Genomic DNA, 288358 nt, shown 5'->3' with positions numbered 1-288358 from the left:
AAAAAACAATATATACAGTGTTATCTTCATTTTAGATGTCAAAAAGTATTTGTGGCTCCCAGTGTTTTCTTTTGTGTGGAAACCGGGTCCAAATGGCTCTTTGGGTGTTAAAGGTTGCTGACCCCTGATCTAAGGCAACCTCAGTGTGAATTATATATCCATCTATTCTCTTCTGCTTATCCTTTTCAGGGTCGCAGGGGGGCTGGAGCCTAGGCTGGGATATATATGAAAAAATAATCTTCTGTAAGCATCAAAATCAGTGTCAATATTTTTGAGTGTTTGTTTTGACAGTCAATTAAATTTGGCAAAAATTATTTTAAAGGTGAAACAAAATGTTTCAAGTAGGATAATATGCCATGTAACAGCCCAGATTACCTCAATCTGGTATCATGAACATCTGGAGACCATCTGGGTTTAGGTCAGTCGCCAGATCTCAATCCAGTAAAGAGCTTTGGGATGAAGTGGAACATCACAGATTATCATGAAATCAAGAAATTCCACAGCAGTAAAGATGTTGCTGTTGTAAAATTCAAAATGTGCATATATTTACAAATAAAATGATTCATCATGTCATCCCAGCTGTTTTGAAAGGAGGTACTTTAGCAAGAAAGATTATGCCATCATATTTATCTGCTAGCAAACAGACAAACTAACAACCTCCATAAAGTATGGAGGTTAACTGAATCCACATGGTTCTCATTTTAATTGCAGGCCATATGGAGTATACCCTTTGGACCAGAGCATATGCACACTGTGTGGACTTTACCATATAAGCCAGAAACAGCCGTTGCTGAAAATGATTCAAGGAGCTTTATTTATCATTCGCATCACATGTTAACATGAGGTGGAATGAAATTATGTACACGGAGTGAAAAGAAACAAAAATAATGAAGAAACAGAATTTTCTTTTCCTTTTTTTTAAGTAATAAATAAATAGTTGGGTTTTTTTGTTTTGTTTTGTTGTTTGGTTTTTTAACAAACAGAAATGACAAGTAATAAGACAATACAATAAATAATACTATAACTAGAGTGCAACAACCTGAGTACCAGTATGGAGTATGGGTATAGAGTGTGGGTATAAATATAGGTGTAAATATGTACTTTAGCAGCAAAGGGCATGATGACCAGCATTGATAAAGTGACAGTGTCAATAAGTGGTTAAGGTGCTACAATAACAGTTCTTGTCCATTATGCACTGAGATGGAGTAAGACCAATCGTGGGATCGAACTTTAACGGACTCACTGCATTATAAATCATGAAATGAGATTTGAAGCAAACTCCACTTTTGCACCCCAGCCACTCGAAAACTTAAGCCTTAGGGACGCTGTGGTTCATAGGATGACACAGAGAGAGAAAGGGCATTTGACACTGTGAACTGATGCGGAAGAAACAAGTCAAGGTTGTATGACTACCGCTAAGAAATGAGAGGATTAAGCATTTTTGACTATATGTTGTGTGTGGGCAAAATGCTTTTATGTGTGCACTTTATATGAGCGAAGGCATGCTTATCTGTTCGGTTTTTCGTCTGTGTTGGAAATATTACCTCTTGAAAAATATTAATAGAAGCTTTTTCCTCCATCAGTGAAAATGTGATGAAAAGTAGCCCGATGCTGCTCTTTGATCATAGTTCATTGTGGTGTGATTTATGATTGCAATCTGCTGACATGCATGGTCACAGCCAAATGGTTTCAAGCCTTTCTTGAAAGGACAGTTAACCTTTCAACACATCTTGGCATTCTGCCACAAACATCTCTTTAGCTTTCTTACCAATCAAGTGATTTAATCCAGTTGCAGAGGATGGAATAACCTTGACACTCAGACTCTAATCCAGGGAAATCCATGTTCTTTTCCGAAGCCTGAGCATCGAGCGTTGTCAATTACGGCTTGAAAAAGCTTAAAGTAAAGGGGAGCTTTTTCAGTCGGTCTGAGCCCACGCCCAGAGGACCAAAAATAGTCCCTTGTTTATCCATGACTGAGAATGGAAAGAGAACATTTACCTGTCATTGTGCTTCAACAACAATTTAATTACGTGGGTTGGCCAGCTGCTACTAATCTCACAGTGTTTACCTATGTAAAGACTTCTTTAAATAGATTCTCACAACAAATTCCCCCTAGCATGGACTTGCTCGTGTTAAAACCTTTGTGCAGGCTGCCCAGCTGTGCCTATGCAAGTTGAATTACAGCTCATCAGACAATAGTCTGTAGTGTCGTTAATAATGAATGTGGAGTGGGTTACTCGGTCCTATCACTGTGACTGTCTTCAGCTTAATGAAAGATAAAAAGGGTTCAGAAGAGTCCAAATGTATAATCATCCTTGAAATCAAAATCTGCAGCTATGATAATGCTATATGCACTGTCGGATTATGTTTCACAGTCATGGCTTTATTTTTGGAAGTGGGTTAACTCTCAAATCACACACACATGCCACTAGGTTTAAATAATGGATGTTGAGCTTGATCTCGATCTGGGTCGTTGAGGTCTTTTGGGTTACTCAACATTAAAAATGACAACGGCTCATTTCTGGTATGTCTGGTGCTCGTATTAGAAAGCAACAAGAAAAAAGAAGCAAATGCAGCTAATTTAAAGTTAGTGGAATGGAAGGAGTGAGATTGCCGGGATGATTATTCTTTTGTATTTTGCTCTTTCTGTGTTCAGTCTTGGCACCATTCTCGTCTTGATTTGGATGACAGCAGCTTTCTATTTAGTCTAAAAGACCAAATCTGTTCCAGCGCTGTGAATTTACAGGAATCCAGTCACCAATGAGCATCCTGTTATGTAATGATAAATTTAATTATTGAAAACCTCTGCCCTGCATTTACTTACAAAATGACAGCCTATTCATTGTGACAGCAGGTAGTGAGTTTTTGCCACACAGCAACAGTGTTGATTATCTATAAGCAAGAGCATATTTATTTGAAGCCAAACCACTGCCTCTCTCTAAACCTGTCAGACCCAGATGCAAATGAAGCCAGTTTCTGGCTCACTGCACCTCACAAATTAATAACCGCTCACAACCTGCATTACAGTACAATTAGATTGTCCATTATTTTGTAAACGCCAGCAGAATCATTCCGTCCGCTCGAGCGTATTGTCATGTGGCTGCATTTGCCTAACAAACGTGAGATCAAAGGCGTATTTCTGAATCCTAATCAAATCTATTTCAAGTCCCATGCTGGCGCCGGATGGCGGGCTGTGGTCTGTGGCTGGCACGGTTTGAGGCCCTGTCTGAATACCTGCAACAGTAAATAGATGGGCGGGAAGAATGATTTGCATATAAAAAGGAGCAATGATAAAAGAAAGTACTTAACCTGGAGTTTCTCGCCATCCAACACTCTGGCACCTTCAACAGAATGACAGAAGACTGCTTTTTATCAAAAAGGGATCCCATTATAAGATAATTGTATTTATTCTGGATAGCGAATACAGGGGAAGAGAGAAACAAAAAATGTGGTCGGCAGCACTACTACATGCACCTGTAAGAAAGTGAAGAGCCACTCACATTAAATACCGAGGAGAATGAGAGCAGAGATGTCTGCAGTGTCAGTCTGCATTTGTAATGGAGACTGTTTTTGTACCAAGATGGTTCCTTTGAACTTGCTGGAAACCTATAAGGTATAATTCATGTCGTGTCAATTACTAAGCAGCAGATGTAACGGGCTGAACAGAGGGAGTCCCAAAATCTTCAAATGGGATAAGCTTACTTCTCCACCCTGTTAATACTCCTCTTGTCAGTCTTGAAGTTAGATCAGTGCAGCAACACTTCGCACTTTCTTTTATTGTATTCATTTATTTTTAATCCTGTCCTTTCTGGCAGCTTTTGAAATCAGAATTGTGATCTGAATGCACTGTTGTGCCAAACACAATTTGCTTTTCAAAGGTCAGCTCTATAAATTCTCCTCTTGTTCAGGGTTTATCTGTTTATTTCTTCATTTCTGTTCGTGTAATTTAAAGTTATATGTGGTATACAGCATGACAATGTCTAAGGCAGGACAGGCAGGAGAGAAGGGGGGGGGGGATAATAAAAGGACAGAGTACAGATAGAAATGCATAATGTATCGTCAACTGCCGTACCTATAGGAAAAACAAACATACGACAGCCGGAACACAAAAATTTGAAAATGCACAGGTATATAAATCTTCTTTTCGTGTGTGAGTGTGAGAGAGAGAAAGAGAGAGTGTGTCGAGTGTGAGTGTGGGAGGGTGGGAAGCCGCAATAACGGCCCCCAGCAGCAGACAGAGGCAGACAGAGATGGATCCAGGAGAACCGAGCCATTACAACAACCATTACAACACTCAGCACTTTTGAAGGTTTCTGTGCCAGTTTGGAAGATTTGTTTGTGGATTTTGAAAGAGAAAAACTCATTTTAGATGCAAACTCTTTTTTTTCTTGCTCACCGCATGTGCCCGTCTAAGAGTGCACAGCCATGTTAGCAGTTTTCTCAAGTATACATATGGGTGCTTTGCCTCAGCATGAAATCAGCCTCAGCTGGTTAGAGCACTTAGACCTAGCGACGTTTACTTTAATAATTAGGGATGGCTGTGACTTTTTTTTGGAAAGTCAAACATTCTTTTTTATTTAATTCTTTCTTTATTTAATCATTTATGCAATTATATCTTTCCTTAAATTATATTTCCTTTCATTTTATTAGCACCTGGTTTAAAACTATTAGTGCAGAAAGGTAATGGTGAGATTGGTTTATGTTGCACAAGAAGTCTGGAAAAATTAGGTCCTGGTGATCTGTCAGGTCAGCAAGCCTACAGGTCATTTCAGGGTAGTTTGTGGTCATCTTCAAAGAGCAGTCACATAGTTCCCAGTGAATGTTTTTAGATGAAATAATCATCCTTAATAGCAATTAACAAACACAATTTGATTCACGCAAGTGAAATGTATGTCTTCTACCTAGAGAACTGGACATTTTTCATTTGAATTTCTCTGTGTGCATACATAAATGATATAAGCCTACTTATCGGTACGTTATATTCCACGTTTTGACTTCCCTTGGATGTGAGTAGATCCATGTGACATTTCAGTTGGGGTTCAGCAGCTGACCAACATTATCAGTGTGCCTTCCAAACATCTTCAGGCTGCATTCAATGTCAAAGTCTCCACATATCTACTGCCTTCCCAGAATGAGGGACAGCTGGCTTCTGATGCTGGGGGGGAATCACGATGAGCCACTTGTCCCTGAAGGGTTTGAGTGGGTCTTCGAGAAAAGGACATTTGCCCCATCTCTCGTGGGTCTCTTTTAGTGAGCCTTAGTTATCCTCTGTTTTAATGTGGTCTTATACAGTGTTAAATCTATACAAATATGTACCAGATTTTGCAGAATGAAAGATGGACTTTGCCTTTCTTACTTTGCATAGCCTCCGCGGTCAAAGCTTGCTGTATGATCTCCTTCTGGTTGATCTGCTGCGTCACATAATCACTCAAGGTGACCTTGACAATCAGTGCTGTTGCATCCTTCCTATCTCTGTAACAGCGGTTAGGCAGAGCAAGCCTCGAGGGAACTGTTCATCTAGATAGGAGACCCATCAGTCAAGGCAGCCATTGATCGGCATGTCAGATGGCTTGATTTCCTTGTGTAATAATCAGCTCAGTTTTGACACCCTCCCTAATGTGTAAACAGGAAGAGAAGAACAGAGCCAATGGATTGTGAAAGGCAGCTCTATCCATTGTCTTGTGCCAGATGCCTTAATGTGTCTTATATAATATGAGGCCCTTTTATATGTATGTGTCCTGACTGATATTTCATGCGCATTTAATCTTGTTTTGCAATAAAATGCGGTTCCTGTTTTGAACAGTGCCATGAAACGAATCCACCTTACATTCATATTAGGATAAAACATTTTCATCTCTTTTGTTTCTTAGTGCAGAATAAGACATATTCTTAGCAACCTCCTGTGAGTGCTGCAAATGCCAAGCAATTGTTCGGCATGCATTTTGAGACAGCGGTGGATTAGTGCGTTTGGTTCCCTGTTGTGGTCAGTGTGCTACTAGGACAGTTAGAGGCAGGCGGACATGTGTTGGGCATTGATAATGACTGTTGAATCACAACGGACCCACTAGAGTGCTGGGTAAAATAAAAGCGCACAACCATATCAGTCCCGAGCATGGCGGCAATCGCCCACAACAAAGAGCAGTGTCTTGCATGTCGGCCTAAGCTGATGGGTTTTGTATTCAAATAATAAAGACAGGGAGGAATACCAGCAGCATGAGATTTCTTCCTACATTAGTCTATCTGGAGCTGCCATGTCCTTGCTTACAGTGATATTAAAGTCTGCATGATTCATAATTTCTCCATGATCCTCAGTAAAAAGGACTGTTACCATAAAGCCACTGACTCATAGATCCATTCAAAAACAACAAGCACTTCAAGTTTAATTCCTTTAAGCAACATGTAGCATGTCCCCATCAATAGGTTGTTGATTTTTCAATGGACTCTCAGTATTTAATGAGGAGGAAGTGTATAACATCTTGTTTTGTTTACCAGTCCTTTTCTATCTGCCTGGTCAATAGGTTCAATTTGATTCAGACCGTGGGTGGGAAAATAAATTGGAATTGTAATGGGGGTCACGATGGACAAGATGTAGTTTGTTTCAGTGCTTTTCACTTCCAGCTAGCTAATTTAGCCATACCATTGATTGAATACTGACACAAAATTGTGTGTTCTGGATTAAAGCTCTTTAATTACATTTCAGAATCCAAACAAAAGACAGAAAAACATATAGTATTACTGCTTTTGATGAATGTGACATGCATTTTTGTATGTGTCTGAAAGCCATTAAGAAGAGTATCATTCAATCCCCTTCAGGGATGTCAGGTGTCAATAAGATGTACTGACATGGTTCACTGGCATGGGCACACAAGCCCACTCTGTAATTTAAGGATTTCAATCCCCCTTTAAAGAAACGTTATATGGGCTTTATAGTGTAAGGCTGCAGATTGTAAACAACTGATATAAAAGTCTCTTCTAAGGTGTTTCTAAAGTAATCACAATAAATAATATTTCCAGATAAATATGCAGTAATATAAGCATGTTTTGCATATGTCTTTCTGCTAATGTATTCCCCAAAATCCTTCACAGTTGACCTTAAACAATATTTTGCAGGTTATATTATGTAAGGTTATTCCTTGTACCATGTGGTACATGGAATATGAAATATATTTTATTAGCTTGAATGAGTGTCAAAGTCCAATGTCTTGATGAATCTATTCATCCCAACCTGGGCTAGCCAGCTCAGGAGGATGTTATCATCGATAGTAATCAACGGATTAACAAAAAGCACACATCGATTTTCCTCCATTTATCTAAAGCTGGGTTGTTGTGGCATCTGACTGAACGAGGCATTCCATACATTCTTTTCCCCAGTAATATTTTCCTGTTTATCCTGAGATATTCTGAGGTGCTTCCACGCAAGATGAGATATAAAATCTCTCTAGTGAGTTCTGGGTCTATCCAAGGGTAGACCCATTTGTGTGCGCCCAAAATAACACCAAAGGGAGGCATCATAATGAGATGACCAAACCACATTAGCTAGTTTCTTCCAATACTGGGGAAGCTTATTTTGGTCCCTCCCCCCTATCCTTAAGGTGCTGACCTGGCGTCTCTCTGTTCTCCTTTTCCTTTTCTATCTTTTCCCTCCCTCTATCATCAGTGCTACGTCTCCAGGCTCAGGCTCACACAACTGTGTCTCATTATCACTGCAGTATTTAACTCCAGCTCACCTCTCCATTCATCGCCAGATCATTGACCGACTCAGTGTGGAAGAATTGCTCAGGCCATTAAATATCTTGCTTACCTGTTGCTAACCCTTGAATTTGTATTTATCTGCCACATTCGCTACCCACCTACTTTAAGTAACCTATCAGCAAAAACTAAGAAAAAATAAAATCACCTGAAAATAAAATGTCTTTCGGATATGAGAAAAGATGGAAGATGGAGAAAAGTGATTCATTTGCGATTTAACTTTCACTCAAGAAACCTTGTCTTGTAATACTTACATTTATTTCTTATTAAAACCTGTTGAACATCTCAGTGCATTTTGTCTGTCAGACTGCTTTCTGGGCCATAAAACTTGTATCCATGGTGACTATTGAGAGCTCGTTTTCTCAACCTCTCATTTGGAAATCTAGTATAGTACGTTAATCTTCAGGTGTCATTACGAAGTCATATAATGTTATATTGAAAAAACAATGTTTTAAAGAGCTCAAACAAAGCGTCTATGTACCCCTATGATTAATAAACTGCTTTCAAGTTCAGAGATGACCCTATGAAAACGAAGCATTTTTCATAAATAGTGTGACCTTGACCTTTGACCTATGACCTTAAAACATTGCATACTAAAATTCTTTACCCATGTGATCGGAGCAGAATTGGCTGAAATCTTTGGCTTGTATAAGCTGTAAAAGCCTGAGATGTTACATTATATTCCTGCAGTGAGATTTTGCAAAACAATTCAATTCTCTCCATCCACTCTCATGAGATATATTACTCAATATAGTTTCTTTAATTTCTTTTTTTTTTCCAAGGTCAACATCAACCTCGGGTGCCAGTATTGAAGGTCAAGGTCAAATGGTTAGCCAACCTAGGTACTTGTGTCCCCTGAGGCCCAGTATATTGTTGAGAAGTTTGAAAATTATCAGTTAAAGATGAAGAATATAAAGTTTTGTTCCGACATTTGGTGTGACCTTGACGTTGACCTTGACCCAATTCTCCCTGCCTCTGGGCAAATGTAATTTACCTCTACCAGTACGTGGAGGCAACATGGCTACATGGAAGAGTTACAGACACTTGATGTGGTCAGACCACACATGGTAAGAACTGGTTTGTTTCAGGCATACCCTCCTTCTACTTTTTAGTTTTGTGCAGACATGGAGCTCTACACAAATACAGGAATGTCAAAGTTTGTCTCCCCTTTAATTAAAAGTTTCTAGAAATACAACCAAAACTGCCAAACTGCCACCTTTGGAAACATCCCACGTCATATGTCAAGTATAATCTTGAAAATCAGGGAAAATAGCCCTGTCTCAGTTGAGCGCTGATTGCCATCTTTTGGAAAGAGCACATGTTGTTTCCAGGAACACGCTCAGCGCCCTGACCTCTCTTTCTTTTGTGTTTCCATTGTTCACTGTTATTTCTCTAGTTTAGCTTTGACAGGGTGATACAATGAATTGGAGGCTCCACAAAAGAGACTTTTACGCCACATTAGGCAAGGGTCCCACGTTCTTCTCTGACACAAAAATACAATTTATTGAGACAGACCCATTCATCTCAGCAGAATCTCTGCTCACATAATAGGCTCCCTCTTATAAACCTCCTTTTTTCATCTTCCTAGCGCTAACTGCACTGTTGAAAATTAAGTTAACATTAACATTTATTCTTGAGGTAAGCATATGGTCTTATCAGAGACATTCAAAGAGTGTGTGACAATTCAAAGCAGGCTGCTATGCAGGTATTAACAGCGTCTTATGAATTATCTGTCAATGTGGAAGACTAAAAGTGTAACAACAGAAGAGGACTTCTTTAACACTGATATATACCGGGAATAACATCCTTTTATTCTTCTAAAAATTGGGTTGCTGTTTATGAATATTCTCTGCCTATTTTATGAGATGTGTCAGTGTGAAGTTAGACTTTGAGACACATCAGATTAATCACAGCTGTAGAAGTGACCCAAACATCACTGGTGGGCTTCCAGGTCACCACATCAATGAATCAATTCACTGTGTGCTCACTCATGAAATGAGACCTAATGAGAAGTGCTTCAGCCTCAATCACGGGGCAACAAGGGGAATGACTTTTGTCATCCCGATGCAGGCCTTTTCCTGAATGCTGATTGGTCTGCAGGAAGACAAATCCTTTTTTTTTCTTGTGATTTTTCTCCATTTTCAAATGTGCTGATTATCTCTGCCGGAGCTATTTTCAAATTGGTTCTGTCGTAAAATTGATGAATTGGGCGTGAAGTTGCCTGCTTCACAAACTTCTCATGTTCCCTCATTCGCTCGCTCACTCACCTCTTCTGCTGTGCAATCAACAGATCTCTATCACACATGTTCCTCCTGCATGTGCTGACTGGATAAGAGCACCGTGAATGCACTCCGTGCAATTTGTACATAAAAGTGCAGGCCTCAATCTTTCTCTGGGAGCAGGGTTGTAATGTATATTGACTTGTTTTGATTGAAGCTGTTTGAGGGACATTTGAGAAAGTTCACTGGTGTGTTTTTGTGAAGCCTTTGATATTGATGGGCAGGTGTGTGGAGAGTAATAAGTAGCTGGAGAGGGAATTTGCTGACAGAACCCATTACCTCTGCTAGAGAATACTTCACATATCCACTCAAATCAGAAAACATGAGGGTATAAATAGGAAAATGCACATTGGACTCAGTATAGCTGCTGGAAAATTGAACATTATCAGGGTGCTATATGTCTTCTAAATGGGTCTGTGACATTCTTATGTTTATACTATTTGCAGAAGAGAGCTGTCAATCAACAGAGAACAAGATGGCACTGTTAACTTCAGGCTGTTGTTTCTAGACCCAGCTATGACATTATTCAAAATTGACGAGCCATATATCACGATGTAAATTCAACTTTACTTGGCCTGCTTCAGCTGGACTGCAAATTGAGCCTGTGAGGATCATTTCTCATGATGATGTTGCTGGATCCTGGTTACAGATAGCTTTTAAAAAAACAAAAATTAGAAGAGTGACAAATTAAAAGAAAAACTATGCTGCACGCACGTAGCTTGTCTCTACATGAAGCCTCCTCTGAGGTTGTTTTGTAGAAGTTGCAATGGTTTGTGGGGGGTTTTTCTTTTCTTTATTTCAGACTCACTGTCTAACATGAGCTGCCTCAACAAGCCAATTTACTTAATGAATAAATCCACGTGCACACTCTTCTGCAAGCCAGCATGTGGACATAAGCTGTTACACATAATAACCCTCTCAGCATAGACTGAGACATTTATTTGAAGCTTTGTGAGGGACATTTGAGACACAGTTTTTTGAGACTCCTAAATTTATTCTTAGAGGGTGAAGAATCACTCTTACACTCTCTGTGCGAGTCTGTTTTGAAAGTCAGTGAGGCTTTGCGGTGTTTTTCTTAATCATAGAATAACAGTAATATAATTTAATCTTCTTCTTGATCTCATTTTACGTAATTAAGTGATGAAATCCTCATTGTCAGTGGTCATCTGCCACATTTTGAATTAAGGAACCCACTAAACATCAGTGGTTTCATTAATTTATCCTGTCTGAGGTAGCTAGGTTATCTAATTAATTAGAAATCTTATTTAAAGGCAAGTTCTTTCCAAAAAACATTTTTCCCCTTAAGCACAATGAAAGTTTGTTGCTTAGACATCAGATTATAGCAGACCTTTGTGTCGGCTTAACTCTTTGTATTGTTGCTGTTGAAGCACCCTTTTGTTATTTGACAGTTCAGCTATGAAATATGAACAGGCCTAGCATAGGCAAACAAAAACAGACTCCAGTGTGGAAAGTAATGGAGACAGGAAGAGTCTGTATGTTTATGAGTTACTGAAGGAACATATCGCCATAAAGGGAAACAAGGAATCACATAATACTTGTCTTATTTTGGGTGGACTGAATGTGTCTGTTTACTGAGCCTGAAAAGGGACTTTCTGTAAGGTTAGAAAACTTATGGCCAAATAAACAAGCACAAATGTTTGTCCTAAACACAGCTCTTCTCATGAGATCTAACCTACTATCAATCTAAACCAGAGCTTAGGGCAAAAATAGGAACTCCTGAAAGGTTATTTCAGTCCCCAGATTGTTAACGTTTCAAAGGGTAATTCTGGGCCCTCTGTTTTTTGGTGTTCAGTGAAATTTGATGAGTACTGATGTGGTTTCTGATCAGTGGTGTTTTGAGGAGGAAACTCCCTTGGTGGTTCTTGGCATCTCCTGAGACTTGGAATGAACTTCCCAAAAAATTCCTGCACCACAATTACAAGGCAGCCATACGGCAGGTCAAAGGAAGGACAAATGCGGTGCAATATCCGAAACATGAATCACATTTTCATCACGACAAACACTGAAACAGAGGGAGGGTAAATAAATCACAATTACAAAGTCAACTGCACGCTCCAGGCTGTCTCCTTTGGCAATAGCCTGACATGATCAATTTATATTATGTAAGTGTTCAGTCTTCAAAGATAAATGGCAACAAACAAGAATCCCAACGAGGAAAAACTGTGGAAATTGAGGGAAGGATAACTGTTAGAACGTTGCCAATATGACTAGGGATATTGGCCTCCTGTCAAGCAAAATATGTCACTACAATGCAGAGAAGTGGTTTTCTTGACCACACCAATTAAAATTGAGATAATGTTCTTAAAGGATCTATTTAGATACTAATGTAACAAGAATATTTTCCTAAACTTTAAAAAACCTTTGCCTGAATCTGACTCAACAACCAATGTGACCAAGTAACAAGAGACAACTAAACATAGGAGTCGTTTTACAAATAATGATGCCACACAGCAACTAATAATGAAGTTAAACAACAATTAAATCTAAAAATAACACAAAATATTAGTAATAATAATAATGACACAACACAAACTCCAGTCTCCTGGATGAAAGTGCTCTATAAGACTCATGCAACCACCACTTCTCACAATGCAAGGAAGTGGGATATGTCTGCAGATAGATATAATCCAAGTACAAAACACAGACCCATTTGGAAATGCATTGCATGACCTAATGTTTTGACTATTTCCTTACCTGTGGAGAGAAAAAGGGAACAGAAACTCACAGCTCACAAATTTTGTTACTTCCTATTATACATGGTGGTGGATCTGCAGTGATATAAGCAGGCAGGGGAATCATTAGACGTGATTACTGCGCTGCACGGTCGTATAACAGCCAAGGAATATGATGTCATTTAATGGGAGTACTCTGTGGTGCAAAAATATTCTCTTCCAGCGTTCTTCTATTTAAATATGGCAACGCCTCAGTGCACAAAGAAAGAATCAATTGAAAGAAGTTTGTTAATGACCGCTCCATTTACAATAAATATAGATGAACTTTTATTGAAAGTAGAGTCTTTTGGGAAATTTGGTCACATTTAACTGAAGCATTAAAGTTTATTCTTAGACCTCTGAAAGAGCGGTTTGCTTTCATTAGCCAAGCTAAACTCCTAAATATGTGTCATGGACAAAATCATTAGTGGTTCGCTTTGAATCGCAGTATCTTCATGAAAACATGGCAGCTGAGCAAACTCGGTTTGCACATGTAGACTGCTCCATGATTTAATAGTGCGATTCAGAGATCCGTTGTATTAAACTGTATATTGTACAGCTGTTTTTACTTTGGCATGCAAACAGGTCTAGGGGCAATGTCATGGATACACTCACTTAATAATGAAACCAAACCTACAGCGATTTATTATTATTTTTACAAGTAGCTTTACTGAAAGCTGTGCATTCACATAAATCAAAAAAAGCCATTAATTAACATAAAATAAAGGAACTACAAAAGGTTTTCAGATAATTCTGTTATTGGTATTTAAGAAACTATAAAATAAGTATGATTTTTTTTTTACCTTTGATCAAGTCAGATTATAATGAAATCCAGGCCTGTTTCTGATTTCCCTGTAAGCAGCATTAAATGATTTTTGTTTTTTTAGTAAGGATCCTTCTTATTTCTGCCTCATGTTGACATGTTAATTTGCTGTCTTCTCTCTGTTTTACATGAAAAATGTTTTAGTGGCTGTAGCAGTACAATCCCAGTACATCCCCTGACTGGCTTTTATTGTGAAGTGACTCATCTGCAGTAACTCATCCTGCATTACTAAGAAAAAGAAAGAAGGTACAACCAAGCGTGTAATAGTCTAAACTTCTAGGACTCACAGAGTGTGTGTCTAAAATTAGTTTTCTAACTTCCGATGCATCGTTAAGAGTAATCTAAGAGTAAATATTAGTAAATCAGTAATATTTTTGCATTTGTTAAAACGTAATATATGCAAAGGATTTCTCTTTTTTTTTACCCTACTTTATTGCAGCTACTCTGGTCTTTTCACTTCTCTGACTTTATCATCCAATAAAAGGATGTGTGACCTGGAAAGAGCTAAGATGGATTTTTCCTAGTGCATTAGGCCAAATTAGCTCATTGCAAATGCAAAATTAACATGCAGATTCACAGCCTGAATCGCTGCTAGTGCATCATATTCATCATCATCAAAACCGGAGAGCGAATGAATTTGGGTGTCTAATCAGCAGGAACAACAAACAAGAAAAACTTATCAAGAAATAGCAGAATTTCCCTCCAATCAGACAGTTAACTGACCATCTAATCTGCTCCGCATGCTCAGCACATCTTGATGATCCACACAGAAAGCTCCTATAACATGATGTGTGCGGTTCACACTTAAATTTGGGGTCTAGTTTGTGGATGACAGGTGAAGCAGAGAGATGCACACCTTTATGTAGCGGGACAGGGCGACAGAAGTCAAGTTGGTGCGAACAAAACTCTCCGAACTGAGATAGAAATGAGGAAACAGGGAGGTGGACAGGTGGAGTGGTGGAGGTACAGATAGCTACCTTCACATAATATTGCTTTTTCCTTCGGGTTAGAAAGAGCAGGAGCTTGTCACTGTGGCTGGTGAATAGATCTCCTTTGTATTGCGATTTACATTGCTGCTCTAAAAATGAAGACAACACAAAGCTTTTTTCTTGCTCCTTCTCTTTCCTTTTGTCAATAATGCAATTGCTCATCAGCTGGGAAAGAAAAAAGAATACAGTGTGTTTATGTCTGAGAGCAATAAGTCACCTTGAGAGAACGGTTTCACATAGCAGCTGGTGAAGGTACATTTAAATCCAACTTAACTTTCATAAACTGTTGAGTTGAATCTGGTAACAAAGCTTTGATGTCACCTCAAAGTGTTTTAGACATCTGTGGATTAGAGACTCTCCCCTTATTAAGCAGCACGTCTGCTTAACACGGTGAAAGAGATAAAGAGGTTTCTGTGAAAATGGACACAGAGGACCGGTGCGGTAACTGTTACATACAGCCCACATCCGTAGGGTCAACAGCTGCTAATGTTTAGCGGGCCAAACCCCAACTGAGCACTGTTGACTTACAGATGCTGTTGAGGAAACTTAAGATTCACACCTCGTAAAAAAAGCACGCAGATGTTTGCATATTAATAGAGACTGGATGTGGAGACTGTCTGGTAGAGGGAGGCATTACAGCTGCTTCATTACAGTGTACAGTGTACAGTGTATGGCACAGATGGATATACCCGCTTTTCATCTCTGGGGCATTTTGATCTGGATGCTTTTACATGCCAGGTGTGAAGTCCACTTCACTGCAGTCGGTACACATTTATGTTGTATAGTGCTATAACCTTTCTTCCATCTGTGCTTGCAAATCACATCTGAGCACAGAATGGGTGAGTGAATTTCTGAAGTCTATCTTAAAACCGTACCAACATGGATATACTACATATTAACTCTGTTTCTACTGGACATAAAGAGATCTAATTTTACTGTGTATGGTTTGTGTAGTAATGCCGCCATGCAGATACTTTGGAATTCGAATGTTGGATCTCTGCAGTGACATCACACCTGAGTTAGTACCTTCCAGTAAAAGGGATGATAAGCAGGATTTCTTTGCTTTTAGTCAGGTATCACTAGAAAAATTGAGCTATACTAAACAGATCCTGTTACCCAGGAAACCAATCAATACTCAGTAGTATTGATATTTCTTTTGATAACACAAGGGGGGCTATAATTATTGCCCCATATAGTGTCCCTTTTAGATTACTGTCCAGTTGTATACTGTACATTATTCATTTACTAAGATTGCAGTAATCTAAAACATCCTGTTTAGGATTTTATACAATACATAATTAATTCATAATCAACTTCTGTTGTTTTTGTGGTTTTTAAAAAGGGTTTCTTAATCAGCACAATCCCTAATGTAGATTTTCACAAAGCATAATTTGTTGCTTTGGTAAATTTTAAGCTAGTTTAATACCAAATGGGAATCTTCAACATAAGCTTTTTAATTCTAGTTTTGAACTGATTCACTTGTTTAAATAAAGATTATGAATGCACCAGCAATAGTTAATAATATAATTCCACAATCTGGTAAAGAAATTATAATTTCTGCCTTGTTGTTTTTTCAGGTATTTGCAAAATAACACAAAAAGGCTGTAGGTGTGCTGTCAATGTCATGTCTCACAAAATAACTATGAGGAATTGTCTGTCTTAAAGGTGGAGGTAGAACAACGCTACATGGAGGTGTTTCTGAATGCAACACAGTATATCAGACACAAATCTATTGATTTGCTCATTCAACACCTTTACTGGGCTATAAATCTCGCTTCACAGACACACAAACCACTGGGGCAATCTGGTTCCACAGACTGGCTTGATTGCTGAAAAACCTAATGGAAATGCAGTATAATGTCATTCACTTAATATTTCAAAAATTATTCTGAATGGTAACTAGTTCTTTACAGTGAGAATGTGTAGTGGTAATTTGAACTGCAATCAGCATCCACTGAGTGCTGCAAAAAAATCAGTGAAAATCAGACCAAGTGAGGCTTTTGCATTCTTCCATCCTGTAAACAAATGGCCACATATGAAGACGCATGGGAACCTGAAGCAAAATTAAATACTGTCGCTGGATGGATGATGTTTCAGGCTTGCTTTTATTACACATAGGTTTGGCTCCATACTGTCTTCTTCTTCTTCTTTTCCCTTATACAGCAGGTTCCATTAGAAATCACTGCAGTGGATCATCTAGCTCAATCTCACCCTATCCATATCATCCGTTTCTGTCACACCAGCCCTTTGTCCTTCACTATATCCACAAATTTTCTCTGTGATATTCTTCCTTCCCTCTTGCCTGGTAACTCCATATTTAACATGCATTAGTGCTCCTCTGCACATGTCCGAACCATCTTGGCCCAGCATCTCTACCTTTGTCTGAGATTTCCCTCTAAAATGTACATTTCTAGTCCTGTCCATACTGGTCACTCCCAGTAAAAATCTCTTTGTTAGTGCCAAATCATACATGAAACCAGATCTTACCACTGCTTTGTAAATCTTTTCCACCTGCTTCCTACTCTTGCTGCAAATCACAATGTTGTCAACATCATAGTTCATGTAAACTCCTGTCTGACCTCATCTTCCATTACCACTGGAAACAAGAAGGGGTTCAGCACCAATCCTTGCTGTAACCCCACTCCTATGCTTCTATTTTGAAATTTTAGTATTTACCCAATTAAAGGAATGACTTGCACCAGTACAGGACCCAGTATAAAACTAGAGAGGTGGTCACCACAGGGGAGGACACCAGCAGGAGGACTGGAGTGTCATTGAGGCAATGGCATGGAGAGGTTTTATGTGAGGTCAGCAGGAGACACAGGTGGGAGCAGACATAAAAGGCAGGCTGCAGAGGGGTACGCTGAAGTGGAAGCAGACGCATGAGACATGTTTAGCGCTCTAGCATTTGTTAGTGAGACCAAGGCGTAAATGACGAAGGGCGGCCCGTGGGAGGAAATTAGAGGCAGGCAGAGTTTATTTGCCCCTAGCAAAGTAAAAAGATAATAGAATGTGGTTTTGTGTGTGTTGTGTTTTGGGGGGTTTTTTGTTTTGTTTTTTTATTGAAAATAAATTATTTCTAGAGCTGTTTGTAATTTCAACTACTTCCTTGGTTGGCCGCACCCTCTTTGTTTTACTGCTCTCTGCCCAATCAGAAAAGTCTTCTTGTCATGAGTCCATCACCAAAACTCAAGACCATAACCGTCATTCTGCAGACTGCCATCTGATGATGCCAAGCTATATCGTCCCCTGACACCACCCTGCAGTCTTCAGTCTCTTTTTTGCATTGTCCTTTTTGAATCTAGCTCCACCTATGTGCACCTTCCACCACTCTTATATGTCACACTGTGTTGCTCCTTGAAATATGTGTTCGCCAAAGCCATTCTCATCCTTTTCACAAATTCCACTACCTTCTTTCCTTCCATATTTCTCTCCTTAACACCACACCTACCCAACAGCTTTTCTTCACCCTTGTTCCCTTCACCTACATCTACACCGAAATCCACTCCAATCACTCCTCTCTCCCCTTTGGAGACACTTTCTACCTCTTTATCCAATTATTCTGACTAATTCCTCTTTCTCTTCTGAATCCCTCTTGTCAGACCTTTGCACTGACAGCATTCAGCATCACCCCTTCAATTTCCAGCTTCAAAGTCATGATCCTGTCTGACAATATCCTAATATCACAGAACTATTCACATAGACTTACTTCAGGTTTACCCATACTTCAGTCTATATCGTGGTAGAACATGGTTTGGATCCACCTGCCCTTGGTTCCCTTCTATCTGCACACACACACACTATATCGCCATCATATCAGCTACCTCAAGTCCCTACTCTCACTGCTTCATTCCTGCCTTTCTTTCTCTCTCACTTCCTTCAAACATGTCTTCCCCCTCCTTATTTTCCACCAACAGTAGCACAATTTCCATCTGCACCCTGCTGGCCAACAACACCAGAGGCAGTCATTGCCAAAATGGGCCCAAACCAGTCCGATGTGTAAATCTCATTCTTGATGATGTGCATGTTTGATTTGGCAAAGATTTTATGCCAGATGCCCTTCCTGATGCAACCTTTCCAATTTATCCAGGCTTGACACCAGTTCTAGGAGTACACTGGTTTGCGCCCCCAATCGCCGCCACTTAGTTTGGCTCCATACTGTGTACACGTTACATGATTGACGCATGGAGAAAAAAAAAAGTGTCCAACAGCAAATACTGAGTGAATGCAGTGAGCTCACCCATCCCTAAAAGCAGTAGGCACTGAAAGTCTGAAGTTATAAGCTAATAACCACAGGGCTTCTTTGATAGTCGATTGTCAACAAGTCCATCAGTCAACAAAAATAAAGGAGCTGAGATATTGTGTTCGTATGAATGTTTCCAGTGCATTTAAACTTAATAGTTTTACTTCTAATACAAGATCAGTTTGAATTGGCAGTCACACAGACTGTGGTCCAGTGATGGTTTCACAATTGCTTGTCCAATGCAGAAAGCAAGGCTTACAAATAAAAGAAAACTTCAAGACTGATAAAAAATGATGTAAATAAATCAGCAAGAGCAGCACGAAAACAGATAATCAACAAATATAAACATAGTTAGACCTGACCTCAGGGGGGCTTCTCTAAGTATATATTTCCTGGAAATAGCACAGGATGATGAAGGAGCTGTCATTGTGCCAGAGTGGGAAAAGTAATGCGGTGTATATTTAATCTCTGATTAAACATCATGAATGGTAGGCCAGTCACGTTCACTATGTCAGGGTTACCGTTTCGTACTCTGCTCGCTTTGGCTCACTTAAAAAAAGACTGTTTCATTCGGCACATTTTCCCTCGATTGGCTGGAAGACGCAACTCACAGGGTCACAGCGACATTTGAGGAAGGGGTGGTGACTGGATTGCTGATGCCCCCCTTTAAAATCCACTCCCACTCAACCCTTTCTTTTCCTGGGGAAAGAAAGAGGGGAAAAAACTCTTTTTTCCCCACTTTTTTTTCAAAGCAGTGAGCGAGAAAGCGTGAGAACAGTCACTGCAGGGCTTCAGGAACATTGTATCTGTCTGTAGGATGAAAAGCCTTGCAACAGAATGAGAGAATGAGAGGCCTTTTTACCAGAGCCAAGCTCAATGAGAAGGGGGAAGGGATAAAGTGAAAGAGTTCACTACTTCCCACTAAATTAGATTAAGGTGAGTATTGATTGGGTAATACACGCCAGTAGGCCTATAGTGCAGCACCGTCTACAACAGAAGCTGTTTCAGCATTTCCTCAAGATAATGAAAGCGGTAATGAAAGTGCAGGACAACTATCTTATTACAGCACATTTACAACAATGTATCACAAACCACTAAAACAAACCAAAAAAAAGAGAGAGAGAGAGACGGGAAATAGAAAACATCCATTGGTACTCGATTCAAGGCATTACCGCCCGAAGAGCTAAAAAGTACAACACTGAGATAAGTCAAAGAGGTGGTGTGAGCAAACCTGCTGTCTCAGCAGTCTAAAAGATGTGTTACTGATAATGGGGCCTCTCTGCATGCAGGTTCTGATGCCAGAATTCAAGCCAAGACTTCTGTTTGTGCCCTCATGGCAAGAACTCTAGGACTCTCCATTAATCTGCGCTTAAGCTGCCTGGCTTCAAAAACAGATGCTTGAGGAGGATAAGGCAACTCGGTGGGAGAGAAGGTACGTAAGCCTTGGTTAGATAAGGGGGAAAAAAGTGGCAGCTTTACAGTGTACTATATCAGCTAGATGGGACTTCATAGGGAAACTTTCTTTTTCTATCATCCCCCCTTTTTTTAGTAGAACACCACAAACTACTCACAACGTCACCACCTTCTTCGAGCTGATTTTGTTTTTTGTTTTTTTGATTTTTCATAATTATCAGTGGGGGAAAAATACAAACTAGACAGGCGTGGAATACCAGTAAGCAAACTTGTCATAGAGACTGCCAGTTATTCCTATGACTTTTTGTGCGTGTGTGTGTTTTGCTGTTTTCCATTGTTGTGTTGTGAGTGAAACTGATCAAAGAAAATGACTCACAGACATTATAACATGTAGTGTGTTTAAGATGTTTTTGCCAACTTAAATTGTGTTTTCAATAACAAAATATAAATATGTTACTGTCATAAATCATACAAGGAAGCTAAACAAGTGTCTCTTTTTGTGAATACTACTTGTCACAATCGAAACCAAAGGAAACACTGTATTGCTGAAAAACATTTCCAATAAAGAGGTTGCACGTCCATGAATTTACTAAATCTTTAAAATGATTTAGCTGCTCCCTTTAACAGTCGCCACAGAGGATCATCTGCCTCCATCTCACGCTATCCGTAGCACCCTCTTCAGTCACACCAGCCCTCTGTCTCATATGTTGCTGTGCAGCAGGCAGGCCATGGAACCAATATGCTGAACACAGGAGAGAGATGTCAAAAGTTTTATTACTGGTAACATACTGAAGGTAACTAAATAATCACGGCGCAAGGCCGGAGCAAAACAAAGGAACAGAGGAACACACAGCATAAGGGTTGAGGGACGATGCGACAAAGAATAGCGGGAAACAGGATCAATATATATACTCACAGGATAATGAGAGGAAAAGCAACAGGTGGGACACACGGCTGGAAACTACAGACATGACGGGGCAGGGGAAGTAAACAGTACAATTCACAGGAGGCCACGGTTACTGCAATGAAACTGGAAGACACAACTGAATGGGGAACAAGGGTTAACCTGACATAGACAGGGGAGCGTGGGAAGGACAAATGCAGACAAGTGTGGGACACCAAGGAAAACGAAAGAGAACAAATCCAGTCTGATGAGGCGAAGGGAGTTAAACTAAATACAAACGCACAGAGGACAAAAGACCAAAGTAGAACAAGAAGTAACTGAGCAGACGACACACTCACATAAATGAACGTATTGTGAAACTCAGACCTGACATAGAGACAGAAATGTAAAGAAACACTGAGACAAGATAGAGGTGGATACGAAAGGGAACTAATGTCATCAAACAAGAAAAAGGTTCTAGTTCTTAGTTATAAACCAAGCTGTCTACAAAAGAAAGTACAATATTTTAAAAAATGTGTGGCTAATAAAGCTTTCTGTTGAGTAGTTACAGTATAAGACATTGTACCCTAAATACAACTAGATTTTCCAGATCCAACTAGAGCCCTCACTTTACAATTGTCATCTATCCCGCTTTGGTTTACAACTTATAGTTTATATTTAAAGCTTAATCAGGTAACCCATGGTTTCACATGATGCACTGAGCATTTCTACTCATGCTTTTTCATTCTTGGTGTGTTTTTTTGCTTCTACTGCATGTCATGAATAGAATAAACTTTGTCTACTCTCGCCCATAGTTTTGTTTTCCCCTTGGTCTCTATATTTTCGTTTTTTATCTTTAATATCTTGCAACATCTAATATTGCAGTGGGTTTACCTTACAAAGTGCCTCGGGGCGACTATGAAGTGGTTCTAAGTAAATAAAAGTACATTTAATTGAACTGAACATCAGGGTGTTACTCAGCTGAAGTATATTCCTGTATAGACTATGGAGTCCCCAACCACAGCTAGCAAGTGATGGCTATGTAGCTGCAGTGAGCTGGTATTTGCACTGATGAACAAACTAGTATTTCGCTTGCATGTAATAATCCCCTATGTACAATGAGTCATATCTTTTTTGTTTTATGCAACTGATAATGTATACCTCCAAGTATGATGCTACAAAAAACAGATATCACCCAAACAATCAAAAATGTATCCATTAAAAGCCACCAGCTACACATTATCCTGTGTACGGTCAAGTTTAAGGGAATCTGATAAACCATAGGGATCACCTCATCAGTGCATCAACCCATTTCTGTCTTTCCTTTTTTCTTTTTTTCTTTTTTTTTTGTAATGGAACATGGGCCTTTCTTCACTATGTTTCTGCCAATGGAGTATAGAGTGTAAGGCAATCTTTGCAGATCATGTGATAATCTGTGGGTCATATGACAGATGTAAGAGGCCTAATCAATAGACTCCTCCTGCTTTCACTTTAAGTGCATCATTTATTATTCAAAAGCTTTATTTATGCATATATTATTGAACAGCCCATGAATTGGATTGATGTTCCTTTGTGCACCTGATTGTAACAAAAATACCCAAATCTTCACTATGAGTGTTACATTGTTTTCCCTGATTGAGTGGAATATGCATCATGGATTTTCACCTCAGTCACTGTAAGCATTTGCATTTCATGTTTTTGTCCCTCTTAGTAATCAGTTTCTGAAGGCTCTGCCTAATGGTCTGAGACAGTTTAGTCAACAGATCCCATGATAAACAGCCTATTTCTGCCTAGTCGCTAGATTATGTTTTCTGGGAACAGTGCATCAGCATTCAACAATATGCCGTTTCTGCCTGTGTGGAATACTGCTGGCGACTCAGAGCATTTAATAAAAACTCGATAAAAAATGATGCTGGTCGCACCGCCGAAGGCAGAGCTGCTAAATCTCAACTAAAGTGTATTCAAATCGACCCCTGCGCTTGCCTATCCTGCCATCGTGAAACCATTATTGTGTTTAGTCATTGAATTTTATGATTCCGCATAACAATTCAGCAGATACAGAAATATAACAACAGACACAAAACTCAATTACGGTGGCCCTACACCTAAGTTTGTTTGCTTTAATTTATAGTCTAGCTGGACTCATGGCTTGCTGATGGCAGTAGAGCACGAAAGGCCAACGGCTGATTTAAGCAATAATATTTGGAGTCAAATTGCAGGGTGTGGTGTTTGAGTTTTATTCATATCTCTGACCAGCCTCTTTTGTTTCTTCCCTCATATAATAATACCCTATTGGCCTCGCATTTTAGACAGTATGAGTACAGGACATATTTTTGAAATTGTTTCCTATTGAAGTAAACAGCTAAGGTTTTTTTTCTTGTCTCCATGTGAAAATAATTGTACCTCTTTCACTTGTAGATAAGAGGTCAAATTAGTGGCTTTTGCAAAGCACAGATTGTTTTCAATACACATTCCAAATTCTCTTGTCAGGGAGAGTAGAAGTTGAGCTCCACTGATAGCAGGGCTTTAACCTTAAGGGCAACAAATCCTTTTTGAGTTTGGGTTGCATATCACAGTGGATTAAAATGTTTTGTCGCACACTTAAATTAGACACTTGTAATCACAGCTCTGACACATTCTTTGTGGCTCCCAGCAAACTATTTGCACTCTCAAAACAAGTCCGATGTGCAACAGTGTGGCCACTGGTCCGGGATGTGTGATAAGCAATGAGCAAGGGGGTAAAAGTGCTGTGGAATTCAGCACTTCCCTCAATGCTCCCACCGTCATACAAAGAACACGCTCCGGTCTAGCCACTCACGCACACACACAAATGCACACAGAGACTCCCAATGGAATGCGACCCTTAACCCCGATACTTCCAGACAGTAATTAAAGGCAGACAGTGTATTATGTGACAGTGCACAGTTGGTCAGATGGAGACAGAGTGAGACACAAGGGTAAGGGGGCCTTGGGGTCCAATGTGACGTCCAAAATAGACCTCGGAGATTAGGGACCTGCTGAAAAGCACCCACACTTGTGCAAGAATGTCACAGCTTGCCATGATTTTTTATTAAAGCTGCCAGCATCCTTTTCCATAATGACTGGATTCCCGTGACCGTGAAGGTTAATAGGCATCTCCCACTAGCCAGCCCCTCCCAGGAATGCATTACATTCCTATGGATTCATCTCAATTGGCTTCGAAGGTTTTGAATGACTGGACCAGGTCAGGGATTAAGAATAACATGTCTAGAAGCTGTCACTGACATACGCTACGCAGTAACTCAGATCAAAAAAGCTCAATTTTAACTCTTATGTTGCTTTTCTGTAGTTTTCCAAGACAAACACATGAAGTAAGAAGTGTTTATTATATTTTTGGTTCTCCAAGAACTGGAAGTCAACTCTTTCGTTATTGTCCAAGCTATAGAACAGAGTTAGGTACAACAAGTACTCATTGTGCAGTGCTAACCATTTCTATTTCAGGTCACTCGCTGTTGTATAAGATAACGAGCTTCATTATAACAAAGTGTGTTATTATATCTTTCACTGGTCCCTTGACTCGTGTTTGCCAGCGAGCATTATTAAAACTCACAGCTGGGTATTTTATCAGCTGTTTGGCAGACAAGGAGTCATTTTGGGTGCATTGTTTCAGAGGGAAAAATGACGTGTGGCTCCTGTTGGAGGATAATGCAGAACAGAATTGTATTGGCACAAGAGAGTCTGGTTAACTTCTGAGTCATGCTGCAGATTTGGAGGATTAGAGGAAGAACAATGAGATTCTTTCAGGGACTGAGATAAGCATATTGTGAAAATAGATGGGCAGCGATGGTGCCAGAAACTTTTTCTGGACCGAAAGATAAGAGAATAAGATATGGTCTTAGAAATTGTGTGAACTGAAAAATTAATTAAACACTGATTGTGTAAAATCCCTCTGAAGAAGAAAACATCTAATTTGAGCTAACAATCTAATTCATCAAAATCACAGTATCAGTAATTAAAGGAGAAGCTAATAAACCCCCAATGCACATTCAGCATTGGGGGTTTATGCTAGTAGTTTAACTACAATAGTAGCGCACTGTTAGTTCAGTAACAATAACATTTGCATAGTGCGGTTTTGGCCAGTTTACATGAACTTAACAGTGAAACTTTAAACTGCCTGTGGCCATAAAAGGAAAGGAATTACTTTTTATTTTTATGTTAGCATTGCTTCTCCACTGTAATTGAACCCCATGACCAGCCCCGCCCCCTTTGTCTTTCATCCTAACAGCTGTGAAGGCTTGCCCAGGCAATGCATTTACCAGACAGCTAACAGCACTGCTGCAAATGATTCGGCTGTGCTCAGTCCTCACAGAAATCACTATATTCATATTTAGCCAAATTCATGACTGCCCAACATATAAAACACATGAGTAACATGTTTTATATGCTACTCATACAAGTCAAAATTCATTCCCCATAAATAGTATGGTATATTTTCATTCATGTTTTAACTGTGAACAGTTGAGAACCAGGTAGCATTTTTATTGTCATAATTTTACATCACATCGGTTTGATCTTTTTTGCTAAGGTAGTTTGACCTACTTTTTCTAAATAACTTTAGTTTACCAAACTAGATTTCTCCCCAGGGTCACTTTGCTGTAATTCAACTACTTCCAGAGTGAAGAAAGAGGTAATTAGCATAGCAAAGCTATGCTTTCAAAGTAGCTTCCTCAACACTGAGCACACTGTATGCATTAGCAGTAAGAAGCACTGAGACACCGCGATGTCCAGGTTCACTTTAAATGAGATAAAGAGCGCTTCGCCTGTCTTGCACTGCACTGTGCACAGTTTGCAGTAAAATGCATCATTTGCAAGCTGCTACCTGGGAAATGATATTCATTACGCGTGAGCTCTTCCTGGCACAAAATACATCTGTGTCTCACAAATTAACTGAGCGCCAGCCTACAGACTTGTTTTGACGCAATTTGTCATGCCAGCTTCATTTGCCCCATTTAAAGCGGCAATTAGAAATTGGCTGCACTGGCTAAGCCCTGGGGTAAGTCACACAGACACAGTTCTCGACCTTCTCACCCACTGATACTGTTTTGCCAGTGGCCTCGTTGATGATCAAGAGTGTTACATTTTTGCACCCTGAAGGACGCTCAACACGTTAGTCCCTTAGGTGTAATCCGGTGATGTATTCTGCTTCATTACCATTTCAAAATGCAGAATTACCTGTCAGAGCTCTATTGGGAGCCAGTGTTGCCAGCACTCCCACACCCACAGTAACAAAGGGTACTGCCTCTTAACACATAGATTGTCATTAAATGAAACTGGAGCTATTTGTAGGTTCATTAATTACACCCTTTCACACACCACTTCCCTCTGCCTGGAACAAAGGGAAGGTGAACGAGGACTTCCATTTTTGCTGTACATCAATGTCAGATTACAGCCATCCTGGCTTCAACTTGCTTCCCTTGCGCTCTCCGTGTGCCCCGGAGATATGTGATTAATTATAATGAAAGGGGGAAAAAGTGACACTGATGTCCGTGTGTATACACTGTCACCTTAAACTTTATACAAGAGTCATGGCCGTGAAATTGGAGGAACTCGCTCAGAATTTTTATGATCATCCCGTCTTGTTCTCAGTATATGATTTCTGTAATAGGTGGTTTGAAATGTCATGCAAAATCGTGTCCATTTCCTTCAAGCGACTGAATGTTCTGCTGAAATTAGCTTGGAAGGCAATATTAGTCTTGAGTCATCATCCCGTTACTGTTTAGCTCTAATGAGTAACTGGAACATATCTGGTTGTTTGCCCTGGAATGTGATACTTTACTGTGCATTAGGCACTCTAGACGAGAAAACACAGCAAAGTAAAGTTGAAGGCAGTTGTGAGAGGATGCTATTTCCCACTTTTCATAAACATGAGCTAATGAGCCACTGAGAGTTGACCAGAAAGCATCAGTCTGTCTGCTTAATGTTTGTGCAGAGATTGAGAATGTAAAGCTTATATAACAGTAGCAAAAGTTTACTTTGCTTTTCAAATAGGGGGCTCATATGCACGCGTAGATTCATCAAATCGTAACATGCTTAAGTCAGCATTTAATTGTCACCACTAATCTGTCACATTTAATGTCTTAATTAAAATTATAAATCATAACACCTCATGCGTCTCTGTTAATAATTGAAATCATCCCCCCACATAACTAATCACAAAGCTAACAAAGCTAATAAAAGTACATAAAACTCAATCCTTTTGTTGAATGAGACAAATTTAAGTGTCTTTTTAAACACACACCAGCTGTTCACATACATCTACAAAGAGCCACGGCCTTTTAATGGAAGGCAGGTGGCCTAAAAATAAATGAAAATAGTTCAAGTCTGTATTATGTCTGCACTCAAAACAGGTCTTTTTCCCTCTATATAATAAACAGACTGTTTCAGAGGTCATCACTCCTAGTGCATTATGGGAAAAGTGCTCTGCTAGAGTAATAAACTTCAGTGTGTCTTTATCTGATAAGAGCTGCGGTTTTACCCTCGATTTATGGCTTCATTAATCTGTGAGCCTTGTATTTTTCTAACCTTGTTAAATCTTCTAGACTTATCTCGGTGCAGATGCACATTTAAAGGTTTTGATTTAAACAATTGCCATTCAAGTTAACGAGCAAACGATGAAATCAAGCTCCTCTGTATATATATTTTTATGACCTTAAGCAAAGAAAAAAGCTTTTCCCTTCATTATTTACATTCAGTAGATTCTGAAATGTTTACTCACAGTGACATGTTGAATGACAAATAACTGAGCTTTAATTAAATAATAGTTTAAGAATAACATTGTAATGTCCTGTGATGCAAAAAATGAAGATGACATGAGGAAAAAGGCCAGGCTATTGTCTCTCTCAACACCAAGTTTGCCAAGTAAGCAGACTATCAGATGGATTTTCACATATGCACATGTTCCTGCTTCTATTCTGATGATTTTTGGTACTTGTCCATTAAAAATTGCATGCTTGTTTCTCTCAGTAGATTCACAATAGACAGAGGCAAGAAAGAAAGCAGCAATAACACATAAATATTATAGAAATACCATAAAGGTTCACAGAAGTGTCAATAAATACATAAATGAGTGTTTAAACTTGTGCAAACATAGACAGAAATATAGTGTATAAAGTCGAAACAGAGTTCAACACAACCTGAATTATTTTAAGGCAGCTTTCTTGCAATTTCTTTAAGTAGTCTTTGGGAATAGTTCTCCAGCGTTCCTGATGGACATTCAAAGCTCTCCTTTGGATGTCGGCTGCCTTTTGTTGCATTCTTTGTCAAGATGATCCCACACTGCATCAGTGATGTTGGGGTCTGGGCTCTCATACTGTTCCATTGTGTGCTTTTCTATCCAGGTATGCTTTTACTCCAATGGCAGTGTGTTTGGGATCATTTTCATCCTGAAAAAAGAAGACGTTGCCAATCAGACACTTTCCGAATAGTATTGTAAGATACGTCAAAATCCGATGATACTTTTATGCCTTCATAATTCCAACAATTTTAACAAGATCCCCACCATTACAGGCTAAAATCCAGTCCTAAACCATGACAGTCTCCACCATTTTTTACACATGGCTGTAGACACTCAGTGTCATACCTTTCTCCTGACCTCCTCCATATATGATGACAGTGATTTGAACCAAAAACCTTAAAATTTGGATTCATCACGCCAGAAGACACGTTGCCTCTGATTTTCAGTCCAGTTCTTGTGTAATTTTGCACACTTCAGCCTTTTTACCCTTCCTTAATAATTGCTTCTTGACAGCTGCCATTCCTGTTTCTTAAGGGCCTGATTTCAGATACTTTTCATCTACTGCATAGTTTTTTTAGGACCTGCCACTTCTTCTTTTGTCCTGCACTTGTCCGGTTTCCATCACTTTATTTAAGAACCCACTGCACACAATGTCACAAAATGCCAAATTTTCAGCTAATAGCCTTGTCGGAATCACCCTCGCTATGTTATGCCTGTCAAACTGCTATCATGTTTTTTAGATTCGGCAAAAGAGATGGGAACAAATTATGTGTATTTATGACAGGCTGCTAATAACAATGTGCCTGAAGAAACAGTTTAAAATCAACCTTTTGCTAAGTTGTCTGTCATGCACAACAATGCTTCATCCCTTCAGTTAGATATCTTTTTTATCCTTGGATATTTCAGTGTGTTGTTAAGTGGCTTAACAAAGAAATAAGAAAAAAACCTCCTCTAAAAATGGTCAGGTACAAGGACTGGACTGATAATAACTTTTTTTAAAAAGCAGCCAAGGTCCAAAGCAGAAGTCTGGAACACCTAGGAAAGGCCTGGGGAACTATTACTAAGACCAGTTTAAAAAATACGAGCACGCCTAGCTCTTTGGAAACAAAATGCACTAAAAAATTAAAGAAAACACATCAGATCTCGATGGGGAAAAAATCTTGCTGGATATCTACACAGTTAAGGACTGGGTAATGTTGTGGAAATGGAAGGATCCCACATTGTCGATTAATTGGTCAGAGACATTCATGCCAGTGGCCTACTGGAGGTCATTTTGCAGGGCTAAGGCAGTGCCCATTCTATTCCTCCTTGCACCAAAGAGCAGATATCGGTCATGACGATGGGTTTGGGGCTTTCTACAGCCCTGTCCAGCTCACCTACAGTGACTGCCTGTCTCCTGGAATCTCCTCCATACTCTTCAGACTGTGCTGAGAGACACAGGAAACCTTCTGGCAGTGGCATTTACTGATGTGCCATCCTGGGGGAGTTGTCCAGGTATCACCCCATGCCACCAGTAGTGACACTGACCCTAGCAAAATGCAAAAATAGTGAAAAAAACAGTCATAAAAAAACATTCCTGTTTTGGGGATTATCTCACTGTTGCCCTTCTAGTGCACCTGTTCTTAATTTCATTAACACCAAAGCAGCCAACACCCTCTGGTACTTAACTGCCCAGATTAATATCCCAGACGTTTAACTGCCTTGATGTTATACTCTTATTAAAAAGTTTTCCTTTAGATTTTTTAGTAGTATATACATAGAAAGATTTTTAGACAGTACTACACATTGACCTTAAAGTATACAAAAGCAATAATACCAGCCTAAACTACATAGGGTGTTAAATTCATAAAAAATGTTAACAATATTACCCTAAAATGTTGAGGAAATGACACACGTTTTTTGAAAACCCTAAACCTTACATCTCCATAATCCTACAAAAAATAGCATCAACCTTAATGGAACTATATTTCATTCTTTCACTTGCCTGAATCTTGTAAACTGTTTGAAGAATTACATTCATTAATACGGCGTATCCCAATTAAACACGATCTGTCTATAACATCTGACCTGAGAGTTGATGAAGATTCATATATGCAGCACTGACAGTGTGCTACCTGCTCTCTCTTTCCAGATGGACCTGTGGATCTTTTTCCAGCCTCACCATCATGCTGTCTGCCAGCAATTCCCACCTTTGATCTTTGCTATCTGGCTCTCATCTTTTGAGGTGTGTCTAAGGCGGTGATTGAAGGTGATGGGGTGAATATTAGAGACTGACATTTCTCTGTCATCTGACATCACAGGCAGCACATTTCAGTGCAGCCAGTACAGGTGCCACGTCCTCTGAAGTTCTCCATTAGACTTCACAGCCTCTGTTAGAAGACAGAGGACTGAAAATGTAGGAAATAGCTTCTCTTTTTTGCAACTAAATACTATTAATTGCTTTATTGCTAAATCATTAAATGTTAGAAAAACAGAAAAAAAGATCCTCCGATTTGAGAAGTCGTAACCAGACATTTGGTGTTTTTGCCTTAATTAACAAGATATTTGTTTGTACATTTTTCATTCAGTCAACTAATCCAGCGATGGACACATTTTTAAGCATTTTTCTCAACACATTGCAGTTTGGTTCATCAATTTGACAAGTTGGAATGATGTGATTTTAGAGCTATAATTAATTATGTCTTTCTTCATGCCTTCAGTCTGTGATTACTTTGAAGTTTTCCCCATCAATAATTTAAGTTTGGACAAATTAAACAAATTTTAATCCTCTGATAGTAAATTCAGGCATTCCTTCTGGCAGGGGAAACAAACAAGCAAGCAAAGAAGACTTGGGTTTAGTCAGCCTTTTCAACTGGCTTAATGAGGCCCAGATCAGGTCCATTTCTCTTGTCACCTTTATCTAGTAAAACACATGCATTACATCTCGGTTGACCATGACTGCCACATCTTTTTCTTCTCCTTTTAATCTCACACTAAACCACAGCTGACCCTCCCAGGCTTTCCCCTGCTTGAGGATTCAGACTTGTGTCTTGTCATCTAAAATGGAGATGTATGGGCTTGTGCCGCCAGCCTCGATTGAGGCTTGACGTGTAGCAGGGTCTCAGGTGTCAGGAGCCATTTCCCGGCCAGGGTCCCGACCAGAACGAGATTAGGCCCATTTATCTGATTTCAGATTGCTCTAAACCTATTTCAACTGTCATTTACTCTGCGAGTGGGTCATTAGACCTACATCTGTTTTGTTTTTGTGCCGGGTCTGTGGCTCTATGTGTGTGTGTGTGTGTGTGTGTGTGTGTGTGTGTGTGTGTGTGTGTGTGTGTGTGTGTGTGTGTGTGTGTGTGTGTGTGTGTGTGTGTGTGTGTGTGTGGTGGGTGTGAGAGTGTTTGATCAGATTATACCAAGATCAGCAGCAGTGTATGAACATATGAGATAAAACTAATTTGCCTGTCATAATCTCACTAAGATGAAGACAACAATGACATTAATTGCAGTAACTACTGACTTCTGATTGATTACACTGGCAGTGTGTGTGTTTGAAGAGCAAAACAACATGCCAGAATTCAAACCTTTACACAGTACCATAACAATAAACACAACACACGTGTTTTCCTGTAAAACTTATATTATCAGAACTGATATTAGTACTTGTATACAACTCAGTAAGAAAAACTGATCTTTGATGGTAGCAGAGTATAACATTTGTGAAATTCAAACACACATAATCTATGCTACTTCACCACTTCTTTTGGAAACAGGTCAAATTAAAATGAAAGCCCCTAAGAAACACAACACAATCCCCCAACTGCCATCAAAAATATAATGGAATACATTGGAGCTCACATTGATTTCTGTGTCTGCACTCGATTGTTCTGCAGTAAGATTCAATTTTGTGAGAAATGAAACTGACTTACTGTTGTGTTAGATTTTCTTTTAAAAGATTACAATGACTGAGGCATTTACAAATGACTCTAGATGGGTTTCCACCCTGTAAAGTGGTATTGAACTTTTTTTGTTTATTCTGTTGCATCCCGTCAGCCTGAATTAGCCTTGCACCTGATGACGGGTTGCAACCAAATCTAACTCAAATGCTAATGGTAAACAGCTACTGGTTTTTGGCTGCGTGCCTCCTTTTCAGTCAGTGCTGATGTGTAATACGTGGAGTAATCTGACAGGACTTTCCCAGCAGGAGATCAGCAAGCTACCTTTCATAAGATTATAGAATTATGTGTTTCAACCAGCAATTATCTTTCACAGTAGATGATGTAATATGGTAAACCAGGTTCCACACGCTGCTGGCAAAGAGCCTCATAATCTGCTAGCATGACCAAAAGAAAAACAAACAGACCTCATGAAGGGACTAACAATGAATCTAAAGGATACATGCCATTGAGTTGATGAGTACGGATCAGAGTACGTCACTTTTGCAGGTATGAGTCAAGGAACATGCCAATTCAATGCAGTTTAGTTCAAATCAAATCAGTTCAGTTCAATTCAATGCTTTATTGTCCCACAAGGGGAAATTAGTTTCCTCTTGGTAGCACAAAAATAAAATGCTTCCAAAACAGAATATGCACAAGCGCTAGACAAACTATTTCTGCCAGATCTGCTGAACAATAAAAGAAGTCCTTGTCCTCATACAGAATATTCTCCCTAGTATTCATATTGTGGTTAGTAGAATTTCATTGTGCAGGGAAACATGTACTCTGCAAATGATAATAACATTTGAACCCTGAAATACATTGTACTAGTTGAAAATCCATCCAATCATGCTTTTTTTCTTCTGCTTATCCAATTCAGGGTCACAGGGGTGCTTGAGCCTATCCCAGCTGACCTGGCAGAAGAAGCAGGGTACACACTGGAAAGGTCACCAGTCTGGCATCGGGCTAACATAGAGAGACAGCCAGCCATTCACACCCACACCTACAGTCAATTTAGAATCACTAGTTTATATAATCCATGCACATTGGACCACCTTCCTTAAAAAACGTAGCTTTTCTTTTGGTGAGATAGCTTGGTTTTACTCATGCATTAGACATACTGATACACAAACTCCCAACCCTAGTGGGTCCCAATAATGAGGCGCTCTCAGACCCAAGGGACTCTAAGGATTTCTGTTCATAACTGCATAGCTTCTCTACCTTAAAGGTTTCTTTTTTTCCCTTTCTGGTTGGATTCACAATGCCAACAGAAAATGCTACCAAGACCTAATAGCTGGCAGTTAGAATAGAAACAGCAGAGCACAACAACAAGCTGCAGGACAACATAAGCAAAGATGTATGTTTGGTTTTTTTGATTACAACGATACTAAAAAAGCCAGGGTTTTAGCCTGAAAGAATATTAAGTCCAGCTATGGGCTTGTAATTTCAAAGTACTATGATGTAATTTCCTAATTTTGTCAGGAGAGCTGTGTGGGTGCTATTCCTCACACACTCTGAGTGTGGTCTTTCATGTTGCAGTTTATTCATTTTCTTACGCCCCTGCTTCCTTGCGTACTTGCCTCCAAGACAGCAAATTAAGGGGATATGTGGAAAAAATATAGTTTTTCACTTTTTCACCCTAAAGTAGGGGTGCGCTGATCCAATATTTGGATGGGATATCAGTCTGATACTAACCCAATAAGCTGAATATTGTTGACAGTAAGCCAACCCATGGTCTGATCAGATAGCAGCCACTAATGGCAGAGCTAATGCAGCATTTAGGGAGCAAACAGCTGTTTGAAGGCGTTTCACGCTGATACAACCACAGCTTCTGTTTTTCTGTTTGCTGAAGTTTTTTAGTTAACTGTAAGCTGGGATCCAGGTGAGCTGACATGAGTTTAAAGATCTGATAAAGATGATGTTTTTTTCTCTCTGTCTCACTTGGTCATTTACTTTCACTCTGATCAGTGAACCTAAGAATGCAGGTTTTAGGCAATACCACACTGGCTACACTTTTGAGTTCCAGGAGCTACGCATCGCTAACATCTGTTGGGACAAATGTTTCCTAGCACTCCCAGGAATATTCAGTTGTCTCCTCAGCTTGTTTTCACTACCTCGGTAAACCATCCTGCTATTTGAATTGCTTGCAAACTTTAGGGAGTCCAAAGTTACTTTAATTTATTTTAGGTGTTATGCCACGCATGCTCATCTTTCTATACTGCAATACAATTCTATTAGTAATCATTTTAATTAATCATATTGTAATTTTACAAGTATCCATACTTTTTCAAATAATTTGAATTTTTCTTTCTCCCTTCCTGTTTTTTTTTTTTTTTTTTTTTTTGCACTATTTTTTTACACTATGAATTTTTAGTGTCTTTGTATGAGTTTATTATGGTTTTATTTAAATAAAGATTCTGAAAGAAATGAAAAATCTGATTACTACTCTAAACACCTCAATTACCTTAAAAACTGCTGGAAAGTGTGAATTATAAATTACTTTTAATTTTAATATTGCAAACTTGCACTTTTAAACTACATATGATAATTTAAGATATTATCATTTATATTCTTATCATCTCTTTCTCCTCTTCTTTATCTGCCTCCTCCACCACTGCTCTCTGTCCTCCTACATCTCCACCTCATCCGCTTCTAGTTCACCTCAGGTCTTAACTCCTAAACTGAATGCAGGGCTCTAACACACCAAAACATAGCTATACATGCTTATTAATTCCAGATATTTTCACAAATACTTATTGTCAGTAGATTAGACATGCAACCCTCTCATTGCCAAACAGGTAATATTATGCCGGCTAATGTTAGACTCCAGTGTCAGTAGATGACATTATTTATTTATGGATTTATTTATTTATTTATTTGGGGGTCAGGGGGTTATTGTTTAAAGGTATTAGTATTTCCAATGAATGGGTTAGGCTTCTTTATAGCATTATGAATGGATGTTTCAACTGTATCATGAAAGGGTTTCAACACTACCCATGCCAGATACACCTCGCTTATAAATACACCCATTATTTATAAGACAACTACGGAAACCATAAACTAGGAAAATGTATACCAACTTTACTGGGTTTACTCCATTGGGTTAATGAACTTAGTAAACTCAAAATTACACCTCTGAACTCTTTAGTAAACGTCATATAGACCAAACTACATCTCCAATAGCATGTCTGAACTCTTTAATGAGCTGAAGAAACTCTGATCATAGCTCCAAACTATTTAAAGCGTCTTAATTTTTATTGCAGAAACGTACAGAAATAAATTTGACGGCTGAGTAAAACACCGGAAAACTAAACTAAAAACTTTGCAGGTCTTTAGTTTACAACTCAGTAATAGCATATTAATAGTAACATAATGAGGCAACAATAAATAAAAGTAATAATAACCATATATTATTTAATTACCAAAGTAAAAAGCAAAGCATGTTACCACGACACTATGGAAATGAAAGGGGCCTTCAATCATTATGTTATATGTAATAAATCTTATTTATTACATATTACCACTTATAGCATACATTGTATTGCATTAGAATGTTTCCATCACTGGTTACAGTTAGAAAATGAACTGCACTGTATATAAACTAGAACATGTTGTACTTATTACTTAATGAAGCAGCATTTTGTTATACGCTTGACCACAAGACAGGAAATGTGGTTTTACGAGAAAGGGAGAGTGTTGGATGGCGCAGAACTGTTTTGGGTTTTGTGTTGTTCTTCTTTAGTGTTGCTTTCCTAGTTACAGAATAACAGTGACAGAAAACCAATTTATTCCTAAAGAAAAGTGCATCTGTGTCAGTTTGGTTTCATGCTGATTTAGCCTAATTTCCAGCTGTGAGTGGATGTCATTGCCGTATTTAGAAGCTGTTCATCTGGGAGTGACTGTCCCGGAGCTTGCCAGAAGCGTATAAGGCATTTTTTTTATTTCTATTTTTGTTGTTCTTTGTCTTGATAGCTCCCTGCTTTGCAGTTTTGAAGCAAGATTTTTACAGTAAAGAAAATCTTGCTTCTAAGTTTCTAGTTATAGTTTGTGTATATAGTATTGTTTTCTGTAACTGCGCTGTAAGGAACAAGAGTTTGTATTTCAAATTAGATCAAGCTGCCTCTCCTAAGGCACATGGTGTGCTGTAGTTCTCTTTGGTGACATTCCCATTCTTGTTTACATATTCCTTCCTTGTGTCAGTCTCCAGTGTGTGTGTGTGTGTGTGCGTGTGTGTGTGCTTGTGTGTAGGGGCTTCATCCTATACCACCCCTCAAGGAACCCCCAGTCTTTCCCTGTAATGAGGACATTCTTCCTGTTGGAAGGTTAATGGCAGACAGAGAGAGGTACCTGACGATTCCAAAACCTCATGACTCCTCAGGCAATTTCACACAGAACCTCTCTCTTTTTTTGTCACTGGTAGGAGAGTCCATTCACTGTGTGAATGAGTCAGGTAAATCCAATTCCAAAAGGCAATGGGATTTGAGATGGGGAGCAAATTGCACCAAGGTGATGCTGAACTGGTCAAGAGACCCTTGAGGAAAAAAAAAGTTACCTTGTTCCAACACAATAGAGGACATTGCTGTTATCTTTGCTGTTAGTCGTGTTTTTATAATTGATTTCCCCCTGTGGCACAATGGCTGGGCAATAATGAAAAGCCCGTCATTCCTGTCCTTTTGTGATGTACGTTGATGAGGTCACTGGCTCAAGGTGGCCGAAGCTATGGACTGCATAGTGCACGCAGGAAATGGTCAAAGGTTGAGGACATATGAGCAATCTATTTTAGGAAGCACTGTACATTCAAAGCAGACGAGGACTGAGGAGTGGTCACTTTGCGGTCATGGAATTATATTCAAAGTGCAGTGCTTGTGATATTTCCTTACAACAAGCACTGCTGCATAGTCACATTGTTTTGTATTTGTGTGTTCACTGCATTTTCTGAAATCCAATTTGTATTTCTTTTAAACCTACATAAGTAAATACATATTGACTTTAGTTTGAAATCACACAAGGTTGTGCAGGAATGCAGTGGCATCGCTTTCTAACCCCCGACTCAAGGCAATACTGAGTTGTAGCTTGACTAAAACGGTCATTAGAGTCTTAATTGTTAATAGCAGCTCAATTTATCTCAGCGGAAATGCATTGTAAACTCTGCCTATCTGACAGACTATTGCATTTGAGCAGAATGTGATCATTAAAGTAGCAGTTCTGTAGTTGTGGTAAATAATGTCTCATCTTCAACTCTCTATAAAAAGTTTTGTGATGGACTTTTTCTCCCATAATTGCTTCAAGGCAACTTGCTGAAATGTGATTTAGGCAGTCAGTCTTAGAATCTGTCAAATTAATCCACTCCAGCCCGTCACATATCAAATCCTTCAACTGGAAGCAATTGTTGTAGGTGTGTTCACTAAATTGGAGGTAAAGACTGACAGGACACAATTATTAGTTAATTCGGGTTAAAGGTTCTTTTTAAAGACTCTCTAATAGTTTTTCTTTATTAAATAAGAAACCTGAGCAGGTGAAGTGCATCTTTGTTTCATAATTTAGAGAGTTTACACGACACCACATAACTAAAAATACTTTAAAATCCATGATTGCCAGCTCTCTTTTTCTTCATTTGAACGCTTCCTTGGGGGTTTTACTAACGTGCTTTGGCCTTGTATCCCTGAAATTCACCCAGTGCAGTTCAGTTGTGTTCTGGCTCCAACAGGGCTGCTGGATCTGTTCACACCTGCCTAAGACAATGCTTGCATATCCATGAGATGTACCATGGCATTCTAGACTTTCAAAAGATCAGCTCACTGGGTGAGCAGGCAACCACATACCACATGGTCGAAGTGCAGCGGCCCGGGTTCTCTTTTTCCCCACTTTCCCATTTATTTTCATTGCTCCACTGTATAGCAAAAATGCCTAAAAAATAATCTTAAGAAATAAAAATGAATTGTTTATCATTGAGCTCATGTCAAGCAGTGCAGACCAGATGAGAAGGGCAAGAAAGGATTTAAAGACCCCATTCAGTTAAAATGCTATGCTTCTGAAATGCTCCCGGCATGTTTCAGGAATTAGTCAACCAGTCAGTACACAGTTCTCCATAGTCAATAAAGGATTTCCATATTTTATAGAAGAAATTGATTTCATTCTTTTACACGCAAGTTATCTTTTCAAGAGTTATGCGATAACTTCCAAAATCCATAATCCATTTGGCAATGGAGAGCAGAGTTCTATGTCATTATAATACATTTTTTGGCAAATGCCAGTGTAAGGTTAGACTTAGAGAGGGTGCACAAGAGGCATATCACAGAATCTGCTGGAAAGGCAGCCCCATGAATTTCAGATAACACATCACAGGTCCCTGCCAAAAACCTTGTACTACCCTGCCAAGTGGAATAAAGGAATGTGCCCTCTACAAGACCACATCTAAAATGTAGGGATGAGTGTTAAACCTGCACTGGACTGGCATTTTTGGTACATGATCTCTCTCTCTCTCTCTCTCTAAATATATATACATATATATATCCATACACATATTATGTACATATTTCATTTCATTTTGTTTGACTATAGATATTAAAGCAGGTTTTTATAGTTCTTAGTTGCACTGCAGCATGTGACAATAATTAAAAGCTGCATTTTAGCTGTTAGCAGCAGCAGTGGTCAAAGCAGCCATTCATTTTACCTTAATCCTTGAATCTCTCTCTTCCTACTTATGTCCCTCCAACTATTTTCTTACCACGTTCATTTCAGTGGTTGCCCGTATGCCAGATTACCAGTCCAGCCCCGTGTTAAACTAATGTAGCTCGGAGGGGGTAGGATAGACCTGATGTAAAAAATGGACTTGAATGAACTTACATCTCAAATTAAAAGTGTACACCTAAAATAGATGGCACAAAACTTTCTTTGCATCTAAATCTCCTGCTTACATCTGGGCTTTTCCGGTTTACAGACACAAAAAGGTCTCGGATGGAGTGGGGGGTTTGGGGTTTTTTGTTGTTGTTTTATTCAAAGGCCTCTGAGAGAGCTCCTTAAATCTTGGCCTGATGTTTATGTTGAAAAAGAGCACCAGACCCTAGATGTCAAAAGTTTAGATAAAACCATTTCTCCTTGTCAAGTTCTGAAGAGCCCTTTAATATAGTCTTATGGATTAAAATGATACATGTAACCCCGGGGCTTTACTTTTTAAATTAAATGTGACTTTAGTTATCTTTTATGGGGTTTTTTTTTTGATTGAGGCTTTGTTTCATAGAGGATCAAACATAAATGTCAAAGAAAGCCACTTTAGTTTTTCACGTCACTCTAAAAACGATGAAAAAAATTGTGTAGAACTTCAAATTGGCCCATTTATTGTTCGTTCGCTTTGTTTCGAGTGGCATATTTATTGGCGTCCATTGCCTTCTCAGAAACGAATAATAATTTTCCATGAAATTTATTAGAAATTGTATTTCTGTGTTACAAAGGTGGCGGATACACTCTGTAATAGAGCAGGACTGCATGAAAGAAGCTATTTTAATTCCATTAGTAACCTGTAGCCTTAATAACTCTCAGCCATGCTGATGAAAAATATTAGCATGAGCATTACACTTTAAAACTACCTCTCTTCTAATGTATGATTGTTCCCAGTCCCTTAATAACTACACCCTCAGAGTTTAATTAACTTTTAAGCTATTTTTTATTATTTTGTCATACAGCAACAACAGACCAGTAAAGATTCTGTACACTTAATGATGCGTTTATTCATGTTTCTGTTTTTATTTGTTCCTTTCTATATTTGTTTCATAATATCATTAATACAAAGAGTTTGAACTGAATGTATCCTCTTGAGTTTTATTGTAATTTATTTTTGCATGTACTGCACAAACTGAGGAAAAGAAAGCAACTAAATGATAAAATCTTCAGTCTAATTGTGATAGTATTTTTCTGTTTATTGTACATTCTCTTTCCCTTCATCTCTCAACCGGACGTGGTGGATTGCTGCACTTACCTCAGCCTGGTTCTGCTGAAGGTTTCTTCCTGTTAAAAGGTCTCTTGAGTTTTTCCTTCCCGCCATTGCAAAATGCTTGCTCATAGTGGGTTTGATTTGATTTGATTTGATTGTTGAGGTTTTGGCTCCAGAATACTATAAGGTCTTAACTTACAGTATAAAGCACGTTGAGATGACTATTGTTTATACCTTGTTTTGCATCCAAGTTTTCATTAACAGACTGGTTAGAGTTAAAGATTGGAACAGTGTAAATATCCATCCTTTTCTTATTGTGGAATTTTGTGAATACCTAAAAACTACAAGTGGATATTTTGCAACTGCAGCTTCAGATATCTTGACCAGGTCGATACATTTTTTTTTACTTTCGGAATATATCAATAACGATGTTCTCACATTATATTCATAGAAAACAAAATCTGGTCACAATTGTATATCCTTGCTGAAATGAAATTGTTTATAAATGTATTTTCAAGAATTTGTAAGGATTGTCACATCCAATACAGTGTTAATAAAGAGAGATTTGGTTTCCACAAAAGTGAAAATGGTGCTGAGTCATCAGATGTTATGCCACTTTATTGCCGGTGGTCACAACGCATTTGTTGGAGTTATCAATACTTCAACATTCAAAGGCAGAAAAAACAGTCTGGCAGTTTCTGCACATGTGATAGTTGACCTCCTGTTCACCTCTGAAGCTGCAAATCTGAAAGATGTCACTGTGATTATCAGTGAAGTGAAACGATTGTAGCAAACTCAATACAGCACAGCAAACATAGAAATAGTACAAGGTTTGCTGTATACCTTTTGCCATCAGACGACCCAAGCCCATCTCTGGAAATTGCCAGAACTTGTTGGTTGACAAACAGAAGAGTGGCTGTAGTTCAGCCTCCACACAGAGATACATGGATCCAAGTGCTTTGCTAGCTCCACTCTTGACATCATCACAAAGGTGGAAAAAGATCAAATCTGATAGAGTAAAAAATTCCATAGCTGCAAGGTTGTGATCCACAGCACAGCTTGCGATGCACAGATGATGCAGAGATGTGGGACGCTTATATCTTCTTCTCCCCTCTGTCTAATATTTGCACGTAATCACTCTCCCTGCTGAGCAAGAGCACATTCTACAGTACAGTACATGAAAAACGAGGAGGTAAAATCATCATGACAGCTTGCAGCTCACTCGTGTGCATGGAGACACTGTACAACCAGGCAAGCATGAACACTCATATATTCATCTTTTCTCGGTATGGCTCACATCTTCTTCTTTTTTTTGTAGACCAATACACGCATCCCTCCAATCAGGTCTTTCTGCAAACTTAAACCTGAGGTGATGGGGGAACAAAACACAGGACATGATTTTCCTTCTCAACTGGGTGCTGAAGCTCATTTGAATTCTGTTATGCATGTAACATAATGACTCAGTGGGATTAAGCTGAGAACTACTGTTTCAACCTCCCACATCTTGACCCCCTCAGTATTAAATCCAGTTGTTGAAAGAGGTCAGCTCTCGGATTGTGCGTGAACGGTGGGCTGGCGTTCTTGTGTATATCTTGGTTCATGACTGCCTTGATTAATTGCAGGAGAACATAAGTCTTGTTGAAACAGAGCTTGTGTAATTAACTATCCACTCAGGCTCTGCCTTGAAATTAATAACTGTGATGTTTAATCAAGATTTACATCAAACAACGAGAATGCAGTATGAATATTTGCTCGTACTGTGCCCTATCACTTTGGCGATAGGCTTCGCTCTCTATTATTTTTCACCATATTCCCAGTAGTGATATTACACAAAATTATGGAAATAAGCCCAACTTGATCAGTTATATGTGGTATCAGTACCTGCCTCTGAGGTACCGGTTCTTTAATTAATAGAACAGTAATTAACAGTTAAAAGTCAGGATCCTGAGAGAAAGTGAACTTGAAAGGCAAATCTAAACTAATGAGGTTCAACTTTGAAGTAATGAACTCTCTGAGTTTAGGGTAATCATAGGCTTCTGGGCTTTACTCAACTTATCTGGAAGACAGCGAGCAACATGAGGACGTACAGTTTTGTTGTATTCGTGACTTTTTTTTTTCTTTAAGTGGCAAGCTCAGTCTTGAAGTTATTGAGACATTATGGCGTGCAATATATCTGAGAGAGAACGGGCTTTAGAAGAAGGGTTTAAGTTTGTTTTGTTTTTTAAGAAAGATATCATTTATACTATTTCTTTTGTTTTTCACAAAGCTGCTGCACACTTCAGTGAAAATGTTTATTCTTGAAATGTATTTGCAGGCTTGTTTTGGCTAGTTACTACAGCTGTAGCCTAGCAAGATATAATAGTCATCTCCTGGAAAAATGTCTATAACTGAGGCCATAATGATGTACACATCTGAAAGGGACAAGAATTGAAGTAACAGACTGAAGATCCTATATGTTTTACCAATTTCTCACCATTTTATATCATCATCTACAGTATAAAATATATGTAAATAAGTTTGATTGAGTTGCCACCATGCTACCAGGTTTTTACAACATAGATTATATAACCAGTGATCTTAAAATGGCTTTTACACAATATTATTAGTGGGGGGGTGGGGGGTTGTATTTGGTGGTTTGTAAGCAAAGCGCAACATAATCCACCGCCTGAGTTTCTCACTCTCTGTGGCCTAAGTCACAGAGTCTGGTTAGTGACCACCTGTCATCCACTAGTCACTAGAGAAAATTATATATTCCTCAGCTGGTTGGTGAGAAGTTGCTGGCTGTCGCAAAGTAATCAGTGCTAAAAGTAAAACCTCTTTGTAAATGCCACGCTTGTCTTTCGTTTGCATAGATGCGAACTTGCCTCCAGTTCTTGCAAACTAACCACTGAGGTTAGTGAGAGCAAGCGCTTGGTGACAGTGGGAAGGAAAAACTTCCTTTTATGCAGAAACCTCCAGCACAACCAGTTCAGGGAGAGGCAGCCATCTGTCCAATACTACTGTTGGAAAATAGTAATTTTTGGGAGTAATGATGTTTGCAAGGCAGTCAAAAACCAATCTCTAGGCTTCTGTGACTAAGACTTAACAGGGATATTGCATGAAAGTGCTGAGCAGACCAATGGCTGATGTTTATCTATAAGTGGTCATAATATGCAACTAAAACCATCCAGCTGTGTGTAGATTCAAGAAAGAACATTTTGCATTTTAATTAGTGAGTGTCAGTCTTTATAATAAGATAACCAGGTTGTTTTCTGGCTCTGGCTTCATAACATCATAACTCAACAAGAGGATAAACTTTTACCTTGAGAATCAGTCAGTTTCATCCATACTTTTTTCAGAGCTTTTTAACTAAGTAATCCTTTCCAGTAAATATACAGTATTCTGTTTGGTTTCACACTTGGTGAAAAATAATGCATTTTAAAATTCAAATCAATATTATTGACACTTCAGGTGGGATGAGCTGGGAAATTTAAATGCAAAACACTCAGCAGTATTGCTTTCACCAACTAGGTAAGATTGCAAAACAAAAGACAATCCATAAAAAAAAATGGACTTGAGAAACTAATTATATGAGCTGGCAGCCAAGAAGTCAGCAAGGATCCATCAGCACTACACTTTTTCTTTTTAATACAATACATATTCTTTCTTCTTTTTGTTTTTGCTATCATAACAACAGATGCGAATATAAGGGGTTAAAACCTTGCTGCATGTGATACAAGTGTGTCTCTGGATGACACACACGTCCACACATTCAAACTTGGCACTCCCTCCAGCAGCCTGTCCACCTGACTTTTTCAGTGACAAGAAAAAAAGAAAGAGAAAGTGAGGCAGCAGGGGTTTTCTATAGCTCTGCTGTCATTAATATCAGGTGTACTTTCTCAGCCATGTAGAGGTGCTGCTGGGGCTTAGTCATTGATGGCAGTGGTCATTACATCTCACTGGCTCTTGTCTACCTGTCTCTGCCTCCACAGGACACTAACAAACCCTGCTGCCTCCAGTGAACCATCCAGCACAGAAGCACCCGGATAGAAAATGGGTGTGCTGCCAGTCACCTCAGTTACTGACACAGCTCCAGAGGGAGAGAATTAACAGCTCCCTATCTGCTCTAGCATATAAATAATAGTTATTAGACATGCTACTAGCATGGGACTTAAACTTTGTGGTCATTACTTCTCACGGTGAGACCATAAATAATACCACCAATGTCACTGGGCTAACTAAGGCCAATAAATTTTAATATACAGCAGAACCTGTTGTTAGCTCTCAACACACCTCTAGAACATTACAGTATTTGGTCACGCTCACAAATGCACTGGCATGCATTGTTAATGATGTACTCCACAACCACCTGAATCTTTTTGTTTTTGTGTATCATGAAAACATTCTCATTTTTTCCAAAGATCCAAAGGGTCACAGACAGCATGTCAGGAAGGTGTTGCAGAAACTCAGCTGAATGTTAAAGCTGAGAAATACGAATTCCATGTGCCAACTTTTTTCATTTTTTGGTTACATTTTGGAGAGTGGTCTGGTGAAGATTGACCCAAAGAAAATTAAGGTGGTAGCAAATTGGCTTTTCCCACATCAAAGAAGAAGCAACAACATGTTCTAGGGTTTGACAGTTTTCATAGGAGTTTCATTACTATAGCAGGATTATCACTCTCTATTTGGTACCCAGAAGCAGAGTTAACGTTTTAGTTCCTGAAAGAAAACGTTATTCTCACCCGGCCTGACCCATCCCTTCATGTTATTGTGGAGGTTGAAATTGGGGTGGTGGCTGTTCTGTTTCAGCACACTGGTAAGCTGCGCCTTTATGCTGTTTTATCTGCTCAACAGTAGTGGAATGTAATTATGATTTTGGAAATAAAAAGCAGTAGCAGTAAAATTAGCCCTATAGGAGTAGAGACTGTTTGGAGGAAGATGATCACCCAGACTTTAAAAATCTAGCATTTTCCCAGTCAGCCAAAAGACTACATTCCTATCACTGTTTTGTTTTTTTGTTTTTTTGGTTGGTTGTTGGTTTTTGACTTTACCAGAACCTAGCGCTCCAAATAAAGGAATCTCCAACCTGACACGTTATCCCAGCAGTTTCTCATCTGAAGATAGTACTCCCAAGACCATCTTCCCTTCAGCCTGTGTCCTGGGATCTCGGCAGTGGGAGATTGAAACCACCATCACCCAGGCTCAGGAACAGGAAGTGTATCTTACTCTAAAATGTTCACACAGTGAGATTTGCGTACTATCCTGGAGCAAGTTGTTTAAATGAATATTCTGTTGATCAACTTTGAAAAAGGACAGAATATCATATGTGTCTGCCTGCTCACATTGTTCTAGTATAAAGTCCTGTAAAGTGCAGCGTACATGGAACATTGTGTTACCTCCTATGATAGCGGGTAACACAGTGCTCCATGTTTTTCTCTCCTATCCCTAATGGCATAGTTTCCAATAGAGGTCTGCAGTTTGCATCACAGTTTTGAAGCAAATGCATTTGAAGCAAAAGCAACTCGACTTCTGGATTCCATCCAAAAAACAATGAGCAAACTAAGAAATGAGCAAACCAGGAGTGGGAAGCAGCCTTATGCTGCATACCCACTTCAAATCAGTCTGTCTAGAGTACACACCTTCCCTGGATTGAATATGTTCACAACACCGTGACATACTCAGCTACCGGTCTGATTCCTTTTGAACCTTACCTTGAATACTTACCCTAACTATTCCCAGCTCATGAAGGAAAAGCTCATGCCTCCATCTTCATCACTGATGCAAACTGGAATCAAATGAAGGCAGCGCTCTTCTGGACAGCAGATCAGAATAAGAAGCTGGCTGACCGATGGAGGACCCCAGCCCCTGTTTATAACCCAGGTCAGAAAGTTTGGGGGGGTTTTTTTGTTTTTAAGGCCATTCCTTTAAAGAATGAATTTAAAATGAAAAAGAAAACTGTCCCCTCAGTTCATTGAACCTTTGTTCATTGATAACATCGTTAAACCTTCTGCCATCAATGTCCAATTTAATTCAGTGTTATTTATATAGCACCAAATCACAACAACAGTTGCCTCGAGGTGCTTTATATTGTACTGTTAAGACCCTACCGTGATACAGAGAAAACAGCGAAAAACACGAATATATATAATATTATTATAATTATAATATATTTAATATATAATATGACCTCCTATGAGCCAGCACTTTGGCGACAATGGGAAGGAAAAAACTTCCTTTTAACAGTAAGAAACCACCTGCAGAACTAGACTCAGGGAGGGGCGTCCATCTGTCGTGACTGGTTGGGGGTGAAACAAAATCCATGGAAGTTGTTTGTTTTTAACCTTTTTTTAAATGGGGTTGTCAACTCACGTATAATATTTTTGAATTAAAAATGAAGGAGAATCCACACATTTCTGTGACATAAGGACAGACTCTTCCCCAAAGGCCAAGTAGAAGGAAGAAAAAATCCTGAACATATAATAAAGAATATGAAAAAAATCATGAAATGCAATCATCAATCATATAAACTAATATAGCATACATACAGTCTATGTTGTTAAATATGTATGCATGTGGCTATATCTGAATGAAATGTGTTGAATCCAATTTATAATCATTAGTATTCTTACAACATTTTTAAAAAAGTATATAATACTGCAAATGTGGAGGATTACATAAGTAAAACATCTTTATAAGCCGTGTAAAATTGTTTTCAGCTCATTTGGTACATTTTTAAATGTCAAGTTCTTGCTCATGATCCAATCTTAATGCTGTACAGTATGTTATGGTTGATACTGTATGACATTAAATGATGTATGTATTCATTTATTGTGTGCTAGAATCGCAGTAGGTAGGGGCATGAGTAGGAGGCTGGGTCTTGTAAAAATTACAAAGAAAGAAAATGTTGCATTATAATATTAAATCATTAAACGAGGTAGCATCTTCTTCTCACAATGTGAGGGTGCAGGTCGTTTCAAGAAGCTGCAAATGAAACCCAGTGGAGTGTCTCAAGGCAATGCTGATCAAAGAGTAATGAAAGGAAAGGAAAATGGCAGGCAGTGATAACGTGTTTGTACTCGTAGTCTTTAGTCAAACTAAAATAATATAAACATAAGTATCTATGCACATGCATGCTGCAAGTAAAATTCCCTACTTTTCAAAACCTTTTTTACTTCTATTCATTATTCAATTTTTATCTTTTTCTGACCTTCTACCTATTTTGCGCATGTGTGCACATACACTTCTGCCCAATTCATCAGTTACATATTGCTACTATTGTTTTGGACCCCTTTTTGTACGTAAATAAGTAAAATATATATTTATATAGCACCATTGGAGATACGGATCACAAAGTGCTCACAACAACTTTCAACGAATAAAATATAAATAATTAATAGTATCCACTAGTTAAAATCAGACCTATACGAATAAGCCTTGAGCTGCTCTTTGAAAGTTTCCACAGATCCCACATGTAATCCATTCCTTAGTTTAGCAGCTGCTACCTCAAGCACACAGTCTCCTTTGGTTTCAGTCTACATCAAGAAACTACCAGCAGGTTTTGGTCAGAGCTCTGAAAGTGATCACCAAGATTTTAAACTGAAGTTTAAACTTTATGGGGAGCCAGTGCGAAAGACAACAAAATAAGCATGTAGTAAGTAGCCTCCATTTGTAAGCAAAGCATTTTGCCTTCATGGTATAAATGCTACAAGATGCTGGAAAAATTCCTTAGAGATTTTGGTCTGTGTTGACATGATCACCAACAAGAGCTTGAAACATTGATACAAGGCAGGAGAAATCCATGTTTTCATGTTGTTTACACTAAATTCTGACTCTCGCAGAAATTAAGACTCATCAGATCAGCCAACGATTCTTCTGTTTTTCAATTTTGGTGAGCTCGTGCATATTGCTCTTGGTTGACAGGAGTGGCACCTGGTGTGACCCGCTGCTGCTTGTAGCCCATCCGCTTCAAGGTTCGACATGGCATCGTCAAGGCATTTTCGCCCAGAGAACTGCAGCTCACTAGATTTTTTTCTTATTCTTTTGACCATTGTCCTAGAATAATCCTAGAGATGGCTGTGCGGGAAAATCCCAGCAGATCAGCAGTTTCTGTAATGCTCAGACCTGCCCGTCTGGCAGTCACCTTTCTTCCCCATACTGATGCTCACTTTGACCTTCATCAAGTTGTTCTGACCATGTCTACATGCTTAAATGTGTTGAGATGCTGCCAAGTGATTGGCTGATTAGATATCTATCTGTAACAAGTAAATGAAGAGCTGAACCTAATGAAGGGACCAGTGAGTATATATTCAGAACACACTTTAGTACATCTACAGTTACATATTTATGTGAATTGTAAATGCATAATTCTCATGTTTACATCCTCACTCTCTCTCTCTCTCTCTCTCTCTCTCTCTCTCTCTCACTCACACACACACACACACACACACACACACACACACACACACTTAAACTAGTACAGTAGTACATTGCAGGTGTAGCATTTTTATGATCTGCAGACAGATTGCGTGGACATGTGGTTTGCTGTGGAAGGCAGGGAACAGTATTAGTCTCCATCCCTTTACGTCAGTGGTCATAACATTTGCCATTACTTCCCCTGCAAGATTCAATCACAAAGTGCACAAAGCCATGCTTCACGCACAATGAAAGGCGAGTGGTTTTTGTCAGGCATGCGGCAGAGTGAATTGCATATAGAGTGACTCCAAGATAGCATTGTTTCTGGCTGCCATAAAAAATCTATTTAAGGCAAATCTAATCTTCATAATCTTCTCCCACAGAGGTGGTGAACGGTGATGGGAAAGATTTCCATCCAAGTCCTGGGTGTCTGGTTGGCAGCACACAGGGCTTGAGGATGTAGGAAATTGCTGGGAGCGGAGGATATTAAACTTCAATTTGGGAACACTGATAAGCACCAAATTGGTGATTTATTTAGGCATATTGTCAGCTAAATCATCCTTAACAACTGGACACAAGTATATTCATAAACACAACCCTCCTGTGTATTTTACAGCTCCACTTTTTTTATATCTTAAATCTGAACTGCCGGGTAAATACTGTATGTCCTCACGCAAGTTAGAGATATGGTTTTGAATGACGATAATTTTCCTGGTGATTAGTTGTGGTGTAGCCTAGCAACCATATGAGAGAAAGGGGATGGAAACAGAACGCAAGATGGAGCTTTCTATCGCTTCTCTTTCCTTTTTGTCCTTACTTTCTTTTAGCTTAAATGCCAGGGCCACTAAAGCCGCTCTGCAAATTTCTCCACCATGTGTCATTTTGGAAGCATGTAAATGAGCCAGCGTGGTCCTGTAAGGAGGAGCGGGCCTTTCTAAGTCCGCAGCAGTTCATTAATTATTAATGGGTATAAATCGCTAACAGAGGGATGGGGCTGATACTAATGTCCGCTGGCATGAGCACCGTGGAGATGGGCAGCATCTCAAGTATAGCAAGGCAGCCTGGCAGCCTTGGACCGCAGTCAGCTGAGGACACTATATCACTGCAGTGGCAGGGACGCTCAGCAAACATCATTCTCACCTCTGTGCCACATTGTAAACATTCACAAGAGCGTGTGTGTGTCGGTGTGTGGGTTTGTGTGTGCGTCTTCATTATTTTTCCTCTTGTGAGGTTGTAGAGTTCTCTCAGGGATTCTTTAAGGGATTAATTTATGCTCACGAAATAGTTTTTAGGTCAACTTTAGAAGAAGGATTAACTTGAGTTTAAGATGTTGTTAAGAGGTCAAGGAGCAAGTCTAACCAATTAAGTTATATAAGTGTTGTAATAGAACCTATGAAAACAAACAGCTACTGTGGTTGTTTTTTACTATATGCATCCAGCTATGTATCCCGATTCTTTCTCTGGGTGTGTGTGTGTGTGTGTCTAGTGTTTGTGTAAGAATACGGGGGGGTGGTATACTTTATTTGTGAAAAATCTGCTAAAATAAAGGTGAAGGAATTTTGCTACACACGCTGTTTCTGTTAACATGAAAAAGCTCCACTATATCCTCATGAATTGTCTCAGCACCTCAGGCTGCCAGAAGCAACCATTTACAGCCCATCCTCATGAGTCATCATAATGAAAAATCTTCACACCCAAAAGTCTGTATTATTGAAAAGAGGAAAGTTTCGGTGCAGTGAAATGCCTTTTGCAAGAGAGAAACTCTCTTTCACAAAATGATTGCGGAAATAAAAGTTTAACTTATTGACTATAATATTATAATATTGACTATAATAAAATAATTAGCTATCTTAAAACCATTGGTTACAATATAACTTCTGTAATACTGGGAAAGTCTTCAATTATAATTTAGGCGTGTACCAATAAATGGCTATTATTTTCATTGTAGTAGGTTGCTAGCTTCAATTACATAACTGTTAATAATAATCATAGATTTAAACTCTGTCTGAGAAATCACAAATCTTAATTGTGAGGCCAACTAGAACAAGACATGCTGATATCCAGCCCTGGTACATTGTTATCATTCACCAGCCCAGATGCGCTGTGGCTCAGGTGGCAGGGCAGGTTTTCCTCTAATCACAGGGTTGCTGATTTCTACTTTGGATGATGCTAAAGTTGGTTTTGATAGTGGACCAAACCTTAAGTTTTCCTTATTCCCTTACAAGAGTGGAGTAGAGTGTCATATTTACAATGTAGAGGCCTCACTGCAAAGACAATTCAACATACCCTGGGTAACTTTCTGTTATCTGGATTAATTTAGCCTAACATTGGCCAGATTGTTTTCACCTGACTAATTTTAACCAGTGTCTTCCCTTTGTTCACAGGAAAGGGGTGGCATTGGCAGCATCTGACCAACCACATCTATAGATAAGTGTACTGGCAGCAGAAGGGCTGATTTTACAAGGGAAGAAAACTATACCACAGGGAAAATATGCTGAGGTTAAACATATAATACAGACTGAAAGCAACATAGCTGAGAATGTGTTTGTGTGTGTGAGAGAGAGAAAGAGAGAAAAAGCACTTTACAGTTGTTTACTATTAAAAGTGCTGTGTGAATGCAGGAGCCCTTCAAGCTCTTTGGTTAAGACCTACGATATAAATAAAGTTCAGCCTTTTTGAAGCCAAGAAAGTCAGAAAAAAATGACAGCTGTGAAAGTTAACAGACTTTACAATATCACAACTTATATGTTTTGGTATCATTATTGTTAAGACAAGAAAGAATTTGAGGCTTTTAATCAAGTATTTCATTAAATTAATCTTTAAAACCCAGTTTTATTTTCTATTTATTCAGCTGCTGTGCTGTGTAAGGTTCTGACAGCAAATAAAGAATAAAATATTCTCCATTCAGAATTCAAATGTCAGCTTAAGGCACAATACATGAATATCCTGTTATATATTAATGCTTGTGGAACAATAATATTCTTGTAAAATTGTTTGCAGACAACAGGAAACAAAACCCACAGAGCCAGACAAGAATCTAGACAATCAAAATCTAAAAGATTTAAGCCCCTCCTGATAAACACACAAAGGTACAAGGGATCTTCCAGGAATGTGGACACTGAGAGAGAACTGACTGGTCAGTAGGATTAGGTTTGTAGCATAAATTCCAGTGGTGATGTACTTGGGTAAGAACTGAATCAACTTTGTACTGAACCCAAGGTTAGCCTTGAAGTTAGGATCAGCACAAATCCTGCTTCATAGTACTGGGCCATACCCTGTTCGAACTGCAACTGAGCAGTACCATCACCTGACACACAAACGAATCTCAAGAGGAGATGTAACTTCTGCCTATGCAAACAAAGTCCCTCCCAATCCAGAAAATAGCAATCCATTCATCCATCATTCATCCATCATCCATCAATTTTCTTAGGCTTAGCTTATTCTAGGTCATGGGGCTGGAGCCAGGGTGGAGGCTGGGTACACACTGGCAGGTTGCCAGTCTTTCACAGGGTTAACACGGTAAATAATAACTGAGTCTTAAATAAACCTATAGCAGTGGTTAAAGTGAACAAAACATATGTAATCATATTAGGAGACTGAACCCAAACTGCTTAAAATCAAGACATCCTCCAAAAATTCTTTCTAAATCTCCTCCTTCATACCTCAGTTGGCACATTCCTTCAAGAACTTGACCATAAAAGGAGAGTTCCTGGATCCAAACTGTTATAAGGAGTGGTGAGTGGCTGCGTTTTCCTCATATTTACTGTGCTAATCACTCAAACTAATGCCCAAAACAAACAATAAATTCCAGTCCACAGGGTTTCAGTTCAGCTCAGGGTTATTTTGCAAAGAGTTTGAGAATTCTTGCATTTCATAAGCCTTGCACATTAATCTGTTAGTCAAACTAGGCTCATGTGTTGTGTTACATGTCTCTCTGGTACTTGGTACAACATGTCAGAAAGCAGCCCCACAGCCTTTACTGTTAAAACGGGGGGTTGTTTTTGGACTGAACTGTCAGTCAAAATGCCATGCTGAATAGCCAGTAAATACAAACCAGCAAACTCCTATCCTTTGTGTGTTTGTTTGTATACAAGAAGTTCGATATACGTATGGTCTCCTCTTTGCGTTATGCCAGCAGTCACTTATCTGCACATGGATCTACAATTGTCTGGATCTGGAACTGCTTTCCATTCCTGGTTGAGTGCAGCCTGCAGCTATGCAACTGTCACTGGTTGTCTCTGCCTCTGAAGAATGCATATACCCAGCATGTCCCATACATGTTTAGTATGAGACATACTGGGAATAAAGAGTGTCTGAGTATGAAATGATGGCCGTGTGGTCAGGCATTGAGCTGCTGAGACATTTGAAGAGCAGAAGGCTGCAGCAAGAATGGCACCGTACAGGTTGGAGCCCCTCATCTTGGCACATCTGCCTAGTCAGGTTTTCACTAAGTCACTAAGAACAATCAGATCAGAGATGATGCTCTCATAGACATGCACGGTTCCAGCAACAGTTCAGGCATGAAAGCTTTTATAAAACTCTAATACCAGTGGCTTGAGAATGCATCAAGCTCAGCCAATTCTGAGGCGCAAAGGTGACTTCATTTATGTTTAGTAAATAAATGACCCATCCTACCCATGGTTTGACTAAAACCAGTCAACTGGATGCAAAAACTGCTCACAGAGTATGTTTAGGTTTTCTAGGAGATTAGAATGATATACTGAGAAAAGGATTTTCCTCTCTTTCTGATACAACTCACAGGATCATCATGGTGGCAGAGGCTATATCAGAAGTAAACAGTTACTGTAGAAATAAACAATTAGTTTACATACTTGTGTTGGGATATTCACAGCAGTTGTGTAAGTTGCATTAAGCTAAATGCATACTTGTATCTGTATTTCCTATGAGTCTTTTGTGTAATATATTCATATAGATTCAGTTGCACTGTTTTGCATTTTTTAAAGTAGCGATTTTGTTGATGTATATTTGTTATATCAGTTCAAATACAGAAATTTAACAAACATCACTATCTTTACTTTGTTATTGTGAGCATGTTAGTATGTTGACACTGGTGCTGGTATAAAACAAGCCTGCCTCCAAGCCCTCAAAGAGGTATTTTCATTTTAAACAGAGGAACTATTTGTAACCATATATTGTACATTAAACATTTTGTTCATGTTTCATGGTTTCTGTTGTATAGTTTATATGCACTGTATACATTCAGCAGTACTGTGCATTTTACATCTTGGCCACTCCATTAAATTTAGTATTAATGGGGCTTGCCTAGGTAACATGGCAAACAGAGAAGCCGGCTGTGCCTTTGGGGAGGTTTACTTATTAACAGACAGGGAGTCCGGACACACAGAGAGGCAGAGATCACTTCTAGTTTGGCTGCCTGTCACCAGGGAAATTGACAAAACTGCTATCCCCTAAAAAATAAACTTTTTTTTTTTTTTTTCAAAAGACTCACCTGAGAGAATGAGCAGGGGAACTGGTAATTCATCTGCTCATTATGTTCTTTTTTGGCCCCTTTGTCCATCACACGAAATGGCTCCAATGCAGCTCATGTAATTTTCGCCGATTTAGCAGGGAATGACTCATTACACCAATGTCTGTTTATTTGTGTAACGTAATTGCTGCAAAACAACTAATTTTCTAAATTACATGTTATTTCAAAATGATAAATTTTGTCTTTATTTTTGTGTTTCAAACTTAACTTTCCTTACCTCAGTTTCTCTTTAAAGAAAAATGCCATGTTTTTGTTGCTAATTAATTTAGCCTTTAAATTTTAACTGGGTTTAAATAAACAGTGTTTTATATAATTCATCACCTTGTTTCTGTGCGTGTTAATTGTAGTAGTTTTGTAGTTTTTCTGCCTTTGGTTGAATGACTTCATAGCAGAAAGTTCATTTGGCATTGTGCTTGCTCTGTTTTCTTGCAGGCAGTCATCAGACTGGACTAGCATAACTACCATAGGAGGAGAATAATGGAGCACATTGTTTGCTCTTAGAGGTCTGAGGAGATCTGTCACAGCAGGTGAGGCCTTTCCATTCCAGCTGCTGCTAATGAAGCTTGTTAGTACTCAGTTTCTTGTCTCAACTGTCAGAACAGGCTTTACTTATTAAGTCATATAGAGATCCAGTTCCTTATTTTTTAAACTAAGGAGCTGAATCTCTGTATGCGGAAAATGTGTAAGAATGTGAGAACCAAGCCAGTTTTTAGCTCATTCCTGCTCACAGTTATAGGGGTTTCCTTTTGATTGCAATAAATTTTCTAACTGGACCACAAATGGATTTGAATTTTAGTAAAATAGACTTACATAAAAGATGTACATCTTCTATGTAAGTCTGCATAGAGAGTAGAGAGCACATAGAAGCGAATAATTTGAACAAAAAAGAATCTATCTCTGGTATAATTTACAAACTACTCTCAGTTTAACAAGCAGAATAGGAATACAGCACTTAATTCTGTTACAGACCTGTGTAAAAGAACTGCGCCACCACTCATTTCTTTATATTTTGCTAGGAAAAATATACAAATATACACATATAGACATGGAAACTCACACATGGAAAGTATGTAAGGCTACAGTCACACTAGTGGAAGAGTAGCTGAAGATCTCTACAACACTAAAATTATTGCGACCCTGTGCAATCAGCTTGCTATTTCCTTGCTTTTGAAACGGTCGCTTCAAAGACAGGGAGAGGGTCTGTGACCACTCGCAGTCAGTTGCTGTCTTGACTTCAGTGCATCAAGACAGCAATAAAACACAAATAAAATGGTGATAAGAAGGAGTCTATCTGCTATAAGTGTTTGAAAACAGCGCTGGCAGTTTGCATAAATGGTAGAACTCTGAAGAAGAATGAATATATTTATGATGTAAGGATGGACTCTTCCATTAGAAATTGCAGAGGTCCTGGGAACAGAAACTCAGGTGGAGGGATAAGATTTATCCTGAGAAATGGTGCTTTATTTCTCTCTCTTACCTAAAAGACTTTATTGCTATTCCTCCATATAAACCTGAAATCTATATGCAACAGCTGACATGTACGATTTGTAGAGGTACACAAAACTTTATTTATTTACCCTCAGAGCCTCAGCTGTTCATGCATATGTAGCACTATTACTGTGTTACATGCCTAAATGCGAGCATCACTCTGGGTTTTTCTGCAGTGTGTGAAACTGCAGGGGCTGTTATCTCACATCCCACAGTTAGAAACTCTTGCTATGAGGGTATCTATCAAAAAATGTTACACAAACAGTTTTTGGAGTTTGCAACTGATTGTGCAACTGATGGTGAAGCTGCTGTGATTGGCTAATAGAGAGGAGCATCTGCACTCCTAAGTGAAAAGATCATGGCATTATTCATAGTTAGTACTGCCCTTAATTAAATCAAACACCATGTTTTAGGGATTTTGTTTTCCCCTAAAAAAATAAGGTGATATGCTGCAAACCCAAACTCTGTAGTAAAGCAATAAATGAGACATAAAAAATGCCATTAGAGCATACTGGCTCTAATACTGGAAAATACTGTTATATTGATTCTTTATTTAACCTGACAGCATTTTGTAATGTTGCATTTTGACATTATTTCATATTAACAGTGGACAGAGGATTTCATTGTGGCACATTAAACTGCTTGTATTGTTGTGTTTGATTGCAAGTGTCTGAAGAGGAAAGTATGAGACTGAGAATGTTTCATATATAATACTTCAACTAATCCTAAGATAACTTTCAGACATTAATCGAACAGTTCCATTAACAACTGCATTTTGACAGACATATATATTATGTAACAGCACCAACTGAGGGAAGCAAAAGAAAGAAAGAAGCGTGAATGTTGCTTTGTCTGTGTGCACTGCTGAAAAAAATACAGCAAAAGATGTTTTCATTGTCTACTTATCTCTGTGTGACTAAATGTGACTAAAAGCCTGAAACACTTGAACCTGCTCTGCTCGCGGTAAAAAGGAAAACAAGACGTATCCTTGTGTGGCTTTTGCAGCAGGATTCTCCTCCTCCTTCCTCACTCCAACGCTCCATTAAGTTCAGTTCAGTTCTGCTCCATTTCAATAAAACACCAGTATTCTTGCAGAGCAGAAACCTGTAGGGCTTGGCTCTAAATACTCAGACAGAGGACTAAGTAAAGAGCTAGAGGACACGCCAAAGTTTCAGCCCTGTGCTCTCAACTTTGAGCCATCCAATGGTGCCAATTATGCACTCATTCTGATAACATCTCCTCCTTTTATTCCAAATGACTAAACACTTATAGCAGCAATGGTCAGACATATCAGGCACAAAATAAGATACGCTTTTCAGTGTTAAGAGCAGTGCAGTTTGCGGTAAATTGCCTCCCACAGTAGTAACTCAGGTTTGTGTGTATCATTGTTTGATGGAGCTGAGGAGTTACGCTCAGCGGTGCAGACTGACTCCGACTGATTACAACATGTTGACAATCTGTCTATCTTTATAAATGAGATGGTGATTAATTGCATACCTTCCCCAGTCTGTTTGAGAGCGATTGCAGGCAGCCAGTTCAGGTCCAACTGAGTCAGATAGCCTCCCACTACATGACCTGTGCAATCGTCTTGTGACCAAAAGGTTCAGGGTGTTGCACACTTAACCTCTGGGCAACTAGTTGCTCACCACAGCTACCTGCAAACAGTCCAAGATAGCAAAAAAAAAAAAAAAACAATCAGTCCAATCACTTACCAGCTGCTATTTTTACTGGTTGCACAGAGATTGTTGTCCTAAGGCAACAAACATTTTGTACAATTCTAACAAGCTTGAAAGTCAATATTTGGTATGAGCACCCTTATTCTTCAACACAGCCCTAACTCTCTTAGGCAGGCTTACTGGTCATTTCTTTAAGTAGTCTGCAGGAATAGTTCTTCACTCTTCTTAAAGGACATTCAAAGCTCTTCTTTAGGTGTTGGCAGCCTTTTGTTGCCATTACTGTCACGATGATCCCACACTGTTTCAGTGATGTTGAGGACCGGGCTTTAGAGAAGCCAGTTCGTGATGGATTGTATTCCATTGTGTGTTTTTCTGCCCAGGTATGCTTTTATTCTATTGGCAGCGTGTTTGGGATCATTGTCATGCGGAAAATTGAAGCCATTGCCAGTGAGACACATTCCAGATGGTAATGCATGGTGGGTTAAAATCGGACTGTACTTTTCTGCAATCATAATTCCATAAATTTTGACAAGATTCCAACACTACTGCCTGAAATTCAGCCCCAAACCATGGCAAAGCCTTCACCACGTAATGCAAATGGTTGTGGGCATGCACTGTTGTACCTCTTTGCCGACCTCCTTCATAGATACTGACAATGATTTCAACCAAAATATCAGATTGTAATTCATCACTCCATAAGATATGTCATTTGACTTACCTCAATTTTTTCTACCTGTTTCCCTTCCTTAAGAATGGCTTCTTGACAGCCCTTCTACTGAGGCCATTTCTGATGAGACTTGGTATCTAGATCAAGTGAAAGGCTAGATACAGCCCTCTCAGGTGGTGTGTCAGGTCTTTGCTGGATTATTTTTCCCTATTTCTTAAGGATGTGACTTTCGGATACATTTCATCTGCTGTAGACAGTTTTAGTTTAGTTTTTTGTTGTTGTTCTTGTTGTTTTGATGGGTTTTTTAGCCTGCTACTTCTTCTTTTGTTCTCCACTCGTCCAATTTCCTTGAAATTTTAAAGGACAATGCACACCATGTCGAAATATGCCAGGTTTTTGGTTTGCTCTTTGGAAATTACTTTGTTGGTGCAAACTGTGTTATCATTTTTTTTGTAGATTCAGCTAAAGAAATGGGAACAAACTGATTTTTCAACAGGATTTTAGTAACAAAATGCCTAAAGATACCTTTTAAAATGGCATCTTTCTGAAGTTGTCTGTTATGCATACACAGCACCGGTTCATCCCTTGAGTTAGGTTCCTGTTATGCTTGAATAAAAACCATTCCTCTGACAATGATCAGGTACAGGAACTGGACTGGAAAAGAGTGAAAAGGCAGCAATAATCCAAAGAAAAACCTAGAAGGACCTTCAGAGAGCCTGGAGAACTATTGCAAGACCACTTTAAAAACTTATAAGAAGGTCTTGTAAGGCGTCCTTAGAAGCAAAATATAAATAAATGAGATCTTTCCATAGAGCTATATGAATCAATTATTTTTCTGTTGTTGTTTTGACTAAAGAAACATGGTAGTAATTCACTGGAAACTGTCATTACACACGTGCTAACTGAACACTGACTTTGTTTTTGTTTTTGTTTTTGATTAGAACTAAACAAGTGTTAGCAACACAGTTATTTATGGTGATAAAAGTATTTTTGTATTCTGCTTTCAGCATTTATATGGATGGAGTCTTTATGTCTTATCTTAAAGTAAAACTAGAGTATTCAGGTATCTTGCACAAGGTCTTCTTCCATCTCGGGGGATCATATGTAAACCTATATTTGCTAATAGAGGTCTTACCACATGAAATAGAGTGTTCCGATTATAAAATGACTTTCGTATGCTAGAGGTTCAGATTACTGAACTTTCAGTGCCTGTGAAACTGGGATAATATCCGTAAAGGTTAACGTTTTTTTATGTAGGTCTCGATTCCAACAGCCTCTTACCCCGAACAATGTGAGGCCCAGTTTTGTCACACTCTTCGTTGTGTCAGCTCCCAGTAAGGCTAAAGGTGGAGGATGAAATGAATCTTGGGTAAAGGCTCAATTAAAAAGTGGGATCCCTCGATATGCCGGAGGCACTCTGCAGACACTCCCTGGTTTGAATAAAAAGTGTCAGGAGGAGCCTTAGCACTGAGCAGTGACCGTCAACTCAGACTGACAGCATGTCATTCTCCTCTTTCAGCTTCACCAAGCACTGCCCACACCCTCCCCATTATACAAACACACACACTAATACAAATAAAACATGGCCCACGTCAATATCCCCACTTCTACATACTGTACATACCAAAGACATATAAGTAAAGCCTCCCACGCTTTGTCTGTGAGGCCTTTAGTAACTGGTGAGTAAGTCATTGAGTCAGGCAAATATTATCATATTTTCTCTCCTGTTCACCAACCTCTGCAGCTTACACACATATGTCCACGTAGCCCTGTGCACTTAAAAGTATGCAGACACATGTACAGATGCACCATTCTCACAGATGCATGTGTGCACATGCTCACTAAGTAATTAGTGGGTAGGAGTTCAGAGTCCTGGTGGTTTGTGGAAAGAAAAAAGGAAATCTAGTTAGCCTCATTAATCTTGGTAGCTGTGCAGAGGATTTAAACCATCATCCCCTTTTTCCACTCTGCAGTATTTCACAGTACATTCACAGCACAACCTATCAGACGTCCTTTAAAGCCAGTTTCAGCCTGCTTTGCCACACAGCCATGATACCGTGATGCATGTCAATAGATAACGGTGGACTTGATTTGCTCAGGTTTCATCCACATCTTCCTCATTTTGAGTGCCGGAAAAAAACAAATGCGCTTTGTTAATGCGCTCATTCAGTAAGGGAGAAAGCGTTTAAAGGGCTGACCCAAATGTGCCCATCTAAAGCATCATTAGAAAGAAAGCAAAGTGGATCTCGTGGTGTAAATAGCACAATTGTTTCAAATACATGAATGTTGGGTGCAGTGGCATGGTGCCGAGCAGGGGCCATTTCTATTCAAATGGCTTTAGTCACGTGGTTCAGACACTGTGCGCTTGGCTGAGCCCAGCTCCCTGGATTGGATCACCAATATTAGGTCCTTGATTAAAATGCTGAAGTGGATCCACAGATGATTCACCTTCCCTTGGCTCTAGCATGAAGCTATTTGTGTCTGCGTGCCATTCATCAGTGAGCTCAGTGCAACAGTTTAGTTTGTGCAGATCTTTTATTACAGTTTGATGCTTTCATTTCTCTGATTTTACACTCTACCATACAGAAATTAGATGAAATGTATGTGTATACATAAGTTTATATATATATATATATATATATATATATATATATATATATATATATATACATATTGTATACAAATATACAATATAATCCAGGCAACAGTTTTTTCCAGTGAAATACCTGAAATCAGCATAATGCTACTTCTGTATTTTATAAATCACCATCTGAAAAGGAGTAAGATGTGCTGTCATTCATATAAACATTTTGCAGGACATCAGATTGACAAAGGTAGACCACCCAAATTTGATTTCATAGTCCACTGAACTGGGAGAAGTTACAGGAATCTGTCAAAGCTCAGAGTCGTGGAATATATTTTATCAAGGGAGACAATGCATTCGCTCATTTTTGGCTGTCATTTCCAGTTCAGGCCTGTAACTGTTGAGCATTTGTCTTATACTGAGAGCTAGGAATGCATCATAAATAACTGGTGCCTTTGAACATATCTGGTATTTATATGCTAACTGGCACAGTGTTATATTTTACCCAGATTTATTTAAAGCTATTAATTTTTTATCTCACGTTCTGAAATAGTTCGACATGTGTTAAACAGCTTGCAGATGGATGACTGCCAGAGCTGCTTCAAGTCTCAGTTGGATAGAACTGATTGGAAACTGGTTCACTGCTGCTGTGCTGCTATTTGGAGAAAAAAAAATACTAACAGCACATCATTTCTGGAATTATTTAAATATTGGAAAAGACCAGTCTTTTTTCTTTCTCTTATGTAACGTAAAGATATGCACTGTAAATTCAAATAAGTTAATACAACTCCAAGAATTCAAGACAAAAGATTATTTTTAAGTTGATAAATTTAAAAGTAAGTTGTTTTCCTTTTTTCATGCTAAATTACATTTCTTACTCAATCAACTCTGTTATGTTCAATTAATGTGATGTTCATTTTCCTTTTCCGTGGGATTAAGAAAAGAGTATTCAAAGATAGAAATACACAAACAAAGCTTCACAAACACATATTAGAATTTTATTATTGTAATCCCAGTACTTTATGCTGGTATCGTTATTGTATCTAATTAACTTCTTCAATTAACTGCTGTAACACAATCACTGATCTCTATACAAGATTGTTATTAAACATCTTCCAGTGAGAAATTATTCACTACTTAAAGGAATTATAAATTACATTTTAGGTTTACTTTGAGATATTTTTTTCTTGTTAGGTGGTCAGAGCACCGCTCTACATGCTCTTATAAGCAGGGCTGCACATAAGTGGTCCGCAGGTGCGCATTCGCTGTCAAAATAAAAGACGCGCACCAGATAAGAAGTTGCCTATAAAAGCGCTACAACTGAGGCGGGCCTCCTCTTTACAGGGGAAAAAAAGATGGCCACCACAGAGGCAACCTGCGAACACCTTGCTGCATTAGTGCTTCCCAACCTTCTTTCAGCTTCTCCCTTTAGGAGTCTCCACAGTGGATCATCTGCCTCCATATCAGCCTATCCATGGCATCTTCTTTTGTCACACCAGGCCTCTGCATGTCCTCCTTTACTACATCCACAAATCTCCTCTTTTCCTTCTTCTTTTCTTTTCCTGCACCAGATTGAGCATCCTCTGTCCAGCATATACACTATCCCTCCTGTGCACATATCTAAACTCTCTCAGCCTTGCCTGTCTTGCATATATATATTCTGTCTTGTGTCTACTGACTTTCATTCCTCTTCTCTCCAGTGCATGCCTCCACCTCTCCAGACTCTTCCACCTGCTCCCTGCTCTCACCACAAACAGCAAACATCAGACAAGTCCACGGAGACTCCTGCATCAGCCTGTCCATAAACACTGCAAACAAGAAGGGGCTTAGAGCCGATCCCTCATGTAATCCAACCCCAAAATACTTCAAGTTTGCGAGAAATAATCACTTTACAGTAAGTCACAAGGATCCATGTGAATTTTACAGAGAGAGCAAAGTGCTATTCGCATCTCCTATTGGGCACGCCTTCTTGCCCAGGACAATGATTAGCCTAAAAACACATTAGCATATGCTCAGGCATCCTTCTGTGCCCCATTGGCTGATACACTATATACAATGGTGTACATATGTTTTTTTTCTCAATTTTCCTTCTGCTTCATGCATATTGTATTTAAAATTGTGTCTAGTCTATGAAATATTTTTAATACATTTTGTAATATGTGACCCTGACAAAGTCCACAAACCCAAATGCATTAGTTTAGCAAGGTGTTCTATATATGTCGTGTTTTACTGGTGTTTTTACCTCTTTGATATTTAAATGCATTCACAAAGGACAGTCTGACTTTGTCCACTTATTCATAAATGAGCCAAGCAGTTGGGAGTCAAATACATGTTTATTCAGCAGTAAGCTAACATTTAAAACATGTTTTAGAAACACAAACTCTAAATTAATAATAATAATAATAATAATAATAATAAAAGAACACCCCTTTCGTATCTTAAATGGTTATCAGGTGAAACTAGATTTTATCAGGATTCAGGCTTGACATCATTATCTGCACTACGGGCTGAGGAGTTGTTGTTGGTATTCAACTGATAATTTCTCTGACCCACAATCCTCTTTGGTTACCCAGCAACAGGCTGCTTGACAACGTCCCCCAGGAGGGAGATTTGGTTTAGGAAGCAGAGGAAACAGGAGCAGGCTGGCCCTCGGCAGTAGACTGAGAGAAAAGGAGAGAGATGCTATCTTTTATCAAGCATGGCTGTATGAGCCAAGCAGCACCTACCCTTGTTTCGACTTTATCTAATACAGGTGCCGCAGGATGCCTCCCGGTCAGTGGCTGCATCAGGGGGAAAAAAAAGGAAAAAAGTAATGCAGAAAAACTGGCACACCATACCTAAGCTAGGGAAAATATATAGCACAGACAGCTTGGCAAGAGGCTGTCTGTGGCCTTCAGCAGTGCCATAAACATTCCACGGCTCAATATTCTTTGTTTAAGAATTTCATGTTGTTATGAAAAACTTTTTCATGCAATACTGCTGTAATTTCTCTTTCTACTCCCAAAGAGCTTTTGGCAGTCTAAATGCATCATCTGCGAGAAGGCTATGAGTTGCACCACAAAATAAAATTTTAAACAAATGCAGAATCTCATCTGGAGTAAAGGCTGCACCCTGCATACCTTAGCATACCTGTGAAGAGCATGGCACTGCTCCGCATTGATCTGTTCTTTGGGAATAGTACAACATCCGATCGATCGGCTGTACTTGTCGGGACCGTGCTCATCATGTGCGTCTGAGCAGAACAGGGAAGTCAGAGCTGTTGTGGCTGTGTGAGTCAGCAAAGGCTGAGTTTTATCAGGCTGTCCTTGACTGAGAGGAAGCAGCATGCAGTGGTAGAAGAAACGTAGCTCGGATCGTTTACTTACTATAATACCCCCACTTAAATTAATAGTCTGCCATTCTTTAGTTAGGGCACCAAGCTTTAAAGCAAATCTTGCTTACAGCTAGAGTGCAGGACCTTTGCATACAATATAACTGAATGTCCCTGACACAGTTTTAACTCTGCTGTTTGTGGTAATATTCCAACAACGGTAAACTGGTAGTAAAGTGTTTAATGTCAGCCACCACTTATTGTTTTGGCAGCATTTTTTTTTTCTTTTTAAAAAGGAACGGGAGGGAAATGGTAACAGTGACAATGGTGGAAAAGCCAAGGAAGTATAAAAGAAAAGTTTCCGATAGTGTGCAGCTTATGTCATCTATTGCTTTCACCATACAGCATAAAGCCGTAGGTGACAATGAGAAATGCTGATTGACATTTATGTAGTTATTTGTCTTTGGAGGCAAAATGTTTGCAAAAGGGGACGACACAAGCTCCATATTGCAGGCTGAAAATAGTTTTCCTTGGTATTATTTAGCGAATGATGCTTGATTTATGGCAATAATTGTTATAAATTTTTTCCCCTTTTTTCTTTGATGTCCAACATTCCTTGTATTTATTTTCTGTAATTACCATGTTCGGACTACTAATTTTTGAAGTTAGCTAGTAGTATCCATCTCCCCTTCTAATTGAGTGAGTGAAGGTATTTAAATTACCTTTACTCGCACAAGGTACTCAATAAAATTAACATTTAATTCAACACTACTGTGACATTTTTAATTTGCTGTCAGTGGTATGAGCCTTAGCATTATTATTTGCTCTCTTAACACTGTATCAGAGATGCATTAAGCTCTACTATGTACACTTCTTTATCTTTGAATTCAAGTGTTTTAGTCCCATCGCCAAAGGCAAATGAAATCAAGCACCTAGTCATGCAGCCTGCTTTTACAAAAATTTGTGAGGGAATGGTTCATTCTAAAGAGCCCGCTAAATTGTAGCGTGGTGCCGTAACAGGACACCGCTGTTATAACAAGTTAGTTTGTAAAATGTCTTCCCTCTGAGAAATATCACGATCAGCTGCAATATTATTTCTGAGTGGAAGCACTTAGGGAACCACAGCAACTTAGCCATAGAGTCACAGAGGTAGCCAACTGCTTAAGTGTTGCGTGTATAAAAGTTGCCAACAGCCTGCTGACTTCAGAGTTTCAAACCTACTCCGATATTAAGATTAGCACAAAAACTTTAGACCAAAGCTTCATGGCATGGGTTTCCAAGGTTGAGCAGCTCCTGTAGATGTCCAGTGGTCCAGTAATTTGTTCTTACACTGTAATTTATTTAAAACAGCAGTTTTCTTGTGTAGTAGAGTATCATATGTAGTATGTAATAGAGGAAAATGTCGTAACCTAGTTGGTTAAGAAAAGAAAAAAGGACAGGTACCTCATACACTGCGCCTCTGCTTGGTTTTATAGGTTTGGTTATTGGTTTTTGGGTAGCCATTTTTAGGGAAATTTAAATTTTTGCTGTGTGCATGGGCATTCAACAATGACTGATTTCAAGTCACTTTGCGCACATTAAGAAAACTGAATTACATTTGACGAGGACTGGATTCACAGTAATTCACAGACAGACGTCTTTATTGATGTACGCACCTCTTCTATTGTTGCGGCTGCCCCAGAACAGACATTGATTCTAAATTCAGCCAGCAGACGACTGAGTATTGATCCCCTTTTGTGTCGCCTACATCTTCTGCCAAGTGCAAACCTGGCAAATGCCTCCCTTTCAGCTAAGAGAAAACGACTTTGTGTTCCCAGAAGGAAAAAAAAACACGCATATACACACTGAAGGCAGCTTTTTTTTGTTGTTTTTGTGTTGTTTTCTTTTGACTCTGGTTCAGTGCACTAATTGAATTTTTTAATAATGCTCACCAGAAGAGGAGAAGGTAGTTTGCTCCTTCTCAACTCAGACTCACGTCTGGATTTACAAGACATTAACATTCTGGAGAGAATAGGCTGCTCTCCTTTGAGAGGAAGGAAAAAAAAAACATTGTCAGGAAGCAATTGTCTGTAAATGAATGGCAGGGTCACCTACCACAGTAAAATGTTAATGAGGAACAGTACACTGGTTCAGAATGCCGGAGGGCTTAAAAGAGGCAGGCTTGAATACAACACGCCCCGGTAATTGAGGCATTCTCTCCTTGCCACAACCGCTGAAAACATACTATCAAAACATACGACAATACGGTTCTAGTTTGCAATTCTTTTCTCTTCAAGGGGCCACTTTCATAATCAGGTTCAGGTGTTGATAAAAGTACTTTTAACATTTAAACTTCCACTCTCGCCTGGAGTGACTTGCTTAAGGCAACAACTGGAAATTTTTACCTCTCAGGAGCAAAATAATAAGCTAAAAGGGCAAAGATCAAAGACACAATACTCCAACAGAAGATATCATTTGGTTTTGTTGTCATATGTATGTCAGAAATGCCAGAAAAGAACAGCCAGGTAGAACACTTTCAAGGAAATGAACCTTAGATTTGACTATTTCCTTTTGGTTTCTGTGACTGCATTTTCCAAGGCTTCACAGTGTACACTTTTCTCGCGAAGGTTATTTATCTTAAGGACAAATTTAGTAAAATGTCACATCATATCTAGCTCACAGCGTAGTATAGGTAAAGAAGTGTCATTGTTTGATCAGCGCTTGACGGACACTCTACAGAAAGAGCGTGACCTTTCTGGAACTTCTGCAGCTATCAGCAATTTGGTACACAACTGAGTTCCACCCGTCCTTAAAAACGGCTATCACTTCAGCATATTCAGCTGTAGTTTCATACTTGGATAAAGTTAGGCCTTTCCATCTTGATTAAAGTAATGCAGACGATTGCCACCCCAGTGAGGTTATCACTTTTGATTGTGGCTGGCTCAATTGAACTGTCAATGGGAATTAAGATAAATGCATACACCAGAGAGCAACAAGCAAAATGGACAGAATTTTACTCACCGCAAATAATATTCATGTGAGCAGGCAAACTGAAAAAAAGAACCAAGCAAAGAAATTAAAGGCACAGTTGAGACAGTTTCAATTCGAAAAAAGCAGAAAAGATATGATTCAGTGGATTCACAGTTACAGGAGGCCTCGTCAACAATCCTTTTCTGAGGGAATAACATTGAGCAGGACAAAGAAAAGTGAGCACAGGGTGGTTTTGGAAAATTAAAGCCATAGTTAGAACTTTTAAGACAGCCCTAAATTCTTATTGATGAAGTAAATAAATCAACAATAAGCATTTTTTCTTGAAAAATCGCAGAATAAGTTGCTCAGGGACAGGCTATTGTTCTCATGGTTTTTGTTTGTTTTTATTTTGTTAACCATTTGCCTTGTGTGTTTCAGTAGGTTTTACTTCCATTTCCCTTCTTTGTGACTGTTCTCCCTCTTGTAATTAGTTTTACATGTGTTCAATTAGTCAGTTCTCTGTGTATTTATAGTCTTCCCATTCCCTTTTCTATTTGTCATTCCATCTGTGTTTCTGCCCTCATTTCACTTCTGTATTCAGTACTTGGTTTTTATTTATTTATTTATTGGGGAATATTTTGTAACCTGGCTTAACCTATGCTTTATTTCATCTTCCCAGTTTTGCTGTTTGGCATCATAGTCAACTGTTACTGCTAATACATATACACAGAAAATCTGAAGACATCCAAAACTAAAAACACTGCAAATAATACAAATAAACTATTGCAGTAGGTACTCTTAGGCAGGTGAAGCAGAGAAATGGGAGAGGCTAAATTAATAGTCTTTATTTAATCTGGTTTAGACTAATTGCCAGCATTGCTGAGCTCTTCATTCAAAAGTACCACTGAATTTGAATGTACAACTGAATATTGAAAGGGATGCCGTTTAACATGGTATTAATATGTCCCTAATTGGGCTTTTACATCCACAAAACACAAATAAAATATGACAATATTAAAACACATTAAAGAACAACATAACATAGATAAAATATGCAATAAATATAATAAAAAATAATAATTTTTAATTTTTAATAAATTTTTTCCGCACTATAAGGCGCACTTAAAATCCTTTAATTTTCACAAAACTCGACAGTGCACCTTATAATCCAGTGCGCCTTATGTATGAATTCTGGTTGTGCTTACTGACCTCGAACTGATTTTATGTGGTACAGGGCGCTCAAAAATTTGTCCAAAAATGTTTCAGTATGACTTTGGTAAGCTACGAAGCCGCACCACTTGATGGATTGCCGGAGCATTACGGCTACCGTAGTCAGGAGCCTCGCGGAGTAATGTGGGTCCAAAACTCTGTCTGTTTCAGGTCCCAAAGTCAAACAAACACTGTGGCATCACTGACAGTTAAAAATTGTCTAAATTCTTTCATCTTTAATAAAATGATCAGCGTGTAACATGATATGCCATGTTCTGACTGAGCGATTTCTGAAAAATTAAAACGTACAGCTCTGCTATCACTTCCAACATAAATGAAGAGAGAAAACTAAACAGCAGTGACTTTTGTAGGGTTTCTGACGTTGGGCTAGCTGGTATATAATGATTGCTAGCGACACAGCTATGTTAGCATAACATAAACAGTGAAGCTGCAGGATGAATGCTAACTTTTTTCCACTTGATAAAAGTTAACGTGAGGGTTCCTGATGGTTAGGGACAAATACAATCACATGGCAGGATGCTGTAAACGGACCAAACTTCAGCCAGGAGAACAACTGAGATCATCCATCCACACTACGAGGTTAGTCATTCATATACTGCAACAACATGGGAACAGAGCAGCTGCGAGAGAATTCAACATTAATGAATCAATGACACAGAAGTGTCTGAAGCAAGAAGAATGAGCTGAGTAAAATTTGACTTATCTGACTGTTTTGTTTCGCTTAATGCGCCTTATAATCCGATGCGCCTTATGGACTGAAAAATATGGTAACTATAAAATTATAGGATAATTCATTTAAATGTCTGCATCTTTAATTTGTTTTTTCCATAGATGATATGTCTTAATGGAGAATATTGATTGTCCAAATTTAGATCTGTAAACAGCTTCCATTCACCATTCTACTAGTGGCTCTACCACTGTCTTGTGATGCATCTGGAAAGACTTTCTGCAGCTAGACTGTTTATATATTTGAAAACTGCTTTAAGGAAACATAATTGAATGAAACTCTCAAAGCTAATAGATCATATTTTAAAATGTGACAATGATACCATGGAAGAGCCTTTTTATCCATTATTCTCAGAAACTAGTTGTATAAGGATGCCAGATGCTTAATTGTAGATGGTGACACTTGAGCTCATGCAGTTATACAATACAAAAAATGAAAAAATGCCATAGAATGTATGATGCAGGGCTTCCTGAGCGGGTATGTGGTGTCAAATTAGCTTAAAACGTTTCAGTTTGGTCTTAATCGCCTTTTAATTGTCTTCAAGTGGGAGAAAATGAAGAAACACATACAATTTTATTTTTAGTACAAGACATTTATGTTGCAGCTACTGATGTACACCATCTAAACATGAAGTTATTATTGCTGCTGCCTCGTTAGGTGACAAAGCAGTGGTACGTGTATATATTTCAGTAGGTTTCAGTAGGCTTTACCTCCCTTTTTTCGTCTTTGTGACTGCATCATCTGTCTAAAACCAGCATCCAGCTTCTCAGCAGCTAGCACTGAGGTCACTGATGACCACACTAAAAAGCAGTGGGCCAAGAACCTATCCTTGGTTAATGCCCATTCTATTCTCCAGTGGTCCGTAATTACATTTCTGTGAATTATTTGAATTGTTTTGATCTAAAACAATATTTTGTCCAATGAAGGAGTTTATTGGTCTTTATTAAGACCTCAGTTTTCAGGTTGCCAGGAAGATGGCGACCTGTCCGTAGGCCTGTGTCTGACCTCTTGAATCCAAAAACAGTCTTGTGATTTTATAGTTTTTGTATGATTAGTTTTGGCTGAGGAGTTCAGTCCAACCACTTGATTGCTGATTGCATGACGTCTTTCTTTTTCTAGTGGCCCTAATCCTCTTCCATAAGGCTTTTCAATTAATAATTCATTCAATAATTTATTTCTTAAACTTAAACCCAATGATCAGGGTTGACTTTTAGAAAATAATGATGTTTTCAAAATTTTGTATCATTTTTTTCATGTGTTTATATATTTTGTTATGGTAAAGTTGTCTTTTTTATTTACAGGTCATACTTTTGCTATATTTTTTATTAATTTAGTGACATATGTAATCATGTAGTTATAACACACAGCTAAGTTATCTATCTACCTATATGAATCAAATTAATACATGTAAGGTCACATTCAGATTGCATAATTTTAGACTTGGACATAAAAATCATTTTTGGTCAGGACAACTAGTACAAAAAAGAGTTTCAGCTCTGGAATTTATTGTACCAGACTCATATTTGAATAATAATTTAAGTAATGCTATATTTCAGTGTTTCATCGAAGCCAAGTATACATTAGTCTTTTACTTATTGGACTTTTAAATATCATTTCAGTTTGATTCACAAGTGCTGAATAATTTCCCTCAAAGAACACACAGACTTGTCCTTCCTTTACTATAATGCTAATTAGGATGAGGCAAACGTCCCTTTAGAGGTTATTCACTAAACTCGCTGCGCTTGTTTATGAACAGGCAAAGTCAAATTCATTGAAGGCAATACAACTTAGAACTAAAGAAAAGTAAAATCCTACAGCTGAATCTTGGCTCTGGAGTTTTCCTACAAGTCTACAGTAGGATGAACAAGTCAACACAAGTCATTCTGAAATGCAAAATGTAAAACGTGTTGATCGACACATATCTGACTATTACAAATAAAGAATGTAAAAATAAACCTGTCAGCTTATTTTTTAGTCAGCTGCTGCTCGCCTCGGTGGACTTCTAGCTGAGATTCTTGTCAACGGGTAACCATATTCACATAGCAGCTGAACATTAAAGTTAAAGCCTTTGATGCGCAGAATTTAAGTCATGCGTGTTTGCCTTGGTTACCTGGGGTTACATATTGTTCCTGCAAGGCTAATGCATGAATATGATGTGACATACAATGGTGAAGTGTCTGCAGAATAAACTCTAAAGTACCAGCACTACGTCAATGCCAGAAAATGAATCTTGCATACATTTGATTTTGTAGGAGAATCTATTTATAAAAAGCACAGTAATAAACATCACGACACAGTACCGTGCTACCTCTACAAGGTCGTCTCAACAGGTTCATTGAGGGTTACTTTGCCCACAGCTATACCAGAACTACAGCTTTAGACAGAAACCAGTTTTCTCAACCAACAACTTGGAAATATTCTCTAAGTTACATGTTAATTATAAAACCTTGAAGTGGAGGTTTTCTGAGTGAAATCAATCATTTTCCAAAAGCGAATTATTCTAACGTGCTTTTTCTTAATGAATGTCATATCTATCATCTATGGCTCATTAATTCCACAAAAGCATAGTCCATCATAGACTCATATTTAGATGATTCATGTCCTCATAAAATGGGAGGGTGTTGTTATCTTTGCACAGTAGTTTCTTATACTTTGTAGCACAAATCATACCATGAACCTCGATTAGATAATACTGTCTGCGGCCATCCTTTTTTACATGTTTTTTACATCAGATATCTGGCCTGTTTTCAGAGAGAAAGCCATCTGACTTTTTGTGTATTTCAGGACTGTCACACCTCTGACTGCCCAAACACATGAATGTTATGTGATCATTAATGGGGCTTTATGTCAAGCCTCAGGACCAAGGGGTTTCTCCCATTTGGCCACTGGGCTTTGTGTGTGAGTGTGTGTTGTTTGTCTTTCTAAGTAATTTGTTAGTACCCTGAAGCTCAGCTTTTGACCATCGTATTATTTCTTGGAAGTGTTTGTGTAAGGAATCTTAGTAGGGGTTCTCTCACAAACACTCTTTCTTTTGGATTGTAGTGGATCAAGGAGCCCAGGTGTGTGACTTCTATTTTTTGTAGCCTAGTGTCTCTTAGCTTGTGATTTTGGCCCTGTAGACCTTGATGTTTATTTGTGTCATTGTGTTTTTTACACTACTTATATAAAATTTCTTGCCATACAGTCATTAGTTTTCTTGCTTGACTTACACTCTTGTAAAGTGACTGTTGTTTCTTCCTGTGTTGTTTCTTCCTGTGTTACCCCCAGAATCATAAAGCGATAACATTTGTCAAAAAGGTAACTCAGAAGCAATTCCATAGTTCCACAAAGCCCATGTAGTGGAAAGCCCATTTTCCAGTGAGCTGATGCACTTTTGGGCCAATGGGCCAGCCTGAGGGGCCCGTATACACCGGCTGTACAAGGACTGACAGCAGCCCATTGGTTCATTTTCATTACTGACACTGGATTGCCCAATCAAATCTCTTAATGCGGCCCCTCCCCTACCTTCGCTGTGCACTCACAGCACCATGCAGAAAAAGTTTAGTTTGGAACAAGTGGTGAAAAGGTGGAGCTGAAAAGCTGGGAGGAAGGAATAAAAGTAAACTAAAAATAGATGCAGCAAAATGTGTCAAATTAACCAACACGTTAGCTGTCAGGGCTGCTGCACCATGAACAGTAGAACCAGCAACAACTAGTAACCAGGCCTCACAGGAGGCTGCTGCTAGCACCAGCTGTGGAGAGGTGAAAAGAGACGAAGAAGATTAAATTATCGTGGTAAGAAAATAGATGGAGGGACATAATTAGGAAGGGAGAGATTCAAGGATTCGGGTAAAATGAATGGCTGCTTTGACCATGAGCCACTGCTAAAAGCTAAAGTGTTGCTTTTAATTATTGTCACATGCTGCAGTGCCGCTAAAAACTAGCCCAACAACAACTGTACCAACCTGATTAAAATCTGTTTCAATCAATCAAACAAAATGTATATGCAATATATGTGTATGCATGATATGTATATATAATTATTTTTAATTTTTTTTGTAATATATACATTTTTGTCCTAGTCCATCCCTGGATTAATCTCCATGTTTTTGGAAAACACAGAAGCTGTCTTGTTGGTATGATGATACAGGGGTGCATTAAGGCATAGGGAATGGACAGCTTACACACCTGGAAAGACATCATGTTCCCATCCTATACTGCTATCCAGATGACAACCCCTTAAAAAAACATGACCTAGCTTGGTATATTTTCTCTGTTTACATATTTGACTTGTTTTCTATTTTCTGTTGTGAAAAGAACATCAGTTTATGATATTATAAAACAATATACAATTACAAATTATTATTTTTTTAAATTTAAGTTTAACCAGAGTTCTAACTTCTTTAAAGATAGGCCTGTAAAAGGTATTGAAATACTTTAAAACTTTGACAGCAACATTTTATGTTCTGAAATTAGAATATCTCACTCTCAACTAGGAAAGTATCGATCTATCTTTTGGAATACAGCAAATATTGTCATTAGCCTGAAAAGGCTAATACAAATATTAGCCTTTTCAGGCTAAAACAAGCCAAAACAGCCTCGGTCCGAACGTGTTATACAGTATGTATTGGAGGAGACACCAGAGTGCCGGTGAGGTTGTAAGTGCTTTGGTCTGTAGCGTGTGCCATGACCCCTGGCAGGGCCTATTAGAGGAAATGTCTCTGTGGTCTACATGCCTCCAACCTCTCTGGCAGTCACCGAGCAACATCAATTACACCCACAGCAGCTCCAGCCTATAGCTACACTAGTATATTGCCATCACCACGGGGGTAATTGGTCCACTATACACTTCCAATTCTGAGCAAGTCGCAGCCTATTTTTCCAGTCAGTCGACACCGGTCCATGTTAAAATAGTTATTACAGCCCGCAGCTTCACTATGGAGTCCTGAAATTGAACAAGAAGGGGGGAGGAGCAAATTATCCTACGAGTAGCAAAGCCAGTGATCAACTGTCACCATGTTGATGAATGTAGGACTGATGAAGTTTATGTTTTGGCATAGACAATCTCTTATTAGGTGTAATGTGCAGTACAGTAATGAGGGCTTTCCTTTGCCCTGAGACTGAGTGAGATGCATGATGCATTCTGCTCCCTGCAGCGTATATGACTTAAATGTCCTTTTAAGTGGTGCATGCATAAACTGTTGTTGGAATTATATGTGTGACCTTTTCATTTAGTTTTCAGTTTTCTTCCCACCAGGCCAATGCCACCACTTAAGGTCACTGGACAGTTCTCTAACAGGCAGGATGACAACAATAATTAACTCCATTTAGTGGAGTCAGGGATAATGTAAATGTCTCAAGTCATTTCTCTTTATAATCCTTAACTTGACTGATATTAGCCCTGACAGCAAAAGGACACACACACACACACTAACACTACAGTTACACGCTTGAATGCTTAATAGCATGCATATATGCTGTGAAGTGAGGCACACATGCATGCAACTTTATTTCTGCTTATGTAATGATAACATTTAGTAGATGATAAATAAATATAGCATAGGGGTTGTATGTGCCACCAAATGCACGTGCACATGTAAGCTGCCCACAGTTGTAATATATTTTCTGTCCTCTGTGTGTGTGTGTGTGTGTGTGTGTGTGTGTGTGTGTGTGTGTGTGTGTGTGTGTGTGTGTGTGTGTGTGTGTGTGTGTGTGTGTGTGTGTGTGTGTGTGTGTGTGGTGCAAATTGCGCAGATGAAAGGTCAGATGAAGTACAGCCTGGCCCAAAGCGCAGCATGGGGTGTGTATATTCAAAGAGACAAGTAAGGAAGGAGCCACATCACGCCTAAGTAAAAATATTTTCACCAAAATTCAGAAGCGTGCAGTGCTCGAACAGATGCACAGAGAAAGAAAATATAAACACAGAGTTGTGCAACCTACACTACGGAGAGATAAAGACAGACATGCAGAACCGCACATGGGTGCACACATACAGAAACACCACGTCCCCTGGCTGAAGTGCTGGCTGAGGCACTGGGGCCAATTAGGATGCCAAGGCCAATGCATCATCTGAGGGAGCCAGCTGTCTGTGTGCTGCCCTGATGTGGCTGTCCTCGCTGTGCTCTGTAAGCTCTCTGCTCCGAGGGGCCTGGACCAGATCTGACAGAGACAGGCAATCTCTCCCTCTCTCACTCAAAAAACAGGAGTCATGTGAGAAGCAACAGGTAAGCTGGTTGGCTCATCCAGCAATTTCATTTCCATTTCCCAGTTTAAATCATTAATGTTTGCTACATTTTAAACATTTAAGAAGACCTCGGTCAAGTGAATCGGTATCTTACTTCCTTGCTACAGCCGTGTTGTTAGCGGCGATGTTTTCCAAAAAGTAAGACCCTATTTCTCATGAATAATTTTCCTGCTCTTTCGAATAAATCTCTGTCTTTGTCAGTGGGAAAACGAGGTAAACATGTCAGAACTTTTTAGAAAATTTCTTCCTCTTCCCCCTTGTCTCACCATCTGCTGCTGTGAAATCTCAAAATCTTTGGCTTTGTTTGTTCTTGATAAACATCAGCGACCCACTGGCACATAAAGTAAAAAGCAGTATAGAGGCTAGCACGGTCTTATCATCTGACAGTTTTCTTCCCATCTGATAGCTGTGCTAGTATCTCAAAATATATTTGAATCACTGCTTCACATACACAAAATGTAAAAAAAAAAACATTGATTCATTGATTAAAAATGCTGAATATATAGAAATAGGTCTAGGTATATATAATAATTAAAAGGAGGCTGAATAGTGGCTTTATTTTCAAGACAAAGATTTGATGTGCAGTTGAATCAAGAAGTGCTCAACCTTGACCATCTGCTGGGTGGGAGGAGGGTTGAAGTTTCCCAGAGGAGACGCAGAAGTGCTGCTGAGGGTGAAGGAGAAAGAAAACCCGACTGACAAGAAGGAAGGACAAATACATGTAGCCATTATGCACCGTTTGTTATGCAAAAAAGCTCAATATTAAAAGTACTTGAAACTTTACATGAAGCTTTTTGCTATACCAGGAATTGCTATGCACACTTTTTTAACAGCGGTGAAAACAAACTACGGAATTAGTTTATTTTTATGGCCTTGGGTAATTTCACAACTAATATAGAGGCAACTTTGTGTATCCATCAATTGATATGGGCACTTTTTCATCTTAGTAACTCTTAGCACTACAGTGAAATATTTGGTTGTAAGCTCAGATCAGCACTCTGTGAGCCAACAGCCAGCAGAATTAACTGTCAGTGCAGCAGCTTCAAGTTTTGTCACAGATCACAGGATTTCTTGCCCAGTTTCTTGATTTGGAGAGCATTCGTTCACTTCAGCAATTTAACTCCATCCGTTACAGTAAAAACTTAATACAGTATTGTGCTAAAGTCAGTTCTTTATATTCTTTATATTTTGCTAGCCCGTTTTTATGTGGCTGATATGCGTATAGGGATGGGTTTCCTTTTCCACTTCAAACATGTTGTATCAAAAATTTCATCTAGTTCATAATATGTACAGCGTACTTTGCACTCAACCAGTTCAGCGGGATCGCAATCTAAATGTGCAAGGGAAGATCTTCTACTGTCTAAATACCTTCTGGAAAATAAATACATTGTCACCAGTTGTTCAAAGGCAAGTGTTCCAGGGTTTCGGTGCTGTGTAGAACATTTAGCTATGATCTAGGAGCATATTCAGACAGTTAAGTGTAAAAAGTGAGATCTCCGCATAGTCTAGCAGGATCTGGCAAATGCCTTCGGCTCAGTTCTCCACCAGCTTATCACCTTTTCCCTTGAGTTCTTTCATATACCAACCAGTATCCAGAATCTAATTTTCCAACTGCTTTGTCAGCTTCAGTGTCTGCTACACAAATCAAGAGGCTACTACCAGCTGACGCCAGCTTAGGAAAGGCATTGCAATGGGTTGCCCAGTCTCTCCCACCCTTTTCACCACAGCCTTCGAAATCATACTGACAATGGGAGACAAATGGGCAGTATGGAGTCAGACCACTGACTGCCAGCTCAGAGGAGTTACATGGACACGTAACAACTCTTCTCCAAAGATCAGCCTGTACCACGCTGGACCTGAAAAAGGCTTGAAGTTGCATGGAGGATTTGTAGGAACATCCATCCAGCATTTTTGCAGGTACCTTCTTACTTTTGCTTCCTTCTTCTTCTTTTGGTAGTATTTTGACCTCTTTGATCTCTAACCAAATTGAAAGTCAATATTTTGTATGACCACCTTTAATCTTGAACGGAGGATAAACTCTCTTAGACAAGCTTTCTTTTAATTTCTTTAATTAGTCATCACCAGTAGTTTTCCAGGCTTCATGAAGGACATTCACAGCTCTTCTTTAGGTGTTTGCAGCCTTTTTCTGCATTTTCTGTTCAGATTATTCAACACTGTTTCACTAATCTTGAGGTCCGATCTCTGGGGAGGACAGTTGATGACTGATAGTGTTCAATTGTCCAGGTTTGCTTTTACTGTATTGGCAACATTATCAGACTGAAAAATGAAGCCATTTCCAATGAGATGCTTCCCAGGTGTTATTGCATGTTATTGCATGGTGGATCAAAATCTGACAGTAATTTTCTACATTCATAATTCCATCAATTTTGACAAGATTTGTTGCTGTCATATATTTTGCCATATATTTGGCCTTTTTTTGTAGATTTAACTAAAGAAAGCTAAAAGGTGCCTAAAGATACTAAAGGTTCTTTAATAAGCTTTCTGTTATGTGCAGACACAACATTGACTCATTCCTTGATTTAGTTACTTTTTTGGTGGTTGAAAGATTCATGGTTAACACGAAGTGGCTTAACAAAAAGAAAAAGAAAGAAAAAAACATTCCTCTGAAAATGGCCAGGTAAAAGGACTAGACTGAAAATTGTTCAAAACTTTGAAAGACCTTCAGAAACCCTGGAGAACTATTGCTTAACACCGCTTTAAAATTAACTGAAGTCTGGAACCTTGAAAGCTAAATGTAAATAAATGAGGGGTCACTCAAGATTTTAGCACAGCAAGCCTTTAATTAGTTTTTAAGGGTTATTGTCAAGTAAGCTAATCCATCAGAAAGTTTCTATTGCAGTATGTTTCTGTGATTCATGGGGCTGGTTTTGGATTTTAGTTGAGCTACAGCAAGAGAGCAGTGCACACTAGATGCTGTGGGTGCGACAGAAGTTCCTCTTGAGGGCAAACAACGCAGAGGCCTGTTCCAGGGGATGATAATTGAATGAAATAGAGATTGGATTGGAAGCTTCTGTCAGTGCCAGACATATCGGCAGGTTGATGACTCGTACCCCCAGGGTTTGGCTGGCGATAAAGAAACGGCCTACTTGGATTGCTCTGTGGTTTGTTTTTGCTTTTAAACTGTCCTACTCGGACCAAGTGGCTCATAAATACACGTAGAAAATCCTTTTTTCTCAGCACGAGTACTTGAGCGCAATCTTGTCTATTCCTAGAAAATATGCAGATACTCACACTTTCAGTTAAATACAAGTATACACACACACATACACTCACTCAAACCCACACACTGAGAAAAAACAAAGGAGGGAATGGGAACCCTTTCAGTTTTAATTAGTCGCTGCTGCTGTGTTTTGGAGGCGGTGCAGGGGTCAACAGTAATTGGGTTGTTTTTTTTTATATTTAGGCATTCAGAGCAGAACGGAGGGATATGGGTCACAGCGAAGTGATCCCAGAATCCCACTGCCTGTTTCCACCCTCTCTTCCTGCCCCCCAAACGCCCCACCATCCGCTCTGGCACCATCACATTAACTGGAAAGACTTGTAGATCCTGGCAGGCCTGGCAACTGGAGAGAGGCCACTGCACCACCCTCTCAGCACTGCTCCAAGTCGGTTTTCACCAAGACCAAATGGAGGAATCTGGAGAGTTCAGCTGTGCCATGAAAGAATAGCCTTCTGGGAACATGTCTGGGAAAATAGAAGGAGGCAAGGATTCAGAGTAAGGCAGAGGAATTGCAGAAGTGTTGCCAGGATTTTCTTCACCAGCAGAACCAGGAGAGCCAAAGTGTGGAGTGCCAAGCCAAACGGAGGGAAGCCAGCTTAGAAATATAGAAAAGGAGATGATGGGAATGGTAAGAAGCTGAAAAGATTCAGTGAGAGCACTGCTGCGGAGGATAGACACCATCCAGATGGTCAGCTCAGTTGCTTACAATAAATTATTTATCAACTTCTTTCATTTAATGATGCCCAAAGCATAAAACTTGGTCTTTACTTAGTATTCATGGTTCAAACATGAAGTATGAGTATTCCTATGAATACTTGTTTTGTGACAATTGCATCACATTAATACAGAGAGTTAGCATAAATTAGACACAACTACATAATGAATGCACATGGCTCTCCAAGCAGTGAAGTGCCTTTGAGGGGTATTATGATACAGCAGAACAATGGCAGTGGACTTTTTAAGCTGATTGCACTAGGCACGTTTGAGTGATTTGAAATGATGTTGAAAGAGACACTTTCTCACAGATGTGTATTAAGATGAAATCGCCTATAAGGATTCTGATATTGCAAGGCTGTTTGTGATAGATTATAACTTTTAGCTTATATTGTAGGTTATTGCAATTTACCTTTTTATACATTAAGTTCTAGTGTTCAGGAAGGTTTATACATTTTTGCTGACAGAGTATTTTTTAAAACGAATATTTGTTTAAATTTCGTGTTCCCTGGCATCCAGCTAGAAGTCAGTGCGTTCCATTAAACATGATAGTTGTGCCAGCTCATAGCAAAGTGCAGAAAAAAATAGACAATTTGTATGAGGTACTAATGTTTGAATGTAATTTCTTCCCGGTGAGATTCTAGCTAAGCATTAATAATGAGACAGGACAGACCTGTCGAGTTCAGATTTCTCTATATTTTGAAGAGGTGTGAAAATGCCTCTACAAAGAAATATGCATTCCTACAAAAACATGCACAAACACGCTGGATGAATTGCATAGTTTGGTTTTCAGCAAGTTGCATGTTCTTTATAAAAGTGCAAGTTAGTAGCCAAGTGTTATTTCTAAGGCACTTGTCATCAGAAGTTTACAGGCACTCATCAGTATCATGAATGTTGTGGTAATTTGGGGCTTTTGATGATTTATTTGAAGTGTTTTTTCCAGGGTGGAATAATTGTATGGCATACGTAGTTGGTGACTATAAAAACTAAGGTTATATTTATTTTGGATTTTCTCTAATCCACATTACCTTAATGCCCAGATAACTGAAACATAACCATAACAAAAAGCCATGACAGGTACTAATAGGTAGCTTGAATATTAGTCTATAGTTAGAATATTATCATTTCAATTGATAACTGAACCATTGTTTTCATACAATCCAGGTGGAATTATTAAAGCGGCCTCTCTAAAGATGTTTTAATTAACACACATCAGTATTATTAATTCACCAGTTGCAACTAATAAAATTTGCTAAACAGTTTTGGTTATTTTATCTCAAATAAAGAACCCAGTGTTTTAAAAACATGGCACATCAACACTTAATCTGCTTCTGCAAGCAAAGCTGTATAAATACAGCGCTAATTTTAAAAAACTCAGCTGTGCAGGTGGTCTCTTTATATTCAGTTTAATTACTCCTTTTCAACCAAAGGCTCTTAACCAAAGGTCTGGAGATGCTGCCTGCCACCAGGCAACTGCTTGGGAATCAAGGTCGGTGGAGGGGCTCCTAAGGGCTGTCAAACTTTAAACTACAGCAGTGGCAATAGCAGGCGAGACCTGTTATCCCTCAAGGGAAACTAAATGCTGCTGGTCTAGACTTAACTCTGTGGGAATGATACTTAAATATAACTTCCACTGTTATCGTATTATTTCCACAGTTTATTTTGATTATTGAAATTAGCTCATTTAGCTAGTAGACCAGCCAAGTCTCAGAGGATTTTTTTTTAGTAATCACTCCAACACTGGTTGGAGTCATTATTCAAAAAAGGTAATGCAAGGTAATTCTGTAAAGTAAGGCAGTATGTTACATAATTACTCACAAGAGAAAGTCATTCATTACACTACTCTTTATACTACTTTGGTTTTTGTCTGTAACACTAAAATGCATTGTCACATAATTATGAATTAGCAAGTAACACATCAACACAAATCCTTGCCCTAATGTGGACACACGTGCAACCTTTCTTTTAATGTTATTTGAACAGTTTAAACACAAAAACAGCAACACACAGCGAAGATGAAAACCAGCCCAAAGAGACTTTAAAGCAATCACAGTGACTGTACTTTACAATCATGAACAGGCAGATGCAGAGGCTGTAAAGTGTGATTGATCAACACTGACTTTGCTATCTTTTGAAGATCAGATTCTGGCTGCTGAGGTGGGGTCAGCATACACCCAGCTTTAACACCACTCTGAGCTCTTTGCTAGTTTTGTGTTAGTGTGTTGTTTGTGTAGATGTGTGCAAAGGGCTGAAGTTATGTTAGCAGTATAATGCAGTTGTTTCTGTCCTAGTCGCAGTTCCATCACGTTCTTTTATTTCTGTTCAATAAAAAGAGTATAACAAAGTTTCTCTCCTCCTGAGTCTCTGTAATGCAAGTAACAACATAGGTGTATAATTTATGATGTATAATTGTAGAGTGATTACTGAATTTGGCACAGTAAGGTGTTACTTTACTGCCTTACTGAAAAATATAATGTGATTACAGTAGTAAATTACTTTGAAATACGTTACTTAATTACCCGCTGGAGAAAGTAATTCATTACACTACTTGTTACATTACTTTCTTGTTACTCTGTGAAAGTAACTGAAAGTCATATTCACATATTACTAATTACAATATAGACCTATAGGCTACAGTCCCACATGCCAGCAGAATTCCCTATCCTAATCAGGACACACATACGGTCTTTCTTTTAATTTTCAGACATGAACCCAAAGTCAGTAACACAAAGCAAAGATGAAAACCAACCCAAGAAGACTTTAAACCACCACAGTGATTCCACTTTAGAAACATGAACAGGAAGAAACAGAGGCTCTAAGCCTGACTGATCAACACTGACTTTGCTATGTTTTGAAGATCAGACTCTGGCTGCTGGGGTGGGGTCAGCATACACCCAGCTTTAACAGCACTCTGGACTCTGCTAGTTTTGTGTTAGCATGTTGTTTGTGTAGATGTTTGCAAAGAGTTGAAGTTATGTTAGCAGTATAATGCGGTTGTTTCTGTCCTAGGTGCACTTCCATCACAAGAATGTGATGGATGAGTCTTTGTAATGCAAGTAACAACATAACTGTATGATGTATTACTGAATTGCAGTAATACATCATAAAAGCATAGTAATGGAATATTTTACTGCCTTAGTGAAAACTATAATGTGATTACAGTAGTGCATTGAAATACGTTACACACAATCAGCGTTGGGGTCGCTCGTTACTTTAAAGCCATCACCACAGTGATTCTACTTTAGAAACAGGTAGAAACAGAGGCTCACTGCTCATCACTGCTATAGTTGCCTTTTGAAGATCAGGATCTGGCTGCTGGGCATTCACTCAGTCATGACTCTCTGTTCTTGGCTTGCTTTGTGTTAGCATGCTGTCTGTGCTGATGCTTTCAATGACCTAAAGTTGGATTACCAGTATAATATGGCTGTATTTGTCCTGGATGCAGTTTCCACTTCACCATTCCACTCTAGTAATGTCCATATCTCCCCTGCACAAAAAGTGAAATCAGCTAATTGAAAGCCCGCAGGGTGAACCAACAAGCATGTTTGTTCATGTTTTTTCTTCCTATCTGTTCGGTGCGCAGATACCTGAAGAATCTTTGTAACAAAAATGATTGCATTTGAAATGTAATTACTGTATTTACTGTGTTACTGAAAAATGTGATTACAGTAATGTGTTATATCCCTTTATAACACATTACACCCAACACTGCCAACAACACATAAGAAAAACTAACCCAAAAAGCAGTTGTTTGTAACACTGCATAAAGGTGACAATATTAAATATTTCAAAAATATTTTCAAAAATATTAAATATTTAAACATATTTCCACCATATTTGTCACACTCTATTTTTTCAGTTAAATTTACTACTTTTAATTTTCTATTGAGCTCAGCTAAAAGTCACCTCTGTTCAGAAATTTGATTAGCTTAGTTCAGTTCAGTTAGAAACGTAGTGAACAATAATCAGCACATGACCCATTTGGTCAAAAGCAAGAAAACAAGGCTTTCACAGCATAACAATTCCATCTTGCAGTGGTGCACCACACCACTTCTTTTCTTTAACTCATCTTTAACTCACATTGTTCTCACACATCTCAATAGCATTGGCATTCCCATTTGTGCATGCCATACGTCACTTTTGTAACATTATGTTTGTGGAGAGAAACCCCGATGCGGCTCGGAAGTTTTCGGCTGCAGGGGAAACTGAAAGCCCGAGAAGCAGAAGCGATTTTCGCATTCTGCCAGAGCTCAAGCTTTGAATCATCATTAGTGTGATTAATTTTCCCTCCAGTCCTACAGTCCTCATTGGTGATTCCCCTCCAACACTTTGGCCATGCTCCACAGAAGTGACAAATGTGTTCCCATGGAAACAGACCTGTCATGCCATTGTCACCGCTGGCCTGTAAAATGAAATCCAGCTCTGCCAGAGAGGAACCAGCTGGTGACCTGACTGATCTCACATCAGTACATCAGTGTGACTTTTGACAACCAACTTGCTATTAAACTGCATATGAGCTCTCACTGTCACCGGCAGACACATGCCCATAACAGTTTCTTTTGGTCCCTTTGTCTCTCAGCCTCTTGTCCCTTTTCCTTTCTCTCCCTTTGGTACGTCTCTTTTTCTTCGCTTCCTATGACCTGGGCTCTACAAAGACTCAGCACATCTCAGTTTGATGACACTGGTCAGTTGAAACACAGGTGCCCTGAGGGGGGACAAAGTCTCTCAGTCACTCACTATTCACTCAGAATAGTTAAGAAGTGACTTTGTTCATATGACTCAAAAAGCAAAGAAAGTTCTCTGTGATCAGAGGCAAGTGGAGCAAGGTTATGGCACAGAGATAAATCTGTCAGTTTGCAGGAATCGCCTGATCCCACTGAGTGGGAAAAAAAACATTCTCTTACAAATGAGTCGCTGTCGTTGCTGCAGGTAATATTCATTAAATGATGTCAATCACAAAAGAACTGTGTGTACTGTAACGTATTCGTTTCCCTCACAATGGGACTCAGTAATGTAAGATAAAAGAATTAAGAGTTAAGGCTACAAAGAAATATAAAACTGAATTTTCCCGATTGACAAAATCTGGGAGAGCATTTTGTTAAAAGTCAAAAATTATGGTCATTATTGTTCTCAGTGTGATTACATAGTTCTGTGAAAATGTTTTCCTGAAAGCGAAGGACATTTCGCCTAACATAAAGTTACTTGGTCACCTAAGAAAGTCTCCGTAATGAAGTCACAATAAAACTAAGTTGATTTGTAGACAGTTTTGGTGTGTGTGTGTGTGTGTGTGTGTGTGTGTGTGTGTGTGTGTGTGTGTGTGTGTGTGTGTGTGTGTGTGTGTGTGTGTGTGTGTGTGTGTGTGTCATTGTACATCCTTCACGTACAGTATTTTGTGACTTCATCACATCAGCAGTAGGCAGCAGTTTAAGCACAGAATGCCTGTTGTGATATAAACACCTCTTTCCATCTGCTCCTGTTTTAATCAGTCCTTTGTGCAGCATCTGTAGGCTGTTTATCTGCGGCTAACTGAGTCTACCCACAGCTCAGCTCAGTGAAATGCATCCAGCATGTCGACCTCACATCCCTCTCGTCTTAATCCAACCCTCAGCAAATGTTCTCCTGATTAGACATGGCTCTCAACATACGTGTCTTTGCTTTCACGAGGTGGGAGGAGGCGAATCAATACTCAAAATCTGTCTCAGGGTTCTAGAAATAAAGGCTCCAGTGAGTTTTGTGAGTGTCAGGTGCCCTTTGCTGTGAAATTGTTTTTCTTCAAAATATAGTGGCGAGCCTGAGAATGCATAGGCCCGCTTCATATTCTGTGTTTGCAACTTTCAAAGAGAAAAATATTGATGATGGAATTACGTAACTCCTTTTCTTCCTCTCCCCGGCTCTGTTATCTTTTACTCTTTTCCCAAAACAGTTCATTAAAAAAGTACAAAAGAGGAAGGCAGCAATTTCTTCAGCTTAACCAAGTGTTACTGACATTGTTGAAATCCCACTTTTTGTTTTAATGCGTGTGATGTATTCACCGGCTTACATCTGCCAGACTTCTGCTCTGCTACATGATGAATTGATTAGGAATATTTTTCATGAATTATTAATGAGGTGTATTTAGAGAATTGTTCATATTTGAGGGGTCATGAAGCCCAAGGGGTGGCAGTGTAATACATTTATATATGCTGCTTAAATTTCAATACAGTATGCAGAGGAAAAACAGGCAATTATAAAACGTGGATGTAAGTTATAGAACATAAATGAATACTCTTGCTGGTCTATGCTGCCTCAGGATGCTGACTGTCCCAAAGTCATAGATTACGCACCGTTTTACTGCCACTACATGACATGGAAAAGATGGATGTACAAATGAGGGAGCGCGACAGTGCCTATCAGGGCTCTTTCTGTGAAATGCGGCGGAATTGGCCGCAGAGAAAGGACTCGGGACATATTGCTTTGGTTAATGACTGGTGACACTTGCAAGATTTGTGATCTTTGAAGGTCGTGCCCCTGCTGAAGTCACACATGGAGGGGAATAAGTCGTGGGTTGATCCCTGCTGAAAGCTGCAGGAATGGACGGAGTCATGATTCATCTCTATCTCATCGCTCCTGCTGCTTGGAGATTCCATGGACGGCTGCTCTCTGTGACACTTTCTTCACTAGCCAGCTCTCAGCCAGTGACAGGAGCCATGTGCTAAAATGTGGGCAAGTAGAGTATGGAAGCACTCTGTCATTCTCTGTTGTAAGAACTGTTTGCTAGTATTGGGTAGCTATTAAAGCACCGTTTCACCATTCTGCTGTTATTCCACATTAGCCAGCACTTAAAATAATCATGATAACATTATAGACAATTCTACTCAGACACATTTGATGTGTTATGCAAATACACTCTCTCAGCACTTATGCACACTAGTTAAGTGAACCTACAGAAGCTTATTTTTTAAATGTATTTGTGAATCATGTTAAAAATTTGCCTTTTATAGGCACAAGTGAGTGTAATATGAAGTTACACAGACAGTGTAAGTATATTGGAGAGACACCATTATGTACACCAATGAGCCAAACTGCAGTGTTAAACGTCTCATACCAATAGCACACGTCAGAGTGTGGGATACAGGCCTATTAGACTGGACATCTGTTTTCATAGTTGGACACCAGAGCAATGGGCAGATGTAAACAACTATGTTAGAATCCATATTGTTATGGAGGAACCACCAGCACTTTATATTCATACACTGATCATAAATACAGTGTGGTTATTAATGAGAAAGTATGAGGTCAAAATTACATAATGAGGCTGATGAAATACACGCTGCACTGTGAAGCAGGATGTGAGGCTTAACAAGGTTGCTCCAGTTTTAACCCCATCTTTTCAAATGTGGTTAACTTCTTTCCAGGGTTCATTCTCATGATGGCTTCTGCTACAGAGCTGACCTGCTCCGGAGCAGGTTATGTTTGAGATAAGAGTTCAACAAGTATCATTGCTTACTGACTCATAAGTTCTCAGCAAAATAGCTTTGCAACTCCCAAAAGACCCCATAGCGTCTCTGCCAGTGCAGAGATGGTATTAGGATCAAAGGTTTGTTTTTTTGTTTTTTTCCAAAGTCTGTCTTAAAGTCTTTGTGTTTCCCTGATGAGCAACATGAATTATTGGAGCAACTTTATTCCTTTCTCTCTTTTTTTCCTGCTAGCTGCAAGCAGCAGAAATGTTATCATTCAACATTCAATATATGGTTTTAAAACAAGGAACTTATTTGTCCTTATTGATGTTATCAATATTGCAAATATACCCGGCTCAAGAAATGGAAAAAAGGAACGTTTTAAAAACACATCAGATTTCATTGGGGGAAGAAAACACACTGATGTGGATTTGGTCATATGTTAGGAAAGAAAGGATGCCACATCATTTATGGAAATGATCATTATCAACCTACAGAGGGTGTGTGTGTGTGTGTTTGTGTGTGTGTGTGTGTGTGTGTGTGTGTGTGTGTGTGTGTGTGTGTGTGTGTGTGTGTGTGTGTGTGTGTGTGTGTGTGTATCAGCTCGAACATTTTTGAATGAATTCTGATAAAACTTTACAGGCGTGTAGCGTGGGGTCATGTTAACAATCCATTAAAATTTGGCTAACATCCACCAAGGTCTTCAAGGTCATCTTAATGATTTATTGGTTGAACACTGACAAAAAGCCTTAGAAAGAAGGATTTTTACAAGTGTGCTGTGTGTTGTCAACATAGAGAAAGTATCGTATGAGGATTTAAAATATTGTATCACATTTGACCTTTGAACTTTCCTTCAACTAATCTGAAGGTCAAAGTGATAATAATGCTATATAGAACTAATTAAAACTATGTTTCCTACTGTGAAATAGGGATATAGGGATATACGGTGATTCTAAATATTTCAGAATATTTAGAATCCCTGTATTCTAAATATTATGGAGAATCTAAATAATGTAAACATTTTCAAGACTTTAAATATAGCAACATCTGCATTGCATTATACCATCAAAACATTCTGAATCTGGAGAAATCTCCGTGTGCAAAGGGACAAGGCTGAAAATCAGTACTGGATGCCTGTTACCTTCAGATCCTCAGATGGCACTGCATTAAAAACAGGCACAATTTTGTCACAGAAATCATTGCATGGACTCAGGATCACTTCCAGAAATCACTGTCCATGAACACAGTTCCTCTTCAAAAAGTCCAGAAGCTGGTTTCCTAAATTCCCAGATATTTACAGACTGCTGTTAAAAGAATGAATGCTACACTGTAGTAAACATGAACCTGTACCAACCTTTTTGAGATGTGTTGCTGCCATCACATTCAAAATTAGCTAAAATTTTTCTTAAATTGGTCATTTTTCTTAGTCTAAACATTTGATGTTTTTGGTGTTCTCTTGAATGAAATATGGGGTTATGCAATCAGTTTTTATTTTCATTTTTACACAGATTCCCAGATTTTTCAGCACCGGACTAAACTATGCTTTTCATGTCACCTGTGTTCAAACCACTGATTTTTGTAGAGCAGTTTTGTTGCTTCAAGCCACTCTTCTTTGTAAACTGTTCATGTTTGTGTTTGTGACATGCTGCTACCACACCTTACATATTAACACACTTAAAGCTAGATTGGGAAACTTTGTGGTGCTTAGAAAATAGTCAATTTGGCCAACCCATCAACCACTGAGTTAAAAACATAATCACAAAGACAGTTCTTAATTGAGGTTTTCCCCCTCAGACACAAAAACATGTATCTTTTTTAGACTTCTCAATCATGCAGTGCACATTAAAGGTTTTAAGATTCATGCTACGATTCACAGGAATTAACCATGGTGTATTTAAGCACCCTATCTCTTGTGCAGTTTATCTTCATTAACCCAGAGATCAATATGTCATCGGCTCAATTACAAGAGGCATTGATGACATTGAGCCCACCATCCATATTTGTTCCGAGTCACTTCATCCTGTCCTTAACCCATCTTAGACCATTTATTTGTGCATCTTCAACCATCTTGGGTATAGCCTATTGCGAGACCATTTTCATAATAGTGTTTGTAGAATAAACAGAGCTTGTTATGATTATGTGTGCAGAGCTCCTGCACGTGGCCTGTGGGAGAATGGTTGGCTAACAGAGATAAAAGAATGGCAAAAGGAGTGTTTAATTTAAAACTATTACTCTGCAGTAAATGAGCAGGCAAATGCAAACAAATGCAGGGTAAATGAGGGTTTTAGCTAATATTAACTAAGCTTATAAGTCAGAGCAGTTAATGATCTTTCAAATCAGCTCATGCTAGTACAAGAACCTTCAATTAATGTAAATTTAAAGCCTAGAAAACCTTTTTTTATTCAAGCAATTTCAAGTCTGCACTGATAAGAGGGTTTTTTTAGTGAGGAAAGTTGGTCTTGATGGAACTGTTAAAATTAAAGAACAATTACTTCCGGACACCCCACCCAAGAAAAAAAAAGAAAAGAAAACAGATTCAGGGCTTTTTTCCCCTCTGCTGCATTTGGACAGTTTCATGCATTTCAAAGGTTGTTTTTTCCTTTTTCTTTTTCTCTGTTTAGAGCCATTTCAGCTCAGTTGTATAAAGAACCATTTCAAAAGAGCTTTACATTACCCCATTACGTTTTTCCAATTTCATCATACAGAAGCTGAGACAGAAAGGCTCTGATGTAGGATCACAAAAGTGCAGACTGATGCTCCTTATGAAATACTGGCTTCGGCTCTTCCGTGCTCCTTTAGCACCTTCCTTTGGCTGCCTCTTGAGCGGAGATCCACAAAGAAGTGATTCGAACTCGTGTGATGAAGATACAGGTCAGAAGAGCCGGTAGACTGCTGGTCAAAGCCAAGAAGAGCAGGTGTCACGAAGCTGTGTTTAATAGGATCTTCTCAATCCGCTTAGATGTATTCCATGACTCCAGAGCTGTGTCCCACTTACTGGATGATATTACTCCTCATATCTTCAGCCGGTCTGGTTTGTTGTGAGGTGGTGATTGAGCTAGTCAGCTGAAGTGAACGGCAATCTCTGCTGCCTTTGATTTGCTCTAATGGCCCTGTGATTTCTATTATTTTTGGAGTGCACTTTTAGCAGCTATGCTGGGACTTATTAGACTTGAATTTTATGCATTGAATACAAACAGGTTGTATGTCTGCAGTAATAAAACAACAGCTTTGCTATACGCTAGCTTAACAGGAAAATATTTTGTTGCTCCTATGCGGTTTAGTGCATATTTCATTAACAGTCTGACACTTTCGAAGGAAAACATTTCTTTCTTGTGCTTACAGACCTGTTTTTCATCCATAAACTGGAGATGCAAGCAGCTTGAGACTGTAATAAATAAATAAGTCCCAAAAAGTAGGCATGCCCATTGATGCCCATGACCTTAAGAGACACAAAAGCATGAAAACACACATGCCTGGCCTGCTAATAACCTGCTTAGACAGCCTGGCACACTGAGCCATCTGTTGATTGTATGGTCAGCTGCTCATCACAAAGCCTCTTGACAGCTTTTGTCTTTTTTTAGTTCTGTCACCTAGCTGGCTATGGGTCAAGCTCTTGCTTGCAAAAGGGCTTATTTCTCTACTTAGATTGCTCCAGCTTACATCCTTAGAGAGACAAAGGCCAGCACAGACTTTCTGTCTTCACTCACCGGGATGCCCACTGCTTCTTGTCCAAGGTATAGGTGGTTAAATTTAGATTTAAAAAGACACTGTGCCTTTTTTTCCAAAGCTCAGCACATGAGAATAGTACACCAAAGTATAAGGGCCACATTAAGAAACAAGCGCACTGATAGGCCACAAGGACAAGGGCTATACTAAAACTTTGATGTTTTCTGATGTGTTTATTACCATATGATGGGGACCTACCCCAAGGCCTAGTATGTTGTTTGGTTTGTATTTGTTGTTTTGTATTGTGAAGTTTGAAGAAAATCCATCAAAAAGACCTTTTCATTAAAAAAAAATGTGGGTAATATAAAGTTTTTACAGATTATGTGTGACCTTGACCTTTGATCTTGACCCAATTTTCCAATAAATTAAATCAGAGCTGTTGTTGGTATCAACTACCACAAAAAAATTGAAAATTATATGTTCAACACTGTGGAGGCTAGACTGCTAACAAACAGACAAACAGACTAAGAAACAAACAGAAGATTTTTTTTTTCATTGTGTTAAAACAACAACTTTAATCTCCACATTTCAACCTTATTCTCAAATTAGCATTTTGAGTTTAATAGCAAAATGTATATTAATCTCAATGAAAAACAATGGAAAAATGCTTCTATTTTTTTTTTTCATTAATGCTTCCATAATCCTCCTTCATGTTCAACAGTGAACACCAGAAAGCATTAATCTGATTTTGTTTTTTAAACTCAAAACTTTTTAGGACATTTCCCAACACAGACTCTGGCCTTCTATAATAGCTGCAGCATGCGATACTGACCTCATGGTATACCTATATACAGCAGATACGTAACTTAATATTTGCACAATCCCATGCAGTTCCATACGCCACTTACTGTAGAGGCGCCTGACCGCTGCATTAACCCCTGCTCTGCCACCACTTTGGCAGCCAGCGAGATAGTTATTTTCAAGGCAAACACAATTAAAGCTGTGGGTTGAAACACATCAGTAGGGGAGATGTGAGGGAGATGCAAGCATCTGTATCCTGACATGTTGTGTAGCTTCCTGCCTCCTCTCACATAACGCTGCACATTTGTCACCCCCCTTTCCCGCCTACATGCTCTGCTGCTGATGTGGAGGAGAGTTCATGCTCTTTGGAGTGGCAGTCTCACTTTTATAGCAACAAGGAGGTGCGGGGCCGACACCCTCACTGGCAGACATATTCATTATTCAATAAATATTTTTCATATTCCGAGTTATGAAAGCACAGTTCTTTCTTGGTGTGATTATCCTTTGTGGCTGTTTGCCCCAGGCTGTAGAGAGAGATAAACGAAGCATACCAATGATCGATGCCTTCCAGGAAGGACAGTAACAATGTATTAAGTAGGAGGGATTGACTGTTCTCCCAGTTGTTTTTAAAGTCCAGATGTTGAACTTGGACACTATTGTTAAAGTGAAGTGCACATACTTTCCTCTAATGTTGATTTTCTAGTTTTAAACATTGCTTTGTCTTACTTTTCTTCAGTTAAAGTTTTGTTACTGTAGAGATCAGATTAAACCAGCAATACTTTATGCAATCAAGTAATTGCTGTTGAAGGTATTGTACTAGCTTGCTTATTAAGGTAAAGGTTAAGGCCTGGCACTGAGTTTGAGGGTTAGAGGTTGGAGAGTGAAGATAGTGTACACCAGTAGAGCTTCCTTAAATGGTGTGCGTGTGTGTTTTGTTGCTGTGTGTGTGCGTGTGTGTATCTGTGTCTGTTTTTTGCTGTGCTGAGCCATATTGAAAAGATAATCTGTGTTTTTGTGCCATTCCTGCCAAAAACAGTAGACTGATAACCTGATTTGCTGGTAACCTTACACTTGGGGGACACTGATGACAAATACCTTCCTGGGAGGCCTTGGCAGCCGCAGCCCATATATTACTGAAGGGTCACCTTGGCCCGGTCCCCATCTCATCACAAAATAGCGTTCAGTACCTTCTCACTGTGGACAAGGCCATACTTCATGCTGCCATATATCTTAGCTGCAGGAGCATCTTTGGGTGTATCAATATAAATAGTAGAAAACTGATAAACTCAGTGAGGATGTTGATGTTGTAATGCTCTGCAAAAACGATATTATTTTCCACAGCGTTGCAGAGATAAAAACTGCCTGCTCGCTGATTCACGTGAGGGATTGGAGTCTGTCTACAGTGCACACACATGCAGGCAAACACACACAGACATGAAGACAGTCATGCAGAGTATCATCTAAGACAAGTATAATGCAAGATTAAGTATTGATGTGTCACAGCACCATAGCCCGAGGTATTAAGCTCTATCTGGCATGTGTTACAATAACTACAAAAGACAATATTCCGAATGTGGAACAGGCCTTGTAGCAATTGTAGGATGTACCAACTTAAGACATGCAATAAAAGTTTTTTTTTTTTTAAAGTACAATAAAAAATAGTAGAAGGGGCTGATAAATCCCGGTTACCTAGCAACAAGCGGCTTAGAGAGAACTCAACACTAACTATGGCTTTCGTTCTGTGGGCCAGTGTCATTCCATTTTTCATGATTAAGCTTAGGGAGGGAAGTCAAATTTAGAGACAAACAATCATTGTGGTGTTAATTGCTCAACTGCTTCTGCCAAACCATTAGCACAAGCTAAAACTGTGAGCTATTGTGTGGCAGGACGATTTGGAAATCGACAATAATCAAAAATTGTTGCAACTTGTTGCTAATTTGTAGCGTTAGGTGTGTTTGTTCAAGTGTAGCCTGTGGTTAAAAAATATTCTTCTCAAAGACTAATGAATAGATTTTTGTCTGACACTGATAAGTATTGGTGTCTAGCTCTGGTGCTGTGTATATGTGTGTGTGTAAAAGGGGTGTTGAGCACAAGAAAAAGTTTGCAGCTTGACTTTTATGCCAATACGAGTGTGTGTGTATAATGGATATGTGTGAGTGTGTATGTGTGTGGAGCAAGTGTGTATTTCTATGTGTGGGTAAAATCTGATAGGTGCTCCCTTTTTCCTCAGTGCTTCACCTCCGATCAATGCCCTCCCACAGGAGACCCCATGACTTCACCCACAAAGAGGTTCTGTTACCTCCTCCCTCTTGTCTGGGAAACAAGACACCTCTTTACAAAAAGAGCTTTTTTTCCAACCGCTTTCTTTTCAAGGAGCCTTCATTTCATTATTCACTCTTTTTGCGCTACCTGCGTGTCTGGTAGAGATGCTCTACTAATAAGGGAACAGATACAAAAGAAAGGGGGGGGAAAACAAAAGTACAGAAAATAACAATCAATAAGAGGCCCACCTGTCTCTTGCTGTCTTCTGAAATTGATCTTCAATTTGCTGTTGTGTTCAGTGGGTTCTTTGGTTAACAGTTTTACTTGTATTTTCCTCTTTTCTTTGCCAAATAAGTCCAGTTAACCTGGCGGTTTCTTTACGGCAGCAGTAATGGATGGAACGGCACGCTGTGAGCACTGTGTCCTCACAGTAAGAAGGTCATGGGTTTGTATCCAGTCTGGGCCTTTCTGTGTAGAGTTTGCATGGTTGTCTGCTTGGGTTCTCCAGCTACTTTTACTTCCTACTACATTTCAAACAAATGCAGTTAGTGGGGTTAGGTTAATTGTGATTCTAAATTGCCCATAGGTGTGAATGCCCTGTGACAGATTGGCCACCTGTCCAGGGTGTACCCTGCTTCTCACCCCGTGACAGCTGGGACGGGCTCGAGCCCCACTGCGAGCCTGAATTGGATGAGTGGAAGAAAATGCATGGATGGATTGTTTGCCTGTGTCACTAATCCCACTGAAAAGTAGCCACTAATACCAATAATAATATTACCATTTTTACCAAAGTTTAAAAGTTAATCTACAAGGTAATTACAATGGCCCCCCGATGAGCAAGCACTTTTGCAATAGTGGGAAGGAAAATCTCCCTTTTAACAGGAAGAAACTTCCAGCAGAACTAGGCTCTGGGAGGGGCAGCCATCTGCCATGACTACATGCTACTTCTGAATGTGAGATCCTCCGAATTTCCTTCTATGTGTTGAAACAGTGACCCTATCACAATAAATGTACCAAATCCTCTCTTAGATACTCAAGACAGATGTCACTTGTGAAATTTAGGTCACTTTGACACAAAAGGTGATGTTTATTTGCCGGCTTGCCGGGGCTTCAGGTCCACAATAAAATCACAGAGCGTCAGAACACGACTTCCAGAGAGATCTAAGCTGGAACTGGTCCAGAGTTGCACAACGACACAACCTTTAAGAGGAGATGGCTTAAATTTAAATCAGGTATGATTACTGATGTTTATAGACGGCTTTGTGGCACTATTAATGTCTGTTAATAGAGTCTGTTAATGTTGAAGCTATAGTCTAGTACTAGAATGGTAGGGCAGTGTGATAAACAATGTAAAAAATAATAGTGAAAGAAAAAGATGGGGAAGGACACTGTTTTTGAGCAGCAGATTGAAGGCCTTTGTTTCACCCCTTTAGTGAAGTATTTAAGCTGACTCTGAAACTACGGTTCAACAAGTTTGTGCTTATGGTGGCATTTTTAGGGACGCCTGAAAGTGGCTGCCGACTCATGCAGAAGGAGCAGGTTGACAGAATGATGATTCGCAGCCTCTCAGTGCCTAGCAAATACAGATGGTATGGTGTGTAAATGGAGGCTTAAGGACGGAGACACAGAGGGAAGGAGCGGGGGGTGGGATGCAATGAGACGTGTTCGTCTGAACTGAGACACTGAGCAAACCTAAATGAAAGCAGAGTGTGTCTGAATTAAAGGAGAAGATAATGGGACAGAAAGAGGGAACGAGATGAAGAGAAGCAATTGAGGTGAAGTGAGAGAACACTTGGAAGATACAGTGAATGGGCAGAGAGTGGGCTGAGCTGAGAAAAAGAGCTGTTTACCAGAGAGAGGAAGGCAGCGAACGAGAAAGAGACCGCAATAGAAGAGAGATAGATAATCGACGCGGGTCGGAGGGAATGGGAGAGGGGGCGGTCGAGAGTGAAACAGACAGTGACAGAGTGCACAACGGGGAGAGAATAAGATAAAGGTATAAGCAAGGGCGGAGGTTGTGAGGGAGAGATTTTCAAGAAATGGGTGACAGTCGTACTGCAAAAAAAAAAAAAAGGGAAGAAGAATATCTGTCGTTTCTCCCGGGTGCAGTCCTTGAGCCGGCCAGAGGGCAGCCAGGACGGATGCGGCCCTGGTTGGGGCTGTGGAGGGCATCGGGCAGGACAAGCACTTGCAATGGGGACATTAACAAAGCGTGAAATTAAAGCTGCCATGCTGCAGGGACCCTGGGTCCTTCCTTAACCCACCATCATCATCACCCCTCTGAGGCCTGCCTCAGAGGCTGGAGGGAGGAAGTAGCTGCGGGGCATTGACAGGATGCTGAGGGGTAATAGAGCTTGGTGTATTACCGTAATGATGTGTGGAGAAAGGACAGAGGGGGGAGATTATAAAGGGAGGCTCTAATCACTCCTGCGTGACAGCACGGCTCTATCTGGTACCACAGGCAGTAATGATGCCACACACAGGTGTTCATGGAGTGACAGCACTGAGCTCTGTGTGTTTGTGTGAATTCAGAAATGCTGACAAGGCGCATGTTCAAGTGTGTGTTTCTGTGCGTGTGTCTACGCATGTTTCCCAATGTGAACATCTATGCGACCTGTCACTCACTGCGCCGCACCTGCATGTCTGTTTTCTCAAGTTGAGTTCAGCTGACAGGATGAGGTGGTAAACACTCTACTCAGCATGTTGATTTACAGCGGAAATGCTGATGTGAAATGGCAGTGGTCTTAACCACCAGTTTTTTAAAGTATTTTAAATTCCTATTTTTTTTCCTATTTTTTTAGGTTCCTGAATAATGCTGTGCTGAAAAAGAAGTTGTTAAGACATGGGTACAAGTCCCCAGTGTGTTGTTATGTTATTTATCCAGAAGAAAAGACAGAAGATCCACTTGCTTCAGTTTTTTAACACTGGAAATTGAATATCTTTTTGCTTTTTGGGCAAAACAAGCTTTTTCACCTTGGGCTCTGTGACAAGCATTTTTTTAACTGCCTCATCGATTCATTAAAAACAGTAAGCAGCACAGGAATCAAATAAAAAAAAACACTTTGTGCAGCCTAAGAAGATTTTCTGTTGATGCATTTTCCACTCCCCTTCCATCACCGTAAAAAGAGCTGTTATATAATTACATTATTTCCTCAGGTAAAATGTTCACCTAATTAGATGTTTTCAAGCCTTTTATGTCATTGAATAAAACAGTGTAGCAATCTGAGCTCCCTTCAAAAACAACAGTGTCGCTGTAAACAATGCAGAATGTACAACACAAATACTATGTGCCGCTGTCATTTAGGTTCAGTTGGCTGTCGTTAATCTCAAAAGACCGTCATCCCCATCTTCAGCAATCTAATGTCATCCCTGCTCTGCTGGATGAAAATGAGGACAGCATTGATTTTGTCCATGTATGCATCACTGTCATGGAAGCGCTGGTGCTCTGCTGCAGTGGCGGCCAGTTAATAACCCTAGTGTGAGGTCTAGTGATGGGGCATCATCAGCCTGCTCTGTGCTGCTGTCAGGAGCCATTTACCCCAAGCATCTCCTCCCCTAATGGAACATCTAAGTCAATAAAAACAATCATCACTGCCAATTCTACTGAAAGCAAGGAAATTATTTTAGGTCATCAAAGAAAACATGGCTTAGGTGTTTGAATCTATCTGTCCAGGGAGCAGCTTGATGTGCACTTAGCCAGACAACCTATTACAGTCTCGATCTTCTGTATTTGTCTTGTGTGAATACATTGATGACCCCAGCAGGGTTTTTTCAGCGGTGAAAGCCAATTGCCGCCTCACAATGAACCGGCTGTTGTTTGACCATGCAGATGCTGCATTTTGAGCTCTCTTGGTGGGCCGGGGAACTTGTTTAGTGGGAAACAGAAATCTATGTCTGACTGTGTTAGACTGGGTACAGACCTTATCAGCGGCCATGTTTTTACTCTCACCATGGTTTAATGAACCACTCTCAGCATCCACTCAATATCTCTTCAGCGAGGACCTCCATTGTGCTGCCAAAAGGTCAATAGCTGGACAGTGTGTCTTTGAGAGGCTTTCTGCCTTACTTCAGGACTCTTAATGGTGTTCAATGGAGAGACCCACATCATTCCCAAGGGGCCGTTCCCAGATATCCGTCCGTGATACCTAATCCGGGCCCATTAGCTCTCCTTCCAGCCGTGAAAGAGTGTGTCTCTCTTGCATCTCAGGAATTAAAAATTAACTAGCTATTATCCATTTGTCTGATGGGATGCTCTGGATAGTTGAAACAGCAGATTCCCCCAGCGATGGCCTGCAAGGGCCGGTTTGTGGAACCCAATCTGCTGGAGGGAAAACGCTGACTGAGATGGCAGGAAGTAACTAAGAAATAATGTCTCTCCATCACATCCATCACAACTGACTCGCATCTGTAACAGCTAACAGCTGGCTACAACAAAATGACCTCCCCCGTAAAAAGCTACAGTCTATTCCTGAGCCGTCATGAAGCACGCCTGACCTTGCTGCTAGTGTCCTTACATATGTATGCACTGTCAGTGCACTGTCAGTATAGTGGAAGCTACATATGACTCACACCAAGCAGAATGTTGCATTTTCGCTCACGTCTTATAGACGTTTAACATTTAATGAGTAATTATGTCATCATATAAGATGGCACGTTTGCCGCCGTAGGAAGTGCTGCACTGCAAAAAGGCAAATAGTGTCACTGTTTTCAGCAGTGTTCAACACTCAGCAAAATCCTCCACATTGCAGAATAGAAAACAATTTGTGCTGTGTCGCCTCCTATTCCTTCTTAGATCCTTATGCTTAAGGGCCTTGCCAACCTGCTGGCTGCCATGCATCTCTCTTCTATTGCTGAGTGGCTAACTACTCTAACCACACTGGGAAAAAAGGAAGGGAAAAAAAAACAAAGAAGAGGAGGACAGGCTTGTTTCTCTGCCCCCATCCCTCTGCAGGAATTTTCTGCCTTTGATTTCTTCTTTTTTCAATAACCAAGGGCTCTTTTCACCGTTGCCAACTCAATGAGAGCTTATGCGTCCTTCATCCAATTCCAACCCACCACTCTCTGTCTCTTGCCGGTACTGTCTCTTCCTCTTCGTTTCTCTGCATTTCGCCTTATAAATATAACTTCTGTGAAAACGCTGCTGTGTGTTTCTTATGGTTCCAGTCTTTGAAGAAGAGGAGTATTTCAAATCATTCACAGCTCTCTCTCATGGCTTCAGAGGTGTACATTTACATGCTGTTTAGTGGATCACATTGTATTATCAACATTAAAATCCTGACTAATAGAATGTTTTCTTAGATATACTGGAAGAGCTATTTTCCTGTGTCTTTGGGTTAACTAGAAATATACACAGTGGGAATCCTTTCTGCTAATTCGTGTATGTCACACATGCATTTCCTGTCTAAAATTGCTAATGAAACCACATTTAACCACATTCTCAGTACCAGTTTCTGCACTGCTCTGTGCAACTTGCTGTAGCTGACAGTGTGATTTTCTTCCTTTTGAATGAGATGCAAAGGTATCTAAGTTTGGGTCTTTATTCTCTTTGACTGCAGGGATAGTAAACACAATCATTAACATGTTTGACTGCATGTTGGTTAATGATACAAGAACTCTGTGTGTTCTCATCATTAACTTCCATTAACTGTTTTCCTGCCTCATTGAATCCTGCGTTAATTGTACAACAGTTATAAGACAAAAGTATCCTGCTATATGGAGTTCGCGTTAGGTCTTTCTATCATTATTTATCAGCTCTTATCCAAAACATGTTTTCATTAAGCTGTGTCAGCTGCAGTAATACATATAATATGTTAAATAGACACATATTGTACTACATTCAGTTCCAATAGACAAGCGTAGGATGCAAAAATTATGCCTGCATTGGAAATATTTCGAAAATGGTCTATCCACCATGTATTGAAACAATTAGTATCAGGAGTCAAATCTGAATTTTATTATTATGGAAACATCCAAACAAGTGCAGGGAGATGTCGATGTCATTTTAAGAATATTTAATGGAGAACTTTTATGAACCAGGTCAGAACCAAATCAGATCATATGAATCACAGACCTTCCTGGAGGGATTGTGGTAATAATGTAACAGTCTCTTATGGGGAACAATTTTCTCTATGAATTTTGAAATAATTAGCATCTATATTTTATCATAAAAAGCCAATTTAATTCTAATTGCAGCACAGATAAGAAAATAGAGCAGAGAAGTTAAGCAGACTCTCGTATGGACAAGTATATGCATGCAGAGTCTGAATGAGATTAAGATGTTAGGATTGGGGGTTTTTTTGTGTTTGACTGCGTCACAATAATGCCTCTGATCAGTCCCATCAGTAAACATTTCTGGGTAAAAGTACCAAAACCTGATGCAGAAATCTTTTTAATATTATTTTTAACCCTTCATATGGAAATTTTTTACCCACTGTGGAACTCCTTGTGCATACAACACGCACAAGCTCTACCCACATCAGTGATTCTCAAGTAAAGGAACAGTGAGGGCCACTCAAAGAACTTCAGTGTCTCTTGAAGTAGTTCATAGTGAATCTTGAGAAATACTTTAGATAATTCTCCAGCAGAAGCCAGCCTCTTTTTATTGTCAGTGTCTTGACTGACAATGTTATTACTTAAAGAAAACCCAATTTTAATAATCAAATCAGAGAATTTCCTATTTGCTTCTGGGATAAATAAAACCTCTCTAATCTACACAGAATGCATTTGTTTTAGTCACTTAAAAAATCCACAGCATAAGTAAATTAACATGCCAAAAGAGGAAAGTAACACTATTTCTTCTTAGAAGTCCGAAGTTAATATTAGTCCTGTGTGAGATCCGTGTGTTCAGTTTACATTTAGTCATAGTCCATATTCTATTTTTGTACAACTATTAAGTCAGCCTCAAAACCATCAAGTGCCAGCTGAGGGTCTTCTAGATAGAAATTAATTTCTTTACAAGTAATTTCTCTTGACTAATTTCCCCACAGAGTTCAATAAAAATTTAATAAAGAGGAACAACTGATAAAGGGATCCATGTACTGTATGAATCTTCCTTCTAGCAGTGTTGTGGTTTAAGGCTGATATGGTACCTCAGACACTTTTTGATTTGCACTAATTTAGCCACCAATCAACTTCAAATCACAGCAATAATTATGAAGAGGAAGTACTTCAGACGGGGAGTTCGTTCCAGTACTATGATGAAAGTAATTGTTCAATTGACTGAAAAAAAATGGTTTTAAGGTTCTGTGATGTATCTTAGCCCATAATAATTATAACATTAATGTGCAAAAAATGGAAGATATTCTACTTTGGTATTCAGAATATTTCTTTTTCAAACCTGTTTGAGTTCAAATGTATTTATATGGTAAGAGCATCACAGTACAAAACTGTACTGCTAAGCAAATGTTTGGAAGGACAAAGTATAGTTGCCCTTTTAGAACTCTTTAGCAGTACTGCTGAAAAAACAAACACACACACACACACACACACCACTAGACATGTTCTTTGACCTTGACAAACAAAGATTGTTTATAGGTCTCTAACACTGTCCACGAGAGATGTCTAAAACTGAAAAACAGGCCTGGTTTTGGCCACCAGAGATATGTAATGGCGTTATTGGACACATGCACCACTTTCTCTCTGTGGCACCTACATACTGAAGGTTGTTGTGTCAAAACAATGGCCTCCTTTAGAGTGTAATAAAGCTGGCTTGGCCTCTTATTTGTGCAACAAGATTCTATTCCTGGAACAATGCATTAGACCGTGATTATCATTTGTCAGCCAAAAGGAACAGAATTCCCTTTCAATCACTCAGAGGTCACGTAGCAAGTCATTTTGTTGAAGTAGAGGTGAATATATACGTGAGCCTCTGTGTGTGTGTGGTGAACTCAGGACCTGCTTGATTGCCCAATTGCAAGAGACATTTATGGCAGGGTAAAACCTTGTGTAAACGTCATTTGCACCAGTTATTAGGAAGGTGTGGCAGATAGCTTGGAGCTGCAGTACAGCAGGGGTTCTGCCAAGCAAACGATTGATCATGGTAAGGTTAGAAGGCGGAGTAGATGGGTTGTCAGAACCCTGAAGATATTCAGGTCCTCATTACTGGGGGTCACAGTATCCATGACCTGCACGTTCAGCTGTGTCGCTTGAGTGCTCATGCACTAACAGCCAGGCTGCACTGTAAGCAGAGCCCATTCTCTGTCCCCGTGAATTCTGTTGGTCCCAAAAACTGTCCATGATTGCCAGTGGGTTACAATTAAACTGGATTCCAAGTCCAGATTTAAAGTGATCACCATCAGAAATAAAAATTATAGAGTAATATACAAGGATTGCAGAGCACAAAGTCAGTCTGCAAATCTTTCTTAAAAATAATTGTGGATTTCTTTAAAATCAGTGCAGTATTTGTTGTCAAAGAAAACTTGTTAACATGCTTGGGTGTCACTGCACAGTGGGGAATTTTTCTTGCCTCCATCTCCCAAGGTTGTCTTTAAAAAAAAAAAAAAAAAACAATTTCAGCTAGTGGTGAAAGAACTACAAAGCTGCTTAGCACTTATAAATGATATTCATATATATATATTGTACCTTTGTACAAAGCCTTCACAAGGTGAGATCAAGGATGAGGTGTGAGGATGCAGATGCATTTTATTAGCTGAAGGGCAGTACTTAATAGTAATTTTTCTATTCTCGGTGGTAATTCACGACTTTGCTCGTTGCAGCAGTTAGTAGACAGTTTAATGTAAGAACTCTGTGTTTGCCTTCTGAACCATAATTAACTTCCAAATTCACGTATTCGTTGCAGAAAAATGCCTTGTCTTCCATAGCAGTTGCTTATAGTGTAAATAGAGAAATCAAAATGACTGTTTTGAGAGCCCCCTGTGTCTAGTGCATGCCTTTAGAGGCTACAGGACTTCAGGAACAGAGATGAATGGACACAGAAGCGAGTGCAGCCGAGTGAATCCGAAAATCCTGCTGACCGACCTGTATGTGTTTTCTCCACAGAGGCAGAAAGAAGCGTGACTGTGAAGGGAGAGACGTAACAACTCCCTACCTTCCACAGCTCCTTCTGTGGGGGGGAGACTGTGCGCAGACTTGTGCTTACTAATTAACTTGCCAGAGAAGAAAATTCACACAAAAGAGAAGAAGTCTCATTTCTTATCGTCTCGGGGGTTTTTTTCTCACATGCATGCAGCGACACTGAACACTTAAAGCTGACGTTAACCCGTTAGCGGCGAGACGCAGGAGCTGCCACGAATAGATCCAGTATCCACGACCCCGGTCGGCTGACCGGGATAGGACCTCGTGTTCCTCTCGCACTGGACTCGTATCTTTTCCCCCTCCTTCTCTTCCTTTACTCCTTGGGCTGGTTCTAACTCCCGTTTTGTGGCTGTTAATTACATGAAGTGGATTGTTGTGCTCGCTACAAACTCAAACCGGGACTAAACGTTGTGGTAGAGAGACGGAGAGAAATGCCAACGGCGGTGACAAAGAGGAGATTCAGTAAGTGCACCGTTATCTCTGTCTAAATGTCCCCCATTGAACTTGAGACGCGGCTTTTAGCGGTGCCGTTAAGTTGCATAACTTGCGGATTTTTTTTATTGGTCAAACGCTCACGAATTTGTTTGTTAAAAGTGGAAACACTTTAAAAAAAATGACATTTAAGGTGCACAACGTGAACTGCTGTCGTTCCGTCTGGGGGTAAAAATGGGGCTCCGACTAACCTCAGACAGCCACGCACACAGTTTGTTGCTGTTTTATGCATGCTAACTCTAAATGTATAGCTAACAGCAACTTTTATTTCAGCGCCGAAACAGAGCGACTAATATGTGGTCCGCTTGAGAGACGGTCCAAGAAATAGCCAGCCTCTCAGTTCATAAAGAAAGCTATCCACTCAAATGTAGGGTAAAAGGGAAAAGATGAGGCAGAATATTAATCTCAGTTTTTCCTTTTCTTTTTTTGCAAGCGCAAACCAGCGCATTTCATGGATTGCATGCACTTTTCAGTGAGCAGGAGTCTTCGCAGGGCCGAAATCTTTAACCATGCTGAAAATCTGTCGACAATTACTAATGAAAGAATAAACGGGGGGAGCAGTGGTGGTCTTTGGGGTGCGAGCCCATCGTCACCCTGTTTTTCTTTCTTCCTTCCTTCCTTTTTTTCGCAGGGAGTGTAATTGCGATGCGGTGATTTTGATCCCATTTTGATCATTACATTAAAGAACGATTTGCCCGGAGGTCCTAGCTGTCTCCAGACCTGGCTTTTTCACTTCGTGCGGGCGTGCATGAGTGCGCGGGCACGTCGGCGAGTCCTCACCCCCCTCTGGCATATGAAATCTTCGCTCTGTCTTTATTTATCATTATCAGAGACAGGTCGGTGAGTCCTTGTATGCCCATCAGTTGCAGAGGCTCCTGTCATGTGTGTCTCATCCCTCACACTTGCTGCAGCACTGGCTGCAGAGGAAGGTTTCATGTCAAGAAACTGCTCCTTGCAGCTCTGTCAAGAAAAAGAATAGATTTCATCACCAGCCCTTCATGAAAGACTTTAATTGTGGAGCAATTTTTATGGCAGCGTTTACAGTTTGCAGGTGCGCCACATCATCTGATAACCTAGAGGCCAGTTCAGATCGTGAACAGATGTGAATTGGTTTTTCACTGGGTGGATATACAGAAAGATTCCTCAGCATTGCATCAATCCCTCGCCCTGTTGGGTTTATTTAAAGAAAGGATTGGAAGCAATTTTGCAGGGTTGGTTATATGCTGAAGTGGGCTCATGGCCGTGCTTTATCAATACACGAATCCGTTTAAAGCTGTCACAGACACAATGAGGAGAGCTAACCATGAGCCACACTGTAACAGGATGATACAGGGTGAGTTAGTTTCTTGGAATTGCATCAGAGGCTCTCTGCAACCAAATCCTGGGCCCTGCTGCATGTTTGGGTTTCTAACCTTCAGATCCTGCCAGCTGAAAAAAAGTGACACGGTGTATTTCTATTCCACATTTGTAGTGAGCTGTCCTATAGATGGTGTGTGGCTTATGCATATAGATTATTTTGCCAGCAAACATACGGATTTGTCAAACTTGGATGTCATTGCTTTCCCAAAGTAGGTGATTCTGATGGTGCTTCTGTTTGGCTCCATGTTTCTGAATTATTCTGGTGGACAGACATGTTATCAATTAAGTGTGTGTTGACAGAGCTGGAGCGTTAAGATTTTCTTCAAATTGCTTTGGATGGATTGTAAGGAAGTTAGAGGGTTTTTTTGCTGTGTTTATCTTGGCTCATTTTCCTGTTTACTCTATCTTTTTGCGAGCTGTGAAAGCTATTGCAGAATGAATCTATATCTTTTTAATGCTTTCAGTGAAGTGTGTTTGTATTTTTGACCATGGTATTTGTTTGTTTGAATGCTGACACATTCCCACAAGCCATTAGGCTTAATTTAACACACACACCCCCCCCCCCCCCCCCCCCCCCAAAAAAAAAAAAAAACTTCAAGAAAAGACGTGACTTATTTGACTGTGATTGCCGCAGGATTATAGTCTGGCCCACGATTGCTTGCTTGTTTTGTTTTGGATTTTTTCTGTGTGTGTGTGCGTCAGGAGCCTGTGCAGGAAAATATCCTAGGCCCTTAGGAGGTGACGTCATTGTGCACACTGAGATTAAGTAGTTCTTATTACTGAGGTCAATCAGCACTTTGCTAATTTCTTTGCTGATTAAAATTCATTGTTTTATTTTAAAGTTTTCAGAGCAGATATTAAACAGATCAAAAAACCTCAGCTAAGAAAACTGCTTTGGTTAAGATACTTTTGGTCAGCTTGAACTGCACCGTAGACAAAGATGTGTTCTGCAGTGTTTCCCACAGAATTAGACGGGGTTTGAGGTATGTAAAGGATAAGAGGTATGTAAAGGATTTGCTGGTTCTCCTCCAGTCATTCTCACATCATTTGAACTGACTTCATCTCAATTGTCTGGAACTGCAGGTAGAAACAATGACTTCTGTCCAGCATCAGCAAGTTCAGCGTAGCAGCACCAACAGGTGTTTCCCACCTGCTGCAGGTTCTACTTTAGAATGACCGTTTAGCTTCAGAGCAGAACAAGAGCTACAGTTGGCAGATGCAGTCAGAGATGGTGGAAGGTTGCTGAATGACATTGAGGACCACCACAACAGCGATCTGTCAGTGGGAAAACATTAGACAGGAAGGGCCAGGGCTAAATGGCTAGTAGCAACTGAGCTTTCAAAATAAGAGTATCTATAAATAAATAAATAAAATTTTTATTTACAAAATATTGCATACTTGGACAGTCATTAATATACCTGCACAGCTTGCCTAAGTGTGTGTTTCTAGATACACTTTAGTAAGCCATTTTAAACCCAAATTCTGAGAACAGGATTTGTGACATCGCATCTAGGCTGGAAGATAATCCTTGTCCACTGGGAAATATACAGTGTTGTCCAGAAACTTGAAGCTTGCATTGCTGATGAGAGTGGGCTTTTGTGATGAGAGGGACATCTTGCATTCAGTGGTAGCGATGCACCGATCGATGTGCTGGTAATCTGAATCGGCTGGCTTGCTGCTGATTTAAGCTGACACTCACTTTCTTTTCTAGCAAGGGAATTTAGGTTTATACTGCAGAGGAAGTTTTGGTGCCCACCCAAGGAGGTTTCATCCAGGTCTGAAGAAAAATCCACTTTCCTTTTAAAGATTGGAATACCTTGGATTTCACTTACTCGGGTGTGATACTCAGGCATTTGTATTAATCGAAAACAAGCAAACACAACAACACAAAACAGGAAAATGCAAAGATTTAAGTTGAAAAAGATAAGGGAGTGATTGGATTTACCCCCTCCTCCACACACACACGCACACAAAGCCAGGAAAAAAACAAAAAATTTGATTTTACAAATAAATCACATCAAATAAAAGTTATTTTATTAAAGCGTGGTATTTCTATACATCTAAAGCAGGCCTGTAGGCGATCATTATCAACATGATAGTTTCAGGTTTTTGGTATTCCTTTAAATGGTGGAAAGATGTCACAATTAATTTAGCAAGGACACACAAACACACACACACACACACACACAAAATAAAAGTAACGATACTCTAACCTGCTTTTAAAATATTTGAGTGAAAAATGAGGTTTTTCTAAAGGATTTATTTTCCTTTTTATGTTGTTGATTTGTTGTGTTTGTTGGCCTCAGTACATCTTTGGCCTTTGTGGTGATTTGTGTATTCTTGTGTAGGGTATTTCCTAGCAGGCCTGGTTTGGGGCTAGTAGCCAGAGCATCTGCCTCAGCTCCCTCATATGCCGGTACTCCCTGGCAGGGGCTGGGCTGAATGGCACTGTTAAGGAGCTCCAGCTCCTCTGTGGCCACACACTGAAAAACCACTCGGCACAGCCCTCTCCCCGCCGATGCTTTCTCATGCTTTCAGTATGGGTAAAATCTTGGTAATTTCAGGGCCCTGAAGTTCTAATGAGAGGTTTTGCCCATAGTGCGTTGGTCTGTGGTGGGCGGGATCAGCATTTCTCAGGTTTATAGGGGATTATAACTGTTCTGAGATGCCTCACTGGCCCACTGTCAGGGCGTTGGCACAGAAAAACCAAAACTCTTTTTTTAACCACTCAAACTGGTTCAAACTGGTTGTGATGTGTTTCTGGCATAGAATTTGTTTGTCTGTAAGCTAAAGTTTACAATCAGAGTTGCAAATCAGGCCAGTAACTGCAGGTATAAGGCTTCAGATTCACATGCACATCTGAGGTGTGCTGATTTTTCCGCCTAGGGGATCAGGATATGTTGCCGTTGCATCTATGGGGATGCTGCAAGCAGCAGCTATTGTCCTTTTTAGCATCCCATCCCCACATAGAGACAGGGTGCTCTTAGTAGCACGCATGGTGGATTTTTAACAATGCCTGTTCCTTAACGTCAGCAGCATAGAGGCAAAGAATGATTTACTACTCTGTCTGCAAGGGTAATGTAGGAGCAATTTGACTGCTGATTGAAACCAGGTCTACCATTTCAGAGTCCACTGGTGGCATTATAAACCATTTACACCAATGTTTTACAGGGCACCTCTGCATTTGGAAAAGTGGAAACAGACACAGGGGCTAAAAATGGCCTGCTCTACCATGTGCCCCCCCCCTTTTTTTTTATCCATTCCTTGTGTGGTTTGTTGTTTTTTTACTTCAAAGTATGTGAGTGCTACTGAGTGAAGTAGTGAATACAGATGACATTGAAAGGTCATATGTTAGGTTAATCAGTTCTGTCTGTTTTCATTTAGGCAGTCGGAGATATAGGGGGTCCATCTGCTTTTGATTAGGCAGCCTTTTCCCTAAGTGGTAAAGCTTTTCTCTCCAGCCGCTGAGAGTGAATTAGAGCCATGGTCCAATTTGTTTGTGGAGACCTATGGACATGTATGCTCCTTGACTTGCACTTGTGTATACATAAGACATCGCTATTACTTAAATGGACCAAGCAGCGTCGATTGAGTTGTTACTTTGAAGCACAAATCGACTCGTTCCACACTTAAAGTGTCACTGAAGAGCAAGAAAAAGCGAGTTTTCAGAGAAAAGTTCAAAGACTAATGAGTGAAGAATGCTGGAATTTGATGGCTCAGCCTTGAGGATATCAGTGATCTGTTATTGCCTCTATTTATGACAAGAACTCGAGAAAAGCTGCAGTAATTTCACAAACCTGTCAGCAGAGGCCAGTGACTCTGGTGGAGTAGGGCTTTATTGGCAAGAGATTGAGTTGCTTGATAAGTTGGGTTAGTGTTGCTGTATCTCACTTGTATTGTTTAAAAATATTTAATAAAAGCTGGATATTTTAACATTTGTTAAAGCAAAGATGACACCATCAGTGAAAACACAGTTGGCATTTGCTTCATTATAATTAAATACTGTCTTTAAAAGGGTTTTTGATGCAACTTTAAAACATTTTAAGAACTTTTGAAGATTTAAAATCCCGAGAGCCCAGAATATCACCGCTTCTTTTTTTTTCCCTGTTAACAAATTTTCTGATGTGAGAAACTCTGGACAACTGTGGAATATCATACACACAATGTGCAGTTAGCTGCCCATTGGTATGCATAACAAAGTCTACAGTGAGATGTAGAAACTGTTGCTATTCATCTGCTGTCCCTGTGATCTCAGACAGTCCCAGATGGCTCTGCATTCTCAAAAGGCCATCTAATTAAAACCCGTAACCACCAAAACACACAGAAGTCGGGTGTCTTGAGTTTAGTAACTGTTTTTTTTTAACTTCCTATATCAGCATACCTGCTATTTTGTATATTTTCTTTTCACTAACTTTAAGAGCAATTAAGCAAAAAAGAAAGATCAAGATCATGTGATTTGTTGTTAATGATGGCATTGTGTTTATTTTTGCCTTTTATTAAGAGGAATGTGATTCTTAAATAGAGAATTATCAATAATAATGAGTTTGGGCCTATTGATGACAATGCTGCTGATGGCTTGGAAAAATGTTTTTGTTTTTAAAGTAATATAGTACAATATCTTAAGTACATCACTCTTACAATAAGTTAAGTTACGGTAATGTATCCATGGAAAAGTGTGTTAGAAATTATTATCTGAAATATCACTGCCTCTGTGTTCTCCAAAGAAAAAAATATTTTCTGCTTTTCTGATTGCTAAATTATAGCGTATAACATCCTGTTGTAGCAACACGTTGTACAATGTAGCATAACTCAATGCGGCATGTACCAGTGCTCTGGTACATGTGATAAATCAGGCTATTGACCATGCAATTTACTCAGTATCTGTTCAACAGCAGCGATATGGTTGTTCATCTGAAACGATGTCTCGTGGTTTGGCACTACGTGAGAATGTTTTTGTTGCATTGTATGCGGCGGCTTTTGTTTTTGTATCATCCCACTGAGAAACCTCTCGCAGAGACTAAACTCCATTGTTACACTTTGTGCTCTCAAATACCGTAGTTTTATGCCTTCATAAAGATGGTATCATAGTAAATTGAAAATGGAAACATGAGAATCGTCCTCAGGCAGACCTTATTTTTGCAGTGTTGAAAACATATGAAATTGTAATGCCACTGTAATGCATCAAATCCAACTGTGAATTTTATGAATCATTAGAGTCCAAATAGCTTCATGTCCTCTACACTTGCCGCTCGTGGGTTATTACTTCTTTCGAAGGAGACGTTAACATCAGTTTTGTGGATGCTCAGGCTCGGGCCTTGCCACTGTAGACGGTATTATCCCATCCTGTGTACTGGTAAACGTACCGGGGCGTTGACAGGAACATGCAACGCACGTCTAAGGCCTCAGTGCCTTGGCTGTTCATCTGCCCAGTCAGCAGAAGTCTGCAGATGACGCACTCTTTCATTTTAGACAAATGCTGGATGGGGACAAATGGATGGAGCAGCGGTTCAGCGGCTGGTGTCATTCGTTGCGCTTGTCATTGACTACCTATTCTTTTCAGCTTCTCATCTAATTAGGGCACACTGACTCACATATTCTCACAAACACACAGATTGGTACCTGAATTGATGCAGAACATTACATGAAGGTCAAACAGTCAGCTGTCTTATCAAGCTGATTTAAATGTCACATACATAGATTAAGCACTGAGTGCAGTTCACAACGAGCTAGTTTTTCACCCTAAACACGGTTTGACTTCTCAATTTTTAGAAATATTGCCTTACACTAACACTGGGTAAATTATCCTTAGAAAAATGGGGAACATGCCCATCTTTCATTTAGTGCTTTACTATTCTCCATTGACATGCTGCAGCATAGTTGCCTAAGTGATAATAGGGAACATTTGACAGCCATAATGCAATTTTCCAGTTATGTTAAGAATCATGACTTTGCAAGTTTTATCTCGCATGCGTTCTTTCTTTAGAAGGATGTTAGTACACTCCAGCTTTCTTTTTTTTCTAAAAGCTCCTTTGCTCAAGGGAATAACTGTCCAGTCCATTACCAGCTTTGGTGAGAATATGGTTATACGAGGACATGGATTCTGGGGGCTCTTTAAGGTGCAAAAATCTTCCGAAAAAGAGTAAGAAATCAGTATGAAGTGAGGACACTCGTCAAATTCCTTTTAGCGTACAGACTCTGTAAAAGCAGTTGAAGTCTCACAGTTGGTTTGGTTTTTAGAGGCTTGACAATATGGAAATTGTGTCAAGACAAGACAAACATTTTTGTCACACGTAAACAAAAACTGAGTAACTGACCTTGAGATGGTTGTGGCAAGTGAATTGTGACACATGAGCCCTCATTGGCACTAACTGGTCGTGCTAAAACACAACAGTTAATGGAAGAAAAGTGCATGCCTTGCACTCAGTCTGCCCCGCTGATATGGCAGATGGATAGGATTTTAGGGAGTGGGGGTGGGGCTCTTTGGCAGTGAGGGACAGAGATGACAGCTCTTCGTCTGTGGAGGGCTACCAAGGGCCTTGGCTCTGAGCACCTATTGTGTCCTCCTGACAGAGCCTTGATGCCATCAGCGACCATTAGTGTTGACAGCATGTCATTGTGTCACACTGCAGCTCACGATGAAGCAGTGAATAACTAAGAGCAGCAAATAAAGATGGCACACTGAGAAATAACTGGATTTTGTAATGTGAGTCTGAAGATTTTTGTCTCCTACGTTTTGCAGGAAGGCTTGTCAGAGTTTATAAAAGCTGAACAGACCCAACACTGCATTTGAAATAGAAATATCCACTTCAAATAAATCACAAAGAATACAAAACAATCAAGTTACAACAAAAAGACTAAATTATGTGCTGTCTAAATCTCATCTTGACTTTTGGCCTTTCCTTCGAGTGAGACGGTTGGGACAGCTAGTGTTGTGACACAAGTGAAGACAAGTGACTCCAATAAAGCCATGTAATGAAATAATTCAGTAAATGAATTATGGACTGAGCAATGCTTAAACGAGGACTTTTCCCACGGCTAGTCGTGCATTGCACAAACTCCCCAAAAAACCTAATAATATGAGGCTGTCAATAATGTACCATCAGGTCTCTAACTTGTACTTGTGAAATACTGAAATGTATAAAGTATTTTATATATTCAGAGTATAAAGGATAACATCTATGTCTTTAGGGTCTCTGGTGTTAAACAAGTGATAACAATCACAAACATATGTTTATTCTTTTTTTTTTATTTATATACTTTTATGATAGTTTGATTCCGTTAGGATGTTATTCGAGTAAGATAACATTATGGCCACAACAATCACAACAGGGGGACGAACCTGCAAAATTTTGTACATTTAGGCCTCACGTACAAGGGTATTTTTGAAAACAGAGATTTTCCATTTTTGTTTTAAAAAAAAATCCGGTCCACACACGCAGATTTTAAAAAAATATCTCTGTCCATATGTAAATGCAAAAAACGAAGTCAAACGCTGTTAAGAACGCGCCAAATCCTAACCATGTAGAAATGTTGGCCAATCAGAAGTCTAGAAGCCTGAGAGGGAAAGAGTAAGCAGGGTTTTGTGCCCTCGCAAAACCTTAAATCTCCGTTTTCAGTGATCCAAAATGCCATTTACATGTGAATGAAAGGCCCAAACACATAGAAAAAGCTGCATTTTCAAAAATACTCATGTAGGTAGTTTTACACTAAACAACAAAATCTGCTGACAAATAAAGCCAATGTGGAAATGCAAAAAAAAAAAAAAGTTCCCTCAGTGGCCACTTGAAGCTGGCTCTAAAAGCATCAATCGTAAAGGACTCACCAAAGACTCTTATGTAAAAATGGCCAACTTTACATCTTTAAATAGCATGGGGTTTTTTGTGGGGTTTTTTTTTTAATGTTTTGGTCTGAAAAACCTTTTTGGTTTTCCCCCCTTCAGATATCACTTTACAAGTCACTCAACTGGAGTCTGTGTTGTTGGTTCTTGTGGAGCTTTTCGATGGACCAATACTTGTAATAATTTTGCTGTGTGGTACAGACTGTCCTAGAAGTATGTGCTCCAGTTTTAATGAAGGAAATTCAAGTATTTTATCAATCTGTAACTTAGCACTAACTCCAAAATATTAACTTGGAAGTAGGGCTGCCACCATTAGTCGACTAGTCACGATTACGTCGACTATTAAAATCGTCGACGACTAATTTAATAGTCGACGCGTCGTTTGAAGCTTTGTAAGATCCCAAAAGACGCAGGAATAAGTAGTAGGATTGAAGAGTGTAATAACAGATTGAAACAGAAGATGGCAGCACTGCATGTACAAGGATGCCAGCTGCCGTTAAACCCCGAAGAAGAAGAAGCAGTGTCCGGTATCGTAGCTGTGTCCAAATTCAGGCCAATTACGTTACAGCGACACGACAAAGACTGTCCAAATTCGAAGACTCCGACAAATGCGCACTTCATTTCCCCAGATTTGAAGGATGGGTCGGGTGTATACTTCGTGGCCAAACCTATCCCAGAATTCATAGCGCGGCCCTGCCCAGTTTCCAACAATGGCAGCTAGTTAGTTTTAATATTACTCTTATTATTCTTTCTGGGTCACAAAATAAACGTTTAACATATTTTCAGGCAAGAATGTAGCTGTGTAAACTTCAAATATCTGCTCAGTTTATCAAGACACCACATATTTTCAAAAGTGCCCCGACGTTTTCGGAGACGCCTGTTACCCACCAGCTCGATAGCTAGCCGGGGTTCAAGGCTCACTAGAGCCGGTGAGAACACCGGACTCCCGGCAAATCGTTTTCAAACCCACCACTGGTTTGCTACTCAGGTTAAACATGATATATAAGTCACTTGGATAACTTAAAAATGTTATTGTTTGGCTTTTTTCAGTATTTTATTTGTTCCTGAGTAAATCGGTTTGGCTGAGATTAAAGTTATAGTTTTTACACAGCTGAATAAACGTCAAGCAGACAACTGATTATCAGAAGTGTGAGATGCTCAAGAATATACTCCGGTGTCCTGTTATATTTTAGATAGCAAGGAGGGTAGCAACTGCACCGAAACAATCTGCAAATTTCATTAAAATTTAATAAACTATCATCTTGTCTTTATTTTTAGTTAGCACATACCTTAAACACTTAAGTAGTTAAGTAAGAGCAGATGCATGCTGGTGCAGTAAGCTGTACGTTTTACGTCCAATGGATGCATGATCTGATTAGTCGACTAATTGCAAAAATAATTGGTGACTAGTCGACTGTCAAAATAATCGTTTGTGGCATCCCTACTTGGCAGTGTCCAAAATGGTAATGAACATTAGGCAAATGTCACGCATTCCCATTGACCCTTAACATTAATGGTAAATAACCATATGCTTTACTTTATTCTAAGTCCACTTTCTCTGATATTATTTTTTTTTTAAAAAAAACACTTATAATTTAAATTTAAAAAATTGCCAACCGATAAAGCTGTAGTGTCTGATACTTTCCTTGAGGGATTTGTTTTAGTGTTTCACTCCCATTTCTCTGCAGTGAGGTAAAAGTAACAGGGAATGGAGAAGCACTGAGACTTTTGAACTTGCTTTTAATGGAATGTCTTTGCAGTGACCAACATGATAAGTTGTTTCCTGGACCCCATTTATATATAAATATGGGCTATGATAATATAAATGGCCCCGTGCGTAGTTGCACATAACCAGCATTCATCAGACTCACAATAAGTACATTTCAAGGTTACACACTGCAGTGCACAGCTGAAATCCTGTCGAATTTTCCTAACTGTAGTCAGAAAGTAATGGAATATCACAGCATGAGGTTACAGAGTGGTTTAGGTGGTGGAGGGAGGGGAACTCATTTGGCTCTGTTGGTACTAAATGGAATTTATTGTAGATTTAATGTCTATGGACATTGGATAAAAGACTGCTTTCCATTTCAACAAGGTCTAAAGGTTATTTTCCATTACCGCACATTCATGGGTGTGGTAGATCTTCCAAATAAATAAATATTTATTTACTCATTTTTATGTTTCTTTTTATAGTGGCAAATATACAAGCATAAAATGCAAAATACAGCATATCATAGTATTAAAGCTGGAGCTAATTTTCAGCTTTTATTGCTAGATAGATTTTTGCTTTAACTTAGAACTGTATTTAATATCAAACACAACATATGCTATTATACAAGACAAACTACAAAAATATAAAAAAACCCAAACTGTTCCCTAGAGGGATGTGAAGTCCCTGATCACTGATGACTACGTGCACTGGATCAACAAATGTGACTTTATTTTCAATCTTAGTTTTAATTCTTGGAAAGTTTGGATTCTTGCAAGAATAAAATACTGAACTCTTTCAGGAAGAAGGCTTTCTGTCTAAAGGTGATTTTATGGAAGGACATTCTTAGTCTTCATAGATAAACCTGTGAGAAGTGAGCTAGTTTGCATTTAATGATTTAATAATGGCATTAAAACTTGGCATATATAATTTCTTTGAACCTGACTTTAATGAGATATTGCCAGTTGCAAATGTAAAAATAGTGTTATAAAATAATAGTGTAGTCAAATTGTTTATTTAAGCTAATCCACAATCTTTTTGGAAACAATTCTTTTACTACTACAAAAACGATTTTGATTAAATTAACTTGAACAAATTTGTCTTAGAGCAAGTCACAAAGTTTCCCTCAGGGAAAAGTGACGTATACATAAACAGTACACGTCTATTTCACAGGAATAGATATATCTTAGTCCACATTTACATGTTCTGTGTTTTTTTTTTTTTTGTTTTTTTTGTTTTTTTTGAATGTCTCTTGATGATTAGCAGCCTAGAAAAAAGTTTTATGTTTTGATGTCAACGCTGCAAGAGTTTCTGAACATATTTGACCTGGAAGGAGTTTTCCCAAAGGTCTATGACCTAAAACTGCATTTGCGTGTGGATGAAAGACATAGAACAAGCAGTGTTTTGGAAAAAAAGTACCTGTATGCTGGTGAACAAGACCTTTGTTAGACATCCCTTTTGGGCTTATATTATAAGTTATATTATGCCAGTGCCAAGAAACAACTACAGCAGAGTACACCTTTAACTTTCACAACTTTGAAACTCCAATATCCTGTCATTGTGGCATCACTCAGTCGATGGTGTTTCATTGTAATAACAGAGTAAAACATCCAGATTCACTGATGGTAATACTTATGGACAATTAGGATGTTTGTCTTACTTTTACTGTTGACTATCTTACCTATTATCATTATTTGTTTTTTTTTATTTTTTTGGTATTCTGTAGTATTGTATTCCTATCCTGCATACTAATTTGCGGTGGAGGGTCTGTTCTCTTTCTTTTAACCTGGTTTTAGTCAGCTCTGAGTCATTATGATTTATAACTTCATTTTTTTCATTTTTTTAGTCATAGCTCAAACATTTTACTTTACTGACACCCTTTGTTTGTGCCTACCAGGAAGAGTCAAGAGGACCCTATGGACTCAGCAAGGTGAGATCCATGTTACAGCTCCACTAAAAGGGCAATGATTCATGAGGCTAGCTCTTCTGTCCCTGGGGCTGGGAGGAATAGCTGGCATTATCTTCTGCAAATGGGTTTGAAAATGCTCTTGGCCAGGTTGACCAAGGCTGATTTATAGCTCAAGATGCGCTGAATGGCTTGGCTCTCATTCCCAGCATAAGTATGAGCCCCTACTACCACCGCATGCCTAAACATGCACACAGAAATGCAAGTATACTTACACCCCACCCAGTTCACTGCGTTCAATCTGCATTTGTGAAGTTTTTGGTTTTCCTGGGCCATGTATTCAGCTGACGAAAAGAAACAGAAGTAAATTTATGACATCAGAGCAGAATAAGTAGTCTCTTGTTCTTAATGTCAGCCCAAGGATAAGCAGTTTTCCACCTTTATCTTTCTTTGTCAAAGCGTATATACAGATACGAACCTTATCCTTGAGTTGAAGTTAGAACCACTGTCAAAGAAATAGAAATTGCCTCCGAAAAAAATTATTCCTTTTTTATCTTGAATCGAAGATAGAGCTCCTCTGTCAGAAATAGTGTGAAACAGTGCAGTTAAGCTTCTCTGGACAGCTTAGTCTTAAGAATTTTCTTTGAGTGTTTCCCATCCTAATAAGTTGTATTTCCATGTCTGATCTTTGGATCCTCTTGGCAGCTCTGAATTTGTTCCAGCCAGGTAATATTGCATACAGTACTTGAGATAATTAATTGACGGCATAATCTGAAAATGTTTGGAAAAGCTTGAGTCCCTTGAAATGGTGCCCATTTATTTAAAGCCTTCAATTGTCACAAAGCAATTAACGTGGCAAACAACATCACCGTGCCTCTCGGAAGGGCTCAGGATTCTCTAGTCCCTATTAAGTCAGGCACTCCCCTCTCTGATTCACATGCTGTTTCCTATGTAACATATAGAAATGGTCTCATGCTTCACACGCAAAGGGGCATTAGTCACATTGTCAGGTAAACAAGGACTGCGTATGAACAGGCAGATTGTAATTGATGGTCATAACGACATCAAACATGTCCTTTCTTGTGATTGCATTTAGCCTTTTCTTATAGAATTGTAGGGACCGGCAGAACCAGAAATCGGGAAAATCATATTACAAATAAGGTTACACAAACTAGATATGACTTAGTTTGTGAAGCGTCTAAAATGCAAACTGACAGTGAATGTTTTAGCCAACATCACCTGCTTGTAGTGTTGCAGCAAACCCCTTTTAGAAGATTCCGAGCTCTGTCTCGCCATTCTTACGTAAGATCCAAAGGAAGGCAAAAAGTGAGCTCAAATCTTGTCTCTCAGATGAGCCTCTGGAATTCAGTGGAGGATCAGCAGCAGTAACTCTGGATTTTAATGAGTGACATTTAAAGTCTCACTGTGTTAGAAGTCTCCGCATGATGTTTGTCCAAGCTATTATGTATCTTCTCCTGCACCCCCAGCCCCTCATCAGAAAACCAGCTTTTCCAAGCAGGTTGTTAAAGTTTGTAAATGGTGTACTTACAAGTGGATTATTTAAAAGGTCCCCGTGTCAGACAGATCTTTATCTGGCGGCTTGGCAGCTTGACTCTGGCTCACTTGGCTTCCTGTGTCTGCATGTTGATTAGCTTGTTTTTCTCCCCTTCCCTGGCTTTGGTGTGTCGGTTTCTGAGCTAGCTCATGTCGTGTAATATGGGCCAGGCTAGGGAACTTTTTAACTTATTTTCCAGTAGAAATATATTTAAAAAAACCCATAATCAACTAATAAGATAAGACTACATTATTATATTAAAACGAGTTCATTTTTTATGTAAAAGGAAACTAAAGACATGAGAAGCCACCAACTGTAGTTCTAGCTACCTGGTGATGCTGAATGTTGAGAATGCTCGTTTGGGCCCATTGAGCTAAGCCCCCTGACTCGGAACAATAAAACTGTGATTAAATACTACCCTTAGATATAAAGAGAGAGTTCAGTGTATCTTGACTGTGTGAAGATCGTTAGTGTTACAACAGACCATTGAGAGCCCCATTAAAGGACTGAAGCTTATGACGGGCTGCCCTCAAGTGTAAAATAAATGACAGTGGATGAAGGAAGTTGAGTGCTTGACATCAAATTTTGTCATGTTTGTTTGTTCAACACTTGTTTGATGAAATACTCTTAAAGTAAATTCTCTCCATACGAGCATTTTTTTTTTCTCAGTTCTTATTATTTTAGTGTTGATTTTCTTCTTTAACCTGAAAGTGTGTCTGTTGGGAAAATAGACACTAATTTGCCTTTTCGGCACAGACCAGCAGAATACATTTTCTACACTTCTGATATTTTTTTTTTTTAAATATATAGTTGTCAGGCAGGCTATCATTTCAGTGAAATAAGTATTCTGACCACTAACTCTTTGATTAGCTTACTGTTGTTGGGCCCCATCACTGACAGCGGTGCTTTCAGATAAAGAAAGGCAAAGGTAATGTTTAGCTGAAAAGTGCATTTTTCCCATGGATATCACTCTGCTATGTCTTCACTGAGTATTTTCAAAGTAAATGGGAAAGTAGATTGATAGTGCTGTTTGTGATTGCTTTTCATGTATGAAGCTCTGAAGTGATAGAGGCAAGCGTCATTGCCCACCCATACAAAGCTTACGAGATGGGGTTTGAAGTGAAAAGCATGAGACATGCTGCGAGTCTGACCCAATGAAAATAAAGAAAAGCTGTTAAAGTTTTTGTTATCTTTTCTTCTCAACAATTGAGAAAATCATAAATGTTTGATTTAAGAAAGCCCGATGCAATATTTCAACAGTCTTTACAACCTTTTTTTCCCAATATTTTATTCTGGCCTTTTCACAGAGCGTAGTTACTAGCATGACACCATGCCTTAAGTCTTTGTTCTAAAAATGATCAAAAATGAGGCTAAGGCAAGTACTGAATAACAAGACATTCACTGTTATGAAGCTTCATAACCCAGAAAAAAGGTATTTCTCACATTTGCTTGTTTCAGGTCTTATCTACGCTTTTGTACCTGCACAAAACTGAGCCACTTTGATCTAATCTGAAAGTAATGTTCAGGCATACTTTATCTGCTGAGGTACCACAACCAAACAAACAAACATCAAAGTAGAAAGTTGGGAAATGAGTAAGATTATTTTAATTGAAAAAATAATTGGAGTTCTAAATGACTCTTTCAGGAAAAAACCTTTGCATGATATTGATAGAAAGCAGCAAATATGGTAGACACAGTTTGGTCAAAGTTATCATAATTAGGTTCTCTGAAAGCACCCACAACTTTTAGAATTGCTTTGACTTATATTTTGGACAGTGTCACATTGTTGGTAAATGTCTTGGTAAAGGTTATTTATTTTTTTGCATTATGTAAAATAAAATGAATCCACATGTTAGTGCTGCTATTTTCACTCGTCAAAGTGATAATGTTCTTTACAGCCGGAGATGGAAATTTTTAATGAACCATATTAGCTCATGTTAGTCCTTGTACCTGTTACTTTATTATCCGTGAACCAGCCCTCTGGTGTTGGGAATATTCCTATCAGATATGTCAGGTCTCTTATATAATGCTACAAAGTTCACGGGCAGCTTCAGGTGGGTGTAAATTAAGATCAGTGTTTGTTTTAGACGTATTTGACAGCTCTATAGTTTTGTTTTAATGAGCTATGATTATCATTACCTTTTAATAATTAATTTGCAAATGAAATATTACCGAGTGTCTGGATAGTGTTTGTTGTATATAGGTAGCAGGAATGTTGAAATGTTTTTTCCTGTAATATGTTGCCAGCTTTTTCATGAAGCTTTGCCTTGTGCCAGGTAGCTACTGAAAAATAAGAATTTCTTTCTGATCAGTTGCCTGTTTAAAGAAACGGTGGTACATTTGACCTTCTGTATTGCTTAAATAAACCCGTGAACAAATAAACCATTGAATGCCAGTAACCATTAGTCTTAGTAAGTGCAGGTTTCTGGCTTTTGTCATTGTACTTGAGGTAATATTTGCAGAGGTTTAACTGTGAATAACTGAACCTTTCTGACAGGTAGTGGGCTGGATAGTATTATGTACTGCTTACAATGTTCCACTGGGGTGGAAAAAGGTTGGGTTGGAAGCGATCCAGGACCTGATCCTGACTACACAGGAAATTGTAACTTTGTCGTAATTTGTCTGGAGGGACTCGAACATAATGGTTTTACAAATTCTACAGATTTGTAGCTGCACATTTGTGCTCTGATCACCCAAGGAAAACATAGGTAGCAACAAATAGCAACAAGGTCACAGACCCAGAGACTTTCCATAGCTCGCAGTGAAATGTATTCCAGTCCCTGGTTTTGGTTCAGAATCAATAAAGTGAAGTCCTCCAAAATGCCAGCAAACAAAAAATGATTTATAAGATAAGCAAAAATTATTTGTGGTCGTCTGCATATTCATTGCTGACTTGTCCCATTATTCAGAGACTCATTTACATTTTAAGCAGCATATCATGGTCAAGGACTGTGTGTTCTTCCTCCTGTGAACCTCTGGAGCATTGCAATGAGTTTACTCTTTGAGGAAAGAGATGGGCCTATTGATTAGAGACAAATTGACCTGTGTTGGGAGCAGATGAGTAGTCACTCAGTTCTAAATCTAAAGCATGGCAGTGATTGACCTTGTTCAAACTAAATTAAGGCAACAAAAACATTAGCATGTATTTTGTAATTGTTTTTGAATATGCATTAATAACTTAATCACAGATTAGCAAGATCAATGGATGTATTTTATCATGAAGTAGTAAGGAAGGAAGATGCTTGCCAATTATCTCTCTCCCTCTAGCTTTCATCTGCAGGACTCTTTTGTCACAGATGTTAATTGCAAGTAAATGTTTGTCAATAATATGTCAGTCCATCTGGGCTGATAAATATGTCTTGCGTTGGATGTGTGACAACCTAAATATGAGCAACAAGTGTGGATGTTATGAAATGTCAAATGAGCAATGATTTGTTGATGAAATCACATCATTCTTGATTTTTAGCCAGTTAAAAAAAAAAAAAGTGTGACTTTCACAAAAACTGATGAGCTGAATTCTTCTGTGCTGTACTTGAAACATCAGAAAACAAACCTTAACAGACAGATCCGCCCCCAAATAAGCCATTTTATTTACTTTATTTACCTAATTTCTGTACCTCGATTTAAGAGTTCCTGCTGCATGGGACTGTCTGCATACGTACAGTCTGCCTAGCAGTTAACCATCCAGGAGACAAAATGAGAGAAAATAGCTTTACTTCAGTTGATGACAGCTAATAAGCCTCCTGGAAGTGCAGCAAAAGATGTTCGCTCCATCCGATAGAAGAAAAGCAGTAAAAATGCGGGGGAAACACAGATGTTGAAGACCTATATTAATGCAACCAATGAATATATTATATGAGCCTCTTGGGTTTAAAAAAAATATGAAATTTTTCAGGTGAAACAGCCAGCAAAAGAAAACATTAGTCTTATCAGTGACATATTGTAGTTGTTTACATATTTTGAGCAAAATTTGTGGTGGCAGAAATGCACTGTATTTTTCACGGGGATATGCAGATGTGAATATGGTGCTTAACATATTTGTGTGTGTTCTTTCCTCTCTGTTGCTGCAAGCACCCTAGGCAAAAGAATGATGAATTCATTGTTGCTTCTTCTGCACTGGTGCATCTTCTGTAACTATGTTTAAAGACCACTCTGGCATTTTTGCATGTTTTAGCCCACCCAATATGTGCTCGTGATGCTTGATGTAGCAGCTCTATAGCAGCTGGGCTTTGCTTTCTGTGTGTGCTGGCACTTGCAATGGCATGTGGTGTGTTCGTGTACTCTTGGGAAAGTCCAACACTAGAAAGCCAAAATGATGAACGTGAAGTAAGAAAAGGTTTTTTTTCTCTCCTCAGCTGCAGCTGGTGTTTATATTGACTGTGAAATAAGTCATCTTTACAATCCTAATTCTTTATGAAGTGTGGATGCATTTCAGCTATTGTCAAGCAGTAACAGTAGATTTGTATCAGGTTAATCTTTTTTAAAAAAAAAAAGCCTAATCACTCCCTCTATTTTCTGTGCAAAAGTCATGGAGTACAAGCTTTAGGGTGCTTTTATAATAATATATTTTTACAGTCAAGAAGTTGAAGGCAAGAAGTTGACCAAATGCACACACACAGGGCTATTGTTCTGTAATACAGAAATCATAATACCTCACAAGCATTTTTGCCTTGTTTGGGAAGCGATTTAAGTGACTGTGTCCAAAATGAGCAGAATAGAAGCACTGCAAAGCCTGACGAGCACTTGAAAAATTGCCCAACTATGAATTGGACACAAAAAGCTGTGAAATTAAACAGTTCCTCACCCGTGTGATAGATTTCAAGGTTATCTCCGTCATTAAACGATGGAGGAGACAGACACTTCAGGGTTCATGCTGGAGCCTGAAGAGTGCTGCGGCAGCCACAGGTCCAGAGCTCAGTAGGTGTCTATCCTGAGGCCCTCGTTCACTGTGGTGCACTTCTCTAATGTGAGCTTGTGCTTCTTTGCATTAGCAGCAGTGATGCTTCCATTTGACCAAGCTGTTTAACAAGTCAGTGCCATGTTTGTGTCCAATGCTGACACAGTAGGAGCTGCGAGATTGTACGCACACGGCTGGATCCTCTTGGACACGTCAATAAACAGCCAGGGAAGATGAGGATTATATTGCTTCTGTCAATCTAGAAAGTCAGGAAAAGTAAATGACAGTTTTGCCTCAGGGTAGCACCCAATAATATAGTATCTTGGCTGCTGTGTATGTTATTAATCTTCATAATAAGGATTAGACCCACCAGCAGGCTTTGACAAAAACAATCGACCTGTCACTCGAGGCCAGTTACTCTAAAAAACCACCCAAAACTTTATGGCTTCAATTCAATATTTACCCAATCTGCTGCGCTTGCCTTGGCCTGCCATGCTTCACTTGTCTGATCCCTCTTCCAACCAGCTCCATCAGCATTAAAGCGTCTTAAAAGCCTAATTTGACTCTAAAGCCACTTAAATTTTTCTCAAAAGTCTTTTGTGCTTAATTGAAGTCTTCTTTTTTTTTTTAATAAAACACCTGGTATGAGGCACAAAATACAGAAACAACACTTCATTTACTGTACAAACCAGTGTTGGTAATTTTAGATGATTATATGAGCTTATTTTGTTGCTGGTTTATTATTACCACATTTAAATGCTTGACTTGGATCCTCTTGGCGCCTAATGCAAATCTCCAAAAGCCTTTCACCTCCATTTTTTTCCCCCAGATAAAAACATCAAGTTCAGACAGGTCGCTAGTATTCAAGCTGCTCAGAGGTAGCTATTCAAGCTGCTCTTTCTTTTATTCTTCTGCTGTTTGTCAGAGTTTAATGTGGTATTAATATAAGAATACTGATCTTTTTAAATGGGTATTGAATGTCTCTATTTACAAAAATCTAAAGGGTAGGAAAAGTAACAGAAACATGAGGTGTGAGAATTCTTTTTATATGCTTTTTTTTTTTAAGTACTTCCTGTATCATCAGTAAGCTCAGTCTGAAATGAAATGCAATTTTGTGGATGAACCTGTGCAAGCTGCTTTGGACTTTGTGCTCCTTAATTAGTGATGCATTCAAGCACGATACAATTAATTGTTTAACATGATACAAATGGATCCAAAACAGTTGGAGTTTTAGTGTTGATTTTCTTAAAGGGTTTGAGAGGATACCCTGCCTGTCACTGTATCACAGCTGGGATACAGGCCCCGCCACCCTGAATTAGATAAATGGAAGAAGATAAATAGATTTAAATGCACATTTTTCCCTTCCACATAAAGGAATCAGTCGTTCTTGTTGAAACTGCCTGCAAGAATGAAACAGAAAGCACTTAGAGTCACGTGCACGTGAAACAAACCAGAGTTTTAATGTATTTTGCGAAATGTGTTAATTTGAGCTTGATTTTCATCTTGGATTCACAAATTTGAATATTGAAATTTGTTCTCGCAGCCTCGCTGTTAGTCAGAGTGGCACTTTGGGGCATATATGCTATCAAGCAATCGAGATAGTGGTTTCATTGTGTAAGGTTCAAAATGATCTATAGTTTACATGTTCCGGCAATTACTGCGTGCAGCAGATGTATTTGGCTGATTTTTAAGGAAAATGACTGCAAACACAGACTAAATGGCCATACTGTAACTTGAGCCAGCAGCACCTTGTTTGTATGCTGGCATTGCTGCTTCCTCACACCCCCACATCAGGTCCCAGTAATGTTCTGGCAAAACGAATCCGTATGAATAGCCATTCTCTGTGATTTTCCATGTTACTGCTGATTATATTTACAGAAAGGCTTCTGTTAGGCTTACTCATTAATACAAAATTTGCAGCAAGGACCAATTAATATTATGGAGTTGTTGAAAATAATATATTTTAAATTATTCACAGTCAGTTAGAGCAACACGAACGGATTTTCCCAAGGACTTTCCCCAAAGGCTTTGTCTTGCCCTGTAAAACAGCCAGTATAACGCCGCATATTAATTAATGAAAGGATTAATCTGACAAGTTCAAAGTCATTAATTCGTTTGGTTGCTTGTGCGAGAGTGAAAACAAAATCTTCAGCTTCAGCTGAAAGCCTTTCTTCATTTTTAGACCTTTGTAGTCTTGAAAATGCCACACAAATGCTTCTGCTTGTTCTGTGCCTTTAATAGACATAAAGTTAACTTCTGTCAGTTTGTGCTGTTATCTTAGATTATAAGTGATATCCTGTCTCTATGACGTCTGGCTTTTCACTCCACCTCCCAGTGTTACCATTAGAGACGACACTAAACACATTTGATTTCCAATTTGGTCTGACAGCATGTCTGAAGAACTTAGACTCACCTATATTGTCTAGCAGTAAGATATCCTCATGAAACTGACTTGATAGCTGGCAAACTCACTGAAGAAGTAGATTTTCTCATTTTGCGTACTTGTCAGGTTCAAAGCTGCATTTCAAGTTGTTTCACTATAGCTACGAGAGAAGATTTTGTGTTGGACAGTAAGGTCTAAGACCTCTTTTTAAGTGCTGAATGGCATCAAGGTTTTTATTGGCATGTTCGTCTTGATGCCTCATGAACCTCTCCAAGATTTGTCCCATCAATCTACTATAAGAGAGTGAGCGTCTTCACAGGCTGTCTGCCATTCTTTCATTGTGGCCCTGTTGGGAGTGGTGATTGGATCTCAGTCAACCAGCAATAGATTGATTGGCCTTCGACCAGGACGATCGAGTGGCCCTGCACTCTGTGCACGTGTTTTTAGCTTTGTGCGTGGTGTGGGCTTTTACCCTGTATGTATGCTGCTCTCTCTGAACAACAGCACATCTGTTTCACTCCATCTCCTCTCTCTCTCTCATTTGAATTTTCTCAGTCTCTGCCAGTGCTGCTGTGCTCATTCTCTTGCTAGGTACAGAGAAGGATGATTTTCCCGTGAACAAGTGTTCCTGATGTAGCCATCAAATTGTTATCAAAATACAACTGAATCTATTCCCTATGGAAATTAGCATGCACGATGACACTATTAGAGCACGTGTAGTGTAAAATGAGGAAGCTAGACAAGATGTGAAATAGCAGACAAACTTTCTTTAACGCTCATGAAACAAAGACTGATTTGAACAAAAAAAAAAATGCATCTCTGCAAAGGTAATGAGTTTAGATTGCACAAAAATATAATGCCAAGAGATTACGCAAAACACGTAGCCTGTACACACACATTTCATTTTTATTTAAAGAAAACATTCACACTGGCTGATCTCAAGGCATGTCACTTGTGTGCACCATGTTGTATTAGTCTATTCCTTTTTTAATGACTTGGTAATTGCTTTGTCCCTGGTTATTAAGATGACTGCCATGCACTATTACACCAGTGTAATGGTGCGTAACTATTCCTTTTAACAAAGCCATCAATCACAGGTGTTACTATGGTTACAGTAATAGCCATTATGCAGATGTTGTAGTCAAATAAATGTAACACCTTGCGAGGTAGCACAAGGACCGTATACAGCTTCTACTACCTGAGGAAATTGAGTTTTATGAGTTTTATGAAGAAAAAAAATGAGTGGTTATGAAATTCTGTAAATGTTCATCTTTCTATGGATGCTATTTATAGTTTTATTGAAATGAGGTCTCAAAACCGTCTGCTCTCTCTCCCCCCCCATCCATGCTTGAGATTCGTTTTATGAAAATTTACTCGGCCTGCGGAGCAATCAGAAGAAATTCAATCATCTGTTTTTTTTGTAGAAGGGCCAAGCTATTTCAATCAGAGCTGCTTAAACCTTGGACTCGGTCTTTTTTCTCCTCTTGAGTTGTTTGAAAGTTTTTATCTAAACCTCCGCTGCCTATTCTGGCCTTGAAGCTGCATAAAATGGAACATGGCAATTCAAAAGACATTTTGCGTTTATCCTGTCGGGCAGGCTAAGGGGTGGTGCAGATGAGTTGGCCCTTTTGCTGTTGGTGGCCATTAAGCTTTAAGTACTGTATGGTATTGACCTTATGGTGACAATGGGGATGACAAGGGCCCGTGGGTCTCTCCTGGAAAACCAGAAAATGTGTTCTTCAAGAGGTTTTCATTCAGACGTGTAGCCTACAGCTAAGAAAGGTAAGAGTGTCAGTCAACGTGCTATTTGGAGAGATCTGAGAAATGTTGTTGTAATGTTATTGTAGACATTGCTGATTCAGAGTATGGTCTGTTCAGGGTACTTCTGTCCTGGTTAGTTTCGTTCTTTGAAACCAAACATGTGGTTACAGCAGTAACTATTCCCAAAAATGCCCTAAAAGGCAACCCTCTGCAAAAATTCATAAACATGAGTGAGGAATTAATAAAAGAGGTGGTTGTTAAACTTAATTGTTACAGTTATGCTTTTTCACTTCCTGCGCTTGCCTCTTTCACTTACTCTCTAATCTTTTAATTTCCTCCCACTCCCAACCCCCAACCCCTTTTCCTGGCAGTGTAGTCATCCAATTCCCTGCACCCACTTACCACACCTGTCCCACATTCCCCCATCACCTCTGTTAGTGGAAAATGAGTTGCTATAAACACTAACTGCCAGGTTGTTGTAACGGCATTATCTCTTGTAGCTTGTTTTTCTTTTAAACACGATTTATTTCAGCTTCCTGTCTATTTTTGAACAGGCCTTGTTTCTGCCAAGTTTTTCCAGTGCATTTGGCTGCGTGTTGCTGACCCAAGCCTGCCTTGTAATTTATGATACACATTGTACAGAATCCACCTGTGAAGCAGGAAGAACTGTAGGCTGAGCTAATGATAGCATTCAGACTTGATCACTTCTGACCTCTACTTGATTTAATCAAAGTTTGTAATTTGTCATTAATTAGTCATAGCCATATGGGCTGCGCTTAGACATTGATGTGGAAGTTAAGGCTATGTCTTCCTCTTTTCCTTTAACGATCACTACAGCAGATCATGTCCATGATTCATTTCACCCTATTCCTAGCATCCTCCTCTGTCACACCACACACTACATCTGTGAACCTTCGCTGTGGTCATCCTCTTTTCCTCCTGCCTGGGAGCTTCATCTATAACATCTTTTGTCCAGTATATCCATATCCCTCCAAGTCCAAACCATCCCAGCCTTTCCTCTCTAACTTTGTCTCAAAAGTGCTTTATTTGAGCTGTCTCAATTTCACTCATAAATTGCCCACACTTTGACTGGCACACTTTATGGCCAATAAACCACAGTAAATCTACATGTATGTTTGTTTTGTTTTTGTACATTTTCTCTGACAAAAATCTATAAAGCAATAATCTCAAAACGAACATGAAAAATGTGAATTTAGTTATGATTAGGAAAAAAACTACTGAAAACAATTTAGAAAAGAGATTTATAGAAAAATTCTGTATTGCTAAATATAGGATTTATTGAGTCATATCACACCAGTATCCCCCAAAAGCCAAAATGGGAAACTCAAAGTCATCATCTCTGTGCAGGCACAGTTTCAGCTTCCTGTGTTATGGTGTTGTGAAATATTGCACACGCCTAACAGAAGTTTAACCTGTGGTGGTGATGCTGGAGCTTGTTGACTCATTTCGGAAATTTCACCACAGTTTTTCATTGCGAAGGTGTACAGTGTACACAGTGTGTACTCACCACTTTTAGGCACTATTAGGTACACTTTGCAGACATGCCCTATAATCCCACTGTGTTCATAAACGGATGGAGTCAGCAACAGTACTCGGGTAAGCTGTGGTATTTAAACGATGATCAGTTGGTACTAAGGGGCCAAAAGTGTGCCGAGAAAATATTCCCACACCATTATGCCACCACCAGCCTGAACCATTGATATCAAACAGGATAGATCCATGCTTTCATGGCGTTTACACTAAATTCTGACACTGCCATCTAAATCTTACTGAATTTTTTTTCTCTTTTTGTGACCATTTCCTGTAAATGGATGGGAAAATCTCAGTAGATCGTCAGTTTCTGTAATACTTGAACCAGCCCATCTGGCACCAAGAACCATGACACCATCTTCAACTAACATAAATCAAGTAACTCGATCCGATGCTCAACATTGTTATTTGTTTTAACTTTCACAAGTCTTCTTGACCATGTTTTTATGCCTAAATATATTGAGTTGCTGCAATGTAATTGGATTATCCCATATTTGCATTAACAAGCAGATGAACATCTTGCAAATTGCCGTTGGGGCTCTGACCATTCATTGGGACAGGCCATCTTGCCGGTTAGAGAGGAAGTACTCATTGAGAAGTGGACAGAGATTCAATACAGGTCCTTCTCAAAAAATTAGCATATTGTGATAAAGTTCATTATTTCCTGTAATGTACTGATAAACATTAGACTGTCATATATTTTAGATTCATTACACACAACTGAAGTAGTTCAAGCCTTTCATTGTTTTAATATTGATGATTTTGGCATACATAACTCATGAAAACCCAAAATTCCTATCTCAAAAAATTAGCATATCATGAAAAGGTTCTCTAAACGAGCTATTAACCTAACCATCTGAATCAACGAATTAACTCTAAACACCTGCAAAAGATTCCTGAGGCTTATAAAACTCCCAGCCTGGTTCATTACTCAAAACCGCAATCATGGGTAAGACTGCCGACCTGACTGCTGTCCAGAAGGCCATCATTGACACCCTCAAGCAAGAGGGTAAGACACAGAAAGAAATTTTTGAACGAATAGGCTGTTCCCAGAGTGCTGTATCAAGGCACCTCAGTGGGAAGTCTGTGGGAAGGAAAAAGTGTGGCAGAAAACGCTGCACAACGAGAAGAGGTGACCGGACCCTGAGGAAGATTGTGGAGAAGAATCGATTCCAGACCTTGGGGGACCTGCGGAAGCAGTGGACTGAGTCTGGAGTAGAAACATCCAGAGCCACTGTGTACAGGCGTGTGTTCAGGAAATGGGCTACAGGTGCCGCATTCCCCAGGTCAAGCCACTTTTGAACCAGAAACAGCGGCAGAAGCGCCTGACCTGGGCTACAGAGAAGAAGCACTGGACTGTTGCTCAGTGGTCCAAAGTACTTTTTTCGGATGAAAGCAACTTTTGCATGTCATTCGGAAATCAAGGTGCCAGAGTCTGGAGGAAGACTGGGGAGAGGGAAATGCCAAAATGCCTGAAGTCCAGTGTCAAGTGCCCACAGTCAGTGATGGTCTGGGGTGCCATGTCAGCTGCCGGTGTTGGTCCACTGTGTTTTATCAAGGGCAGGGTCAATGCAGCTAGCTATCAGGAGATTTTGGAGCACTTCATGCTTCCATCTGCTGAAAAGCTTTATGGAGATGAAGATTTCATTTTTCAGCACGACCTGGCACCTGCTCACAGTGCCAAAACCACTAGTAAATGGTTTACTGACCATGGTATTACTGTGCTCAATTGGCCTGCCAACTCTCCTGACCTGAACCCCATAGAGAATCTGTGGGATATTGTGAAGAGAAAGTTGAGAGACGCAAGACCCAATACTCTGGATGAGCTTAAGGCTGCTATCGAAGCATCCTGGGCCTCCATGACACCTCAGCAGTGCCACAGGCTGATTGCCTCCATGCCACGCCGCATTGAAGCAGTCATTTCTGCAAAAGGATTCCCGACCAAGTATTGAGTGCATAACTGAACATAATTATTTGAAGCTTGACTTTTTTTTGTATTAAAAACACTTTTCTTTTATTGGTCGGATGAAATATGCTAATTTTTTGAGATAGGAATTTTGGGTTTTCATGAGTTATGTATGCCAAAATCATCAATATTAAAACAATGAAAGGCTTGAACTACTTCAGTTGTGTGTAATGAATCTAAAATATATGAAAGTCTAATGTTTATCAGTACATTACAGGAAATAATGAACTTTATCACAATATGCTAATTTTTTGAGAAGGACCTGTATATCATACTGGTTGAGTACCATAGCAGTCAGTGGAACTGCGAGGCTACAAGACAGTGGATGATTCTTTTTGGTTGAAAAAATAAAATACATTTTAGTCAGCTTTTAACGCTACAATACAAACTGTATAACTAAATGGCTAATTAATGGGTTTGCTTAGAATTACTTAGTTTTTCAGTCCTTTATGATGCACACATTTTGTTCCTACAGTAGTTACTGTACCATGCAAGATGTAGTCCTGCTACTTAAGAATGAGTTCAATCAGAATGAGTCTTTTTTTTAATATTTCAGTACAAGGGTTGGGTAACAATATACGATGGTGCAAGAATGGCAGTTTCTTGCGGCTCTATAGTCCTTTGGAGGCACTCACGGGTCTACGTCAGAGAAGGTCCTTTGTTTTTTCTCCATTTAAAATGGCGCCAAAGTTTTACGTGACAGTTCGTGCGGTCAAAACATGGACAAAGATGCGTACCGCCCTTAAACGGCCCACTAGTTCCTGCGATGGAAAAAAAACAAAAACGGCCTATTGTGACAGTCTTGGCTTTGCTCCACTTACCCCCCACCTCCGCCCCTTGACCTCTTCATTAGATAAATAGGCCAGTCTATTCTCTGGCCTTCACTTGTGATTGACAGCATCTGGCTGTTTCCGATACCCACCGTGAGAAATGTGGAGACAAAAGCCTCCATCTCCTCCATTTTCTCACAGTTTCCTCTTCTTTCTTGCTCCCTTGTATACGTCTCTCAGAAACGGAGCATGTATGATATCATACTTCTTTGAATGATCCACCGATATAATGGAGGGGTGGGACAGAGCAGATGCTGATTTTCCCCTCTCAGAGTGTTATTTTTCAAGAGGAAGTAAAATTGATTGGTCACACTTTGCATAAGGATGGCAGTAATAGGTCCTCATGTGATAACAATGCTGTACTGCATGCCATTTTCCTCAGACATATTTTCATGCATTCCTGCGAGGATTTAGGCACATTAGGAAAATTATTTGGTGGGTCAAGTTAATGCACCAGCGCAAGCTCTGCAGCTGATTTTCTCAGAACATCCTTCACTCCTTTGCTGCATGGCTTCTCTTAGTCTTTTGTTTTTATTAATATACTAAGTGTTTTATGCTTTTGGAATTAGCTGCAGTTAAAGATGTGATGAAAATCTGTTAATAAACAGGGGTTTGGTCTAAATTTAGCTGGAAGTTTCCAAACCCCTTCCTGGATTCAATTCAGTGTAGCTTAGTAGATCATATTTATTGTTAACTTAGTTTTTTTCTTTTATTAGTTGATGAATTGTTTGTGCTACTGGTTTGTTTAACCAGCTGCACAGACAGCAAAAATAATTAATTTATAATGATGATTCAGAGTTGTAAATCTTTATATTTATGACACTGGAATAAATAAATAAATGTCAGGCAGGCTTCCCTGGTAAATCACTTCGCACTGATCCTCACGATTATAGGTATTTTATTCTGTTGGGAACGCTGTCAATTAATTGACCATTTGTTTCAGAACCAATCTAATATGATATTTACTCTTGTGCGTTGTGCCATTAAACTAAGCAACTGTGTTTGTGATAGAGAGCCATCTAGAACTCTGTTTGACCAAAGACTATATTCTGAGTGTATTCTGGCCTTTAGCAGAGGAGAGGAAAAATATACACAGTCCTGCCAAATTAATTTAGAGAGTCAGAACCTGTGTTAGAAAAAGTACTAAACTGTGTTGCTCAGATGTTATGGAAACTGCCAACCCAGGCCTGTATGTTATGATGTGCTTGAAAGCTGAGCATTTTATCAGCACTTCTGTCTCCTTACTTTATGTGCACTAGCACAGCCGGACAGGCAATCTATCAGCCAGCAAATATAGTGTGTGTCACTGAGAAAAGTGCCCCAGCAGAGTGTGAGTGCCACACACATCCATATGTCTAATGTCCATGATGTCTGGTGTCCTTGGCTTGAAATTCAAAACTGTTGGTCTCCGTTAAAGCAAAACATGTAATTTTGCTAAAAGCTTTTTTCAAACTGCAAACATTTTGGCATTATTGCGTGCACTGGTATGCTGTATGTACATGTACTTTTGACATAAATGGGATAATTAATTGCGATTTACCGCTGTGAGTCTTATTTTCCCTGAAATGTGTCACATTTTTATTAATGGAGTGAGAGTTAACACAAGGTGTCTTAAAAAAAAAACCTAAATTGATTTATTCCATATTTAACTCCTTTACTAAGATGGTACATGACCAAATGAAACTCATTGTTAGATTAGAAGTGCTTTCTGAAGTAATGTTTGCACCCTCCTCTTATACAGCTCATTTGGTGCAGGGCAGTCTGACAGTTTCCAAAGAACAGGCCTCGGGGAATGCAGTGCACACGTCTGATGTCATATCTCCTTGGTCCAGCACTTGTTCTTTTGGAGCTTTGCTGAACCAATCCTGCTCCCCATACTTACCAGACCCCCAGGCCCCACTTTGATCTCACTTAACAACCAGGACAGCAGTTCAAGCATCTTGTTATATTTGACTGTTTAATCCATCAAATGTGTTTGTCTCAGCAATAGGCTAATGAACATCTCTATCAGAGCCTCGCCGCTGCCGAATGACTTCTGTGATAGCAAGTTTATGCAGGATAGAGTTGCATGAAATTTAAAAAGGGTAATTGCTTGTTTCTGCAAATTGCTTATGTCTGTATATTAGTAAGTGCAATGCTTATTTTCCACACCTTCTCTGAAATAACGTGCACTTTGCACAAAGGACAACGAATTACACCATCATATTTATCATATTTAGCATGCAATTCTACTGCTGTGTTCCATGTTCTTGGTTGGTTGACTTTTGATTTATTTATTTATTTATTTAAACACAATTTTAGTAGAGGAAAGGAATTAGACTCCTGATTCAGCCTTTTAGGTTGTGTCCCTCTGCTAGCATGTCCAATACAATCTACTGTATCATCCCCCCTGTGGCTAAAATGCCAAGCCACTAAGCAAAATGTCTCAACTAATTAGGGACTTTAGAGCGAAGCTGTAGTAGTGCATCATGACAAAACTTTCTTTTTTTTTCTCCTTTTTTTTCTCTTTTTCTATCTTTTAGCTATATTTTCACACTGAAATCAAACAACTAGACACTAGTGTACCGAGCAGAACAGCTTTGGCAGGAGACTTGATATGGAAAATGTCTTTAATTGGAGTCACAGACATCCATCGTAATTATCGGGAGTGTACGGTGTTCTTCAGAAATGATGGAGTTTACACAGAAAAATGCTGGAATCTCAACAGATGTGCTGGAACTGAAGAGAAGCAGTAAACTGCATGTATTTGAGTACATTTTAAAATGCTTTGTCAAGTTTATGGTACAACCTTTTAGATCTAATGATGTCGTGTGTTTCTTTCATTTTTGGTAATCTGCTAAGATACCAGTCTTTTGTTTAAACGTTGTTGTGGAAAATCTCTTACAAATATTTTCTTTGTTACGGTTGAATACATTTTAGCACATCTTTGCTCTTTCCCACACATTTTGCAAAATCCCACTGGGAGCCATACATTGTTGTAACTAATAGAATTTCTACGCTCTTCAAGGTCTGTTTCAACTCCTGACAGACATTTTCCTAGTTCACGTTCTCCGTGCTGCTTCTCCCAGATGCTCGGTACGTCTGATGTGTATTTCATAGTCGTTTACAGAATGCGCTCACTGTCACTTGATGTTCTTTTTTTTTTTTTATATATTTGCCAAGAACCTTCAATTAGGTTTGAACTGTTTTTATATCTTTGGGGAGGTGATCCTTTTGTCTCCGTAATGTCTTTTGTTGTGGAAAACAAAGCCACCTGGATTCTGTGTAAACTCCATCGGGGTTGGATATAGCAGACGAGGATGTATCCTGTTCATGAGGATGTATGGACTATCACAAGGATTGTCAGTTCTCATTTGTTTATTTCACAGCAAGCACTCTGGCGACGCAAACTGACTGGCTCTCCTCGAGAGTATCTTGTGTATGTCAGTCTGTATTATTGATGCAGAGAACCATGTAGAAAGAATAGCCCTCAAGGATGTCTGTCTCTATATATGGAGGAAAGCCTCTGTTGGCCCCAAATTCTAACCTTCTGAACCCAACAACGATTTACTGGGCCCAAATTTTAAATCTGTATGCCATATGTGTCAGGTCACCAACATTTACATGTATACTCGAGGCAGGGGATCTTGTATGTAGACTTCAAAATGATTAGGATCATTCTTTTAATTCATTGTGTTACTAAGACAGTAAATCAGAACTCCAATTACCACAACAGCTACTTTCACAATCACTGACTTATTAATTTTCTTTTATTATCAATTAATTCATTAACTAATCATTTTTGACTTCAGATTAAAACCAGAAAACGGAGGAAAGCACATCACAAGCCCCTCAGGTCTAATGCAGTGTAGGTTTTCAGTTATTAGTTCAAGTTTAACTAATGGAGATTTAAGTTGTTACCACAGACTCTGACTGCTGGCATTCCAACAAGACTTGGCTGTTGCTGTCCTCTAATAAACAGCATATATTACCTGCTAGCAGCTTTAACTTTGTCAAGTGCCTATTAAATTTAGGGCTGACAGTAAGCTTGCTAAGGCTGGTTTGCATGCATATTATACCGCTACTTATAACTTTAATGCGGAGGCTTGTATCTTTGGCTACAGTATCCTAAAATTATATTACGATATTTAATATTTCATGTTATTAGGAGAAACACAGGGTAAGAGTGAGGTGAGCCAGAATACTTTGATGTACGGGATTTCTCGCAGCTTAAGTGAAGACATCTCTATTCTTCGGTGCCTCCTTGCACGTCTGTGATCTTTCAGCCTCCCTTTTCCACTTTCGCAGTTTGCATAGACGTTTGATAAACCTTACACCAGGAGATGGATTTCCCAGCCAACCTAGCTCTCAAGTAATGGGAATCTAGAGCGTAACAAATGGTGGTGCCAGTAAAGAGTTGGCTCCGCTGGGTGTGCAGGTGGTCCTCCATTCCCCTTGTCAAACCCCCCACTGCTCCCCCAAAGTGGCCATGGAGACTTGAGCAAGATTATTTTGGAGTTCAGGTTACAGACCAGCTCTTTCACTGCCTATTAGTCACACCCCAATTTCTCTGATAGGATTTTTTTCGTTTCCCCTCGCGTTTTGTAAATGTACACACAGCCTTTCCCCTTCAAATTTGAAAGGTCGTAGCTTGTTTTTATAAATACTTGTCCGCTTTGATTATTTTCATCTTAACAACGGTGCTGCGCCTGTGGTAAGCTGGTGTCATTTAGCCTTTAAACGTGAGAACTGTGGTGCAATCTCCACTTGACCTAAATTAGGAATAAAAGGTTTGCAGTAGAGTTAACAGGAAATGTTAATTTTGGATTTCAATGATTTCAGAGTATTTTCCCTTAGATGGGATCGTTGTTTTCTTTAAACCTTATTCTCACTAAGCCAATAATGTGTATTGATTGGATTTTACCCGCGTGTTTGCACTTGCAAATCAAAGCCTGTGTGTTTTTGTGTCCAAAAAAAGCTGCAAGACTTTGAGCAGATTTTTACTGTTAATGTATGTGTAATATTTACAGAAGGAGCAACCTATGCAAATACTGTATATCAAATAGCCCGCCTAACTGGGCGATACATAATATGCAATATTTAGATAACAATAAACCCTCAGTAATGATTTAGATTTTATGTGGCAGACCAACTTGCTGCTTAAATTTGAGTCATATTTTGCCCCAGAGACCATTCCTATTTCTCCACTTGTATTATTCAGTTACTGTTTAGCTACTTTATTTAAATTGCCAATTTAGTTTAGGTATTTGACATTTAGACTAATTTGCATAGTCACTTAAGGGACACGGGGTTAGTTTAATTCAGCAGTGAACATATTTTTCTGCCATGGTGGCTTGTATTGGCCATCTGGTGACAGAATTTCAAAGTCTTTCCCCTTGAAAATTAGTCACAGGGTTTCCAGAAGACTTACTTCCCTCAAGAATGCATTTTTATATGTCTGAGTTAATATATACACCTGTACAGTTTAATGAAATCTGATACAGCTGACTTGAAATAAGTGATGATGAGATTTTTTCCCCAAGTCAACTGGATGGGTATTTGTCACAGTGTGCGGCAGCACTTTGTATGAAGTTGCGAAGAAGACCCAAAATGCAGACACCAAGGAACAGGGAACAAAACTTGAATGTTAACAAAAAGCGAGCCGTTTAATATGGCTGATAAAAAGGTACAAAAACAAAAGGCAGATGCACACAGGAGAGAACCTAACTAGAGCTAAACTGGGAAAATTAAGTGCTGAACAAAAAAAACAAAGAACAAAACCTTGAATGTGGAAAAATCCTGGAAACATGACGTGGAACAACAGACGACCTGACAATGAATGAACAGAAACACACAGACTAAGGCTACGTCCACACGTACCCGGGCATTTTTGAAAACGCAGATTTTTCTATGCGTTTGCACCTTTCGTCCATATGTAAACAGCGTTTTTGGTCACTGAAAACGGAGATTTTTTAAAAACGCCTGCCAGGGTGGATATTTTCGAAAACTTTTTGCATTTACGTGTGGACGAGAAAAACGGAGAAAACGCAGCGTCAAAGGTGTGCGCCTTTTTTGACGTCACACTGCAGGGCTCGCAAAATTTCAAAATCCCTGGTAGCCCTTTGGGCAGGGACTCTTCAGTTTGTGGTAGCCCAAAATAAATTTAAGTAGCCCGAATAAAAAAGAGAGCAATTATTTGAGTGATGTTTTGTTTCCGTTACAATATTATACTATAATACTGTAACGGAAATTAATCAAAAAATTGTTGAAACACAACTTACAACATAGTATAAAATTACAATGATCAACTCAAATACTTGGTTCTAATTGAACAGAAATTTCTATGAACTTGTAAGAACTGTACAACAGGAATCAGTCTGTGTCAGATCCTGAATTTGAAATTTCTACTGAAGTCACGGGTAAGAGATAAGAGGAACCAAGATCTAGGCCATTTTTTTTTAAGTTTGCAAAGACTGCTAAATTTTGCCAGTGGTAGTTCACTCTTTGCAACATAGTACGCTGTTCTAAACAGATTTTTCAGGTTTATTTTTAGTATGTTCTTTGCAATTGGTGTTTGTTCTGGGAAAGATATTGCAGACTGAGCAATAATGCATTTCTTGCATTTCTCATGGGTTCTAATGGGGGCCTTTCTTAAAATTACTGGTCCCAGTAACAAAGGCGCTTGTCGACTCAGAAATCGAGGGAAAACCAACAACACACCCGGCAGAACATTATGTTATTTACACGGGTGCACATAAGTGGTCCGCATGTGCGCATTTGCTGTCAAAATAAAAGACGCGCACCAGATAAGAAGTTGCAACGCGCGTTTGCGTCCATATAAAAGGCACTGTTTTTGTCCGCTAGAGTGGGATTTTCACGGCACATTCTGCACCAAATCTCTGTGCGTTCATCATTTGTTTGAAGCCAGCTCACCTCCTGCAACCACTTTTCCGAGAATACGCGCTTCTTTTGCGGTTCGGACTCCATCTGACATTTCTTTGGAGGTGGAGGAACACCAAAGTAATTGCTTAAAGGAGCTTCTTCGACATCTTTAAGAGTTCTAAACAAATGTCTGTCCTCCTCCAGAAAATCTGGAGGTGCGCGTTGCAACTTCTTATCTTGTGCGCGTTTTTTTATTTTGACATGACATGCACACCTGCGGACCACTTATGTGCAGCCCTGGTTATTTAGCTTGTCATATTCCAGCCACAGAAATTCTTTTGTCCACGAAACTATAAAGCTGCACTTTCTTTTTGCCTTATAGTCTGATTTGTCATAGCTTTTCCGTTTTGTGGTAAGCTTTTCTTTGGCTGTCACTTCTTCACACTGACCGGTCTTATTTGGCTCAGCAGAACTAAAATATATATCCTGCTGCCTTTACACACGCACTCACATAACGCTCAGCGATTCTCTGCGCGATCAACCTCTCACATGTTTAAGCTTACTGTGGGAGATTTCACTTGTCAGGTTTGAATAGTAAGCTAATGAGTGATAAGACGATGTCAGAGGAATTGGTGCGCAATTAATCGTCACTCACCAATCAGTACTGCCGCTCTCCATACACAGTTCGTGCGATTGCAAAGTGAAAGCAAAAAACAAGCGCAAATTCAAACGCGATTTCAATATGTCACATATTGACAGTGGCTCCCGATGCCAATGACATAATTACCCAGCTACATTTCCGAAAGAATGCAAAAGCATTGACATATATTTTTCCTTCCTATGATAGCCCGACGGGCAGGGCTGAGATAGATTCTGGTAGCCCGACTGGAAAATTCGCTAGCCCCGGGACGTCAGGCTAGTGATTTTGCGAGCCCTGCACTGTGCGCCACGTTATTATTTCGGTGAAATGAATTTCTACAATACTGTTACTGTTAATTGTACTCTCTGCAGTGTTTAAATGCTTACATATACACACACAGTTACTGTCCCTCCACACATACGACTGGGTTCTGCTTCTATGCCCCATCTTTGTTTACTATTTCCTACCGAGGCTTCTAGACTTCTGATTGGCCAACATTTCTACACGGTTAGGAATATATCGCCACCTGTTGCTTTGGCATGTTCCTAGCAGCGTTTTCCTTCATTTCTGCGTTTACGTGTGGACGGGATTATTTTTTAAAACGGAAAATCTCCGTTTTCAAAAATACCCGTGTACGTGTGGACGTAGCCTAAATACACACAAGGGTGATGAGGGGAAGTGGAAACACATGGGGAAACAGCTGACACTAATCTGACATAACGAGACAAAGGAAGCAAAGCTGACTATACTGACATAGGACACAGATCTTCAAAATAAAACAGGAAACATGAGACGCAGACATGACAATACAAACTTGATAACATAAGACACGCAGCATGAAACACAAAGGGTGAGAGAAACTTAAATACAGTGAAAGAAAACATAAGGGGAATCTAATAAACAAATGAACTTCGATAACTTAATGAACTTAAACATAAACATCAACTTCAAAATAAACTAAAACGCTGGGTCAACAGACCCAGGAACGTGACAGCTATTATTTTTTGTTTTAACAGTGTATTCAGCACTGTGCAAAAAAGAAAAGGAAAATGGGAATGGTTTTGTGTAGACACAACAACATTATTTGTGGGTCAATGTTAAGTAGCTTAACAAACAAAGTTTTCCTCTGAAAATGGTCAAGTACAAGGACTGGATTGAAAATGAGTGAAAAAGTAGCCAATGTCCAAAGAAAGACTTTGGGAGGCCTTCAGAAAGATTAGACAACAATTGCTCAAGACTTGCATGAAACGCAAAATATATTTATTATATTTTCTTAACATTTACTGCTATCTGTAATAATAATATTTACCAGCATGACTCAATTAAAACTCTTGGTTTTAATGTTTAGATTTCCTAGTGTGGTGTTGAACTGTTCTTGGGACACTCATCCCCAGAATTGCCCCAGTGTACCATTCAAGTACGAACGGTTTGCATGGTCATAAAGATCAGATTATTCGATTATTATTAAAAACAAAGGAAGACTTTTAGAAACTGTGCTCTTCCCTCTTTGTAGCTGTTGTTTTGCCAACTGAGCCCTCAAGCATAAACCTAGCCTAGATGTGCAGATAATTGAATAATTTAATAGCATAAATCAGAATGAGAAATGCAACACAAATAAATGCATTTATTCATTATAGAGAGTTCTCTTTCTGATCTTCTTTGTTTGTAATGCACCTTTTATTCTAAAATTGTTTAGGCTGATGCAGACAGCACCCTCATTGTGGTCACGCCTCTGTTGTGGTTACATATGTCTGTTGTATATACCTGAAATATGAGATCAGGTCTGAACTGCAGTAACCTTCCTGTCGGGGTTGATTATCAGTTGGACCTATTTTTGACTGTAGTCTACATAGCGTGTTGCACCTGATTTTATTAGAAATATATTAAAACGCAAATCTTATTACAGATCCATACATACAGTTTACATTTAAAAGTCAAATGTGGATTCATGAGCAGGGTCGCACGTTTTCACATTTGACACATTTGACACATTTAGACTCAAAGGTCACGCTGAAAAGACAAGTGTAGCCTGGTTCGTTGTCGCACCATGATGAGAGGTGGCATTTGTCCACTGTGATGCTGTTCTTAATATTAGTAGGAATATAACTGGAGGGGCAAAACTCATTAAAGAGCTCAGAAGAGATCTGAACATTTTCTGAGCAGGAAGCCGTTTTATAGGCGAGGATGCATCAGGAAATGCTGGAGGAAATTGCATCACGGTTCACCTAACATTTCAGTTTGGGGCTGTCCGATGGGATCAGCCGCAAGGCTCAGAGCAAGCTGATCAAATAGTGGATGCAGTGGCTGTACCTTTACAGTCTAACTCTAAACTATGCTGCGAATCTTAAAAGTCTGATCTGTGATCATGGTGGCATGCTGTGTTTGCCGCGTAGTAATACCCACCATGTGACCTCTGCTATGGCTTTGACCTCTGCCTAAAATATTTGAATTCAGCCTGGGGAGGTATGCTAGTACAACGGTGCTTCAGTGTTACCAGCGTGGTGTCCCACTTTATGCCATGCTGGTGCCTCAGACAGTGGGGAGCCTTGATGGAATTTAGTAACTCCAGGAATGCTGATCTCTTTGCCGCGCCCAGTGTGAACACTCTAATGCAGAAAACCCATAATAAGAATAAATCTAATTTAATTTTGGATGTGATGTATGAGGGTTCTCAAGAAAACCTCCAAAATACTGACATTTGGTATGCAGTTAGATGATATTTCAGTCATTAAGGCTAGTATCAAGTGGATTATGTTCATTGCAGCTAATATTTTTTTTTTAAGGGTAACCAACCTGAAATGGGATTTTCAAAATGAAAAGGGACTTGGATGTAACGTAACAAATTATCTCAAGAATAGAATGTCCGAGTCTTCTGCTGTGTAAGTTAAACTCAAGAAAGGTTTCAGTACCTTTTAATTTCTGTTTTGTGTTGCTGATCACGTCCTTGAAGTGCCTGGGTTTTTCCCTCATATGATCCACTGGAGTCTGAGAGAGAGCCGGCAGTTGCCCTGACTTGACTGTCAAAGTCCCAGAAGTCTTTGTAAGCTTAGACGTTGGGCTGATGGCACAAATATAAGTAAGACTTTTTCTGGGGATTGTTTTTTCAGCTGTACGGTTGGTACCTGTACAAATTTTCCAATGAAATATGTAAAAACCAGTCAAACATTAGTAATTGGATATGCTTGGATTTGACAAATTCTCTGTGAATTTAGGATTAGATGTGCAGGTATTTCCCTCTCGGTCTCCTGAAAAAACTCTTTCTTAGGACAGTTTTTTTTTTCTGTGCCTGCCTCAGCCCTGCACTTAGCACTTCTACATTTAGTAAAACTCCCCCTTCAAAAGGTAAAAGCGGCACAGAGAGCTCTGAACATTTTGAAGAGAGAGGGGAAAAAAACAGTTTCCCCCTGGGGCACTTAAGCTCAGATCTTTGTCGTTATTAGCTTGCTTCTTTAGCCACGGAGTCCTCTTTATATAACGATGGAGAACAATGCCTCAAACCCATTTTGCCTGATCTGCCATGCGCTAGAAATCCCAGAGATAAGTAATAGAAGGTGTAACTCTTAAAAGGCTAAATGGAGTTGAATTGGAAGAAAGCGAAATGACTGGCTTTTTTCTCCATTAGCACACAGATTAATCCACTCATTTATTCTCTTTAAATTTATGAGGTACTGATGCTATAATAAGAAGTTTTATATTGAATATTTCATTTCCTTAATTATTTTGGGATAGCTTTCTAGTCAGTTGAAGTCCATTTGTTACTCCATGCTATGAATTGTTAATTGAGGAGAAAAGCACTAAGATTTCCAGTAAGTTGTGGAAGGCTTAGATTAGTGTTTATCTTTGGCCAGTTATTTAGTTATACTGTTGGGTATATTTAATAGCACTAGGCATTAACTTATAGGGCCATCATCTTCTCATGCTTATCATTTAATATTTGTAAAATATTAATCCGTCTTACTTTTAAGTCTCCTTTAAATCTAGATAAATTGTAGTTAAACAGATAAAGGTACCTATTGAGTAATCTAACACTGCTGCAGTAAAAGAAAGATGCATTTAAAAATGATACTATTTTATACTAAATACAAATAAAAAAAAATAGAAATGAAATTATTTTTGCTTCTTTAAGCTGCAGAGTGATGATGATGTCATTTTTTTCCCATTTTGGTCAACAGAGGGCCCATTTTATTTTCCTTGTCAGTCAACCATTGCTGGAGAGAGCAACCCTGCATAATGCAAAATGGCCCAAGTGATGGATTACTCTTTCATTTGACAGGCTTTTCTTCTGCTGAAAGTATGTGTGTGCGTTTGCTAAGGGGTCCATGCATGCTAGGTCTAAGGCTGACGTGCAGAATTTGAATTACATGTAGTTATTTGCTAATATTCCAAATTTAAAAAAAAAAACAACCTTCAGTGTTGCTCTCTGTTGGGTACATTTAAACTATTATTAAGCAAAATTTGTTGTGGTGTCACCTACATTGGGAGCCTTATTTAAATATATTTGAATTGCATTGTGGCAATTTCATTTTCTAACTACCATTAACACTGCTAAAGCTATAAGCAATCAGCCCAGCATCAGCTATTCATGCAACAAGAAGATGGGTGACAAATGAAAGGGTTGTTATGTTCCGCAGGGAATTTGGCTTGCTTGACGGCTGGATCACTGCAAATGAAAACATAGTTGTCCTGCGTGATCGCTTTTATCTGCGGTGAAGCATTTCTATCCTGATGGAAGCAGTCTTTTCCAGGATGACAGTCTCTCCCTACAAAAGGACACGAGGGGTCACTGATTGGTTTGACGAGCATGAAAATGATGCAAATCATATCTTATCAAGGTTATCGTGGCTCAAAACAGACCTTTAGGCAGTGACTATATAAGTAGGGAACAATGGTCTGCATATACCGAGGCTTATTTTCATAGAAATCTGTTCATGTTTGTTATACTTGAGTAAATGAAACCCTATTCAACCAAAGAGGTTAAAAAAATAAATGTTATTACTGTGTTGTTGATTTTCCTTTCAGCTCTGGCTAAAATGCTCCTTGGAGTTCTCAGAAATGGTGTTTGATCTCTCCAGATGTGTTTAAGAGACGTGTCAAATCAATATAAAGGCTTATCAAACCTCTTCTGGGGGCACATTGTGACTCGGCGCCTTACTAGGACATGTTGGTGTTTGTTTGGTTTTTTTCTATTTAATTTGTGGTTTGTTTTCTTTCATAAGTGAACACAACCTCCTCTAACAGAGGGAATAATTTCACGTCCCCTTTCTTTTTACTCCAGCAACGGGATGTACTGTGGTGCAAAGCAAGCTTCGGGAGATTTCACTAATGAGAGCTATTAACCACGTTGAAGTTGATTTGTGGTTTTGAATGCATCCCGTTGTGTTCAAGTTGTGTTTTTTCTAAATGCTATTGGCAAATTATTAGGACAATGAAATGCTTTATTTGAACAAAATGGGTTTGTTCTCTGGAAAATTCCTTAGAAATGCGAGAAGCACATTTCGTTCTCTTTTCGTGTGGCTGAAGTCCAATGCATATTGACGCTGGACACGCACAAAGCCTAGAGTGTATTAGAAAAGCAGTTGACACTTCTCTTCGTAGCCAGTCAGGATAATCATTTTCTTGAGTGCTAGCACAGTGTGCTCTGTTTGAGGTGGAAATTTATTGAAGGAAAGCATCTGGAAGGCGGTCCTGTCAGAGACAAAGTGTAGCCTTCTCTGGTTGGGAGAGACTCTGTGGGACTTTTATTAGGAGCTTCTCACTGAAAGCTTTTCAGATTTATCAAAGTCTCCTCAGCGCAGGCCATACCTGCTGCATCTGAGCTATTGCAGAGACTATTCTTTAGTACATGTTTGTGTTCAAGTTTCTATTACCCGTTTGGATGCCGGCTTACATATATACAGAAATTTTCTCTTGGAACTGGAAAAAATCTAAATGATTAATCTGAAAAACTGCTGTCCAGAAATAATGGCAGTTTGTTTCATTTTGAGTAAAATGTGGAGTGAAAACAAGAGAACATTCAGGAGCAAATACTGAGAGGCACAGATATCTATTTCTCCATTCTCTCCATCTTCACAAAATTGGGTGCATTGCAGAAACAGCTTGCATCTTTGCAGACAGCCTGTGAAATGTAACACTGCTGAACAGCTGGTCACAGCACACCACAGCATCGCTTTCTCCACGCTGACTTTTTCTTTATTGGAAAACAAACTAGGCTGCTTTTGCTATCACTCTCTCCACCTACACAGAAGGTGAAACATCTAACGACATCCTGGTCTTGTAACCTTTCAGTATACTTGCAAGAATGTGATGGATGTTTGTTTGTGTGGGTGTGGGTGTGTGCCAGTAATGAGATGACTAGCTTTTCTGGAAAAAAAAAAAATGCATGTGACGGTAATCTCAGTGGAATGAACATTGATCAAAAAGACAAAAAGAGGTCGGAAAATTAGACCAGAGGGAGTCATATAAAGGTGAGAAGAGACGTGAAATAAGCCATGTATGCTTGAGTGGATGACACTGAAGGTCACGTGCTGTGATACGTTTGGATCAGTGAAGCCAGTATCTATAGCATTGATTGCCAATTTACCCTTTGAAGTTGCAGAGATGCATTGACTTCCCTGTCTTGCATGCGTTGTGTGACCCTGTTTATATGCCTTTTCACCCAGTGCAGATCATCTTAGTGCTAGAGTAGCCAGTACAACTCCTCGGGAGCAGCACTGTGCAAGAATTAGGCATGCAAGATGAAACAGTATAAATGATGCAATGTCACTCGGGCTCGGTATTGCTTCTCACAAACATTAGCGCTTCTCATATTGCATATTTCACCCGAAAGCAACTTCTCTGAGCCACCCGCTTCTTTGCTTTGCCTGCCACCCCCGTACCCCCTCACCGAGTGCCATATGCAAGGAAGTCATACTCTGGAGGGGCTCAAGGAGCACAATAGGCTAGAGGGTAGAGAGGGGCCACAGCTCTGTAAAGTGCCTCAATGTCGCTTCATTTCCCCGTTTTAATTGGGCTATCTAAATGCATCCCCGGTTTGTCAATACCCGCCGGGGTCCCAGATAAAAATGATTTGTCTCATGCATTCAGCGGCATGCTCTGCTGTTCCCCTTAGAGAGCGTGCCCTGCTAGTTGTCAGCAGCACAGTGTAATGGAGAGCGCTAGTTGTTTTTCAACCAGTAGTAAGAAGAGAGGTGCTTTCCTTTAGAAGTTGCACCTTTTTTTTTTTTGTACTTTGATTCTGTCACTCAGTAACAGTAAGCATATACACCTAGCGCTATGGAGACATTATAGGGCAAAGAGGCACAGGGACATATGCACAAATTCACATGAACTACATAACATGGGCCTATAGTTGTACAAGCACGTACACACGCCAGTACTCACTGAAGGTCAGCTCCATGAGACCAATCTTATCTGTGTTTTTATGTGCTCTGTTTTCCAGTGTCCTTGTCTTTTTCACACCTCCTGTTGCCATGTACCATCACCTACCTCTCAGTGTTGGAGCCAGTGTTATCTGCAGACAGTCTTGAGAAAAAAATCAGGGCCAAAAGTGCGTCCTTGGTGGTTCGATTGTTAGACAGAAGTAGCAAAAGATACATTTCTGCTGCATTTTAAAGCTAGCCATTTTGTGGTTTACTTACTCTGTGCAAGAGCTGGTTTTTATAATCCCCTGGGTGACCTCATGTATATATTAGTGTATATGTGTATGTTAGCATATATTGCTGCTACGTGCTTCCTGCATATTTGTAAGTTATGATATGAACCATGTATGTAATGTAAATACCACAGCGCACTATCTGGGGGTGAATTAGCTCACAGACTAATGGCAGTAACCAAGCCTCACTAAATTGTGAACTGGACTGGGAATTCTAAACTAACAGGTGTTACCCAGCTGTGCTTTTGGGCACGATGACATAGTGCTAGTCTTAAGAGCCCATCAGCAGCAGCAGCACACTGACTTTCACAGCTCAGTGTTTACGACACAGGTCAGCATTTTTTCACTGGCATGCAGCCACAGTTCTGTCCATCAACTATTCCACTGAATGGGAAAATAAACCACATCTGTTTGGAGTGCTTTTTAAGGATTTTTAATTTTTGTGGAGAAATTAATATGTTTACATACAGCAATACATCATTTTAGACTGCAGTGTTTCAACAAATATGTCTTATTTTTGTAATGCCGTGGTCACACATTTGCTTGGTACTCTGCTGGATCTATACCAAGAAACTTACCTCGAAGCAGAACCCTGTTAAAATGTTTTGGGAGACTTGTTAGATGGTGCAGACAGATATATTGATAAAGCCCAGGGCCAGTGTGATTCATCCCATCCTGCAGCAGCCAGTGCAGCATCCCATCAGATGAATGAAGGTACTACAGAGAAGCTGAGTTAAGATAGCTTGATTCATTGGCTCTTCACCTGCAAATAATCCTGGAGTTGCACAACAGATTTTATGCATGCATTTAAAATAAAGCCAGAAAAAAAGCTATCTTAAAAAAAAAAAAAATCAAATTTACGCTAAAATGTATTAATTGAGGCTTGCAGACTGGCCTAAATCAAGGAGAGGCTGGCTCCTTTAGATTGAAGAGGTTGTCAACCCCCCCTTTTTTTTTTTCAGTCTAATGAAATGAGCGGGGGATGGGTGGTTGTCACAATGTTGTAAATTCTCTTGGTGGGGGTGCTTCCAACTCAATCCAAGCTCTTTGAAGGGGGTGGGGGGTGGGGCCAAAGATAAGCCCTAAAACAGCCTGAGCCTCAAAACCTCACTCGAGGCAACAGTTTTAATCTTGCATCAGGGCGGGGCGGGGGGGGGGTTCTTACTGCTCAGGTTCCATCTGTGTTTTGAGTTTTACATTGCATTAAAATGAGATTACATTTGAAACAGTTCATGCTGTGCAGCTGACACAATACAGTAGCAAACATGACTGTAGCTTACAATTAATTTTCTCTCCCACACTGCTGTTGGGACCACCGACCAATGATCTTTACTCCTGCCTTTTACTTAAGTGTGATTTGTTCAACAGTTTCATCCCAGATTCATTTGACATTTGATGTGGCACAAGCTGTTTACACCCACAGATATACTTTTTCTCCTCTCCCCAGGGATGTGTGGGTGTAATAATTATTTTCCAGAAGGTTCTCTCAAACTCTCAAGAGATTCTAAGAAAATAAGAGGCTTCCAAAACATCCAGATTGTTCTGTTCTCCTTTTTGCAGATAGTTGTGATGTAGATTTCAGTAAGTTTCTATCCATGGTGCATGCATGATATCCCCATTTGTCTTTCGGTTCGATTTTTTTTTTTTAAGCCCATGCAGCTGGAATATATTTATATTTTAGTCCTTTCAAATTGAATAACTCTTTAATCAGATGACCCACATCCCATTTGTTATAAGCTAGAAAGAATGTTAAAGATAAAACAATTCTTTCTCTTGCAGAAATGTCTGTTGTGTTCTCAGATCTGCAGCCTCCAGTAAAATCAGACTGTCTTCCATTGTTAACAACAAAGAGAAATGTAGAGCACGTTGCAGTTTGCCATTTCCTCCAGTAAAGTTTAAGCCTGGAACAGATTCAACAGTCTTACTCTTGGTAAAAAGCTTTATTTGTCCTTTATAGAATCTCATTGTGAATGTCTTTTGTTATGTTAGTTTATTAAAGTTACTATACTGGCACTTTCCAGAATGAAACTAGCCAACAGCAGTCCAATTCTTAAAACTTAGTTCCACTTTCATATTACTTAGATTGTAATGTATAATTTAAATATTATTGCAAAATGATGGCCTGTCTTTAAAATCCTATCCTTTGAATTCATTGAGTCATTGAACAGCATTTCCACAATGTTTCGCCTGATGTTTGTATATATATATTTTAAAAAAACAACACATCATTATGTGGAGGGCGAAACATTGTTGAAGCGCTGTTCAATGAGTCAAGTTACAGTCCACACAGTATCATTGGGATAAATGAGCAAACCTCTCCCCAAGGTCCGGAGGCTCTGTGAGCTATTAAGGCACGGCCGTCTCGCATGGCGAAGCTCAGAGAGCGAGGGAATGTTTTTGGGGAAGAGAATGGTTGTGCTGACATCCTCTCTCGGTGCAATCCCTTGTCCTTGTAGGACAGAAGAGAAAACAGCACCAGAGGCTGACTTGGCTGTTCCTCTGAGCTCCGTCATAAATCCGACTGAACATTTCTGAACATCTGTTGTGGATGATTAGCTCCATGGCTAGCAGAGTTTGACCAGAGGGAGTGAGAACCAGTGTGTTTGCGAGTCGTGTATGTGTGTACTCGATGCCTTGCAGTTTTAAGAATGAGGGTTTTGCATATTTATCCCCCCTGACCCATCTTCTCCTTTTTTTCAATATATAGAGAGAAGGAAAAAATATTCTTGTAACTGTTACGTTATCCACAAAACACGTTGGCGGGCATGTATTATGACAGTCCCTGGGGAATACTTGTTTAAGTCTCAAGGTCAAACTTAGTTAACCGGTTAAGTTTCACTAATAATGGCAGGGCAGATGCTTGAGTTTCATTTAAAAGCAAGAGTGAGGGCTCATTAGCCTGTGTGAGCTTACACTGGGACACAGTCTTTTCCCTGGAAGGTGATCAATAGATAAGAGCCAGATACAGTCTCTAAGCAGCGGGAGTGCATCACAATCACGTGTACTCCTTCCCTTCTACGTGCAGGTAAACCACAAAATGATCATTGGTCAGAGTTCAAAAAGATAAAGCCTCCTCCCTTTTCATACTGAAATTTGACACCATGACATCACACGGTGGGTTTGGCTTCTCCCAGGCAGTCCCCGACTGCCCCTCAGTGTGTGAACAAGCTGTGACTCTGAAGGATCTCTTCCCAAGCTACTCTGCGATATAGCCACAGCTGGAAACTTATTACTGGAGAGCAAAAAGACAGTTCTACTGGTTTAATGAAATGCTGTGAATGGAATAACTAAGCAGGAACTGGAGACTACTTTCTCTCACACAGGGTATCTTTCAGGAATAATCTTTTGCGGATACTGCTGGATTTTCTTTTGTAGGATTTGGAAACTCACTTTCTGGAATAAGTGCCTCGCAATAAAGAGGAATAAAAAGTATTTCTTTAAATATTTCTTTATTTAAGTGGACCTACTTGAGATACATGGGTAAGTTCGAATTTTTTGCCACATAATCTGCCTGACATGAGAAAAACAGAAGTTTTTAGTTCCTAAAACGAGTAATGAGGCACAGGTGCATTTTTTGAAAGTGGGTGAACTGTGTAAGATGGTCTGAACTTCGTTTGCCTGTGTATCCCTCTCCCAGTACCCTGGTTTTTGTTTTGGGATCTAACTTCTTGCAACTTGCTTGGTATAATAAAAGTAACAATATAAGTTGATGTGTTACACTTCAGTGGTCAGGTATTTTCTTACTACTCTTTTGTCTCCCTTACTTTTGTCCTTGCTCACTCTTGCTTGTGAAGCCAAAACAATAGTTTAACCTCGTGTTGGCTTAGCTCTATTGGCTGGCTCTCTGGCAAATTGCCCTGTCTGGTGCAAGCCCTCCCCTACGTATTCAGAGGACTTTGAAAAGAAGGGCCATAGAATGTCCCTTAGCTACCGCTGCTAAGGTTAGACACCCTGCAGCTCTACTGCATTGGGCCTACGCTGAGGCTAAACAACCTGTTTTTCCAGTTGTCTATATCTCCGTGGGCAATCTCGAGGGTAAAATTTCAGGAAAAAGAATTTCAGTTAGAAGTTGGCTACGAAGGGCTTTGAAATCCCAGATAATTGCAGAGGAGAACTTCTGAAAGTCACAAAATGTGATTTGTGGAAAATGCTTGAGTCTTGGTTGCCACAAAGCATATGCTGTAATGGGTGTTTCTTTGTGTGTCTTCAAGTTTTGCTTTTACTATAATTATGAAGTATACCGTTATGAGAAAATCTGCAGGACTCTTTTTGATCACCAGCTCTAAATGTTCCCTTCAGATGCAGTTGTGTGATAAATCTTTCAACTGAGAAAGGTTTTGACCGAGTTTTTTAATCTTGGCCACAGAAAATGTGGCAGTTGTTACTCAGTAACTCTGGAGCACAAAAGGAGGGTTGACGTCAGTGGGAAAATCTTTTACTTTGACCTTTTCCATCAAAGCTGTCTTAAGCTTTCAAAAAACACAGCCAGGACAACATGTTTGTTTCATTTTGTTTGGCCTTTGAAAGGGCCAGACGTCCCCATAAGTCTGCTCTGCTGTAATGGGAACTTTGTGCTATTTGTACCAAAAATTGGTTGTTGGGGTTTTTTTGTCTTTTTTTGTTTAGTGTGGAATCTACCTCTGTTAGTGCTGATCTCAAGTGGTTCCCTTAGACTTACTAGAAAAAAAAGATGTTTCAGTTTGGTTCAAAATGTCCACTCAGCAGCTCTGTAGTGTCAAAAAAATGACAAAAGCTGTCAACTGTGGTCATTTGTTGAAACAGAGCGACCCTTGTCCACCTCTTGGGTGATCTGTAAGTCGATGTCCTTCACCTCCGTCGGGCAGGCCGTCCTCTTTTGCGACTGTGCCTCAGTCACCTCGTCAGCACTAACGTTCCAGAGAAACATTAAGTGATGTCCCGAGGAAATAACTGCAGCCATTTGTGTACCACTGCTCTTTTATTAAATTCCCAGACCAAACATGGCCTATATAATACGCTTTGCTCAAAAGGCTGTCTTGGTTGAAGTCTTTCCTTCTGAATAAATTACCCTGTGAGGAACAGTCAGTCACTCAATCTTGCTCCCTAACGGATTCCTCAAAAGTAATTATGGGCTGAGCATATGGATTTTTCCATAGAACTTGATTTCTCATCATTGGTGGATTGGGTGATGTGTAATGGCCTGTTAACGCATGACAGATTTGCTTAATCACTGTCATGCCTGTTGGGACAAGAAAGAAGTTGCTTACAATCACAGATCAATCTCTGTGAAGGCGGCTGTGTCAGCGGAGCAAGACATTTGCCGCGACACATACTGTAAATAGAAAACACAGAAGGGTTTGTTGGGTTGTTAAAGTTCAAAGCTTTGATGCTGATGCTGAAGCATAGACAAATTCTTTGGTCTCAGACTTTAAAATCTTGGCAGAGGCGAGGGGTGTTCATTCGTTGTGTGTCAGCAATTGTTGCCCGACGTTGACAAGGTCATAGGTAGTTGTTTTATGTTGACGAGGCCCAATTCTCAATACTAAATAAACATGTTTACACAGTTAACATGTTTAGTGTGCCAGATACATCCCGCATAACGTGTGATGTCAATCAGCGGCCACTGCCTGTGTGATGTGCTAGCTGTGCTGATAGTCACTTTGTGGTTTTATTTGTGACACTTCCTTCTTGCAGACAGCCACTCATTCGTTGTGACAGGTGCTGAGGAGAAGGTTTCGAAAAAAAGGCCCTTCTTTACCACTAAAATCACCAGTGTTTTGACAAGAATGCTTTTCTCAGCTGCCCCAAGCAGAGAGCTCATTTGATCGAAGTAGGTCTTTGCCTATCCTTTGACATCCGCGCACACGTTGAGGTTTTGACACGAGATCATATCCGAGACAGGTTTATTTTAGGGATGGCATTGTTATTTTTGTTGTAAGTAAGTAAGCGATGAATGGAAATCGTCCTGTTTAAAACAAACAAACAAACACTACATCTGTTAAAGAGTAGCTTTCGGTCATTGTTAAAAGTGAACTGAAGCGAATCTGGGCGCTCGGAGCGTAGATTACATTCTTGTCTTTCCTCCCTTTCATTCCTTTTCTGCGCTCCTGTTTACATTATATATTTTATTCTGCATTTTAAATGTATCTTTTATGGCCTGTTACAGCTTACCATCAGAGGTCTGTTTTGTGCTCATAGCCTTGCACCTTTCATTTAAACCGTGGCTTTTTGCATTACAGCCATGGGTTTCTCAACGGGAACACAAATCCGCTTTGTCAGAGAGGACATTTTCCCCCTTGCACAAAACTCATTTCAATTCCACATCATCCCATTACGCCTCCACATTGATTGAAACAGCCTCCATTTCCAGGGGTAGCTGCATTTTTCTGTAGTCTGCATGTATGACAAGGCCAAAGCTTACGTTTGTATATGTGCACTTTGCGATGGCGCAGGTCCGAAACGTCCAGTGACCATGGCAAATAGAAATTCTGTAATGCATTAAACTATTTTCTGAAAGTGGGGAAAGCTAGAGATCACTGTTGTCTCTGTTGCATGATAGTATTCATGCACTAAACTGTTATGTCACTCAGTTATTCTATGATACACTGATACTGATCTTATTGCTGAGGGTAGTGTCTTTCACTGGAGTAAAACAAGGTCAGATTTCTTGCTCTTGGACAACCATTAAAGGGAAATGAACTTTGCAGCTTTACCTTCCTCTTCATTATGGCGGGATAACTGTGATGCTTAACTGCACAAACAAAAAATAGAAAAAATATAGGCTTAATTTATTCTGTGCTTGGTTCAGGAAGTATAATCATGTGGCTGATTTATCCCTGGGCCTCCACCAGCACCCTTGTTTGCTCAGCCTCCCAATTTCTTCAAATGCCTTGCTGTGCTTAAACCCGACATTCTACTTCATTACTTTATCAGCCCTCCTGTCACTTCTTTTATCAGCCCACGCATGTCACTTCTAATGAAATAACGAGTCTTCACACTCTTGGCTACTCGTACACGGATTTGGACATGCTTGCATTGGAGAGCACAGAATGTGTGTTTTGTGGTGGGATGCGTTCAAGATAAAACATTTAGTTTTTGTTCATCTTGTGGCTCAATCCTCAAACACAGGCAATAACTCTTCCTCCTGCAGAACTCTTGGGTCCCAGGCTTGTTTTGGGAAGATGGATGGAGATTCATTTGGCTTCATTATAACGCCTGACTTATTTATAGCCTGCCTGCGCAGCGCCTCTTGGCCCACTGTGGCCCGGTAAGGATGCTGGAGGCTGCGGCATTGATGAAACATTCCTGTGTCCAGGGGGTATTCTCTGAGGAGAGCACTGCTTGTTTAAGGGAGGGCGGTGGGGTGATAATACAAGAACCATGGGCAATGCCACTGAAATCTAATTCCACCAGCCCTGCCTAGCTACAGCATTCCTACTTAAAAGCTTTTCCTCTAGACTTGCGCTGTGGGGTGTTGGGCTTGGTTGTGATGCCACAAAGCCCAACATCATGAAAGAATGCGATGTGGTCTTGTCTTGTTCTGTGAAGGTAGTTTCCATAACAAACAAGTGAAGGGAAAGCTTGCTTAAAAATATTGAACCCCTAAAACACACTTATATATTCCGCCTATGCACAGTTTGGAGTTCCACAGCACCAATCCCAAAACCTTTATCTGGATCTCCCCCTTTAGCCTTAGAGATTACTGCTTCACAACCCTGGAGCAGGGATGCTGTCTGCCTGGTAATTTGATGGCTAATCCCCTGCCTCTTCCCTACAAATCTCTTCCCTGATAAAGGGGTTGCCTCTACATTAGTAAACATGGGAGACTTGGCGGCCTTGGCTGACTGTTAGACAAGAGGACTGGTTGAGGAAGGGGGAAGTATATGGATAACCAGTGAGGAAAGCCCCTTTGCATTTTGTGCGATGAAATTAAATTTAAAAATATGCCAAGTTGACTGTTTATACCAGAGAAAGGACTTTAAACTTGCTGTTAGAGCAATCTGTTTCTTGCATGAGGTAAATAATGCATAACACATTTTTGTACTTGTTGGTCAAAGCCTTAAAAAACTATCACTCTGGTTCAGTATCTCTTGAGCTTTGTGGTTTTAATGGTTTGACGGGGAGCTGTGAAAATGTTGTGCTTTATAGAGCGATTCCATAAAAGTCATTGTTAATGCACATTCATTAGCTTTTTGACCCGAATATGTTATTCCAATGCTACTGCCACGACTAGACACGATGGCTCACTTAAAAGGAATTCGCTTTCTCAGATCTTACTTCACAGTATTACGCTGGCCTGTATGGACTCGATACGTGACCGAGCATTACTGATTGCAGACTCAAGTGTTTCATTTGGTTTTAGCCTACATCCCCTGCATCATTTCTGGTTCCCGGCTCACTGTTTATCTCCTGTGATGGTGCATCAACAAAACGCTAAGCCTGGGAATCAAAGCTGACGCCTTCAGCCTAAACATGCTCAGCCAAGTTTAACAGGACTTGGCAAGATAGCATTTAACTAGTCTATGGGATGACCTCATCATGGCGACTGCAACATTGGCTGTGATGGCTTTTCATTTGCTGACCTGACAGAAGCACTTTAGGCGTCAGGGTGGATCTGTTGAGATGACTGACAGGACCTGTCCCTGCACGTCTTCTTGTACGGGGGAACGTCCTGGTGTTCGGTTTAATCGTTGTCACAGAGTGAGATGACATGTCAGCAGAAATTTGGTGAGATCTCTGTTTTGAGCACTTTGCAAACAGTCTGAAATCACATCTAAACAGAGTGACTTCAGTAAAGGCCCCACATTGCATGTCTTTTTTGTTTTTTACTAACCCAAGATGTCTTTGAGCAGCATGTATGTGTATTAGTGACTATAAAGATTGGTTAGACCGTGAGTGAGGTTTACTTGGGTTTTTTTAGCTTTTTTGTGTGTTTTCATCTATAAATGGCAATAAATCTGTGGCATGTTCACTTCTACTTTGTATAAGTGACTATGTTCTACTTCACTTTACTTTATGTCTAATTCACTTTTCTTCCTGTTCTTTGTGCTGCTGTAACATGTGAAACCACAAATGAAAGTCTATGTCAACTTTAGAACAGTTTACTGCATTGGATGTATTTGTAAGTTTGCACTGAATCTCTGAAGAAGCCCTTGTCTAATTATTATTTTTTTATGAAGTGGATTCTTACCGAACAATTTGATTAGTCATTAAAATCGTCTGACTCATAGTCAGCCTGGATTTTCTCTAACTGGATGCGTCGATCAGGTCTGTAATCACACTGTGTGTACTGTGTGTGTGTTTTGTGTCAACGTCTTGTTAGTGAAGCTACAGAACAGTGACTCTACACTGGCGGTAATTGATAGTCTACGGGCTGTCTCAGCTGCAGGTAAATCCTATCTGTGTGGAAGGGGGTGGGGTAGAGGAGAGAGTATAAATAAGTCTTCCAAGGACTAAGGATTTCAGTATAACTAGAGGCAAAGGGTGATGGTTGAAGAAGTGTTTAATATGGTAGAGGTTTTCCTTTGCAGACACTTAAAATTCTTTCCAGGATAGCACAGGCTTGAATTTACATTTCAGCTTTATTTTCCCGTGTTTCACAATATGTAATACCCCATGTTGTCTTTCTTTTGCATTTATTCCTTAAACTAGTGCATAAAAACAAAGTGCATGTGCTTAAGTGTGGCTTTTTCCTCCTTTGAAACGCTTCCATCAGACTGGCAGTGAAAATGATTTTTGTGCTTTACCCAGAGAGATGGACCGTAGAGAGAAAGCAAGATAGAGCAAGAAGGGGCCGAGGGCCAGAGAGATTGGTCCCAGAGAGAGATTCATAGGTAGTAATGAGGACGTTGGTGAAGTGCAGGTCGTCGTGTTGTGGCTCTGGCCTGTCAGTATAATGGACCTTACTAGTCAGCTGGCAATCGATTGTACTGCTCACGACCTCCGCCGCCTGTTGTTCTTCACTCTTCCTGTCTGTCAACCTGCCACCCAGAGATGGAGGACGAAGCAGAATCTTTTCCCAGACGACAGATGCCATGTCCAGATACTTTCTCATTACCTGAACGGTGGCCTGAGGAGAGGAAGGCAGGTCTACCTCCTAATTTCCATCTAACACAATCTGAACAGAAAGCCAAGTGTTATTTTAATTAATTATTACTATTGTAAATCATTTATTTTTTCGCCTGTGGCTAGTAAGCACCAATCAGAATTCAGTTGGTTTGGGACTACAACTTATCATCTACTTTTATTATTATTATTATTATTATTTTTAATAACAAAAAATTCGGCTAAAAAAAAGCCCAGCAAAGAACCTGAGGCATTGTTCTAATTTTATGAGCTAAATCAAGTTAATTGTTGTTTCTTGTTAAAGCATGTACAGCATTTAACTGATGTTTATATTTGATATTAATAACTTTCTGGTATTGTAAAATATGGTTTTGTCTACCCTGATACCTGACGATATCTCATGTTCATATCATGTAGGAGAATATGTTAGATTAGAAACTTATTGGCAGACATGCTGAGTTAGTTTAGAGCCTACTTCTTCCTAATTGATAGCTCTAGAGCATAGTTACTTTCTGCTAGCATTATCCTCATTTGATGAACATTGTCCAAGCTGAGAGTCCCTGCTTCTCTTGCCCTTTATCGAATGGCCTCTGCCTATTCCACACTCATCTCTTTTACATTTTAAATCCTCCAGCCTCTGGAGAGCGATGGGGATATATGGTTCCATCTGCTCCAGCAGACTGGCTCATGGCTCAGACAGAGAGAAAGAGACAGAGAAGAAGGCATGGTCAGGGAGAGAGAGGAGGAAGCAGGGGGATGGAGAAACGGAGACTGACAGAAAGACAGAACAGCTTATTAGAATCTGCCTCTTTTCACTCGTTAGACAGTAGCTGAGAGGATAGCCGTCTGGAATCGAAGGCAGGACACAAGTTGGACCAGGACCTTGAGGGATTTTGTTTTTTCCACATTTGCAATTGCAGCTAACCCATGTTAAATCTGCCCAGTCTTAACTGTTTCAGGTTGGCCATGAGTCTTAGCTTTCCTTTGTGTAACACCTGGAGTTTTTGTTTCAGGGTAGAGCTCAGAATAGCATTCCTTTGTGTTCTTGTTTGTGCACCTGGTATAAATGCCTGATTGTATACAAGGTGCTTTTCCCACTATGCCTCGAGTTAGTCTAACCATTCTTTGTGTCAACACAGGGTTTGTTCTTCTGTACCTCAGACCGCAGTGGATTGTTTTCCCTTTAACTCTCACATGCCCTAATGTAAGGATAAATAATAAGTTATGTCAATGCACAGTTTCATCTGTGAGTTTTACCTTTGAGAACACAAAAGCCGATTCAGTAGGCTATTGTATAAAAAAGGACATTCTGTGTCATAAAGTAAATACAGTCTACAGCTGCGCACCCTCACGTCTGTGTTTAGCGGTTGATTTTCAAAGGTATTATTGTGGCTGACTTAGCAGTTCCTTCGAGGTAGATCTGCATAAACAGATGTAGTGAGATAAGGAGCTGCTTGCAAGATCGCAACAAGATAAACATTCACTCCTTCATTCATGAATGACCACTTTTTCTTAATAGTCATCGGTAGAAGTCTGGTGAATATGTGCAATCAAAGGTTAGGGTGTGCAATATAGATATACCTCTCAATAAAAAAAAAAAAAAACTATCTGTGGAATTAAGTTCTAGACACATCAAAGAATTTTATTAATTTTATGAAAAGTTGCAAATCCAATAGTTTCTGAAGTCCTGCATTATTTTCTTTTATAGGATACACTAAAGTAAGGGAAGAAGCTTTTTAAATTATCTGCCAGTCTCATTATGTACATCCTTATATACCCCAACCTTACTAAGCATTGTGGCAAACAATAACCAGAGTTGCTGTGCTGTCATCGAACACTAAGGCCACAGCTTCTTTCTCATGTCGGCCTCTGGAGGGTCCATGCCAGCCAAAGAACTTCACTCCCAGCGCTTTACAGTTACTAATCTGGGCTGACACCAAGCTGATTTACAATACCCCCTACCCCAAACAGTGACTGACTAGAGGTAATTGATTTAGAACAGTGGAGACACCCGCTGAATAGTATGAAATCCTCAACAGCCTCCTCATACGCTCTATACAAAGCTTGCTCCCATATTCCCACCTTAGTGCCAAATGTAAAAAAAAGAAAAAATATATGCATTTAAAACTAAACTTCTTACAATATTTCCTTTTTGGAAAATTTCTGCTGTTTCTGGACACTGCAGTCTGTCCACATTATATCCATGGATGAGCTGAACCTGAACAACTGCCTCTTGTTTGGCCAGTTATTGATCTATGGAGCTCTATATTTACCAGTCTTTGGGTGCACATGCCTTTACTCTGTTTGTCTTTTGCTGACGGAGATGAGGCTTTCTGCCCAGGGGGTGGGGGGTTAGGGGGATTGAAGTCCTCTGCGTGGTGCGAAGGGGTGGAGGAGTGGGGGGTCCATGCCTTCTGTGCTGCCTGCCTAGTCATTTTATGGCACCATCTGTCCACAAGCTAACTGTCAAGTAGTGACGTCTTAGCTCATCTTTCTTGCCCGACAGTGCGAATTTTCTTTTGATATATATGTGCACATCTGCTGTTGAGAATGTGTCTCAGTTTATATTGCTAATTTAATGTTTGGCTATTTGCACGGAAGCAATTTAATTATTCACTAATTCATTTCTAGACATCACTAAAATGTAAACAAAAAGAAATCTTAAAACCTCTTTAAATCTCTCAACTAGGGCAAGGCTATGGGCTTTATACACTATAAGAGACCCTGAAGTAAATAGAAAGCTTTGCTTTTACCATCCTCAGTTTTTAGGCCCCCACTTTGAGCAATTCTAGCTTGGCCTAAATAACATTAAGATTTTATGTTCAGTTGAAGTTGGAAGCTTATTCCCTTGGCCAATTACATTTAAACTCAATATTTAACATTGGTTGACATTTAATCCATGCCTTGGGTTATTTAAAATCTTGACTTTATTTTAAGAATATGAAATGTCAGATAAATAGCGTTAGAATTATTTATTTCACCTTTTATTTAATAAATTGCATTCTTCGGGTGTCAGAAGTTAACATACATCTTATGCTTATTTGGTAGCATTGTCTTTAAATTATTTAACAAGAGTCAAATGTTTTGGTTATTCTGCAACAAGCTTTTCACAAATAACTCTGGAATTTTGCCTCATTCCTCCTAACATAGCTGATATAGACGAGCGAGGTTTGTAGGCCTCTTTTTTTGCACACACTTTTGAAGCGTTATCCACAAATCTATGTTGGACTTCAGCACCTCTACTTTCTAAGAGAAAGAAGAGGCAGCCTGGCCCCGTGGATGTTATACTTGCATGCTGTTTGTACACATGAACTTTGTGCCTTTTTAGTTTGATTTTTCTTTTCCTTTTTTTTTTGGTCTTGTGTATTTAATTTTGTCAGAAGCTTTGGAACACATAACTTTAGTTTTAGTTTTTCCAATACTTTTTCTAAACTTCTAACCATCCAAAGTTGTGCATCAGATTCAGTCAATTTAGTGTAGGGGTTAGTACATTTGCCTAACATGTGAAAGGGCTCCAGTTCAAAACTGGGAAAAAGCACGGATCCATGGAACGGTTTGCTTCAAGCGTAAAATCTGTGCCAAATCAGAACATGCCGATTCATCCGCTGCGACGAGCCCTTGCGAATAAGGGAGCATCTGAAGGAAGCTTAAAACTGAGAAAAATCTGGCTGAAATTGTTGGAAAACCTTCTGCTTATAGTAGTTTTCTCCAAAAACTGTAGCTTACTATGAGATAATCTCTAAAATTCACATTGAATTTTCCATACAAGGCTTGTAGAGTTAAGAAACGGCCTTTAGATGACAGAGTGACAAATTTTTTTGTAATTCACCTTCTTACTTGAATGTTGGACTGTAGTTTTTAAAGTGAGCTGGTTTAAATGGGTCCTAAGGAAGGTAAAGCTTTAAAAAATGCTATTTAATGCACTTGATTGGTTCATGTACATGCAGCATTTCTTTTATTTGATGAATGTATGTTTTACATTGAGCCTGCCTTTTGATTTATTGCAGACCCCTTTGGCCAGCAAGCACTTTGTTGTGTAAGCCATTTTCTCTTTGCTGTGCTGCTCCACAACGCCAATAATCCTCGTTCAATAAATTCAAATGGAAGTGACACTCTGGTATGTCTCCTCTACTATGTGTAGTACATATCATTGTAATTCATTCCCAGATTGATTTGCAGTTGAAAAGATTGGTAGCCCAACAGAGCCGATTGTAAATCCACACTCGGAAATTTATGGAAGTGTCTGAATTTTTGTTAAATGTTCATATAATCAGGCCAAATTGCAGATGACAGTGTATCATATGGGAAAAGCCAATATGCAGTGGTGTTTGTATTCTGCTGAGAGGCAAGTTGGCGCTTGTGTTAGACAATAACAGTAGCGTGATGCATCACGTCCGCCCCTCATGCGTCACAAATGACGCCAAAACGCATCATGGAGACTCTGCGTAAATGTCGACTTAAAATTTACACATCTCCTATATTGCTTCATTATTAAACAGTGCTAAATGAACTTCTAGACAGAAAGACACCTTTATCATGCTATTTATTACATGAGTGCTTTCATTGTAGGTCAGCATAATCAGTGCGCCATCGTTTCTATTGCTCAACTTAAGTGCACAAGTCTGTTGTAGGTGTCTTTTAGTCTTATAATCTTGAGCTCGGCAATAATGTGTTAACAATTAACTTTGTGGTATCAGCTTGTAAACAGAATGGCTGTAAAATTCGATAGGTCACAGGACATTACCCTTTGTTAGGGGGAATTTCAGTGCAGTCTTGTTGCAGCTCTGTAAAAAGGACGTGCACCATCAAGTCTGTAGACACAGCAAGGCTTTTCGAGTCGGAGGGAAAACCTAATTTGGTTACTTTGCACTTTCATTTTACAATATGGTGCTCACCATCTTGGAGTAATTCTCACAGGTGTTGTGATATTGTGTTCACTGCTGAGGTTTTTTTTAAAAAAAAAAAAAAAAAGGGAGTGCGAGCCTTCTAGGGCATGGAAAACTAATCAACGGCCAAAACACCGCTGTTGAAATTCAGCTTGTAACTGTGTTTATGGAGCCTTTGCAGGCTACGCCAACACAAGCCTCTTTGGTCTGGGTTTATCAGCCCCAGAGACGGCCGTGATTAGCTCCCCACACTGCTAGCCATATATCTCAGCTGTCCCACCTCCCAGCGTTCAGGATGACCCATTAAATAGAGACGGAGAAATAGAGAACATGAGTAGGAGGGTTAGAGACATTGGAGAGCAGAAATGCTACCTGTAGTTAGCGTAATAGTAGTGTTTACTCAGCCTGTGCGCTCTCTCTGTGTGCAGCTGCATTGTCTGTCTGCCAACTGACATTTCTGTATGGGTGGCCACACCCTTGCCACACACATTCACAGGGACTAATAACCTAAATGACAAGCAACTGACGTGGACGACAAACAAGGCAACCAGGATAGGTGTCAGTTAAGTGTATATATTCCCCTTCCTTTTGAGCTCACTCAAAGCTCTTTTGTCCTCTACAGTTTACTATTTTAGATATTACCCTGCCATTGTTTCTTTGTTAATTTCATCACTAAACCGCTTACTCTTCTGCCTATTGTATAGTATATAGCTCTGTGGTAGCTCCACAGACACTTAAGGCTCAAAAAGCTTCTTCCGTAAGAAGTAAGTCACTGTATGCCCTGTTGAATAGGAGCATTATATTTAGGCTCATTTCTGCTTCATCAGTTCAATAACTGATTCTTCTCTTTCATGTTCCCTTTGTGTTTCAACAAACTGCCATTCCTGCAGAATCACCTCCCTATAGGATGCGTGGTCTTGGCATTTTGACAAATTGGAGAGAACCACAGAAACACCATAAATTGTGTTTCGCCTAGCTGCGGGCCTCCGAATCATTACTTACATCTCAAACTATGTGGCGTAAATTAAAAAAAGAAAGAAAGAAAAAGTCTGGGTTTGTTGAGAATGTCTGCACTTTAACAGCAGTTTACCAGTCTAGGAAATTTGAGACTGTAATTTATTAATCCTGGCCTCCCCTTAGTTTATTAAAAAATGTGTGTGTGTGTTACAAGTGATAATGAGGTGGAGGACACAAACAAATCTATGGCTTTGCCGCATTTATTATTTCCCTGAATCTGGACACCTTGTCATGGGTGGTTTGCTAATTGTGTTTCCATAAACTTGCCTACAGTAGAAATTGTGTTCATTATAAACTTCTTTAACTTGACAGCGGAGTACTTTTGGTTTAAACCAATATATATATATATATATATATATATATATGTATATAAGTAGGAAATGTCAAACCAAATATTGTTAGCTAGAAAATTAATCTTGACAGATCTAAAATACGCAGAACTTCGATGCATGTTTTCACATTGTAATTCATGAAGAATCAGCTTTGTTTGTGCACTTCATTTTCAAACTGGATTAATTGTTGTTGCTGTAAAACAGTTTATCTCCTGAATTTAGCCGACTAATTATTGTGACTATTAATTATCGTCTCTCTGCTGAAATGATCTGAATGATCAGTTAAGCAGTAAATATGCACTGGTTACTTTGTCGCTCTTTCGCACACACAAATCAGGCTTTGGGGTGAAATCATTAGCGAGACAGAAGGATTCATATACAGTTGCACGGGGGCAGACAGCCACCCCTAAATGTTTCTACTGTTTTTCTCGCGCTCTCCCACGTCCTCGCAAACAATGTCCTCTTGTGTGCCGAGCCACTTGCTCAGATTTCGAATCACACTGCACCCTTTCCACTTTGGTGCCCTGTCCTCCTCTCGTTTGCACTACTGCCAGAACACAAATGGACACAGTGGCAAGTGTTGTCCCGTAGTATTTGTGTGCAGCAGGGAGGGACCAGGCTGCACTGGGATAAATAAGTAGGTAAATAAATAAAGAATAAACCTCGCTCTAGGAATTTGTCTCATTGAGGATGAAAAGCATCTGCCTCTCTCTGGCATCTGCTGTGAAAGATATCCCTCCACCGCTAAGGGTTTGGAGCACGGCAAGTAGCCAGCTCTATCAGCCTCGCTCTTTCTCTACTCACCAACGTGAACCAGCGCAGCACTGGTGTACACAGAAACCAACGTCAAAACAAATTTGTCGGCCAACAAACTTTTTTCTTTTTTTCTTTTTGCAAAGCTAACTTGAGGTATTAACTTGAAATAAAAATGGGTTCTAAATGTCTTTAATACCAGTTACAGATTGGTGGTGTGATCCAGTTCTTTGGCACCCCGAGCAGAGTGTTTGTGTATCTTTTTCTTCCCCAGACTGCAACAGCTTTAACACAGCGACAATAAACCGCTTTCTCATTACCAGTTAAGGTGAAAGGCGCAGAGGGAGGCTTCTTTTTTAAATTATTTTGCCACAGAGGTTTTAAATGATTTCCCCTGCACTTGTGGGTATTCTCCAAAACTCTGCGTGCAGGGAGGAGTATAATACAGTTTGATACGATCACAGCTTGAACTTTCACTGACGATAGATGATGTCGACTGTACACGGTGTTTGGAAATTCCTTAGACGCCAAGTTTGTTAAGAATAAAAAAAAAAAAGATTGGCTTTGCAGACATAAAAGCCTAGAGGCACATTCCTTTAAGTGACAAATGGTGATAAAGAGCTAGCTGTCAGTGATGGCTGTCTGCTACTGTGGCCAGGTGAGGCATGAGCAGGGACTCGCGTGCATTCCTGCACATAGCTTTAACTCGGTCGTGCCTGCTTTTTTGTTTGCCCAGTGACATGTCAAAGGAGGCGAAAGCAGATCTCAGATAAAGAAAAATAACTTTATCTAATAGCTATTGTATAGACTGTTTTCAGCTGCCTTGTTTAACAAAGAGGGTGGTCGAAGAGTTGCCCGTTGTGTGCAGTTTTTTTTTTTTAGTTGTTTCTACCCGCATTGAAATAGCCACATGAGTAATGGGCTGCTCAACACCTCCACAGGATTAGAGCCCACAGCATTAAGAGTTTTTTTCCTCCACGAGATACTGGAGGCATTGTGTTCCTGATGCTCTAACGTATTTAGCTAAACTGAATAGACTGGAGCTGACTGGCCACCCAGCAAGCCTCAGGATATTCCACTTTGTGAGCTCTTTGTCTTTTAACACATATCAGCAAACGGCACTGTGTAGTGAACTGAGCAGTGAGACTGAACAAGACCGACTTAGATTTTTGGGTTTTCAGTTCAGTTCTTCTTGTAGAAGCTTTGTACAGAATCATCATCAGGCTGCTCTCTTTAAGACAAAAGTAGATTTAGTCAAACTTTCAGAACTTTTCTCATTTTAATTCAGTTTTTTTAAGTCCTCTGGAGATTCTGCTTTAATTCCATCAAAAGAGAGATATCTATCCGTACCATATTGTGCTCTCTTTTACAGCATTATGATTACTCATCGCAGATGGCCATGGGCAAGAGAGTAGGGATAAGAAATTTAGTTAGCTCATTTATGGAGATACACAGTTACTTTGTTTATAATAGCATTAGGCATCGAAACTGGAGGCTGTAACAAACTTAAGGTCATATATCTAAATTCTTAATCAGTTGGCTTAGTAATCTTCTTTCACTAAATCTAATTCCCGAAAAGACAAAGCATCGGTTCTTGTGCCGTTCCATTTGAGGGACAGCTTTTGATTTTTCTGTTTCCACTTAACACAAAGGAGAAATGCTCTCTGTCTCGTTTAAATGTTGTTCATTTGTGGCACACCTGCTGCTGGCTTGTTGGTCAGCCATGTCCCCCTTGGGGTGTGTTATATGTTAAGTGTTTATGTATGCATACATGTCACTCTATGAGATCACTGCACTTTGTGTGATTCGAACCCATCTGGTCACCGTTTCAATTTCCTAATGGGGGAACATTAAGGTGGTCCTTGGGGAGTTGTGTTTAGTTGGTCCACTGGGGTTTTAACTGATCCCCTTTGTAAGAGGTGCGCTGAGAGGCGTAAGCTCGCCTCCACCTCCCCTTTGTTCTTTTTATGTTTTCCCAATAATTTCTCTCTGTAAAACTGTGCAGGATTTATTCTCCCCGACTCCTTTGCTGATGTACTTTTTGTGTTACATTCACTTTGCTTATTTCCCCTGCCCCGAGCAGGATTTGTTGTGGGTATTAGATGCCTTGTTGATCGCGAGCAAAGATCTCCAGCAACGTTTGCTGTTGTTTTCTTACAAGTATACAAAGATTCTGTGTCTTTGGTTCTGCTCTGCGACTTGCTTTTGATATTTCTGCATTACTGTGTTATTATGCTCATTCAAATATATGCAAATATAGCGTGAGTTTGAATACTAATGGTTCTGTACCCCTGTTCTGCATGTGTTTGCTCTCCCAGGTGTTAGTCTTTGATCCTGTCAGAGTGGGACGCGTCTAGCAGGGGACCGAGGAGGGAGCAGTGCCAACTTGGAACATGGTGCCTAATATTCACCTGGCAGGGCCCCTTCTCCCCAGAGGGGCGTTGCTGTTCCTGCTTTTACTCAGCTGCATAGTCTTCTCTTCTCTAGCAGACAGTAAGTATGCTCATGTACCTGTGAAGTTCTGCCCTGGCTTTCCCACCGTCTAATAACACATTAAGCTTCATTTAGAGGCGTTCTCTTGATTTAAAAGGACTGCCGTAGCTATAAGTGGAATTTAACACATAACAATGGTGCACTTTAACTGAATACATCAGGAGAGCAAGCTCTCACGCTGTGCAGAGTAGAGCTTTGTTTAAAATAGAATATAGATTCCATTTACATTTCATGTCTTCAGTGGATTCCAGCAAACAGAAATAGCTTCTTGTCTAATGCGTGTCCCCAAGTATAAAGAGCTTTAACATCTCAACTAAAAATAAGCACACAATGCAGGCAGCGGAGATCCATCGGCCTCTGTGCCCGGTTGTCAATCCGAGTGACAGTTTTGGCTCAAAGAAAGCGCTCCAAGAGATATGTCACCTCAGCTGTACCTTTGGGTCTCGGGCGCAGCCAAGAAGCACTGCCCTGCCAAAGACGGGGTCAGGGACGAAATTAATTCAACACATGACCTCACCTACAGTGCTGTCATAGGGTCACTGTAATTCAATTATACCCCAACCCCTCCTGTTCCCCCACCCGAATGCAGCCACTGCCCTGTCCTTTCAAACATGTTTCGAATAGGATTTGTTTTTCTGTACCCTTTGTCTTTTCCCGCTCGGCTCTGTGCTATCATCCTTGTCTCTTGTGGCGTGTCTACTCTTGACCAGTATCACTCTGAACTTGACCTTGCAGAAAAGTTTTACAGGCCTTTTGTTTTTCTTGGGTCTGGCAAGTCTGTCTCTGCTCTGCTTGTAGTTTGATTGGATGGAATTGAATTTTGAGTGAAGCTGTAGTGCTCAACTTAGATACTAATTGTGGATGATCCAAAATAAAACTACTGTATCCTTCTACAAAATAAAAAAAAAATCATTAACAATTGATCCAAATTTTAAAAAAGTATGAGTTGCTGGAAGTTATATAACTGTAAGAATATTCATATTTGGTCTTTGAATAACTGGCAGAGTGCTCTTCTATACAAAAGGGAGAAAGACGTGCAATGTCAGACGTCTATTTGCGTGCGTGCACCTTGTTAACTGTGATATTATGTTGTATACTTGTGCTATTTATGCCACAAGTAAAAGCATGCGCTTTTTAGAGATAATCAAGTTAAAAAATGCAACGTCATGGGCATAGAAGAAATTAAGATGGTATATAAATGTGCTGATTCTTTCACGCACCAGTCTGGATGGTGTTTAAAATGGTTCTATGGGCCAGAGATATACACAGCTAACCAGAATAGTTTTTAATCTGCTCAAACAAAGTGTTAATGTTTAACCTAAATCTTGATTTTATTTTTTTTTTACCCCACCCAACCCCTGTCTCTGTCTTAGTTTTATTTAGTGTAAAACATTTTATTTAAAGTACAAATATAGTCTGATGTGACAAGCTGGCACAAGTGCATATATTCATAGACATGTAAGGGACACATCATAAAGTAACTTACAGAAAAGCCTGACTGTGGTCTGGAGTTAAATACGCATGTAGTTTAGTGTAAGCACATATGGGAAAAGGCCCAGACTACTATTATCCAGACTGTAAAGCAAACAGACATAGAATTAAAATAAGACACTGGGGGGGTGAGAGGGGGGTGTAAAAATAACACCTCCCACTAATGGCAGGTTTGTGTGCATTTCTGTGCCTATAATTTGTATGTAACTCAGTTATGTGAGCCTGATGTTTTGGGTTTGGATTTCCTGTATTACAGAGCAGACACCAGACAGATATTATGGGCGGAGTACCTGGCAAGTTTCTGATTACATGGATTCAGTCTGATGCTCTTGTCTCCCCCTTGAACAAGTTAGGCAGGCAGAGAAACCACACGTAGCAAACATGTGTCAGCAGTGTCAGAACACACCCTTGGATAGAAACCATACATTAGTCTTTATCTATATAAATATATATATATAAATATATAGTTTATTATCTGACACATTTCAAAAGTTGTTTCCATACTATTTGTTTGGTGTGACACTTAAAGATGGCACAATTCATCATGATTTAGCAGCACGGGTACAGGAAACTCTCCACTAGCCCTATCAGTGTTATAGCCTTCTGACATCATTCATCTTACAGCATCATTGAATAGGCATACAGAGTGATTACTCTGAGTGCTGATCACAGACGTCCCATCGATCCCCAGGGAGCTCTGCCTAATCAACTAGCTCTCTATACAGCCTCCTTCTACACAATAGGCCTCTGGCCCACAAGGTCAGCCTCAAAGTCACATACCCAGCACTTAAATGTAATGGTTATCTTTTTGTAGCGCTGTCATTGTGAGTTATTTCATTGGCTTTAATAAGCTTTTGATGTATGTGTCTCCTCTCACTCTTCTCATGTTATAATCTTGGGTTGCTTTTCATGTGAGGTGCGGCAAGACTGCTGAGTCTTCTTTTGTGTCCAGGCCTTTTCTTTTCACTCTACTTCAGCGGTATCATAATTAACAAGTTTAAAATAACTTTTCTCTTCCCACAATGCATCTTCGAGATTCTTATTTATGATCCTTGCACTGCAAATAGAGTAATTGCAGATTACCAGTGCTTTAACTATTGTTTCATTGTTACTGAACAATGGCTCGACCATAAATAAAGGGTATCCCATGTGCAATCTATGCTATATATTTAAACAGTAGTTTTTTGTTCTTTTTGGCTTTAAACAAAGGCTTTCCCTTTAACAAGGCACAGAATTTTTTATTATTCTTTAAAACAGCCTTTAAATCCATGTAATGTGCTCAGGAAACCTATGAAATACTCTTCACAGATTGATTTCTAAATTTGCTACAATGGACTGATGCCAAAGTGGTTTGAAGATGGGTGGCCAGATGGGGGGCTGGGGGGCCAAAAATTGGATTGTGTTTTTAAGTGTCCATATGGTCACCCAGTTCAGAAACTGACAGGGATAGAAATTGATTCTTTTTTAATTAAAAGTAACCATATCCACCTTGGAGAGCCACTTGGAGAGTAATGCAGTTAGCGCACAGCTGGGGTCCACACACATCATACAGGCAGGCACAATGAGAGAGGAGGCAAACAATCCAAAATGTACTCTGAGGAAGCAGCACCGAAAAGCATCATATAGGGTAAGAGGACAACATGTATAAGATAAAGTGCCCGAGGAACAAATCTTAGAGGTTGGAGAGAATTATCGGAAGTTGTTTTCATAAGCCAGCGCAGCAATGTCAGAATAGAGGGAGGAAAGGGGCATCAGAGGTTAATGATGTGAGATTAATAGTTTAATTAGGGAGCTCAACAGCAGAGCCACAGGCAGTCACCCAAACCTTATGCTGTGTCCTGGTTTCAGAATTGCCACAGGACGACAGGCGTTTCCTAGTGTCCTTCCAGAGAAGGGCACATGAGAACAAGACATTTCAGTTCTCTGATCATCGTCATATTCTTATTGCCAAAAGAAACATTAGTTCCCTTAATGTATCACAGTAGCTCTTACAGGCCTTTTACTTGTTAAATTGAAATTCATGGTAGCTGGCTCTAAATTAGACACAATTAGACAACTTAGAGGCACACACCTACGTATTGTTTGCTTTCAGAGTGTCCTGCGTTTACTGGCATTTATCTCAACCCTAATGGCCTGGATATATGTCAAGTGGGATATATTTTGTGTGCAAATGATCACCTAAGACTGTAAATCATAAGGGGGGCACCAGAGAACATGCACGCCCGTTTAAAACCACATGTTGTTCTGTTTTATGTTCCTCCTGTAACATAATTTAATTTCCCCCTCAATTTTGATTAGTGGAGAGTTGAATTACTTAAGACCTCCAGGCCATGTGGGTGTGAAGATGGAAACAATGGTTGGGGCTCTTGTGGTCTCAGAGGGAAGGCTAATCTAGGGGAGGCAAATTAATGAGGTTAGTTGGGTCGCAAGGGGGTGTGCGGTGATGGATGATGAGCTAACCCCAAAATGGAATCTCTGAAGAAGCTAGGAGCCATCTCAGCAGCTGAGCCCCAAACACACCGTCTCCCGGGATCGCTTAACACACTTAACATCTTCTGCACGTTATTCTATTAATGTCAGGGTCCGAGCCAAGGATAGACTTTAACTAGCAGCATTAACAAAGACCCCCAACAGTCAATGAGTTGCACTTTGTGCTGGTAGAAACTTTGGATTTCAATATGCTTTATTATATATTCACAGTGCATTCAGAATGTCCTTCTCCAGCTTCATATTTTGTTTTACTGAGTATCCCCAGGTTACCACCCACACATGCCTTCAAATGCAACAGTGAGTTGTCCTTCTTAGTTTCAAAAAGAGGGGAAAAACACTTAAGTGCAAATGAGAACATTTCATCAAGCGAACTAAACAAACATGGGAGTTGATGTTGCCCCAGGGTTGTGCAGATGAGCTTTGGAGTTTGACACCTTACCCTAGCATGCTTTGTCTAGTAGGTGGGATAGTGCCACCGAGATGGAAAACGTACTCGCTGAAGATGGGGACCATTTTTTTTTAAATTTCACATTTATATCATCCACATTATGTGATAGACTTTGTGCCAGTTATTTTCAGAAAATAACGTAATGAGTCTCCCACCAGCAAGCAATTATGAGTGTTAGCTCTGAGGAAGGGAAACTGTAAAATACATATTATGGTTTGCCCTCATTTCATAATGATAATTTAAAAAAAAAGGAAAACAGCATCTGCAACAAAAATAGTTTTATCTTCAGAGAGCGCAACAAAGAAATCATAGTGGAGTTTCTGCCTTTATCTAATCTCTGTGAAATCTTTACCTTAAGGACTCATGTGGGTTGAAAGAAGTTGCAGGTAGTGAATCATCTTTGACTAGATCTAGGTTAGGCGCCAGTTTAAATGCCACAGGTAATAAAACACCTCAGACTCCCAATCGTGTGATATCAGGAACACCCACATTCTCACCATCAAAAAGTACACAATGAAACATTTATCCTTCCATATTTTTTAAACAGTTCCTATAAATGCCCACTCGAAGCAGAAGTCACCACAGCACATAGTTGGTTTTTTTCTCCAAATGTCATAATTTGACTGACAGTCAAGAAGAGAGTGCACAGGCTTGAGAGATACCTCCCTCGTTCCTAATCGGTCCGAGAAGATGAAAGCTATTACATTAATGTTGCTCACACTGGGAAGAAAGGAATGAAGGATAATTGCACTTAGAGTTCTTTTTCTTCTCCACTGCCTTGAATAATTCAGGGAAGGCTGGAAGGCCTGATAGAAAGCCTGTCTTCGTGGTCCAGGGGGGCACTGAAAGTTTGATGTTTTTCTTTTCTCTTGTCTCTGCTATAGGTTTTGACATTTTGTCTTAAGTACAGTATCTCGGTCGTGATGAATCGCATTACTCTTGAGATTTCACTTACGTTCTGATAACACATATAAAGCTCCATCAATCTTCAGCCACTATGCTACCATTCTAAGAAAGTAAGTTCCTTTGGTGTCTGTGTTATAATAAGGGACTGTAGTGTGAACTGACTATTAATGAGCTGAAGATTATAGTGCACCATCCACAAAAGCGTTTCTTGGGTCTGAAACCAAGTAAGGTGACAATACTAGACGGTGAACTTAAAGGGCAAAGATTTTTAGGCTGAGTAAAAAATGTATTGGTTGTGGGACTAGAATAGGCATTTTGACATTTTCTAATGAAAAAAGAAGAAGAAATAATGCAGATTAATTGATGAAAAATATGAGCTGCAGCCGTAATTTACACTGCATGAAATTAAATAGCTGTTGAACTGCTGTACTGTTTGCACAGAGACAGTTGCACTTCTGTCTCCTTATATCGATGTTTAAGGCTTTTAAAAGCCCTGATAGTAAAGCTTCGTCATACTTCCACTCCTATGGCTCTTCCACGATAATTGTAAAATGTGCTATGTACAACACAATGCTTGGCGTTCAGCTGTAAAAACCAAAGTGCAGATAGCACACATGATGTTTATTGGTTTAAACAAACAGCCTGAAGTGCAGTTGACTTTATCGGGGTAAATAACTTGCAGGGGAGGCAGCTTTATATGGCATTAATTGCAAACAAGTTGGCTGCTAATGGGCTGAAAAGGCCTTAATGGAAGTGTTCCATTAAAACAACCAGTGCTGATGCCATCAGACAAATTTACACTAAGTGTTGCCTCATGAAAATGATAACTTGCTAATCCATTATTAATAAGAATTAATGGTTTTCACTGTGCCATGTGCGTATCGATCCCTGATACTCTACACTACAGAGTAGCTCTCATTGGGCACTCTGGCAAGCTTGGGAATAGACTAATTGTTAGCCACACAAGTGCCATTTACGCAACTCTCCCCGCTGTCTCTGCATTTATTACAAGCATTGCTCTGAGGCCCCCGACTAGGAAAAAGGCAAACTGGATGGCTGCTTGGGAAAGTATGATGCATACAAGAGATGTTAGCCAGAGTCAACAAAAGAAAATATCAGTAGTAAATGAACGAAGGTTGTAACAGTTTTTCAGTTTTATAAGCTCAAGCATGAGACACAAAGCACAGCTCATTGCTTTTACTATGCATGCTGATCATACAAACTGACATGTCACTGAGATTATTTCTGAGCCAGGACAAACCCAGATCTGTTGCCCTCCTGCAGTTCAGAAACCCCAATACCTTTTATCTGTCTAATGACCTCAGACCTCACAAATGCTGCTGCAGGCTTTGGGTTAAATGAGAGACGCTTTTTAATCCCCCCTCCATACATAGCCTTTAGGCTCCTTTGGTGTTTTCTAAAAGCAGGATCTATACAGATTTGTCAATACCCTGTGCCCGAGGTCATATTTAAATTTCACATTAGTAGTGCAGAAAAATGCACCTTACACTCAATCGCCACACTAATCATAAATGCTAAATATTGTTACTTGATTAAGCTGGCACTTTATATCAAGTTTTTGAACATAAAGGCCTAGCATTTGTTTCCCTAATAACCCTTCAATTTGTTTGATAATGAGGTTAATGCCTTTCTGTATTTGTGGGGGTACATCAGAAACACCTATTAGTCCAAAACCGAGTGTTTTTCACTCGCATGTATTGTTTTGAGCTTTGATTAATTCATTTATTCCATTCATTAGTTCTAACATGAAAGGCTTTTTGCTCTAGTAACATTTTTTTCAGTACCACCAACCAGGCTGTTGTTTGTGTACAGCAGCACTGTTTTGCATGTAGGATCTTTCTGGTTTATTTATTTGGTAATTAAAACAGTCATTTGAGTGATTTTGATTTTGATAACCCAGTTTAGTGATACTAATTAAAGCATTGTTGTATTATGGCCAAATTCTGGTAAATAAGCAATACTCATGAGCCAGTAACCCCAACCCTACGATTCTGGCAGCTTGCAGCAAAGCACTATGCCTGACAGTTATGGCAGCACTTTCCACACATTGCCAGAGAGAAGAGAGCATGCGTTAAAGCCTTGTCAAGATATGAGTTTTGAATGTGATGTATCAAAGCATAAAGAGAGCGCAGCCCAAAACTCGTAGTCAGTGGCTGAGAGAAGGATTTGCATAGGTAGGCTTATGTGTTTTCCACCTCGTCCCTGCCATTGTTTTCATGTGACAACTGCCTGACAGCCAGGAAAATGGGACACAGGCGAAGAAAAAAGGTTGAGTCTGGATTTTGTCTGTCTAAGAAAAGAACTGACAAACCCAACAGTTTGATATCACCCTTCAGTGGTGGCTGTGCTGACAGAGGAACACCAACTCTCGCAGTTCAAAAGTAAATGCCTCTGTCCTTTCAGTGGAGTGTGGTAGGACCACCATTAACCCCATGTATAAGTCTGTGGTTTAGGGTCACCGCAGTGACTTGTGATTTTGTGACTGAATGCTCGGTGAGATCTGGATTAACGATGGAGAGCTCTGAATTTGCCACAGTTTAGCCCGTGAGTCACAGGTCAACTATCGAAATTCAGGGGAAGCTTGTTTAAGAGGATTAATACGGGAAAAGCTCCATGAGGCCAGTTTCCACAGTTTTTCTGTTTATCCTTAAAATCCTAAAGATTTCTAAGATCCAGCGCTTTCTAACTTAAATGATTGTGGCAATACACAAGCTTATGTCCTTTAATTTGAATCATGTGCGCTGAACTATTTTAATACTGTCTGATCCTTCATCTGTGCAACAAAGTGAAAACCCTGACATGGGTCTGAATGCTACTGCAACAGACAGATGTTGGCAGCAACTCTTCTAAGACTGATGGCTGATAATCAGGGTTTGAGCATTCCAACGCACCACCCAAGCGCAGGCTCAGGCATGCTCAGGCATACACTCTTAATGCTTATCAGGGTGGACTTGTTAACTCAGGTGTCTTGCCGCCACATGCATGTGTGTCACAGCCACATTCTGATGCTATAGATTATTGTGCTTTTGCAGTTGCTAAATCTTTTTTCTAAAACTTGTTCCTGAAAATAACCAGGACAAAAAAAAATCAAAAATCGAATTCAAATGTCAGGTGAGTTTGGGGACAAGATCAACATCAGGTTGACTTCCCATTAACACTTTACTGTGCTGTAGTACATTTGATTTGTTTAGTTTTTTTTTAAGATGTTACACTTTTTAGACAGTTATATGACCGTTATGTGCCGTTACGTGGCATTTAAACAACATGACATTATCACAAGAAACAAAAACGTTTACCTTTCGTAACACACTATTGTGAGTGCGTTAGCTTTTATGTGACCTACACTGCCATTATATTATATATCATATTATATTTTTTATCCTAAATACTGGCAACGTTGTCTCAGCTTTGAAAGAATAAATATGGCCTTGCTGTTCATTTCATTTTAAACTAAAAAAGTCATGATATCATGTCAAGACTTGACATTAATATTAAATTTCATGAAATTTTTAAATGCCATGTCAAAAGATTTCATTTTAAATGCTCTGCAATGGTTTGAAAACAAAGATATTTTAGCAGAAATAACCTCAAATCAATAGAATTTGCATATTTTCATAAAGGTCACTAGAAAATATTGACATCTGCATGTCGATCAATTATTCTGTGGTGTTTCACACCGTGGTAGTGCCTTTCTTCCTCCAACCAGTTGAATTTAAATATGTGTAACATATGGTATATATGCATGCACACGCAACTGCCTGCAGGCTTGCCGTATCCTTTTATTGTAAAACTGCTGCATTGCATTGAAGGAAGCGCCTCTGTGGATATGTCCTCAAGCAAGGACAGCCAACACCACCTCTGTCTCTCTCTCTCTAGCCAAGTGAGTGCAGAGTGTGATGATGTAGCAGGTGGAGCTTCTTTTTCTGAAAAAATTACAGCGTTGTGCTAACCAGATAGTGAACCTCCCCACATGCTTCTTTTCCAAAAAAATACAAATGTTATGCTATAACAAGAAACATTGCTGGATTTCTCCCCAGCGTGTACTCAGAGATGGGAAGCTGGCGTCTCCTGTGTGTACACGGCATAATGATTTACCCCTTTGTGCATGTCTCCATGGGGCAGTCTGCTCATCTGTGGTCTAGGTGTTCCCTACCTCCCTTTTTAATGACTCTGGAGATGAAACACGAGCTGACAGAGCTGCAATAGGAACATTGTGTCATGGTGCCGAAGCCAAGATTATGCACATCTGAGGCTGTAGATAAAGCATAAAGCATTGCAGTTGTTACGTAGAGCTAAGGTATGCACATTGTAGCATCACGTCAGCCTTGACAGGCTGTTGAAACACTCTATTGTCGTATGTACAATGGTGCTGAGTGTGTTGCCCTGTAGAACCCTAAAGGCAAACAGGAGAAATCACAGTTGGAGGTGTTCTCCACGGTAGTACAGTATCAAATCATAGCTGGCGCTCTCCAATTTTGGGATATGCCAACCATTTGATAGCTAAACAGCCCAATTAACAGAGGTGTATTTTTTTTCTAGTGAGAAACTTCGTCGTGTTTTAAACCGTGTGTCAGGTTAAAGGTAAGAACATGATACAGTGACAAGCACACAAAGACTAGACGTGTCTCTCATGACTGAGCTGCAGGTGTGCACAGCAACAATGCCTGTGTGGGTTTTCTCAGGGTTGCCTTTGTGTGGAGAAAAGTGACACCGATAGATAAGTTCTCCCTCTAGTCTCAACCTCTTTCCCTGTCAATAACTTATTTCCCTTACTCTGTCCCTGTCACCTCGTCTTCCTCAGGCTTGCCAAGTTTCGTCAAATCCCCTGAGGATCAGACGGGCATCTCGGGCGGAGTTGCATCGTTTGTGTGCCAAGCCACAGGGGAGCCAAAACCAAGAATCACCTGGATGAAGAAAGGCAAGAAAGTCAGCTCCCAGCGCTTCGAGGTGGGCACTCATGCGTGACTTTCACATCTCTGAGCACCTTTGCATGTACAAACATAATGCAGGCAGGAGCAAACGCAGCACGTTAGACTGCTTTTATAACCTCTCATTGAGACCAGACGCATCCACACATGCGTGCGGACTGGCAGCATTCACACAAATGACACATTCACACAGGACGCACAATGGCTTGCCCCTGTTATTGAGCATCACACTGACTCTTCAGTTCTCCAAGGGAACCTAGACAATCTTCCTTTCTCTTTAATCTCCCTCCATCTTGATTTATGTAGTCTGTTTCATCTCTGTCTGTTTTTTCACACGCTCATCCTTTCCCCCGTGTCCCCCGGCTACACCATCTCTGGGCACGCACTACTGTAACGTATGTGATGTATTTCCCCTCCCATTTGTGCTCCCCTTTGAAGAGGAGGGGATACTTTAGCTGGGGGTTCTCGCCGTTTCTGGCCACTCCTACCTCTGTGACATTACATAACTGTGGTACCTGAGGAGCTATTGGTTTGTACTTCTTCTGTTCTGTGTCAGTGTTTTTAGACATGACCTCAGCTGATTTTTCCTTTTGGTTAAGAGGGGATTGAAGGGATACATAGAAACTAGTAAAAGAGCACCAATGACAAATAAAAAATGCTTTACCTCCCACATTAGAAAAAAATCAAGTAATCTGCATGTAGGAATGTATGTTGTTTATATTGCATAATAAAGGTAGTGTAATATCGAGGCCACTAAAAATGGAGTTCCTGCATCTTTACTTTCCTGTGGTTTTTTTCAGGTGATTGAATTTGACGACGGTTCGGGCTCCGTACTGCGGATCCAGCCTCTGCGCACGCACAGAGACGAAGCCATTTACGAGTGCACGGCCACTAACAGCGCCGGCGAGATCAACACCAGTGCCAAGCTTACAGTACTTGAAGGTAAGATAAGTCTTCTGCTTTTTCCACTTGGTTTCTCTCTCCACACTTGCTTTCACGGTGGTCCTTTTTTTCCTGCTGCTGGTGGTTTTCAAATCCTTTACGTCAATATATAAGGAAATAGGAGTGTTTGCTTTAATAATTCATACATATGAAATTGGTGGAATTCCTGGTATTGCCCTTGCCAAGGAGGAACAGCGGTATCTTAATTTGCAAGGTTAAACATTTTTTAAATAAGCTAGCGGCTCAGCAAATGTGTGAGCTGCAATCTTTAGCTTATGTTTTTATATATTTTGACAATTTTATACAGTTTTTGGGTATAATGCGAGATCTTTCAGCTGGTTACTTGGATTTGAGTACTTTTTAAAAACAAAGCCACAATCATCTAAAAAAGCAGCTGTAAATACTGCCTGATGCTAACATGTATGACTTATATAAACGTTTAGAAATCAATAATTCTCTGCCTGTCCACATAACTTCAAGAAAAAATTCTTTATAGGCATATAAATAATGTTTGGATGTTTGAGTTGTTTCTACATGTACAAGCACCCTCAGTGCCTGCAGGCTAGTTTGACCTTCATGGACCTCTTTTCCTTTTTTGCCTATAGAGTTAATGTATGTGTATGTGCAAAGTATATGGACAGAGGTTCTCCACCTCTTCTTGCACATGCAGCCTTCCGTATCACTGAGCCTAGAGGTGCGAATTTCTTCTTTAATTGATTGTAATTTTGTCATGTGGCAGCTAGTCACCACAGGAGTTGATTTCATTACAAACTTTAAAGGAAACGAAAAAAAAGCTCCAGAGCTAGCCAGAGGGAGGATTAAGGCCGTCTATAGCCATTACACCGGCATTAAAGCAGATCCCCTCTCATTCAAAATCAGCCTTTCCATCCCCAGTTTGAATCCCATCTTCCTTACACCCACCCTTCCTTTTTTTTCTCTGTCCACGCTGATTTGGTGATATCATCGGCTGGGCTTGCATAATCTTCCCGTAGGGGCTTTTCTTCAGTACAAAGAAAGGTTTTCTTTTTACCCCTCTTTTGCACTATATCACGAAGAATGCTGTTTCATAAACAAATAGGTTTATGCGGGCAATATGACATAAAACTCATATGAATGAGATTAGCTTAATCATAGTCTTTGTGTACGGGGCAAGTTTGGAGTCCCTCACTCAGTGAAATACGGAAAATGATCTTACTCGACAGTGAGCAGCTGTTTATACCAGCAGACTTACTTTACATGAAAGCATCTTCTATCTGTCTTCTTTCTTTCATCTGTGGTTCATGCCATTTGATGCTTTTATCTATTAGGCTGTACTGATACATATTTACTGCACACATTTTCACCATGGAGTAGTAGCCAGACCTTAAACTATGACCGTGTTACCTTGTGAGGGAACTTGATTCTCGTGAGACTGGCAATATCATAATCAAGAGGGAATATATTGTGCCAGGCTTCAAGCTGTGAACGTGAAGCCAAACCACACACTGTCCTATAAAAATGTAATGGCCAACAGTCACAGCTGAGGTGTTTCAGTCGTGAAAATATAGATATTTTGTCTGATCACCTGCCAAGTTGTTTTTTTTTTAAAAATTCCTCTCAACTGCTATTTTTTGTTACAAGGATGGCAAGCATCGTCTAATGGCATGCTAACTTCATACTAGACTGACTGCTTGGTAGCTTTTAGACTCAAACTGCATCTTCTTTTTCCTCTTCACCACTTTAGGTTCTTTTGTAGTTCAGATCCAGTCAGTTGCCAAGTATTTTTCTAATTACTGCTATTTTTCCAAAGACTACTTCCCTCATAGTTCTGTGTAATCGAGGGTTTCAGGCAAAGTCTTTGCAACAGAGTCTTCTGATCTTCAAATCACAATGAAATGAAACATTTATTTTATACACTCCTCAGTTTTTGAAATTGACAATTTATACTTATGTGTACATGAATTAATATATATTGTTATATTAAACTGAGGGAAAGTGTTTGGAAGTGCTATAGTCATCATATCAGTGAAATACCAATACCTGAGTTGTCACCTCTCTGCATGGTTGGACCAGTTTTGGCTCATTGTTTTAGTTGCACAAAGCAAAACAATACAGGCTCATAAAAACAGGTCCTTTTGGTCTACAGACTGATGCAAGCCCCATCTACTTACCTGTCCAAGGTGAGATGGCAGACAGCCAAAGTAAACAAGTCTTTGTCAGCGCAGACACAAATACCTTTTTTATTTTGGAACGTGTACTCCAGCAGGACTATCACAAGTTGGTTTGTTTGTGTTGGAGCTGAGCAACCTCTGCCGAACGTGCGAGGACAGCTGTTCAAGTGTAAATAACAGTGATGTAATATTGTTTTTGAACTTTTCTGTCCATTCTCAAAAAAAAAACAACCCAGTAACATTGTTAGAATTATTGTATTTATTAGTTAAACAATTTATTGGATGCCATCTAGTCACCACTGATGTTTAGCATGATTGATTTGTGAACAAGCCATCTCGTAAAAGTTGTTCTCTACGCTTTCTCACAAAATCTGTCAAAGACCAGAACCACACATCGTGTTTAAATAAAGAACTCGACTCCGCCTGAAGCCTTACGATGAGCTGACTGTTCATACAAACACACATGCAAAGATATTCACTGACAAACACACACTCAGAACAAACACGCATTCCCTTACAGAGCAATGACGTCAGCTCCACTCTATTTTTAGACTATTGTTTGTAGCCTAGTGATATATCAAGTTCATATCAGCAGCACAAGAAAACACTGGGGCAGCACCAAACAGATGGAGACTAATGACCCTCGCTTTTAATGGGCCAGGAGTAGCCTGAAGGTTTGAAACGTGGGTGTCACATCAGAATATACATAGCCTTTTCACATCGAGACCAAATCATAAAGTCTGGGGAAAGTAACAGTGAAGGCGTCTGTAGCCAGAAATCTTTGTGGTGTCGTTGAGCAAGGCACAAAACCAGCAGAGCTACTCGGTAAATGTGCTGTTGCAAACATGTTGGGTTTGTCTGTCCTCACTGGAAAAAAAAAACCACGGTCGAAAGAATGTCTTCATAAGCAAAACCGTCCTGTTTTTGCTTTCCACTACGAGGAAGCTCACACTCTCCGCATGAATTCAAGTGCATGTGACTTTGCATCTCCCACAAAGCTGCCGTAGTGCTATGAGCACCCCCATTCAGAGACGCAGCGAGAACGGTGAAGTCATTATAGCTATAAGTTGATCTGGATTATAGGTTTTAGCAGAGCAAAGGAAGGTCGAGCATTAATTACGATTATTTCATATACTGGCTCTTTATTTTGTTATGCCAGTCGTGCAAAATATGGATTATGACAGTCATGCCAGAGCAGCTTTACACCTGCTTTCTGTGTTGGCAGAGGAACACCATGCTGCGTAATGCACCAAGGTTCAGCAGTTCATTATTGTCTGGATCACTTGCTGTGATTTTTAGCCGTTTTTTGGGGTTCGTGTTTATTTTGTGTCAGTAGTAACAGCGTCCTGTGGCACCACATGATACTTCAGTAAGTCCCTTGAAGGATTTTTTTTTATTAAGTAGAAAACCTTAACAATGTGACTGTGGAAGTAGGTGAGCAGTACCTTCTGTTAGTCTTGCTGTTTGTGGGCAAGATTTAACAGAAACTATCGAGCAAAATGCAAAGAAACTTGGTCAAGACGTGGAGCACTGGTAACAGAAGGACTCGGGCTCTTTAAAAATGGCCTGATAAGTCATTGCCTTACACTTTATTTTGGCTTGACCTCACTGGCAGTCACTTTTTGTGACTCTGTGGTAGAGTTACTCAACTTTGTATAAACAAATCAAGACTTCATGAGAGTTATTTCACTTTATTTCGTTATTTCACTATGTCTGACTTGTTGTTGGAGACCTACGTACAGATGTTATGTAATCGGATACTCACCTGCAGGGAGTTGCAAAGGCACGTTTTCACGCTAGCCAAGTCGGGCTTTAGCACTTTTGCAGTCATGAGTCTCGAGTCGCTCTGTAATTCTGTCACGCTGTAACAGCCCCGCTCTTTGTTCGTCGCAGTTCTCACGCCCCTGCTCGAGGGGTCACACCACTGAGACTTACATACGGGCCCAAAGTCAGCTTAGCCATTCTTCATTTTGTGTGTGCAAGAGACAAACACACACACACGGGTGCGTAATAATAAGTACAAAACTGCCAGACTTTCATAAGTCAGCTTGTGAGGATCCTTTACTACAAGTCTTCTTTTTTAACTGCAGTGTTTTGAACAATTGCCTTACATCTAAAATGTCATTTTTATGGGTGTGTGTGTGTGTGTGTGTGTGTGTGTGTGTGTGTGTGTGTGTGTGTGTGTGTGTGTGTGTGTGTGTGTGTGAGGGAGAGAGAGAATTGGTTGCCGGTCTGCAGCTCCGACCTATGTGGCTAAATGATGATGCAGACATTGCTAGGAGAGCTGTGATTGAGAAATACTGTTTCAGCCTTTCATTCCTCTTTTCTCTCAAACTCTTATTTATTTATATTTCCTTCATCTGTTTGCATTCATAATGGTTTTTCTGTGCCTACCCACTTCTGTCTCGCTGCCTGCTCTGCGTCACTGCCGTGGACAGTGTGGTGGCAAATTGAAGTTGTAGTGAGGTAGTAGATGACCAAGAGGAACAATGACTCATTACATGGGTAACGATGCCAATGGTCTGACCTTGAGCGCCACCTCCCCCCCTCCCTTGAATTGAACTGCCTTAGTAAATGTCCAGGTAAATGGTGCTTGTCTCTGTGATGTATGAAATAAACTACTGCCGTCCAGAAAAGACATCTCGGCTGACAACATCAGTCTTAAATGCAGCGTACTGCCACTTCTCCATGTCAAGGCAATAATTCATATTTATCACCGCTAACATTAGATGAAATTTAAAATGCAATGACTCAGATCAAGAAAGGACTAAGGCGGTGTCAGAATCACGTCATGACAAAATTGATAAAAACAAATTTGTCTCTGTGGTCCAGTTGATAGTCTTCGCAACTGTATGTTGACAAGGTTTGTCCAAAACCAACTCCAAATTTTGATCAAATCGCCTTGAGCAAAAGCCTTAAAAGTGCTTTACTTTAATTGGTTTCCAATAGCTACCAGGGAAGTGCAAAATTGCCAAGTTCTGGGAAAGGCCTACAGCAGTGGTCTCATTTTCACTCTAAAGATTCTTAGCTCAGAGATTTTACAGTAACATTTAATTAGAGATCAGTTATCACAGTGAAATAAGAGTCCATAGATCCTAATGCTGCCTTTTGTTTCCTTTTATGACATATATAAGTGCAGACAGTGCCTCTGTATTAACACAGTAATTCATTTTTAAACATGAAGAAAACTTTTTGTAGTTATTTGTTTTAATCAAAAACTGCATCAAACCAAAGTAAGTTGAGAATAATGCCTTTCTGCTTTGACTCACTAACAATGAGTTTCCCTGGCATTACCATATTTTTCGGACCATAAGGCGCTCCGGATTATAAGGCGCATTAAGCGAAACAAAACAAATAAGTCAGACTTTACTGAACTCATTCTTCTCGCTTCCTCCACTTCTGTACCATTGATTCATTAATGTTGAATTCTCTGGCAGCTGCTCTGTTCCCATGTTGTTGCAGTATATTAATGACTAACCTCGTAGTGTGGATGGATTATCTCAGTTGTTCTCCTGACTGAAGTTTGGTCCATTTACAGCATCCTGCCATGCAATTGCATTAGTCCCTAACCATCGTGAACTCTCCCGTTAACTTTTATCCAGGGAAAATAAATTAGCATTCATCCTCCAGCTTCACTGTGTTTATGTTATGCTAACATAGCTGTGTCGCTAACGATCTCGTAGCACATCATTATATACCAGCTAGCCCAAATTCAGTAACCATACAAAAGTCACTGCTCTTTAGTTTTCTAAACAGTTGGAAGTGATAGCAGAGCTGTACGTTTTCATTTTTTCAGAAATCTCTCAGTCAGAACATGGTATATCATGTTTAGGTGAAAGCTAGCGAGCTAACTTCCTGCTAACTTCTAACTCCCTTAAATTTAACATTTTCTGTTTTCATCGATACCTGGATGTTAAACTTAATTGTTACACCTGGTAAAGCAGCAACGCTGATCATTTTATTAAAGATGAAAGAATTTAGACAGTTTTTACCTCTCAGTGATGCTGCAGTGCTCATTTGACTTTGGGACCTGAAGCGGACGGAGTTTTGGACCCAGATTGCTCCGCGATGCTCCTGACTACGGTAGCCGTAATGCTCCGACAATCCATCAAGGGGTGCAGCTTCGTAGCTTACCAAAGTCATACTAAAGCATTTTTTGACAGATCTTTGAGCGCCGTGTACCACATAAAATTGGTTCGAGGTCAGTAAGCACAACCAGAATTCATACATAAGGTGCACCGGATTATAAGGCACACTGTTGATTTTTGAGAAAATTAAAGGATATTAAGTGCGCCTTATAGTGCGAAAATTACGGTAGTTTAAGCAAAACCTCTCCAGCATAAAAACCCTAAAACGAACTAAAATGCCAAACTGATATCTGTAGTTCTTCCCATGACTCCATGAGCTGAAACTGAAGGTACATCCTGTTGCTTTTTTTTTCTGTGCTGTGCTGGAGAACATTTTCCTGTCCTTTGGGAGAGAGCAGACAGGTCTTAAAGGAGGAACGTTATTAAATGGTACCATATCAAAAGCCCAGTCATTACCAGAATCTTCCACTGTCAGAGTGTGAATTAGAAAGGGTCCCTTTCAAACCACAAGTTTTTTTGAAGTTCCCTGGTAACTCATTTCTGAACATGCGATATCAAGAAAAAATGTAATTTTTGGAAAGGTCAAGCGAGTAATATGCAAGGACTTGGAGTTTCTGTAGTTGATAAAGAAAAAAGTAGTTCCTTCCTTGGTGAAAACATGCCAAACATCAAACTTTGGAGTGATGTAGTTCTGTGTAATATTAATAGAGTTTTGCCCTTTGAGTCAATTTTATGCCTCTCTAATCTTAAGATGGAGAAAGGAGACCATAATTATACAGCAGTGTTGAAAACTCATCTGTTTTTGCGCACAGAGTTTAGAAAGTATAATTCAGTACAGTGTCCCAGGTTTACTGCGTTGACTGCATTTAGTGCTTCTGTGTTTGGTGGCAGTAAACAAATTACGGACTCACTGGTTAGAAAGAGCTTTATTTGCTTGCCATGCATTATAGTCCCTTGTGCAGAGGCAGAAAATGACTGCGACACAATGCCAGTAATAAATATCTCAGGAGCCAGGCAAGTGCGGACAACAAACCCGACTGGATAAACAGCATAGAAATCTCATTGCGCCTCTTCCCGGGCAAGATAAATACATACAGAAGCTATATCGGAATGATTTTAATACCGAACCCTGCTCCTCCAACAACTTAATACTCTCCTTTCCTTCGCTATTCAGATCACCCACAATGACCAAAATAAAGCAGTTTTGTGTAACTGCTATTTCCCACATTACTTCTCCACTCTCTGCGATTCTCTTTTTTTTCATTACTGGTTGGTTTCTCCTACCATTTAAAGTGTTATCTCCCTGCCTTGTTCAACAGGGTGAGTAGTCAGTTCATATTTAATATTGCATACCATAGGACGAAAAAAGACAGTAGCACAGACCTGCATGCACACAAAATCGTCCAGGGACATGCTCCCACTCACACTGATCTGCAGGTGTCTCCCATTGTCACCTACCCATGCATACATACACACACTCAACACACACACACATGCGTCCAATGTATTCTTGTGGTCCATTGTGACAGTCTGTGTCACAGATTTAATTTCTCCCACCATCTGCTGGCTGGAGGCCCAGCATCATAGATCATATCCAGTCTGACAGAAACAAACTGCATCTGTCTATGCATGCTTCTCCCAAGGACTTGCACAATATGGCGGGGTGGAGTCACTCTCCTGGCCACCCAATCTGCATCCTTGCACCCTTGCTTCCAAGGACTTGGAGATTATAAGTAGGACAAGTCGATTTTTAGAGTTAAAACATGTTTATGCTGCTTGTTGTTTAGGAGGAAAATTAAGAAGAAAACCCACACATCTACTACCACATTCCCATTTTCCTTAGCCAGCCTTGTTTGTCCGGTGTACAGGAATACAGCTGATGAACTGGTACAGATTTATAGGTGTGCAAATCAAAAACTTTAAGAATTACCATCTGTTTGTGTGATCAATCATTGCAGATTTCTAAAAATCCCGCCCCAAAAAGTTATCTTCAGTCTTGTTGTATATACACTGGATGTACCAATTAAATCGACATTGATTAATCGGTCTATTCCATGAAATTTATTTGATGCTGGACTCAATATTTTATGTTACATGCAAGACATCTGGATGGAGTCATTTTTGCTTTGAGGCAGCCTTTAATCATCTGTACTTGTCCATCAATTGCTCTGTGCTTTTGGCAAGCTGTATCTGCAATGTCTGGTATGTCTGCACCATCATTACTGATCTTGTCTATGCCCTTAGGGGATAGAGAGAGAGAAAGGTGGCAGAGGATAGCATGGAGAACCAGACAAGTCAGGCATTTATTACTACCAAAACGATGTTGTTTTTGCACCATTTTTGTGTTTGTGTGTTGTTGTTTTTTTTGTGGGTTTTTTTTGTGCAGTTAAGTGAATTTCACCTGGTCTTTAAAAGTTACCTGCTTCATTACAGCTTTTGTCTGCTTCCCACCACTTTCTTCAGCATAGAAAGCATATCAATTTGTATTAAACCCCCAAAACACAGCTGCAGACTGGCCTAATGACTCTAGAGCGAATTTACATTTCTCTAATTTACTTCACAACTTCAAGCGCGCAGCTAAAAAACTTTGACATCCTGAAAGATGTTAAGAAAAGGCTAATGATGGATGAATTTATCTCATTTCAAAGCTTGTTTCAGTACATGTGAGCCTTGCAGTTTCTCCCAAAGAACACATTTGCTCAACTTCTAAGCTCAAGAAAGCAGGAAAAAGAAATCGGCTAAACAAATGCAGGCATCAAAGCGCTGTTTCTCTTGGCTTAAAGCCGGAATGACCGATATAATGATTTTTGTTGTCTCTTGTGTAGATAACTATACAAGGTGGACACGGTAATCATAACACTGCCCTGCAATAAATACTACTCTAGAGATGACACTGAGAAAAAAAACAGGACTATCTCATAGTATGATATGTGTATATACACCAGACTGGAAACAAAAGTCATAAAATATCATTAATTTCCCAGTATTTGTTCCACTGCTGCCACACTGGGTTCCATAGCGCTCTGTTTTCTTGTGTCATAGCTTGTACATTGAAACTTTGTTGCATCTGGCTGCTGCCATGAGACCACAGCTGTAATCTGTCACTGTATTAAACATGAAGTTATGGCCTTTCATGATTGTCAGGACGGATTGCACTTCTCATCTGGACATTTTCCCCTGGATTTCAGAAGATATTGGAGATGTGACAAGACATGAACATCCGTTTACGTCTGGGTATTGTCAAGAACAGACAGGGATATCTGTGAATTGTCATCCGTTATTAAATATCTGCCACAAACAGCTGCAGCTGGCCTTTATCATTCAATTACAGACTTTACTGAAAATTTGTTTGTGGGACCACAGCCTTAGTGAATTGGGTAATTTCCCACCCCGATGCATACATTCAGCCTGCTTCCTTTACTGGATTACTAGAATGTACGTATAAGCATTTTTTAGTTTTTATTGAAGTGTCATATCTCAAGCTAAACCAGTTTAAAAAAATGTAGGGAGAAAAAGTCACACATCAAAAATGTGAGACTAACATTTATCTAAAAATATAGGGAGTCTCTCTGAATATAAACAAAGGTTGATGAAAACTGTCACTCACAAATGTGCCCCTGTATCAAATTGATATTTGAAGGGTCAAATTCAAGTTAATAGGTACTTATACCCAAGAGCTCTGAGCCCTGCAAACACCTATAACGTAATTTTGCATCAAATCAATTTACTCATTGCTTTATGCTGATCTTTGTGCTTTAGTAAAAAAAGTGTTTTATTCTTGGCAAAAGTTCAAAATCTCAGCCAGGCTTGTTGGCATTCTGTGTTGTTTTTTTCTTATAAAGTTAATAAAGATCTCTGCTGTATTTAATTTCCTCTCCTTGTCAGAGAGAAAGTGTGGCTCTATAAATTGTAAATTGGATATGGGCCGAAATGATTACATGTGGTTTATTGACATTGTGTCGACCTTGGAGCAGAATTGCTTTTGATTTCTTAGATTTCTAACAAATATTTCATATAACAATTCCTACTTCATAATTGTATATTTTGTTGATTGGTTTAGTATAAATGGTGTCATCCAAACGCTTTGATGTTGGTGACAGTGTAAGCTGCTTGTGTCTGTCTTTGTCTGTCTGTGAGTCATGCAAAACCAATGATTAGACAACACACAGACACCAGGGAAAAAAAGGAAAATCCTTCTAGAATGGAAAGCAAGTAACAATCTAATATAAAAACCTTGAAAATTGATTTACTTTTATGGTCTATTTTAGCCCACAATTGTTGGGAGTGTTGCGTTGAAGTACATCCATTTTCAGTGGTGGGTTTAAATGTTTTGCCTTCTTATTTATTTAGTACAGTGTACCTTAAAAATAATTTTAAAGAAACATAATTTAAAGAAAATATGATGTAACTTTTTTATTTCTTTTGCAAGAACTGCATTTTGTGCTAATGTGTGTTTCTGTATTCTCTGTCGAAATAACAATGAAACAATACAGTCCAACAAAAAAGTTACAAAAAAAATGTTTAAAGACTAACCTGATGTTTTTCTTTCCTTTAACTTACTAACGCCATCCTGGGTCTCTACCACTGCGTGCACCAAGAGCCAAGCCCACCGTGTAGCTCTGTAAGCCAATGAGTCAACATCTCCCCAGGCCCTGACTGGCTATGGATGGATGGGCTGACTGCTTGTCAGGAGGTCTAATACCTACACTCAATGAGCTGGCTAATGGGAGTCCTTTCACCCTGACCCCTTTTCCTCACACATTTACACACCGAGCCCTCTTGGCTTATCCACTGGGCCACACAAGGCAGAGGCGAAGGGCTTGACTCACTATCAGCCTTATAGGCTGGCTTTAAGCTCCACGTTTTCCCCATGTTTAAGAGGAATGGTCCCATTTTGGCATGGTCCCATTTCCCTCTATGCTTCTAAGCTGTGTTTTTCAAGGTTGTAGTTTATTGGTCTGCTTGCTGCTGTCAAAGGCTCCATTGGTTTTGCATGCATTACATCTCTGTCTATATTTTTAACCTGTTTTGCAAGGAACGGATCACTGAACATGCGTGCGCAGTTATAGGTGTGCCTGCTGTAGCACTCAGTGTTAGTGCATGTTCACGGCAAGTAATAAGAAAAGCTTAACATGCTATTTAATGATTCCTGAGGTAAACTTATGTTTTTACCTTATCGTTGACTTGGTATTTCCTGATGGTGTCGAGGCTGGTGTTTAAACCAGCTACAAGGAATGGTCTAGCCATGAAAATGTGTGAATCTAATTGGCTTTAAAACACTGCTATCTTCAGGAAAACTGGGCATCTGCAGAACTGTTACCAGCTGTCAAACCGTTTGCAGCGGAAGGTCATGTTTGTCTTGGTTCTTCTCTGCTGTTGACGATTAAAATTACTGCAGTTTTTCATCTGCTGTGGTTAACGGTTAACGGGTTGTGCCGCAGTGTGATGTTTTTAAGCACTTTAAAAAATACATTTTTGCCTTTTTAACGTTTATGAGACGGGATGATGTAGAGACAGGAAAGCAGGGAGAGGGTGGAGGAGAATGACGCACAGATGGTATCGGACTCGAACCGAGGCTTACGGCATATGGATCGCCTGCTCAACCAGGTGAACTATAGTGGCACCTCATTTTTGAGCACTTCTGCAAACCTCTACATAATCAATGTTGAAGCTGTCGACATTGACTCACAGACTCTGTGTATTATTCATTATCTCTGAGTGAGAGAATAAGTAAAGGCTGTCACAGGAGCCCAGTCAGTGAGGATTTAATTAACAGAACCTGCCACATTCCACTACATCCACTGCCTTTCTCAGAACTCATAAAAGCCATTCCTATCTGCGATAATTACACTAAACATGCCACAATAAAGCTCTGCCGATGATTAATTTGAGGAGTGGAGAGGATCAATTAATTCATTTATTTGCGAACCGTTGCACTGCTTCTTTTTGTACAGCGATTTCATTAACCGTCACGCTTTCTGATTTTTGATCCTGTCCTTGTTTTTCTTTCCCGTGACACCTGGAGGAATAGCCTGTCTTATTAGCCGCATCGCATTACTGAAGACATTTACCACGAGCCCTCAGGTTTTTCCATCTTAGAAGCAGTTACATTAAAATAAGTAGTAAACCACAAACCGTGTAGTCTGTAATACCGTAATCTCAAGGGTCTTCAATCAAACTCCTGTTAGTAGGACCACAAGGCAAGAGGAAGAGCTGTAATATCAAAATGAAAGCCTACAGCTGTGCTACTCGTATAGCACAGTTAATGGAGGATGTGATTCTGTGCAGCAGTGCTTGTCCCAGAAGGTGACTCGGTCAGCATAACCATTTGAAATCAGAAGACCACCCTTGGGTTGCAGTAATGGGTCAGAGGCCAGGGTGATGTACTAACTGGTGCGCCGCAGCATAAATAACAGGCACGGGGCATCTGGCAGGGCCGTAGATCATACTGACGACAGTGGAAGTATGATATCAGATGGGAGAAAGAGGGAGAAGTAGAGATAAATAGGGAAGTGGAGAGAGAGATGATAAAAAGAGAGGGAGGGAAGGAAGGAGTGGAAGGAGTTTGGGGGGAATTAGATGACTGTTATTGATTATCTGCCTGTAGGCGAGGAAGTAAGGCCAAATGTTCTGCTCAGCCAGACAAAAAAGTGTATTATTTCAAAGGTCATGGCATGCATTACAGTCTCTTTACTTCGAGTACAGTTGGATAAACAGGAGAATAACTGCGCAATGATGTACTACTACTAGCATGTAGTGCATTAGCGTGCATTAGCAACCACACTTGCGGTGTTTTTGTTATGGCTGTATTTTTGTGATGGTCCGTTGAATGCAGGTGTGTCTGTCATGCAGCTCACATGTCCTAAGGGACTGTTTGTTTGATGCGCTGCTATCTCCATAGCAACTGCCATAACACCTGGTGTAAGAGATAGCTTACTAGAGCCAACTGGCTTGACAACATGTGGATTTCAATGGATATTTCAGTGCACTTTGTATGGATTTCCCACCCCTCAGAGTACAACTATAGTAACAAATCTAGTAAACTGACTTATCTGTCAGTCTAGTTGTCATGCAATGAACCACAGCGTACTAGTCACATCATCCATCTATAAAAAAGAATTTGTTTGGTTGTACTTTGCATCCTGTTTTCTTTGTTATGTTTTTTTTCCATTCTGTTCCATTGAGATTTTCACCATTTTCATGTCATTACAACAGTATTACATCAATGGCCTCCTTTGATGTTGGGGTGTGCCGTACCATCCCTACCGAGGAGACCTCTATAGTGGGAGCTCTGCCAGCTAGTATTCCTCTGAAGAGCAGGAAAGGCCTGCTCACATGCCCTTCGTGGCACAACATGTGAGAAAAACCTGTATGCTGACATTGTGTCATTTTGCAAGTCAAAAGAACAAGAGTAGCTACAAATTAGTCACTGCCTGTTTGTCACCATATTTCACACTCCCATTCCTATCACATACAAGGTCAAAGTCTACTAAACAGCAGGCGATGTTAATAAGCAACAGCTGTGGGAGTGTGTTGTTACTGTAACTTAAAATGCTGCTATCTCCAGATTTCTGCCCATTACTACTTTCCAGCAGAGTGTGTGACCGCCATTACGTTTGCAGTTTTATGTTTTCACGGTGGACTTAAAAACATTATCTGCATCCTGCTATCCACAAAGCTCTTTCGGCTGAACTTGTGCTTGTTTGGCTTTCTGTTTGTACCTTCTGCTGGCGCTGACACCTCTCTCACACTTCCATGTCTGAGGCAGATGCAAATGTCTGTCTCGTGTCTGTTGATGTTCTTGGCTGAAAACAGCTGGAGGCCATGTGCTTTGTTTCTGCCGACTGCTCATCTGCCTTTCGGTGCCAAATTGACTCAAGACTAGTTGAGACATCGACAACAGTCTCCGCACTATATTTAGTTTCACCCACAGGTTGGGCTGCCAGAAAGGTGAACAATTAAGAAAAGAAGTGGAAACATTGAGATGATAATGGTTCTAGTGCTCATGTCAAACAAATAATATATTAAAATAGATTCCTTTGTCAGACATTTAGCTGTCACTTAAGAGTTAAAAGCTACAAATTTGAACACTGAAAATGAAAAAGCTAAAATGGCCTTTGTGTTCTCTGTAAAGGCAGAGCAGTGATGTATGCTCAGAAAGGGTAGATTTTAGAGCAGTAATATTTCATGAGGCAAGTGGCTGTGTGGCTGCCACTGTGGTCTTTTGGTTCACACTATCAAAGCAGACATCACCTTTAATTGTTGTCATCCATCACTTGGCAAACAGGCACACGTGGAGATCATAAAGCCTTAGATTTCTTTTTTGAGACGAGACGGGCTCAGATCTATGAAACGAGCACCTTTGGAAAGGCGCACTTTGTAACCTTACTTTCTTAAGGCAAACAATTATGCTGAACTTGATTAACTATTCATACAGTGCACGAGAGACGTAATCCCCGATCACGTTTTTGATAACTGCATATTCTTTCCAAACGGGCCTTTCTCTTATGTAATCCTCAAAATATTAATAGCAGCACATCGTATTTCTCCACCATCGTGTCCTTAGTGCTGTACGGAGGAAGATACCAGGTCGTACAGAGATGGAAATGAGGCAGGCATTCAAGTCTTGTATCTTGTGCCACTATGTCAGGGCTCCCCTCTTACAAAGGAAGTGGGGTGTCTGGAGTGTTTTCCCCATTGAGATTAGTATGTTTTGGTTGTGGGAAAAACGCTGGCTGACGTTAGTGCAGGATTGAGCTCCAGCAGCCTCCCAGTGGGACAAGAGGACAGGGATGGGTCTCTTTCAGCAGGGCTCTGATTAGACCCATCGCCCTAGCTGCCACGCTCCACTCGCACTGGTAATTGGAGCTGGCAGGAGGTTGGCATGCAACCCTCCCCTGCTCCCTCCTCTTCTCCTCCTTTCCTCAGTCCCTTTTGAGTTTTTTTTCTCCTCATCTCTCGTCTAAATCTTACTTCACCTGCCTATGGTTGTCGCAGAGGCATTCCTCCTCGACACAAGGGTTTATGATTACAGTTTTCTTAATTTGACTAATTAACATAGTAGCAGTGCCTCTTCTCTTAATAAATTATTTTTCCAGTGTTTCTCCTTGCCTTTTGTGTATAATCAAAGCTCCCACTGCTATTCTAATTGAGCAGTACGATCACAAAACCACATTAAGTGTTCCCCTTCTGCCCATTCTGTTTTTTACTGCGCTGCGATAACCACTGCGGACTAAGTTCATCCGCTAAGCTGCTCACATTGCAGTATGACTCTGTGCGTGATAAACTGCTGTTGAGAGAACAATGGTCCTATTTATTATCACAACATGGAAGAACCTGTTCACGCGTACCTAGATTTGCATCTTGTGCCCGCCTGACACCGCCTCTGGCCTTACTCATTGCAAATCCAGGGCGTTTCTACTGGTTTTTGTTGTTAACTCTGTCACAGAAACACTTTGCAAGTGAAACAAAAGTTCCAGTAAATACCACCGGTTTTAAAGCTCTTCAGTATGCAGCACAATATTAGATCAGTGGTAGAATAAAGGTTTGTACCCAGCATGCGTGATTGCAGATTGTTAAGTCTGCATGCAAACTGAATAAATTACCAATGCAGTAGTTAGATTAAAAAAGTAGAACACATTAATCTCCTTACAAGTGGAGCTCATGATCTTAGTATTCTTTTTTTTATTTTAATTTTTTTTTGCTGCAGTACTGAACGCCTGTATGACATTATCACAGGATTTTTGCCTTGCTCATATTTTCTTGCATAGACTAGACAAGAGAATCGAGCTTTTCTTGAGGAATAACACTTCAGCATAAGAGAGGCTTTTTATTAAAAATTCCCTCTATCTTTACAAACATCAACCTGCAACGACTGCACTGTTTCATTGGTTTCTCTCCAAATTTCCCCATCTCTTTTCTTTTTCCTCCAAATTAAAGAGGACTGAACAAAGGCATGTCTTTGTCTTCTCGGGATGACAAGTTGGCAGACAAGGCCAGCTGCAGGAGTTGCAATAATAGAAATAGACAGACAGGACTCAAATCTTATCCAATAGCTTGATATGATCTTTGATGAGCGCATAGAAAGGAGTTTCAATTATTCCTTTTTGCCAAAAGGCAAGGACATAGCCAGTTTTTTATGTAAGATGTAGGCTGAATGCTTTTAGAGCCGCTGGAGAAATTTCACCTTTTCACAGTGAGCATTATGTTTAAAGTAAGTTGAAATAACTAACTGTTATTAGCTTTTACAAGGCATTTTCTAAAGTTACGGGGATTTTACAACGAACAACTTTAATCAGCTTAACTGTGCTTTAAAGTCTTTTGATATTTATTCTTACGCAGATGTACTATGCATAAATGATAGTGATTTTTTTTTTAAATAATCAATTCTCTGTGATCTTAAGCTTGTGCTCCTGCAGAAGTTAAAAGGAAAGACAGTCATCAGTTTTTGTCCAATAGTCCAATAACATATGAGACATGCAGCTTAAATTTATCAAAAGAGATCTGATGTTTCGCCTCCTTTCTTAGGAAAAACTTTGCACATGTGGCTTAGAATTTTGCATCACCTTTATTGCTGTTGCTTTTAAAACCATTCAGTTGTCCTTCGTGCTCCTATAAGCACAATTTATGTAGCAAGCAAAGCCTGCTTTGGTTGGTCATTAAGAAGAGCCGTGTTACTGTCTTCTAACTAACCTGGGATATTTCCCGCTCCCATTTAGGACACATTACGGAAGCAACACAAAAGCGGAGCGGTGCTTCATATTTAAAGCATATTCTATATGTGCACTCTGAACAGTGTAGCATTTAATAGTTTACCATGTAGAAATTTCCACATCAGTGCACTTTCCCTTGCAATGCAAACATTAAGCATAAATCCGAGACACATTAATCTTTAGGCTTTACAGAAGCTTTTAAAATTATTCCCCGTTTGTGCTTCCTGAAACGACAGAGTCGCTGAATCATGTAAGAACTCCTTTGGGGTCTTTCGACCAGTTTTGCCAATGGTGTTTATTTTTCACAGTCCAGTAACGTTTGCCAATAGTGTTAATCATAAATATTCTATAGCCAGCAATTCCACGGAGTTGGGTGGGTGGGCACTGTCATTTATTATGCCAGTTTCTCATGTGAAAGGTATAGTTCTGTAGTTATGTGTGTATAATAACAGAGATAAATTTCCTCCAAGTAAGGCAGCCACTTTAATGTGGCTGTATGAATGTCTTTTAAGAAATATGTCAAAGAAACGCATCAAATTTCATTTTATAACTTTCTAAGAATCTTTAATTTTGACTGCAGTGTCATGTCTCAGTGAATCAGTTGGTTTTCAATGTGTAGAGAGAAGCCACAATTTTCTGGCTGAGGCTGAGTGACACCGGGGGGGTCTGAGCATGTGCTACATGCACAAACAGCTGGCACTGCATGATTCATGAACACTGGAAATCAGGGGTGGATGATGGACAGGCCGCATATTGATTTTTTTTCTGTTTTTTATTTTATTTTTTGGGCGTATTCCACCTTGTGTGATTGTGTGTAATGATTAATCATTAGCAACCAACCGACGATGTTATTCAATTCCATTAAATCTATGAAATGTTTTTACGAGGGTCCAGACTTCTGAGAAAATTCATTGTGGAAAAGTGATGCTCAATCACTGCCCAAGCATTGCCTCTAATGTAGTCCTTAAGTACAACCTGCTGTCCTGAACACAACCACCACAACCCACACCTACTGGCTAGTGAGTGCACCCACGGGAGCAGGCACAAAGGGATTCCCTCTCAGATGATCCATTATGAACGTATTCTAAGGTCAGACTGGAGTTCAGAGTCCTGCACATTTAACTTAATTAGTGGTTTTCTCTGAGTAATGGGGGTTGGGGTCAGTTATCAACTTTTAACTCTACTGAATGGATTCCTTACTTATATCAAAAATTACTGCAGCTTCAACATTATGTAGGTTTTTTTTTCTACCAGGCATTTTTCGGCCTTATTCACTTCCTGTCTTTGGCTCCTTTTCTTTCTCTTTGAAGGTTAGTGAGAACAGACCACAAAGGAACACGGGGCACAACAATACTCTTACCATTATTCATACAGTGACAAACGGTGCAGTGGTATTTCATTGTGCTGTATTTGTGTGTTTCATAGAGGTATCCTCTTTTGTAGAGGTTTCGGTTGGGATGTCTGAAAACTGATTCTAAATCGTTAGACAGGAAGTAAACCTTGCCACAACGATAAGAGGCCTTGCAGAGATCTGTCAACTACATCTGAATATGAGACAATTTGGGCTACAGGCCAAAAACAAGGGTGAAAGAAGGAACAACTGCTCTGCTCGGGAATAGATTTAAAAAAAACTGTGGTCGTGTTAATGCTCGTCATATAGGTTTACATATGGATTTTTGACTCAGACGAGGCAAGTAGGGGCTTATGCAGCCTACTTAATGGGGTTTCACGGATTCCGTATATTAAAATGGCATTTATTTTGTTTGTGACATCATTTCTCATACAAATCCTTGCATTTGATCAGTGATACATAGTTCTTAGATGATCTAAATAAAATTGAATAAAATAATAAAATTGATGATCCATTAATCAGAAGTTTGGAAAGAAGTCAGGCTTTTTTATTGATGCGTGTATATATTTACTGTCACAGTCTTACATATGTGACTATTCCAGTGGTTAAGGATTAAATATGTTTATCCCAGACACCCTGCATCTAATGATTTTGTAGCAGATCATTCTGTTTTTTCCATTACAACTTTCTCATTTCCTGTATTTTTGAGTTACAGGGTCATAGACAAATCCACAATAATGTGATTTTTATCCATCTATCCATTTTCTTCCACTTATCCAAGGCTGGGTCACCCTGGATTAGTGATCATGAGAGATATTTAATGGCATCATGTTGTTAAGAATAACTCAGTCACAATTACTAATACACAAAAAAGTATCACCATCGTGAGAAACAGATGAGTGATTTTCTTTCCCTGCATTAACAGCAAAGGCACTAAAACTGAGGATTTATCATATCTTTACAGACAAATTCTGAACTAAGTGGACATAATCTGGCTGCTTCCTTGGGCATAATGAAACTCATGAATGTTGGTTGTTAAAGAAGCAATCTTTTTTTTCCACTTTACGTCTCTATCCTTGACACACAAGTTTTTGTTTTCCAACTTGTATTTTATCCTGAAGGCTGAACCCTCCACCTGAAATTTCCCGAGTCATTTAAGTCAGTTTTACAGTCAGAAGTCTCTGAATGTGGGACTTCATTGACTTTACAGCTTCTTCTGCACAAGGAGGTAAACCTCATGCAGAAGGAGCTGCCAAGAAATCTTCATGGAGGTTTCTGCAGTGCGTGTTTATTGTAATTTTATGAAAGAGACAGGCCGCAAACGCTGCCAGCACTGTGTATAGTGTTACAAGTGAATTATTCAATGTTACAGTCAAGCCACTGTCCGTGTTCTGATCTGTTAGAATGATGGACAGCCTTGAGATTTTCTGTCATTCTTTAAAATAAAACAACAACAAAAAAAAATCCACATGTGTTGTAAAATATTCAGTCAGCACGACCTTGTGCAGAGGGTTCACCTGCCTCTAACCTGAGGTGAGCTGGAATGACCATGTGCACAGATAATTGCAGAGAGAATGAGTACATGAGCTGAGGTTCCTGTCCGGACAATATATTTCCCAGTTTCTTGTATTAATGTTTTTTTTCCCATAAAGCAGCCTTTTTGCTTATTGTTACACAGCCTGCAGTTTAAAATCTTTTCATGGTGAACCAAAGGTAAGTTACAGTCATTAGCACTTACTTCAACTTAACACTCTGGCCCCACGACACATTTACATATGGGGAGACAGATAAACTAAATTACCGGTTCAAGTGCAAGCTGATAATAAGACCTCTCAAGGGCTATCGTGTTTCTTCTTTACGGTTGCTGTCCTGAGGTTAAATTTGGATTTATTATGAGGTTGAAAGCATCTGAGCTAGAACACATTTTTTTATTAAAGACTGCGATGGCGAACAAGTGGCTGCTAGGGGAAAAAATGGCTATTGACTCACATGACTAGAATGCCACATATGCATACTGCAAGTTTTAATTAGCAGTGGTAGAGAGGTGTGAATGTGAGTGTGAAAAGTTGTCTGTGTGTTAGCCCTGCGCCAGATTGGTGACCTGTCCAGGGTGTACACCGCCTCTCGCCCTATGGTAGCGCAGATAGGCTCCAGCCCCCGCCCCCTCGCTACTCTAATAGGCATAAACGGAACAGGATGGTAGGGACTGTATGCTTTGTGACATTTGAATCCCATGTGTCAAGACTGCCGCTATATACTGGGGAAAAAAAGCCTTTTTTTTGTGGAGCCCAAATTTTGGTTTAGGGATTATATTTTACTTGTTGTCATGCTCTTACATCCATTATGATGAGTTGGATTATTCAAATGGGTTTGTTTAGTTTGCAAAGCCTAAGGCAGCTCATCTATGCATGGGTACCCAGAGGCAGATTGCAGCTATCTTCCTTCTGTCTAAACCTCAGACTCCTTGTGTTGGGTAATAAGTCGCCATGATAATCAGTCGCAAACAGCATTCTTATTTCCAACCTAATCCAAATCAGTACCAGATCTAGTGTTACCCAGTAGTATCGCCTGCTCTTGCACAATGTTTTTTTGTGTGCGTGTGGTCTGATTACTCTGAGGCCTGCAGCACCTGAAATTTATTTGCTCGATTTCAACCTCTTCTCTGGCCTTGCCAGCTCAACAGCTTTGTTGCACTCAACTCCTCTCGCAACAGCTGAAAATATATTTTCTCCGAATATTTTTCTCAACATCTTTCTTTTTCTCTGTCTAGTGTCTAAAATTAAAATCTGCCTTTTTGCTCATTTTCAGAGAACCAGGTGCCTCATGGCTTTCCCACCATTGATATGGGCCCCCAGCTAAAGGTGGTCGAAAAGACCAGAACTGCCACAATGTTGTGTGCTGCCAGTGGAAACCCAGACCCAGAGATCTCATGGTTCAAGGACATGCTTCCTGTGGATATCAGCAGCAGTAATGGGCGCATCAAACAACTTCGCTCAGGTACGGTTTTATTTGATCTGATTTATTACCTTTAAAGTTTTACTTTATGGCATACTGATAATGTAGCAATGGCAGCTCTGCATACCAACACACATAAATCATGTTAGACATGAGGAGATTTTGAAAAATACAAACAAAAAACCCAAACAGCCTTTGTTCTGATATGATTTCATGTATTCACTTTCATCACAAAAGACATGAAAGTGTTATTGAACTTGTCATTGTCACCTTGATTACTTGGCTGAGTTCTTACAGAATTTTATTCCTCACAACAGCACAGCAGTCACTTTGAAAGTACCTCAGGAGTTGGAATGGTGTTCTTGTCTTAATCTGGGATGCTCGACAGCGATGAATGCTCCTGTAACCTTTTAAAATACAGAAAAATTATTTTCATCACATTAAACATTCCTTAATTCTTTGTTAAACGTGCAGCTGGGTCACAGTACGGCCAACCAGTGGTGCATTTTCTAGGATTTGACTTTGTGAATGCTCTTCACTCACTGTAGTTGCTCTGTTAATCACTGAAGACATGTTCCCTGGCCTGGGCCAGATGGCAAAGGTTTTGCACCAATCTGCATACTAGATGCCTTCATTAGGGCTACATTAAACCAGGAAAAACAGTAGTTTTAGACCAAAATCACTGTGCAATCAACTCACAATCTCTCTACCTTTAAAATAAATAATAAATAAACACTCTTAGTGGCAGCTATTGCACACACATCACAAAGTAAGACATGCTTTTTGCTGTAAAACTTAGCTCAATTTGAAGTTTCATTATTTGATGGAACAGACGAGTTGCACTCATCAGTGCAGCCTGACTATGACTGATTGCAGCGTGTTGGCAATCTGTCTGCATTTATAGATTAGATGGTGATTAATTGCAAATCCTCTCCAGCCTGTTTGAGAGTGATTGCAGTCTGAGTCGAACCGAGATAGGTTGCGTCCAACCAGGTGACCTGTACAATCACCTCTCGACCAAAAGTATCTGTCTGTCATCCAGATATATAGTATGTTGCTCCTCACAAGAACAATAAAAGAGCCACAGTATTTTCCATACGAAAAGACTTGTTACTTAGTCAGCATAGAGCCTACTTAAGTATAATTACACTTTTAGTTATGTCTCTGCTAAGAGCAGAGTCTGTGTGCAAGTTCTGGACAGCACAGTAACATGAGAGAGATGTCCCTGCCCCTCAAGCGCAGGCTGTAATCTCCTGCATGCAGCTCAGACTTGTGTGCTATGTTAAAAGTGATACATACTGCACCAGGACAGGACATCCATTCATATAGAAGCCTATATGTTCATAAACCACTGCATTAATAGAAAGGAGCGCATGTCTAAAAGCAGGTTATGAGCCATGAGGCCTGGCTGTAGGTCTGAGACCCAGGGATTAAATATGAGAGCTACTCCAGAAAAAGACTGGCATTAGAGCTGCACAGCAGAAGCCGGGGCACTCATGCATGTTCACTTATCCACGCTGGCTCTTGGCCGCGCTGCACCAAAATAACCCAAATTAAATACGAATGCCTACAAATTAGATACTAACAAAAATCCTTAATTGTTTGATGACATTTTAGTGCAACGTTTAAATTGTGCACAAACCTTTTTAAAAACATTTCTACTTTTAAGAGCAAACTTTTTAATTAGTTTTCTTCCTCGCGTATATTGAAAGTGCCTGAAAATGTGCTGATGTGTAATGCCCTCGGACTAACAATCCTTTTTATTCGCTAGCCTTTTCTTGACATCTGCTGCTCTATCAGGATTTACATTACTGCCTGTGACCTGAAATGAGGCCAATTTTGCAACGGCAGGAAAAAAGTGCATTAATTTGCTTTCACACTTTAACAGAAAAGAAAGACCCACTTCTATTGCATCACACAAGCTCAATTTTTTTTTATTGAGCGCGCAGCCACATTTATTCTTTATCTCTTTCACACCATCCAATTCATTCACTCTATAGAGATACTAACTTCCTTTCAGTTTAATACCTCTGATCTCGATACTTCTTGCTATCTGCCATTCTGTTTACTGTCTATGACTTTCATTAATTGCTCTTGCCCATTTTTTACTAACTGCTGTCTGCAGAGTGGGGGCCATCTTAAATCTGAAAGCTTAATTAATATATCACCTTCAAATTCATCCTTTTATAATCCTGCTGTAAAGCAAGGGTAAATGTGGTTGTAGCTTTTGTAGGAGCATTTCAAAATATTTGCTTAAGAGAAGGGATCCTTCTGAAAAATTGCAGTTTTTCTTTCAATGGCCAGTCCAAAATTTACCCTTGCCTCACAGCATTAAGCATTACAGCATTACTTTTAAGTGGCTTCTACTCTTTATCAGGTTGTTTTATCTTTTTATATGTGGCCTGTCAGAAGCCATGTTTTTTTTTCTGCCACTGTTGTAAGTGGATTACTAACTAATCTCTCAACCTTGTTTGCGTCGAAATTACTCCCACCTAGGTGGTACACCAATTAGAGGTAAGAATGATGGAAAGTGTATTGGAAAATATCACATCCACGCCATTCCCTCACGCCCACATCGGATCTCTGTTTTCTCCCCCATGCCACCGACATCACCAACTTCATCAGTGCTGTTGTTGCCAACCCACTTCTGCCCTCATCTCTTCCCAAAATGTTCTGTCTGTTGTCTGCTCCTTGACAAACAAATGATCACCAACCCGGATGCCATGAGAATAGAAATGAAGTCCAATGCGTTATCTTGTAAATGAGCCTTTTGAAGGCCCTTCCCATACTGTTAAGAATGAACAACACGTGAGGAAACGCACACAAACATTATTTCAGAGAAACAAACGTCTCTTGGCTTCTGCCTCTCTCATGGCTTTTCAGCAAAAAAGGGTGAGGAGTCGCATTTTCAACTAAAGGCCACCATCACCACAAGAGGATTTACCTGTCTCCTCAGTGCAGACTCAATGTGAATTGAAATGGCTACATTTGCATACAGCCTATGCACCCCCCCCCCCCCCCTCCCCACCCCACCCCCACACACACATGCTAGCATAGGAGCAAAATACCTGCTCAAGATTGTTAAGGTGGAAGCCTCAACCCCTTTTTATGGAAATCTTCCAAATGAAAGCATGATTTTCCCTTTAAGAACAGCAATAGTGGATATTGTGGGGCAAGCAGAATACATTTCAGAGTCTCTGTGTGTCTGTTTGTCCTAATAAAACCCATATTCAATTAGATGTTTAACTATTTAGGAACTGGGGTTATGTTATGACAGCCACGTTGCCCCTTGGGTAGTTTGTACCCTCTAAAACAGTGAGATGACCTTGTAGGAAATCCACAAGTGTTCTAGCGCTTGGTTATTGAATGGGGTTTAGTGTTGCAGTTTGACAACTGTGATAGCAATAACCTTCTACATTTCTGTAGTACTCAGACTGTTTTCTCCCATGGTAGAGCAGGCAGATTGACACATTTGTGACATCTGCATTAGTATGCAGGTACATGTCAGTGCTGAATCAGACACCGATGAGCTCAGCAAGCAGAGTAAACACCTTGGAGGGATGTGTTGTCATGAGATCTGAGGTGATATTGTCACATGTCCCTGTCCCACTCCAGTTTTTTTCTTTTTTTCTTTTGTTTTTGGGGTCTTGTCTGGAGTCGAGTCCTCCATGGTTGGTGGTGAACCTGTTTGCTACATTCATCTCATACTGCATGATGTGAAAAATGTATCCTGACGTCATCTTATGCTGAGTATTTTTGTCACTTTCAAACTGCATGGTGGTTGGCCGCCGTTCGTCCTACTGCCATGCTGCTTGGAGATGTGATAAGTTTTATCACTCACTGTATACCTGTGAGAGAATTAGCTTTGTTTGTAGTGTATTTGAAATCAGGTGGGTCAGGTAAGTGTGCTGTTGCTCTTTCTCAACTTCTCAGATAAGAGCTCCGGCACGGAGTGTCAGAATGACCTAAGTAAGACCGGTCTCCTGGGATTTTATGCTTTGTTAGGAACAAGATGTTAGTCTTCTCTTTGATAAATAGAGCTACTCAGGATTATGAATACTAATCTAAGCCATCTGGCAGCTGAAGCTTCTCCTTTCAGTGGGACATGGTCAGTAATGAGGTCACTGCTTAATGTGTACTCAACAATGAGTGACGAAAAGACGCCTTCTTTCTGGAGAAATATGGTTGCACTTATTTATGTATTTTGACAGAATGTCATTACTTACATTCAACTTAAAATTAAAGTTACATTGTTTATATAATGTCCTAACAGCAGCGTGATTGTGCATGTACATGTTGAGTCCATTCGGCATAACTTGGCCAAGAATAATCCTTTATCATGTAATCTCTTTGGTTTGTCAGTTATTTCCCAAAGCAGAAAACCTAATTAGACCATGATGTTTTTGACATGTTATTCAAATGAATATTGACCCAGAGCCACGTTTTTAACACAACGAAGAGAAAGAACATTTTTTGTCATAAACTTGCGAGATCTGCTCTGTACTTGTGTTGCCGTAAGTATTTTCTTGACAGATCTGTGTCCGTGTCTGAGCATGAACTGGCTTAAACTAGCTGTCTGCAGTGTTTCTAGCAAGTCACTGTACAGATATCTGCTGTGGTTTCATGCCAAGTAATGTGTCCTATTCCACAACTGTCAAGACAGCTAAATTTGCTAATCCTCTATGCAGGAGCCCTGCAAATTGAGAACAGCGAGGAGTCGGACCAGGGGAAATATGAATGTGTCGCCATGAACAGTGCCGGGACCCGTTACTCTGCTCCTGCCAATCTCTACGTACGAGGTAAAGTCAAATGTCTCTCTCAATCGTGGAGTTAATCAATCATTAAAATCATTCCGTTATCTCAAGAAACCACGCAAGCCTTTAAAGTGCCTCGCCTTAAATGCCTCGTCGAGCCACGATATGATTTAAGTCCTGCTGTGTGGGAATGTGCAGAGTGTGTTTTATTGACAGCTTCCTTCCTCTCATCCAACCTTAGTTGCCTCTGACAAAATGGGACAAATTACATCTCATTATTGATTGTTAAATTCTTATTAATGAATTGAGCAATTTCCAGCTTAGCTCAGTTGACCTTCAACAGGAGGAGATTTCCAATCAGCCAAGATGAGCAAAAACGCTTCCAGTACCTTTAACTGTTGTGTAATTCTCATTTACCGCATTTATGCCCACTCTCTGCCTGTGTATCTCCTTTAAGCAATTCTCTCAGCATTATCCTCGCCATGCCATTCCTTCCTTACCAATGAGCTGCACTAACCTCAACCTCCTGTTTGGCTGCAAACTCCACCAGGTGCAGCCTCTGTGAAAACAGCTGCATTGAAGCCATTTCCTCTGCTGGCACTGATGCCAGGCCTCCTTTCTTTTTTATTTTGACTGTATCGAAAGGCTCCATTATTCCCCCCCCCCCCCCCCCCCCCCGCATAACCCAGAGCTCTTAAAGGCATGGATGAGTCTGGAGTTTCAGGGTTTGTTTTTGTTGCGGTGTCTCCGTGAACAGACTAATGCAAGGCGAGGGCAGCGTTGCACCCATACTGGAAAAAGCTGGTATAGGGGAGAGAGTAGTGCGGGTCAGCCCCTGCAGATATCACCACCATGTCTGATGTACATGGAACAGAAAAGCTGGTGGGGGAGGGAGGGAGGGAGTGAAAGTGTTAAGGTAAGAAAAAGACACGCTTGGCTCTCATTTCATAATTTTGTTAAAAGCACACAGTAGTGTATCATAGAGGCTCATTTACAGATGAGTGATTCCACTGTCTCCCTTTTATCCACTGGGATAAAATAAGTGAATTAGTTTCCACTGTTTTCCATCTACTCCACACCAAAAAAAAACATAATCAAACCAGTTTAGGGAGTGGAAATGAACTTTTAAACAAATTTCATTGTCACTCAGATATACTTTACTAATATTTAGCACCAATTTTTCCAAAATAACCGTTTTTGCAGCAGCAGAAACATCCTGCTGGATCAGAGGAATCGGTAAAATTCTCCTCAAGGATAAGAGAGGAATCAAATTTACAGACTGAACACTGAACACAAGGTTTAGATCTTAAAGCTTGACAGGGAGAGGTAGTCAGCCAAACAGCAAAGGCGAGGAAGGGATGTAAGTCTTGTCTATTAATCAGGACTTGTCTGTCACAGGTGCAGACGCTGCCTTTTTTCCCCCCTCAGAGGTAATTACAGTAGTTGTGTGCTGTGGCGCCAGCAAGACCCCCAGGCCCAGCTACTCTGTAACACCACCCAGGTAGCTGTCAACCCATTGGCCTTAACACCAACTTTTTCCGCCAGCCTCACCACACCAGTGGAGAGATAGAAATCAAACCAACCGTAACCTTTTAAAAGTGTACTCGTCTGGGATAGAGAACAAAGGCTCAAGCCATGTTTTCACCATCTTTGTTACCGCTGCAAGAACGAGGAGATGAGACCTGGGGCTATGCTATCACCGGGCTGCTAGATTGAGTTTAAAACATATGGGACTTCAGACGAGTGCACTTTGACCTGCCTCTCCTCCTTTCCTGTTGTTCTAGTTTATATAATTCTCAGAGATGAGGGGAGATTTTGGCTGTTTTGAGGTTTGCTGTCAGCCAAACGCTTTACAAAGCTATAAAACTGTTATTCTCAGCCTTCACTAGTATGAGTAAATAAATGGAAATTAAGTGCTGAGATGTGTGTTCACTCTGACTTTTCAGTAAGTTAATTAGAAAATAGGAATCTGTCACTTGATCAAATTTAGCTCCTTCTCAAAATTTTATCTGCCGTGCGTCGCGAGATCATTTGTAATCTTGCAATGCCAATAAAGTTAGTGCTGCTCGGACGTGAAATATAAAAGGACTACTGTAAGAGGAAGAATGCTATTATTCTCTATCAACACCCTTCCAACACCCGCCCACAAGCGCACACTCTCTGCTGTCAGACTCGCATTAAATGTGCTTGTTATGGGTTTGTGTCTACAAATGTGTTTGTGCTTTTTCCACTCATCGTCGCCGCACGATCCGATTCCTGTCTGCAGGTACACAACATGCTGCCGTCACCACCCTTGTCTTGACATTTTACAGCCAACAGAGAGTGATGTCCTCATATTTGTGTGTGGGCGGGGACTGTGAGACTGAATGAGAAGGTGGTTTTGTGGATGAGGAGGTCTGCTCGTGGATTGTTTTTCCCCTTCATGTCTGCATATCTATTTATGTCCTTTCACTTGTCATCCATTAGGACTGTGTGCGTGGTTGGAGGTGTGCGAGTGCGTGTGCGCCCTATTTTTTTAAAAAAAAATTTCGTGACCCTCCTCCGAAGGAGGACTCCATCAACGTGGGCAGAATCGAGAGCGTGCTGTGATTGTGCATGAGCGCTCATTTGTCAAGCGCTTATCCCACAACGGAGGAGGGATGTCAGCTTCTGTCTGCTGGCACTCCTTCATATATCCATGTGACATATCAATATGTCACAGAGGATAAAGTGCTGCAGCAGGGCTTTTCTTTCACCAAAGTATCTTCATGCTGCTCTATGTATGTGTATTTTTGTGTGTCAAGGAGGGAAACTTGCAAACTAATTAATTCAGGTCACTTTATGAAGACTTTTACGAAGGCACTGGAGCATATCTAGCATCCCTTATGTAAAGGAGGGGTGGATAATGAGATAAATTTAACAATATCACACTGTTATGATAACTGGGATGTTAAACTAGAGTCTAAAATAGTCAAATAGGTCTCTACACAGTAGAAAAAACATTTAGTGAGTTTTAAAAGCAAGTTTCTCTCCCTGGTGCTTTATGTTGGATCTCAGTTTCATGTTCCTAACCTCCGCTGTGTCAACTGAAACACTCGTCTGTTTCACTCTGTTGTCTTCCTCTTCACTTTGTGTCTTTTCATTCCATCGCTCACCTTCATCAAATCACTTCATCCGCATACAGATCAGCGTGAAGGTTGGTCATTTTCACTTTTGTCCCTTCCCTTTAGTTTGAAGCAGGCTTTAGGTGAGGTCAACCCCAACCCCTCTGTGAATACACTCAAAAAAAATAATTTAAAAATAGCTCCCCCTAATCCCCTGAACTCCAAATGTGTGTTGTCGAGTTGTTTGCATGTATCTGTGTATAGTTCTTGCATGCCTTTCCTTGCCGCTCCCCAAAACCTTGTTTCGATTAGTCTTGCCAAAACATACAAAGGAGTCCTGAGCAGCTAGCTTAACTCATTATTAAATGTCTGTTGTGTTGTGTTACGTTGCTATTCACTCTCCCCTCCACACCCATATTGTCCCTGTCCAATGCTTCCACTAAAAGCTATAGCTGCCTTAACCCTCAGCCTTTCCATCCGCCTCTGTAGGCCCATCAGTGGTGTGTGATGGATTACTCCGGTATTCAGGTGGCAACCGGATTTGTCAGGTATTTAGGCAGAAACCCCTCTGCTCTCCCACTGAGGGACATGGGTATCAGAACTGACAAAGCCATTCTCAGGGGATTATGTCTGTTTTACTACCATGGGCATCCTCCACCCAGAGACTGACAGATTTGACAGACACATGTTAGCGTAATGAGACATTTCCCCAGAACACGTGTTTGGAAAAAGGTAATGATGTGTAACTGCAAGAAATACAGTATGTTTACTCTTGCAGAAAGCCCTATATGCTTAACGTGTTATATATATCTATAACTCAGTATGAAAATGATTTTATGACTTTCGGTCCCATGTTTACAGGCTGAAAAAATCGTAAAAATCAATGAATGATTATATTCGCTTTGTCCACAACCCAGGTAATATTTTGGAAATGGTCTCTCCTCGCGCACTATTTGCAAAACGCTGATGTGCAAAGAGCTGACCTGTAGGATATATAAGAATGAGCTGGCAGTGTGCTGACAGGGGAGATGATCAGCCATCATGGTAGCCCGGTGCTGCTGCCAGGAAGCCCAGAGAGCCTGCTGAATCTGTGCCAGTGTGTGCCAGATATTGATTGACTGAACAGGTTCTGCTATCCTTGGGCACTTTGTCAAGGCAGTTAAATTTATAGGTATCCAGCAAGCAGGCAGGCAGGAGTGGAGACGGCGCTTATTTTGTGGTTTTGATAGAGTCCCGGAGCCCATCTCTCCAAAACCGCTCTCAACAGGAGAGAGGCTTCGGGGGAATCGATAACAATTACCTGCCCTCTAGTCATTTTGTTCCACAGCATCTCTCCAAACTTAACCGCACGCCATGAATTATTCACAACATTAAGTGTTCAATATACGCACACCCCATTGACAGACTGCTCTTAGCACTGTTTAGTCTATGGAGTGATGAAAGAATAACAGATACTTTGAGCTTAATGGTTTTACATTAGGCATGCTCCTCTCAGGTTTCTCTTTTTCATAAGCATATGAAGAAAAAAATTGCTGCACTTCGAGGGCGTTGCAGTTGTGCGGGAAGACACAGGTGGCCACCAGCATGAACGGGATGCTGACACTTCTTTCTCAAAGGTGTTGCAAATTAGCGATGCTGGAAATCAGATCTTTGGTCATTAATGTGAGAAAATGGTGCAAAGTTCCTCCTTTATCCTCTTCCCTCCAGCATATCTTTCCTCAGCTTCCGTGCTTGCTTTGCTTGAGAATGTCGTACCCATCCAGTTCCCACCCTGGCAACACTCAGCCTGTCCAGTCTCTGCATGTCATCAGTCATATTCCCAATATCCCCTGATATCAGATGTACTCATTTGTGGAAGTTTTTAAGCTAATTTCTTCCTCCTCCAAAAATGTATTAACTCTGTAAAGTTGTCCGATATCCTTCGCTAACTTTATGAATATTAAACTGTCATCTAATATTTGATTGTATATTGTGCTGAAGCTTAAATGACCTCTTTAGTCTTCCCGGTGTTATCAGGAAAACACATCCGTGATTTCTTTTCTTTTTGTGCCTCAGACCAGGAATATTAATATTTTTGTGGTATTGAGCAAAGTAGTTTAGCCCCAGACGATTCTGTTGATTAAAACAGCAGAAGGTCTAAATACAGCACCTCAATTATTATGGGAAAATTCAGATGAATATGAACCAGGTCCCCCTTATTATAGTGCAGTCCAGAGAACCAGCCTTTTTCCTGACTGGAATCTCAAAAGGTGCTTTTGTGTTTTTCCATTTCGCCACATAATGAGGGGAATAACAAGCATGGCTGTAACGACGTTCCGGTTCAAATTAGATCGGGGAGGGAGGGGTGAGGGGGGGGGGTGGGGGGGGGGGGGAGGTGGAGGGAGACTCATATTTGAAAATCCATTTTCATGTAGACCGGTGCAAAAGAGCAATTACAGTCAAGGGCTTTTTTTTTTCCAGAGAGAGACAGCGATATTGTAGTGTATTAGGGGGAAACATGCAGTATGAATTCTGCAGGGATAGTTTCATGCTGTTGTCTTTAAAAACATACATCCAGCTGTAATGGGACAGTAATAATGCATCCGTTGTGGTGAGCTAAATATTTGGCCAAGCTTCGCCTTCGCTGTATTGAAGGTTAAAGAAGTCAGAGCTCTCTCCTTACTCTTAGCACGCACTATATTCATATTCTTGCATGTCATAAATGTAACAGGTCTGACACTGATGGATGTTCACATAGCGCTGTCAGGCGTTCATGTGAAGTGAAAAACTTTGTTGTAGTTGCCAAAAGTTACCAAAAAAAGATCTAAAATGTTTAAATATGGGATGCATTCTCGCGCATCTTCATTTAAATAGAAAACAAGTCATATGTAAATCCTGGTTGCCTGTTTATTCTAGGCTAGCTTTTCAGTATTGCATGGAGCCTCTGCACTGGTGTTTGCCTTGTCCCTAGCGACGTCAACGGGCCCTTCTTGTCTCCATGGGAACCCCTTTTTAATGTCAGCCTATCTGCATATCAGAACCGCACAAAGAGAGGGAGCGAGAGAGAGCGAGAGAAAGACGGGCTGAGCATAAGGAGCCGGAGAGAGGCAGCGAGAGGAGAAATCAAACAATAGCATCTCCACAGGGTTTCTCAGTGATGCAACTCTCGCCACTGCTTGACACTCTAACAAAAGAGGGCCAGACACAGTCTCCAGCAAAAACTGGGCTATTTTGATTATATTCTCTTTTGTAGGCAAGAGGATAAAACACCCCCTCAAAGATTTCTTCTGAATTTCCAGAGGCATTTTGTGACAGTCCTATTATTCCCATTGTGCTCGCCTGCACATTTGGACAAAAGCGATCATCCCTGCATTCTGTTAGCTTTTCTCAGTTAGCTTTTAGCCTTGTGGTGTTGTATAGGGCACGATCATTCTCACTAACAAAAAGAATAATACTCACCTTACATCTCCTACCTATTGACTCCTGTCGCTTTCTTCTTCTCTTCATTGCCTTAGTGCGAAGAGTCCCACCCAGATTCTCCATTCCACCCACCAATCAGGAAGTGATGCCGGGCGGCAGCGTCAACCTGACGTGCGTGGCAGTGGGCTCACCGATGCCCTACGTCAAGTGGACCACGCCTGACGAGGAGCTAACCAAGGAAGAAGACATGCCACTGGGACGCAATGTGTTGGAGGTCACTAACATTCGCAAATCGACTAACTACACATGCGTGGCCATTTCTTCTCTGGGCATGATTGAAGCCACTGCTCAGGTTACTGTCAAAGGTGAGCGCTGTTTTCAGACCAGTTAGTGCCCGTTTATTTCTGAGGTTGCATGGCACTTAATAAGCCACATCTACATGCCTCTGAATGTGCTCAATCCAAGGTTTATTTGTCGAGGACCCTTTGTTGATACTGAGAAATAAAAGTTGATGACTTTGTCTTGTTTTTTGCAGCACTGAAGCCAATACAATAATCTATGTTTCTCTCTGCATTCTCAGGTCATTTTTCGTAAAAATGCAGCACAACTTTGCACAATGCACAACTTTTCTTTCACCAAAGTGTCCTTATGTTGCTCTATTTGTGTATATTTGTGTGTCGAGGAGGAATGCTAATCAATTCAGGTCACTTAATGAAGACTTTTACAAAGGCACTGGAGCATATCTAGCATCCCCTGTGTAGAAGTGGGGTGTGGTAATGAGATCAAATTGACAGTATCACACTGTTACAATAACCGGGATGCTAAGCTTGAGTCTAAAATAATCAAATAAGTATTCAAAGACTCCACACTTTATTACTTTGAGTGCGTACAAACAGTAAAAAAAATATTAAGTAAGTTTTAAAAGCGCGTTTCTCTCCCTGGTGCATTACGTTGGATCTCTGTTTCATGTTTCTAACCCACTGCTGTGTCAACTGAAACACCTTTCTGTTTCACTCTGTTGTCTTTCTCTTCACTTTGTGTCTTTTCATTCCATCACTCACCCCCGTCAAAGCACTTCATCCGTCTACAGTTCAGCCCGAAGGTCGGCCATTTTCACTTTTGCTTCTTTCCTTTAGTTTGAAGCAGACTTTTTTTCTGTCCTTTTTCGGTATCTATCTGTCGACATGAATGCGTCCCCAACCGTCTCTGTGTTTACAACATTGTGACTGTGTTGTTTACTTGTTGCAGCCTTTCTTATCAGTTTTTGTCTGCATTGATTTTACTTTCCAGTCTACTGGTCAATACACAAAATGCCACAGTCATTAGAGGGACTGCAGCAATCCAGGCCAACTCCTTTAAGGAAGCTATGATGCAGACCCTTTGTTTTGTTTGCATTTGTCACCACAGAACAGTTTGCTTGTGTTTTGAGAGATGGTCAGGCTGGACTAAATGACTTCAGTCTATTTCCTTTATTTTGGGGAATATTGGTGGTGATTGTTATAAAAATTGGGCCACAGTTATTTTCTAGGAGTTACCTAATGTAGCACTGTACCATGTATTTTCCCCACAAGGTAACAAGAATTGTTATTTTTTTTAAGTAATTCAGAGTTCATTTCAGTTCTTTAAAGCTAATATTTTGCTTCTCCCTCCTCAGCCTTACCAAAACCCCCCACCTCACTCAGGGTGACTGAAACCACAGCTACCAGTGTAACTCTTTTATGGGAGTCTGGAAACCCAGAACCTGTGTCCTACTACATGATCCAGTACAGAGCCAAATCCTCCGACAATGGCTTCCAGGAAGTCGAAGGTGTGGCTACCAACCGTTACAGCATCGGTGGGCTTAGTCCGTACTCTGAATATGAGTTTCGTGTCATGGCTGTTAATAACATTGGCCACGGGCCTCCCAGCGACCTTGTGGAGACACGCACAGGTGAACAGGCCCCCTCCTCACCGCCTCTACACGTCCAAGCGCGGATGTTGAGCGCCAGCACAATGTTAGTTCAATGGGAGCCACCCGAGGAACCCAATGGGCAAATCAGGGGCTACAGAGTCTACTACAGCTCTGACATGACAGCGCCACTCAGCGCCTGGCATAAACACAACACAGACGATAGCAGCCTAACTACCATCTCAGGACTGACTCCCGATATCACCTATAGCCTCAGAGTGCTGGGTTTCACCTCTGTTGGTGATGGGCCACCATCTGACATCCTGCAAGTCAAGACCCAGCAGGGAGGTGAGCAACCAACCACTGTGTCTGGATTTCAGTGTTTTTAACATCTCTATTCATGCACATACAAGGTTAAAGGTGTGATTAAGCATATACAACGAGTTGAAGGTCTGTAGTTTTTCTTGCTTTTGTGTTCATTATGCATACTGAGTGTCTGGGAAACTGCTCTTTAGGTTATTTGTGCACAGGTTCATCTGCCACGCAGTAAAAGTTATGGAGGTGATCTTTGCAGGAGCTTTAGTAACATCCTCTCTTTGATTCTTTTTGTTCTTTAACATTCGCCCTCTCACCTACTCTTTACCAGTCCCTGCCCAGCCATCCAGCTTTGAGGCTGAAGCCGAGCTGGACACGCGCATTGTATTGACGTGGCTGTGGCCCGTACAGGACCCCATCACCAAGTATGAGCTGCAGTACTGGGAAGCTGGCTCAGACAATAAGGTTAGAATAAAAATCTATGCGTGTATCTGTCTGTCCGTCTTTTCTTATATCTGTAGGGAGTCTGCAGATATATGAATGTTGCTGTTGATGATGAGTCTCTTTTTTGTCCTTTCATTCAACTGGACCAGTTGAGGGCAAATTGTTTTTGAATCACATGGCTCTCAAATTTGACCGTATTCTCAAATATGAACGCATATATCAATAAGAGACAGCAACTTGTGCTCTTCAGTGGTAGAGTAACTCCAGTTTGTTAAAGCAAAACAGCTCAATCCGTGAGTAGGTTTGTGTGAACGTCTTTGCTTCTGATGAGTTCTTCTGACATTTTTCCTTCCACTGTTACACCCTCCAGATTCACGTGACCTTCAACCCTGCAGGCTCCTATGCTGTAGAGAACTTAAAGCCAGACACTTTGTACTATTTCTCCCTGGCCGCCCGTTCTGAAATGGGTTTGGGTGTCTACACCCAGCCCATCGAGGCCCGCACTGCTCAGTCCAGTAAGTACACATTCGTCTGTCTTGAAGCTGTCCCTGTCCTCTTTCTTTCCACTTTCTATTCACTAACCAGTGATTTCAGAGCCACCCTCAGCCGGCTGCTGCAGGTTTAGGTTGTTCTGTTCAGTGTGAGCGAGTGACTGAGCGAGTGAGACAAAAGTAGAGTTTTATAGCGCTTAAATCAAAGAGCGTGGGCAACTTGAATGTCAAGTCAATTTCAGCGCCACATAAAATGCTGACAGTGCAGCTATCCCGGTCAGCTTCATGCTTCCACCACCTCCCCTCTGTCACCAACACTAACCCTCATGTCCATCTATCTGAGGGCAGGCCCTGTGTCAAAGGTACGTTTAATGTGTCTGGTTCCCACATTTGCGAGCTGTGCTGTTGTTTTGTCTCATATCATTATGTGCTTTTACAGTGCCAGCACTCAAAATGTCACTCTCTGCCAGCTGACTGATTCTTTCTTTTATTTATTTATTTCATTTTTGTGCTGATGTGGCACGGCGCTTGTCCCACGGTGCGTGTGTGCCTCACACATAAAACTGTGAACAGAATAAATGTCACTTTTAACTTTTAATTGTAGCGATTATGTGAATAAAAGTTTAACTCCTGAGAAAGTGACTCCTAAAACTGACTGATGCGCTACAGACGACTAGAGAGGAGATTTATCACTCTGCTGGACTTGGAACAAAAGGCACAGAGTTTTACAAAGGTGTTACATCATGAGTTTGTTCCTTCACAAAAGCTCTTTAGCTGAGTACCGACGCCAGCTTACAGTGTGCACATAAAGCTGACAAGAGACACGTTTAATGATGGAAAATGATCAAAAGGGCAAGATTAAGGCTGATCAAAAAATTAGCATAAATAGTGAATGTGAACACTGGTGTAAATGAACAAGTATCAGGTGTCAAACACTAACGTTTACTCGTATCTGCCACATAAACCCGCCTGTCAAGCAGTGCTGCAACAGGAGGGGAAACTGGGACAATAAAGTAAGAATCAGATTTTGATTGGCTGTATTTCATACATACAGACAGACACAGATCATTTCAAATTTAAAGAAAAATGTCAAAAAAAAAAAAAAAATCATATGAACATTAATACTCCTGTCACAGGACCCCTGTGGCGTTGCAGTTGGGTATGTACTATATGCATTTCTCCACTAGAACAGAGAAAACGAATGAAAACCTAACCTCTGTCAGCTGCACACGACCGTTAGCAGAGACCGTGCTGATGGTCCTTGTGCCTTCTGCTGTCAGTAGGCACAGAATTTGGCGGAAATAATTTGGATTTCAGGCACTGGTAGGATCGTGTGCATGAAATAAGCAACAGCTTTGGGAAGGTTCTGAGGCAAGCAGGCGGTGGGAAAGTGTGACATTTTCTAGTGCTCCATTTAAATATTTAGTATCATTTTTTTAAGACTCAGAGAAATGAACAGTATTGAGCTCTATTCATGTTTTTGTTTTTAAATATTTTTGCTGTGCATTGCTCTACTAGTAAAAAAGGTGGTAGGAACCCTGCAGTGGGTTCAAAACATCAAACACGAAGATGCATTAATAATACTAAAAATAAGCTCATGGAGGAAGAGCTCGCTGTATAAAAATGGATGTAACGTCATCCATTTCTGTTGTGGTGGCATACAGAGCCAAAGTAACAAGTAACCAGTTTCTCTATTTTTCTCACATTTGACAGAAACGGGGTCGTAATAATGCCATAGAGACGGGATTTTGGGCTCTGTCACTTTAATAATTGTATCTCCTTTTTAAGCCCACTCTTTGGTTCCCTGTTTTTTTCCCTCTGAGGTATTTTCTAGTGGTGGTGTCCTTGCCCCGTCCAATTTTACCACAGCGATCTCTTATGAGAATCGTCAGCATTGTTTTGATTCAGTCTGTAGCTTTTTAATTTTTTAATACATGTGGTGTTGTCAAGTTTTCGTGGTTTTCTGTCCACTCACTGGTGGATCAGGGGCCACCTGATGAAACTCACACCTCTTTTGTCAAGTGCTGTTTTGTAAAGGTGGAGTTTTATATTCGGGCATTAGTTTATTGGAATAATATTTGAGCTCACTGTTCATTTCTCTGCTTATTAAAGAATACATTTCACAGGCATGCTTTTACAGAAACATCTTGCTTTGAATTTTCATGGTTCATTTTATTCTCTTTTGATTTGAAGGAGGTTTTTTTTGTAGGATAAAGAAATTCTAGATTTAGCTAGTTGCATGAAGTGTCTGAATGCAGTCATTTCTTTTCAGTTTCCCTTTTTGTTCTTCATTTTGTATGTCATTGGTTTTCTATTTTTACCTCCTGACTTGAGAGTTATTTGTATTTAAGCTGAAGCTGTTGTCCATAATTAAATTTAATAGAATAACTATTTATTTGAGGAATGTTATTAGACTTCATTTCATTACATTATAAGGCATTACAGGGTGAGGTGGAATGGTACATTCCTGCTGTGATTCTAGCGAGGAGTGGAATTTATCCCATCTGATAGAAATAAAAAATCAGCTTTTCTTGGCAGTGAGTATGAACCAGACGTGGACAGTGCCTGTAATGTTTCTAACGGTTATTCATTATAAAATTATAGCTTTATCTATAACTAAATATGTAGTGTAGCTCAGCTGCAGCCAAGTGCCGTAATCAGGCCCAGAGCTTCTGCATGAATGTGCAAACACCAGTCAACATTGTCAGGCACTTGTTCACCACTTACAAATCTGTGGCAGTTTGTTTCTCCCTCTGTTTCCTGCAAGAGGCGACACAGAGGGCAGTTAGGGACAAATTACGGTTTTATAAAAACGTTGCCCTGTAGAATTTTGGTGTACTTTATATTCTGTTCACCTCACCCTGCACTCTCATGGCCTCTTGCATAAATGCAGTGCCAAACACAGCTTCAGCAACGGTCCGTTAATGTGTTTTTGCATCCAATCTCTCAGTCTGGAGGCAGCATCCTGTGCAGTATGGAAGCTTTTTGTAGTCACAATTTAAAAATTTAAATTTCATATTCAGATGTGCAATGATATATTGATAAATATATTGCCCATGCACAAAGGGACTCTAAATGAGCCTTTACTACTTTGGAAAAACAGCAGTTTGGTTACAATTTATACAAATGTGTGGTGTGCAAATCCTGTTATACTTTTTACATTCTTACATTAAACTAGCTTGTTTAATTGCAGGGGAAATACATAAGTGTGTACATTAGTACTTTAACATGAACATAGACGATTTTGAGTTCAGTTTTCTTTACGTAGTGCCAAATCTCTACATCAGTTTAAGTACCCTTAAGGTGTAAGAGACGTAAGAGAGAAAATCAGAACAAAGCACATGGCGACAGTGGGAAGGATAAACTCCCGTGTGAGAGGAAGAAACTTCCGACAGAACCAGGTTAAAGAGTTGCAGCTACCTGCTGTGACCGACTGGGAGTTAAGGGGAGAAATAAGAATAAAAGGGATATTGGACAAAACAAAAACCTGTACCATATATCAAATTCAGTGCCTATGTTCACAAAGATTTGAATTTTTAAATTAACATCTGCACAAGGGAAAAAAAGCAAAGTCTTCATCTCTAACCTGATTTTATTTACATGGGACTGCTGTAAACTGTGGACCTCTAGCAGTTTGGAGTAATTGTGGAGGTGTCACATGATCTTAATCTCATGTGAATATGTAATCTTTGTAAAGTAAAAAATCCCACTGCAAATTACCTGCCAGGTTTTTCATTAAGGCTTACATCTCTACACAGCGTGAAGACCCATTCATGGAGGGCTCCTGCTCAGGGAAATCTCAAAGGATGATGAAACAGAAACACACATGCTGACCTCAGATTTTAGTACATTCAGGTTAAAAACAGAATATTTGTCATGTGTGAATAGGCCACAGGAAACATAGACAGCGAAGGGTAAATTTTCATCACACGAGGTCCCCGGTATGAATAGAGCTGTGCTGTTTTCATACAGTATAATGACAAATTTGAAATATAAAAAATATCTTGTGATTCTGAATATGACATTTCAAATTTTGATATTGACTGTTATACAAAAATCTTCCATAGATTTTCCCTTATTTTTTTGCTTGTTCTGTACTTTATTTTTTGTTTGCTTGATCCGTGCCCTTCCTTCGTGTGGTTTTGCTCCCCTCCCCCTACAGCCCCGTCCGCCCCTCCTCAGGACGTACAACTGGTCAGCCTGAGCTCCACCAGCCTCAAGGTGAGTTGGGTGGCACCACCTGCCGCTAGCCGCCATGGTGCCATAGTGCGTTACACAGTCAGCTACCAGGCCCTGGCTGGAGAGGACACGGAGAAGCACGAGGTCACTGGGATCGGTGCAGACGCTACCAGCCATGTGCTGGAGGGCCTGGAGAAGTGGACTGAGTATCAAGTGTGGGTGAGGGCACACACTGATGTGGGCCCAGGTCCTGAGAGTGCCCCAGTGAGGATGAGAACCAAAGAGGATGGTAGGTTGATACTTCCCTTGAAGCAGAGTGCTCTCAAACTGTTTTCCTCTCTGTTGCTTGCGGCAGCCTTTGACGATTGTCTTTCACCCTCTTCAGAAGTTACACCACAATTTCCTTCGTCCTGCTGATGAATTTTGAGATAATGAGGTGGTGGTGGTGGCAGCAGGGGTCACCTTTTCTTTGTTTCCTCCTCTTTCCAGCTTGTTGTCTATGGCCTTTGCACCTTTTGTGGGTTAAGACTGATCACTCCCAGGCCTCAGTTCTCCACCACTCTGGTTTCACTGGCTTCTTGTCTTCTTTTACTGTTCTCAGGAATGAAAGTGGACCAAATCTCCCGCTTTTTCACTCTGTCTCTCTTTCCCCTTTTTCTCACTCGTTTTGTTTGCAGTGTGATAGAGGGCGGCTTCTCCTAAGAGAGTGTCGACTATAATTAATGTGTTTGAAGTTTGCTGCAACACGGCTTATTTCATTCTGGAATTAAGAGCATTACAGACATTGCTAGACCACATGCTGTCCCACATGGGGTGTTTTTGGGACGCAGTAGTCTTAGAAGGTCTAAAGTGACTAGAAATTATTAATTCATGGTCAGTACATGTATCACTTCATTATACACAACACCCCAGAATTTAGATTTGTTTTGGATCGTCATTACAAAACGAAGTAAAATAAGATAAGTCACGACCTCGTCTCTTTCTCTTTACTCTCTTCTCATCCTTCCCACTGTCCCTCCATCTGTCTGTGTTTCTGTCTTACTCTTTTAATCTGCCCTTCGTCCTTGTCTGATTTCCAGTGCCGGGAGCACCCCCCAGGAAAGTGGAGGTTGAGGCCATAAATTCCACAGCTATCCGAGTCACCTGGAAGCCACCCCTGCAGGGGAAGCAGCACGGCCAAATCCGAGGCTACCAGGTCGTCTTCTCCCGGCTCGAAAACGGAGAACCGCGAGGCCAGCCTAACATCATGGATGTTTTTTTGCCAGAGGCCCAGGTACTGCATGATGTTTTACTCTTGCCTGGTCTTTCTGCTCTTCTTCCTCACTGTCTATATCTGTTTTATGCTCATTTCCCATTATTTTCATTCCCCACTGCCTCCCTATTCTCTTCCATTGTCTGAGTTCACACTTCATTTCCCCCATACTGGGTGACACACATGGAATTTTTTATCTTGTCAACTGGAGTTTCCATCCTCCCCTCTTTTTTTCTTCTTCGTCTTTTTTTGTTATCTTTCTCCACATGTGACATTTGACTCTAAATTGGTACCCTGCTCCTACAGCTTTGGATTAGCTGTCCTAATAAGATCCACTTTAATTCTGCAGTAATAGCTATTAAATATTTTATATGTGTTACATCAGGACGTGGCTTAGTGGAATCAATGCACCTCTCTTTGCGGTTTTAGCAGTAATACATATGCACTGCCTTGTTACCATGTTTATAAATTAGAGCTATTTTCCTGACACCGCCCTTTACGCATTAATGCAAGCTGCTTGGAATGGCCCAAAGCTGTGCAACGCCATGAGATGGATGAGAGATTGTAATCCTTAAGAGGGATTCAGAGATTCATGAATATCTTAAAACCGCACTCGTACTGTTTTTTTTCTCTCTGTGTTTGAGAGAGGAGAGACCAGCTTAAGAACCTCCTTCTGATTGTTTGCCGGGAGTAACATTTGCACGAGCACGCATTCACTCCCGCCCTCAGTGGTCTTCCACAAAAGCATCTAATTTGAACAAGGAAGTGCTCCCTGGCCACAAGAAAACCACCCACATATATATATATTATCTGAGCTCTGTTTGCTGATAAATGGCAGCTGTGGCAGACCAACAAGTTGCTGGTTCAGTTCCCAGGCAGTGCAAACTGCCTTGCCCTTTGAGAAGAGTTATTAACCCTCGTTTGCTGTCCTGTGTCTCATCATTACACAAGTGGAAACACTGTTAAAGTCACAATGTGATGAATCAGTGTGTTACATCCCAAGGGATGATAAGTAGGAGCTTGTGGATTCCAGTTGTGTAATGACATATTCTGTGATTAAAAAAAAAAAAACCAGAAAAACATCATAAATCATTTATATGTGGCTGTCAAACTCACACAAGTCTCCACAGCAAGTGATTGACTGATACAGTACAGCCCGTCGATGTCTGCACCTGGACAAAGAGAACTGCCTTGACTCCCGAGCACAGTCAGCCTTTATTTTACAGCAGTAGTGTTTGGCAGCTGCTACTGACAGTTCATTGTTATCAGACTGTCTACAAGAGTGCTTGACAGACAGGACAGCATCGCTTGATCTGGAAAGGGAGAAAACATGGTGGCTGCTTGTCTTCCTGTAAGTGTTTTCTCCACGTCGACATGTTCGGCGTGATTTTGTTTTGCATTGTGGAAAAACTGAACTGAACATGACCCTACTTGTTATGCAAACAATTCTCCCTGCCATGTCTCATTTGTGCCATGTTCACACAATAAACACAAAGACGCACTGTAATTTGGCGCCCAGGATAGCTCTCATGTTCCAGTCTAGTGTCCAGGACACCTCTCAAACAGACTGTCCCCTCCCTGGCAGACGGCTAAATTTCTTCTCACACCTTCTATTATTTTCCTCTTCTCCTTCCCTTCAGTTTGCTTCCTTTTCTGCCGTGACCTCCTTTTGCACTCTCGCTGCTTAAAAAGCTGGTTGAGTAATTACCAGAGGCTTGCGTGCAGGTTGGTTACCCTTGATTGAGTCATCTCAACAGATTGTTTTCTATGAGACAGCACTGAGTAACCAACCTGCAAGGACCTGCCCAGACGTCATTAAAGACCACACAGTCAGCCAACGGTCCCTTATCCTTGTTCGCCCAACTGGTTTTAGAACAATCCCTTCTTTTTCACACATTTTTCCATTCACGCACCACAACAACTAGAAAAAAAAATCTAGCAAAGATAACATGCGCAAACACGCTCACTTGCTTAGACCGACCTTGTAGTAGGTGTTCCAGCTGGCCGAGAGGAGTTCATGAGTCATCCTAGAGACATTCAAATCCCTCATACGCACACCTGTAATTGATGATGAATAAAACGGGGAAAAAAAGCAATATCCTTCTATCCTGGCACATCCCATAGTGTTTCTCTCATGAATTTCCCTAATGTGTTGTGAAATCGGTTCCACATCCACCCTTTTTACCTGAATTGGATTCACAGTAAGCTTGCCAAGAGGAAAAGAAAAATCCAAATTTTCCAGGGCTCTCACATCATACCTGAGCCTCACCTTCAATCACGATTCTAAGCCGACTGATTGAATTGCAGATCCTGTCAAAATGGCTATCACCTTTCCCCTTCTCTTTGTCTCTGTGTTTCTGGCTCCTCTCCTTTTCGCCCTCTCTCAGGGTTAGCTGAAATACTGGGAGGAGAGCTAGGAGAGCTCGGCTGTGCGTGGGCGGTTTAAGCGCCTCTTTTCTTTTCAAGCAGGAGCCCACACAGCGCCCTCATTTCCCTGCTAAATTTAAACCAGAGGCCATGTTAACAGTGTGATGTTATCGACCCCTTTGCAAATACTTCTGTTGGAAAAGTGGCCTGGACCTGAGTTGGCAGCTCCCACACCACACGGTCTGCTCCATCACGGTGCACTCACGGCAACCTCTGTGGCAGTGTATTTCATATACACATCCATAAAAGTGTGCAGAAAGTGCTGTGATTGAGTTTGAAGCCATTAGCCGCTGTCTGTGCTTTCATACATTTTCTGCACAAGTTTGCCTTCCTTCACAAGTTTGCCTTTATTCAGCACTACTTTCCAGGTTCATTTTGTTTGACCACTCATGCGTTTTTGTAGTTTGTGTGAGCGAGGCAATGCTTCACTGCCTCTACGGCCTTCGCCGCCTCAGATTGGAGTTGAATGGGAATCGGGGGGAGGAAAAAAAGAGAAAAGAAGCACCTCAGCCCGTTTCACTCCATCAATCATGACAGCTCCTTCTCTTCCACATCACTCGTTCCCCCCTCGTTCCCATTTTTATAGCCACACATCTCAGCCCATGTCATCACATTTGCATTCACCCGCCTGCAAATTATACCGCTCCGTTTCCACAAACGACGCTTATCAGCAATGATGTGTTTTCAGCTTGCGTTGGCATTTGAAATATAAATGGAGGATAATTTATAATTCTCCCATGGATTTAAGCAAAAAAAAAAAAAAAAGAGCAGCAAAAGCAGTTCCGATAGGAAGGAATTAAACCCAAGATGAGATAGGAACTCTTGCGAACCTTAATGTGTTGCCTGCTCTGTTGACATACTGAGTGAAGTTGACAGTAAACAAATTAAGCAATTAGGAACATTGCAAACTGTTATTCATGGAGTTAAGCAGCAGCTGTTCTTTAATGGTACTCTTTAGTGCCCCGTTATGTCTGGGGAGCATGAGGCAGCAGTTTTTGATGTGCCGTGTGCCTCGACCAGTCACAACTGGGACCTTACAGAGGCCTTGCTCATACTTCACTTAACTGCTTGGTAATAAAGACCATCCACAGGGAGGAGGAAAAGTTGGGTCTTTTGTCTTTTCATATGCCAACAGTCAATAGAGGATGATGAACACCGTCTCCCCACCGCACAATAAATCAGCAGCGTGTGAGGCTTGCTCCTTTTGTTTGTGAAAGTCTAGAATAGCAAGGAGGGAGTGATGGGTGATCAGGAGGACTGGCTTTACTTCCAAGTATTTGTATTTTTTGCAGACTCCTGCCCGGTTAAACTCTGGTCATGTTAATAAAATGATCCTGCAAAGTGTTGATGCTGGGCAGATGAAGACGGCTCTTCGTGTGTTTTCTCAGTGTTTGACAACGCACGACATTAAGTTGGTCTTGTTTGTATAGTTAATGGACACAAGTGTTAGCAAGTACAACGCCAATTGAGTTAAAATTATGTAATACATTTGGGGGCACTGGCCCATTCACAGTAATTCTTGGTGGTTAAATATTGGTTTTGTCCCAGTCACGTCAATTGCTTCTCCCCTTTGAGTGTTCGCCTCAGTGGTACAGTCCACAAGCAGCTGTGACAATACTCGTGCACCCTAATGATAACATTTTTTTCCCCCACTCCACCGTCCTCACCCGCACTCCCACCCCCTTTTTCTGTTCTCCACTTTGTCCCTCATCAGTGTCAACAGTGTCATCTCTCCTGCCCCTTGTCAGCCGGGCCACCCATCAGTGAACCCCTCTGCAGGAACTGAACTGTGGAGCACGTTGCTGGTAAACGCCAGCGGTGGCGTTCTGCATCGATGGGGTTTGATGTCACAGGGCTAGCATAGCAGCACTGGTAATAGGATTTCATGCTCGGCACTGACGGAGCCCCGCGGCACGAAATGGGCTTTCACTTCCCCCAGGAATCACTTGGTCAGGCACAGCGAGCAAGGAGAACATTTTGAATACATATTGAAATATAATGAATAAAAGGCCTTCCCTCAATTTCTGTAAGAAAAAAGGAAATGCTTCACGGACTGTGCAGAGTTTACAGTTCTTATCCAAAGTGTAATAGTCATCATAGCGAATAGAAGTCTCCTGATTGAGAAAGAGGGGGGCTTTTTGTTGGATTCATAGGCAAACCAAAAACAAGGCAGTGCATTTAAACAATAAAAAAAAATTACAATTATGATTACACAATTTGTTGTATGCCACTCAACTTGTCTTTTTTTTTTTTTTTACTCCTTCTCTTCCATCACACTCTATCCCACTGTTTTGTTCCACCACACGACTCTGTTGACACCTACATTCATCTGTCTGCGAAAAAAAGACGAGCGCTTTTTTTCCATGGCTGTTGTGTTGTTTCTGACTCATTTCTCTCCCCGCCCTGTGTCCTGTGTCTTCTCTCCCATCAGTGGAATATTGAGGAATCCACCGAGCATGTGAGTAACCCACATGTGTGCTGCTGGGTTCTCTTGCAGGGCAAGCTCTTTTCCCTTTTGCAGTTTGGGGGTGCTTGTGTGTTTGGATTATGAGTTGTGTGTGGATGTGTGTTAATTTCTGTGCAAGGTGTGTGACTTTAATCTACTCTGTGTGAACCCTCAGGAAAGATCATAACCCGATCATAACCGCAGCACGAAACGTGTGTCCAAATGTTTTCTTTTGTGTGTTTGTGATTGCGTGTGTGTGTGTGTGAGAGAGAGAGAGTTAGTGTGATTTAGTCTAAGAGCTCCTACAACTTCAAAGCAAGATCTGATGCAGGCTTATTTTACCAGAAGAAGAACCTTGTAGAAACAGCTGGGCAGTTGCAGGTGAACTGAGGCAATTCTGTACAGCGCACATGAAGCATCTTCCCCCATTGAGCTTACAGTGCAGTCAAAGGCTTTGTGTCACTATCCCTGTGTGATGCCGACATTAATCGGCCTCGCCTAACCTGCTGTCTTCCCCGCTGTTTCAGATGACATGTCTATCTGAGGGGAGGAACTGTGTCTTTTATCAGCTCCACACATCTCCGAAATTGCCACCAGCCTTTCATGTTCTTTTCACGTGCCTGGTTTGCAGCTCGCTGCTACGTGGCTGTCAAGCAGCTCTTTGTTATGGCTTATTACCCCCTAGACGTCATATTGCACTGGCATAAATGCAGAGCCACTTACTGTACCCAGTCAAAAAATTCAATAGAAGCCTGCCAGACTAACGGATCCTATTTTCAGTGTATAAACAAGGGCAAAGATATGTTAAGAAAAAGGTTTTCAGCTTTTATAAAGTCCAAAAAAAGAATTCATTTGGGATATTTTCACTCCTTTTTTTCACCTGCCGACATTTCAAATGGAAAACTTAATGAATCCAGTAACTACCTGTAGAGGCTGAGGCTGATCTCTTTTTGTTCTTCCTTTATCATTTCAGTTAGTTTCGTATACGAGCCAGTGGGAAGTGCGCACGCTGTCGTATTTATTTGTTATTAGCACCAAGTTAAACAGAAACCTGGCTGGCACACGGATTCCTCAAGCTACACCCACATGGCATGAGTCAGGCTCGCCTCCTCTCCCTCTCCTCTTAATGCGTTGATTAACACCTGACAGACAGCGAGCTACACGCTGTCAGAGGAGGACATCTGTTCACACATCTTTATTATTTCTTCAGCAGCCATGTTTAGGCCACAGCAGACTTTGTGCTTGGTAGCTAATAGAGTATGAGGCAGATGTCAACACTGAAAACATAAGCCTGCGTTACTGACCCATGGCTTTGTTCTCAGGGAGTTTTTTTTAGCTTTCAGGAAATTTTGGCTGGCATTAAAAAGCAAAAGATGCATATAGAGGACATTAAATATTAATCTTGAGCAAAAAGTTATCTGAAGGGATTTGTTTTAACAGTGCAGCCCATTTTTCTCTTGGTATTTTTCCACTCTAGTGAGGATAGTGGTGTTGAGAGGCTTGAAGAGAAGAATCCATTTCTATAACTAGTCGACTTGTTAATCTCTATAATGCCCTTTGGTGCTTTTCTAAGCATTTGCTCTAAAGGGAACTTTGAAGCCTGGGTTTTTCTATTTTCTGCTGAGTTTTAAAAGTGTTGCTAGAACTGAATCAACCTTGTCAGAATGGAGAGAGGACCGATCTGTGCAGCTGCCACTGCTGAGATTGTTAAAGCCATTTTGCATGATTAAAGTAATGAGACTTCCTCCATAAAGTTAAAATGGCTTTATAATACAGTAATTTAGCATTTTTCCCCCATCCCTCTTAAAGGTTAGCAGGGGAGCACCAAATGTCCCTTAAAGAGAGAGGCAGTAAAAACCACCGTCAAACAGCGCTGGCTTATGTAGACTGTTTAATGTTCTTCTATGGTTAGGAAATTAAAACTTCATTAGTTGGAGAAACAGTGTTAGGGCAAGGCCGTATAATATTCCAAGCGTCTGAGAAGTTTTTGAGAAGTTCCGGCAGGAAGGTTCGTAGGCATCTGTGTGTTCGTCCTCTCAGCGGCCCCAGTCAGAACCGGACAACTCCAGCATGTGCGCTCAAGCCGAAGGCATTAAGTTGTTGTGCGTGTGCATGTGTGTGTATACCAATGTGTGCGTGCTGATGTGCACATTTTACGTGCATGTATACTGTGTGTATCCTTCATTTATGTATATTAGTATGTGTATTCCTGTGTGTGTGTTTCTGTTTGTTTGTTTGGATATGGGCTTTGTTCAAGCTCAGAGTATTTAATTCCAGCGTGTGGGTGTGTTTTTATTCAGACTGATGCAGTGTGGTAAAGTGAGTGCCAGCACTGCAGCAGGTTACCCGTAACAGTGTGTTACCTCAGTTGTTTTTCTGTCTGTTCATTCCTGACTGCTGAGTTACTCATTTGTTCATTCACCGTAGTGTGTCTGTGTTTTTGTGTTGAGACTGTTTGGGCAATCAGCCAGAGGAGAATAAGTACCAAGAATCTTATTTCATTCTTTTAAAAAAAAGTATTTTTTTTTAATCATCCTGATGTTTATTTATCTGAAGGATTATTTTCAAAGAGTTTTAACAGCAGTCCCACAGTCGGTGTACTATTTTGTGGGTTTTAATAGTCTGTTTAGTGATGAACTTAAGCTCCTCTGGGTATTATCTCATGCTTATCCATGCAGCAGGCATGAAAACTGACACACGGGTGATGTTCTGATTAATTTAGTTGGTTTGTTAGTTAATGGGTTCAGCGTGTTCCTTACAGTTAGGTACAGGAGCTTTTCAGAACCAAGAAAAGTTCCTGGGCCTGTTTGTGTGCCTTCTTTCTCTATTACAAGTTTGACATATTTTGTTTTTAGGCTAATTGCTCAAGAACCCACACGTGGTTGGAGAAGGGGGGTTAATCTTACTGCGGTTTCCTTTGGTGCTGTGTGTTTGTCAGGGGATCGGAGCTTGTGTGAGAGGGTGGTTGAAGAGGTTTCGCTCAGGTTTACTGACGCCTGTTAACATCTGACCTTGTGATTTTTTTTCTTTTTCACTTTTACAGGAGGCCATAATTGGTGGGCTGCAGTCTGAAACCACCTACTCTGTAACTGTAGCAGCATACACCCTGAAGGGAGACGGTGCTCGTAGCAAAGCTAAAGTCATCACCACAACTGGAGCAGGTCAGAATCAGTGTTAGTGGGGTTTTCATGTGAATCTGTATCTGTTAGTGTGGAGTGTTGCTTTGGAAATCATTTGCTCATTGGGTAATGACTTTGGCTAATGACTCGTGATTGATAATGAATGACTGAAAAATACCAAAGAAAATCAAACTTGTTGAAACATGGTACGACCAAAGATTACTAAATGTCTTTTGTACAGTACGACCCAAAACTAGTGACTAAGAGCAGCCAAGTGTTTACAGAGGTCAAGTCTTTTTTCATAGACTTCACAATCACAGCTATCGCCATCTTGTGGCCTTTAGATAGAATACAGGTTTTTACTCATTAAGTGCCACAAATTTGATGTGAATTTAAAAATATGTCTTTCACTTTTAAAGCAATTACAGTGCAAGTAATTTTTTTCCTATTTAAATCTCTACTTCAACCAGTGCCAGGCAAACCCAGTATGATGATTAGTACCACCATGGGCAACACAGCACTGCTCCAATGGCAGCCCCCCAAGGATATGGTGGGGGAGCTGATGGGCTACCAGCTGCAGTACAAGCGCACCGACGAGGACACCTACACCTCACGCGAGATGAGAAAGACCGACGACCACCATACTGTCACTGGCCTGCACAAAGGCGCCACCTACGTCTTCCGCCTCAGCGCGCGTAACCGTGCAGGCATCGGCGAACCTCACATTAAGGAGATCAGCACACCTGAAGACGTGCCCTCAGGCTTCCCGTCCAACCTCCAAGTTACGGGCCTGACGCAGTCCAGCACCCAGCTGACCTGGAAGCCCCCGCCGCTGGCGGAAAGGAATGGCAAGATCACACATTACTTGGTGGTATACAGGGACATCAACAGTCAGACAAACAGCACCAACCGCACCACCGAAACACACATGACTATCCAGGACCTTAAACCTGACACCACTTACGACATCCGGGTGCAGGCATTCACCAGTAAGGGCGGCGGACCCCTCAGCCCCAGCATCCAGAGCAGGACCATGTCGAATGGTAGGATAAGTGGTAGGACATCTGACTAACATTTATACATAAACACTTCAGAGATATTTGATATGAAAACATAATGACGTGCTTGCATAAACATTGGCACTCTTAGGCGCGCACAGTTGTGTCATTGCTCACCACGAACACATGTCACTCGCTTCTGTTTTAAACTTTATCGGTGCAGTGTCTTTCCCATCTTCCACTCAGCATACTGTAGTACATGACTGTGTTTATTGATTTATAGAGTACTAATCTCATTACACGCTACAGTCACATTACCATGCCTCCTCATCCTCCCTCCTATTACACACAAATCTAAATGTTACCCAGCATGTAGCTTCTCATGCATTTTATAATCTTATAAATGAAAGATTTCTTATTTATAACCATGCACGATGCCTGTTTTAAGACACATGTTGCCACTCCTCATGTCATATGCATTTCTTGGAAATCGCAGTGATCTCGGCTTGTTGAGTGTGTCTTGTGAATGGGCGGTAATAAATGGGACAGGCTCAGGGAAATGAGTCTATTTTTGTATGTCGGTAATCAAGCGTGAATGCGATTGTTAATGTTCTCTGAACACTCCCGTGGCTTTTCAGGTTTGGTCATAAGGAATTACAGCAGAATATGTTCGCATTGTTTACTGAAGGGGTGACTTGCTCGTGTGCTGCTTTATAGTAGTGTGAAATGAAATTATGCACAGAGATTACTTTTTGTGGTGTACAAGATGTCTTACTTGAGGTATTAATGAGTGGATTTTCCTCATCCTAGTTTTCCCCACCCTGAACTTCGGTGTCAAAGCTGTCATGAAAACGTCCGTCTTGCTCACCTGGGATTTGCCACCAAACTACAAACCCCAAGCACCTTTTAAGGTAAGTACCAGCCAGGTAGACGGCCATTGCTGACATGAGGTGCAAAAAAGATTGAATATGAACTCAGTTTGCACAGACAAAATACTTGCAGTACAATTTAAATTAAAAAACGCTGGATTTAATAAAAAAAAACAAAACCTCTTATTCTACGTCAATAACATGTTCTGACATGCTGTACAGCCATTTGTAATATGAAAAAGCAATATTAGCTGCTGACACTTATCACAATATGATTGAGTCGCTTTCTGTATTTGCACAAAAAAATATGAAAATCCCAATTCATGCTCATTTATGAGGTGTAATAATCTGTCAAAGTGATATATCAATTCCCACCCAAATGATAGGGGAGCAAAGACAATTTAAGGTGCAAAAGAACATTGGATATGCGCCAGTGGGCGAGTGCGACGCTTGAAGCACTTGAGATGAGGTGTCAGATAAGATGGGCACCTCCCTTAGGACCATACTGTTTTTGCTTTTCTTTTCTTTTTTTCCACATGTGTGCGTTTGAGCGGGAAGAGAGAGTGGTGCGTGTGAGCAAACGATATTCAGGCTGTATATCTATGCTGCCGTAAATCACAACTCCCAAGTTTTCCCCCCATGTGCTTACAGATCTTGTATAACCAGCAAAGCGTGGAAGTGATGGGAAACCTGAAGAGGAAGCTGATCACGCAGCTGCAGCCAGACACAGACTACTCCTTTGTACTGACAAGCAGGGGCAACATTGCCGGAGGTCTTCAGCAGCAGGTGTCCATCCGCACTGCCCCTGACCTGATCCAGACCAAGCCCAGGACACATCATGCTCAAGGTGGCAAGATGAACATCACCCTGCCAAAGATCCAGACCACCACTCGTGTCAAGTACGTACTGATAGGGACTAACCACACAGGCTTGCTCTGGGCTAGAAAATGATTGTTATTAGTCAGGAATAACAAACAGGTTTTGCTTTTTATGTACATAGTTTGTGATGCATATAAGTTATACATTTATAATTTCAAAATTGATGTTATTACAAAAATTTACAGCCACGAAACTGTAAATTTGGGACCTAATGCGACACAAAGGGCACACGTGTGTCTGATCACTACTAAAACTATTCGAGTTTTTTACTTTTACTCTGAGCCATTTTTGTGACACGGCAGCTGATGGTAATTGCAACTTAACATCAGGTCGAGCTGTGTTATCTTTTGACACAAATTGTTAAGAGGAGAACTGCACCTGACCCTTTTGCTTCGAACGCACACACATAGCGACACGTCTGTGTAAAGGGGGAGTACACGGGGTTGATTGGTAAAAAAGATTACAGGGCTGTCAGGGCTGGCCAAGGTCCAGCACAGATTGACAGCCACGGAGTGCCTGTGATTGGGGATGGGAGGGTTGAGGGGGTGTGTATGTGTAGGTGAGAGGGAGGGGGTGAGGAGTCTTGTTATACATCTCTTCTCCCACTACTAGACTTGAGTGACTGTTGAATCACAGAGTTGAGGTCTGGAGAGAAGCGTCTGTTTTCGCTGTCAGCAGCACCTGATTTTACAAGTAGTCAAATGCTGCATTGGGGGGGAAACTTGTACCCGAGACAGAGTCGGGGCAGAGACGAAACATATATAACCTAACGCATTCTCCAAAGCATTCTCTTTTATTCATCACCTAGCCTCTTAGCTTGACTCTAAAGTCTTAAATGTCTTACTAATGTCTTTCTTTTCCTTCTATTTTGGTCTTCTTGATGAAAATAGGAGAACACACACGAGTAGTCACATAGCTGCTTCTATTAACCTAAGGAATCCTATGGGGATCTATGCTAGCTGAAGGCTCCCCTCACTGGGATTGTGTTTGTTCCAGTCTACATGGCAGATGTTCTTAGTGATTAGCAATTAATTGGCGAATGCATTGCCAATCTGCAGGTGTTTGACCTTGGTTGGAACCACATGTGTTTTACTTAAATTTTGAATTCAGCCCAACAAGGATCACCGTCAAAGTACGCCTCCTTGTTTTGACTGTGCTATTAATGCACTTGGCCCACTTTGTTCTCAGCGTGTACGTGCATCGGCCGGTCTTTCTTAACACAAGCTTTATTTTTCATGGCAGGTGGTACTACATCGTTGTGGTGCCCGTGTCCCCGGTGACACGCAAGTGGAAGAATCCAGACGAGATGGACATGGATGAGGTGAGTGCCAGCCCATGTCTGATTGGCTAATGTGCCAGGTCAGGGGTCCCAAATAGCACTCTCTGGTCCAACTGGGTAGGAAGTCACGAGTGGAAACTAATTAGCTGTACCCTCCTGGGCGCCAGAAGAAAGAGATTTTAAACAATGACTCACTCGGCTAGGTGGGGAGTGTCCTTAGTGAATGCCAGGTGTGCAGACACTGCCCATTTGTTGAGTATAGCAATTTGCGTGCACATAAAATAGTTTGGTCTTTGTTTAATTATTTGTATTGTTGTAGATGTTAGGCAATCAAACTTAATTTCTGTGGTCATTTTCACAATTGTTGTCAAAAGAATTACTGCTCTACCTCTATATTTTTCTTTAAATTGTTTATAGTCAGGCTTTGCCGCCTGTAGACAAAGTTTTACATGAGTTATTCAAATGAGGACAAAGATTTATGACTGCCTTATTATTCCATTGAATAAAGGTCTTCCTTGTCCATGAGGGAATTTAAGCTAAATGACATGCCTAAATATTAATAGCATAATTTTTAAGTAAACTGCGAGGCTCGTTGGTCTGAATCGCTATTGTTCAAGCTCCCTGTAGAAATAACAGAAGAGACTGAGAGGGAGAGAGATGGGACTCCCTGAGTCATTAAACACAGAGCAGGCCATTGTCTCCTCCCTCCGACATAATGATTTAATAAAGCTACATCTGGAGCAGTGCATGAGACATCACTGACAGAAAACAAAATGCTGCTGAAAACACAATGCCGCAGTGCTGTATGCGCCTGCTCATTTATTAACCGGGCTGGCAGTCATGCTGAGTCTGTGTGCTAGAGCAAGCGCTAATTGCTCACTTCGTAGATTGGCTGCATTGTTTGCAGTTATATCGCTGTGCAAAGGCCATTTTAGCTGTGCGGAATCATTATCTCTTATTTGGAGGCATGCTAACAACCAAACCTGGATGTCTAGTGTCAGTGCAAAAGCTTTTTTTAGTCTTTAGGAGGAGTTGATGAAATTTAGAGAAGTTGGATGCCATTGTGTATATGGAAGAGAGATTTTTGACCAAAGAGCCAAAGTTGTTTATTATTGAGAAATTTCTCTTTTTCTACCCCAGCTGCTCAAATCAAGTAGAAGTTCTGTCCTAAGACACCGACGTCACTTGGATTCCACCAAGCCTTACATTGCTGCCAAGCTTGCGTCACTTCCAACCACCTTTATGCTGGGTGATGAGAAAAGGTACGACGAATTCTTCAACAAGCCCCTGACGAGTTCACAGCAGTATCTCTGCTTTGTCTTGGCTGAACTTCAATCTGAAGGGACTGACAGCACTGCTCAGTATGTAAGTAAAACATCCAGCCTTGATGGCATAAGTTGCTTCTTTATTTTGCTTTTTAGTAAAGAACTTGCGTTTGTTTTTTAAACACTGAAGCTTTTCTGTATTTTGGTACATGTTAATTTTTCTTTTCTCGGACAGATTATTTAAGTTTATCACCCATCCTCAAACTCTAATCACTCTGCTCCTCAAAGCGTTTCCAAAATAGCAGTGGGAAGTCTAATTGTTTTTGTTTTTATTGCCAATTATCCTTTAATACTGCTGCCTCTAAAAGTCATTGTAGCTTGTCCAGATAACTCCCTTATCACTTAACAATGACATCAGAGATCCAGCTTTGCCATTTCGGCAGCAGCAGGGCCCTGCGCACATCTCTTTACAATGCTAATACTAGACTCTCGGCTTTCTGAGCCGGGCCCCAATGCACTCGTCAAACAGCTCCAACATGGAGGCCCAGTTCTCCGTGGGACGGTCTGGAGTAAACTTCACAGCAGAAAGAATGAGCGACTGCGATTGCTCGGAGCTTCACCACTACCCGGGACATGCATATTCAGTAGCTGTGCCCTGAGTGATTTTTTTTTTTTTTTAAATGGAAGAGAGCGAGCGCTCCAAGTCCGAAACCCAATCCCAGACTTTTCACCTATTTCTTTCTCTTCACTCCCTCCTCTGAGCTTTTTTTCCTTTACCCCTCTCTCTGCTTCTCTCGCTCTCTCCACATTTCTCTACCATGAAGAGAGCAGAGGAGATTGATTAGTGCAGCTGAAGTTAAGAGGGAGATGAGGGCCTGGTCTCAGGGTCTCGGGAGTCTGTAAAGCAGGCCTGATTCCCTTGAAATGCTGCTTTACATGTCCCTAAAGCCCCCCACCACCACCCTACTCCAGTAATCCCCTACTCTTTCACTCAGGAAAGAGGAGGGACATGCAGGGGAGGCTATAGCGGGCAACCACGGTATACTTTACTTCAAAGCAGATGCTTAAATCCCATCACTGCACAACACTCTCACCGTACCTGCAAGATACACCATGCTGGATCAGCAGCGCTCAAGATTTCTCTCTTTCTGTGTACTTCCCCTCCTTAAACTGCGTCGTACCCACCTGCTTTTAAACTTAATCACTTGGATCAATCAGATTCACTCACTTTGTGAGTCAGCCAGTGTGTTTACTTTCACTTCAGCTTTCTGCAGCAAACTCATTTCCTAAAATGTATGTAAATAGGACACTTAATTTCCTGAATTAGGATAGCAGATTAAAGCAAACATGAATAGTAATGCTGCAGTGTACTTTTGATGTATAAACACAAATGGTTTTCTAAAAAAAACATTTTACGGCGCCACATGACAAAGACTTTAGACAGAGAAAGTGCTGCCGTGACAAAGATTAAAGGAGAGATCATTAGACGTGGCAGTGCATTCTTGGCCCTAAAATGAGTATTCGCGTGTGGATGGCTAAAACTCACATTTTGAAGCTAAATCAAAATAAGCTGACAACCATTTCAGAACGTCGGTGCTTTTGTGAAAACATTCACAGAGGTGTGCATACAGATCGTGAAAGCAGTCAGTTTTTTTCTACATATCATGTCCCCTAACTGAACTGTCAAAATGCTCTGACAGAAAAAAACCCACTTCAGGCTACAGCTCACAAATTCACTTAAAATATGCCATCCATGGTTCAAAAATACAATAAGGGATAAAAAAAATCCAATAGCTGACCTGCTTCATATAATAAGCACAATATCTACACTAACAGGATTATTATAGAGCATGTAAACACCTTGATTTTCTCATTTCTCCTATCCTGGCTTCGCGTGTGCTTTTAAGCATACTGAATGGTGAGGTGGCTACTGCAGTCATTGATTGCTGCACAAATCCCCTAACTGCACTCCTTGGGAAACACGGCAGTGTTTGTTTTTGTCACCCCCAACGCGCCGCTTTCGAGCGTTTATTACTAAACACACGGGTACAGAAGGTAAAGCATGCAGGAGGATCGAGCAGTTGGCAGAAGCTGCCTCGAGCAGGATCTTCACCAGACCCAGGAGAATAAGACAACAAGTAGTGGAATAAATGACTTGTGTCTTTACCACACTTTCTCGCAACCACCCAAACTCCCCCAGTGTAGATCAAACAAGACTGCCAGGGTTTAATAAGCCCTCGTATATCAACGGCCACAAGCAGCCAGCAGTGGTTGGAGGGAAGAAGAGAAGGAAGGCAAAGGGGGAAGAGAGCGAGGAAGAGAGAGGGGCAGAAGAAGAGAGGGTGCCTTCATGTCTCCCCAGCACCCAAGGCGGATAAACAAGCCGGGGGAGGTGTGAAATGGGATGATAGATGCTGGGTGTGTATAAACAGTATCATTTAATGCGAGAAGAGAGTGAGGGAGGGAGGTAGCATGAAATATTGTGTGATGTGAGACAGAGAGTAGGGGTGGCGTTTGATAGAGGAAAAGAGGATAGCAAAAATTGTGTCTCGCGTCCTGTCCAGCCTGTGAAGCCCAGATGAGAGGAAGTGAATGTTTGAGGAGGAGCTCGTATTTAATGTGCGCTTTTATTTTGATATGGGAAAGGAGATGTTCTGGGAGAGAGAAAAAAAGTCATAATGGGGTGTTTTGCTATTTGCAATGCTACCCAAGCATTTCCTGCGTTCCCAAAAAGAATTGATATTGTAGCACTAAATCTGCCGGTGCTGTGAACTCACAATCTCCTCAGCATGGAGGACGGGGTTGTTTTTTCATAATTTAAAAGGCTTTGACAGATAATATTAAAAAGAGAATTATGACAGGAAAACAAGATGGGAACATGAGCATATTCAAGTCCAGCTTGTCACTGAGTGGAGTTTAAATAAAGGCAAAGTCACCATTCAAATGCACTGTGTCCCATCCACTCCTGGAGGTATTCCCCTGTAGCAATGCCTCCAGATATCTGAGTGCTTGGTATTCAGACAGTTAGAAAGGAGTAATATGTGTAGTTTCTGGTGCTGAATGGTTGCATGGATAAAAAAGTAACCAACGAAATAGGGGAGGTCAGCGTATGGAGTAGACGAGACTAGCAGCCACACTTCTGTTCTTCATGGATAAAGGCATTTTCATATACTATCGTCTTTCCCTCTCACGTTTTTGTGCCTTCATTTCTCCTCTCCCTTTCTCTGTCTGTCCCTATGTCATGCAGTGATGACAAGCGTGTGGGCTTTTCAGCCTCCCCGGGGAGGCAGAGAGAGCGGCGGATTCATAATAGGCGTCTTTGCGTGTTTGTGTTTTTTGTCTGGCGCGCACCCCGCAGCTTATTTAAGCCACTTTTGGAGAGTTGAGGAGCTCGCGGGGTCAACGGCGAGTTGAAACAAATTTGCCTGCGCTGTGCATAGCAGATTCTGTGCTCAGGGGATGGTGGAGCAGTGGCTGACTGGGGAAGCTGTGTAGCTCACGGGCCAGATAGCAGACTCGATATACTGCTACTACCACAACACCTTTTCCTCTGTCTCCTCTCTCTGCCATCTCACATCACTCACTATCTCCCTCTCTCTTTCCCTTGTTCTCTTACTTTGTCTCAGACAAATATAGTCTCTCACACACACACACACACTCTTCGCTAGTGGCTGCGACCAAAACAAATACCTTCACTTGTGCAGGCTTAGAGAAGTTTGTGAAAAGGCTCAGAAAAACTGATGTTCCAGGTGTGCTCACACAAAAACATACACGCTTTTGTTTACAGTTCTTGCACACAGTCGCACACACATACGCAACCAAATACATTACCGATAATTCTTACAGTTGTATATATCTTTATCTACAGTATTTTTTTATTGTTTATTCTCCTCTACTTGTCATTTTCTTCTATCTCTTCTCTAGTGGGGATGGGATTTAATAGAATTTTATCAAATCTGTTTTCAGCATCTAATTCACTTTCTAAATGCGATTGCACTGCAAAATGTGTTTAGCTTCATCTCTCTGTGTTTTTACCCACGTCTGTAGCCCCTCCTGTAGATGTAGATCCTGCTACATCTCTGTGGACAAAAAGAAAAATTATGCAATTTAAAAAACATGGTAAACTCTTTAGCCTTGTTCTGTTTCAACATTGAGGTGGGTGATACATGTCAAAATACCATCCATATAAACGTCAAGGCTCCAGTGTTTCCCAGCAGTGTAACAATATGATCAATGTTATTCACTCCATGTGTACGTCACGCATATCCAAACACACCGCATGCCCATACTTTACAGAGAGACGCGCACTGATCCAGAGTTGTAAGGGATGCACTTATGTCTTTCACTGTCTCTGACTCACTCTCAGATTCGCACATTCCTTCACTGCACCATTGCTCCATTGTGATACCGCTGTGCGAGGGCAGAAGCATTAGGAGCTGCGTGACTGAGCTTTTATCAGATATTAGGGCCGTTCAAATGGATGATCCCACTACTTCACCGTGACCACCAGACAAAAAGCCCTCTCTTTTTGTTCAGCCCTCTCCTCTGCTCTTGCTCTTCCTCTCTTATCCTTCTCTGAAAGCACAGCTGCAGTTATTTGTTACCTCATTAAAAAAAAAGTTTTTCCCAGGATTCCCTGCAGGGCCATATCCTACAGCCTTTTTCGGGCCTTCCCAAAAGAACAGGAAGCCTTGTGGTGTCGTCACATCAGCAGCGTCCCGTTGCTGTGCCGTTTTTCTTTGTTCTTGGATAATAGGTTCCTCCCAAAGGCGCTCAAAATGGTAGAAAGCTGGTCTCATGTCCCTGCTGTGTGTCTGTATGTGTGTGTGTGTGTGTGTGAGAGAGAGAGACAGAGACAAATGTGAAACATTGCTGCTGTAAACTATTGCTGTCACAAAAATGTGAATTTTTTCACTTTCCTGCATGAGTTATCATGTTTCCGGGCCCACTATGAGAGCATGGTGGTTTGCACGTACACCACTGAGACGTACCGTATCGCACACACCCAAAGTGTAAGTTTTCATGGCAGTTGTCCAAGAGCATGAGTGATAACAGAACTATATGACAGAGCGCAGGACTCTTTGAGCTCATCGCAGCTTATCTTTCCAATTAATATCTGCCTGTGCACTGAAGAGCAGGCTGCTGTGCAGCTAATGATCCGGATTACTGCTGCCTGCTGCCCCACCATTCCCACTGCATGCTGGGAGCCCAATTCCCTCAGAGGTCTGCGATCTGTCACCCATATCCTTCCACACTCTGTACTCCCTATCCCAACCTGCATCTCCTATCGTCATTCAATACGTGTCACGCTGAGTTCTAATGACAGATGCCTCGCGCCTCCCTTTTTCTCATCTGTCAGCTTGCTCTCTCGCAGTTGGATTCCTTCTTCTTCAAACCTTTTTTTTTTTTACCATGCACCATACTGCATCCCCTTGGGTACCCCCTCCTCAGATACATACACACCGATGCATACCTCCCTTTCCCCCATCATTCAGAGATGTGGAGTGGAAAGATGTCTCATTTACAACCAAGGTGGAAATGCACCCTCGCCGTCACCTCCTCCTCTTCCGTCACGGTGTGAACACTAATGAAGAAGAGATGAGTCCTCTCTTGTGCCCCCATTTATCTCAGCGACCAAGGGACATGCACACTTATCCCTGCCTCTCCATCTCTACCTCGCTCACTCTCTGGTGTCACAGTCGCTCTGTCATCAGCCGTCTTAGTTTTTTCTAACAGAAATATATAAACTTGATTTGAGTTTGGTCGATAGCTCCGTTCCCTGCTCTGCTGCATCACTGAACTGTCATCTATTACTAAGTTGACACAACTTGACTATCCGAGTGCCAGAAACAAGATATGGGAAGTGAGATATTTTGTTTATCTCTTATGTAGAAAACTTTGTTTCCAGTTTTGTTACTTCAGCCACAGAAAGTGCTACATATTCAAAGTGTCAGTATCTTTTTTTAATTGTCCTTTAAGTATATAAGTGGTTGATCTACAGTTGAACCCTGTGTAGAATTTTAAATTCATGTTAACAACATGCTAGTATGCTCGTTCTCCCCGAGTCCAGTGCCTTTTCCTTTGATGTTTGAGCTTCTTTTTTAACTTTAGGCAGTTTTAAACACCCTAGGGAATCCAGATTACACTTAAATAAGAAGGGAGACCTTGCATACATATTAAAAAGTCTGAAGTGCCTCTCTGATGTACCTGTACTCTCTTTTCTGTTCCCTTACAGATGACATATTCAGCTAGTCCCTACTCAGATCCAATCGAGGTCACTTCAAGCATGGCTCAAGGGATGGAGCAGTCTGAAATGCTGTGGGTCATGGGCCCAGTGCTGGCTGTGCTGCTCATCATCAGCATCGTCATCGCCATCCTCATCTTTAAGAAGTAAGAAGCCATGCTTCTGTTTATTAGTTGGTTGAGGTTGAAATGCGGTGACACTTGTGATTGTAGGTTTCTTATGGTTGCATCAGGAATGGTAATGAGACGTGCTTCTTCTTGCACCAGGCTCCTCGCACACCAAACTATAACATCCACTTTCCTTTGCATAATGTACACGGTAATGAGAGGAGAGCCAAAGACACATTGATTTGTTTTTTATACAAAATATTTTGGCCCAGCTGGCTATTTTCAGCAGTACTATGTGAAGTGTCAGCAGAAATGGCAACTGACATTGCCTCCCTAATAAAAAGCACAGCTTGGCTGTCAAAATCTCTTAGTTAGGAGTGAGGAATGTGTTTTTGCCAACACCATTGGTCATTTGAAATAAGAAACAGAAGGCTGCAACAGAGGGCTCAAGTAAACGCTTAGTCAATATCTCTTTAAAGCACTTCGGGTGCCCCTGTGCAGCACACCATGACTATGTACAGACCAACGAGGTGCTTTGGAGAAAGTTTAATGGCTAATGTTAAAACGATTAGTCAATTAGAATTAATGATTTTAAGTGATTTATTAAACAAAAATGCCAAACATTTGCTCAGTTCTGCTTATAAGCTGTGAAGAGTTCCAGCTGTATTCTAATGAATATTTGCACTTTGAACATCTTTGACTTTTGTGCTGTCAGACATGACTTTCAATTATAGATTTTCAATAACAAAATAATGGAGCTATAATTAACAATTAACCTTTTTTTCCAAATAACCAAAAAGTAACTCATGCAGCTCTATAAAACCAGCCTTTCTTCAGGCATCGTAGTAATGCACAGTTATTTGTACATCATTAATTATAAAGAATATTGCACTGGCTGCAGGACTCTTTCCCCTCACTTCACTTCTTCCTGATTAAGTCCTACCTACTATCTTGTCCTGATGGATCCATTACAAGATCTTAATTTCACATCATACGTGCCTCACCTGCCATCCTCAGCCTTGCAGCCTTGCTATGTGGCTGCTGTCTCCGGCAGACTTAGAAAGGGACTGGTTAATAATAGGCCTTGAGACAGCTCACTGCTGAGTAGCACGTCCTCTGTCTGGAAGCCCTTTCTTCATGTAGACACAGATTGACAGGAGGGACTGTGGGGAGGTGGCTGCGTGCCCTTTTCACTGCGGACTGGCAGTAAATGTGCAAAGGAATAATCACACTGTAGCTCTGGTTGTTATTGCTACCTGCAGAGTCGCCAAGACCAACACTAGCGGCAAACAAAGCCATGATTATTCTCAAAAGGCTCGAGAGATTTTTTTACGATAACTTTTTTAAAATCATTTGCTTTCAATATTTGGCTTTTTTTTAGTCTTTAGAAAACAGTCCAGTTAGATCAAGATATGTGTTAAAAAATACTTCTGCATAACTATTACACATTAACACCCCGACTTCTTTCTTGCCTTTGTGAATGCAGCAAACAGGAAAGGTGGGTACTTTCCCTGAAACATCCATCACAATTTCATCTCCTACTGCCCAAGTCGTTTTCATTCGTGTTGTGAAATTGGTGGTATTAATCATCTCTATGGGGTTGCAGAGTTAGCTGTCTCTCATCTTTAATTGACATTGCACACCAAAAGCATCATCTCAAATATGATTGACAGGAATCATCTTTGCATCTGATGTGTTCGACTTTAAGAAATTGTACAATACATGAGAAAGAGCAGACTCTGCAGCCCTGGGTAACTGAGGTCAGAGGAGCTCCAGGGTCATGTCCGTGTACCGGTGCATGTTTCACATCTAGTCCCAGTGTTCCCCCCACAGATCGTTCTGTCTGCTGTGGTTTGTCTCCGTGCTGCGTTTCATTATCCAGCCAGTGTCAGCGTGCCCCTTAAAGACTGGCCCCATCTGAATATGCCAAGGCATCACCTGCTGCTGAATGGGCCATTGTGAAGTAAATGCCAGACAGAGAAACTGCTGAAAAAGAAATGTTCCCATCTTTTAAGCTGACATTTTCCACTGAGACCCATTCCTCTACTTTTAGCCTTTTTTCCCCTCCTTCTTTTCCTGCTTCCCCTTGGCAGGAGTCGCAACAAAGGGGCCTGTTCTAGCCTCATTAAGCACACCCTGTACTGCAAACACACTCATGTTCTCACAGTGTGCATGTGTGTCTACTTTACATTCTCACATTTTAACTGTCGCTTTGAGCCCAAGATGAACCACGTTTACTTTAGGACAGCACTAAAGTGTCATGTAGCTCTGATTGGCATCTTAGTGGGTCAGAGGTATGGATGAGGTGTGCAGAGGACAGATCTCTCTCATCCCCTCCCTCAGCCTAGCCGAGCCCAAGAGCAAACTCTGGGAAAACCAGATACGGTCTGGCTCAGCTCTCGGCTGGAGAGGAAGTGATGCTTGTCATAGATTAACCGTCATGCAGCTAGCATTAACTTAAGCCTCTGCAGCATAAGATAACAGGTGGCAGAGAGGCCCCCAGCCCCAGTGGCTGAGGTGGACCGGGTTAAGGCTGTGTGTGCACCAGCAGCTTTGTGTATTCTCACCACGCTGGGCTTCAACAGAAGGCCCTGCTCCTTCCTAAAACCCACGCTCGCCACTTGCAAATGGAGTGCAATGAGATGTGAAATTTCCACAGGGCACCCTGATGCTTCCTTCCGCCCATTTCCATTTGCAGTCAGAAGGCTTGTGAGTGTGCAGCTGTATCTGTATGAGTGTCTCTGTGTGTTTGTACTTGTAAAAGTTGGAGAGATGGGAAAACGTACATCTGTGTGCCTGTTTGTGTGTGTATGTCAACAGATGCTGGCTGTCTGAAAACAGGCAGGCTGTGCTTTCTTTTCCTTTCCACGGTCGACTGAGCTGAGCCAGTCCGAGCTGTGCTGCTCTGTTCTGTGCTATGCTAGACTCAGCTAGGCCCGGCCCAGCAGCACAGGTGCTGCAGAACTGGTCTAATTACCCTGTGTTGTGCCACCCAGCTGATGAGCTAATTACAGCTTCCGCCTGTTTTCCTCTCAATCTGGAAGCCAGTAAACACAATGTGTTGTTAGCACTCGCGCACACAAACAGCAGCGGAAAGCACACATTTCTGTCTTTACTACACACAAACAGGCAGTCATGTACACATTCCCACACTGCAGCTGTCACCTATCCAGCCGCAAACAAGCCAAACCTAGCCCACTCCAGGAAAATTACGGTGTTTCTTCAAACACATTAAACTCCAGTTTTTCAAACTAATGAGGATGATGCCTACTATCTCTTGAATTGGTGGTCCTCAAAAGTAGCTTTGAAAACCATCAACTATGTCATTAACCTCATCAAGTGTGAAACAGCATGAAAATGTGTGCATTTTTTGTTTGTTTTTTTTCTTTTTCTAACTAAATAGAGGAATCACTGATGTAATTTTGAATCTTTCTGCATACATTCTGTATGCTTTTATTCAGCGTACGGCTAACTTTGAGCTTAGAGCTCAGCTTGAAATGCCCTTACTGTCTGCTTCTACCACCACAGGAAGCGTGCATCACCCTTACCTAAAGACGAGCACTCGGGTGGGGTGAAAGACTCCCTGCTGGGCAACTCTTCCGACCCTGTAGAGATGAGAAGACTCAACTACCAGACCCCAGGTAACAAACAGCTACACAAGGAACAACAAAGAGTTTATGTAAACTTTTCTCTGCTTTCCGCTCAGAACTTTCTGAACTTTCTGGTTTAAGATAGTAGTGACACAGTTATCCGTGTTATTAAGACCGTTGCAAGCTTACAGAGTTCTGCTTTAATAAAGCATTCGAAGCTGTCTTTGTAATTTAAAGCTTGAGGGTTGATGTTTAAGTCAAGGTAACTTCGATAAGACGTGAAAAGGGCATCAGCCTCAACTTCTTCTCATGGGTCTGTTTAAGGGTAAACCTAGAAACTTGTACATGTGTATTTTATTTTTTAATCAGTGCTTTGCAGGAAAAGAGTTCAGTTTTTTAATATCAAAATGAAGAAAAAAGGATATTCTGCTTTTTGACTAGGGATTTGAAAGAGCGTCATTTCCAAAAATGAAAGCGCTCCTAAAATTCATCAGTCGGTAACTCAAAAACAGATTTTATCTTCAGTGCTGAAAGAATATATAAAGGTGACTCATATCTTTAATAGTATTCTTTAATGTCTTTTATTTTCAAGATTTTTTGAAAAATAGTAGATATTGCTTTTTTTCCCCAACTCAAATCTGCACAGCCTTCCCTGAAGCAATCTTGCTCTGCAGTGAATGCCTTCCTTACTCATTCCTTTGATGGATCTCTTGTTTATTAGTGTTTTGTAGCATGTTTTACTTTATGACATACACACGTACGGCTTATTTGATTTGTTGTCAGGAAGAAAATTTCACCAGTTCTTAAAAAAAAGGGCAGCAAGCAGAAATCAACAAACTATGATCGCGTCATACCCAGCTGACGGTATCAGTGAAGTCAGGCTGAGTGAATTCAAATTCCAGCCGCACACGCTGCTGAAGTCTGTGTGTGCGTCGTGTAAGGGTGCCCGCCTCGGCATCCTCCTTCTTCCTTTTCCTCCTGATCTTCTTCCTCCTCCTCCTCTGGTCTCTTGCTCCTCCTTCCTCCATGAGCTCCTTTCATTCCCCCCAGCTGGTAATGAGTCCTGCTGCCTCTGATGTCAAGGTGAGCCAGGCGGAGGGAACAATGGAGCTGAGAGAAAATGTCAACCTCAGTGCACGCGCACGTTTCTGTGTGTTTTTCCTGTGTGTGTGTGTGATTGTGTGAGCGCGTGTGTATCTCTTCTCACGGGTTATTAAAGATCCCATTTGCCATACACTCACTCGCACGCACACACAGAGCCCCTTTGAACCCCTGCAGAGGAATTAAGCAGTGCTGTCGCTCTGAAAGAGCCCTGTTCTCCCATCCTCCCACTCCACCTCTTTCGTCTTTTGTCTTCCATTTCCCCCTGCAGGGTAATCTCTTTCTTTTTCTCCCCTTACCCCCCCCCCCCCCCCCCTTTCTCTCTCCCTTTACGTCAACATTATCTCCTTCTTTTTCTCCTTTTCCACCTCGCTGTTTTGCTTCAAGAGCGGTGATTATCAAAAATTACCAAGGCTGTGTCTAGCTTGTGAAATCATAGAAGACTCCAAGCCTGAGCTGAGAGAATATTGAACGGCCCATTCCTCTGTCCTGTCGCTCTTTTCTCTCTTTGATTCGCCCCCAGCAGGTGAACATTCCTGCTCTGATACTGATTGTTGTCGAAACGGTCTGGCCGATTGCAGCTCACGTCTCCGGCATGTTGGTTTGTTCAACAGGCTTTCGGCTGTGCGTTTTTTGGCACTCCAGCAGCAGTCGTGTGGTTCTCTGAGTAACTGACCTGATTTATCCTTGACAGACGTGGATCAGATGGTATTTGCAAATATTTACTTAAGATCACTTGTTGCTAACACTTTAAATATAGCATCAAGTACCACTTAGAGACAGTTTGCTGAAGTAATTACGTAACCTGCATTTTAAGTTTGGCCAGGCCATCTATCAATAGTAACTGTATTGTGCTCACCTAGTTAATAGCTGGCAATGTGGTGACTTCATTAAAGAAAAAAAAAGATGTTTAATGAAGCAAAGAACACTCTTATTAGGAATTTAAACCAGCCCTCAGTTTAACTGAAAAAATCTAATTATTACCCACTCTGTCAAGTTGTTCATCACAGTTGCTTGGCTTCCCGATTGACTGGGTGGGTACCTGTGCATGCAAATGATTCACGTACAGAAAGGGATATTAGCAAAACTTTTACCTTCAAGTAAAGTTTTCACCAACCAGATGTCAACATTTCCTCTTGACTCTTAAGCAGAAACATGTAGTGGCCTTTACTCTGTGATGCAGTGCACTGAGTTTACACATCCTGCCACAGGAGAGTACTTTAAAGTCAAGCTTTGTATGCACTTTTGTTTAACAGTGTAAACTGCACTACTTGAATTGTCCCAAGAGGGCAAACAGCACTTGCTGCACACTCCAGCTAGCTTGAAAGGTTATTTGCAGATACTGTTTGGCCCTAGTCTGATCCTGAGCCACCTCCATTGATTGAGTGTTCTTCTTCCTTCCTCCTTCACTCTCCTCTCTCCACAGGTCCCAGCTCTCATCGCTGCCCCAACACTCCAAGTTAGTCTGCTTTCTCACCTACTGTGTATTTCCCACACATGCAGTCTTTCTTCCCTCTCTCCCGAAACCCATTCCCGCGTTGCAATCCTGACAGACATCATGAGCCTACAAGCTTATAGCTTCTAGCATTCCAAGGATGCTGCAATGTCCTCTTTTGGTTGTGAACTTCCCACAACACCTTTATGATACAAGCAGTGGATTAGATGGTTTCATGGGTAGTTGAGCAGTGCGGACAGTTACACATGCTCTACATTAGCCTTGTTATCTATGGCTTCACTCTCCATTTAACCAACAACATTGCTGTAGAAAAAAAAACCTTGGTGAAAACGCACAAACACATACACACCGATGTTAATGTGTTCATAGGGTCCTCTGTGTGATAGAATTCAATTTGGGTAATTGGCCAGGTCTCATCGTGTACAGCGGCCATAGTTACTAGCCATTAACCATTAACGTTAGAGCATTATTAGGGCTGGAGCGGTCTCTCATCTGAAAGCATGACCCATGACCTTATAGATGTGCTCAGCCAAAGGCACTAATGTTAATATATCTGCATTTTTAAAGCGTCTGATCTGTGTGACTTCAAGGCTGTGTGTAAGGTTAATGATGCTCCGTGTATAACTTTAAAGTGTCTTCATGCATTACATACAGTTAACTTTTAACACATGAGCCAAGTTCCCAGCAATCCCTTTAAGTACATAGCCCTGCCAAGTTCAGAGGCACAGGGGGAATTTGTGTCGGTAGATTAGCAATAAATCATCCAATAACCCAGCGATGAGAAATCTAGAGAGCGGCAGGGGGGTTGTTTGAAATTAATCCAGCCCGAGCGCTCCAGGCTGGGCCGAAAGATAGTCTATTGTAGGGAAAGGGATTTTCAAAGAAATGAGTTTTGGCTGGTGACCAGTCAGTTTTTTTCATCAGTAGGAAGTGACAGTGTGACTGATTTGTAGAGACTTGCGGGTTCTTGCTCTGGGCCCACCTCTGCCACCAATTGAGCTTTGTGGAGTCAGAGAGATGTCTGTCTCCTGCTTCCTTCAAGGAGCATGCTCACCCAGTCACTCATGTGCATCTCCGTATCAGCCCCACCTCTGTCCTACTCACTTAGCATGACGATATCACCAAATGTCACCAAATGTCACAAGCCTGTTTCAACTTGTGCGCTCTCTCTCTCTCTTTTCTCTCCCTTCTGCCTTCTCCTCTCTCCCTCGCCTCATGCATTGTTGAACAAAGTGCACACTCCTCACTGTTACACAGCCACCCCATGGTCCCACCGGCAGCCTCACTCACCCTGTGGTCCTACCAGTGTTTGTGCAAGTCAGTGTTTGACGCAAAAACAGCCAGGTCTCACTCTTTTCTCTCCCCCCCCCCCACCCCCCCACCCCTATTCTTCCTCTCTCCCAGGAATGAGGGAGCACCCCCCCATTCCCGTCGCTGACCTGGCTGACCACATAGAGCGACTCAAGGCCAATGACGGCCTCCGCTTTTCCCAGGAGTACGAGGTAAGAGCAGCGCACTAATGCTGTATCAGACATTTTCACTCCTTCAGGCGTGAAAATGTGTTTCTTTGTTATGATATCTGGGGGGAAGTTTTTCTCTTTGATCCCATATGCATGTATTCTAATAGATTATGGAAGCCTTCTTACGCGGACATTCCTCAGTCATTTTTACAACTCTATTACCAATCTCACTAGGAAAGCAACGCTTACATTAAATGCTGTGAGATGCCTTTTCACAAAACTAGTAGGTGGCAAGTTGCTTAAGCAATCTGTGTGCGTGTTGATGTTTTCCTGAGGAATGTTATTTTACAGGCAGCCTCGGTGAGAGATTATCTCTAGTCGGTGTTCTTCCTCACAAAAACAAAAGCAAATTTGCATTTAAAGTGGCATATAGTTCGTCTGGGTACTAAGCAAGGCCAGATGAAGTGGAGAGGCATCCTTGAATGCAGAAAAAACAAGAGCCATCTTTTATTTATTTGCTGATTTGTTTGATGTGTTTTCTTTAATTAGCTTTATTCCATCAATGGGTTCAACAAGTCTTTTTTTTTTTTTTGGACTGATTGTTTTACATCAATCTAGAAGGTTATGTTCTCGCCTCTTTCAGTTTGTTCCTGACCATACATCAAGATGTTATTCTGTGCAATTTTGCACCCCGAGAGAAACAGCAGAGTAATTTTGCCAACCTCATAACCATTTCCCACGCAACATCATAAGCCCAAACTATAGCAAACATTTTATTTGAGCTGTTCGGCTATCTGCCCTGTCCAGTGATTACAGGGAAAATTACATCAATTTGATAGCTTTATATAACTGTTCTAACACACTTGCTGACCCACAAAGCAAGCTAGATAAATACAATTATAAAAATTCTTCCTTTAAAATGTAGTGTTTGTGTACTTTGCCTTATGAATGATAGAGGCCTTGTTTATTCAGTTTTCATTTTTTGGAATACTCCCAGCTAAAACTAACACAGCAGCTGTGTGATTAATCCTTTCTTTCGAAAGCGTTAGTGTTTTGCTGCAACACGTTGGAGCTGAAAATGTGTGTTGGAATTTTGGAGGTTTTAGTTTACAGGACCTGCTTTACTGAGAAATGTTTTGATAGACCGCCGACCTCTGCAGGATGTAGCCTGCCTTTCATCCAATAACAGCTGGGATGGACTCAAACCAGCCACGATCCTAAGTTAGATAAGCAGTTAAAAAAATGGATAAATGGATATTTTGTTCACTGAAACATCAAATATCTCTGAGAAGTAGCCATTAACAGTGCACGACAAATTATGCATACATTTGTCTGCAAAGTTTTTCATTTTATAAGGTGCAGAATGTGTTTCTAAAGGACATTTTCTGACTCGCTGTGAAATTAACAACTAACCGGGGAGATAATTAGGCCTTGGTAAAAATCTGCTCTCAATTAAGTTCTTCCTTGTGTTGCTCAGTGCCTCTCTACAACATCACCCTGCCGGCCTGTTGAGTTAGTGTAAACGAATCAAGCCAGAGAAGTGGCTTGTATGACTGCAGGCAACCAGCCCAGCACCATTCCCTTCCTGCACCAGTCATTCCAAGCCAGGGAAGACCCCCTCCATCGCCCGGCAGATGGCCATCCATCTCTGTGCCAGCCATGGCGCTGTGGCAGAGCTCATGGCGCTTTGTCACAGTCACGTTCGCCGGCTGCTCCCGTTGCGTCTTACCCCAAGGCTCAGAATATCTAGTGGCTTTGCCACTTCCTCTCATCACACTGAGCAATGAGCACACTGGGTAATGAGCAGAATTTGTCAATCAGGCATGCTGCAGCTCCCCTGACAGTCTTTTTATCGCAGGAAGCAATATCATGCAGCCGTCGTCATAGCACTATCATTATGTTCATTTTAAAATATTTCCACTGTGTCATTGAGAGTACCTTGGGCATTTGCCTCTCACCTCTTTCTGCCACTTCTACCTCTAACTTGTTTGCTAGTTGTCATCAGCCTAGTGTGCCTGCTGTGTTCACTGAGCTCTCAAATCGATATGACATGTTTTGACTGCAAATAAAATTTTTCTCTTCACACTGACGGCCACGGACAGAGAAATTGGCAGTGCTGAGCTCATCAGCAGCAATAGGCTTGTGCCCCTGTGACTCTCACCGCAGAGCAAATTGGAGCTGTAGTTGCATATGAGCATTTTACATTTTTATGTCCTGTTCAGAAACAAAAGTCCGGAATAGCTTAAATTTCAATTTTATACCACATTTATACTAATGTAGGTGCCACTTTAGGAGAGCTATCAGTTCATTGTGTTTGTAAGAAAGCAGCTGAATGGCAATTTGCTGTATGTTTGATTTACAAATAAGGAGAATTACACCTGCTTTGTTCGTATAAGGACTTTTTGCAGAAACATTTAATGGCTCAGGATCTTTATTTTCCTCCTCTCGAGGCTTCACCTTGCACCATAGATTTCGTCCATTATCCGAGTATTTTTACATGATAGCTGTGCTGTAGCATTTTGACGTAAAATGACCTGTAATAATTAAATTACTGAAGTAGTTGCATTAAGTTAGAGAATTAATTTTGAATGTGTCATTTTAACTCCTGCTGGATTTGTGAGGCACAAGGCCCGGGGAATTACTGGACATGGTTCCGGCGTGAGCTGTGGGGGATCGATATGGCATAACAAGAGATTCTGTGACATTATCTAGCAAGGGATAAGAGGCCATCACATATCTCCCCGGATCGATATATATGCAGCCTGCTGTCGTCTTAGCCCAAGAGACAAATGACGTAAGAGGGAAAGGGTCAGAAAGAGAGAGGATGAGACAAAAACACAAGCTAGGAAGATACGATAGAGACAAGAATGAACAGTGGTTACTGCACCAAATTGTGCAGATGACCTCCCAGGATAAGGTAATTCAGTGGAATTGTCAAATTGTGGACTGCAAACTTAAAACCTTTCTAACTTCTCAACTAAAACTAAAGCCTTTCTACACGTTGCCTATGAAAAATTGAGACCCTTTATATTTGTACTTCATTAGCATAAGACAGCAAATGTCACGCAGATAACCAAACTGTTAATCCACAAAAAGCAGCTGCAGAGCAGCGAGCATCAGGGATTCACTTTGTAAGCTGGTATCCACAGCACAGCTTCTCGTTTTGCTCGGTGGCTCTCTGTTCATTCTCTTATAATCATTCGTACTTCATTTATTCATTTATTTTTTGTTGTTCCCTCCTTCCTCTGTCCTTTCTCACAGTCCATTGATCCAGGCCAGCAGTTTACCTGGGAAAACTCAAACATGGAAGTAAACAAGCCAAAGAACCGCTATGCAAACGTAATCGCCTATGATCACTCCAGAGTGGTGCTCACCTCCGTTGATGGTAAGAGCTCACGTAACCACTTAACCCCTCAGATAGCTATTGACTGACACCGCCATCGATTGAGGCCTCCTTCAAAACTTCCAAGGACATGTTGTACACCTGCAGATGCAGGTTTAAAAGATGAAAATTTTGCACACATAACCCAAGTATCTTTTTTTGTTCTGTATTGATTTAAGCATGTAAATCATAAAGACCTGTGTGATCTAGGTGATTGACTGACAGGTTGTCTTTGACTTCTGGCAGACAGTGTACAAAGGGAAAATATCCATAAATCTATCATTCAGCAGTGAAATATTGTTAAAGTTACCGTACTGTCTAATAGGAGTTTTATGCACACTGTTTGTCTTTTTTTTTACAGCCGTTCCAGGAAGTGACTACATTAATGCCAATTACATCGACGGCTACAGGAAGCAGAATGCCTACATTGCTACTCAGGGGCCTCTGCCAGAGACACTGAGTGATTTCTGGAGGATGGTGTGGGAGCAGAGATCCAGTACCATTGTCATGATGACCAGACTGGAGGAAAAGTCAAGGGTAAGGAGAAGCCTTAAAAATATTGTAATGTGCAACTTCATTCCTCAACAATTCCTGCACAAAGCATTAATTATGCATTGATTTAATGACATAATGTGCATTATGTAATTTATTAATAATGAACCCCATAAAAGTGATTATAATAAATTATTAATTGCAATGATGATAATGAATTTTAAGTGGTACATAATGTTTAATGCTTGTTAATATGTTAGTTGTAAAATATATTTTTTTATTATTGTTTATCTTGGAGAGGTTTTTTTGTTCACTGTTGAGTGACCACATCAACAAACCAGTAGCTGTTATTGGTGCAGAGAGGAGAGCAAAACGAAGGACTCTTGTATAGAACTTAAAGCCACCGAGGCTGACAATGCTGCAAACAAACCCAACCATCAGCTGACGTTTGGAAGTCAAAAAGTGTACAGAAATGGAGTTTTCTGATACACAAATGGCCTGTGTATATATATTTATGTAGCTTCACACTGAGGAACTTTACACCCAACAAAGCCTGAAGGCATATAGACACCCAGTCCTGCTTTAAAGCTGGATTTGTCAGCCTGATCAAAGTCACAAGGACTTCAAAGGATATTTTGGTTGTCTGCGGACAGTATCGCTTCATGTTGCTGCTCTTCTCCGCAGTCTTTGGCAATCTCTAAAAAACTTCTGCGTGAACTCTAAATATGTTTGTGAGGTAACAGCACAAACCTTCTTACCGTTTCCGATTTCCCCTCCTGTTGTTTGCTTGTCACTTATGATGAAGTTATCCTGGCAACTTTGCGTCTAACTTTGCAATCCTGCTATTGAACAGTGCCACGTGAAAATGATGCACATGCACTACACATATATTTAAATCTGATAATGCAAACTCTCTTTGATTATTTAAAAATTGTTCAATACTCGATTTCTGCGTATTTATTTTTGGCACTTCCTTATCAAGGTTCCATACTGTACATATAGTAATACCACGAAAGCCACAGCACTATAATGAAATTTCTGAAGTTGGAATGAAAAAGGATTGTCATCTAACAACAGTTGTGGGCTCCTAAAATAAATCTATGCTAATAAAAGAAGAGGAGAAAAAAAGAGAAAGAGCACCAGACAACTTGAGATTCAAAATTGGACTGGGTTTATTTAATTACCATCACAAAATCATGCTCATGAATCCCTTGGAGGGGGAAAAAAAATATCAGCATGGAGCCGTGCCAGTATGTGCTGTTTTATTAGCGTATGCATACAGTACCCTAATAAAAGACAGTCTCCAGATGAAGAACGGGAGAAGAGAAGAAGTATAAATAAGAGTTTGTTTCCAAAATCCCAGACTCAACTGTTTTGGGGGAGAAGATCATTACCTGAAGCTGAGTTCATCTATACTGATTCTTCGAAATTGTTTTGTCAAGCTTTAAATTACTTGCTATCCTTCACAACATATCATCTGTTTTAATTTTAAGCTATCAGTGCAATCAATCATTTAGGCAAATTGTAAGCACAATATGTCTTCTCAGAACAGAACTCATTTATTTGTTCCTCGGAGAATATATTCAGCTTGATTAGATGAGTTTTATTGCACATTCACTTGATGGGGAGGACATACTTGTATTCACAAACGCCTCTTGGTATATTTAGTGCGTCTGAGTGGCAATTTCAGAACCCTGTGACAGATAAACAGGCTCTCCTTCTTTGAGCCCAGAGTGGTGGCTGTGCATATACATAAGGATATAAAGAACTGAAACACCACGACATGAGGAACCTAAAGAAAAATGAATAGGCCTCGGAGCCAATCCCCACCTCCTACACACATTTTGAAATCCGCTGGTTTGCCAACACCATGGAGAGAGACACAAAGAACCAAACCCGCCTTCGACCAGCTGGGGGTGGAAGTATTTTTCCAAATCATATCAGACTACACTGGATTTTTTTTATTTTTTTGTGTGTGACATCACAAGAGTGGTGGACGAAGCTTTAGGGGTGTAGTTTCATTTCCGAACCAGGAGGTGGTGACTCGGTGCAGTGTTACCCCCTCCAAAATCATTTTTACTTTGCATGAACCTTCCACAAACTTCTATTTTCAGTATAGCTTATAGCTTAACGCTCACAAAGAGCTGTGCAGTAATACTTTATAAATATATTGTGATACATGTGGTGCATACAAATCAAAGCAGTCTTTCTCTATACAGAAGATTAAACATTTAGTTTAATCATGATTAGCGGCATGTATGTGACAACTTTTAAATGGCTTTTTCCAAAACAGTATGAGACAGCCAACAGTCAGCTAAACTGATTAGATTCCCTAATTTAATTTTGGAATTATATTGAACACTTAGGCTCCAAATTGTATCAAACAAACAGTGTTTGCAGTGTGATAATGAAGAGAAATGCATTGATACATTTGCAAAATCATCCCAAAATAATGCCTGTGCTTCTAATTAGACACATGGTTCTACTTCACTGTTTCAGGGAATTTTGTGTTTTTTGTCCACTCCTTTTATATAAATACACAATCTTTATTTGTCTGCGTCTCTCTCGCGAATACACTCAGGCGCATATGGTGCGTGAGTCAACCTCCCACCACCCAGTTAGACTGACGTCTCATGCCAAACAGAGCAGCTGCTTGACAAATATGATGAGATCCGGCTGCAGGAAAAATTTCTGCTTCCTCTTGCATTACTAGTTAGTAGAACCCTAAAAGGTCAGGACTTGAAATGAGACCAGCGGTATTACTCACTTGTGTGTGTGTGTGTGTGTGTGTGTGTGTGTGTGTGTGTGTGTGTGTGTGTGTGTGTGTGTGTGTGTGTGTGTGTGTGTGTGTGTGTGTGTGTGTGTGTGTGTGTGTGTGTGTGTGTGTGTGTGTGTGTGGATAAGAGGTCTATGCCAGCTGCAAAAGGCCAGGTGACGACATGTGAGAAAGCAAGGTTCAAAACAGAAGCAGATGATAGTGAAACCTGGAGCCTGTGTGTGTGTGTGTGTGTGTGTGTGTTCGTGTCCCTCTGTAGTTCTTTGTGTAGGAGAATATGCCACCCAACCTCAGGCAGCACAAAGATATTCATTACAGTGGTGACTGCTAATCCATATGTTTGTACGGCAAGCAGTTCCCCATCACTCAATTGAGTTTCTCCTGTGAGGTCTGCCTCTGCCTCTGAATGGAAGCTGTCACCGGGGGAGGTGAAATGTGAGGGGGTGAATTTTAGTGCATTTTGTTTGTCAATTTTTACCAGCTTTCTGAGACAGCCAAAGTGCTTCCAAATGTCAGCTCTGTACTGCAGTATCAATATGATTAGCTCACCCGTGCCACATCTCTTCCTCTCATGTTATCCAAATCAATATCAGCAAGTTCTTGTCCCAGGATTCCTGACGTTAAAGCTGATTCTGTAGTTGTTGTTTCCGTGCCTGTAACTGACTGGGAAAAAGCCTTGAAAGGATCATACAGAACATGAAGTGCTTCCAAAGACATTTTTAGACAGGCCAGGAACTAGAGGGGAAGACCACAGATTGTATATTAAAGAGAGAGGATATTATAAACATGTCTTAAATATCTTATTTTATCTCAAAAGAGCACATCACTCTGAGTGCAGACCCCTTGTGGTTGCTAGAGTTTCCGGAAGTAGAATAGGAACCACTCCCAGTTTGAATTTCAGAGACAGACACCTTCTCTGTTTTTAGGAAGGGGCTTCAGACTTTTTTTCTTGACCTTTAACCATCCCATGTTTATGTCCCTATAACCTTGGGATGAATGAACTGCCTTCATGTTTCTGCCTGAGAGTTTCCCACTTGGGCAAGACCAGGCTGGCTATTCCGAGTGTTTAGGTATCAAGGTGATTCATCACCTTAACTATTAAACTTTGTTCAATAGTTGTTGAAGGCGATGAAAGCATTTCTAAATATCAAATGACTGATTATGTGATTGCATTTTTGTAAGTCCAGTTTTTGCCAAGTTACCTTCAGCAATTAAATTCATCAGTCTGGTCAGGAAAGGTTATTTGTGAGTGAAGAAAGCTGTGAAAAGAAACATTTTCTTTTTTATTCTAAAGTAGTGACAACTACACGTTGCTAAGCCACAAGGAGTAAAATGAAGGCCAGTCGTCCTTTCAGAGATACACAGACACTTGGTGCTAGTGTTTGGAGAATCTTTAGTCTCATCCACAGCGAAGTTTGTTCTGTGCACATATGGAGCCAGGTGGCCGAACCTGCTGTCCATTCACGGCTGGCCAGAACAGGCTTTTAGACACATCTCCCTTCACAATGCAGCACCCAATCAGCACAAATGCGCCAAAAGCATACATGACAAAGGAGTGCGAACCACCCGACAATTAGCTAATTGAAAATGATCACAGGCTGGTAAAAGACAAAGTGGGCTTTTTATGCTCTATTGAAGCCCGCTTCAAATGCGGACACACATGAACGCTCATGCAAAAGCTTGCTTCTGCGGTGCTCTTTTTTTTTTTTGTAGCGGATACCCGAGCTGACGCAGAGTCTTCAGTTTTTAATTAGACAGTGGACAAAGCCTTTGATCTGACCTCTTTAATGTTTCCTCCTTGTTAATCAGTGTGATCCTACAAGCCTCTCACTAGCCTCGTGGTGCATACTCGCAGCAGTTCACTCCTGACAGCGTGCCCTCTCTTTTGCTTCGCCAGGTGAAGTGTGACCAGTATTGGCCATCGCGAGGAACAGAGACCTATGGGATGATCCAGGTCACCATGTTGGACACTGTAGAGTTGGCAACGTACAGCGTCCGTACTTTCGCCCTCTACAAGGTAGAGTAGCCTTTTTCATTTGCAGTCTAAATGCAATTCCTCATTTTTCTGCAGACAGTTAAAGGCTATTATACATGAATAATTTTTCCATTATTTTAATTGTTTTTGTAACTTCCAACATTCATCTCTTTTTCTTTTAAGAAGCACTTTTTTCTCTCACTTTGATTCGTATACTTCAGTGCAGTGATGATGTGACTAATGGTTTGTCCTTTATTTCTCCTCTTCCATTTTTTTTCCATCACTTGCTTATAATTTCTAACATTATTATAATTCCTAATTAAATGCAAGTCTCTGGCTGGAACGATTAGTTGGTTTCAATCAGAAATGGTGACAATGCCAAGAAACCCCTTCAGAGAAACCGCTGGGGCTCAGTTCCAAAATTATACATGTTATCTACACCTACACTTGCAGCATGATCACAGGCCTAAAAGTAGAGCGCTCTATGTTCTGCTATCAAAGTTATGCGTTAACTTGAGACCTTAAAATAGTCAATGACATGTGCTTTTCAGATTTTACTGCAGAATTTCACATGAATGATGAAGAATGATGAATCACATGAAAAAAACTGCATGACCTTTACTTATTAAAGCTGAAAATGTCTTACTTTAAAGGAGCAAGTTACACTTTACCATGCCAGGATCTCCCACTAGGCTTAAGGAGACACCTTCCTGTTTTATTGACTAAACTGATTCACCCACAGAATGGCTCCAGTGAAAAGAGGGAGGTGAGACAGTTCCAGTTCATGGCCTGGCCAGACCACGGGGTGCCCGAGTATCCCACACCGATCCTGGCCTTCCTTCGGCGGGTAAAAGCCTGCAATCCTCCAGATGCAGGGCCCATGGTGGTCCACTGCAGGTGGGAACATGAAGAAACAAGCTGTGTTTTTAGTAGTGCATTAATCAAACAGAATAATAGATACGTACTAAAAACTGAAATACCATTAAAATATATTTAATGGAAGTACTTGTAACAACAGGAGTTATGAATCTACTCTGTAAAGGACATCATTTGCAACAGAGATGATAAAATGTTGTTCTTGTGGACACTGATATTAATTTGCTGATGGTATTATTATAGAGTAATAATATATTAATTTGCCCCAGTAATTTGTTACTGTTAGCAGGTGTAAAACAACTAACCCCGGATGATAAGATGCTGAGTTTTCAGCTGTCAAGTATAGAGAGAACATTAAAGAACCGGGAATCTGACTATACTCTACAGTCCTCCTGAATGCATGTTTGTTTTTTGTGTTAATGATGTCTTTCGACCGCATGATGATCGTCTGTACAAACAGGAAAACATATTAATTTTTCCGTTTCTCCCCATCAGTGCGGGCGTGGGCAGGACTGGCTGCTTCATTGTGATCGATGCCATGCTGGAGCGCATGAAGCACGAGAAATCTGTAGACATATACGGCCATGTGACGTGCATGCGTGCCCAGAGGAACTATATGGTCCAGACTGAGGACCAGTACATCTTTATTCATGAAGCCCTACTGGAGGCCGCCACCTGCGGCAACACCGAGGTGCCAGCCCGCAACCTTTACGCCCACATCCAGAAACTCACCCAACCCGCATCTGGAGAGACGGTCACCGCTATGGAGCTGGAGTTCAAGGTGATTGACGCACACACATCAAATATATTTCTTTCATAATTATATAAGTATGTTTACCTTAAATCTTAAAGAACAACTTTCACTGATCAAGAGTGTGTAAAAGTCAATGGATTGCTGCACAGGAAGTGGTAATAAATAACAAAAGTTACAAAATAAAGTTACCATTCTCCCTGTTTTTCCTCACATTAACAAAACCTGTTTGCTCTGCTACTTTTATGGTGGAATTTTGTCAAAGGTGCAACAGATTGCAGCTGCAAAATCTGTGTCAGTGTCACAAATAATTAATTCACCCAATCGGCCACTGCGCAAGAATATTTTTACTTTTTTTGAATCAGTGACATCGGCGCTGAGACATCACAGCCGTTTGCACGGCAGCATCACTGCATACAGACCAACACATGTTTCAGGGACAAATGTACAAGAACAAGCACACATAAACACCAACACGTGAGCACACATACACATGGAGAGTTACAAAATGACTGACACTCGCACATACACACAGCTGGTGCTCAAGGTCGCAGTCACACGCGCACACCTTCTGTCAATAGCCATTGACTGTGATGTTATTACGCACTCTCCTCCCAGCGCGGCTCTGCCATTAGCCCTCTTATGACCATGATCCATTCTGTTTGAAGTGATAATAGCATCTACACTCCTGCCAACAACAGAGAATGAAAGAGTGAGAGAATGATTGTGGCGTACGTGGGGGCCACAGCCTCCATGCCCACACAGTCTGGCCACATCGCACGCGCACGTGCACAAATTCTCCTGGAGTACGATAACTGGGCATACATGCTCCTGTGCTGTCCATCTGTGCTCTGTCCACTGCCAGCACTGAGCATGTCACGCCTACAGTCCTTCAAGCAAGCTCTGGGACGCTATGGGAGACAGTCTACTGCAGACAGCAGATTTCTGAATCAGACCATCTCTAGTTAGGAGTAAACTTTTGAGTGGACCTGTTATGCTTTTTCCTTAAAGTGGTTAATGCTCATAGTAAATGTGGCGAGTTGTGCTTCAGACTCCTGTAAACAGTTTTCTTTTTAACTCTTGGTATTCTGTAATGTCAAAGAGAGCAGATATCCCTATTATGATCATCTTAAACACAATTCTGGCTGTGAGCAATGTAACCCCGCCCACCTGCTCTTTAAACCTTTTACTTGGTCGGGTATCCAATCAAAAGAAACTATGGATAGAGAGGCATCCTTGTTTATTTACTTGACTGATTTTTTTTCTCTCTATCTCTTTCCCTGCCTGGTTTCTTCCCACTGTTTCTTAAACAGAGACTGGCCAACTCCAAAGCCCACACGTCACGCTTTATCAGCGCCAACTTGCCCTGCAACAAGTTCAAGAACCGCCTGGTGAACATCATGCCTTTTGAATCCACGCGTGTCTGCCTGCAGCCCATCCGAGGTGTCGAGGGCTCAGACTATATCAACGCCAGCTGCATCGATGGCTACAGGTCAGTAAAGGACTTCATCTTCAAGATCTGAGCGGCTGTGAATTTAAAGAGCTGATCTTGCGCTTGCTGTAAAAGGCGAGTGTGGCGTTATTCTGTGTTTTTCTGTCAACAAATCCAAACCAGCTAAGCACCACTCATCCACTAACTTCACTACAAATGCTGCAGTGTCTTTGACTCACATTTCCAAGCCTGTTTGTTCCTACTGCAAAAGCAAATTGTATTAAAACAAAATGTAAGCCTTGTTTCAAACATTACTTTAAGGAGAACTAACAGGATTAAGTGGAGAATTTATGGGGTAATTTATTCAGATACTGCTGGTATCCCCAAATACAAACAGCACCAAGTAATAGAAGAGTTTCCCACGCTGTCTTTGAAGTGTCCTTATGTGTGTTTCCCAAAATTCACCACCATCATCTGCACATCACCAGCCCTGTTTATTGTCTGTAGTAGACAGGCTGTGTGTAGGCTTTCACTGCTTGTTCATACTGCTAGTTTGGACAGCCCTGTATGGGTTAGGCATATTAGGGCCACTAAGAATATTGGTGTGTCACACGGTGTGCCACCAACCTTCTGTCTGTGTGTGTGTGAGAGGGGAGGGGGTGACGATGGAAAATCATGAGGGACATACAAAGTGACACAATAGGAATGCCAGAAATTGCTGGAATAAATAACAAGTTAATCAACTTATTGTAGGGTGTCTTCCTCTCTCTTGTGCCCCCCCTCGGCCCCCCTTGTTGGCGCCCCTGCCTGTATGTGGGATTGGCTCTAAATAAACTACAATTTGAATGCTAATCGTAATTAAGAAACATTTCAATGGTTGATGTGTTTTTAACAGTTTTTAGACAAAAACAAATTATGTAATGCATTAAAAAAATGAACTGTATCAGGCTTCGGCAACAGATGCAAAACTAGTTAGTGCAATTAATAAATTGTTGGTTTTGTTTCTGTCAGTGGATTCATAAACATTAGGAGAGTACAAAATAACACCAGGCAAACCATTTGTGGTTGTTTGAGGGTGTTCACATCTAATTTGTGGTAACAGTAAAAGGCTTTTAGACCCTTTTTATACACAGGGTCAGACTGAAGGCAGAAAATGAAGATGAATGCTGTACAGAGCTGGCAGAGCATCACCAGGGAAGTGTCTGCCAATGTTAATGAGTACTAGAACTCAGGCAGACATTGATAGAGCGCGTCTTGCAAGCAAATATTAAATACAATAATTACTTTTTTGTTAACCTTTCTAGTTAGCCTCTGTCTCCTGACTTGGAAGTTTTCATTCCTGTATGATTCATCCAGCGTGGATGTAAACACCCTTCTGCAGCCATGCTCCAATTCAGTGTCCTGGAGTCCCGGCTTAAAACAGCAAAGCAATGCATCGCTATGCTGATACTTTTCTGACTATACTGCATGTAGCAGGCCTGCAGCCTTCTTTCTCTTTTTTTGGCATCACTGATTGTTACAGGTGTAAAGAATACCATAGGAAGGCACAATAGAGTGGATAAAACGTATGGGAGGGGACTGGAAGATGAGACAGCAGTGGGCAGTTTCAGCTGTAAGAATTACTCCCAGCTATGTCAATGTGACTTTCATTCAGTAAGCCACTGCTGCCTTTATATTGAGGCTTCTGCTGCTGTCCTCGTGAGCTCTGTGAGTCCAAATTGCTTCCTAGAGGAAGGAAGATGAAAAGGTGCCTCTCTGTTTTATATCTATACAAGCATGGGCAGAGATGGCTCCTCTATGGTGGAAGTAAAGTGGATAGAGTCAGGTAGCATGAAATGTCATTTAGTCCATATGGGGGCCATGACCGAGACAACACCTCAACTCCCACCTGCCAAATCCCCCTCCCCCGCCCCACATCTTCAGTCCTGTTATTAATGAGAAGGTGCTCCACAGAGGCAGACCCTCCATTGTTGCTGTGTAAATGGCATAATTGCAGCAAGAGAGTATTGTAATGAAGTGCGATTTCTAAAACCCTCCCTGCCTTTTTCTTCTCTCTCCTCTATTTTCCCTGCCCGTCTCTGTCTTTTTCCTTCTTTATTTTTACCCCTTTCTATCTGTGTCTCTCTCTGCTCTCCTCCCTAATCTGTCTCCTTTGCACTTCTTTCCCCTCTCTCCCCGTCTCTCTCCATCTCCTCCCACCCTTTTCTCCCACTCGCCATCTTAATTTTTCCATCCAAACACCATGGCAGAGACAGACATCCGGGTGGGGACCTGTTGTGTGCACCAGCGGCACTGTGTAATTAAGCTGCTTTTAAACGCGGGCATAAATAAAAACTAAACAGGGGCCTCCAGTGCCCTTCACCCCAGCGCCTTCAAGAAAAGCCAATAATATGCTAAGCTAATGAGAGGCGAGCCATTGATTCCAGCTATGCTATCAGGGGCGCAAGCCCTGGATATGCTCCGATGCGGGCTGGAGTTTTAGCATTGTAATGAGGTTGAAATGAAACACTATGTCCTGAAGCACTGCAGTCATGTGGGATGATGCAGAGAGTGCTTTGTGCTGTTTGGCTGTGCGCTCATTGGGACACTGTGCAGCGAAGTTGCTATTGTGTGATACACTTTGAATTGTTTTTGTTTTGGTTAGGGGCCATTTTATGGGAGGGTTAGAGGGGTCCACCCTATCAATTTAAATTTTAGTATTCATCCCCTGCTTAGCTCTGCTTTTTCTTTGCTTCCCTTTCTTCCTCTGCTGCTCTCAAATTCCCTTTTCCTGCTTTCTCATTTTCTTCCTTTTCCTCTCCCCCTGCCTCCTCTCTTCTGTTCTCTTCCCTCCACCCTCCTCGTCCTCGGCAGCGAGTCCTACATTGCACTCTGATGACCAGCTGGAGAGAGCAGCGTTCGCTCTTTCATCTCAACTCAACATCCTCTCAGTACTTTGCACATCTCTGCTGTATAGTTTGGGCTTTCTTCCCCCCGTTTTCATCTTTTTAATTTGATTCCTCACTCTTTTCGCCTCCCTCTCTCTGTATGTCATCTCGTCTCCCCCAATCTGTTGTTTCTGTGTTTGTGTGAGCGAGGCCCAGAGTACATTCTAATCTCCCAGTTCCACATTAGCGCTTTGCCTGCAGCACCTTCATTAGCTGTTCAGCCATGGCTCAGCGTGCGTGTGTCTGCGTGTGAATATACTTGCAAAACTACTGCACCCAAAAATGCCTACACCTGGATGCCAGTTTGCATGTGTTGCAAACATGTGAGAGTGTGTGCGCGCATGCATTCTTCTGCTTGAGTTTGTGTGTCGGATTACTCAGCGACGACTCTCTGTTGATCGGCGCACTGCTGCCACCTGCTGTTTGACAAAACATACTGCTCAGCTGGACCAAAGTCACGTAGGACACCAGCACAGCTCTGGCACCTCAGTGGATGAGCTCATCTCTAGTTTTGTGAGCATATCAAGTGCTGCCTCTCTCTCTCTAATTCTGTGTTTCAAAGAGGAAAGAGGGGGTCAGAGGATCTACAGGCTTGGATTACTCAAGAATGAGGATAGCTGCCATCAATTATTTACCATGTACAGTAAATATGCAGGAAATGTCTTGTTGACATTGTCACACTTTCATTGTATACAAAGCCTGCAAACAGGTTCTGAAATACCCAGCTAAACAGCTTCAAGCTGCTTTTGTTTACCTTTACTAAATATCACATTACTGTGTCCTTTTGTGTATATACTGTAAATGTGTATATACTGTAAATGTCATCCAAATGTGTTAGGTTTTTGTTTTTCTGCCCTTTAAGTTTTATTTCAATAAGTTCATGTCTGAGTATTCAAGGACTTTGTAAGACGTAATTTTCTGGAAGCACAGTGGGAATAATTCCTTTGCTAACCACTCTGCAGCCACAGCTCTTCTTTAATCATTTAATCCTTTCTGGTTATTGCTTTGGGATGTGCTTCTTAATGCCAGTTGTAAAAGCACCATAAAGTTTATAATTATTATGTGTGATCTTTACTCTTCGCGTCCTCTGTGTGAATTTGCATCTTCAGACAGCAGAAAGCTTACCTGGCCACCCAGGGCCCGCTGGCTGAAACCACTGAAGACTTCTGGAGGATGCTGTGGGAGCACAACTCCACCATTGTTGTCATGCTCACCAAGCTACGAGAGATGGGACGGGTAAGACGCGAGCGCAGACTAAAAATGAGATGACAGTGTCTATACGTGGGCATTGTGAGCTAGTTTCTTCTTTCAAGGGTTGAACTCCAAATTGTCTAACGCTGCACTACTTTTGAGACTTAGATTTTAGTTTTAGGATGCGCATCCTCTCTCTGAATTACATGCCTGCGAAGTATAAACTGTAAAGCTGCACTCAGGGAACACTTAGCGTAACACAAAGGCTGGATACGGGGGCGAACCGCAAGTCAGGCTCCATCATGGCATACCGCTCGTTAGCCGCCCCCTAACAGAGGTACTGTTAGACTGTTTTGGAGTTTTTTTTGTTTCTTAACCTTTAAACAGTGCGAAGTTGGTTCTTTTCAGTTGTAATGACAAGTTAAAATAACCAAGTGTTGGCTCCAAATTTTAAGGGACAGAGTACAGCATAAAAATCATATTGTCTAAACTTCACTTTCAGCGAAATGGTGAATAAATCTCTCAGATCATCAGTCACATTCCTTACAGGGAAAAAAAATGGGACACTCATCTTGGCAGCAATTTGATTAAATCCATATTATCTTACTGTGAGCTGTTCTGTGATTATGCAGGTGATTCTGACAGCACTCAACTGCATTTTACAGCTTTTATCACCCTCTCAGCCGTAATCACAGCTGATGAAAAAAGCTCTCATGCAAATCATCGCTGTAGTTAAGAACACAAACAAATTATGTAAATATTTTGCCACCTAAGATGAATCGGGTAATATTTCAGAACCACAGATTAGTCTATCAGGATTTTCTTTTGTAAGCAGAGCCTTTCTCATGACTCCAAATGATTAATGACGTACAGTAACCCGTCCTAAAAACATACAAATAAATCGGAGCAGTCATTTTTTCCCCTAATGGAGAAAGGTTGTTTAAATTTAAGTGCTGAAAGTTTCTTCCTTCTCTTTTTCTCTTGTAGGAGAAGTGTCATCAGTACTGGCCAGCAGAGCGGTCAGCCAGGTACCAGTACTTTGTGGTGGATCCGATGGCTGAGTACAACATGCCTCAGTACATCCTCAGAGAGTTCAAAGTCACAGATGCCAGGGTGAGTTCACTCTGTGTGTGAAACGCTGCAGATGTGCCCACGTGTGTGTGTGTGTGTGTGTGTGTGGACTCGAATATGTCAAAGTACATGTCTTCAAGGCAGTGGAGGTGGGAAGGTTCATTGGCATTTTCCACAAATACAGCCGTCCAACCAAAAATCCATCTTAATTTTAGGTTTTCATCCGAACGCTGACATTCACGCTAAGTGTTAAGAATTATACCGACTGTAATTTCAAGGTAGAGATGATCAGAACGCGCTCTGTGTTATTTTTCCTGACAGGCTGACATCAAGTGAATGCGCCATCAAACATTTTCACCCGGATTTAGCATCAGCGTGCTTGTGCTATGAATCGTGCGCGTTTTTTGTGCTTCTAGATGTGAGTGTGTGTTGTATGTGCGCGTGCACGCCGGTGCATGTGTTTTTCACGATCACTGTGAAAATACATGAAAAGCATAACCTTCAATCCCTGAGGGCCAGTACTGCAACTCCCTGTGATGCAGTAGTTTCAATGAGCTATAAATATACTTTACTGTCATCTGAAGGCTCCCAGCACAGCAACACTCTAATCCCACATCCACTCTTTCTTTTATATGGGTGTGTGTGTGTATAAATATATGTTCCTCTCTGCAGTTTGCAGACCTGAATATTTGTCTATATGTATGTTTTCGCTTTGTGAGCTGCATTTTATGGTCCAGTCTGCACCAGGCGGGCATGCAGAAGGGAGCGAACTGCTCTCATTGGGCGATCCTGTATAAATAAAGGTTGAACAAATTATATGTTTAGAAATGTGCTCATTTACTCCGCATAATTCTGACACTACGCTGCCACAAATCTGTCACTGTGATCGAGGTGGTCAGCTTTATTCTGAGGTAGATATTTGATGATCAGACGGCTGCAGTGACAGCCAACAGGGTACTCATAAACCTCAAGATAAAACCCTCTGCTGGGTTGTTGTTTATTTTTCCCCCTTTTGAGTTCAAAGCACAGCGAGATCTGTGAAGCGCACGCTCCAGAGTACAGCAGAGAGCTATCGGGTCTCTCTTTTAAATGAAACTTCTCTCTGAAACTCCGTATCTGCTGCCCCCTTAGGATGGACAGTCCAGAACAATCCGCCAGTTCCAGTTCACCGACTGGCCAGAGCAAGGAGTGCCAAAAACTGGAGAAGGCTTCATAGATTTCATTGGACAAGTGCACAAAACCAAGGAACAGTTTGGACAGGACGGACCAATCACTGTACACTGCAGGTGAGGAGAACGACTGTGCATTGGACTCTGCTCCCACCACGATTTAAATTTCAGCATATTTAGAATATTTAGACAGCAGGTGTAGTAACACTGTCTGTGTGTGTGTGTGTGTTTGCTAGTGCCGGGGTGGGCAGGACCGGAGTCTTCATCACCCTCAGCATCGTGCTAGAGAGGATGAGGTACGAAGGTGTGGTTGACCTCTTCCAGACAGTAAAGACGCTTCGCACCCAGCGGCCCGCCATGGTGCAGACAGAGGTAAGGGCGATGTACTGATCAGGCGATTGTTCCCGCAGTGACAGGACGGCGTTTGAAAGTCAGCGTTGTATATTTCTCTGATTTAAACTCTGTGCAATCTGAAGTGTCCCTTTTCATTTTGGTGCCATAAAAGCAAAGAATTACTGACAAATCCTCCTTTAAGAAAAAAAAAAGATTGTTGGGAGGAGGGGAGGGGGGTAAGAAATCCCACAGTAAATTCAACTAATGCTATCAAAGCAGCCCCGCGTCAGATTCTCTTCAAGTGAAGAAATCATAAATACGTTACATAACAAAGGATATTAGAGGAAAAAAGACTGACATGGTGTGAATTCAAATGAGTTCATAAACCTTTTAAGGTTTATGATATAAAAATGTCTTTTTAAGATATAAAAAGAAAAGGAAAAACATTGTAGTGCCTCTAGTGTAAATACTCGAAAGTACTACAGCTAGTTTTGAGAATACCTCTGGCCTGCTGTTTAAAGCTTTGTTTAGAAGAAACCTTTATAAATGCAGATTACAAGAAATGCTGCTTTAAACTAAGTTAATGAATATTTTGTTGGCTGGACGAGACCAGTCATTATATTTAACAGCAGGAAGATTGATGACAACTTTCTCATCGTCTTCTTCCTTCTTCTCTACAGGACCAGTACCAGTTGTGCTACAGGGCAGCACTGGAGTACCTGGGGAGCTTTGACCACTATGCAACGTAACCACTCCCACCGAGCACCTTCCCCGGTCAGACCTCTCAGGAGTGTGCCAAGTGTCCCATCTCAGCCGCCATCCAATCACTTGATCCCCCCCAGTCCCCGCCCCCACCCCGCTAAAAACCCTGTCCCCTCGCAGCTACCGGAGGGGCGGAGAAAGGGATGAGCTTGCTGACCCGTTGACGGTTTTTATCCAATCACAGAGATACACGCCGAGTTAACCAACCACCTGAGATTTTTTTGCTTTAAAATAATAAAACATTACAGTGACTATTGACAACTATGACAACTCTTGTACAGACCCGACGGCGCAGACTGGCAGCTCGCCTCTCTGCTCCGCCGAAGCCAATCCTCCCTGATTGTCAAAGGCTACTGGTAGCACAAAGAGAGCATTTTCATTTTGTTGTTGTTGTTGTTTTTATTGTGTTTTTATGATTCATTTTGTCAAGCGTTATTGTTTAGTATACATTTTTTGGGGGTTGTTTTTAATAATCATTTTAATATCAGGCATTTCTTCTGTCTTAAACTGCCCAGCAGCCTCGGGTATGCATTATTTTCATAATCATTTATAGGGTACTTTAGCAGAGGGGACATGTGTTTTTAACATGTTCCTAGGTACTAATACAGGAGGACCACTGTTCTCTGAGCTGCTCTCAGATGTTTTTTTGTCACATCACATTGTTGTTTTTATCATTTTATGTGTCATAAACGTTGTTTTTGGTCTTACTCAGTTCAATAGCTCAAATTTTGCCTTTTCACTTGCCGTTTCAAGTGTACGGAAAAAAAAAAATCAACTGAGAAAATTGATTTCAGAGCACAGACTTGCTGTAGTTGTCTTGTAAACGTGGTAGCTAGCTAAAAACACAAGTGAAATATCTAACAAGAGACTAAATCAGAGTTGTACAGAAATGGAAAGCACATTATTTGTACGGTTTTTGGGTTGGTTTCTTTCTTTTTTCCTGTTTTGTTTTGGGTTGTTTTGGGGGGTTTTTCATCAGAAGCCTATGGCATTGAGGCCTTCATACTCCACAGAGGAGAACTTACCTGAGGAAAGACAGACTTTTATACCCAAAGGGTAGGCGACAGAATATAAACTTCCGCTCTCTGAACATAGATGCTCTTCAGGTCCCTCCCATCTCCTCACTCACCATTAACCTGATCGGTTTGCTGGAGTGGAATCGCGCAGACCGGACGGGAGCGGAAGTGGTTCATATGGGCTGAGGAGCAGAGCCATCAGCGTTGGTACCTGTACAGAATCAACCATTCCTACCAGAGGGAAAAAGACTCAGCCCTTTGGACTGATATTATTTTATACAGAAATAGAACTATAAATATATATATATATATATAATTATGATTGATTATATATATGTACAATTACACATAGATATATACACAGCTTCAAAGTATATTGTTAAAAAGGATAAATTCTGCTGATCTACCTAGAGACACCGCAGAGAGCCTGCTGTCCTAGCGTGTGTATTAATGGAAACACCCGTTGTATCTACTGTACTACCATAGTAACTTTGACAGCCGGTTGTTCGCCCGAATGAGGAAAAACAGCACAAACCCCCCCCAACACAAACCCGGCCCCATCAAATGGACGACTCCTCACTCACCACGGGCCATCACACTGCTCAAGCACACAGCTTCTCCCACACAAACTGCAGGAGGGGAGCTTCAGATCCAGAAGGCCTAAGTGTGGTGGTGGTGGTGGTGGTGGTGGTGGGAGGAATGGGAGGGAGTGGGGTGAGGGGACTTGAAAATGCTGGCAAAAAAAAAAACAAATGTTCATTTTTACCTTGTGAATGCTTAGTGCTGTAGGGGTTCGATCTGTTGTACACAGTCTGTTTTCTATTTGTTGATAAAGAACTGGAATTTCAAAAGAAACTGTTGATGATAAAAAAAACCATTGATGTTAATAAAGTTACATAATTGGGTTTTTGTACAAAGACTGGCCTGTGATCCTTTGTTTCTTACTAAAAGTGGAAAGTTTATATCTTACAAGATGCTCTTTACCTCACGCTCAAAGAGACACCTGTGACCGTGCCTGCTTATCGCCCACTGAGCTTGTGGTCGCTCACAACTGTTTTGTGATGTATGGCTGCTATAGTTGCAGTTAATTGAGTTTCCTTTGTGTTGAGGTATTTCTAAAAGTGTGTTTGTGGAGTGGTGGGGAAAGTCTCTGACTTGTGAAAGATGCCAGCCCCTTAGTACTTATTAGTTTTTAATCTCCCCCCACCCCTTTGGAAAGAAAAGTTTTCTTAATTTCTTAATCAGCTTCTGATTATACCTTTGTACACTGTCTAAGGCAAAATAAGCACAACTCAAGGCTTCCATAAGTGTTTAAATATGTGGTTCATTTCACATTAGAGAACACTTGATTTGTTTTTCTTTGGTTTGAAGCAGAGGAGGGTGCTGGATTGAAGTGGGCGGGGCTGTGATATCCTTGCTTCTGTTGCTGTGGAGTGGACACCACCCGTATAAAAGCACATGAGCTCAAATTCAGACTTTTCATTTATACGTATAATGTCTTATCTTCCTCCTGTAAAATGTATTTTTTTTTTGTATGTATGTTTGGCTTTACATTTCAATGTGCCACATTTTACTGACTTTAACAGCTGCAGTGAAGTGCAAATGACAAAATGATCATTATTAACTGTCCAAAGCCCATTTTAGTGATGACTAGTGAATAAATGTTATATAAGAGTAGTCATTCAGTGTTTAGCAAATTTTCACATTAACTCTGTGTATTGTTCGTCTGATTTGTAGCATAAACTGTTTATAAAAGTAGGACATGACCAGTAACTCCCTGAGAAGCCTCAAGTCTAGCGTTTTAGCCATGACCACAAGGAACCCTGTTTAGCACCTTGGTTCACTCACAGACTGCAGCTGATTATTAGTGCCAAATAATGTAAAATACTAGTGCTTTACTCATAGAAACTTCAGAAACTTCTTGGACGTGCTGTTAGTAAAATGAGTTACATAGCAGGCCATGTTGTTTTAATTTCATGAAAACGGACCAACGCCTCAAACACAGTCGAGAGATTAATTTCACTGTCAAATTAGCAGAGGAGAGGGCTAGCACACAGCGAGCAGCTACAGTCTCTGTTGGCATAAATATAAAAACTTTCAATCTTTAAAAAAATGTAAACGTGAGTTTTTAAGGAGAAGACACACTGTTAGGTTTTTGACACTGTCCCCTTACAGCAACAAGCTCCTGGGTTTGAATCCAGTCTGAAGCCTTTCTCCCTGTGTCTGTATGACCTTGTGGGTACTCCAGCTTCCTCCCACGTTCCAAACACATGCATGGGGTTAGGTTACTTTGTGGTTCTAAACTGCCCATAGGTGTGTGTGAATAGTTGTCTATCTCTCTGTATTAACCCTGCGACAGACTGGTGACCTGTCCAGGGTGTACCCTGCATCTCACCCCTTGACAGCTGGGATGGGCTTCAGCACCCCTGCAACCCTGAATCGGAGAAGCAAAAGAAAATGGAAAAACATGTTGAAATTAAAACTACTTTTGCTCAGAAGTTTGACATCCCAGCACGACAGTCAAGAGGGTTTGATTTCCCCTGGGGCTTTTGGAGGGAGCCTCAGGCGGCCAGTGGAGGAACTGCTGTTTTGACCGCTGGTTTGAAGTGTTCTGTTCAAATGGATCATGTCACATTTTCCTATTGACCTGTTTCTGTCCACCTCAACTGGTCTGATTGGGAATGATCAGCAATTGTTTACTTGTGCTTCAGTGTGGTAAAATCCTCTATTTATTCTGTCTAGAGCTCTGCATTTACCCTTTCCACCTTTACAAGTATTTTTTTCCTTCGTAGTGGAGGAAAAGACGAGTGTCCATGTCACGAACAGGTCCTTCTGTTTGCAATCAGAGGTGCAACACATCTGAGTGTCAGTGATGATTCAAGATCACATTGATTCATCAGTGCCTGAAAGCTCAATTTGCTGCATACCTTGGAGGGATACAGGAAATGAGTCACTGAGGGAGTGATTTTTTTACCCAAGACCTAATAACAGTTTGGTGGTTGTTTGCTCCTGTTGTCATGGAAATGCTGCTGTCACTCGTATTTGAATAATGACGAGTTTTGATGAAGCGGTTGTTGAAGTTTCGAATTTTTACACAGTGCAGACAATTTCAAGCTAACACTTTGTAATCTTAACACACGTGTGTATATCCAGTTTATATCCATGTCAGCGAATGTGCTCGGAACACCCCGACATCTCCTTTTCCCCTCCTCACTAGAAGCCCACACGGACTGCTAAATCACCACCTGCTGATGCCTCATAACAATAAGATGGGGGGCCGGGGGGTGAGTGGAGCTGAAGAACAGCCTGCAAAGGGTTTTATATTTATAATTAATCAAGTTTGTTGACTAAAACATGGAAATAAACCATCTCGTGCGAGTGATGGATCTGTTGCTGCTTTCAGCGTGTAGTAGCAGGCCCACGCTAAAAAGGATGAATGAGCTTAAGACAAAAGCACACGAGCATGGATTTAAAGGATCATTTTTGTTGCTGTTTATAATGTACTGCTATATCTATTTTGTTTTTTGAAAGTCAGACGGCATCATAATTTTCCTTTTGATTTGATTGTGCACTTTTAACTCCGAACTGCTTTAAATTCACATCTCTAATGATTTAAGTGCTGATAGTAATACTGATTAACTGCTGGTTTTTCTGTTGTGCACAGCGGCCCTTAATTGTAGCCCTGGTAATATTTTTTATAGCAACAAACAGTTTGTCCTCATGATGGGTTTTTTTGTTTCATTTTGGGATTTTGTATTGTTTGGTTTTTTTGCTCTCTTCTGTTTTTAAATGTGTTGTTGTTGCTGGTGGAAGTTAATTTTGTAATGTGGAATTTCAGCTATAGCATTTTACAAAATGTTGTTTTTGGATTCCTTAGAAACCGAATGAGTCTGTTGTGCTCATATGAACAGTTGCTTGATTCCGTGTTAGTTACAGCTGCCTTTAATTTACAAGGAAATAGCAAAGACAACAGTTTATTGCTCTGCTATCACAATCCTTACGACACACCATGAGCGATCTGATTAGGTAAGGAAATCTAAAAATGACAAATCTGAAATGTTTCTCTTGAAGTTGCTTGCTGATTATGAATCATTTGTCACAGATTTGATCAACTGCGCTTCCAAAGTGAAGATGACTGTGAAGATGAGGTGCTGTGTTTGAAGATCAAAACCCATTTGGAGGAGCTCTTCTCTGACAGCCACCTGGCAGAGGACGGCTTCCTGCTCAAACATGTGCAGAAGAACAAGCAGGGTTTCGTCAGTCTCAAGCTCCTCACTTCTTTGAAAAAGGTACAAAACACAAAAAACATTTGGTGTGCTTTCTGTGGTGTTTACATTCCAGCAGTTTGAATGAAAACAATCCAGTAAAATACGAACAAAGCTGAGGTTGCCCGTGTTTGCCACAGATAAGGACCCTGACCAAAAACTGGTACATGACTCTGGTGGGAGCATTGTACTCAGACCTTCTGGAGGTGAATGATGAGTCCACCAAAGTGAGGCGCATAGAGCCGCTTCCCAAATGGCTGATGTGTTCCCCCACCAGCAAGCTCCTCCTCGCCTGGAATTTTTCCGAGGAGCAAAGCAGTGACGACGGTGCAGCCCGAGGCCCGGAGCCCGCTGCGCTCTCAGAGAATGTGCTTCAAAAGTTCAGCATTTACGGCAGAGTTACTTCAGTCCAGATTCTGCCACCTGGAAGGGAGCTTCCTGCAGACCTGCAGTGCTACGGGAAACGTCACAAGGAGCTTGGCCAGCACTTATGTGCGGTGATCAAGTTTGACAGTTTGGAGACAGTTCGTAAGGCCTACAGTGCCCTGAAAGCAGAAGAGGAGAAGTCTGATGGGAAGGGCATGTGTGTTGTACCTATGGGATTCCAGTCAATGCATCACTTCACTGAGGACGAATCCCCAGAAGAAGCAAGCCAAGTCCTTCCCGAGAAGGAGGAAAATCCACCTGAAATCCCAGAGAACTTAGTCCAGCAGGAGAATTCTTCACCCACTGCGTTTTTTGATGAACCTCCAGACACACATCAGCCAAACGCGTCCACGGATAACCCTGCACTGCAGAATGTTGACCCGATTTTCAGCAGCTGCAATGGCCAGTCCTTCCCTGGTTGGAATCATAGTGACAGTAGGATGACGTGGAACTCTGGAGACTGCGATAAAGAAATTTCCCAGAGCCCGTGGGTGCTCAAGCGTAAATTAGCGGCCCTTGAATTGAACCGCAAAGAGACCAGGCACCCGAACCCACCCAGCTCGATTCAGAGGGTAATACGTCAGCCCTTTGGCCCTGATGGCACCAGTGGTTTTCAGTTCAGAGTGAGGCACCGGGAACAGCTCGACCTCCCTTGGAAAAAGTGACATTAACAGATTTATTTAAAAAAAATGTTTGAATTAAAAGCTGAGAAGCAAAAATATTTGCTTTGCAATAAACAACACACGCTCTTTAAATGTTTGCATCTTGATTGTTGAGACCTTGTTAAATCGGGGTGTTGTGTAGTTATAAACCACTGACAAATGGGGGCAGCATTTAGCCATGTTCACACTTGTTCACACACACTGCAAATGCAACATGTACATAGAATTCAGTACATTTCAGGGTCTTTACCTTACAATACAAAGCACCTTGAATCCTTGTTATTGTGATTTGGTGCTATATAAATAAAACTAAATTGAACTGAATACATTTTAGCAGGAAGTTCAAAATTTTAACCTAAACTCAGGATTTTAAGAGCTGAGAATAAAAATGTCTCAGAGTCTGTACACACCTCTTTTGAAACTTGAGTGGCCTCTGCACCTCTGGGGCCTCAGCCTGTCTGCTCACAACTGCAAATTGTATTGTATATTTGTTCTCTGGCAGGGATGGATTTACCTTTTTACCGCTTTCCTTAGACAGAAGGCTTGTCTTTCAACATGAAACACTCATAAAAGGCCCTCATTGTCTGAGTGCATCTTTTTCCACAGATGCCTGTTTAGATTTTGGTTCTCTAAAAAGCAGTTTTCCACTCGCCGAGATGACATTTGGCGAAAGGTTACTTGTCCAATCATCAAACCACGTCTTGTGCAAGACGTGCGTAGTAGCAACATTTGTGCCTTATTTCCAGCCTTTCTAATGACACCTCAACTGGAATGGTCTGTTTATAGTGTTACTGATTGAGGGCTTCCTTAAAATCTTGCCCAAAACTAAACAAAATGTGTTTCTTCACTTATCCACGCCTAGTGGAAAAGATTCAATCACAACGTGTATGGAATTCTATCATATTGAAATTGGAAACATGCTATGTTGCCCCCCCCCCCCCTCGAGTATTCTCATGTGTCAGACTGTCTTCGTGACTAATGTAATCTTAACTTTTTGAGCGAGACGTTTCGTTGTATACAGATCAAGCCTTTCACTCGTACTGTATCTGGCTTGATTTAGCAATTAACAGCTGTTGGGTTTATACTGCAGCTGAGGCAGGTCTATGAAAACTTTACACATCTGTGAACAATATGTACAGAGTAGGCATGTTTCTGTCCGATGTTAGGAAATGTCTGTGTGCTGATAGCTCCTTTTTGAGGCTGGAAAAGCACAATATTCCCTGCTAAGTGGAAGTCATTATGTCTTTACATAGGCTGTTCAGGCCAGTTATTGAGATGTCTGTTAAATAAGTTAGTGTAATAATAATATTTTGCACCTGCTGACTGTAATGAAAAGACGTTTTCTTTTTTTCCATTCTTCATTTGTTCTATTGCTTTTCTCCAAGTTGCTGAGGGTTGTGTTAAAATGCGTTGCCTTAACTTTTGGGCTAAAAGAAAAATCTACCCCTTCAGGTCACTGTGATAACAACCTTAGAATATCTGTTGATACACAAACGACACAAAGCTTTGGGCAAAGATTCCTTTGGTTTGTCCCACGCAACGATGAAGGAATTTTAAGTCCTAAAAAGTTCACACTTGGCCACATCTCCGCCCCTCTAGTGGAGCTTTGATTTGTGTATAATTTGGCCTGAGGAAATCTGAATGACTCATGTTGTGAGAATGAGATATTTGTTAGCAAATAATTAGTTTCCTGTTGGTGTGCTGGCTTTATTACAGTGCTGCTTTATTTCACCATCTCCAGAAACGATTCTGGATCATACATTCTGTTTACCTGTAGGTTAATGCAACCCGCTCCACGACAGCACCTGTGAGGCTTCGCGTATCCCCCTCAGTTGTCTCCCGACTGATCGCCCTTTGTTTATACATCGCTGACCCCACACACCTGACGCATTTCCCCCTGTGGATAGGGTATTTATTTAGATTACAGTCTGGAGCGCCTGATACCTTCCAAAAACACAACCATCTGCTCCTCATTTGCCGCTCAAGGCTAAAATACTGTATTGGAGGGGATGTGGATGTGATCCTGAACAACAACATCAATGGGTTTATCTCCAGCCAGCTGTAGATTGGGTTATCATGAAATACCTCTGCTGTGATAATTCTGTTTACTCGGAGTTTATGTTGTCTTAGCCCCCTTTAAACCAATTGTGAACTTTCTTAATTCCCACTAAAAGATTGGAAGACACTCGTTTTAGCAGACCCCGCTAAACTGCACTGATCTGCCCATTTGAGGCTATTACCAATTGCCTGCTTAAGATGGCACGCTCTCTTGCGGCAGAAGGTAAATGTAAGCCTTTACTCAGGCCAAAGCATCCTTTAGTGCTTCTGGAGAGAGATTATCATGTCAGGAGTAATCCGACTCGGCCCACAAGCACAACTATGGAGGAGGAGGAGCATGAGTTGAAGGGGAAGGCATTCAGAGGCATCGGAGAAGCTCTGTGCTCCACTTACGGTAACTACACTCTCCCTCCTCACCCTAACCCATCTTCACGACCCGCAGAGTTGTTCTTGCTTGAGCTGAAGAGGAGACCTGCTGCTGGAAAAAAAAGGGTAAGGAAATGTGCATTATCCTTCATCGGTGTTATTCCTTGGAGAAAAAATAATCATAAGGCAATGGAAATTCACAGAAATTCACAACAGATGTGATAAAAGTAAAGAAATCTGTAAGATCTGCTTATTACATGCCACCATACCCTGGTTCTGCTCTGTTCTCCCATTTTAAGGTTCAAGTTTGCAAAGAAGACCACCAGTTCTGTATGGGGAAGCATGAAGACATGAGTTTTCTGAAGTAAAACTGACCACTCAGTGGCTTCTCTAAACATCCAGCTCTCCTCTTTTTGGATGGATCAGGCTGAATGCCATGAAATGCATGCTTATATTCAGAGGAATGCTGATTCTGATCTTTGCAACGTAAAAGATTTCTATGGAAGTGCAAATATGATAGAAGAATAATACACCCTTGACTTGAATCAAGTCAGGACACCTCCCCTACTTGCAGGCACAGGGAGTTGTGATGATTTTTAGAAAACAAGCAGGAGTACTGTCCTCACTCCTCGCCTGTGATGATGATGGACTTACCCAGCCAGCACTCGCCTGTGGAGGTCAGCTGAAGACGACGCCACACAGCTAAGTCTGGATTAGCCGGCCGAACGGTAAGGACACCACATCTTCTTTTGTTAGTCTAAGCCAGCAGCTTATGAGGAAGGCGTTAGGTGCTGCTGACAGAGATGGCTCTCCAAGTGCTGGGGTGGCAGAAAACACACGTTATCCGTGTCAATAAGTGGCTCCTTGGTAGAGCCACATGACAATAGCGCACTACGGCCTGTCACAAAATGCTTGCAGAGCAGTAACCGCTCACTGGTCGCAAAAGGGGGTATCCCGTGTTGTTGGAAGAGCAAAAAGAAAAAGAAATTATCACTGTGATTTTCTTGCAACCTCTCAACACTCAGAAGAGTTTATTTTGCGAGGGAGGAATATTTTTCTTTTCCTGTCATTTGTCCAACATGGTGGTTTGCCTCATTCTAAAGCATGAGTGCACTCCAAATACACGCTGGTTTTCCTTTAACAAAACTTAGTTCCCTACTTAGACTTGATAAGAACCTGGGATTTTGGCTAATTATTTTTTTGTATTAATCATTTCAGGGATTTCCGCACCTTTAAGAGTTTAAATAATTAAGAAGATCAGGATCACAATAGAGGTGCTTGATGACACTCATCCTTGGCATTTTTTACTGAACTGATGATCCCTTTTGCACTAAGCCCATATCATACATGGAGATTATACTGTATCTGGCTGTGCTCCGAGAGGAGGGATAGAGGCTAAGCCTAAAGTCAGTTGAGCTGTTCAACTTTCATAACCTCCCAAAGCTGCTCATAACTAGTGTAAACTGATGGGGAAGCTGAACACATGTACTATTCCTCATTGCCTCAGTACATACGTGCTGCATGCATATAATGCAGACACTGCTAGCCTAAAGAAAGTATGGTCAATAAATGTAAAATCTCAACATATTTCGGATGTTTGTACTTGCTTGTGCTTGCTGGCGTGGGTCATACTCGAAAGTGGTATTCAGTGTGTGCCAGATGGCCGCCAGCCTTTTGTAAAAGCAACATCAACATGTTTAACATGGGTTTAGAGGTGATGTTGTTGTGCTAAAAGAGGATCCGACAGAGACAGATTAAGAGCCGGAATAGACTCTTTAGAAAGTAGCTGAGACGCACATAAAAAAATAACGAGGCAACGTTGTGTTTCTCTGCCAAGAATAATGCAATCGCTTCACATCAAAAGGGTGATTCAAATGTAATGTCTGCGCTGCACTTGGACTCTCTCCTCCCATAACAGCACAGGCCAGAAATACTGAGACAGGTGTCAAATGTGCATCTTTAAATCTACCTTCACCTCACTCCTCAATAATCCTGCTTTAACAGCAATAGGTATGAGTTGTGCGATTCCGTGCTAAGCCGTTGGGTCACTGGATTAATCCGTATCTAATCCGGGGGACCTGATAGTAGGCCTTCTAAAATAAAATTGAAACTTTTTAAGCCACTTACCCAAATCCAGTGGACGAAAAAGGATACCAGATTCGTGTTTAAAATTCAAAGAATGTGACCAAAAATTGTTACAACTTTTCCGACATTGCTCACAAACTCCCCTTTTTTCTCAATAATGAACATCAGCTTTCTAGCTAACAAGGAACAGGCTTGTTTTAATTATCCCATGGTCTCTGAGTGACAGAGCACGAGCCAACCGATGTGGCTACCAGCAAAATTACACCACAGGCTTTTTTTGGTTGCATTAGAACCGGGGCCGGATATAGAACAGCCAATCCTGGCTCTGAAATCCCACTTTATTTTACAACCTCTTAGCCCACCATGGTGCCAACACAACAAAGCTGACTCACCAAGTTTGTCACTTTTCTTCTTCATTATTCTGGCATTTTGTAGGCAGGTTGGGATTTAGTGGAAGAGCCTGCAGGTGCTCATTCTCTGTGGACCTTGCATGCTGGCCTAACCTCTGAGCTAGAGGTGTCTGACGGATTAATACGGACACACACACACAGCGAGACCTGTGCTCTGCCACCAACACTGCAGCCAGGTGTTAACCCACGTGACTGCAGATAAAGCCGGCAGGCATTAGTGCTAATCCCGCCCTGATCTTTGGAATATGTCCCTATTACCTCCCCAAGCACTCTCTAGCTGTCCCCGGGTCTCCTGATGGTCACTTAAGAGGGAAAAGACAAGACAAAGCCTCTCTAGGACTCCAAAAAGCACGTTGTTTCTTTGCAGCAACATAGTAGGTGCCTTTCCCACTCTTTGGTTTGCTACTGCTATCTTACGAGTGCAGGTATTTACGGGGTGTGTTCAGAGTAATATAGAGACAGCCAGTCACATGGCTCCAGCGAAGCCGCAACTCACGGTGCATTAACAGTGCTCTGTAGGTACAGGCCTCACGTTTATGCAGTGGCAAACACACTGTGGTTAGACCTGGAGAGATTTCTTGATATCAAGAAACGGCAAGATGATATAAGAAAGATAATCTAGTCTTATGTGATGGAGCTGCTGATTTTAGCATGTGTACACCATAGAAGTGAAGTGGGTGTCTGGCCAACAATTGAAGGTTGTACTTTGTCTAAATTTCTAGACAAGCATGCGTCAGATGATTGGGGAAGAGTGAAACCACGCAACTGCTGTACGTGTGTGTTTATGGTATGTATGAGTCACAGAGAGAGAGGGAGAGAGGGTGAAACAGAAGAGGCTGTATTTAGAGAATATATAGGAACAAATGCTGCTGCATGGTGAGACATTGAAGTTGGTATCTGCTTCTTTTTTTTCCAGCACAAAGACGCTCTTCATTTTTGCTGTTCTGTGATCTTCTGTCACAATGACCGTGTCTCACTGGTCTCGATCCAGACTGGCTGACAGGAAAGCCCCCCTATCTGCTGTCTTCATTCAAAAGTAAAAACCACAAACGCCGCTTATCCCCATTTTGACAGATCTCTACTTCATCCGTAGGCTGTGGCATTCTGTTGAGTGTCTCCTTCTGGCAAGAGAGGGAGGGGAGGACACGGGTGCCATGCCGCTATATAATTACATTACCACCAGCTTAGAAGCACCAAGGTCACTGACCCAATTATTCCCCGAAAACGTCGATTTTATTGTGTCATTTGAAAGAATGCGATCTTTCAGATCATCAACAAGAGCTCAGTTGATCGCTGCAGATCGGCCTCCAACTGCGCCATGCGTGCATGCATGCGTTAGAGAATACATAATTCCTCGGGAATGGCTTTGACAGACTTAAGCATTTCTGGATGAACAGTTCACTTTCATGGTTTGCCTCAGACACGTTAAAAGCCTTCTGGGACTGTTTTCTCTCTGCTGGTAGCTCTTCAGGTGACATATGGCCCAGAGCAAATGTCAGGTGTGCTATCACTCCCACACACTCTCTAGAATCAGAAAATCCTCATTTCCGGCCGTTTCCATGGCTTCAGACTGTTTTCTCGTCGTAAATAGAAGATTTTATCCCTTTGTTTTGGGCCTCGCACAATCAACCGGCCTTCATATGCACACACTGGAGCATGCATGGGCATATCATGATGCTTTGTGAGGACCAGACATGTTGTGTGGGAGCTGGTTTAGTTGTTTTTGCGAGTCATCTGCACTTTTATACCTCTGTTTGAGGATGAGTTTTCCTTCTGCAAGAGAGAGTCCTCTGGGCTTCCACTATATCCTCTCTGCATTACTGCTCTTCTCTGTTTGCTAGGGAACAAAAAAAAGCAGCATTTGTTCTCAGGAAGTCAGCTACTCATTTACGTATCCATTGCTCTCCCGAGAAAATGCAGGTGCCCCTTCTCTCTATCAGTAAGTGTATATTTATGTCCACAGCGGTGGGGGCCAGTTACACATATTAAATATCTGTGCTGATTAATCATCCGTGAACATCTGAACAAGCTGCAGTGTGATCCTTGGCACTTTTATTGGCGCCAATTGACTGCAGATGTGACTAATGTGTTTCTGAGTGGTGCAATTATGACAATCAAAGTGTCTTCAGGGACATGAGATCAGTGCTTGATGATGAATCTCCATCCAGTGGCAGAGACAGTGGAAGACTCATCTGTTCTTTACGAGGTAATTGTTTTATCAGGATGAGCCACGGAGCCACGGAGGCTGAGGACACCGATGCATCTCTGCCATGTGAAATCGCTAACTCCATGGATTAATAACTGCCCCAAATTGGCCTATTAATAGCATAGGAAAACAAAGCTCTCATCCTTAGCTGTGTAGAGTAGAAAACGGCTTCATTTAAACTGAGAATTCAACAAGTTAATGTCTGGTGGACCGAGCTCTCTGCCGTTAGGGTTTGGGATCGAACCAACAGAAACAAAATGAAAGTTCCCATTTAGACCTCCATATATAACTTCTGAGGCCTTCGCAGGCGAGAAACAAGCGTCAGACATATGGCCAGTCAGTGAGTAACATTCGGCCACAGCTACCATGCCACCTCCATGTCTGATTTACTTAGACTGTGTGTCAATTGAGGTTGCTAGGTGAAATGTTTGACTTTCAAATGATTGTCGTCGTACCCCTTCATTGTGCAGAAGCCGCTTACCACGTCAAAGACATATGGAATTATGAGTGATGACTCAAGCTTTGGCTGATATGACTGGTTATACCTGTTTATATGCTGTTTGCACCACTGCAGCTCATGCGCATAGTCCCTTTCTATTTTCCATCTGCGTTGTCCGAATCACTCAGATGCCTCTGAGTGCAGGGAATTCGCCTATATTTCAACCACCATGAGAAAACTGCAATGATCCTACTGTTTTTGTCTCTGTCGTGTGATCTATAGGAGTTGCTGACTTTTAGAGAAAACACTTATTTTAGAGTTTTGTTTCTATAAAAAACCGGGCAACCATGCAACATGTTTTCTCATTGTAAACAATCCGGCTGCCTGCATGCGTTCCCCTGCAGAATCCGGTCTGGCAAAGCACTTTGTAAAGCTGGTCTGGATTTGCTGTTAGTCGCTGCCAGTGTACCATTTCCGGCTCTGGGGGAATGTTTTGCTCATTGGTGACATGATGCGAAGAGAACAAAGCAGTGGGCTTGTAAAGAAAAAACATACCAGTGGTTTGACATTAAAGGAAAAAAGAAAACATGGCACATAAGTCCTCCAAATTGAGTTTTGTGGCTGCAGTGTTGCTGCATCTGTTGGAAGGGAGGGGCGGTGTAAGAGAAAGGGGTATACACGCTTGCACGTTCTATCATACATAGAATTCCAAATAGGTGTGGTTGAGACATTGTAAAGGAAGGAATGTGTTTTCCCTCTTTTCAAAGGTTTTTTGGGGAGGTTTTAGAAATCGGGGGTGGAGGTGGCTCAGATGCTCATTCCCATCAGGTATTTTTATAAAAAAATTTCTGCAGGTTTGCAGGGGTTGCATCCCGTTTGCCTTCAGCTCAAATAAGGAATGGCAGTCGTGTTGTTTTTTCCTTTTTTCTACTTTTTTTCACTTTCCCAGGCTGCAGTGATACAACTTTAAACACACATCTGCATTCTTGGGTGTCAGCGAGTGATGTCGAGCTCACGGATCATGACCTCACTTATAGTGAGAATGAGCTGGCAGCAGAATGAGAGAAAGTAAACCGGTGGTAAATTAAAAGCCCCGCTGCAGAAGCCTCACTCGAGAGAAGTAGATTCGTGGAAAGGTCGCAGAAATGTGATGGTGGTAGATATAGCAGTTTCGACACTGATGTGTCTGTGCTTTAACGTGACAAGTTCAAAAGTACATGGCTGAAGGTGTGACTGTTTAAACATGTCTGATGTTGCACACTTTGCCTCTCTCTCGCTCTCTCCGCAGAGTTTCAATGCTCCTCCACGTTCTAAGATGAAGTTATGGAAAGGTGCTACTTTTGCCTTCATGCTCTGTGCTGCAGCCCTGTCCACCATCCTCATTAGAAACATGGCCACCATCAGACAGTTCAAGCTTAACACAAAATATCCATCTTCACCCTCGTCGAGACCGTCTTCATTATTAGAATCAGCATCCAAGACCTCACCGCCATCATCATCATCGCCCTCCTCAGAATCAAGGCCAGTGCCCCAACAGATGGGTGATCTGCATCGGAGGAAACGCTCAACAGACGACATGAAATCTTTCCTCTCAGAGTGTAAGATAAACTGTTGCTTTCATCCTCACAAGCCTGTGAAAGGGTTCTGACAAAACACTCAGCACCTGACTCTGTTGCTTACAGAGCAGGTTTAACTGTTCACACACTGATGTCAGTTAGCACCGGTCATAGTTCACCGGTTCTCCACAGAACATCTCCAGCCTCTAAGACATGATGGTCTTTTTTTACCTCACATGGCAACAGTGACAGACATTCATCAACAAACCTTGCTCTGTGGAACTTAAACACTTTCTGTTTAGCTAGCGCTGATAAGGATAGTTTGTAGCTGTTATGATAGATAACATTTTTGTCATCCTCTGTTTGCACCTGACTTTGATTTCCATGCCAACTTCAGTGCATTATCTGTGTGAGCCATCTGCTGTGTTGACATTTCTGATTGTTGAAAATGTTAGACACAAAATTACACAGAAACCAGATAATCCCCCCTCGTGACCTGTCAATAACACTTTCTGTGGATTTGTTCCCCTTTTTTTGCCAGTTACCATGATGCTGCAGAGCTTCACCGAGGGCGAGCTTCAGCACGTGGTCGGAACCTTGCTAGAAAGGAAGCGAAGGAAGAGCCGGCGGCTTGCTGAGACCCAGGGCCGCAGGACTAAAAGGGCCCGAAAACGCAAGCTGTGCTCCGTCAGGGAGCTCGAAGTGAAAGTGAATGAACTGGGTCTCAAATATAAGAGCGAAGAGACGGTGCTGCTGCGCTACTGCAGTGGCAAATGCGATAAACACCGGGAAAACTATGACATGGTCATGAAGCACATGATGACAGTGGGCTTCAGAGAGAAGGGCCGCAAGGACAAAGTTAGCATTCAGCCCTGCTGCCGACCGACTGCATTTGAGCACTTTACCGTCCTGGACACAACAGTAAACCCCAGCCGCTATCTGAACATACACAACGTATCTGCAAAGAACTGCGGATGTGTATGACCCAGAGATATGGACTTCTTTATGCTGCTCTCACTCTCTGATGGAAGAGTCATGGTTGCTGTTAACAGAAAATCTATGGAGTATAAACTCAATGAGAGGAAGATGTGAATATGTTCCTGGATGCTCCAAAGCAGCTTTTTTAAAAAATAATAATTTTATTTTTTTTTGTTGGACAGATAGACTCTGGCATTTGACCATCAGTCTTCACAAGCTGAGACAGTGTCACGTGGACAGCAAGACTTGACATGTACAAAGGCAGACAATGGCTGCTTAAATCACAAGTTTTTATCTTTTCTATCCATGTAGTAACACTGTAAACTGTGGTGTAACAACAATGTAGCAAGGTTTTGTTTGTGATGTCATATTTCAGTAGTAGTAAATGAAACAGATTGATGATTTATAAGCTGTAGGGGACCAGATCAGTGCTGTAACTGGACTTCATTCCCACCGGTGTTAATCACAGGACACTTCAGCCTCGTGGCCTGATTATAATGTTTTGTGATCTGGCTTAAAGCGTGTTGTTATTACAGGCCATGACTTTGGTTCCCTACTTCTATGCAATGTTACTAACTGGCTTGTGTTATTACACAGGTAGAAGAAAAAAGTGTTACTGATTAGAATTTGCTAATGCAAGAAAATCCTTTTCTGTAGCTCCAGGTTTTATGCCCACGTTAAAAACTCCAGTGTATGTCGATTTTGTGTTGAATAACAGCAACAGAGCAATTTAAACATTTCACACATCTGCTCTCTTGAGTTCTACTTTCTCAAAACACCCCAGTCTAAAATACGCAATTACCCAAAATTTTCAGGAATTATTTTCCCCAAATAATTGCCATAACACACCAAGTCAAACCAACACGCGCGGGAATCCACAAAGTTACATTCATAAACATCGCACATATCAGGTTGCCGGTGACATAACCCGTTTCATTTTTGTCTCTGGGTGTCATTTGTGAACGTTTACACTTACACGGTCATTAGCTAATTTGAGAAGCAGGTGTAAAAGAGAAAAATGGAAACTAAAAACTTGGCAAAGTAGATGCTGAGATCTGAAGTGATGTTCGCACCTCTCCATAAAACCATGTAACCTTTTCCAATCCAGAGCCCACAGTACAGCCTTCCACTGGCCCTTCAAATGCCTCCTTTGTTGTATTGCCTGGTTGACTTTTAGGGGAGAAAAAGCTGTTGAAATGAATCATTAAGCATCTTTTTCACCTTCGCCGATTTTTATTTGGTTTGAACCCATAGCAACTGCCTGAAGTAAAAACACATTATGTCTGTCTGTTTTTTTCTTTTTGACTTTTTTGTTTTTCCGGGAAGGTGAAATGGAGATGCGGTGCATCTTTTTTTGTTGTTCTTATTGTATTTATTTGGGAAATAAATTATGGTTTTGCATATTTATTTAGATTACCACACAGAAATGGGACAGCTTATCATCATTAAGAAACTGTGCCAAAAAATGTTTATCTTACATTCTATACTGACTGCTGAATAAATATAATTTCAGACGTATGGATGTTTATCGTTTCTCCCAAGTCACTGATTTTGGGGGTGTCAAATATTCTGTACTCAGATTGTATTTAAAATAGAAAATAAATAAAACAATAAACTTTCAATGTATCATCCTCTTGATAATTGCGGAAATTTCAAACAGAAGGTGATGTCTTTGGTGAAGGCAGGATTGGCTTATGATCATATTACAAGAAATAAACTAGCAGATTAAATATGCAGCGCCACTGTCATGATAGTGTATACAGTGCTCTGTGAAAGCAAAAAGAAAATTCTGTTTTTAAATGATCGTTTCATTTATTAAAGGGAACAAAAGGTATACAAACCTTCCTGCCCAATGTTGAAGTAAATTGCTCCCTAAACCTAATGAGTGGTTGTGCCACCCTTGGCAGCAAGAACTACAATCAAGAATTTATGAAAACTGGCAATGAGTTTTTCGTATCACTGTGAAGGAATTTTTGGCCCACTTTTTTTCTTGTTGTTTTAACTGTTTTAATTCAGCCACATTGGAGGGTTTTTGTGGTCTGTTTAACGTCGTGCCAGAGCATCTCAATCAAATTTAGGTCTGGACTTTGACTTGGCCACTCCAAAACCTTCCTTTTATTCTTTTGAGCCATTCAGAGGTGAACTTGCTGATATGTTCAGATTATTGTCTTGCTGAATCTAACTAAATGTGCTTGAGCTTTATGAAATCACAGCTAGACATTCACCTTCAGGATTTTATGGAGCAGAGTTCATGGTTTCATCAATTACACTAAGTCATCCAAGCCCTGAGTGGCAAAGCAGTCCTAGATCATTACACAAGTAGCACCTTGTTTTAGGGATGATGACTTTTTATAAAATGCTGGCTAGTTTTACACAAACCCTCCAAAAAGTAGCACTTTTGTCTGGTCAGTGAACAAAGGGTTTTTTTTCCCCCAAGTCTTGTGCTTAAGGAGTAATTTTGGTTGGCCAGCAACTCCGGGGAAGGTTCACCAACGCATAAAGTTTTCTCCATTTGTGGATAATGGGTCTCATTGCAGGTCTTTAGAATCCCAACGACTTAGAAATGGCTTTGTAAGCCTTTCTATGCATTTTGTATGTACTCGGGTTATCTTTGCCCAGCCATTTATTCTCTAAGACGTGTCTAATTCAGGGTTGCGGGAAGGCTGGAGCCCATCCCAGCAACCATAAAACAAGAGGTGGGGTAGACCCTGTACAAGTCACCAGCCTGTCGCACGGTAACACAAAAAGACAGACAATCATTCACATGCACATTCACACCTATGAGCAATTCAGAATCACCAGTTAACCTAACCCTACTAACTGTATGTCTTTAAACTGTGGGAGGAAGCCAGAGTACCGGGATAATAATGCACAGACATTATCCTTGTCTACTATTACAATGTTTGAGATTACGTGTTTGAGATCATTAAACAATTTTTGAATGTTATCTTCTGTCTAATATTAAAATTTGTTTGATGATCTCAAACCTGTAAGTGTGACAAATATGCAAAAGAACTACAAAATCTGAAGTAGTCAGATACTTTTTCACAGCACTGTAATCTGTTATAGCAGCTCTGTGGTGCTGAACAGCAATAGCGAGGCAGCCCACAGAGCTTTCACCCAGTCTATTTGTGACAGGGAGTAACAAAACAGCAAACATTGTACTGCCTGTGAATGTATTTACTTTCAGTTATTGAGATTTAGAAATTAAACAAAGGAAGGCCGGTCTTCATCTCAATATGAAACACTGTGGTTATAATGTTGTTTTTTGTCAAAACATTCCAAAAGCACTTCACAAAAACTAAACAAAAGAGTATTAAAAACGCATCAAACACCATCCTGCCATTAAAAAACAACATCATAATTCAGACGTGTTAATCTGAGGGACAACATAATCCCCGGCAAGATCCATTGTTTACTCCAGTCTGAGAAACCGTTTAACCAACTAGAAATAAGCTAAACTGTAAATTTGAGACCTGTTTTAAAGTTTTCAGTAGGAACTGACTGGGAGCGGAGACCCTGGGGGCAGAGTGCTGCAGAAACAGTAGTCAAGAGGAGATTTTGATGTGGGGAGAATTTAAAACACTATCAAATAATCCTCTCAGTGAAATCCCACAATTCTTTATAAGCAAGCTAGTCTTCAGGGAATGTTTTTCTCTAAGATGCATAAATGCATCCCTCCAAGCCCAGAACATTGTCTCAAGAAGTAAACTTTTTCAGGTAGAAGTAAACAACCTTACTTTTTTTCTTGACCACCATGCAGCTTTTGGTTTAGTAGAATGCTTTCTTAACACTTGAAGAGCATTTTCTTACAGGGAAATACCCTTAAAAAGTAGGCTCATCTCAACGCTGTGCTGTAACTAAAACAAAACAAAACAAATTTTGTCAGTACCCGATAGTATTTAGAAAAGCAGAAAGTTTAGGTTTAGATTTACCCAGCTTCTCAACATCTGCCTCCACTTAAATACAGTGTAGGTGGAGATAAATTTGTTTGTGCTTGTAGCATTGAAAAATCAAACAGAAAACATTGCACACGAGAATTCACGAGAAAAGGCAGTCCAGTTATACTGGATAATCTACAGAATGGGCATAACCTTTTTCATGGGAAGGTTTTTACATAAAGGGCATTTATTTATTTTACAGCTTAAGGATTTCTGATGTACAATAAATAATCCCCTAACATTTTCATTTTCACTTCGAAATGTTGACTGATGTCTTTGTTTACTCATTTTCTGTTTAGAATAAGAAACCTAAGAAACATAATAAGCATTATTATTATTATTATTATTAGTAGTAGTAGTAGTAGTAGTACAAAATGATACTAAGTGCAGATTTAGTTTTACTAAAAACTACACTGCAAAACTGTTAGCTTACTAGACTACACTGCAAAAAAAATAGCTAACTAGCTAAGCTAATAGCTTAGCTTGTTAAATTTGGTCAGTGACAATCTTGTTAACGTATACCACATATGTAAAACAGCAGCAATATAGCTTAGCTAACCATAAATATTATACCTTTAGTTTAAATTTAGTCCCTTGGAGGTTGACCTGGAAGCCCCATTCTGTACCAGATTTTCATGTATAGTAGGCTCTTCTCAGCTGAGTAGAGCTGTGCCCGTCTGTGACTCAGACACCAAACAGCAGTATTCAGTGGAAGAATCCAGAAAGGTAGGGCTTGTTGTCTTTTGTATACCTTGAATCCCTGTATTAGCGGGCAGCATTGTTTGCATTTATAATTGCACTCTGGTGTGCCTGCAATGTTCTGCCACGGAAAATTAAACTTGCAAGTTAAATACTGCATGAACAGCTGCTGAAATGTAGTAAATTGACAAGACTTCAGAATTGTCTCTGAGCATTTGAACAGCATTTGTCTACAGTGACAAAATCTAATATTAGATACAATTAGAACCCATTACATTTGGTTTCACTGAGGTATCATCTTTGTGATACAAATATCCTGTGTTTACACTGCACATTACTATCAACAAGTTTTAGGCATCCACATCACCACAACTTGTAGCTGAATGGCTGGGAAGATCGGTAGGCTAGTCCATGGGGTATACCCTCCAATGTAGTTACTTTAAATAAAGCATTAAGCTTGATTGCTCAATTGTTTCATCAATAGGCTAAGTAATGTTTGCATTTACTGAGCTTTTACTTGAAATTACAAACAAACTGATGTAATTTCAAATAAGTCTCTAGTGAGGCTGTGTTTAAAAAGTGAACTTTGTCTTTGTTAAGATGTTATAGCAAACTTTAATCCAACCCTCTTTAAGTGTGAGCATTTGAGTATGTTTGGTCATATAATACACTGCTCAAAAAATTAAGGGAACACTTTATTTTCACAGTATAACACAAAATCAGTTAAACCTCAGCGGTATCTATTTGTCCTGATGGGAAGCATAAACCACTGTGACTCCATTTTACCTGCTTTGGTGCAGAAGACAGTGACAATAGGAGCACTGGAGGCGATGGACATAAACTGCCGTGCACCCCATATCCTACCTGATTGATTTTTCTCTAGTTTAGCTTTGTTGCACATGCAGCCCAGCTCCTCCCGGACAGCATATCCATACGTGTCTTTCCAAGAAGGTTTCCTGTGTCTGCCAGCATAGTAAATCTAAAAGCAGCACACTCAAAACATTGCTGCTATCCAAGGAGATGATTTTGGAGGAGTACTTTATGGATGGAGTAGAGCTCGACTGAGGCTGATAATACCTCTATACTGATGTACTACTATATCAGTACCTGCATTTATAATAGCCAATAAATCAACTTTTAAAAAGTAAAGGAGAGACGGGAGAAACACCCTTCAGCTAAGTTGTCAGTGTTGGTGTTGCATAGTTTGTCCACCAGAGGACACTGTGCAGCAACAGCCACAAACACAACAACCAACCAACTAGAGTATCAACAAGTAATCGTTGGTAAGGGCTCGTTAGTAACTACATACGTAAAACAAATGTTAGGAAAATCTGTTTATCTTTCATTTGCCTGAAAGTTTTCAGTTTTGAATCAGCAAATATGGGTAAAAATCCTACATCATTGGGTTTCTATGGTGGAGTCCTGGAACTTTGTAGGATATAGGGTTGATTGGTATTGTCTCATGTTATTGTAGGTAAAGAACAGTTGTGTTTACTATTTTTATTTGATGGGTTCACTGCTATGACTTATTGGGATACTGAAATGGAACACCATTATTTTATTCCAGTTTACTGATGATTTTCCTGCTAGAATTAGTAAAAAAAAAAATGGCTGTGGAAAAAGGACGGAGAAGGGAATGTGGTTTAATCAGTGAAGCTAATTAAGAACAGTTCCTGAAACTCTGCTCAATATTGTATGAGCATCTGTGCTGTCATTTAGGCTTTAACTTAAAGTCAGAGGGTTTCTCATGTGGCAACACGAGTGTAGTATATACTGTATTATTTTGGAAATACACCTCTCATGGGAAGGTAATTCAAGAGCTGTATTTGTTTGAGGTATCTGCATGGTGAGCAGATGCCAGCTCTGACTTATTATGATGAACAGCCCAGTGAGGCTGTAGTGGACAGAAATCATGGTAATGTATGTCAGGTGTGCTTGTTTTGCTTAAAATTTATACTCTGGATTTCACCGTGGCTGCAAGATATCTAAAATTTAATGTGTTGTCGCCATTATTCATCCTCCGACTACCCACTAAATTAAGCAGGAAAAGCTCTTCCTGAGTTATACATGCATGAAGTGCTTGTTATACCCAGGAGACACAAATCCCAGCAAACTCCAGACGCCACAACTTCTACAAGTTTCTACTGGGTTTAAATGAGGCAACGCCACCTCTTGGAGCTCATCCGTAAACCGTGATTGCAGGTATTTGAAGTTAACTGAGGAGTCGGCTTCAGTTATCTGAGTTTAGAGCTGAACAGAGACAGTTCTTAGAGATTACGGTCCGTGAAAACTTTTGTATATTTGTGAGTTAAAAAAACAACAAAAAAAACCCCTTTGGGTTTTATTTGGCCAAGCAAGCACATGTTTGAGCTTGAGTGAGACTTACTGTATTTACTACAGCTGTGGGGGTGAAATGATTTCAACAGTTTGTATTTTGAAAGAATTCTTATTTTAAAGTCAAGCTTCAGGAATAGCAGAGAAGTGCATGCCTCTGTTGCATGAAACACACAGTACCCTCAAACATTTGGATGCAATTAGATCTGAAATATAAAGAATTTCGCCCTTGAAATGACAACTCCTCACTCCAGTTACCACCAGAGTGAAGAGAAAAACTTCATGCATGTTGTATTTACATTGTTTTCTTTCTGCAATTTCCTGATCGCTTCTCATACTTCGCCCTCAAAAATGTGCTTAAAAATGTTTATAGCTGCACTGAAAAAGAATCTCTACCTCTGACATAAACAGATATTTCCGCTACTTACCACTCCAGCAAATGGACGTCAAACCAAAGCGCCTGCACATGCATCCACAGCAGGGAACTGGAAGACCTGCAGGAAAGAAATGTTGATAGCTGCTTAATCAAAGCAACACTGGTGAGAAATGTAAACTACATAATGACACATGGCACCCATTTGATCACAAAGTATGATTAATCTAGAGGAATCTGTAACACTCCTGCACCGTGGTTTGACATTTTCAGAGAAATAATCATTACAGCTATTTGTTTTTCCTTGTGTGATTTCATGGAGCGTTAAAAGAAGGTTAGACTTCGGGCCAGCGGGAGGTAATTAAAGTCCAAATTGAAAGAAGGGAAGCCTCCTGCCGACAGCTAAGTACAACCGAACCAAGAAGATGTTGAGCGACGCTCAGTTAAACCATTTTAACCGCAATAATCCCCTCCTTAATGTCGCCTTTTTGGACCTTTCTTGTGCAAACTGTAAGCTGTCCGCATGCTGGAGAAAGTCATCACAGACGAAACAGACGATTGTTTGTGTTTGCAGATTTAAGGGAAAACCCCGGAATATTCCTGTCAACATTAGTGTTTTGGGGGATAATAGTGTTAGTGCATGTAAGACATCTGTTGCTGCTAACGGCACTGACAAGATCTACAATAAACATGCCAAAGTTTTACAACCCCCCTCCCATGTCCAGCTGCAGCGTGTTGGTGAATTCAGACAGTTTTAGAGGAAGATAGAGGCACGGAGGATGCAGCGATGACTCTGGAGAACCCAAACAGCCTGAACAACTGC

General features: G+C 40.6%; 3 protein-coding genes across 29 annotated transcripts; all 3 read left to right on the top strand.

Moving 5' to 3' along the window:
* The first annotated feature begins 102111 nt into the window (after positions 1 to 102111).
* LOC134616307 (receptor-type tyrosine-protein phosphatase F) lies at positions 102112 to 265634 on the top strand. 25 transcript variants are annotated; one of them, XM_063461062.1, is made up of 36 exons: positions 102112 to 102597; positions 164883 to 165057; positions 175215 to 175360; positions 176142 to 176283; positions 197393 to 197581; positions 200036 to 200053; positions 202228 to 202338; positions 208871 to 209140; positions 209848 to 209877; positions 210430 to 211011; positions 211310 to 211443; positions 211793 to 211937; positions 216076 to 216381; positions 217172 to 217365; positions 222203 to 222229; positions 225261 to 225378; positions 225807 to 226379; positions 227145 to 227245; positions 227855 to 228102; positions 229325 to 229403; positions 230502 to 230726; positions 236862 to 237016; positions 240506 to 240618; positions 243095 to 243127; positions 244529 to 244626; positions 247846 to 247969; positions 248328 to 248503; positions 253132 to 253251; positions 253952 to 254106; positions 254581 to 254866; positions 256150 to 256328; positions 260305 to 260431; positions 261374 to 261499; positions 262589 to 262743; positions 262863 to 262998; positions 263640 to 265634. In XM_063461062.1, exons 2-36 carry the CDS (start codon positions 164958 to 164960, stop codon positions 263706 to 263708), a joined length of 5790 nt encoding a protein of 1929 aa, XP_063317132.1. In that variant the 5' UTR covers positions 102112 to 102597; positions 164883 to 164957; the 3' UTR covers positions 263709 to 265634. The 25 variants fall into 25 exon arrangements, with proteins under 25 accessions (XP_063317132.1, XP_063317130.1, XP_063317134.1 ...); XM_063461060.1 differs by having other exon boundaries at positions 225807 to 226391; XM_063461061.1 differs by lacking the exon at positions 102112 to 102597 and adding an exon at positions 148715 to 149012 and having other exon boundaries at positions 225807 to 226391.
* On the top strand, positions 265302 to 270168 carry LOC134616152 (la-related protein 6-like). Its single transcript, XM_063460891.1, has 4 exons — positions 265302 to 265451; positions 266913 to 267016; positions 268840 to 269026; positions 269143 to 270168. The coding sequence occupies exons 1-4, from the start codon at positions 265302 to 265304 to the stop codon at positions 270091 to 270093; spliced, it is 1392 nt and encodes a 463-aa protein (XP_063316961.1). The 3' UTR covers positions 270094 to 270168.
* Positions 270169 to 272494: 2326 nt separating this feature from the next.
* LOC134617356 (neurturin-like) lies at positions 272495 to 281808 on the top strand. Of its 3 annotated transcripts, XM_063462569.1 has the most exons (4): positions 272495 to 272640; positions 272814 to 273242; positions 278943 to 279252; positions 279752 to 281808. In XM_063462569.1, exons 3-4 carry the CDS (start codon positions 278970 to 278972, stop codon positions 280192 to 280194), a joined length of 726 nt encoding a protein of 241 aa, XP_063318639.1. In that variant the 5' UTR covers positions 272495 to 272640; positions 272814 to 273242; positions 278943 to 278969; the 3' UTR covers positions 280195 to 281808. The 3 variants fall into 3 exon arrangements, with proteins under 3 accessions (XP_063318639.1, XP_063318641.1, XP_063318640.1); XM_063462571.1 differs by lacking the exons at positions 272495 to 272640; positions 272814 to 273242 and adding an exon at positions 274949 to 275383; XM_063462570.1 differs by lacking the exons at positions 272495 to 272640; positions 272814 to 273242 and adding an exon at positions 275431 to 276045.
* The last annotated feature ends 6550 nt before the right edge of the window (positions 281809 to 288358 follow it).

The sequence above is a fragment of the Pelmatolapia mariae genome, linkage group LG18 (genome assembly GCF_036321145.2).
Source record: "Pelmatolapia mariae isolate MD_Pm_ZW linkage group LG18, Pm_UMD_F_2, whole genome shotgun sequence".
Lineage (NCBI taxonomy): Eukaryota > Metazoa > Chordata > Actinopteri > Cichliformes > Cichlidae > Pelmatolapia > Pelmatolapia mariae.
The sequence above is the reverse complement of the archived record's forward strand: the minus strand, read 5'-3'. Positions and strand labels throughout refer to the sequence as shown.

Coding starts and splice junctions, on each gene's coding strand:
- LOC134616152 (XM_063460891.1), top strand. CDS start 265,302: ATGGACGACTCCTCACTCACCACGGGCCATCACACTGCTCAAGCACAC. Junction 265,452..266,912: donor GAGGAATGGGAGGGAGTGGG/GTGAGGGGACTT, acceptor GTCCCCTTACAG/CAACAAGCTCCTGGGTTTGA. Junction 269,027..269,142: donor TCCTCACTTCTTTGAAAAAG/GTACAAAACACA, acceptor TGTTTGCCACAG/ATAAGGACCCTGACCAAAAA.
- LOC134617356 (XM_063462569.1), top strand. CDS start 278,970: ATGAAGTTATGGAAAGGTGCTACTTTTGCCTTCATGCTCTGTGCTGCA. Junction 279,253..279,751: donor GAAATCTTTCCTCTCAGAGT/GTAAGATAAACT, acceptor TTTTTTTGCCAG/TTACCATGATGCTGCAGAGC.
- LOC134616307 (XM_063461060.1), top strand. CDS start 164,958: ATGGTGCCTAATATTCACCTGGCAGGGCCCCTTCTCCCCAGAGGGGCG. Junction 216,382..217,171: donor GATGAGAACCAAAGAGGATG/GTAGGTTGATAC, acceptor TCTGATTTCCAG/TGCCGGGAGCACCCCCCAGG. Junction 243,128..244,528: donor TCGCTGCCCCAACACTCCAA/GTTAGTCTGCTT, acceptor CCTCTCTCCCAG/GAATGAGGGAGCACCCCCCC.